The sequence below is a fragment of the Chlorocebus sabaeus genome, chromosome 21 (genome assembly GCF_047675955.1).
Source record: "Chlorocebus sabaeus isolate Y175 chromosome 21, mChlSab1.0.hap1, whole genome shotgun sequence".
NCBI classification, from domain to species: Eukaryota; Metazoa; Chordata; class Mammalia; order Primates; family Cercopithecidae; genus Chlorocebus; species Chlorocebus sabaeus.
In genome coordinates, this window is record NC_132924.1 from 4,620,626 (window position 1) to 4,877,376 (window position 256,751).

Here is a 256,751-nt window from a genome sequence, read left to right on the forward strand (position 1 = left end):
TCGGCGGCCTCTCCAGGCCCCGAACTTCCTCAGTCCGGCCTCTCCAGGCCCAGTTGCGGCCTCCCGGCCTCGTGTCCAGGCCCAGCTCGTTCTGCTCCTGCTGCGGCCGCGGGCCGATCTCCGGCCTCACGACAACCTCTTTGGACTCGGCTCCGGCCCAGCTCCCTCTCCGCGGCCTTTGTAGGCCCCCAACGTCCTGAAGCCGGGCCCCACGGTGGCCTCTCCGGGCCCGGCTCCTGCCCTCCAGTGGCGTCTCCATGCCCCAGACTTCCTTCAGACAGCCTCTCCAGGCCCAGCTCCTCCTCCCGGCGGACTCTGCAGACCCAGGCTGTCCTCGACTCGGCCTCTCCAGGGCTCGCTCCTGCTCCCGGCGGCCCCTGCAGGCCGTGCTCGTCGCCCAGTCGCCTTCCGCCGGCCCAGCTCCTGCCTCTCCTCGGCCTCTCCAGCTGCCAGACTTCCTCAGGTCAGCCTCTCCAGTGCCCGCTCCTCCTCCCGGCGGCCTCTGCAGGCCCACGCTGGCCTCGACTCGGCCTATCCAGGGCTCGCTCCCGCTCCCGGCGGCCCCTGCAGGCCCAACTCGTCGCCCAGTCGGCCTCCGCCGGCCCAGCTCCTGCCTCTCCACGCCCTCTCCAGCTGCCAGACTTCCTCAGGTCAGCCTCTCCAGGCCCAGCTCCTCCGGCCTGCCACTGGCCTCTTGAGGCCCAGCCCCGATCACGCCTCTGGGCGACCTCCTCAGGCCCAGGACTTGACCTCCAGTCGGCCTCGCCAGGCCCAGCCTCCTGCCTCGCGAAGGCCTGCACGGGCCCAGCCTCTGCCTCACAGTGGACTGTCCACGCCCAGCTCTCGCCTGACCGCGGCCTCCCCAGGCCAGAGCTCCTCTTGCCTTTCGGCCGCTCCGCCACGCTCTCCTCCCGACTCCCCGTGGCCTCATTAGGCCCAACTCATTCGTCACGGGGAACGGCCTCTCCAGGCCCAGCCTTTGCCTTTCGGCGGCCTCTCCAGGCCCCGAACTTCCTCAGTCCGGCCTCTCCAGGCCCAGTTGCGGCCTCCCGGCCTCGTGTCCAGGCCCAGCTCGTTCTGCTCCTGCTGCGGCCGCGGGCCGATCTCCGGCCTCACGACAACCTCTTTGGACTCGGCTCCGGCCCAGCTCCCTCTCCGCGGCCTTTGTAGGCCCCCAACGTCCTGAAGCCGGGCCCCACGGTGGCCTCTCCGGGCCCGGCTCCTGCCCTCCAGTGGCGTCTCCATGCCCCAGACTTCCTTCAGACAGCCTCTCCAGGCCCAGCTCCTCCTCCCGGCGGACTCTGCAGACCCAGGCTGTCCTCGACTCGGCCTCTCCAGGGCTCGCTCCTGCTCCCGGCGGCCCCTGCAGGCCGTGCTCGTCGCCCAGTCGCCTTCCGCCGGCCCAGCTCCTGCCTCTCCTCGGCCTCTCCAGCTGCCAGACTTCCTCAGGTCAGCCTCTCCAGTGCCCGCTCCTCCTCCCGGCGGCCTCTGCAGGCCCACGCTGGCCTCGACTCGGCCTATCCAGGGCTCGCTCCCGCTCCCGGCGGCCCCTGCAGGCCCAACTCGTCGCCCAGTCGGCCTCCGCCGGCCCAGCTCCTGCCTCTCCACGCCCTCTCCAGCTGCCAGACTTCCTCAGGTCAGCCTCTCCAGGCCCAGCTCCTCCGGCCTGCCACTGGCCTCTTGAGGCCCAGCCCCGATGACGCCTCTGGGCGACCTCCTCAGGCCCAGGACTTGACCTCCAGTCGGCCTCGCCAGGCCCAGCCTCCTGCCTCGCGAAGGCCTGCACGGGCCCAGCCTCTGCCTCACAGTGGACTGTCCACGCCCAGCTCTCGCCTGACCGCGGCCTCCCCAGGCCAGAGCTCCTCTTGCCTTTCGGCCGCTCCGCCACGCTCTCCTCCCGACTCCCCGTGGCCTCATTAGGCCCAACTCATTCGTCACGGGGAACGGCCTCTCCAGGCCCAGCCTTTGCCTTTCGGCGGCCTCTCCAGGCCCCGAACTTCCTCAGTCCGGCCTCTCCAGGCCCAGTTGCGGCCTCCCGGCCTCGTGTCCAGGCCCAGCTCGTTCTGCTCCTGCTGCGGCCGCGGGCCGATCTCCGGCCTCACGACAACCTCTTTGGACTCGGCTCCGGCCCAGCTCCCTCTCCGCGGCCTTTGTAGGCCCCCAACGTCCTGAAGCCGGGCCCCACGGTGGCCTCTCCGGGCCCGGCTCCTGCCCTCCAGTGGCGTCTCCATGCCCCAGACTTCCTTCAGACAGCCTCTCCAGGCCCAGCTCCTCCTCCCGGCGGACTCTGCAGACCCAGGCTGTCCTCGACTCGGCCTCTCCAGGGCTCGCTCCTGCTCCCGGCGGCCCCTGCAGGCCGTGCTCGTCGCCCAGTCGCCTTCCGCCGGCCCAGCTCCTGCCTCTCCTCGGCCTCTCCAGCTGCCAGACTTCCTCAGGTCAGCCTCTCCAGTGCCCGCTCCTCCTCCCGGCGGCCTCTGCAGGCCCACGCTGGCCTCGACTCGGCCTATCCAGGGCTCGCTCCCGCTCCCGGCGGCCCCTGCAGGCCCAACTCGTCGCCCAGTCGGCCTCCGCCGGCCCAGCTCCTGCCTCTCCACGCCCTCTCCAGCTGCCAGACTTCCTCAGGTCAGCCTCTCCAGGCCCAGCTCCTCCGGCCTGCCACTGGCCTCTTGAGGCCCAGCCCCGATCACGCCTCTGGGCGACCTCCTCAGGCCCAGGACTTGACCTCCAGTCGGCCTCGCCAGGCCCAGCCTCCTGCCTCGCGAAGGCCTGCACGGGCCCAGACTCTGCCTCACAACGGATCTCCACGCCCAGCTGTCGCCTCACTGCGGCCACCCCAGGCCAGAACTCCTCCTGCCTCTCGGCAGCTCCGACAGGCCCCGCTCCTGACTCCCAGCAGCCTCTTTAGGCCCAGCTCATTCATCATGGGGAACGGCCTCTCCAGGCCCCGTCTTTGCCTTGTGGCGGCCTCTCCAGGGCCAGACATTTTTTAAGCTGGCCTCTCCAGACCCAGTTGCTGCGTCTCATCATCCCCTTCTTGCCCAGGTCTTCCTCCCAGTTTTGGCTGCTGCTTAAATTTTTCCTCACGACAATCTGTTTGGACTCAACTCCTGTCCAGCTCCTCGTGGCCATTTAGACCGAGAAGTTTCTCAGGTCCAGCCCTCCAATTTCACTACCTTCCTCGTGGCAGCATGAGCTGTCACTGCTTTTGCCTGACTATTTTTTCTCCAGGCTGCCTTAGCAGCCTCACATTGGTGTTTCTAGGCCCGGATGCTGCATTTTGCTTTTTTCACGTTGCCCGTCTCTTTCCTGGTGCCTGCCTCCCAAGTCCCAGCTCCTGTCTTATTGTGTTGTGTGTTATACTAGCTCCTGTCTCACGATGGCCTGTTCTGCCCCACCTTCGGCGTTATAGTGGACAGTCAAGCCCATCCTCTGCCTCTTCGTGGCCTTTTCTCCCTTTCCTCTTGCCCCACAGTCACCTCTTCTGGATCCATCTTTTTAATCTTTGTGGTCAACAGTATCAAGGAGGCTAAAGCTTCCCTGGACTCTTATTTGTTGGTAACTCTACATCAGAGTGCTTTAGCAAAACACCTCCCTCTTCTGTTAACCTTGACAATGGATTTATGACAAATTTATAATAAATTCTGCCTGCGTGGTTTCATACTGATTTTTGTTTTATTTAGTGTCTCATCATTTTTCTTTTCTTTTTTGGGTGGGAATGGGAATGAGCCTCTGCTTGGGCCCTTTTTCTTCACTATGGACATGGTAGCTTCTCACTTCCTGTCTTCTGTATTTATGTTGGTACAGTTATGTTTTTTTTAGGGTCTTGCTCTGTCACCCAGGCTGGAGTGGAGTCGTATGATCATGGCTCACTGCAGCCTTGGCCTTTTGGCCTGAAGTAATTCTCCCAACTCAGCATCTTGAGTAGCTGATACTACAGGCACGTGCCACCATGCCTGGCTAATTTCTGATTTTTTCTGAGAGGTTGGTTCTCACTATGTTGCTCAGGCTGTTCCCAGACTTTTGGACACCAGCAATCCTTTTGCCTGAGCCTCCCAAAGTGCTGAGATTATAAGCATAAACCACCATGCCCAGCTTGCTATTTGTTTGTCATAAACTATTAAGAGTTTGCTTTTTGATTAATATACTATTTCTATATAGATTTATGTAGATATAGATAGTTTCAATTTTTCATGGATACCAATTTTTTCCCTTTCTTTGAGGCAAAGTACCACTTTTCCTTCAGGATGGAGTGCAGTGGTATAATCCTGGCTCACCACAACCTCTTCTTTCTTGGCATAAGTGATCCTCCCCCCTCAGCCTGCTGAGTAGCTGGGATCCCAGGTTCGAGCTGCCATAGCCAGGTAATTTTTATATTTCTTGTAGAGAGGGGGTCTCACCATATTTCCCAGGCTGGTTTCAAACTCCTGGACTCAAGCAATCCTCCCCTCTCAGCCTCTTGCAGTGCTGGGATTACAAGTGGGAGCCACCACATCTGGCCTACCATTTTCTTTTAATGCATCATTAAGAATTTACTTTATGCCAGCACAGTGACTCACGCCTGTAATCGCAGCACCTTAGGAGGATGAGGTATGTGGATTACGAAGTCAGGAGTTCAAGACCAGCCTGTCCAAGGTAGTGAAACCACATCTCTACCAAAAATTAGTAGGTTTGGTGGCAGGTACCTATAATCCCAGCTACTCCAGAGGGTGAGGCAGGAGAATTGCTTGAGTCTGGGAGGAGGAGGTGGCAGTGAGCTGAGATCACGCCACTGCACTCCAGCCTGGGTGACAGAGTGAGACTCCATCTCAAAAAAAAAAATTTTACTTTTTTTTAGTATAATGTAAATATATAAATATGTGTGTGTACGTATTCATATGTGAATATATGTGTGTATATATTTTCATAGCATACACACACGCACATGTACAGTGTGAAATAGATATTTGAATACCTAGAAATTGATAAGCTTCTTCCTGGTACTGAAACCACCTTTAGCACAAACACGAAAGAAGTACAAACTATCATTATTAATGACAATGGACCAAGATGACCGTGAGTCAATAGTACTTTGCACCTCAACCACCTTCCAGCAGAGCATCTCAAAGGGCTGGGTATATCTGAAAATCACACCCTTTCACATAGACTAGGATGATTTGTAATTCTAACTTATTTTAAGACCTCATTGTGATCCTTGTCAGAATGAAATCAAACCATTTCTCAAATCACAGAGATACTGAATAACAGGTTTGGTCAGGAAATAGGTATTGCATTTGGTTTGTCATGACAAGCTCCTGGCCTAGGCAGATGGAATATAGCAGAAATGTGTGTGTGTGAACATTCTTACTCACAGGTGTGGCTGAGGAAGTGGGGGGTAGAATTTGATAAAACCAGCAGGGAGCAGGCTTCTGGGAAGAGGGCACTTGTTTTGGCAGCAGCTGTGTAACTCTAGAATGAACAAAGGCTTGTAATCCACAGTTTTTCCTCCTAGAAAATAAAGATTATAATTCCTGCCTTGATATGTGGACTACGTGATTTGCTACATGCAAAATATCTAGTATATAATAGGTGCTGAATTAATACTACTTTCTGTAGCTCATTCTTAATCACTGCTTAATTTTAAAAAGTTTAGAATGACTATTGCTTTTGTAAAAATTGTTTGTAGTTATTATATAAAATCTAAGTCCTATAGAAAAGTACAAAGCAGGCCGGGTGCTATACCTTACACCTGTCATCCCAGCACTTTTGAAAGGCAGGGTAGAAGGATTGCTCAAGGCCAGGAGTATGAGACCAGCATGAGGAACATAGCAAGATCTCATCTCTAGAAAAAATTAAAACCCAGTTATGATAATATGCACCTGTAGTCTCAGGTACTTGGGAGGCTGAGGCAGGTTGATGACTAGAACCCAGGAGTTTGAGACTGCAGCCTGGGTAACAGAGTGAGACCATGTCAGATAGAGGGAGGGGGGGAGAGAGAGAGAGGGAGAGAGAAAAAAAAAGTACAAAGAAGCCAGTAATCATGAAATTTTCAGCCACCAAGAAATAACTCAACATTGAGTGACATCTCCAGGCCTGATAGTCCATGCCTGGCTGAGGCACAAGAATCACTTGAGCCTCGGAGGCAGAGGTTGCAGTGAGACAAGATTACACCATTCCACTCCAGCCTGGGCAACAGAGACAGACTCTGTCTCGGAAAAAAAAAAAAGAAGTTGATAATTTATACCCCATTTTTTGCAAATAGGTAGTTAGATAAGTTGATATATTAATGCATTAAAAATTACTTTGCCTGGTGTGGTGGCTCAGGCCTGTAATCTCAGCACTTTGGGAGGCCAAGGCGGGCAGATCATGAGGTCCGGAGTTAGAGATAATCCTGGCCAACAGAGTGAAACACTGTCTCTACTAAAAATACAAAAATTAGCTGGGCATGGTGATGGGTGCCTGTAATCCCATCTTGGGAGGGTGAGGCAGGAGAATCGCTTGAACCTGGGAGGTATAGGTTAGATTGAGCCGAGATCACGCCAGCCTGGCAACAGAGCGACACTCTAAAAAAAAGAACAAATATCTTTACATATTTTATATGTGTTTTAGTTCAAATATATATAACTTTCATTTTGCTTGATACAACAGAAGCTGAAGAAACTAAAGTAAGGTGGGAGAATTTCTGACCTTCAGATAAATGCCTATGTGAAAGTGATATCTTTTTATTCAACATTCATTAAAATTATGAAAAAAGATAATAAAAGTATCATGATTCTTTTTAATCTGCAGTTTCTATTTTCACCTACAGCTACTGTATTTTTTGAATTGGTGCATGTTTGAGAGATTCTGTTTAATGCGTTTATACTTGGATAGCTATTTCTTTTTGTTTTGATTATTTATTTTTTTGAGACAGAATCTTGCTCTGTCGCCCAGGCTGGAGTACAGTGGTGTGATCTCGTCTCAGTGCAACCTCCGCCTCCCGGGTTCAAGCGATTCTCCTGCCTCAGCCTCCTGAGTAGCTGGGATTACAGGTGCACGCTACCACGCTTGGAAATTTTTGTTTTTTAGTAGAGATGGGGCTTCACCATCTTGGCCAGGCTGGTCTCGAACTCCTGACCTCAGGTGATCTGCCCGCCTCGGCCTCTCAAAGTGCTGGGATTGCAGGCACTCAGCCATCGCACCTGGCCTGGGAGAATATTCTTGATTCATTTTCCTTTTCTTCAGTTTTTCCTTTAACTTCTGACTTTATTGTCATCTAGCTTTGGCTGGGGTTATGGGAAGCTCTGAGGCTGGCTGGAGGTTCTTCCCACATGTACTTATGTTTTCCTGCCCAAAGACCAGTGGAGTACTTTCATTATCACTGAAATTCAATAGTTTCGCCAAGGTTGGCTCCAGGCTAGTCATTCTGTACTAGTTTTTCCAGGTATATGGTTTGCCCTTTGATTACTATGTACTTCTCTATCTCTGCACACAATCTTTTCTTTCTTTCTTTCTCTTTCTTTCTTTCTTTCTTTCTTTTTCTTTCTTTCTTTCTCCTTCTTTCCTTTTCCTTCCTTCCTTCTTTCTTTTCTTTCTTTCTTTCATTTTTTCTCTCTCTCTCAACAGGAAAAAAAAAATCTAATAATCTGATTTTAAAATGGACAAAAGACCAGAATAGACATTTCTCAAAAGAAGACATACAGGCTGGGCGCGGTGGCTCACGCCTGTAATCCCAGCACTTTGGAAGGCCGAGGCGGGCGGATCACAAGGTCAGGAGATCGAGACCATGGTGAAACCCCGTCTCTACTAAAAAATAGAAAAAAATTAGCCGGGCTCAGTGGCGGGCGCCTGTAGTCCCAGCTACTGGGGAGGCTGAGGTAGGAGAATGGCGTGAACCCGGGAGGCGGAGCTTGCAGTGAGCTGAGATTGCGCCACTGCACTCCAGCCTGGGCGACAGAGCGAGACTCTATCTCAAAAAAAAAAAAAAAAAAAAAAAGAAATACAAATGACAAATGGGTATTTGAAAATGTGCTCAACATCATTGATCATCAGAGAAACGGAAATCAAAACTACAATGAGCTATCATCCCACCCCAGTTAAAATGGTTTATATCCAAAAGACAGGCAATAACAAATGCTACTGAGGATGTGGAGAAAAGGGAACCCTGGTACACTGTTGGTGGGAATGTACATTAGTACAACCACTACGGAGAACAGTTTGGAGGGTCCTCAAAAAGCTAAAAGTAGAGCTACTTTATCATCCAGTAATCCTACTGCTAAGTATATATCCCAAAGAAAGAAAATCAGTGTATTGAATAAATATCTGCATTTCTGTATTTATTGCAACACTATTCATAATAGCCAAGATTGGAAGCAATCTAAGTGTCCATCAACAGGTGAATGGATAGAGAAGATGTGGTACATACCCACAATGGAGTATTATTCAGCCATGAGAAAGAATAGAATCCTGTTATTTGCAACAACATCGGTAGAACCGAAGATCATTATGTTACCTAAAATAAGCCAGACACAGAAATGCAAATTTTGCATGTTCCCAGTCATTTGTGGGTGCTAAAAATTAAAACAATTGAACTCAAAAATAGAGAGTAGAATGATGATTACCAGAGTCTGGGAAGGGTAGTGGGCTGGAGGGGGTGCACAGGAATAATTAACGGGTACAAAAATACAGTTTGAATGAATAAGATGTAGTATTTGGTAGTACAACAGGGTGACTGTGGTAAACAATAATTTATTGCATATTTAAAAATAGCTAAAAGAGGTCAGATGTGGTGGCTTATGTTTGTAATCCCAACACTTTGGGAGGCCAAGGCAGGTGGATCACCTGAGGTCAGGAGTTCGAGACCAGCGTGACCAACATGGCAAAACCCAGTCTCCACTAAAAATACAAAAATTGGCCAAGTGTGATGGCACATACCTGTAGTCCCAGCTATGCAGGAGGCTGAGGCAGGAGAATCGCTTGAACCTGGGGGAGGGGGGTGGAGGTTGCAGTGAGCCAAGATCACACCACTGCACTCCAACCCAGGTGACAGAGATAGACTCCATCTCAAAACAAAACAAACAAAACAAAGCAAAAAAGCGATAAGAGCATAATTGGATTGTTTGTAAAGCAAAGAAAGGACAAACGCTTAAGGTGATGGGTATCCCAGTAACCCTCCTATGATTATTACACATTACATGCCTGTATCAAAACATCTCATGCACCCCATAAATATATATACCTACTAAGTACCCACAAAAATTAAAAGTAAAGCATTTATAACTCCCTATCTTGGCCAGATGTGGGGCATCCACCTGTAATGCCAGTGTTTTTTGAGGCCAGGATGGGAGGATCACTTGAGTCTGGGAGTTTGAGACCGAGACCCACCTAGGCAATATAACAGGACTCCTGTCTCTAATAATAAAAAACTTAGCCAGGCATAGTGGGGCTCATGCCAGTAGTCCCAGCTCCTTGGGAGTCTGAGACAACAGGATCCCTTGAACCCAGGAGGTTGAGGTTGCAGTGAGCTATGATTGCCCCACTGCACTCCAGCCTGGGTGACAGAGCGAGACCATATCTCTTAAAAAAGCAAACCAATCCTAGCATGATCTGACCCTGCCTGCCACCCTCTATTCTTTTCCTCTTGCTTATTGTGCAGCAGGCATCTGGGCTGCTTTTCTGCTCCTGTAAATGCCAAGTGGTTTCCCTCTTCAGGACCTTTGCACATGCTCCCCCCTGCCCGAAATGGACTTCCCATACCTCCTGCTGGAGCTGGATTTTTCTCATGTTTCAGACCTCAGCTCCCACATCACCTTGGCAGAGAAATCCTCCCTCATCCTGTGGAGGGGGAATCATCCTCCTTTTCATTGCCTCCTCCTGCCGGGTTCTCCCAAAGCAGATATCACACTCAAAATTCAGCTTGCTATTTATTGAATTGCTTGTCTGTATGTCCTCCTCCCAAACTCACATCAAATCAGAACAGAGGCTCCCTGCGGCAGGAGTCCCATCTTATTCATTCTCAGAACCTAATACAGTACTTGGTACATAGTAGGCACACAATAAATGTCATTAGAATGAATAAGTATCAAGGGGCTGGCTGTAGTGGCTCATGTCTGTAATCCCAGCACTTTGAGAGGCTGAGGCAGGTGGATCACCTCGGGTTAGGAGTTTGAGACCAGCCTGGCCAACATGGTGAAACCTCGTCTCTACTAAAAATACAAAAATTAGCTGGGCATGGTGGTGCACACCTGTAATCCCAGCTACTGGGGAGGCTGAGGCAGGAGAACCACTTGAATCTGGGAGGTGGATATTGCAGTGAGCTAAGATTGTGCAACTACACTCCAGCCTGGGTGACAGAGTGAGACTCCATCTCAAAAAATAAATAAATAAAAAGAACAAAAAATGAATGAATAAGTATCAAGGAAGGAAGATTTTGTGATTTGCCACCTTTACATGGAAATCCTGCTTAACATTGACATTTTCTATTTGATGGTATTTCTATAAGAAGAAATTGAAACTGAGCTAATTGAAAGAGAATGAGTTTGGGCACGGTGATTCATGCCTCGAATTCCAGCACTTTGGGAGGCTGAAGGGGGAGTATCATGTGAGGGTAGCATTTTGAGACCAGCCTGGGCAATGTACAGATAACCCTGTCTCTGCAAAAATAACATTTAAAAACTGAACCAGGTGTGCCAGGTGCAGTGGCTCATGCCTGTAATCCCAGCACTTTGGGAGGCTGAGGCTGGTGGATCACCTCAGGTCAGGAGTTCAAGACCAGTCAGGCCAACATAGTGAAACCCCATGCCTACTTAAAATACAAAAATTAGCCAGTGTGGTGGCAAATGCCTGTAGTCCCAGCTACTCGGGAGGCTGAGACAGGAGAATTGCTTGAACCTGGGAGGCAGAATTTTTAGTGAGCTGAGATCAGGCTATTTCACTCCAGCCTGGATAGCAAGGGTAAAACTTCATCAGATGTGGTGGCACATGCCTGTAGTCCCAGCTCTCAGGAGGCTGAGTGGGGAGAATCACTTGAGCCCAGGAGATAGAGGGTGCAGTGAGCCATGGTTGCACCACTGCACTCCAGCCTGAGGGACAGAACTAGACCTTATAGCTAAAAACAAAAAACAAAATAATCAAATGAAAAAAACCGGGCACGGTGGCTCATGCCTGTAATTCCAGGACTTTGGGATGCCAATGCGGGTGAATCACCTGAGGTCAGGAGTTCAAGTCCAGCCTGGCCAACATGGTGAAACACTGGATGTCTCCAGCCCACAGCCAGAGAGGACCTGAGGCCTGCCAGCAGCCATGGAAGGGGGTTTGAAAGAAGATTCTGAAGCCTTGAGAGAGCTGCAGCCCTGGTTGACAGCTCAATTGTATCCTGGTGAGAGCCTGAGCCAGAGGACACAGCTAACCTCACCCAGATTCCTAGCCCATGGAAACTGAGGAAAAAAAAAAGTTTATTGTTTTTTAAGCTGCTGAATTGGGGGCAATTTTTACCCAACAACAGATAACGATTACAAGGATATTGCTTATTACTCAAAATCACTATATAAAGCCCCTGAAAAATTGAAAGCTGCAACCAGGGAAACACTGAAAATCTCCAAGAACACTGTGTTTCTTCTTGAAGACAGTGAGAAAGAATATACATTTGTTTCCCTTTTAGTTTTGGCCACCAGAAAGCTCAGAGCCAAATTTACGACACAATTTTTATAATTTTGTAAGCTCCTATAGCCTGCTTATCTGTGTTCTTATTCCTAGCCTTTCATTATATTCTGACTTTTGGTTTTCTTCGTCCTGATTGTATTAGCTCATCTTTATATTTTTCTATATTATTTGAATTATGGCAAACCACCTCAAATTCAGCTTACAGAGAAGCAAGGCATTTGTAAGTTTTTGTTGTTGTTGTTGAGTCTTTCACTCTATCACCCAGACTGGAGTGCAGTGGCACGATCTTAGCTCACTGCAACCTCTGCCTCCTGGGTTGCAGCAATTCTCATGCCTCAGCCTCCGGAGTAGCTAGGATTACAGGGTCTCATCACTACACTCGGCTATTTTTTTTTTTTTTTTTTTTTGTATTTTTATTAGAGATGGGGTTTCACTATGTAGAGCAGGCTGGTCTCGAACTCCTGACCTCAAGTGAGCCACCTGTCTCGGCCTCCTAAAGCATTGGGATTACAGGCTGTGAGCCACTGTGCCCGGCCCATAAATCATTTTATAAAAACAGTTTTTTAATTTAGAACATAGTTTTGCACATTAAAAAAAAAAAGTTTTGCACAGGTTGAACACAAAGTGCCTAGAGGTGGTAGTGGGAAGATGAGGTCATAGGAGTGTGGCTCTAAAGTTCCGAGCATTGGCCAGGGTTGATTTGGATTGGGTCAGAAATATCAAGTGATAACGACGAAAAAGGGAAAAAGGATGGGAATTCGGAGGGAGGGGCCGAGGTCTCGCCCAGTCACCCACAGTAGCATCCTTGCAATGTGTTGCTTGCACCGGTCCCCTAAGTCCCTCCTGCGCTAGCCGCCCGGCCTCGCCCAGCCCCGCCCCTCCCCGCCCCGCCCCTCCAGACCCCGCCCTTCCCCGCCCCGCCCCTCTCCCCCCGGGCCCCACCCCTCCCCAGGCCCCAAGCCTGGAGCGCGCCTCGCCCGGCATCCTCTGTCTCCGCCGGCCATCCGGCGTCCCGGCGGTTGCGTGCTCTGCCCCCTCCCTCCGCGCCGGCGCTCGCCTTCCCCGCCCTGCAGGCCTCACTAGGTTCGGGGCGGTTGGGGCGCACGCCTGTCGGGGCGGGGCTGGAGCGGGCGACCGAGCCAATGGGGCGAGGCGGCGGCGGCGGTGGCTGTTGCGGTGGCTGTTGCGGTGGCGGCTGTGTGGGACCCAGACGGGCTGGGATGGAGGCGGAGGGAGGCGGAGGAAGGCGGAGTCGGCGGCAGCGGCGGAGGGAGGAAGGTGGCGGCGCCCGTCCTGCTGAGAGTGTCGGTACGGCGGTGGGAGAGGGTAACCGACATGCTGCGTGCAGTGCCGCCGGGATCCTGCTCTCCATCTGCGCTTACCATGTGGAGCTGGAGAAGAAGCGGGACCACCGGCCCTCTGCGACCTGGGACCCTGGATGAAGTGCTCCGCTGCGCTTGCCTCCAGGTAGCCGGCGTTGGGGAGTGGGGCCGGGAGCGGCCGAGCGGGGCGAGCGCGGAGGCCGAGGCTGGGGAGCGCGCGGCTGGAGCTCGGGACTGGAGGCCGCGGGGGTACTGACGTGGTCGAGCCGGGCGGGGGGCGACCCGAGCCCAGGTCGCGGGGAGGAGGTGGCGGTGCCGCGAGGCAGCCGGGGAGGAATGAGGTGGCAGAGTGCAGCCGGGAGGCCGGGGCAGACGGGGAGCGGTCGGGCGGGCTGGGGCCGGGCTGGGCAGGAGCGCGAGGGGGCTGCGGAGGGTGGGTCTCGGCCGGCTTGACAGGTTTCCTGGTTGTCGGGAGGCGGCCGGGGGTGTGGGACCCTGTCCGCCGCACCCGCGAGACCAGCGGCCACCTCTTGTCCCCGCCATCGCTGCAGCCGAGGCTCTGGGGCCGGCTCCGACCCGAGGAGGGTTGCGTTTCCCACTGTCTTCGTGATGCTGGGTCAGGTGTTTCCGTGGTCAGGCCTCTTTGTACTCCAGCGCTGGTGAGAATTTGCAGACTTACTGGGACGGTGACATTTGCGGATAAACTCGAATTTGACCCTATTCTGGAAGAAGTTACCAGCACTTAACATATCTGATTTCTTGGATTCCCCCTCGTATATTTCAGTGTGTCAGGAAGGGGGCAAATGGTCTGAGTTTGAGTCTAGTTTAAGCTTCATTGGCATAAAGGACAAGTATGCATATGGCGATGTTTTAGGCATTGGGATGACTTTTAAGCATTGTTGCTTATTAGTATAATAGGATACCCATAACAGATTAAAAGCATACGCTTTGCTGAACTGCAGCTATTGGTTTGTGTTACTGATCATTTTAGTTTTTTTTTTTTTTTTAATGTTGTAATTAGTTTGTCTGTTAGGTTTTATTTTAATGCGTTAAATTTCCCTAGGCAAGTTACTTTGAAAAAGGGGGGAATTTACATTTTAAAAGAGGCTGTTTTTGTTTTTTTAACGGGGTGATTAAAAACATAACAAAAGTCGAAGGAATGATTTCAAAATTGGTAGGTTACGATTTTAATAGAGACTATGTCTGATATTTAGATGTTTGTTAACAGTAGTCACATTTGAGCGTTTTCTTCCCCTCCTGTTGATTGGCAAATTGGTATGTATCAGAAATGTATAGCTCACTAGTTTATTTCGACTCACATATTGTTGATTACATGAACAAGGTAGCATTGGAGTTTGTCTTGTTATTGGTTACAAACTTTAGGGAGCTGATCTTTCCACTTAGCTTTTTTCATGGACCAGATACTCTTATCTCATTTGCTCTTAAACAAAATTCCTGTAGCTTTTTACAGGGGAAATAATTGTCATAGGGCCAAATGAAATATTTTAAAAATGCATTTAAAATGTAGGTATCAGGTTACAGGGGAAAATACACGGATGTGACAAAAAGCTCGCATTTGTTGTTGGTTATTCAGAACAAAGTTAATAGGCTGATTGGACTCTCAGATACTCTTTGAGAACCATTGAGTGTCTTTTATGCAAATATTTTTATTTCCACTGTCAGAAAGGACTTTTAAACTTGTAAGTACCTTTCACCCAAAGCTAGTTGAATGAATAAATACATAAGGAAAACATGTAACAGCACATTTCAGGTATTTAAGAAACAAGAAGAGCTAAAAATAACTTTTGATCCTAGTTTAATATGGAATTTTAGCAGAATTTTTACCAATTTTAGATTTTTTTTTTTAAATAAGTAGTCTATAATAAATGGACCTTTTAACATTGGGGCGTGGAAAGATTACTTTACTGTATGCTTAAGTTGTTCTATTTTTTGGGACGGAGTCTTCCTGTTGTCGCCCAGGCTGGAGTGCAATGGCGCGATCTTGGCTCGCTGCAGTCTCCGCCTCCAGGGTTCAAGTGATTCTCCTGCCTCAGCCTCCCCAGTAGCTGGGATTACAGACTCCCGCCATCATGCCAGGCTAATTTTTGTATTTGTAGTATAGGGGGGGTTTCTCCATGTTGGCCAGGCTGGTCTCAAACTCCTGACCTCGGTTGATTCGCCTGCCTTGGCCTGCCAAAGTGTGGGGTTACCACAGTGAGCCACTGCGCCCGCCCTTAAGAATTTTAAGTTCTTAAAATTGCCTTTTCTTGGCTGGGCGCGCTGGCTCACGCCGCAATTGCAGCACTCTGGGAGGCTAAGGCGGGCGGATCAACCGAGGTCAGGAGTTTGAGACAGGCCTGGCCAATATGGTGAAACCCCGTCTCTACTAAAAAATACAAAAATTAGCTGGGCTTGGTGGTGCATGTCTGTAGTCCCAGCTACTCGGTAGGCTAAGGCAGGAGAATCTCTTGAACCCAGGAGGCAGAGGTTGCAGTGAGCCGAGATCGCGCCATTGCACTCCAGCCTGGGCGACATGAGTGAGACTCCATCTCAAAAAATAAAAATAAAATAAAAATAAGAATGGACTTTTCTTTAAAAAAGAGAGTTTTGAACCATTTAATAAGCATATACTCTAAGTATTCTCATAGTTATATATCCTGCAAGAGCTGTGTGTGCACCATAAAACATCAAGTAGTATATTAAAAGTATGTATAAGAACTTGTAAGACTAAAAGTAACTGGATCTCTTTATAGTTTTCAATGTGAATTTAATATGTTGTGACTGAAAGTAGTGTTTCATTGTATAGCTTTGGACATAAAATAGTTTAACGTAGATGCTTGCTAAAGGAGGATGGGTAAAAATAAGATATGCCAATAAGAAGAGTAAATAACTTATTTGCTCTCTATACAGTGAAATTATTTTAAGAAATTTGTTCAATTTGATGAGCCTGTTTATAAACTACTTGCAAAAATCAAGTAGTTTATACACTAATTGTTTAATAAATGAATTTACAAATCAACTTGTTTTGCAAGTAGTTTATAAACAGGCTGATCAAAATCACATGTGTGTATATACATATATAATCACAGATAGATGTACATATGTAGACTCATTTTCTTTTGGAAATGGGTAGACAAAACATTGAAAGTTTTTATTTTGTCAACCTGAAAGAGACTTTAAATGAAAGCTGATTATTGGAGACCTCAAGTTAGTTTATTATGATAGTGATTGCCATGTAGCAGTACTACTCAAAGATGTGACTGTTTTAGGAAAAGACAGTTTGAGCCCAGAGGAAAGTTAACAGATGAAAAAGATTCCGAAGAAAGTAATCTTCGAGGATCCAGAGTCACCACGTGGTTTTGGATTGCTTAAACTCACTTTCTTCTCATTTCACAATCCCTAAATGTCTTAATCCAAACAGAATAAGGTAGAGATTAATGAGAGAATCTTGAGGGGCATCTGTGTGTAAAGTCCTCTATTATTCTGGGGAGGCATAATGATGGGAAGTTCCAGAGTTTTAGATTTCTGAAGAAATATTTTCCCCGAATTAGGAGGCTACAATAGAAATGCTGATTTTTAAATTCTACCGGGTACAGCCAATAAAAAGAGTAACACACCACTATCTCCTATCACCATCATTTCATTTAACGAAAGCGTATTTCTATTCAAAGAATTTGAAAGAACAGAATCTCTCAGAATAAAAGATCTTTAAATGGGGAATCATTTAGCTATATGGAAAAGTTTACTTTCAGACCAGCCTGGCCAACATGCTGAAAGCCCATCGCTAGTAAAAATACAAAATTATCTGAGCGTGGTGGCATACACCTGTAATCCCAGCTACTCCAGAGGCTGAGGCAGGAGAATCACTTAAACCCTGGAGGCCAAAGTTGCAGTAAGCTGAGATCGCACCCTTGCACGCCAGCCTGGGTGACAGAGCGAGACTCGGTCTCAAAAAAAAAAAAGTTTACTTTCATATTCTTACTATTCCCCATTTTCCCATAAATCATTGAAAACTCTACTGCAAACCTGCACCAGCCTGCCAGTTAACATTAAGTTAGCACTCCCTGCCCCCTTGGTTTGGTACACTGAGCTCAAATCTAAGGAATCTGTGTGGGCTTCCAGCCCTCTCAGTTCTTAGACTTGTAGCCTTATCTTCATGATGCCTCAGTTTCTCATCTTAACTAGGGATTTTAACACCTACTTAGGCCCTGGTGCAGTGGCTCACACCCATAATCCCAGCACTTTGGGAGGCTGACACCTGGCAGAGCTCTTGAGCTTAGGTTTCAGACCAGCCTGGGCAACAGGGCAAAACCCTGCCTCTACAAAAAACACAGAAATTAACTGGGCATGGTGGTGCATGCCTGTATTTCCAGCTTCTTGGAAGGCTGAGGTGTGAGGATCACTTGAGCTTGGGAGGCCGAGGTCCATAGTGAGCCTTGATGGTGCCACTGCACTCCTGCCTGGTTGGTAGAGAGAGACCCTGTCTCAAAAAAGAAACAAATAAACCAAAAAAACCTACTTTGCTAGATGAGTGTTAGGATGAAAAGTGGTACATGTATGTTCCTGAAATAAAGTTTGTCCTCAGTTGTAGCTGTCACCATTGATTGGAGATGTTCTTTTTTTGGTCAGTGTTTGATAATAAGTACCTTTAAGTATAATAAGTTTCTTGTATATACTTGTTTGTATATTTGGATATTAATTGTTTTAATGTAGCATATTGCTGACATAAAGACGAGTTCATTTAAAACAATTTTGAAGTTGTGCAAGAGAAACTAATATGCAGAATTTTTTTTTTTTTTTTTTTTTTTTTTTTTTAGATGGAATCTTGCTCTGTCACCCAGGCTGGAGTGCAGTGGCGCGATCTCAGCTCACTGCAACCTCCGCCTCGTGGGTTCGAGTGATTCTCCCATCTCAGCCTCCCGAGTAGCTAGGATTACAGGCGCCCGCCACCATGTCTGGCTAACTTTTGTATTTTCAGTAGAGACGGGGTCTCGCCATGTTGGCCAGGCTGGTCTTGAACTCCTGACCTCAGGTGATCCACCTGCCTCAGCCTCCCAAAGTGCTGAGATTACAGGCATCAGCCACTGTGCCTGGTCCTAATATGCAAAATATTCTATGTAAGTATTTCCTATATATTAGACCCCTTCTAAGAAGAGTTTCTGTGTAAGCATAGTACAAATGATCTGGAAAGGTTAATAGGCTTGGCAAATCTATGTTTCTTAAAACTATAAAAATAGTCCGGTTGTCCTATGGTATATGTATAGGACATATACTATAGGGGATGGGTTCTAGGACCCCTGTTTTTACCAAACTCCTGGCATAGTCAAGTCCCTACTGTGGGCCCTGCAGAACCTGGGTATATGAATAGTTGGGCCTCCATATATGCAGGTTTCATTCTGCATTTGGTTGAAAAAGATCCACATGTAAGTGGGCCCACGCAGCTTAAACCTGTGTTGTTCAAGGGTGCACTGCATTTGAAAATCAAGTCCACCAAAAAGTTGCCATGTTTTACAAAATGTTGAATTACTACCTCCCCCATATCAAAATGTTGGATTATTACCTCCCCTGTATCTTAAAGTACAATCTATTTACTATCCCATTGAGATAATGAAACTTTTTGAATTAGAATAGAACCTAGGGCTGGACATATTGGTTCACGCCAGCACTTTGGGAAGCTGATGTGGGTGGGTCACTTGAGTTTAGGAGTTTGAGACCAGCCTGGCCAATACAGTGAAACCCCCTCTCTACTAAAATTGCAAAAAATTAGCTGGGTGTGGTGGTGGGTGCCTGTAATCCCAACTACGTGGGAGGCTGAGGCAGGAGAATCGCTTGAACCCAGGAGGCAGAGGTTGGAGCAAGCTGAGATCACACCACTACACTCTAGCCTGGGCAACAAGAGCCTTAAAATAAAAAAGCCGGGTATGGTGGCGGGCACCTGTAATCCCAGGCAGGAAAATCGCTTGAACCCGGGAGACAGAGGCTGCAGTTGGCTGAGATTGCGCCACTGGACTCCAGCCTGGGCAACAAGAGAGAACTCCTTCTCCAGAAGAAAGAACGTAGAAGAGTTTACTTCTCCTTGCTTTGTCAGAGATTCACAGGTTAAGTGACTTGCCCAACACAGGTTATTGTTACCTTGGGCAAGATATCTTGGGCAGGATATCTTGGACAAATTGAGACTTGACACCTGGCTTCCAGAGTACTTTAGAGTCCCCTTTGCACCCTACTTCCTGAGCCTGGAAGTTCTAGATGAGCTTGAACAACATAGTGAGGCCCTGTCTCTACAAAAAATACAAAAAATAGCCAGGCATGGTAGCATGTACTTGTAGTTCTAGCTACTCAGGAGGCTGAGGTGGGAGGATCGCTTCAGCCTGGGAGGTTGAGGCTGCAGTGAGTTGTGATCATGCTACTGTACTGCAGAGAGGGTCTCAGAGCCAGACCCTCTCTCTCAAAAAAAAAAAAAAAAAAAAAAAGGGTTAAAAGTATATCTTCTTTTTAAAAAATAGAAGGCCAATATAGATATAACAGAAGTTGTCATATTGTCAGATTCTTTTCTGCACTCAGCCCTAACAAAACATGCTGTCTTCAACTTTACTTAGTTGGAGACAACTTTATTTAGTTGAAGAGAGAAAAAGTTCTAATTTGGGTTCTCTTTATCCAAGGAGTCTCCACTTTCACTGTGTATTGTTCAAACTGAAAAGAGACTTTGTATTTAATCTCAGATGTCATTAAGTACTTGAAATAAATTAGATTTCTAGTTAAATTAAGAGCTGCTTCAAGTTCTTAATTAGTAGTACATTCAATAGTCAGGAATACACGCTGTTGTTGTTGAGACGGAGTTTTGCTCTTGTTGCCCAGGCTGGAGTGCAGTGGCACGATCTTGGCTCACTGCAACCTCTGCCTCCTGGGTTCAAGCGATTCTACTGCCTCAGCCTCCTGAGTAGCTGGGATTACAGGCATGAGCCACCATGCCCAGCTAATTTTGTATTTTTAGGTGAGGTGGGGTTTCTCCAAGTTGGAAATGGCTGGTTTTGAACTCTCGACCTCAGGTGATCCGCCTGCCTCAACCTCCCAAAGTACTGGGATCACATGCGTGAGCCCCCATGCCTGGCCAGGATACACACTCTTAATTTCATGGTCACCTGTTTTCATGAAGCCATTTTCCAGATATATAAAATCTCTAATTTTCACAAAACCAATATATAGAGTATGTGGCTACTGTCTTTTTTCTTTTTTTGAGACAAGGCTTCCCTCTGTTGCCCAGGCTGGAGTGCAGTGGCATGACCAAGGCTCACTGCAGCCTCGACCTTCCAGACTCAAGGGATCTTCCCACCTCAGCCTCTAGTATCTGGGACCACAGGTGTGTGCCCACACGCCTGGCTCATTTTTAGTTTTTTGTAGAGACGGGGATCTTGCCATATTGTCTGGATGGGTCCAGAACTCCTGGGCTCAAGTAATCTGCTGGCCTCAGCCTTCTAAAGTGCTGGGGTTACAGGCATGAGCCACCGTGCCCTGCTTGTCTTCTTTTTCAAGTTGGTCAGTTCTCCTTGCAATGAATGCTTTTCCCCTTACATTTGAACACTTGAAGAATTATTGACAGAACATTTCCATTTCTTTCTCTTTTTTTTTTCCTGACATGGAGTCTCTGTCACCCAGGCTGAAGTGCAGTGGCTTGATCTCAGCTCACTGCCACCTCGGCCTCCTGGGTTCAAGCGATTCTCCTTCCTCAGTCTTCTGAGTAGCTGGGTTTACAGGTGCTCACTACCATGCCCAGCTAATTTTTGTATTTTTTAGTAGAAACAGGGTTTTCACCATATTGGCGAGGCTGGTCTCAAACTCCTAACCTCAGTTGATCCACCCACCTCGGCCTCCCAAAGTGCTGGGATTATAGACTATGAGCCACCGCGCCCGGCCTGTCCATGGATTTTTTTAAAAATGTGCTTTGAGCAATCTAAAACGAAAGCAGTCTGCCTAAAATTTATATTCATATATTTCTACTATATTGTAGATGTTGATTTTGTGGAGCTATGATTTAATAAGATATTTTACCAGTAATAAGACGTTTTATAATTTTGTATATTGTTATTTTCTAAAAAGTTTAGTTATTTAAGTGCAAATGCAAAGGACAGGAGTGATCATATTGAAGCACTAGGAAAAGACTTTGTGGGTAAAAATTCGACCTCAAATATGCAAATATTTAACTTCCCATATGGAAATAATGTCTTTTTACAAAAGAAAAATAAACATATTTGTTTGCATGGTGTTCTTATACACGCACACATGCGCGCGCACACACACACACACACGCCTTTAGAAATGGTAACCAGGCCGGGTGCCGTGGCTCACACCAGTAATCCCAGCACTTTGGGAGGCCAAGGTGGGTGGATCACCTGAGGTCAGGAGTTTGAGACCAGCCTGGCCAACATGGTGAAACCCTGTCACTACTAAAAATACAAAAATCAGCTGGGTGTAGTGGCATGCGCTTGTAATCCCAGCTACTCGGGAGGCTGAGACAGGGGATTGCTCGAACCTGGGAGGTGGAGGTTGCAGTGAGCCTAGATTACACCATTCTACTCCAGCCTGGGCGACAGAGCAAGACTGTCTCCAAAAAAAAAAAAAAAGGAAAAAGAAAAAGAAAAAAAAGAATATGGTAACCAGTCTATATTCTTTTTAGGTGATCTTTGAAAAGCAAAAGCAAATCTATCTGCAAACACATCTAGGTGTGGGGCAAGAGTGTGTGAAAATGGGACATTAAATAAGATTGATTGATGGAAAAAGTGATGTAGAATGTAGGCAAAATCCCTTCCACAATTTTGATGAAAGTTATTTTAATTTGTCTCATCACTCAGCTTAATAAGAAATAAAATTAAAAATAATTTACTTTGTCCTGGTATTTACATTTTACTAGCTCCATATGTGTAGAGGTGTAAGGGATTTTTAGAAGAGAAACAAGGTTAAGACTTTTAAACCTGAATTTGGATAAAAGATGAATCTTCAAAAGTATTGATAGTTTTGGAAAATAATTTTTAAGAAAGGCTTGACAGCCAGTGATTATCTAGTTACGCAATTTGTTGCCAGGGATTGTGAAGCTTTACTATAAAAACTACACGATGAGTGATGAATCCTTGATGCTGAGATTTTGTTCGTCTTCTTTTTCAATAGGTGAACATTGTACCACTGATTACCAAAGCAGACACAATTTCTAAAAATGATTTACAGATGTTTAAGAGTAAGATAATGAGTGAATTGATTAGCAATGGCATCCAGATATATCAGCTCCCAACAGATGAAGAAACTGCTGCTCAAGCAAACTCCTCAATTAATGTAAGTTTCAGTAACAATGTCTGACAAAGAGGCTATAAATGAGTGTTTATCCAGAATCTAGTGTGAGAATTTTTACATTTGCTTTATTTTGAAAAGCTTCTGCTGAGAATTGAATATTTGTAAGCAGATTTATTTAAATTTAATTGAAGCACTGTGTTCCTCAAGGATATTGGCCTATAATTTTCTTCTTGGAAGTATATTTTCTTGCTTTGATATCAAGGGGATGCTGCCTCATAAATTGACTCTGAAAGTGTTACCTCTTTTTTCTATTTTTTCAAAGAATTTGAGGATGTTTTATATTAAAATTTCTTTGAATGTTTGGTAGAATTTACCCATGAAGTAATCTGGTCCTGGGCTATATTTTGGAGTTTTGAAAAATTACTTCTTTAGTTTCTCTATTTGTTATTGGTCTCTTTAAACTCTCCATTTATTCTCCATTCAGTCTTGGTAGGTTATATGTTTCTAGTCATTTCACCATTTCTTCCAAGTTGTCAAATTGGTTGATGTACAGTTGTCCATAATAGTCCCATATAATTCTGTTTATTTCTGTAATAAGTTGTAATGTCTTCTCTTTCATTTCTTATTTTATTAACATATTCTCTATTTTTGTCCTAGGTCAAGGTAAGGGCTTTGATTTTGGCTTTTTTCCCCCAAATCAACTCTTAGCTTAATTGATTAATGTTTTTGTTTTATTTTTTGAGACAGAGTCTCACTCTGTTGCCCAGGCTGGAGTGCAGTGGCACAGTCTTGGCTCATTGTAACCTCCATCTCCCGGATTCAAGTGATTCTCCTGCCTCAGCCTCCTAAGTAGCTGGGATTACAGGAGCGTGCCACCACGCCTGGCTAATTTTTGTATTTTTAGTTTAGATAGGGTTTCACTATGTTGGGTGGGCTGGTCTTGAACTCCTGAACTCAAGAGATCTCCTGGGATTACAGGTATGAGCCACCATGCCTGGCCGATTAAAATTTTTTAAATATTTCATGTATTTATGCTCTAATCTTTGTTTTTTCTTTCCTTCTGCTTATTTGTGTGTGTGTGTGTGTGTGTGTGTGTGTGTGTGTGTGTGTGTAAGGTTAGGTTGTTTATTTCAGATCTTTTTGGTTTTTTTTGAGTTGGAGTCTCCCTCTGTCACCCAGGCTGGAGTGCAGTGACGCAATCTCGGCTCACTGCAGCCTCCGCCTGCCAGGTTCAAGCAATTCTCCTCCCTCAGCCTCTCGAGTAGCTGGGACTACAGGCATGCACCACCATACCCTAATTTTTTTTCTATTTTTGGTAGAGACGGTGTTTCACCATGTTAGCCAGGCTGGTCTTGAACTCCTGACCTCAGGCAATCCACCTGCCTCGGCCTCCCAAAGTACTGGGATTACAGGCATGAGCCACCATGCACAGGCGAGATCTTTTTTTAAGAGATGTAGGTGTCTACTACTATAAACTTCCTTTGTTTTTTATTTTAGATTCAGAGGGTGTAAGTGCGTATTTGTCAAATAGATATATTGCATAATGGTGAGGTCTGGCTTCTAGTGTAACTATTCTGAGATAGTAAACTTTGTACCCAACAGATCATTTTTTTTTTTTGAGACATGGTCTCACTCTGTTGTCCCAGCTGGTGTGCAGTGCTGTGATCACATCTCACTACCAGTAGATAATTTTTTGACCATCAGCCTCCTCCCAATCTCTGCCTTTTGGAGTCTTGTTATCTATTGTTTCCATCTTTATGTCCTTGTGTACTCATTGTTTAGCTCCTGCTTATGAGAACATGTGGTACTTGATTTTGTGTTTCTGAGTGATTTAACTTAGGATAATGGCCCGCAGCTCCATCCATGTTACTGCACAGAGCATGATTTCTTTTTTTTATGGCTGCATAGTATTCCATGGTGTATATATACTACATTAAAAAAATCCAGTCCACTGTTAATGGACATTTAGGTTAATTCCATGACTTTACAATTATGAGTAGGAATGTAATACACATATGAGTGAAAGTGACTTTTTTATATAATGTTTACTTTCAGGTACATGCCTAGTATAATCACTGGGTCAAATGGTAGCTCTATTTTTAGTGCTTTGAGAAATCTCTATATTGTATTTCATAGAGATTGTGCTAATTTATGGTCCCACCAACAGTGAATAAGCATTCATTATTCTCTGCATCCACACCAACATCTGTTGTGTTTGCAGTAGTAGCCATTCTGATTATGTAAGATGATATCTTATTTTGTGTGTGTGTGTGTGTGTGTGTGTGTGTGTGTGTGTGTGTGTGTTTTTGAGACAGAGTCTCGCTCTGTCACTCAGGCTGGAGTGCAGTGAAATGATTTCGGCTCACTGCAACCTCCGCCTCCTGGATTCAAGCGATTCTCCTGCCTCAGCTCCCCGAGTTGCTGGGATTACAGGCACCCACCACCACGCCCAGCTAATTTTTGTATTTGTAGTAGAGTTGGGGTTTAACCTCATTGGTCAGGCTGGTCTCAAACTCCTGACCTCAGGTGATCCACTTGCCTTGGCCTCCCAAAGTGCTGGTATTACAGGTGTGAGCCACTGCACCCGGCCTTTATTGTGGTTTTAATTTGTGTTTCTTTTTTTTTTTTTTTTTTTTTTTTTGAGACGGAGTCTCGCTCTGTCGCCCAGGCTGGAGTGCAGTGGCCGGATCTCAGCTCACTGCAAGCTCCACCTCCCGGGTTTACGCCATTCTCCTGCCTCAGCCTCCCGAGTAGCTGGGACTACAGGCGCCCGCCACCTCGCCCGGCTAGTTTTTTGTATTTTTTAGTAGAGACGGGGTTTCACCGGGTTAGCCAGGATGGTCTCGATCTCCTGACCTCGTGATCCACCCGTCTCGGCCTCCCAAAGTGCTGGGATTACAGGCTTGAGCCACCGCGCCCGGCCTAATTTGTGTTTCTTGATGATTGGTGATGTTGAGTGATTTTTCATATGTTTGGTGGCCACTTGTATGTCTCCTTTTGAGAAATGTCTGTTCATATCCTTTGCAGTCTTTTTAATGGGGTTGTTTATTGTTGGTTGTTGTTGAGTTGTTTGTGTTCTTTATAGATTCTGTATATTAGTCTTTGTCAGATGCAAAGTTTGCAAATATTTTGTTCCTGTTGTGTAGATTGTCTGTTTACTCTGTTGATTATTTCTTTTGCTGTGCTCTTTAGTTTAAGTCCCATTTGTGTATGTTTGGTTTTGTTGCATGTTTTTCAGGACTAATTTATGAATTATTTGCCTAGGCCAATATCTAGAAGAGTTTTTCCTACATTTTCTTCTAGGATTTTTATAGCATCTGGTGTTTCATTTAAGTCGTTAATGCATCTTGAGTTAAAGTTTGCATATGGTAAGAGATGGGGATTCAGTTTCATTCTTTTGCCTATGGGTAGCCAGTTTTCCCAGCACCATTTATTAAATAGAATGCCCTTTCCCTATTGTTTGTTTTTGCCAACTTTGTCAAAGATCACCTGGATGTAGGCATGTGGCTTCATTACTGGTTCTTTATTCTCTTTTCTTTCACAATTTTTTTCTCCCTTTTTTAGCTGTATCCTTCCTAGCAACGGACTCTTTATTCTGTTCTATTAATCAATCAGTCTGTTTTTGTGCCAATGCCATACTGGTTTATTTAGTATTGCATTATAGTATAATTTGTAGTCAGACACATGATGCCTCTGGCTTAGTTCTTTTTGCTTAGGATTACTTTGGCTATTTAGATGCATTTTTGGTTCCATATGATGTTTAGGAACGTTTTTTTCTAATCCTGTAAAAAATGTTATTGGTAATTTGATAGGAATTGTGGTGAATCTTTAGGTTGCTTTGGTTAATATGGTCTTGGTAATGTTATTGATTCTTCCAATAGAAAAATTCCATAAATTTCTGGAATAGTTTCAGTAAGATTGATACCAGCTCTTCATTGTACTTCTGGCAAAATTTGGCTGTAAACCCATTTGTTCTTTTTGTTTGTTTGTTTGAAATTATTTTATTACTGAGTCTATTTCATTACTTGTTATTGGTCTATTTAGGATATCTATTTTTTTTCTGGTTCAGTCTTAAGAGGTTGTATGTTTCCAGGAATTTATCCATTTTCTTTCTTTCTTTTTTTAAGGAATATAAAACTTATTGACAGCTGTTCACCAGTATTTACAATAAGGTAAATGACATACAGTTGGATAATATTCTCGTTACCACAGAGGTGTTTTTCCTGCCTTTTACTAAACCAGTAAAGCAAATGCTGAAAAGATTGAGTCTACATGTAAGGAATGAGTTGGGGTAAAGAAAAACATGTAAGTCTTTTAGTTTACTTTTGTAATTTAAGCTATAAAAGGCTTTTTTTTTTTTTTTTTTTTTGAGACAGAGTCTTGCTCTGTTGTCCAGACTGGAGAGCAGTGGCGCCATCTCGGCTCACTGCAATGTCTGCCTCCCGGGTTCAAACAATTCTCTAGAAGAGGCCATTTTTTATTGCAGACTTGAAGAGCTATTATTCACTGCCTCCAAGCTGCTCTGGGTTGAAGCTCTGCAGCATCTCTGGCCCTGTGCGCCTCTGGCTCAAGCCACATCTGAGCAGGGAGGGATAAATTTAACCATTTTGTCTAGGTTTTCTAGTTTGTATGCATAGAGATATTCATATTAGTTTCTGATCTTTTGTTTTCTGTGGTATCAGTTGTAACGTCACTTTTATCACTTCTGATTGTGCTTCTGCTTACTTAAATCTTCTTTTTTCTTGGTTAATCTAGCTAGCACCATATCAATTTTCTTTCCTTTCTTTTTTTTTTTTTTTGAGACAGAGTTTCACTTTGTTTTCCAGGCTGGGGTGCAGTGGCACGATCTTGACTCACTACAACCTCTGCCTCCCAGGTTCAAGCAATTGTTATGCCTCAGCCTCCTGGACCTGGGATTACAGGCATCCGCCCCCATGCCCAGCTGATTTTTTGTATTTTAGTAGAGACAGGGTTTCCCCATCTTGCCCAGGCTGGTCTCCAACTCCTGAGCTCAGGCGATTCACCTGTCTCAGCCTCCCAAAATGGTAGGATTACAGGCATGAGCCATGGTGCCTGGCCTAGCACCATATCAATTTTCTTATCTTTTCAAAAAAAAAAAAACAGGTTTTTTGAACTAACGCAGGTAAAAAATAAAGAAAATTTAAATAAATAAGAGGTCAAGAAATAGGAAATTATGTAAAGCAACCCAACTTATGAGTTGTAGGCATTCCTGAGAGAGAAGAGGAGAAGATAAAAAGATTAGAAACATATTTGAGGGAATAATCAGAAAAACTCTCTTGGCCTTGCTAGAAAGGTACACATCCAGATGCAAGAAGCTCAGAGAACACCTGGAAATACTTTGCAAGATGAACTTCACCAGACTATCTAAAGTCAACTAGAAGGAAAATACTCTGAAAGAAGCAAGAGAGAAATTTCAAATCATCTATAAATGAAATCACATTAGACTAACTACAGACTTCACAGAAGAAACTTTACAAGCCAGAAGTCAGTGGGATTCTATTTTCTGTCTGTCTTCTGCTTAGTCTAGCCTATTGTTAAAGCTTTCAACTGTAAATCCGTCCTTCAGTGTGTTTTTCATTTCTAGAAATTCCATTCTTTTAATTTAAAGATATCTGTACTTAATTCACATTCTGCATTGTTCTGATATCTTTGTGATGATTTTCAGTCTTCTCTTGGATCTCATTGAGCTTCCTTATCCATATTTTGAATTCATTATCTTTCATTTCAGAATTGTCATTTTGGTTGGTAGGATCCATTGCTAGAGAGCTAGTGCATCCTTTGGTAATGTCAAAACATTCTGCATTTTTTTGTTTTGTTTTGTTTTGTTTTTTAATTCATGATGCCAAAGTTCTTATGATGGTTTCTTCTCATCCGGGAAAGTTGTCACTTCTTATTTTTGAATTTACTTTAATTTAGATGGGGCTTTTCCCCCTTGTGGGTGTAACTATAGCGTCTATAGGGTAGGGGGCTTTGGCTTTGTTTCTTTAGCCCTGTACCCTTCTGTCAGTAGAATTGGTTTGTGCCATTTAACCTCCATGCCAGTAAGTGGCACTTATGAGTAAGAGCCAGCTATGGCAGAAGTGGATGGTGTGTGTTTGATCTTTTTTTTTTTTTTTGAGACGGAGTCTTGCTGTGTCACCCAGGCTGGAGTGCAGTGGCCGGATCTCAGCTCACTGCAAGCTCCTCCTCTCGGGTTCACGCCATTCTCCTGCCTCAGCCTCCCGAGTAGCTGGGACTACAGGTACCCGCCACTTTGCCCGGCTAGTTTTTTGTATGTTTAGTAGAGACGGGGTTTCACCGTGTTAGCCAGGATGGTCTCGATCTCCTGACCTCATGATCCGCCCATCTCGGCCTCCCAAAGTGCTGGGATTACAGGCTTGAGCCACCGCGCCCGGCCTGATCTTTGTTTACTGTGATTTCGTCTCTGTTGTTTCAGGTGATAGGCTGCTTTATGTAATGCCTAAACTCTGAGTTGCCTGTTCAGCCCAGAGGGGAAGACAAAGCTGGGCAGAGCTGGACCACAAAGCTTACCCACCAACATCTCAGTGATGAACATGAAGAGTAGCCTTTATAGGGGTGGCTGGAGCAGCTCCTGTTGAAATGCTCACAGGTCTCTGTAGGGAGGGAGGAGCTGTACCAGCTCTGCCTCCTATGTAGGTAGGAACATGATCTGTTTCCCTATCCTACCCCTGTCCCACAGAGCTCATGACTGTTAGTTCAGACAGACACTGTCATCTACCTCCAGGTCATAATGTAGCCAAGAGCTATTGAAAATGCCTGTCTGGTGACTCTTCGTAGGAGCAACCTCAGGGTAGGACCTCCTCTCTCAGCCCAATATAGGCAGCCCTGTGGCTTGCCTGTTCTCTCATGCAGGGACACTGCTACTTTGTGTACATAGGGGAAGCAGCTTCACCTTTCAGCACAGGAGGGTGGGTTTCAGCTGTTGTAGTGTCGGCCAGCTGGGTTAGCACAGCCTTAGTCTCTAGAAGAAGTGATCAGGTGCCAATGGTGGACTGGGCTAGCCATTTTCTTGATTCTCAGATCCCTATATGTTGTTCTAGATAGCATGCATAAGTACTGGAGGGACTGGATCAGAAACAGGCTGGCCTATGTGTCCTCAGGTACCCAGGGTTCAGATGCTGGCTGTGATAGAGAGGGGCAGGCTGGCCCCCACACAACTGGCAGAAAACTTAGGCAGGGGCAGGAAGAATGCTCAGGCAACTGCAGAATGCTAAAGCGACAGCAGTGCCAGGGCTGATTGCAAGTACCTGGGGCTGGGCTCTCAGAAGAGTGCCAGGCCACAGCTGAAATGATCACATGGGAACATTGTTCTTAATTCTTTTTCTTTGAGACAGAGTTTTGCTCTTGGTGCCCAGGCTGGAGTGCAATGGTAGGACCTCAGCTCATTGCAACCTCTGCCTCCCGGGTTCAAGCAATTCTCCTCCCTCAGCCTCCTGAGTAGCTGGCATTACAGGCACCTGCCATCACATCGGCCAAATTTTGTATTTTTAGTAGAGACGGGGTTTTGCCACGTTGGCCAGGCTGGTCTTGAACTCCTGACCTCAGGTGATTTGCCTGCCTCAGCCTCCCAAAGTGCTGGGATTACAGGCGTGAGCCACTGCACCCAGCCCATCCTTTGTTCTTAAAGGACAGTTTTTTGGGGATAAAGTATTCCTTTTGGTCTTTCTCTTTCTTCCAGTACATTGAATCATCCCACTGTTTATTGACCTGCAAGATTTCTGTTGAGATGTCCATTGATAGTCTTATGCAGGCTCCCTTATATGGGACAAGATGTTTTTCTCTTGCTGCTTTCAGAATTCTCTTTGTGATATGGGTCAGAGTATACAAAGATTCAGTTTGCAAAATGAGTAATTTCTTTTTTCTTTTTTTTTTTTTTTTTTGAGATCTAGTCTCACTTTGTTGTCCAGGCTGGAGTACAGTGGCAGTGATCTTGGCTCACTGCAAGCTCTGCCTCCTTCTGAGATTTCTATAATGCGTACATTGGTTTTCTTGACGATTTTCTGTAAGTTCCATATGCTCTCTTCACTTTTTCCATCCTTTTTGCTTTTGTTCATCTAATGATAATTTCAAATAATTTGTTTTAGAGTTCACTCATTCTTTCTTCTGTTTGATTGAGTCTTGCATTGAAGCTGTCCACTAAAATTCTCAGTGCAATTATTTTACATTGTAGAGCCAGAATTTTTGTGTTTTTTATTTGTTGATTGAACTTCTAATTTTGTTCATGTATTGTTTTCCTGATTTCATTTTGTCATTTATCTGTATTTGCTTGAAGCTTATTTAGCTTTTTTTTTTAGACAGTGATTTTGAATTTTTGCTGGCTGTGGTGGCTCACACCTGTCATTCCAGCACTTTGGGAAGCTGAGGTGGGCGGATCACCTGAGGTCAGGAGTTTGAGGCTAGCCTGGCTAACATGGTGACACCCCATCTCTACTAAAAATACAAAAACTAGCTGAGCATGGTGGTGCGTGCCTGTAGTCCCAGCTACTCGGGAGGCTGAGGCAGGAGAATCGCTTGAATTTGGGAAGTGGAGGTTGCAGTGAGTTGAGATCACACCACTGTACTCCAGCCTGGGTGACAGAACGAGACTCTTGTCAAAACAGACAAACATAATTATTTTGAATTTTTTTCAAGTAGCACATGGATCTTCATTATTTTGGGACCTGTTAATGGCTCTATATTAGCGATTTTTTTCTCTTTTTGTTTTTGTGGGGTCATGTTTGACTTCTTCCTCATGATCTTCATAGTCTTGCATTGGTCTTTGCTTATTTAAAGGAGCAATCTTTCTTCTCATCTTTACAGACTTGTTTTATTAGGTAAAGACACTCTCATCTTAGGCTCCCAACTGGTGTAACTACCTTAGGGACCATGGTCATGTGGGATGGATCGGGTCCTGGTCTTCTGTGAGTTCTGCAGTCAGTCTGTATGTGGGTGAAGCTCATGGAAGGACTTTGGACAAGGAGCTTCAGTGCTTCGGGCGTGTGCGGTTGAAGCCAAGTCCACAGAGAAATGTGGATGCTTATAGGTCTGCTGAGTCTGCCCTTAATGTATTTCCTACTAAGGTGTGAGTCTGTCTTCTTAAAGGGGCTTTCCTTGGTCTTCAGATATACTAGAATATCATAATCTGCTATCTGGATCCCAAAGCTCCCGCAATGGCACTTTTGTCTATAGATGCTTGCCAAATTAGTATTTTCTCGGGGGATAAGAAGTGGGATCTCCTAGTCTCTTATCTTGCAGGTGTCACTCTCCTTTAATTCTTTAATCTTGGTTTCTCTTAGATCTGTGGACCTAATTATAATGACTATTGGAAATAAAATATTTTTTTAATAAATCCAATATCTGAACAGTCTCACAGCCAGTTTCTGTTGACAACTTTGTTTCTTTTTTTAGGGGTATATTTTATTTTATACATTCCATGTAATATTTTGTTACAAATGGGGTATTTTAGATACTGCATTGTAACAACTTGGGATGCGAGTTCTATCTCCTCCCCTAGAGCTTGTTATTGTTATGTATTTGTTCAGTAACTGGCGGAATTGTTTGAGTAAAGTCTGTTTCTCCTCCTACAATGTTAAGCCTCTGATGTTGCTCCTTATTAAGGTGTAGTTTTAGGCAGGCCCATAGCCACACTGAGTGAAGTGATTTTGGTTGCCCTCTCTCTTTTCACATGATCATACCCAGCTGATAAGCTCCACTAATTGCCAGCTGATTGCTCAGTTGTTTGCAGCACTGCCCTGTTAAAGATAATGTTCTGTAAATGAATTCTATCAAATTATGTCTCCTTTTAAGGAATGATTTCTGAGGTCAGTGTTTGACATTTGTTGCAACCCCAGGATGCCTCCTCCCAGCTTTCTTATTGTTTGTTTCTCTCTTGCAAACTAATTGGACTACAATTTAGCCTTTATTGGAGTCTCCTTATAATTTTATTTTACCCCAACCTTCATCCTTCTTTTTTTTTTTTTTTTTTTTTTTTTGAGATGAAGTCTCACTCTGTTGCCCAGGCTGGAGTGCAATGGCATGATCTTGGCTCACTGCAACCTCCGCCTCCTGGGTTCAAGCAATTCTCCTGCCTCAGCTTCCTGAGTAGCTGGGATTACAGGCACCTGCCACCATGGCTGGCTAATTTTTGTATTTTTAGTAGAGACAGGGTCTCACCACTTTGGCCAAACTGGTCTCAAACTCCTGACCTCAAATGATCCACCTGCCTTGGCCTCCCAAAGGGCTGAGATTACAAGTGTGAGCCACATGCCCGGCCCCATCCTTCTTTTTAAATGTAAAAGACTAGTTTTTTTGGAGTAGTTTTATGTTTGTAGAAAAATGGAGCAGAAAGAACAGAGACATCTTAAGGCTCTCCCTTGATTTTCTTCTATTATTAACATCCTGCCTTAAGTGTGGTGTATTTGTTACACTTGATGAGGCAATATTGGTAAGTTGTAAACTAAAGTTCGTATCTGACAATTCTTCACTGTGTTGAACATTGTATGGGTTTGAACAGATGTCTAGTGACCTCTATCCCATAGTACAGTAACATTCACCATAGTTTCACTGCCCTAAATATCACCTGTACTTGACGTATTCATTTCTGTCTCCTTCTCTTCCCTTTACCCTTGGCAACTATTGATCTTTTTACTCTTCATAATTTTCCATTTTGGGAATATCATATAGTTGGAGTCATAGTTCATGTAGAACTTTCGGATTGGCTTCACTCTACTTAGAAATATGTATTTAAGGTTTCTCTGTGTCTTTTTTGGTGGCTTGGTAGCTGATTTCTTGTTATTATTGAATAATATTTCATGTTTAGGTATGCCACAGATTGTTTATTGACTCACCGATTGAAGAACATCTTGGATGCTTTCAAGCTTTAGCAATTATGAATAAAGTTGCTATAAACATTTGTGTGCAGGCTTTTGTACGGATGCAAGTTTTCAACTTATTTGGATAAATACTGATGAGTGTACTTATGGATCATACGGTAAAAGTACATTTAGTTTTGAAAGAAACTGCCAAACAGTCTTACAGTGTGGCTATGCCATTTTGCATTCCCACAGGCAATGAGCGATAGTTCCTGCTGTTCTCTATCTTTCCCAGGATTTGGTGTTGTCAGTGTTTTGGATTTTGGAAATTAAAAAAATTTTTTTTGTTTGTTTTTGAGATAGAGTCTCATTCTTGTCACCCAGGCTGAAGATTACAGGTGTGCACCACCACAGCTGGCTACTTTTTGTGTGTTTTTAGTAGAGATGGGGTTTCACCATGTTGGTCAGACTGGTCTCAAACTCCTGACCTTGGGTGATCCACCCACCTCAGCCTTCCAAAGTGCTGGGATTACAGGGGCGAGCCACTGTGCCTGACCTAAAAATTTTTTTAACTCTTATTTTAGATTCAGTGGGTGGAAATTTAATAAATGTGTAGTATCATGTATTTTAATTTGCAATTCCTTGAGGATATATGTTGTTGATCATCTTTTTTACATGCTGGTTTGTTATCTGAATATCTTTTCTGTTGACGTGGCTATTTGGATCTTGTGCCCATTCTTAATTGGGTTGTTCATTTTCTTGTTGTTGAGTTTTAAGAGTTCTTTGTATATTTTGGACATCAGTGCTTCTTGAAGTGTGTGTTGTGTAAAGATTTTCTCTCAGTCGGTGGCTTATCTTGTTATCTTTAACAGTGTCTTTTGCTAGCAGAAGTTTTAGTTTTAATGAAGTCCAACTCATCAATTCTTTCCATTCATCGATGATGTTTTTGGTATTATATCGATGAAGTCATTGCTAAACCCAAAGTCACCTACATTTCCTTTTATGTTATCTGTTGCAAGGGAATGATGACCCTGTGGACTGGTGGTGTAGGCATAAAAGAATTTATCGGTTGGGTTTGGTGGCTCATGCCTGTAATCCCAGCACTTTGGGAGGCCGAGGTGGGTGGATCACCTGAGGTCGAGAGTTTGAGACTAGCCTGACCAACATGGTTAAAACCTTGCCTCTACTAAAAATACAAAATCAGCTGGGTGTGGTGCCGCATGCCTGTAATCCCAGCTACTTGGGAGGCTGAGGCAGGAGAATCGCTTGAACCTGGGAGGCGGAGGTTGCCGTGAGCCAAGATCACTCCATTGCACTCCAGCCTGGGCAACAAGAGCAAAACTCTGTCTGCAAAAAAAAAAAAAAAAAAGAATTTTCCTTGTTGAGGCAGAGGTTGCAGTGAGCCAAGATTGCACCACTGCCCTCTAGCCTGAGTGACAGAGTGAGACTCTCTCAAAAAAAAAAAAAAGTTTACCTTGTTGTAGGTAGGGAAGGTAGACTTATTAAAGAAAGTAGGAAAATACATTGCTAGGGAAGCAATAGGCAGCTTGCAAGAAAGAAGCTGACTGCAAACAAAGGATTGCCTGAGATTTTATAGGCTAGTTCTTAGGCTGTATGCTGAAGAGGGCTTTCTGTAGTGCTGATAATGCCAAGGTTGTGATGCAAGATTATTCTCAGTCATTTTGCCAGCCAGGGACCTCTGGCCAGTGACAAACCCACCTGGGCCTTGCTTGGGCATGCTACCTGCCACACAGGAGGCTTTCCATTCACTTGGCCCAGTCTGGCTTGCACAGCGGCTCTGCCTGTGGCTGGACCAGCATGCCCCAGCCTGCCGTGTTACAGCTTCTACCTGAGATGGGGGGTTCATGAGCTCTTTTCCCATGTCCAAGAAGAATGAGGATACCCTGACAATTGAAGGATGAGGAAGGCAGAGAAGAATTTTATTGAGTGATGGAATAGCTGTCATTGGAGAGGGGACCTGGGGGCAGTTTCTCTCCTTGTGTGTCTAAGCCCCGGGATTTTATGGGCTCAGAACAGGGGAGTACATGCTGATTGGTTTATGAGTATGCAAAAAGGTTAAAACAAAGGCACCACCCAAAGGTGGGCACAACAATGTGAAAAAACAATTAGGAAGTGTAGGTGTATGTAAACCAGGTGAAGGGTGGGGATCAGTCAGAGGAAAGAGCACCAGGCAGGGAGGCAGCTTCTCAGTCCAGTCCATGGATTTGACTTGTAGCTTGGCTTTCAGGGTTTAAACTGTCCTTGGCTTGAAGGTGGGGTTTCCCTGGGGACTTGCCCCTATCTGCCTAGGCATTTGTCTGCCTCCTGCCGCTATCAGTGCAGTGAGCTAACTTTCCATTTTTTTAATCAACCGAGGGTCTGCTGGTAGCCAGGCACAGGAAGATTGTGCGTTGTTTGTGCAGGCGAGCTGTGTGTTCTGAATTATGAAGAAAGACTTGTAGCTTATCTGCTTCCCTGTTTTTGGTTTCCCCTGCTCCCACCAGCCTGACTGCCCTTCCCTAATTAGGACTCTACATTATCTTCCAGGAATTTTATCATTTTATGCTTTACATTTAGGCCTATGATCTGGTTTGAGTTAATTTTGTGAAATATCTAACGTCTGTTTATAGATTCTTATTTTTGCATGTGAATATCCAGTTCCAGCACCATTTGTTGAAAAGAATATCATTTCTCCATTGAATTCCCATTGCTTCTTTGCCAAATATCAATTGACTATATTTGTGTAGGCATATTTCTGGGCTCTCTATTCTGTTCCATTGATCTGTTTGTCTATCATTTTGCTCATGCCATGCTGTTTTGATTACTATGGATTTGTAGTAAATCATGAGGTTGAATAGTATGTCTTCCAACTTGGTTCTTCAATGTTATGTTGGCTATTCTAGTTCTTTTGCTTTTTCATATAAATTTTGGAGTTAGTTTATTATTTACAAAATAATTTGGTGAAATTTTGATTGGGATTGTGGTGAATTCATAGGTTAAGTTATGGAAAATTGACGTGTTGACAATAGTGAGTCTTTCTATCCAGGTACATGGAATGTCTCTCCATTTATTTAAATGGTCCCTGAGTTTTTCTTTTGTTTTCTTTCTTTTTCTTTCTTTTTTTTTTTTTTTTTTTTTTTTTTTTTTTGTATTTTTAATAGAGATGGGGTTTCACCATGATGGCCAGGCTGGTTTTGAACTCCTGACCTCAGGTGATCCACCTGCTTTGTCCTCCTAAAGTGCTGGAATTGCAGGCGTGAGCCACGGCGCCCAGCCTGTCCCTGGTTTTTTCAATGGAGTTTTATAGTTTTTCTCATGTGGAACCACTATGAAAAACAGTACGGTGGTGGTGTGGTATGGCTGTGTCTCCACCAAATCTCAACTTGAATTATGTCACCCAGAATCTCCACATGTTTTGGGAGGACCCAGGGGAGGGTAATTGAATTATGGGGGCTGGTCTTTCCCATGCTATTCTCGTGATAGTGAATAAGTCTCACAAGATCTGATGCGTTTATCAGGGGTTTCTGCTTTTGCTTCTTCCTAATTTTCTCTTGCTGCTGCTGTGTAAGAAGTGCCTTTCACCTCCCACCATGCTTCTAAGGCCTCCCCAACCATGTGGAAGTGTAAGTCCGGTTAAACCTCTTTCTCTTCTTAGTTGCGGGTATATGTTTATCAGCAGTGTGAAAACAGACTAATACAGGTGGTTTCTACAAAATTGAAAATAAAATTACCATATGATCTCACAATCCTGTTTCTGGGTATATATCTGAAAGAATTGAAAGCAGGGTCTTAGATACTTGTAAAGGCATATAAATTGTGTTATTATTCACAGTAGCTGAGAGCTGCAAGCAACCCAAATGTCTATCAATAGAAGAATAGGTAAGGAAGGATTAACTCTGAGATCTGTATTTGATTCCATTGGTCTACCTGTCTGTCTTTATGCCACTTCCAAACTATTTTAATTACTGTAGCTTTGTAATATGTTTTGAATTCTAGAAGTGTGAGACCTCTAACTTTGGTCTTTCTTTTCAATTTTTTTTTTTTGGCTGTTCAGGTCTCTTGGGATGACATTTAAATTTTTGGATGGGCTTTCTCTGTTTCATGGCCTGTTTCCCTCCAAGGCAAAATCTCTGAGGCAGTGTTCTGTAATTGTGGGTGGAAACAATGACAGGTTACCCCCCCCCCCCGCCCCCCCCAAGCTTCAGGCACCCGCTGGTAACCGAGAGCTCATTGTGGAGGAGCAGCAGTCTGAGGTTCTTTGGATTGCTTCCCCACATAATGAGCCACTGCCTCATGAACTAGGCAAGGATGGTCAGGGACCCCATCTTCTCCATTTGCTGCATCGAAGGCAGGGCCCCTGTTTCACAAGTAGGTCTTGAGTGTTAAAAGGGAGCCTCCAACTCTCAAATGCACTTGCCTCAAAACAAATAGATGGGGGTTGGATGCGGACTGCTGTGTTGTCTCTGGTTTTAGAGTCAGGGCAGTAGTAAAGATGACTAAACTCTTTATTTGTATAAATATTTTTTGGTAGTAAATACCTAACATATTAGCTTAAAATGTGAAAGATGACTACTTTTTATTTATTTATTTTTTTTGAGATGGAGTCTTGCTCTTGTTGTTCAGGCCAGAGTGCAATGGCGTGATCTCAGCTCACTGCAACCTCTGCCTCCTGGATTCAAGCAATTCTCCTGCCTCAGCCTTCTGAGTAGCTGGGATTATACATGCCCATCACCACACCCAACTCATTTCTGTGTTTTTAATAGAGATGGGGTTTCACCATGTTGGCAAGGGTGGTCTCGATCTCCTGGCCTCAGGTGATCTGCCCACCACGGCCCGTCAAAGCGCTGGGATTATAGGCATGAGCCACCATGCCTGGCTGAAAGATATAAATTTTGCAAGTATGCCATCCTATCTTCTCTACTTAAAAGCCAAGAGATCCTGCGCAATTCACTCATCTTCCCTGAGACTGTTAACTTATCTATGCTATGGGATCAATGACACCTCTATTAAGGCTTTTTTTTTTTTTTTTTTGAGATGGAGTTTCGCTGTGTCGCCCAGGCTGGAGTGCAGTGGCCGGATCTCAGCTCACTGCAAGCTCCACCTCCTGGGTTTACGCCATTCTCCTGCCTCAGCCTCCCGAGTAGCTGGGACTACAGGCGCCCGCCACCGCGCCCGGCTAGTTTTTTGTATTTTTTAGTAGAGACGGGGTTTCACCGTGTTAGCCAGGATGGTCTCGATCTCCTGACCTCATGATCCGCCCATCTCGGCCTCCCAAAGTGCTGGGTTTACAGCCTTCAGCCACCGCGCCCGGCTTTTTTTTTTTTTTTTTTTTTTTTTTTTTTTTTTGTGAGGTGTAAGTGCCAAAATCTTTGTAAAGGATCTGAAACACGGAGTCTAAACTGTAACTGTTAATTCCATTTCTTCCATTTCTCTTTTCTTATTTACACATCCTTTTTTTATTTCTTATTTTGTGTGTGTGTGTGTGTGAAACACCTCGTTTATTTTAAGATAACTGAAACACTAAATAGATTTCTGAATTGAAATGCTAAGTACTATAAAATTTAAAAAATTCTTTTTGCTGGGCATGGTGGCTCATGCCTGTAATCCCAGCACGTTGGGAGGCCAAGGTGGGCAGATCACCTGAGGTCAGGAGTTTAAGACCAGCCTAGCTAACATGGTGAAACTCAGGGTCTACTAAATAATCCAAAAATTAGCCAGGCGTGGTGGCAGGTGCCTGTAATCCCAGCTACTAGGGAGGCTGAGGCAGGAGAATTGCTCAAAACTGGAAGGTGGAGGTTACAGTGAGCCAAGCTCACACCACTGTACTCCAGCCTGGGTGACAGAGCCAAACTCTGTCTCAAAAAAACAAACATAATTTATCGAGGTATATACAGTATTGCTTATTAATACATTTTATATTGTATCCATTAATTATTCTAATAGTTGTTATTTTTAATATTTTTGTCTTTGAACTTTATACAAGAGTTACAAGTTATTTGTATGTTATTTCTTCAACATTCAGGGTAAAAATGGTTCAGGGTAAAGATAGTGTGAGAAAAATGATGTCTACTAAAAATCTTTTTACCTTGTGTTTCCCACAGCAGGATACCTTGCTTTAGGCTCTGCTCAGTAGACAGTTTCCAACTGTGTGCACAGCCTGAGACTGATGCTGACAGAAACTAATTGGCGCATATTGTTAAGTCTTAAAATGAGATACAGGGTAGATCCCTAATTAAGTTTATTACAATATCATCGTCACTGTCATTTTTATAACAGGAGTGAGAGTAATAGAGTGAGCTCTATTGGTGCTAGAGAATTCAATTGATATCATTCTTGTTCTCTAGACGCTGTTACCCTTTGCTGTGGTGGGGAGTATAGATGAAGTGAAAGTTGCAGAAAGGATGGTCAGAGGCCGTCACTACCCTTGGGGAGTTTTGCAAGGTAAAAATGAAAGAGGGCAGGCTTTGGAATGATTAAGTTAAATATATATGTGTCATTCATAGTCTCAAAGTAACATTTTAACTTGGGCTAATATTGGTAACTCTGGTAATCTGTAAGTTAACAGTTACTAATGAGGAACATAAACTCTGTTTTATTTAAACTAATGCTTACTTTGACCATGATTCATTCTCATAGAAGTTTGCTGAAAGCTCTTTAAGCCAAAATCTGCAGAGTCTGGGAAGAACATCTTTGTTTATCCCAGTGCTCCCAATGCGCCATGTGCATATTATCTGTCTCTGTGTCAATCATGACATTGAGAATGCTGGAAAGCACTTTAAACAAAATGGAAGCAAAAATACTAGTGTGTAGACATGTTACATAAACTCATTACTACCTAATGTAGAAACCATTTTAAACTGGTCACTAGAAAAAAGAGTGATAAACTTTTTAAAACAAGAAAGTACAATTTACCTTTGGCTAAAGATTATACCTTTGACATTTATATAATTATTTAGCGTCATACTAAGTTAGAACAGTGTAGTAAGCAGTAATTTATTGTCTGATTCATATACTTGTGGTACTAATTATTGGACAATGGAAAATTTCTACTTGTACTGGTTTCCAAATGATATGTTTTGTTTTTTTGTTTGTTTTTTGAGACAGAGTTTTGCTCTTGTCACCCAGGCTGGAGTGCAGTGGCACGATTTTGGCCCACTGCAACCTCCACTTCCTGGGTTCAAGTGATTCTCCTGCCTCAGCCTTCCGAGTAGCTGGGATTACATGCGCCTGCCACCACACCTGGCTAATTTTTGTATTTTTAGTAGAGACAGGGTTTCACCGTATTAGGCTGATCTCGAACTCCTGATCTCAGGTGATCCACCTGCCTCAGCCTCCCAAAGTGCTGGGATTAAGGCGTGAGCCACCGTGCCCAGCCCCGAATGATGTTTTTAGTAAATTGACATATTAGAAATTTTAAAATTTGTTAAAGATACTTAAAATTTAATGCTTTAATATTTGTTGTATTATGTTGTATTACATATTAGTTTATGTTATAAAATATGTAACTATACTATATGTGGATGTATTAAATTTGGTCACAGTATTAATCACAATAAACCATATATTGTAGTCAGTTTTCTAGACATGATAAATATAGGAGAGAGCCATACAAATTATTTTTCATTAATTAATCTTCATTGACAAACTGTATGTACTTTTCATGTACAACATATTGTTTTGAAATACATATACATTGTGGAATGGTTACATTGATTTAATTAACATATGTGTTATCTCAATTATTTTTGTGATGAAAACTTAACATCTATCTTAGCAATTTTCAAGAATATAAAATATTTTTATTAACATGGTCACTAGGTTGTACAATGGATCTCTTTAACTTTTTCTTACCTAACTAAAATTTTGTATCCTTTGACTAACATCTCTCCTACCATACCTTCTACCTAACTCACATAACCACCATTCTACTCTCTGTTTGTACAAGTTTAACTTTTAAAAATTTGATCTATTAGTGAGATCATTTACTATTTGTCTTTTTGTGCTTATCATAGTCACGTAGTGTAAAGTCCTCCAGTTCCATCCATGTTGCTGCAAATGGTAGGATTTCCTGACTTTTAAGGCTGAATAGTATTCCATTGCACATGTATGCCACAGTTTTTTCTTCATGCATCTATTCATGGACACTTAGATTGCTTCCATATCTTGGCTCTTGTGAATAACGGTAGTGTAGGTATCTCTCTGACATACTGACTTCATTTTTGGGAGATAATATATCCAGTAGTGAGATGGCTGGATCATATGATCGTTGTTTTATTTTTAATTTTTTGAAGAAACTCCATACTGTTTTTCATAATGGCTATCCTAATTTACATTGCCACGAACAGTGTACAAGGGTTCTCTTTTTTCCACGTCCTCACCAGCACTTGTTTGTCTTATTGATAATAGGCATTTTAGCATGGGTGAAGTAACAGCTTATTGTGTTTTTAATTTTTTTTTTTTTTTTTGAGATGGAGTTTAGCTCTTGTTGCCCAGGCTGGAGTGCAATGGTATGATCTTGGCTCACTGCAACCTCCATCTCCTGGGTTCAAGCAATTCTCCTTCCTCAGTCTCCCAAGTAGCTGGGATTTTTTTTTTTTTTTTTTGTATTTTTAGTAGTGACAGGGTTTTGGCATGTTGATCAGACTAATCTCGAACTCCTGACCTCAGGTAATCCACCTGCCTCAGACTCCCAAAATGCTAGGATTACAGGCATGAGCCACTGTACCAGGCCTGTGTTTTTTAATTTTTAATTTTTATGGATACATAGTAGGTGTATATATTTATAGGGTACATGAGATATTTGATACTGGCATTCAATGTGCAATAATCACATCAGGGTAAGTAGAGTACCCATCAACTCAAGCATTTATCCTTTCTTTGTGTTACAAACAATCCAATTATACTCTTAGTTATTCTAAAATGTACAGTAAATTATTGTTGACTGTAGTCATCCTTTTGTGCTATCAAATATTAGATCTTATTCATTCTATTTATATATTTGTACCATCCCCACTTCTCTCCCTCCCAATCCTTTCCTAGTTAATGGTGATTAACATTCCACTCTTTATCCCCATGGATTCAATTGTTTTAATTTTTAGCTCCACAAATGAGTGAGGACATGTCTTCCTGCGTCTTGCTTATTTCACTTAACATAATGTCCTCGGTTCCATCCATGTTGTTGCAAATGACAGAATCTCATTATTTTTTATGACTGAATAGTACTCCATCATGTATATGTACCACATTTACTTTATTCATTCATCTGGTGATGGATACTTAGGTTGCTTTCAAATCTTGGCTATTGTGAATAGTACTGTAACAAGCATGGGAGTGGAGCTATCTCTTTGATATACTACTTTCCTTTCTTCTGGGTATACACCTACTAGTGGGATTGCTGGATCATATGGTAGTTCTATTTTTGGTTTTTATTTTTTAGGAAACTCCGTACTGTTTTCCATAGAGACTGTACTGATTGACATTCCAACCAACAGTATACAGGGATTCCTTTTTCTCCACATCCTCACCAGCATTTGTTATTGCCTGTCTTTTCGATAAAAGCTTTTTTAACTGGGGTGAGATGATATCTTATTGTAGTTTTTATTTGCCTTTCTGTGGTAATGAGTGATGTTGAAAACCTTTTCATTTGCTTGTTTGGCATTTTAAAAAACCCACGATAAGCAGTTACTTCACACATGTTAAAATGGCTGTTGTCAATAAGACAAAAGAAGACATTTGTATGTCTTCTTTGGAGAAATGTCTATTCAGATCTTTTGCCCATTTTAAATCAGATTATTAGATTTTTTCCTATTGAGTTGTTTGAGCTTCTTAAATATATTCTGGTTATTAATCTCTTGTCAGATAAATTGTTTGCAAATATTTTCTCATTGTGTAGGTTATCTCTTCACTTTGTTGATTGTTTCCTTTGTTTTGCAGGAGGTTTTTAACTTGAGATGATCCCATTTGTCTATGTTTGCTTTGATTGCCTGTGCTCGTAGGGTATTACTCAATAAATGTCCTAAAAAGTTTCCCCATTGTTTTTTGTAGTAGTTTCATAGTTTGGGGTCTTAAATTTAAGTCTTTAATCCTTTTGATTTGATTTTTATATGTGGTGAGAGATAAAAGTCTAGTTTCTTTCTTCTGCATATGGATATCCAGTTTTCCCAACACCATTTATTGAAGAGCTTATTCTTTCCCCAATGTATGTGCTTGGCACCTTTGGTGAAAATGAGTTCTCTGTGGCTGTATGGATTTATTTCTGTGTTCTCTATTCTGTTCAATTGGTCTATGTGTCTGTTTTTATACTGATACCATGCTGTTTCACTTATCATAGCTTTGTAGTATAATTTGAAGTCAGGTAATGCGATTCCCTCCAGTATTGTTATTTTTGCTCAGAATTGCTTTAAGTGTTTTTTTTTTTTTTTTTTTTTTTTTTGGTTCCATATACATCTTAGGATTGTTTTTTCTTTTTCTATGAAGAATGTCATTGGTATTTTGATAGGGATTGCATTTAATCTATAGATTGCTTTGGGTAGTATGGACATTTTAACAATATTATTGATTCTTCCAATCCATGAACATGTTTTGTGTCCTCTTGCATCAATGTTTTATAGTTTTCATTATAGAGATTTTTCATTTTTTTGGTCATGTTTATTTCTAGGTATTTTATTTATAGCTACTGTAAATTGTATCAGTTTTTATTTCTTTTTCAGATTGTTCACTTTTGTGTATAAAAATGCTACTGATTTTTGTAGGTTGATTTTTGTGTGTTGTAACATTAATTTTGTTTATCAGTTCTAATAGTTTTTTTTTTTTGGTGGAGTCTTCAGGTTTTTCTGAATAGGAGATCAAATCATCTGCAAACAAGGATAATTTGACTTCTTCCTTTCCAGTTTGGATACCCTTCATATCTTTCTCTTGTCTTATTGCTCTAGCTAGGACTTCCAGTTTAATAACAGCAATGAAAGTGGACATCCTTGTCATTTTCCAGCCCTCAGAGGAAAAACTTTAAGTTTCTTCCCATTCAGTATGATACTAGCTGTGGGTCTGCGATACATGGCTTTTATTATGTTGAAGTATGTTCCTTCTATCCCCAGTTTTTTGAAATTTTTTTGATGAAGGGATATTGAATTTTATCAAATGCCCTTTCAGCATCGATTAAAATGATCATATGGTTTTTGTCCTTCATTCTGTTGATATGATGTACGATATTGATTGATTTTTGTGTGTTGAAGCATCATTGCATCCCTGGGATAAAGCCACTTGGTCATGATGAATGGTTTTTAATGTGTGTTGAGTTCAGTTTGCTAGTATTTTTTTGAGGGGTTTTTCATCAATGTTTCTCGGAGATATTGGCCTGGAGTTTTCTTGTTTTGATGTATCTTTATATGGTTTTGGTATCGGGGTAATACTGGCCTTGTTGAATGAGTTCGGATGCATTCCCTCCTCCTGTATGTTTTAGAATAGTTTGAGTAGAATTAATATTAGTTATTTAAATGTTTGGTGAAATTCAGCAGTGAAGCCATCATATCCTGGACTTGTCTTTGCTGGGAGACTACTTCTTATATCAGTTTTGATCTCATTACTTGTTATTGGTCCATTCAGGTTTAGAATTTCTTCATAGTTCAATCTTGATAGGTTGTATGTGTCTAGGAATTCATCCATTTCTTCTACGTTTTTTTAATTTATTGGCATATAGTAGCTCATAGTAGCCTCTAATGAGCCTTTGGATTTCTGCAGCATCAGTTGTAATGCCTCATTTTTCTTTTTTTTTTTTTTAATTTTTTTATTTTTAGAGACGGGGGTATCACAATGTTTCCCAGGTTGGTCTCAAACTCCTGGCTCAAGCAATCCTCCTGTCTCAGCCTCCCAAAGTTCTGAGATTACAGGCGTGAGCCACTGCACCTGGCCATAATGTCTCCTTCTTCATCTCTGAGTTTATTTATTTGGATCGTCTTTTTTTTTTTCCCCTAGTCTGGCTAAAGTTTTGTAGATTTTGTTTATGTTTTCAAAAAATAAACTTTTCATTTCATTGATCTTTGGTATTTTTTCATTTTAATTTCATTTATTTCTGCTCTGATTTTTATTCTTTCTTTTCTTATACTAATTTTGGGATTGGTTTGCTCTTGCTTTTCTAGTTCTTTAAGATGCATTGTTAGGTTGTTTATTTGATTTTTTCTACTTTTTTTGATGTAGGAACTTGTTACTATAAACTTTGTTCTTACTACGGCTTTTGCTGTATTCCATAGGTTTTGGTATGTTATATTTCCATTTTCATTTGTTTCAATAAATTTTAAAATTACCTTCTTTATTTCCTCATTGACCCACTGGTCATCCAGGAACACATTACTTAATTTCCATGTGTTTGTGTAGTTTCCAAAGTTCCTCTTGTTATTGATCTATACTTTTATTCCTTTGTAGTCAGGGATGATACTTGGTTTCATATTTTGAATTGTTTAAGACTTGTTTTGTGGCCTAACATATTCTGTATCCTTGAGTATATGCTACATGCTGAGGAGATGAATGTGCATTCTGTAGCCATTGTATGAAATGTCCTGTAACTGTCTTTTAGGTCCATTTGGTCCATACTGCAGATTAAGTCTGATTTTTTTGCTGATTTTTTGTCTGGATGATCTGTCCAATGCCAAAAGTGGAGTGTTGAAGTCTCCAGCTATTATTATATTATAATCTTTCTCTTTCTTTAGCTCTAATAATATTTCCTTCATATATCTAAGTGCTCCAATGTTGGGTACATACATATTTATAGTGGTTATGGTCTCTTGCTGAATTGATCCTTTTATCAATAAGTAATGAATCTTCCTTGTCTGTTTTTACAGTTTTTTTCTTGAAATGTATTTTATCTGATATAAGTATACATTTTCATGTTCTTTTTTGGTTTCCATTGGCATGGAATTATCTTCCTGTCCCTTTATTTTTAGTCTATGTGTGTCTTTTTAGGTGAAGTGTGTTCTAGTAGGTAACAAATCATTGGTTTTTTGGTTTTTTTTTTTTAAATCCAATCAGCCACTCTGTCTTTTCTTTTCTTTTTGTTTGTTTGTTTGTTTTTTTTTTTTTTTTTGAGACAGAGTCTTGCTCTGTCACCCAGGCTGGAGTGCAATGGCACAATCTCGGATCACTGCAACCTCCAACCTCCACTTCCTGGGTTCAAGCGATTCTCCTGCCTCAGCCTGCCGAGTAGCTGGGATTACAGGTGCCCACCACCACACCTGGCTAATCACTCTATATCTCTTGATTGGAGAGTTTAATCCATTTACATTCAATGTTATTATTGATAAGTAAGGACTTACTGTTGTCATTTTGTTATTTGTTTTCTGGTGGGTTTGTGGTCTTCTCTTCCTTTTTACCTACTTTCTTGTCTTCTTTTTAGTCAAGGTGATTTTCTCTGATGGTATGCTTTAATTTCTTGCTTTTTATTTTTTGTGTATCTGTTGTATGTTTTTTGATTTGAGGTTACAATGGAGCTTGTATATAACATCTTATAACTCATCATTTTAAACGGATTACAACTTATCCCTGATTGCACAAATGAACAAAGAAACTAACAAACAAGCAAAAACTAATAAAAAACTTTACACTTTAATTTCATCCTTCCACTTTATTAACATTTTAAAAATTTCTATTTATATCTTATACTATCTATGTCTTGAGAAGTTGTTGTACTTATTATTTTTGATACGTTTACTTTTTAGTATTTCTATTCCAGATATGAGTGCTTTACCCATCACAATAAGCTTGTTTTAACATTCCATGTGTATCTGTTTACTTACTATTAGGTTGGTACAAAAGTAGTTGCAGTTTTTGCTATTAAAAGTTATGGCATTAAAAGTAATGGCAAAAAACACAGTTCCTCTTTTTTTCTTTGAGACGGAGTCTAGCTCTGTCAGCCAGGCTGGAGTGCAATGGCGTGATCTCAGCTCACTGCAACCTCTGCCTCCCGGGTTCAAGCAATTCTCCTGCCTCAGCCTTCTAAGTAGCTGGGATTACTTAGGTACTTAGGTGGGTGCCCACCACCATGCCCAGCTAATTTTTGTATTTTTAGTAGAGATGGGGTTTCACTATGTTGACCAGGCTGGTCTCGAACTCCTGACCTCGTGAGCCTCAGCCTCTCAAAGTGCTGGGATTACAAGCATGAGCCACCATGCCTGGCCTGCAGTTCCTCTTGAGTTAACCTAATATTACCAGTGAGTCTTATACCTTCAAATGGTTTCATATATATATATAATATATATTATATATATATGAATTCTCTTTAGTGTTTATTTTAGGACAGGTTTGGTGTTAATGAAATCCTTCAACTTTTATTTGTCTAGGAAAGTCTTCATTTCTCCTTCATGTTTGTAGGATATTTTTGCTGGTTATATCATTCTTGGCTAAAAGGTTTTCTTCTTCAGCATTTTACATATGTCATGCCACTCTCACCTGGCCTGTAAGGTTTTCACTGAAAAGTGTGCTGGCAGACACGTTGAAGCTCCATCGTATGTTGTTTGTTTGTTTTCTCTTGCTGCTTTTAGGATCCTTTCTTTATCCTTGACCTTTGGGAGTTTGATTATCACATGGATTGAGGTAGTCTTCTATGGGTTAAATCTGCTTGGTGTTCTATAACCTTCTTGTACTTGAACATTGATATTTTTCTCTAGGTTTGAGACATTCCCTGATATTATCCCTTTGAGTAGTCTTTCTCTTCCTATCCCTCTCTCTCTCTGCCTCCTTTTTAAGGCCAATAACTCTTAGATTTGCCGTTTTGAGGCTATTTTTAGATCTCTTAGGTGCACTTTATTTTTAGTTTCATTTTCCTTTTCTTTTTTTTTCTTTTTCTTTTTGAGATGGAGTCTCGCTGTGTCTCCCAGGCTGGAGTGCAGTGGCGCAATCTCGGCTCACTGCAAACTCCGCCTCCCAGGGTCACGCCATTCTCCTGCCTCAGCCTCCCGAGTAGCTGGGACTACAGGCGCCCGCCACCGTGCCCGGCTAATTTTTTGTATTTTTTTACTAGAGATGGGGTTTCACCGTGCTAGCCAGGATGTTCTCGATCTGCTGACCTCATGATCCGCCCGTCTTGGCCTCCCAAAGTGCTGGGATTACAGGCGTGAGCCACCACACGCAGCCTCATTTTTCTTTTGTCTGCTCTAACTGTATTTTCAAATAGCTTTCTTCAAGTTCACTAATTTTTTCTTCTGCTTGACCAGTTCTGCTGTTAAGAGACTCTGATGCATTCTTCAGTATGTCAATTAAATTTTTCAGTTTCAGTATTTCTGCTTGATTTTTAAAAATTATTTTAATCTCTTTGGTAAATTTGTCTAATGTAATTCTGGATTTCTTGTCTCTGTTATCTTGAATTTCATTGAGCTCTTCTAAAACAGCTATTTTGAGTTCTCTGAAAGGTTACATATCTCTGTCCTGAGATGTGTGATTGGGATTGGTCATTAGTGCCTTATATGGTTCATTTGGTGAGGTCATGTTTTCTGGGATGGTCTTGATGCTTGTCATTGTTCATCTATGTCTGGGCATTGAAGAGTTAGATATTTATTATAGTCTTTGCCATCTGGGCTCAGTTGTGCCTGTTCTTCTTGATAGGTTTTCTAAGTATTCAAAGGGAATTTACTAGGGAGAACCCTAAGCCCAGTGATACTGTGACTCTAGCAGACTCATACTGCCTCAGTGGTCTTGGATAATATCTGCCACAACACTCCAGCCTGGGTGACACAGCAAGACTCCGTCCCAAAAAAAAAGAAAGAAAGAAAAAGAAAACCACAATTTGGGTGAGTAGATATTTGGTCCCCTGAACTGTCTGGGTATGGACAGCCCTCCCATTGGACTGGGACAAGAGGCTGATCTTGAACAGCATACGCCCACCCCAGCCAGCCACCTGCCTGGGTCTCCTTCCCGATCCAGCCCATGGCAGGCAAGGGGCACTCACTTGAAGTAGTAGCCGGCAGATTCCAGGTAGGATGCAGGCTCGTTGGCCATAGACCACTTCACCACAGCATGGTGGTTCTTGTCCCTGCACACCAGTTCCTACATCAGGCACGTGTGTTGATGCATAGACACGATTGAAGAGTTGCCTGCGGGCCAGGAGGAAAGGGACAGAGGGTCATGGTGCGGCCCGTGGGCTGGGCAGGTGGAGCGGGGGCGTGGTGGGGACTCATGGCAGCACCAGGCCCATGGTGGGACACTACTCATTGGTGACCACAATCCCACAGCGGTCACATATCTGCAGCACTTCCTCCACGTAGGGGTAGTGGCTGGTGTGGAAGACGTTGGCACCAAGCCAGAGAAGCAGGCTGAAGTCTTTCACCAGCAGTGGCCAGTCGAAGCCCTTCCCTTGGATCTAGGAGACAGCAGAGCCAAATGACCCTTTCCCTGTCGAAGCTGCACTTCCTCCAAGAGCCAGGACCCTGGAGAGCCACCCCATGAGCCCCCTCTCCAGCCCAAGCACCGGCACCACCATGGGGCAGTTTGGAGCCATTTGCCTCATTGCCCTGAGCTGCCCTCAACTGCAGGACACAGGGAAGGCGAAAGTGGAAGGTGACCAGAAGCCCCCACGAAGACCCAGGGGCACAAATGCACATCTGCATCCTCGTGCTTGTTGATGCTGTGGAAATAGAAAGGTTTCCCATTGATGAGGAACTGACTCTCAATAACAGCCACAGTGCAGATCCCCACAGGGAGTGTGTAGAAGTCAGACACAGGCCCCAGTGACGTCTGTGCAGTCAGCCGCACCTACGACAGCCAAAGCGCCAGGTGTGAGCACCCAACAGCCTGAGCCCCATCCGGCCCGCCCTCTGGCAGGAAGGCCCCTGGTGTACCCCAGCAGCTGCCTCAGGGCTGCAAGCAGACAGATGCAGCAAACAGAGGCTCTGCCTTTCCCTGGCTGACCCTGGGACCTGTCCTTCAAATCCAGGCCTTCCCCTTGACCAGATGAGGTGGCTCATGCCTAGAGTTCCCATGCTTTGGGAGGCTGAGGGAGGAGGATCACTTCAGTCCAGGAGTTCAAGACCAGCTTGGCAACAGAGTAAGACCCCCATCTCTATTTAAAAAAAAAAAAAAATTCTTTTTTTTTCTTTTTAAGACAGTCTCACTCTGTCGCCAAGGCTGGAGTGCAGTGGCATGATCTCAACTCACTGCAGCCTCTGTCTCCCACGTTCAAGCAATTCTCCTGCCTCAGCCTCCGTAGTAACTGGGATTACAGGTGTGCACCACTATGCCCAGCAAATTTTCATATTTTTAGTAGAGACGGGGTTTCACCATGTTGGCCAGCCTGCTTTCAAACTCCTGGCCTCAAGTGATCCACCCGCCTCGGCCTCCCAAAGTGCTGAGATTACAGGTATGAGCCACCATGCCTGGCCTACAAAAAATTTTTTTATATTAGCCAGGCATAGTGGCATGTGCCTGTAGTCCCAGCTACTCAGGAGACCAAGGTAGGGGAATTGCTGCAGTCTGGGAGCTCAAGGCTGCAGTGAGCTGTAATCAGGCCATTGCACTCCAGCCTGGGTGACAGAGTGAGACCATCTCAAAACAAACAAACAAACAAACAAAAACCTGGGCTTCCCACCAAGGGTGGGAAACATCAGAAAGCTCAGAGAAAAGCACCTGCCTGTTCACCTGTCCTGGGCTCCTGCTGAAGCCAGGGCCACCAAATGGGAGCAAAAGACCTCCCTTAAGCGAGTCCCAGCCATCATTACCTCCAACGAGTATAGTAGGTGGAGCATTCGTGCATCAAGTACGGCCACAAGAGGCTGGCAACTGGCACCTTCAGCTGGCCCTGGGTCCTCACTTCATTGACCACGACTTTGTTTTCTGCATCCAAAAGACGTACTTCCAACTCGAACTGTTTACTGCACTTGACGGAGATCTGGTCATTCACCGGCCCTACAGGAGGCAAGAGAGACCAGAGCTGAGGGAGGGATATGACCTGGGCCACACAAACAGGAGTACCCCACAGCCACCACTCCCAGGCAGCCATTTGTTTCTGTTGCTTTTTTTTTAATATAAATTTTTTTTTTTTTGAGACAAAGTCTCTCTCTGTCCCCCATGTTGGGAGTGCAGTAGTGTAATCTCGGCTCACTGCAACCTCCATCTCCGGGATTCAGGTGATTCTCCTGCCTCAGCCTTCCAAGTACCTGGGATTATAGGTGCGCACCACCATGCCTGGCTAATTTTGTATTTTTAGTAGAGATGGAGTTTTGCCATGTTGGCCAGGCTGGTCTCCAACACGTGACCTCAGGTGATCCTCCCGCCTCAGCCTCCCAAATTGCTAGGATTACAGGTGTGAACCACCATGTCTGGTGCCTTTTCTTTTAATTGAAAAAAAAATTTTTTTTTGGCCAGGCGCAGTGGTAACACCTGTAATCCCAACACCTGGGGAGGCTGGGGTGGAAGGATCGCTTGAGCCCAAGAGTTCAAGACCAGCCTGGGTAACATAAGAAAACCACTTCTTCCCTAAAAATACAAAAAATTAGCCAGGTGTGGTGGTGCATGCCTGCAGTCCTAGCAGCCCCAGAAGCCGCAGCTACTTGGGAGGCTGAAGTAGGAAGAATGCTTGAGACAGGAGTTCAGGGCTGCAGTGAGCTATGATCTTCAGGCAGGGTAGGTAGTGAAGGAAGGGACTATGTGCCAGCCACGGCGCTGAGACATGTGACGTGTAAACAAGCAAGTACAGCTACTGCACATGTGCACCAAGAGGATGACCCAGAACGTGCTTAGAGTAACACCTCTTCCCAGCTCCTTAAGAATTCATCAAGTAAGACCCTCAGAAAGGGAGTTTCGCCAGTAGTAATCAGCGCCGTCTCATCCTTACGAGCAGCCTGCCCTGAATTCTTTCTCTCAGGGTGAACCGTGTATTTTACACTTCACTATTTTTTTTTTGAGAAGGGGTCTCGCTCTGTCACCCAGGCTGGAGTGCAGTGTTGCAATCTCAGCTCACTGCCACCTCCACATCCCGAGTTCAAGCAATTCTCCCATCTCAACCTCCCGAGTAGCTGGTATTACAGGAACACACCACCATGCCCGGCTAATGTTGGCCAGGCTGGTTTGAAATCCTGAGCTCAAGTGATCCACCCGCCTCAGCCTCTGAACGTGCTGGGGTTACAGGCATGAGCCACTGCGCCCAGGCTATTCTATATTTAACTGTTGAAACACTTTTTCCATTGCAATAAATTGCTCTATGCTGCATCACCTTTGCTGTGACTTTTGTTTAAATTCTTATTTACTTATTTATTTTACTTATTTTTCTTGAGACAGGGTCTCACTATGTTACCCAGGTGTATCTTGAACTTTCAGCTCAAGCGATTCGCCCACCTTGGCCTCCCAAAGTGCTTGTGGTGACAGGCATTAGCCACCACACCCAGCCTAAATTATTATTTTTTTTTTCACTATACTTTAAGTTCTAGGGTACATGTGCACAACGTGCAGGTTACATATGTATACATGTGCCATGTTGGTGTGCTGCACCCATTAACTTGTCATTTACATTAGGCATATCTCCTAATGCTATCCCTCCCCCATCCCCACAATAGGCCCCGGTGTGTGATGTTCCCCTTCCTGTGTCCAAGTGATCTCGTCATTCAATTCCCACCTATGAGTGAGATGATGAGGTGTTTGGTTTTCTGTTCTTGTGATAGTTTGCTGAGAATGATGGTTTCCAGCTGCATCTATGTCCCTACAAAGGACATGAACTCATCCTTTTTTATGGCTGCATAGTATTCCGTGGTGTATATGTGCCACATTTTCTTAATCCAGTCTGTCACTGATGGACATTTGGGTTGATTCCAAGTCTTTGATATTGTGCATAGTGCTGCAATAAACATACATGTGCATGTGTCGTTATAGCAGCATGATTTATAATCCTTTGGGTATATACCCAGTAATGGGATGGCTGGGTCAAATGGTATTTCTAGTTCTAGATCCTTGAGGAAGCGCCACACTATTTTCCACAATGGTTGAACTAGTTTACAGTTCCACCAATAGTGTAAAAGTGTTCCTGTTTCTCCACATCTTCTCCAGCACCTGTTGTTTCCTGATTTTTTAATGATTGCCATTCTAACTGGTGTGAGATATTTTCTTATTGTGGTTTTGATTTGCATTTCTCTGATGGCCAGTGATGATGAGCATTTTTTCATGTGTCTGTTGGCTGTATTAATGTCTTCTTTTGAGAAGTGTCTGTTCATATCCTTTGCCCACTTTTTGATGGGGTTGTTCGCTTTTTTCTTGTAAATTTGTTTGAGTTCTTTGTAGGTTCTGGATATTGGCCCTTTATCAGATGAGTAGATTGCAAAAATTTTTTCCCATTCTGTTGCCTGTTTCCTCTGATGGTAGTTTCTTTTGCTGTGTAGAAGCTCTTTAGTTTAATTAGATCCCATTTGTCAATTTTGGCTTCTGTTGCCATTGCTTTTGGTGTTTTAGACATGAAGTCCTTGCCCATGCCTATGTCCTGAATGGTATCACCTAGGTTTTCTTCTAGGGTTTTTATGGTTTTAGGTCTAACATTTAAGTCTCTAATCCATCTTGAATTAATTTTCGTATAAGGAGTGAGGAAAGCATCCAGTTTCAGCTTTCTACTTATGGCTAGCCAATTTTCCCAGCATCATTTATTAAATAGTGAATCCTTTCCCCATTTCTTGTTTTTGTCAGGTTTGTCAAAGATCAGATGGCTGTAGATGTGTGGTATTATTTCTGAGGGCTCTGTTCTGTTCCATGGGCCTATCTCTGTTTTGGTACCAGTACCATGCTGTTTTGGTTACTGTAGCCTTGTAGTATAGTTTGAAGTCAGGTAGCGTGATGCCTCCAGCTTTGTTCTTTTGGTTTAGGATTGTCTTGGCAATGCAGGCTCTTTTTTGGTTCCATATGAACTTTAAAGCAGTTTTTTCCAATTCTGTGAAGAAAGTCATTGGTAGCTTAATGGGGATGGCATTGAATCTATAAATTACCTTGGGCAGTATGGCCATTTTCACGATATTGATTCTTCCTATCCATGAGCATGGTATGTTCTTCCATTTGCTTGTGTCCTCTTTTATTTCACTGAGCAGTGGTTTGTAGTTCTCCTTTACATCCCTTGTAAATTGGATTCCTAGGTATTTTATTCTCTTTGAAGCAATTGTGAATGGGAGTGCATTCATGATTTGGCTCTCTGTTTATCTGTTACTGGTGTATAAGAATGCTTGTGATTTTTGCACATTGATTTTGTATCCTGAGACTTTGTTGAAGTTGCTTATCAGCTTAAGGAGATTTTGGGCTGAGACGATGGGGTTTTCTAAATATACAATCATGTCATCTGCAAACAGGGACAATTTGACTTCTTTTCCTAATTGAATACCCTTTATTTCTTTCTCTTGCCTGATTGCCCCAGCCAGAACTTCCAACACTCTGTTGAATAGGAGTGGTGAGAGAGGGCATCCCTGTCTTGTGCCAGTTTTCAAAGGGAATGCTTCTAGTTTTTGCCCATTCAGTATAATATTGGCTGTGGGTTTGTCATAAATAGCTCTTATTATTTTGAGATACGTTCCATCAATACCGAATTTATTGAGAGTTTTTAGCATGAAGGGCTGTTGAATTTTGTCAGAGGCCTTTTCTGCATCTACTGAGATAATCATGTAGTTTTTGTCTTTGGTTCTGTTTATATGCTGGATTACATTTATTGATTTGCATATGTTGAACCAGCCTTGCATCCCAGGGATGAAGCCCACTTGATCGTGGTGGATAAGCTTTTTGATGTGCTGCTGGCTTAAATTCTTTTAAACTTAGAACTGCAGCCCCACAACAGCTGTCAATAATCTCACCACCACACCAAGCCTAAATTCTTTTTTTTTTTTTTTTTTTGAGACGGAGTCTCGCTCTGTCACCCAGGGTGGAGTGCAGTGGCTCAATCTCAGCTCACTGCAAGCTCCGCCTCCCAAGTTCACGCCATTCTCCTGCCTCAGCCTCCCGAGTAGCTGGGACTACAGGCGCCCACCACCACACCCGGCTAATTTTTTTTGTATTTTTTAGTAGAGACGGGGTTTCACTGTGTTAGCCAGGATGGTCTCGATCTCCTGACCTCGTGATCCACCCATCTCGGCCTCCCAAAGTGCTGGGATTACAGGCGTGAGCTACCACGCCCAGCCCTAAATTCTTTTAAACTTAGAACTGTGGCTCCACAACAGTTGTCAATAATCTCGCCACTGCACTCCAGCCTGGGCCATAGTGCAAGGCCTCATCTCAAAAAAAGAAAAAGATACATTTTTAAAAAGTAAAAAAAAAACTTAAAAAAATTTTTTTTCTAAAAGACAGGGTATCTCAGCTGGGAGTGGTGACTCACGCCTGTAATCTTACACTTTGGGAGGCCAAGGCAGGTGGATCACTTGAGGTCTTGAGTTCAAGACCAGCCAGGCTAGCATGGTGAAACCCCGTCTCTACTAAACAAATTCAAAAATTAACCAGGCATGGTGGCAAGTGCCTGTAATCCCAGCTACTCGGGAGGCTGAGGCAGGAGAATCGCTTGAATCCGGGAGGTAGAGTTGCAGTGAGCCAAGATTGCACCACTGCCCTCCAGCCTGGGCAACAGTGAGACCCTGTCTCAAAAAATAAAGGTCTCCCTCTGTTGCCCAGACTGGAGTGCAGTGGCACGGTCATAGCTCACTGCACCCTTGACCTCCCAGGCTCAAGTGATTCTCCTGCCTCAGCAGCTGAGACTACCAGCATGCATCACTATGCCTGAATAATTTTTTAATTTTTTGTGGTGATGGTCTCGCTATGTTACCCAGGCTGGTTTTGAACTCCTGGCCTCAAGTGATCCTCCTACCAGGACCTCCTTGCAAAGAGCTGAGAGGACAGGCATGAGCCACCATGCCCGAATCCCCGAAGCTACCTGTTCCTTGAGCACGATGTGTAGCAAGGGGAGCTGGAGTGAGAGCAGCACCATGGAGAAGGGACAGGATCGTCACCCTGAGCTGTGTGACGTTAGGCCAGGCCCTTCTTCTCCAAGCGAGGTCAAACACATGGGTGATTTCGGGAGCCTGTGCCTGCTCAGACAGCCTGGATTTAGCTTCCTAGGTGGATGGGAACCTGTGAGGGTTTAGAGATGCTGGGAGAACTTTTTCCTGGGAGAGCTTTCCAAACAGAAAACAAACAGAACCACCCTGGGCCCCACTGAGGGAGGATCCTACCAGAAGCCCTCACCACTGTTGTGCTCCACGCTGGTGGTGATGGTGATGTCATCGATGTAGGTGGTGGGTGTTGTGTACAGAAGCACCGACCGCTGCAGTCCCGCGTAGTGAAAGAAATCAAAGTCTGTTTTCTGGACAAAGTAACCCTTGGGATACCTAGCATGGGAGGACTGAGGTTTGCTGGGCCCTTACCCTGGGTCCCTTGACCTCAGCTCACTGGCCTCCCCGGCCTCCCCAGATCCAGGGCTTCTACTCTGCGAAGGCCACCCTGTGCCTAGCAGGAAGACCACGGGGTGGGACGGGAAGGTGGGTGTGTGCGGTGGAGACAGGATGGTACCCACTTGGAGGTGCTGGTCATGTAGTGGATGGTCCCTGGTGGCAGGGTGGAGGGCATGAGGATGTTGTTGATGGCAATAGTGATGCAGAGGCAGGAGGGCAGGGGCCCAACCTCGACCGGGCTGCTGATGTCAGCCCCTCATGCTCTAGCGAGTCGATCCTATTCACCCACTGCAGACACAGGAGATACGGGGAGGGCATGGCAGGTCAGAGCAAGAGGCGGGGCCCTGCTATCGGGCACTCCCTCACATAACCTGCAGCATGGGGCTCAGGGGTCTGCCAGCCAGGCAGGAAGGATGACATCCCAATGGGGTAGATCAGGCCACCTATCCCCCTATACAGGGCACAGCCGCCAGGGTAGCGCAGGGCCCCCCACCATCCCACCGCAGGAGACAGGCTGTGAGTGGCAGTTGGGGTCCCATGCTGTTCAGCAGCTGTGCCCACTCAACCCACCCTGCCTGCTCCTGGCTGCACTGACCACGATGGCATAGGAGTGGGCAGTGCCAATCCTCAGGACCACTCTTGTGTGCAGATCCTGGGTCCATTGCTCTGGCAGGGTCACCTCCCATTCGTACCACACCTACCTGAAAAAATGCCACAACCACTAGTCCTGGCCGATGTCATTGAAGCTAGAGGGAACCCACATGTCCAGGGTGGGGCCCAACTGCAGAGAGAAGAGCCAGGTTCAGCTCCTAGGCCCCCAAAGGGATCCAGGACAAGTATGCTGCACAGCTGTGCCCCCAGGCCTAGTGTAAGCCCTGACACATAGCGGGGAATCTTGGTGGAATGGACAGATAACTTGCTGATGACAGGTGAACTGCCAGGGCGGTTTGTGCACCTGGGTCAGTGGGGCCAGGAGTTCCTCCTCGGAGTGGATGGGGCCCAATATCTCCCGAGACAAGTGAGAGCCCAGAGACTCATCCCAACCCGAGGCAAGAGGATTCAGACCCATGACTAAGAGGCAGATGACCCACTGCCTGTCACAGGGAGGAAGGCTGGTTGGGGGGATGGGGGGTACTTTGCTTAAGACACTGTGAGTGGGGCGCACACTGGCACTCAGCCCTCTCCTCTCTTCCTCCTGTACTGAATGCCGTAAAGTCAGAAAAAGAGGATGCAGACCAGGCAAAAGCAGCCCAGACTTGGTGCCACTTCTCTGCTGACCACATCCAAGTCAGGAGGGGACCAGGGGTGGTGTCCTTGGTCTGATGTCACATCCTGTCCTCTATCAGAACCTTGAAAACCAAGGGACCTTCCTGCCTCGGCAGAGTTGACCTCAGGATGCCTAAACTGTCCCCTCCTCCCGATCCTTGGGCCCAGCTCTGTGCGGCACGTGCCGCTCTGGCCAGATGGGTGTCTGGGTGCTCATGCCTGTAATCAGCACTTTGGGAGGTCAACGTGGGAGGATGGTTTGAGGTCAGGAGTTTGAGACCAGCCTGGACAATGTAGTGAGACCCTATATCTTAAAAAAAAAAAGGCTTTTTGTTTTTCTTTTTTGAGACAAGAGTCTCACTCTGTCACCCAGGCTAGAAGTAGCATGATCTCGGCTCACTGCAACCTCTGCCTCCCAGGTTCAAGCAATTCTTCTCCCTCAGCCTCCCAAGTAGCTGGGATTACAGGCATGTGCCAACACACCTGGCTAATTTTGTAGTTTTTTTTTTTTTTTTTTTTTTTTTGAGACGGAGTCTTTGCTCTGTCGCCCAGGCTGGAGTGCAGTGGCACGAACTCGGCTCACTACAAGCTCCGCCTCCCGGGTTTACGCCATTCTCCTGCCTCAGCCTCCCGAGTAGCTGGGACTACAGGCGCCCGCCACCTCGCCCGGCTAGTTTTTTGTATTTTTTAGTAGTGACGGGGTTTCACCGGGTTAGCCAGGATGGTCTCGATCTCCCGACCTCGTGATCCGCCCGTCTCGGCCTCCCAAAGTGCTGGGATTACAGGCTTGAGCCACCGCACCCGGCCAATTTTGTAGTTTTAGTAGAGATGAGGTTTCACCATGTTGGGTGACCTGGTCTTGAACTCCCAACCTCATGTGATCTGCCCACCTCAGCCTCCCAAAGTACTGGGATTACAGGCTTGAGTCACAGTGCCCGGCCCAGGCAAATTTTTAAAAACATTTATTTTAGAAATGGGGTCTCACTATGTTGCTCAATGTGGTCTCAAACGATCTTTTTTTTTTATGAGATGGAGTCTTGCTGTCACCCAGGCTGGAATGCAATGGTGTGATCTCGGCTCACTGCAACCTCCACCTCCTGGGTCAAGCAATTCTCCTGCCTCAGCCTCCCAAGTAGCTGGGATTACAGGCAGCCATCACCACGCCTGGCTAATTTCTGTATTTTTAGTAGAGATGGGGTTTTGCCCTATTAGGCTGGTCTCGAACTTCTGACCTCGTGATCCGCCACCAAGCCCAGCCCTCAAAAGATCTTTCCACCTCAGTCTCCCAAGTAGCTGGGACTCCAGGCATGTGCCACCACACCTGGCCAAGTTTTGTAATGTGTTTCCAGTCTTTATAACATTAGGATCTTGGACTTAGGCGTCCCAGTTCCCATGATCATGGTAAGCAGAGTACTTTTTTTTTTTTTTTTTAATTATCTTTTTTTTTTTTTTTTTTGGCTGGGCATAGTGACTCATGCCTGTAATCTCAGCACTTTGGGAGGCTGAGGTGGGCAGATTGCTTGAGCTCAGGAGTTTGAAACTGGCCTAGGCAACATAGCAAAACCCCACCTCTAAAAAAATACAAAGATTAGCCAGGCGTGGTGGCACATACCTGCAGTCCCAGCTACTTGGGAGGCTGATGTGGGAGGATTGCTTGAGCATGAGAGGTTGAGGCTGCAGTGAGCTGTCATCATACCACTGTACTGCAGCCTGGGGGACAGAGCAAGACCCTGTCTCAAAAATAAAAATTAAAATTAAAATTAAAAATATATATATATATATGGGTAGTACAGGAAGAAGTAACATTAGAAGTCTGGGTGCAGTGGCTCATGCTTGCAATACCAGCATTTTGGGAGGCTAAGGCAGGCAGATCACCTGAGTTCAGGAGTTCAAGACCAGCCTGGCCAACATGGCAAAATCCCGTCTCTACTAAAATACAAAAAATTAGCCAGGTGTGGTGGCACACACCTGTAATCCCAGCTACTCGGGAGGCTGAGGCAGGGAAATCGCTTGAATCCCAGAGGCAGAGGTTTCAGTGAACCAAGACTGCGACACTACGCTCCAGCCTGGGTGACAGAGCAAGACTCTGTCTCAAAAACAAACAAACAAACAAAAAGAGAAAAAAGAAATAATATTGGATATATATGGACCCAGAAGCTCATGTATGTGAAGTATTTCAAGTCATCAGAGAAGTACAATTGTAAGCATATAATTTCATTCTTTTTGATACCTCGTCGTAATGTATCATCACTCCTAACAGAATGGCCTCAATCATTTGGTGTGTGAGATCTCACACACACAGAGTTTTTGTTTTGTTTTGTTCACATGTTTTAGAGACAGGGATGTGCTCTGGCACCCAGACTGGAGTGCAATGGTGCAATTATAGCTCACCACAGCCTCCAACTCCTGGATTCAAGCAACCCTGCTGCCACAGCCTCCTGAGTAGCTGGACACAGGTGCATGCCACCATATCTGGCTAACTTTTTAAAAATAGAATTTGCATTTTTATGAGAATTATGTGCACTAGAAGTTATTACAGTTCTTGTGTTTATAGGGTACAAACTTGTACCAGTGCTATAAACAATGATAATATCTTTTCATGAAGTCACAGCCCAGTGTATCAGTTCACACTTTTTTTGAGATGGAAACTCATTCTGCCTCCCAGGCTGGAGTACAATGGCACAATGTTGGCTTACTGCAACCTCCAACTCCTGGATTCAAGCGATTCTCCTGCCTCAGCTTCCCAAGTAGCTGGGATTACAGGCACGCAACACCACACCCGGCTAATTTTTGTATTTTTAGTAGAGACCGTGTTTCACTATGTTAGCCAGGCTGGTCTCAAACTCCTGACCTCAAGTGATCCACCCGCTTCAGCCTCCCAAAGTGCTGGGATTACAGGTGTGAGCCACCACACGCAGCCAATTTTTTTTTTTCCTTGGAGACAGATCTCACTCTGTTGCCCTGGCTGGAATACAGTGGCACCATCACATCTCACTGCAGCCTCGACCTTCCAGGCTCAAGTGATCCTCCCATCTCAGCCTCCCAAGTAGCTGGGACCACATGCATATACCACCATGTCCTGCTCATTTTAAAATTTTTGGGTGACATTTTGGGGTCTATGTTGCTCAGGCTGGTCTGCCTGAAACTTTTTGGCTCAAATGATCCTCCCACATCACCTCCCAAAGTGCTGGGATTAAAGGCGTGAGCCACCCTGCCTGGTCTCTTGGTGCACTTGAAATATAATTCATACTCCTTACTACTGCCAAGAAGACTTCGTGTGACCCAGTCCCTGCTCAGTTCTTACTCTCATTCACGGTTCTCCAAACATTCAAGCCACTTTTTCTTCCTTAAAAGCCCATTCCTGCCTCAGAGACTTCGTATGTGTAGCTCCTATAATTTCCGCTCGTCACTGAAGCCTCAACTCAAATGTGGCATCCTCAGTGAGCTCCCCTCTGCCCACTTTTTAAATTATGACAACTAACCATAGAAGTTCACAAAATATTTCTTTCTCCCTTTTTTCAGACACGAAGTGGAATTGCATGTCTTTGACCCTGTCACGTGAGGGGTGACCATGTGACTTTTTTGGTCAATGAAATGTAAACAGCAAATTTTTTTTTTTTTTTTTTTTTTTGAGAGAGGGTCTTTGTCACCCAGGCTGGAGTGCAGTGGCATGGTCTCAGCTCACTGCAACCTCTGCCTCCCAGGCTCAAGTAATCCTCCCAACTCAGCCTCCTGAATAGCTAGGACTACAGGTGCATGCCACCATGCTGGGCTAATTTTTTGTAGAGACGGGGTTTTGCCATGTTGGCCAGGCTGGTCTCAAACTCCTAAGCTCAAGCGATCTGCCCTGCTTGGCCTCTCAAAGTGTAGGGATTACAGGCATGAGCCACCATGCCCAGCCTTAAACAGCAAAAAAAAATTTTTTTTGACGTGTAATCTCACTCTGTTGCCTAGGCTGGAGTGCAGTGGCATGATCTTGGCTCACTGAAACCTCTGGCTCCCAGGTTCAAGTGATTCTCCTGCCTCAGCCTCTCAAGTAAGTAGGACTACAGGCATGTGCAACCACATCCAGCTAATTTTGTGTATTTTTAGCAGAGATGGGGTTTCACCACATTGGCCAGGTTGGTCTTGAACTCCTGACCTCAGGTGATCCACCCACCTCAGTCTCCCAAAGTGCTGAGATTACAGACATGAGCCACCGCGCCCGGCAAACAGCAGTATTTTTAAGAGCCAGTGTCTGATTTTCTGCATCTCGTTTTCCTGCCTTGGTGATCATGGAAGCATGTGTGAATTTAAGCATCCCTCAGCTGGGATCCCTGAGCAACTTATGGAAATCATAGCCCCCTTTCCAACCTGTGATGGATGTGTAGCATGAATGAGAAATAAATCTTTATTGACTCAAACAACTGAGGTTTTGGAGTTTGTGACTGCAGCCTAATTAGCCTATCTTGACTGATACACCATGTACCAGACGGACCCTCATCTACCTGTATTATCTCATCTACTTCTCACAACAACCCGATAAAGTGGCTAGTCCTCTTAGGTTGTTACAAAGGAAGAGCTGAGGCTGAGGGTGGGTCATTTGTCTCTCTTTTGTCAAAAAGAGATTTGTTTGGCTCACGGTTCTGCAGGCTGTACTAGAAGCATGGCCCCTGGCATCTGCCTCTGCTGCGGCCTTGGAAGCTTTCACTCATGGCAGAGGGTGAAGGGGAGCTATGTGCAGATCACATGGCAAAGGAGGAAGCGAGAGAGCGGAGGTGCCAAGCTCTTCCAACAACTAGTTCTTTAACTTTTTAACTTTTTTTTTTTTTCTTTTTTTGATAGGGTTTCGCTCTTGTTGCCCAGGCTGGAGTGCAATGGCATGATCTTGGCTCACAGCAAACTTCACCTCCCAGGTTCAAGCGATTCTCCTGCCTCAGCCTCCCAAGTAGCTGGGATTATAGGCATGTGCCACCACACCCAGCTAATTTTGTATTTTTAGTAGAGACGGGGTTTCTCCATGTTGGTTAGGCTGGTCTTGAACTCCCGACCTCAGGTGATCTATCCGCCTCAGCCTCCCAAAGTGCTGGGATTACAGGTGTGAGCCCCTGCACCCAGCCAGTTCTTGCAGGAACTAAGAGTGAGAATTGGCCAAGTGTTGTGGCTCACACCTGTAATCCCAGTGCTTCTGGAAGCCGAGGCAGGGGGATCACTTGAAGTTAGGAGTTCAAGATCAGCTTGGCCAACATGGTGAAACTCCATCTCTACTAAAAATACAAAAATTAGCTGGGCGTGGTGGCTGGCACTTGTAATCCCAGCTACTTGGGAGGCTGAGGCAGGAGAATCCCTTGAACCCAGGAGGTGGAGGTTGCAGTGAGCCGAGATAGCACCACTGCACTCCAGCCTGGGCAACAGAGTGAGACTCCATCTCAAAAATTTTTTCAAAAGCCAGGCACGGTGGCTAACACTTGTAATCCCAGCACTTTGCGAAGCCGAGGCAGGTGGATCACCTTAGGTCAGGAGTTCGAGATCAGGCTGGCCAACATGGTGACACCCTGTCTCTACTAAAAATACAGAAATTAGCCAGACGTGGTGGCGAGTGACTATAATCCCAGCAATTCGGGAGGCTGAGGAAGGAGAATTGCTTGAACCTGGGAGGCAGAGATTGTGGTGAGCCGAGACACTGCCATTGCACTCCAACCTGGGCAACAAGATTGAAACTCCATCTCAAAAAAAAAAGAAAAAGAAAACATTTTGTAGTCAGGGTCTCACTATATTGCCTAGGCTGGCCTTGAAATGCTGGCCTCAAGCAATCCTTCCAGCTCAGCCTCCCAAAGTGTTGAGGTTACAGGCATGAGCCACCATGCCTGGCCTCACACTTTCAAATTTATGCCTGAAGAAGAAATTGACAGAGTCATGGGTTTTATTATGCACTCATACAGAGAGAGAAAAGCAAATTGCCAATTTTCATCCTCTGTGTTTATATACATATATATGAAATGTAGTTTTTATTTTATTTATTTATTTATTTTGAGACAGAGTCTCACTCTGTCACCCAGGCTGGAGTGCAGTGGCATGATCTTGGCTCACAGCAATCTCTGCCTCCCTGATTGAAGTGATTATCCTGCCTCAGCCTCCCGAGCAGCTGGGACTGCAGGCGCGTGTGACCACGCCTGGCTAATTTTTTGCATTTTTAGTAGAGACAGGGTTTCACCATGTTGGCCAGGCTGGTTTTGAACTCCTGACCTCAGGTGATCCATCCCACAGTGCTGGGATTACAAGCATGAGCCACTGCACCTAGCGGCGGAGTTCCTTATATTTAGAAAACAAAATAGTAAAAACCAGCAATGTTCCAAAACAATAACCACAATTATGCTTTATTAGTTCATTCAATCCCATGTAATTAATTCTTGTTCTGCTTGATCTTGTGTTAGCAGTTTCATGAATGTCAGCTTCTCCGCTAGAGAACTGGGAATTCTTAGTTCATTGATAGGATCTCAAAGTTATTAAAACTATCTTGTCATTAAGCATTTTGTAGCTGAAACTACAGGATTGCGACACCACACCCAGCTAATTTTATTTATTTTTTTGACAGGCTGGAGTGCAGTGGTGCAGTTTTGGCTCACTGCAACCTCTGCCTCCCAGGCTCAAGCAGTCCTCCATCTCAGCCTCCCGAGGAGCTGGGATTACAGGCATGCACCAACATACCTGGCTAATTTTTAAATATTTTGTTAAGACAGGGTCTCACTGTGTTGCCCAAGTTGTCTTGAACTCCTGGACTCTTGAACAATCCGCCTACCTCGGCCTTCCAAAGTGCTGGGATTACAGGCATGAGCCACTGGACCGGCCTATACAACGTTTTATATTCTTACAAGTTTCTTTCCTTCTACATTTTCCACTTTCTCATTCTGGAACAATTCATTCTACTTTGTGACAAAATGATTCTTTTTTTTTTTTTTTTTTTGAGATAGAATCTCACTCTTGCCCGAGCTGAAGTGCAGTGGCATGATCTCAGCTCACTGTAACCTCTGCCTCCTGGGTTCAAGCAATTTTCTGTCTCAGCCTCCCGAGTAGCTGAAATTACAGGCACCCACCACCATGCCCTGCTAATTTTTGTATTTTTAGTAAAGATGGGGTTTTACCATCTTGGCCAGGCTGGTCTTGAACTTTGACTTTGTGAACCACCCACCTTGGCCTCCAAAAGTGCTGGAATTACAGGCATGAGCCACTGTGCTCGGCCATCTCTTTTTCATTAATGGAAACATATCCTTCATACCTCATACCTTTTCTTATAAAAAACACCCTATATTCCTTGCATACTTTTCATACAGAGTCATTTCCTTTCACCCTTATTACATTTAGTAGGTCAATTATATATATTGATTTGAATTCTTAACCCTTCCTAGCCTCAAACTCCAGGGCTCAACAGATCCTTCTGCCTTATCCTCCAGAGTAGCTGGGACTACAGGCATGCACCAGCATGCCCTAATATTTGTATTCGTAGTAGAGATGGGGTTTCATCATGTCGGCCAGGCTGGTCTCAAACTCCTGAGTTCAGGTGATTCACCCACCTCAGCCTCCCAAAGAGCTGGGATTACAGGTGTGAACTACCATGCCCAGCTGACACCTTCCGTTTTCATTGTCAATCTAATACTGGGAATCACATCTCTTCTTTCTTTCTTTTTTTGAGACAGAGTCTTGCTCTGTTGCCTAGGCTGCAGTATAGTGGCACCATCTTTTCTCACTGCAGCCTCCACCTCCTGGGATCAAGTAATTCTCCTGCCTCAGCCTCCCGAGTAGCTGGGACTACAGATGCACACCACCACACCTGGCTAATTTTTGTATTTTTTTTTTTTTTATTAGAGTTGGCATTTCACCATGTTGGCCAGGCTGGTCTTGAACTCCTGACCTCAAGTGATCCACCTGCTTTGGCCTCTCAAAGTAATGGGATTACAGGTGTGAGCCACCACACCTGGACCATATAGAAAGGTTTTAAAAGGCAGGGAGGCTGAGGTTACAGGCAAAGTCATCAATCATAAAATGGTTTGGCCCCAAAAGGCAGGATATCTTGAAGCATCTTGGCTAGGCTGGTCTCGAACCCCGATCTCAGGTGATCCTGCCTCAGCTTTCCAAAGGGCTAGTATCAGGGGGAGCCACCTGCAATATTTCAACGTAGGTTCTTTCTATTTTCCCTAAGTGTCGGCCAGTCTGGGAAATAAAGAGAAAGAGTACAAAGAGAGGAATTTTACAGGTGGGCTGCCAGGGGTGACATCACACATCAGTAGGTTCCGTGATGCCCACCTGAGCTGCAAAAGCAGAAAGTTTTTATTAGTGATTTTAAAAGGGAAGGGGGTATACGAACAGGGAGTAGGTCACAAAGATTACATGCTTCTGAGGCCAACAAAGATCACAAGGCAAAGGGCAAAATTAGAATTACTGATAAGGGTCTATGTTCAGCTGTGCACGTATTGTCTTGATAAACAACAGAAAACAGGGTTCAAGAGCAAAGAAACGGTCTGACCTCAAATTCACCAGGGTGGGGTTTTTTCCCCACCCTAATAAGCCTGAGGGTACTACAGGAGACCAAGGTGTATTTCAGTCCTTATCTCAACCGCGTAAGACAGACACTCCCAGAGTGACTGTTTATAGACCTCCCCCCAGGAATGCAATCCTTTTCTTAGGGTCTTAATATATTCCTTACTAGGAAAAGAATTTAGTGATATCTCTCCTACTTGCACGTCCGTTTATAGGCTCTCTGCAAAAAGAAAAATAGGGCTCTTTTTGCCCAACCCCACAGGCAGTCAGACCTTATGGTCATCTTCCCTTGTTCCCTAAAATTGCCATTATTCTGTTCTTTTTCAAGGTGCAGTGATTTCAGATTGTTCAAAGACACATGTTTTATAATCAGATTTCATATTGTTCAAACACACATGTTTTACAATCAATTTGTACAGTTAATGTAATCATCACAGGGTCCCAAGGTGACGTACATCCTTCAATCAATTTGTACAGTTAATGTAATCATCACAGGGTCCCGAGGTGACGTACATCCTCAGTTTACAAAGATAACAGGATTAGGAGATTGAAGTAAGACAGGCATAAGAAATTATAAGAGTATTATTAGAGAAGTGATAAATGTCCATGAAATCTTCACAATTTATGTTTCCTCTGCTGTGGCTCCAGCCAGTCCCTCTGTTTGGGGTCCCTGACTTCCCACAACATGCTAGGATTACAGGTGTGAGCCACCATGCCTGGTGAAACCCTGTCCCTACTAAAAATACAAAAATTAGCCAGGTATGGTGACAGGCACCTGTAATCCCAGCTACTCAGGAGCCTAAGGCAGGAGTACCGCTTCAATGCGGGAGGCAGAGGTTTGCAGTGAGCCGATGTTGCACCACTGCACTCCAGCCTGGGCAACAAGAGTGAAACTCTGTCTCAGAAAAAAAAAAAGAAAAAGAAAAAGAAAAAAGAAAAGGCATAAGTGACTATTTCTCTACCCTTCCCCCAGATGCACATTGTGTATTTGGTGAAAGGCTGATCAAAGGCTGGGCATGGTGGCTCATGCCTGTAATCCCAGTACTTCAGGAGGCTGAGGCAGGTGGACCACCTGCAGTCAGGGGTTTGAGAACAGCCTGACCAAGATGGTGAAACCCTATCTCTACCAAAAATACAAAAATTAGCAGGCATGGTGGCACATTCCTGTAATCCCAGCTCTTTGGGAAGCTGAGGCAGGAAGATTGCCTGAATCTGGGCACTGGATGTGGCAGTGAGCCAACTTTGAACCACTGCACTCCAGCCTGGGCAAGAGAGTGAGACTCCATCTAAAAAAAACAAAAAACAAAAAACAAAAAAACCCACAAAAAAATTATGGCTTCAATAGAAGCTGACCAACTGATCCCCATTCCCTATCCCCCCAGCCATAACTACAGTTTTAATGAGACAAGAGACTCTAGTTAAACTTTCTCCTGATAAACGCCCACTGACCATGCACTAGTTCTGGCTGAACGACAGAAATTACACATCTGCATGCCTTTGTGTACTGAAAAGAACGTTTGACAGATAAAATCTAACTGTACATTTAAAAGTTAAGTCTGCATCCCAAAATGAACATGGACCCTATATTACATGCATATTCATTAATTCAATACACCTGTGTCAGGACCGCCTTCATGAATATTCACAGCTCCTCCTGTAACCTGTTAAATACGTGTAACCATTCTGCTGTCAGATCACCATAGAAGCTGCAGATAGAACTGATAGTGCAGAACTTAATTATTAATCAATTTAATCATTAAGATTGAATGCTGGTCAGGCATGGGGGTTCACACCTATAATCTCAGCACTTTGGGAGGCTGAAGCAGGTGGATCACATGAGGCCAGGAGTTCGAGACCAGCCTGGCCAACTTGGTGAAACCCCATCTCTACTAAAAATTTTTTTAAAAACTTAGCCAGGCATGGTGGTGCACACCTCTAATCCCAGCTACTTGGGAGGTTGAGGCACAAGAATTGCTTGAACCCAGGAGGCAGAGGTTGCAGTGAGCCAAGATCACACTCCTACACTCCCACCTGGGCCACAGAATGAGACTCTGTCTCAAAAAAAAAAAGAAAAAAGATTGAATGCTGTGTGTACTTCGAGGATAACTCTGAAAACATCCTCAGCCCTACAAGACATGCACAAGCAAACCAGTCCAGTACTATGTCTGATCCCACAATATCTGTAAATCAATGGCTCTCCTCATGATTTGTATCAGGCCTCCTCGTGGGAAAAGTTGCTCGTGATTATAGCCATGATTACAGGGATAGGAGTATTCTGCTGCTGCAGACTGTATTGCTGTTACACACTCCCCATGATGCTCCAGTGGATCTCTTCTCTAAGTCCAGGGACTTTCAAGTGCTGTCAACTCTGGGTGGATAAGTTCATTCCGTGGCCCCCTGACTATGCCCCTTTTCAATACAAAGTAGCCAGAATGAATCAGTTGCCTGTTTTCCATAGAGACAGAATGAAACTTGACAGTGGGGAGTTTGTAACCAGGGACCTCAGTTATTTAAATCACCCTCTTTCTTTTTCTTCCTTCCCTCCCCTCTGACTGCTTTACTCCTAACCTCTCTAGATACTCCCCTTCGGCAATGCCTGCTTATCCAATTATGCACTTAAAAAATTCCAGACCAGGTGCAGTGGCTCACACCTGTAATCCCAGGCTCACACGTGTAATCCCAGCACTTTGGGAGACCAAAACAGGAAGACTGCATGAGCCCAGGAGGTTAAGATCAGCCTGGGCAACATAGGGAGGCCCTGTCTCTACAAAAAAAATTAAAAATTAGCCAGGCATAGTGGCACATACCTGTGGTCCCATCTACTCAGGAGGCTGAGATGGGAGGATTGCTTGAGCCCAGGAGGTCAAGGCTTCAGTGAGCCATGATTGCACCACTGCACTCCAGCCTGGGCGACAGAATAAGATCCTGTCAAAAAAACAAACACTACTCTTGAAACAAATCAGGCAGGGAGCCACCGTGGAATTTTCCCACTTGGGAGGCGTAGGGCACAATTAGTCCACCACCATCAGGCCAAAGTCAGGTAATCACCAACCAGACCTCCGGAAGGGCAAATCTCCTAGAGAGCCGCTGGAAGAGGATCCACAGACCTGCACGCTGCACCCCGCACCACGCCCACATGCCTCTCACACCAAGCTTCCCTTTAAAACTCCTACGGTGAATTTTAAAATGTAAGATGGTACACTAGCTCACCCTCCTCTTGGTTTTCTGACTTTCCAATTAAACCTGCTTTTCCTCCCACCAACCCTCACCCCTTGTGTTCTGGCTTTTAAGTGGTGAGCAGCTGAACCTGGGTCTGGTTACATGGCCACATCATTACCTATGCGTGCGCGTGTGCGAGTGGGCAGAATTATATGGTGACATCTGAATGGGGGAGGGATCTGTCCTCAGAACTCATTTCCTCTGTGTCTACAGTCCCCACTGACCCTGGGAGAGACATCAGATCATAGGACAATTTACGACGTGACAGGCTGTGTGCAGGAGAACAGAGCCTCAATTCTTCAAGACACCTGGAATCTCCCTCCAGCCCAGGGCCTGCCTGACCCATGCTGGGTGATTCACAGGTACCCACATGTCCTTGACTCCCCTGATATCATTCACTGGAAACACTCAACCCTCGGCTCACTACAACCTCCACCTCCCAGGTTCAAGTGATTCTCCTGCCTCAGCCTCCCGAGTCGCTGGGATTTCAGGTGTGTGCTACTATACCCAGCTAATTTTTGTATTTTTAGTAGGATTGGGGTTTGACCATGTTGGCCAGGCTGGTCTTGAACGCCTGACCTCAGGTGATCCACCCGCCTTGGCATCCTAAAGTGCTAGAATTACAGGTATAAAATGTATTTTTTAATATTCAGTCCTTTTCCAGGAAAAAATACTTTAATATGGAGACTTGAGCCTACTTTATATGAAGACTTGAGCCTGATGTCATAATAATATTATTAAATGCAGAATAGCACAAATGGAGGTATTCTTAAGAATTCTTTTGTAATGTAAACATTCATAGCCCCAATTGGTTCATATTGTAGATTTAGATATTCTTCCTTAAAACCAGAAATGCTTTTCTACCAAGACTTTTATTCATATGTAAAGAAATAACACCTAAGGAAACAGTGACTGAAAGATTTCATTCTAGGCAGCCTGGCAGAAAGAGACCTCGGTCACTCGGTTCTGTGGTTCCCTGGCATTGGTGGTGCATGAAGAAATTGCCTTACGTCTTTTATTTGTTTCAACTGCAGAATGAAAGAAGAGACATGTGAGATCTGTATGGCTTTGGATTCAGTTCCAAAGTTTGCCTCCTGGACTCAGAAACTGGCCATTGGTCTGAATTAGACTCTCAGAGCTGGCAGGTCACTGAGCCTTCCTTCACTTTGTAGATGATGAAAAGAAAAATTGGGAGTTCAATAAAACCGGGACTAAAATCGAGGTCTCCTGATTTTCCAAGTGAAGCCAAGATTCTGCAGTCACCTGCTGTGTCCCTCTTACACTCCTAGAGACTTTGCTATAAGCTATCTCCTCTCCAGCTGCAGCAAAACCGAACCCCCAGAACAGCCTTGACTTCAGACGGAAGAACTTGATTCAAATCACAGTTACCGCACATTAGCTGGGTGTCCTTGGGCAAATTGCACGCTCTCTATGCTTTCATTCGCTCCTCTGCAAAATGGGGCTCATGATGTCTGACGTGCAGTGGAGGCAGTGGTATACGTATTTTACAGTGCCTGACATGTAGGAGCAGAGTGACAAACAGCCGTGACGATGGTGACAATGAGGAAAAATGAGCATGGTGGACTTAGACACCTGTCCAGAAACAGACCTGCACAGTGAACTCAGACAAGGGATGTTGCATGAACTTGCCTGAGCCCCACATGGGACATTTGTGGTTTTTCTGCCTTGGGATAGCAGAAGCAGTAGTTTTCCTGTCCTAGGTGTTGTCATGAATTTAATGAGCTACTGTTGGATCAATGCACCTTTGAGGTGGGATAGAGGAAAGCAGTAATGGATCTTGAGATTCAGGGATTTCCCTGAGGATAGGAAGGTATTACGTTGGTGCAAAACTAATTGCGGTTTTTGCCATTACTTTTAATGGCTTTTTTTTTTTTTTTTTTGAGACAGAGTCTCGCTCTGTCACCCAGGCTGGAGTGCAGTGGCACCATCTCGGCTCACTGCAACCTCCGCCTCCTGGGTTCAAACGTTTCTACTGCCTCAGCCTCCCGAGTAACAGATTATAGGCACGCACCACCATGCCTGGCTAATTTTTGTACTTTTAGTAAAGACGGGGTATCGCTGTGTTGGCCAGGCTGATCTCAAACTCCTGACCTGAAGTGATCGCCCATGTCTGACTCCTAAAGTGCTAGGATTACAGGCATGAGCCACCATGCCCAGCCAAACAGCATTACTTTTAATGAAAAAAACCACAATTAGTTTTGCACCAACTTAATAGATTTCTCAAAAGGAAAATGGAGATGTACCCCATGGAGACTGGAAGAATGAGACAGTTGATGGACAGGAAAAAACGCTGAAGGTAGAAAACAGCAGGGAAAAAAGAACGTGCCACAAGGGACCCCTGTGGAGAGTTTATCTTCCTGGAGACCTTCCTGGTGAGCTATGAAGAAATTATCCTTGACAATTTTAAGGTTTTTCCCTCCAATGTTGCAAGTCCCCACATCCACAGCCTAATCCAAGCTTGAGTGATAATATGACGGAGGACAGAGTGTCAGGAGAATAATGAAAAGCGGGACCTGCCTGAACTGTTCTGGAGGTAAAAGTAAACTATACAAACTCAAACTTCACCACTCCCAAGGGCAAACATGCATTGTCAGTGATGGCACCACTGATGTCTAGAAGGAAGACAGATCTGTTTTCCTGTCTTGTCTCATAATTTGAGAGGTTCTTCTCTTGCACAGTGGAGACCATCCTCTACATTATGACAATGACACAGAGCCCTTGTAGGTCCTAGCCTTCGTCCTCTCTTTACAAATGGCCCTTGTGTGGCCCATTGGAACTAAGAGAGGGGACTATTGCTCAGCCACATACCTCCCAATGACCACACAAAGACCAGAGAGAAGCTCAGAATTACTGCCCATTGGGATACCACAACTCTCCTAAGGATAAGTTACCTAAGTCTCAGTTTCTCCATCTGCAAAATGGAAAGAATAGGTCCTACCCTATATGGGTATCACATCACCTCAATGAGCAGCTCCAGTTTTATTAAGGCATCCTCTGCAGTACTTGGCATGTGGTAAAGAGTCACATTGTTGATTTCTCTCCTCCACTTCTTAGTAATTCTCACTGAAGTCAACTCTCACAGTTTATCTGTGAAAAAATGGTCCCAACAGCACCGTGACAGGACCTTAAAATTTGGGACCCCAAAGAAAACTTTGCACAAGGGGACATGTTGAGCCTCTTCAGAAAGGCTACTCAGCCAGGAAAGTGTTTCTAGGCATATGATCTAGCATTATTTCCAGGAAGAAAAAGTGACTCACTGGAAAAAGTGATTAGACTTTGTTCAAAGTTCCCCCTCCCCTTCCAAACTGGGTTCATTTCTACCAAGGTGCAAGGGGCTGGTTAAAATAAAAAGAGGCTTTAAGGGAAAGGAAATTCCAATATGTCAATCTGAGGGTTGTGAGCAGACAGAGAAGATGCAGTTCACCACTGGGGCTTGGTAAGGAGGGGATGGGGAGGGCCTTGGGGGTCTCACGGGAAGACATCTTGTGCACCAACCTTGAACCTTGGGTGTTTTGTTTTTTTTTTACAGACAAGCTCTCTCTCTGTCACCCAGGCTGGAGTGCAGTGGTGCAATCACAGTTCACTGAAGCCTCCAACTCCTGGGCTCAAGTGATCTTCCTGTCTCCTCACCAAGCTCCAGTGGTGAACTGCACCTTCTGTCTGCTCACAACCCTCAGACTGACATATTGGAACTTCCTTTCCCTTAAAACCTCTTTTATTTTAACCAGCCCCTTGCACCTTGGTAGAAATGAACTTCCTGAGTAGCTTGAACTACAGGTGTTCACCACCGCACCTGGCTAATTTTTATTTTTTATTTTTTGAGATGGGGATCTCACTATATTGCCCAGGTTGATCTTGATCTCCTGGGTTCATATGATCCTCCCACTCAGCCTCCCAGTGTTGGGATTATAGGCATGAGCCACTGCGCCCGGCAACTCAAGTGTTCTTTCTAAAAACCACTGGTGGTGACCTTGATCTCTTCAACTTCAGTGATTCCTGACCAGACACCAGCAGGTCAGGAACTCAGGATGATGACCTCATTTCCAGGCCACCCAGTACTGCAAAGGTGGACAGGAGGCTCCAGATTCCTAGGGATTCAGCCTTCAGGTATCTCCTTTCTGGAATGACTACTGCTGGGTTCCCCTGTGGAACTCGGCTTGCTCTCCCCCAATCCTCCCTCCCTGTGGGTCTCCACAGATTGTCAGAACACCAGCTGGTTCTCCTCAGCCACTAAGTCTAGGACAGAAAAGAGCAGAGGAGTTATGGACATGGCTTTGAGGGTTTTTCCATCATCTAAGGGTTCAATATTTAGAGCAATATTGATCCAATTTATCTAGTGTTGTCGTGTTCCATTGGTTGCTAGACAACAGAGTTCTTTCTGCCGTGTACTCTGGATGGCTCATGGGAGTTGGACTACCAAAGAGATTACTTTGTGTATGTTGGACTAATGGACCATAGGTGCCATACATAAGTGTAGGTAGGGGGATACTGTTTTACTGGGCAGTGTTAAGACCAGTTTTCCTATCATATCTCAGTAATTGCAGTTCGGCCTCCAGAACGAACACGGCCATTCATTTTCACATTCCCTTACAAGATACCCTCTGAGAACAATTTAACACAAAGTTGTGCTGATGCCTAAAACCCTATGTCGTGTGCTTACCATTCCATCCTCATAAAGTTCAGGCCTGCACTGGAGCAAGGATGGATTTATTCCTCCTCCTTTCCACCTACCACAAGCCCATTCATAACCAAAAATAGCAACGTGGATTACAAAAGGGCACATTCTGGTTTGCACTTCAATCCTAGTATGGCAGGGTCTTTCTTCATTTCCCTTATCCCGTCTTCCCTGTTCATCCCAAAATTGTCTTCCCTGTTTTTGTTTTTGTTTTGTTTTTTTTGGAGGCTCTTTTGTAAGTCCTTAACACAGATGCTTGCTGTGACTTTAAAATCCCGTCAGAACAGCAGGTAATGAGGCACCGTCAGCTTGGGCTACATGGTTCAATGACTTCACATTGATGACGTTTCTTTTAGAACCTGCATGATGACCTAACCTATTTTAGGATCTCTGCTTTCACCATACTTTCCTCCTCCATTTTTACAATTAGAAGTGAAGATAAAGGGGAATTGGGGGAGGATGGAGAGGGAGAGAGAGAAGAACCTGGAAAGTGATTCTCCAGAAGTAACATGAGAAGCTGCACATGTTGCCCATAACATCGGAACCACTGTCATAGGGACGATTTCAAGTCCTACTGGAAATGCATGAACTGAGGCTGTGTCTGCAAAATGGGAAGAAACTCCAGAGGCAGTTCTCTGACAAGCTCCCAGGTGCAGCCACAAACCAAAGGCCACATTTGGTATTGTTCAGCATTTTCCTCTGTGAGAAGACCTGTTCAGGAGAGAAGTGATCCTGTTCTTCCTAAGAGAAAAGCTATCTAGAGGAGAGAAAGGAAGGGGAGAGTGCAGGGAGAGGCAAGTGCAGGCAAGTGCAGGCAAGCACATTTATAGGGAACAGAAATGGAAAACAGATACTATGCAGGAGTATAAAGCATTGCCCTAGGAGCGCCTTCATCAGACTCTGGAGAATAGAGTTTCTGAGATCCAGGCAAATCATTCAGTAAATCATTGGGAGCTGCAGACTCATTCATTGTAAGCAGCTCTAAGCAATGGCCCTCCTGGGCTGGCTGGTACCCTGTCTCAACATCTTTCTAGTGGCTGTGCAGTAGCCAGCATTCCTCTGATAACCATTGAGGTTTTCTTGAGTTGTCCACATTGCAGCTGCCCTGGGTGGTGGACCACCAACCTTCCTTCTTTCCTCCAAGAGTGCTACAACTCCTTTGCTAGACTCTCCAAATAGTGGCCTAGGTCCTTTTGCATCCTTGTAACTCCCACTCTCTTGGAACAAATTCCACTGGAGCCACTAGAAAATGGCTTACAGAGCCACCATCTCCCTCTTGGAGGTCCAGGTCTTGCTGCTCCTGCCAGGTAAGAAGCTCTGCTATAGATGAAAACACCCCATTGCTAGTTAAAGAGACAAGAACATCTCTTCAGAGGAATGCTGGCTACACAGTAGACTCAGAGAAGGCAAGAAAGAGTGACTAGAAAAAGGATGGTTTCTGATTTTGTCAGTCTATTTTGCAGCTCATAGAAGTTGTTGATTTAAATAATCTATTAAAAGACTTTGTGGCTGGGCACAGTGGCTCACACCTATAATCCCAGCACTTTGGGAGGCCAAGGAGGGTGGATCACTTGAGGTCAGGAGTTCAAGACTAGCCTGGCCAACATGGTGAAACCCCATCTCTACTAAAAATACAAAAATTAGCCAGGTGTGCTGGGGTGTGCCTGTAATCCCAGCTATTCAGGAGGCTGAGGCAGAAGAATCACTTGAACCTGAGAGGTGGAGGTTGCAGTGAGCCGAGATCCTGCCACTGCATTCTACCCTAGGCGACAGAGTGAGACTCCATTTAAAAAAAAAAAAAAAAAGACTTTGTGGGCTCTGTCTTCAGGAAGCAATTTGTTAGCCAGACTTATCACTACATTCAATTATAGGGTTTTGGTTTTGGTTTTGGTTTATTTTCTCTGGTAGAAACAGGGTCAAGTGATTCTATTAGCTTGGTCTTCCAAAGCACTGGGATAATAGGCATGAGCCACTGCACCCAGCCACCATGTTCAATTTTAGTGACTTGCCAGAATGGACGCTTATTTCTTACTTGTATTTCTCTGCTTGTGACTTGCCTGGAACGGTTATGTTCTTGGGACCTATCTGCTCTAATGGACTTGCTTCCTGGGCCACAGCCTGGTCAGAGAAGACAGTTATACCTCTGGCTGTCTACCTCCCAGAATGCTGGGACCCCACACCCTTCCATTCTTTATTCTGGCTCTTTTTTTTTGTTTTTTTTTTTTTGAGATGGAGTCTCGCTGTGTCGCCCAGGCTAGAGTGCAGCGGCGCGATCTCGGCTCACTGCCAGCTCCGCCTCCCGGGTTCACACCATTCTCCTGCCTCAGCCTTCTGAGAAGCTGGGACTACAGGCACCCGCCACCACACCCGGCTAATTTTTTGTATTTTAGTAGAGACGGGGTTTGACCGTGTTAGCCAGGATGGTCTCGATTTCCTGACCTCGTGATCTGCCTGCCTCTGCTTCCCAAAGTGTATTCTCTCTCTCTTTAACTGGTAGTGAGGTGCCCCACATACCCTAGAGCTTCTTACCTTGCAGGAGCAGCAAGACCTGGCCCTCCAAGAGGGAGATGGTGGCTCTGTGAGCCTTTTTCTAGCAGCCCTGATGGAATTTGTTCCAGGACAGTGGGAGTTACAAGGAAGCAAAAGGACCAGGGCCTCTATTCGGAGAGTCTGACAGAGGAGTTGTAGCACTCCTTCAGCAATGAGTGAAGTCAAGGTCAGTGGTCTATGACCCAGGCAGCTGCACTGTGGATAACTCAAGAAGACGTCAGTGACTATCACTAAGTGTCTATGCTTGAACCACCTGGGACCTGCCAAGGGGAAGAAAGGGGTGTAGAAGGTGTGGGTTCCCAGCATTCTGGGAGGTAGAAAGCCAGAAATACAACTGTCTTCTCTGATCAGGTTGTGGCCTAGGAAGCAAGCCCATAAGAGCAGGGGTCCCTAACCCTTGGGTCACAGGCCGGCACCAGTACTAGTACCGGTCTATGGCTTGTTAGGAACCGGGCTTCACAGCAGGAGGTGAGCCACGGGCAGCTGAGTGAAGCTTCACCTGTACCATACAGCTGATCCCCATCACTCACATTCCCACCTGAGCTCTGCCTCCTGCCACATCAGTGGTGGCATTAGATTCTCATAGGAGCGGGAACCCTGTTGTGAAGTGCGCATGCGAGGGATCCAGGTTGCACTCTCCTGATGAGAATCTAGTGCCTGATGATCTCTCACTGTCTCCCATCACCCCCAGATGGGACCATCTAGTTGCAGGAAAACGAGCTCAGGGCTCCCACTGATTCTACATTATGGCAAGTTGTAGAATTATTTCATTACATATTACAATGTAATAATAATAGAAATAAAGTGCACAATCAACATATTTCACTTGAGTCATCCCAAAACCATCCCCTTCACCCCTGCTGTCCATGGAAAAATTGTTTTCCATGAAACTGGTCCCTGATGCCAAAAGGGTTGGGGACTGTTGCATTAGAGCAAACGGAGGATAGCTCTGCTGAGGGGTCCAAGAACATAAAGGGTCCAGGCAAGTCATAAGCAGAGAAATAAAAGTAAAACATGAATGTTCACTGTGACAAGTCATTAAAATTGAACATAGTGGCTGGGTGCAGTGGTTCACGCCTATAATCTCAGCACTTTCAGAGGCTGAGACAGGAGGATTGCCTGAGGCCAGGAGTTTGAGACCAGCCTGGGCAACATAGAAAGACCCCGTCTCTTAAAAAAAAAAAGAAAAATTTCAATTGAATCTAGTGAAAAATCTAGCTAGCAAATTGTTCCCTGCAAACTGAGCCTATGGAGTCTTGTCATAGATTATTTAAGTCAACAACTTGTATAAGCTGTGCAATAGATTGACAAAATCAGAAGTCATCCTTTTACTAGAGAAAAGAGTGACTAGACACTCTTTTCTGCCTTCTCTGAGTCTTCTTTTAGAATTTCACATGGCAGGTAGGTGCTGCTATATTTTGGGCCCAAAAATATTTTCAGGAAAGCAAACTCGAAATAGCAACCTGTCAGACATTGTCTTAGGTTCTTAGCCTGTCCGGTGCTGCCTTGCAGAAGCTGGCTGGAAGTTGGACCAGGTGTGTGTTTCCCCCTCTTTCCCACATATTTCCTTTGTTTACCCAGCATATTTTCCTAGGATTATGATTCACGTATTTAAAATTAGAGCAGAAAAAGGAGGGAAAGAAATGATTCATGTTCTTTCCCCATTCCTAGCAATGTTTAGCCTCTGGAATCTAGATTAACAATGTGATGTGCTGAGAGCCTGAAGGAAAATGAAAGAGGGGAGGAAAAAAAGGAGGAGGACAAATTGAAGAAGACGAAGCTCACTGCAAATTATATTTCCAGTTCCCAGACTTAGAAGGACATTGCAACTGAAATTGCTTGTGCTTGTAAAATTCTATCATGCTCGAAGAACCTCTTTTATAGATGAAATGAGGTTTAACAGAAGAATATTGTGTCTTGAATAAATCAGTTCCCTAATGAAATATACCATCAAGCATGAAAAAAATACCTAAAGGGTAAGAAGTATTAATGTGTCAATTACGAGGAATGATGGGCCAGGCACAGTGGCTCACGCCTGTAATCCCAGCACTTTAGGAGGCCAAGGCAGGTGGATCACAAGGTCAGGAGTTCGAGACCAGCCTGGCCAACATAGTGAAACCCCATCTCTACTAAAAATACAAAAATTAGCCGGGTGCGATGGCAGGCGCCTGTAATCCCAGCTATTAGGGAGGCTGAGGCAGGAGCATCACTTGAACCAGGGAGGCAGAGGTTGCAGTGAGCCGAGATTATGCCACTACACTCCAGCCTGAGCAACAGAGCGAAACTCCGTCTCACAGAAAAAAAAAAAGAAGAAGAATGATGATAAGGATGTCAGCTTATGTCTATATACGCAGATGGCTTTGAAAGATAACAACTCTTCCAACAGTTGGATCACAACCAACCAGTTACAAACTGCTTGGTTGCTTGACTGAATTCAGCTGGTTTGTTTTGAAAATTACCCACACTCTGCCTAATATCATCACTTTCCAAACCACTTTGCTGGGTGCTAGCTTCACATACCTGCTTGAGTTCAAACTGTTGACGATGACACTTGGGAATTGGCTGAAGAAGAGAGTTAACAGAACATTCTGAAATCAGGAGAGAACCAAACAAGAGCTGCTGGCGGAAAGCCAACTTCAATTGAAGAGAGATACCAAACCAAGACGGTCAAAGTATCCAAGAGAAAACCAGGCGATTCTAGAAAATTCCATCCTAAAACCTGTGGAGCCTGGTTTTTCCTAAGCACCAGTGCTCAGGCGGTAATCCTTGAAAACAGGAAGAAGGAACCAACTCAGTGATCTGGTCTTTCCATACGGGAATTTAGTGAGGTGGGATTATTAGTCAATGACACCTTGGCACTCTCCCCGATATAAAATTCATTCCTATTTTCATAATCCACAGTTTTTTAGGAACAGAACTGTTGATGTACTGCTCAACTGACCTTTAGTTAGTTCCAAGAGAAAGATGGCGAAGTCCACAGAGAGCCAGCTCTTATTCTAAACAAATGGGGTAAAGTTGGAATGACACAAATGTATATATTCATTTCTAGCACCTCACAGTATTCACAAAGTTCCACAGAAAGGCAGGGGGACTGATTCCTTTCTAATTAGTCACAGAAGCTTTTGATAAGAGCCCCAAGAGATCTGTGCCCCCAAATACTACTTGACACATGAGCACATGAGTCTGCTAAATGCATCCTGGATGAGATGGATAGGTGGTGCCAAGTCCTAAATCTCCTATGGGGTTTCCCTTGACAGTCCACTCTTATGATTTAGGGCACCATCGGTGGCCCTGGTTTGATTCCTCACTTGCTAATTCATCTCCAACAAGCTATGGTTCTTGTTTTGTAACACCCTTCCATTCTTTTCCTTTGAAGAGAGAGAAAAACAGTGATAAAAGTCAGGCTTTGGAACAGAATTCTAGCTTTGTCCTTCCAGAATCAGCCCTCGGTAAGAAGAAACAAACAGACAATGAGGTCAACTTAAAGAAAGACTGTACCTATGGACAAAACCATGACCATTTACATCAAATATGCCACCTGTATTATTTAACATGTCTGCGTAAGTCCCCTGACCAGCCATAGCAACATATGAACAAGTGAGTGAACTTTTCCATCTGAACATTCTGACTATTTAAAAGTTAAAAACACATATGGGCTTTTGTCTTTTGTTTGTTTTGTTTCGTTTTGTTTTTGAGATGGAGTCTCGCTGTCTCCCAGGCTGGAGTGCAATAGCGCCATCTCGGCTCACTGTAACCTCTGCCTCCAGGGTTCAAACGATTCTTCTACCTCAGCCTCCCAAGCAGCTGGGACTACAGGTGTGCACCACCATGTCCAGCTACATTTTTTCTTTCTTTCTTTTTTATTTTTTATTTATTTATTTATTTTTTTTTTGAGACGGAGTCTCGCTCTGTCGCCCGGGCTGGAGTGCAGTGGCCGGATCTCAGCTCACTGCAAGCTCTGCCTCCCGGGTTTATGCCATTCTCCTGCCTCAGCCTCCCGAGTAGCTGGGATTACAGGCGCCCGCCAACTCACCCGGCTAGTTTTTTGTATTTTTTTAGTAGAGACGGGGTTTGACCGTGTTAGCCAGGATGGTCTTGATCTCCTGACCTCGTGATCCACCCGTCTCGGCCTCCCAAAGTGCTGGGATTACAGGCTTGAGCCACTGCGCCCGGCCTCTTTTTTTTTTTTTTTTTTTTTTTTTGGTATTTTAGTAGAGATGGAGTTTTGTCATGTTGCCCAGGGTGGTCTTGAATTCCTGAGCTCAGGCAGTCTGCTCCCTTTGAGTTCCCAACATATGGGTTTTTAAAAGAAAATTATATTTTGACTCTTATGTATATACATTTGTTAATATATTATGTCTCACAATTCTGTCCTACAAATTATTACTGCCATTTTTTTTTTTTTTAAATTTGAGACAGGGTCTGCCTCCATCGTGCTGGCTGGAGTGCAGTGGCATGATCTCAACTCACTCCAGCCTTGGCCTCCTGGGCTCAAGCAGTCCTCCCACTTCAGTCTCCCCAGTAGCTAGGACTATAGCTGCGCACCACCACACCTGGCTAATTCTTGTATTTTTTGTAGAGACGGAATTTCCCCATATTGCTCAGGCTGGTCTCAAACACCTCAGTTCAAGCGATCCTCCCACACTGGCGTCTCAAAGTACTGGGATTACAGGCATCAGCTGCCGCACCTGGCCATTACTGCCATTTTGAATTTTGTTATGTATTATCTGCTTTGGCAATTGTAAGTTCCTAAACTTCTTGCTTTTACAACATTTGTAAGCAATACTTACTGTGCTTTTATTATAGAAGCAATGCATATGCATTATAGTGAACTTACAAAATAATATTTCAGGCTAAAATAAAGAAAAAAAAGGTATACTACTAATACTATCTACTAGGAAAAATCATTATACATAACTTGTTAAATTTTGTATATTTACATATAACATACATGTTAGATAAAATATATAAATATTAGGGTCATTTAATCTAAAGGTAACATAGTAACATGTTGCTTTTCTCTATAAACTATCCTCATCCTAGTCAGCCCTAATCGGCTTGTAGTAAACTCTGTCTGAAGGGAGTTTATTATCGAAAGAAAGCATAGAGTAAACTGAAGTAAAACTCAGCTTTTGAAATTCAAAAATGGGATTCTGCATCATACAATACCTGTATCAGACAATCTGAGGTATGTTCTGAAGAAAAGTATGTCTAAATCTCATAATCTCCCCTACCCTAACACAACCCAAGCCAACTATTTTTGTCATTTAGATTGTAGATTTTTATTTAAAAGACATACAGATAGAAAGAGGAAAGGGAAAATCTCGCCCTCTAATATAGATGTGCCAATTTTCCTCTCTCCAGCCTGAGAAGGACAGCTATACAGATAAATGAAGGTACTACAGGAGGCAGATATATGGATAAATGAAGGCGTTACAGAGTGCAAAGCAGACCCCAGACTACATTTCTCATCTACGACTCTACTTCTGAGTCTTGCGTCTCATGTTTCCCCAGCACCATCTTGGGGTGCAGTCACATGAATCTGTTTGCAGAGTATCAGTCAGACAGGGAAACACCCTGAGATTTGGCTCTCCTGAGCTGTCCTGGGTTCCCAGGTAGCAAGGATATGCAGTAGGGAGCTGAACGGGTTGTCCAGGGGTATGACAGAGCAAAGTGGGTGTGTTACTCCGTTCTCATGGTGCTAAAAAGACATACTTGAGACTGGATAATTTATAAAGAAAAAAGGTTTAATTGACTCACAGTTCTGCATGGCTGGGGAGGCCTAAGATGTTTAGATTCATGGATTTTAAACTTGGCTAAGTTTTTATTTATGGTTGAGGGTAGAAGCAAAATATTATAGAATATGTAAGGACCTAGGAAACTTACCAACTACTTGCTCTTTGTGGGAAGAAAATGGTTTTGGAAGACATTGTCTAATTGACCTAGAGCCAAATCAATATAATGAACTCATAAAAGTCAGCGCTCTGACACACTTTGTATATAAAAATGAAACTTACAATCATGGCGGAAGGCACCTCTTCACAGGGTGGCAGGAGACAGAATGGATGCTGAGCAAAGGAGGAAGTCCCTTATAAAACCATCAGATCTCATGAGAACTCAGTATCACAAGAACAGCATCAGGAAAACCGCCTCCGTGATTCAATTACCTCCACCTGGTGTTGCCCTTGACACATGGCGATTATTACAATTCAAGGTGAGATTTGGGTGGAGACACAGAGCCAAACTGTATCAATGGGCCTTCTGCAGAGCTCAGATGGGCCCCTAGGCCAGCAGCCTGGATGGAGAATGAGGCAGAAGCTCCAGGATCATTTTTGAGACAGGGTCTCACCGTGTTGCCCAGGTTGGAGTGCAGCAGTGCAATCATAGTTCACTACAGCCTCAAAGTCCTAGGCTAAAGCAATCCTCCTACCTCAGCCTCCCAAGTAGCTGGGACTACAGGCACACACCATCATGCTGGGCTAATTTTTATTGTTATTTTGGAGGGACAGGGGGTCTTGCTATGTTTCCCCAGCTGGCCTCTAACTCCTGGCCTCAAGCAATCCTTTCACTTCAGCCTCCCAAAACTCTGAAATTACAGGAATGAGCTACTGTGCCTGACTAGGGATCATTTTCTATACAAAGAGTGTCAGAGCACTGATTTTTATGAGTTCATAATACTGATTTAGCTCTAGGTCAATTAGACAATGTCTTCCAAAACAATTTTTTCCCCCACAAAGAGCAAGTAGTTGGTAGATTTCCTAAATCCTTACATGTTCTATAATATTTTGCTTCTACCTTCAACCACAAATACAAATTCAGGCCAGTTTAAAATCCATGTATCTGGCTGGGCTTATGCCTCTAATCCCAGCACTTCGGGAGGCCAAGGTGGGCAGATTACGAGGTCAGGAGATCCAGACCATCCTGGCTAACACAGTGAAACCCCTGTCTACTAAAAATACAAAAAATATTAGTCAGGCATGGTGGCGGGCGCCTGTAGTCCCAGCTACTCCGGAGTCTGAGGCAGGAGAATGGCGTGAACCTGGGAGGCAGAGCTTGCAGTGAGCCGAGATCTCGCCACTGTACTCCAGCCTGGGCGGCAGAGCAAGACTCCATCTCAAAAAAAAAAAAAAAAAAAAAAAAAAAAAAAAATCCATGGATCTAAACATCTTTTCTGTAAAACCTGGGGGATATTATACCATTCCTTTCTGCATTTCATATTAAGGAGTAGAAGTCTGAAACCAACCTGATATTTTGTTGTCCTGTGGTGAAACTGAGTATTTTCCTGCCTAGATATTCCTAGATATTTTCAAAATCTTGTATGGCCTTTTTTTTTTTTTTTTTTGTTTTGTTTTGTTTTGTTTTTTTTGAGACAGGGCCTTGCTCTGTCACCCTGGCTGGAGTACAGTGGCACAGACAAAGCTCATTTCAGCCTCCAAATCCTGGGCTTAAGTGTTCCTCTGCCTCTGTCTCCTGAGTAGCTGGGACTACTAGGCATGCGCCACCATGCCTGGTTAATTTTTTCATTTTTTGTAGAGATGGGGGTCTCACCATGTTACCCAGGCTGGTCTCCACCTCCTGGGCTCAAGCTACCCTCCTGCCTCAACCTCCCAAAGTGCTGGGATTACAGACATAAGCCACCACACTGGGCCTGTGAGGCTTATTTTAATTCTTGGAATTTTTTTTTTATTGCTAAAATATGAGTGAGTTTGTGTGTGTGTGTTACCTGTAGTATAACAAACCATTTTGATCTTTAAATTCAGATATTTTTCAAATTCATATAGATTCCTTAAACACACATTTTTTATTTTGTTCCTTTGGCCTGTTTCTTTTCTCAGAAATCTCTTATCATTCTTAAGTTTTCTATATATATGATCCATATCTGTCTAATTTTTCTGACATTTATCTATTAGTTTTTTTCTCCTGAACTCTGAGAGTTTCTCAAGTTTGTCTTCCACATCATTGTGTTTATTTTTAACCTTAATACTGTATATCAGTTTCCTTGATTTCTTCTGTTAACTTCTTTTTCTTCCTGTTTGTCTTGGCTTATTAAATCTGAATCTCATCCTGTTAAACCCTTCACCTCTTCCATTTCCTTTTTATAATTTTGCTTCCTCTTTGATCAAGGCAGTCTTCCTGAAAATATTGTGGTCACCAAACACTTTTCTAAAAGGTTGCCTTGTTCTTCCAGTAAATATTTTTGGAACTATATTTTTCTACTTAGTATACCAAGAACTTCTGCCATTTTCTCATTTTTCAGCATTTTTTCCACCTAGCCTATGTGAATTATTCTTTAATGTTCTCATCCTGAAAGTAGGAAAGCATACCTGTATTTGGGGGTTCTCAAGAGGAGATTTCATGTGAACTTCTTTGGGCTCTACTCACAAGCCTCATAAGTGCCAGGATGTCCCCTTTTCTTTATATCAGAATGACCTGAATGAGATTCCCTTAATCAGTGGCTACTTTTACATTGTTTAGCCTACTGATTTAATATATTGATCCCTGCAAAATGGAAAACGTGTTGGAAGCTACTTTGAGGTTATAGTTCTTAGGAATAATTATAACTAGTAGTAAGAAAACTTTCCTGTACAAAGCCCCTTGACATTATTTTACGTAATCTTTACCTAGGTTTACATCAGAGAAGGGGATGTACTGGCCCTTATGGGGCTTGTGAGTGAATGATCCCAGCTCCTTCTTAAGGATTTTAGATGCATTGATCTAGTGATGATTTTCTGTTCTCTTCCATCCCCACAGCTTGGTTCTCTACCCTTAAGAAATAATGGAGGCCTGGGGCAGTGACTTATGCCTGTAATTCCAGCACTTTGGGAGGCCGAGACAGGCGGATTGCTTGAGGCCAGGAGTTTGAGACTAGCCTGGCCAACATGGCAAAACCCCATCTCTACTAAAAATACAAAAATTATCCAGGCATGGTGATGTACACTTGTAATCCCAGCTACTTGTGAGGCTGGGTTGGGAGAATCGCCTGAACCCGGGAGGTGGAGGTTGTAGTAAGCAGAGATCATGCCACTGCACTCCAGCCTGGGTGACAGAGCAAGACTCCATCTCAAAAAAAAGAAAAGAAAAGAAGAAAAGAAAAGAAAGAAAGGCAAAGAGAGAAAGAGAGAAAGAGAAGAAAGAGAAGAAAGAGAAGAGAGAAAGAAAGAAAGAAAGAAAGAAAGAAAGAAAGAAAGAAAGAAAGAAAGAAAGAGAAAGAAAGAAAGAAAGAAAGAAAGAAAGAGAAGAAGAAAGAAAGAAAGAAAGAAAGAAAGAAAGAAAGAAAGAAAGAAAGAAAGAAAGAAAGAAAGAAAGAAAGAAAGGAAGGAAGGAAGGAAGGAAGGAAGGAAGGAAGGAAGGAAGGAAGGAAGGAAGGAAGGAAGGAGGGAGGGAGGGAAAAGAAAGAAAGGAAGGAAGGAAGAAATATAGACTTACTGTTAGCATTTGTATGTAGTAAAAAATAGACCTAAAAGTTTATAATGACTCAAATACAACAGACATATATTTCTAGTTTGTGTAAAAGTTCAAGAGCTGCTGAAAGAGAAGCAGCTCTCTTCCATGTGGTGATTCAAGGACTTAGGCTCCTTGAGTCTCCATCCAGAAGATGGAGGAAAGGAAAGAGAACAAGGAGGAGATAAAATCTCCTCTTAAAAGTCTTGGCCTAGGATGAGCGCTAATCACTTCGACTCACATTTCATTGGAAATAACTAAATCATGACTATATTCAGCTTTGAGTGAAGTCTAGCTGTGTGTTCAGGAAAAAGAACAGAACACTCATGTGGGTGAACAAGTCTGCCACAACATTAGAAACTTTCATCACCAGTACATACTGCTATGCAGATTTTTCCTGCCTTCTCCCCTTGTCACCATTGCTTTTCTTGGTTGTAAAAAATACAACTCCCAGATTCATTACTGTGACTCTTACGGCTCCTTCTTTTCCTGGCTATTTTGAGTAAGATGGCCCATCCATCCCAGCCTCAGCCCCTGGGGTGCAAATTCTATAACAGCCCAGGGAACCTCAGATCATACTAGAAATTAATCAGAGAAAATGACAAGGAGAGAAGGAAGTGGCCAACATAAGCTAATTCCTCTTCTGTACTTGTTTCAGAAGACTCAGATTTTCTCTGGCAACAGAGGAAAAACAAAGCAAGCCAACACACCCCCAACTCAACAGTTCTCAAAGTGTGGTCCTCAGGTCAGAGCCTTAGCATCACCTGTGTACTTATTAGAAATGCACATTTCAGGCTCCACCCCGACCTGCTGAATTAGAAAGTTGGGAATAGGCTCAGCAATCTGTTTGAACAAGCCCTTCAGGTGATTCTGTTATGCACTGTAAGTTTGAGAACTACTGCTCTAAATAAAGCATGGCTGTGACCTGGGCCCTAGCAAGGAACCCTAAGTGGACTAGGAGCAGTTAATTTTCATTACAGGCAAAGCATACAAGAGGAATGAAATTCTAATCTTATGAAACTGAAAGTACAGAATGATGATAGTAAAACTCAAAGCTCTATTCTGACTTACAAGGGAAACTTTTAAAGTCTTCATTAAATAGGAAGATTTCATCACTCACAAATGGTTGCTTGTTTTTCTTTGAGGCTAATTATCTCATTCCCTGTGCTAAATCAACATGACCATTGGTTATAAACACAGAGACATAAAATATCTGACGTGAAAGGAATTTCGGTGACCATCAAGTCAATCCCCTTTATTTTCTTTATTTACATTTATTTATTTATTTATTTATTTATTTATGAGATTGAGTTTCACTGTCTCCCAGACTGAAGTGCAGTCGCGCAATTTCATCTCACTGCAACCTCCACCTCCCAGGTTCAAATGATTCTCCCGCCTCAGCCTCCCAAGAAACGGATTACAGGCATGCGCCACCATGCCAAGTTAATTTTTGTATTTTTAGTAGAGATGGTTTCACTATGTTGGGCAGGCTGGTCTCAAATTCCTGACCTCAAGTGATCCACCTGCCTCGGCCTCCCAAAGTGCTAAAATTACAGGCATGAGCCACCATGCCTGTCCAGATCCCCTTTATTTTAGAAACTGGAAAACTGAGGTCCAGGAAGAGTAAGTGGATCTTCCAATGTCCCACCCTCTGTGTGCAGGGAGAGCCAGAACTAGTGCCCAAAAGTCCTGATTCCGGACCCAAGTACTCATTCTGCCTATATCATCTCATGTAATCATGTTTGTGAAATGCTCTGAAATATAACAAAGTGCAAAGTGGTTGCATTCCATTAATATTAAATTGGGTTTGGAAAATTTGAATTCCAAATCTTAGCCAAAATTAAATGTGTGTGCAAATTTGCCCTCTAAGCCCTGTCCAAATGCAAATAAAAAATGAATGAACAGTATCATCATAGAAGAATAGAGCACTTTGGAGCATTAATGTTGATATTAAGAAATGTACTGGAGGCAATCCCAGCACTTTGGGAGGCCGAGGTGGGCGGATCATGAGGTCAAGAGATTGAGACCATCCTGGCCAACATGGTGAAACACTATCTCTACAAAAAAAATACAAAAATTAGCTGGGCGTGGTGGCACCTGCCTGCAGTTCCAGCTACTTGGGAGGCTGAGACAGGATAATCGTTTGATCCCGGGATACAGAGGCTGCAGTGAGCCGAGATGGCACCACTGCACTCCAGCCTGGTGACAGAGCGAGACTGTGTCTCAAAAGAAAAAAAGATATGTAATGGAAAAGCCTCAGGCAGCACGCTCTGATAGTTCCTTGTTAATGTTTTCCTCTAAAATGCCTGTGGTTATCATAGAGATCTCAGAGAAATTTCCATTAACTGTAAGACAAATGGGCCTGAAGAGGGAACAGTAATCTGTGGGCTCCATAGACCTCATTTCACAAAAAGAGAAACCCAGGCATTTGTAAAAGAAAGTGAGAAACTTGATTTTTCCCTCACTGACCCAAGAAACTAGAGCAAAAGCAACAAGAAATGTGGATCACACAGATGGTACACAAAACACTCTTTCCTGCTACTTTCTCCTGCCTTAGCTTTCCTGTATCATTTTAACAGCCCTTCAGAGACAACACCTCCTAGAAACCCACTGGTTAACCTGGTCAGAGATGTTCAGTTTCCGAACGCAGTAAGAGCCAGAGTCATGCACTGTGGCAGAGCGAGAACATGTCGGTCAGCAAGTGAGGCAGTAATGGGCTTGTGTCCCAGGTCACTGATAAATGGAGTTGGGTGACCCTGAGTCGACTTTGTGGGTGGTCCTGCTACCTAATACCCCATTGGTTCAGACAGGCCTGGAATAGCCCTGGGAGCCCTGTTTACTTTGCAGTTGCCTTTCCCCAGGAGTGGTGTTCCTTCCCATTTATTTTTTAGGGTGTGAGCTAAAATAGTTTTCTCTCTGCCTTAACTTTGTAACTGGCTGAATTGGGTCTTTGATTTGGGAATCATTTTTTAATAGCTTTATTTATATATAATTTACGTACCATACAATTCATCCATTGAAACTGTACATTTCAATGGTGTTCAGTATATTCACAGATCTGTACACCCATAGCCACAATTTTAGAACTATTTCATCACCTCTAAAACCCCATGCCCTTTCACTATCACCTTTCAATTCCCACATCCTTCCCAGCTCTAAGCAACCACTAATTTACTTTCTCAATAGATTTCCTTGTTATGAACATAATATGAATGGAGTCATACAGCACGTGGTCTTTTTTGATTGGCTTCTTTCACTCAGCATAGTGTTTTTGTGAGTCATTCATTTTGTAGCATGTACCAGGGCTTCATTTCTTTTCATTGCTGAATACTATTCCATTGCATGAATTGACCACATTTTGTGTACCCATTCTTCAGCTAATGAACATTCAGATTGTTTCCACCTTTTGGCCATTATGAATCATAGAATTGGAATTTTAGAATTGTCATCTAGTCTAAGAGGAAAAAATTTTGAATTAGGTAATTTCCTTAATAACTAGCTGCTTTTACATTGTTTAGTCTATTGGTTTAATATATTGAGCCCCTGCAAAATGTAAACATATTGGAAGCTACTTTGAGGTTATAGTTCTTAAGACTATTTATAACAGTAGTAGTAATGTCTCTCTTACAAAGACATCATTATTAATGTCTTGTACATTATTTTAGGTAATTTTATAACACTGTGAATCTGATATTACCAGTCCCCTTTCATAGAAGACATAAACTCTGATAATTCAGGATCACTAGAAGACAGCTTGGAAGACTTCTAGTTCAGTCTCTTGGTAAGATATATTTTCATAGGGAAGAAATCCTTTTATTACCCTTTTCCATAACAAGGCTTTTGCAGCCCTAGGTTCTGAATCAGAGACAAGTCTGTTTTCCCTATTCTAAATGCCATTATCTCTTTTTCTACCTTGTAAAACATCACCTTGAGTGTTTTATCATCACATCTGGGTTTAGGGTTATTCTCTTTGCAGGTAGTCCACAGGAAAAAGATTGCATCAGAAGTCCTCTGAGATGGCTGCTAGCCCTAAAGGTTCTGTAGCATTTTATTCAGAGATGTAGAATGAGTCCACCATTAAAACAATATTGGTGGCTTTCCTATCAATTGGTTCCTTTCTGTAAGGCTGGGTAAACACAATAGAAATGCTGGCCATGTGGACTCATGCTGACTGGACCTAGAACCACACGAAGCCAGGGTCTTGGATGGGTCAATGCCAGGGAGCATCATGTGTTTGCTACAGGAATAATATCATGAGGAAAGGAGATTCCCACCAGAGCAAGGAATGAGTAAGAATTCAGAAGGCAAAGAGAAGAGTCAGAGGCTGGAAATGGAAAGAAACATAAGATGAGTTAGGGCTGTGGATGAATCAAGGTAACTGAAGTCTTAGTTATGTTGTATCTTTGTGTCTTGCTAAAAGGCAGAGTTGTCTAACAACCTAAATGTCCATCAGTTGTGACAAATTAAACTATGGTAAATCCATATAATGGGTAAATCCATACTATCAGTTCTTTAAACAGTGGTAGAAAGCTACACATTTTTCTGGGCAGATATTCATGGTATAGTATTGAGTAAAAACAGGTTATAAAACACCATGTCATTCATGCAAAAATGTGTATGTATATATGTGTATGTAATTGTGTGTATATGTGTATGTAATTATGTGTGTGTGCACTTGTGTAGATAATTTTAGGTCTCTGTCCCTACTTTAAGACAATACTACTGACCAGACATTCACTATTTGCTAGTTACATGCATTATCTTGTCAGAACTTCACAGCAATTCTCAAGTGAAATATTATTATGTTTTGGATGAGGCAAGCAGGACTTTAGAATGTTGAGAAATTGACCCACAGTCACAGAGCAAACAAATGACAGACCTGGAACAGTAATGTCAGACTAACTCCACAGTAGATGCCCTCAATCACTGTATTGTACCCCCATGAACAATACAAGAAATACAGGTCTTCTCTAGTAAGGACCATGACAATCCATGAGCATCATTTCCCATGTTACTTCTCCAGGGACACAGTGAGCAGATCATTATGAACTGGAAGCAGCCTTGACAAAGAAAGTTCAGCACTCACAAACCTATTCAAAACTGAGTGACTTAATCCTCTTCATATACCAATGTGATGATTACTTTTATGTGTCAACTTGACTGAGTTAAGGGATGCCCAGATGGCTGGTAAAACATTATTTCCAGGTGCATCTGTGAAGATGTTTCTGGAAGAGATTAGCATTTGAATCAGTAGACTGGGTAAAGAAGATTGACCCTCACCAATGTGGAAGGACACCATCCAATCTATTGAGGGCCTGAATGGTACAAAAAGGTAGAGAAAGGGCAAATTGACTCTTTCTTCTTGAGCTGAGACATCCATCTTCTGCTCTCAGACATCAGAGCTCTGGGTTATTGGGCCTTTGAACTCTAGGACTTACATCAGCAGCACCCCCAGTTCTCAGGCCTTCAGATTTAAACCTGGAGTTAACATAATCACCTCCCGTGATTCTCAGATCTTCAGGCTGAGACTGAATTACACCACGGGCTTTCCTGGTCTCCAGGTTGCACGTGGCGAATGGTGGAACTTCTCAGGCTCCATGATCCCGTGAGCCAATTCCCATGATAAATCTCCTCTCATATATAAATATACACACATTACATATACATTATATAGGATATATGCATTACCTTTTATATATACATTACACATTATATATACATTATATACAATTTACATTAGATATACACGGTATATGTTATATACACATATGATATATGTAATTTGACTAACAGATATAGATATACTGTATTAGGTTGGTGCAAAAGAAATTGCAGTTTTTTTGTGTTTTTGTTTTTTGTTGTTTTTTAGAAAGCTGCAGTTTGTGAATTTCTCTTGCTTTTTAAAACAGAGTATTTCCCAAACTTGGGCATCGATGCTTGCTTTTTTTAGGTGGGGGAATAAAACACTGGGGCATCTTCACTGACCCTCAGACCCCGGCTCTTGGCAGCCCCATCCGCCAGCCAAACTTCCTACTTGGGGGATGGCTGCTTTCCAACCCCACCCCCTACCTGCACTGCTCCATGCAGTTTTGCAGCTACTGGTCTTGCTCAGCGAGGCAAGGTTCTATCTGACCAATTGTCTTTCCATTCTGGCTTCGCGGAAGGCACTGGATTTTGGGTATCACTTCATACACTCTGACAAGGGCATCTTTAAAATCTGCAACTTGTTAGTAATTGATGGATGCGCTTAGACGCAGTTTTAGGAGCACACTGTTGGGGTCCAGCTCCCTGTAGAGTTCCAGGCTTCTGCTCAAGTACTTTTGGGAGTTGAGTGCGTCCACCACCGCGGCACAGGTTCCATGCTTCTCCCTCTCATGCTTCCAGAAGTGGCTACGATTGGGAAACGAGTGAATTACATCAGACCAGTGTGCCTTCATTTCCGGCAAAATATCCTTAATCTCTTCTAAATTAAAGTGCCACGATCCATTACATCCTTCACTTTTATCGGGCCATAGTCCACGTATTGTTCAGTAATCCGGAGGGGCTCTACAGTCGTTCTGCACTTTCTCATATACTATCTCAGGCCAGGCCTGGCACAGGCAGCCCAGCAGGGCCCCGCGCAGGGCTGCAGGGAGCATGGTGCCCACCTGCGGAGACATGACGCCTCCCGCTGCCGCCCCGGCCCCCACTTCCCACCCACCGCCCCAGGAAGCCTTCCGGGAGAAACGCTGTCTCCCAGGACCCCGAGCCGCCGAGCTCCTCCCGCGGCAGCTGCCGCCACCGGGTTCGCCTGAGCCAGCTCCTAGCGTGCCCCGCGCCGGGCTCAGGGAAGGGCCCAGCAGCCCCTGGCGACCCGGACCCCTCCGCGCTCCCCTTCAGTCTCGTGCGCCAAGCGCACATGTCCTGGGCTCGGCTTGGCGACCCACCGCGACCCCAGGTCCTCCGCGTTGCATTCACCGCCTGTCCGCAGCCACAATCAGTCGCGTTTCCGCCCAGCCCAAGGAGTCCCTCTGGCCTTCATCGGAGCAGAGAGCCACGCCCCCTGGAGAGCACGCCCCCCGCCGGCCGACATGTCCCCACCGTACGCCAGGGCCCCGCCCAGCGTTCAAGCCCCGCCCCGCGTTTGGCCTACAGAGGTTGTGGCCCGAGTAGCTCCGTAGGCCTTGCAGGCGTGTCAGGCAGCTGAGTTCCTTCGCCACGCAGGCGCCCCGCGCCTTTCCACGCAGCTCTGCGCCACTCCCCTACTCCTGGCTCCGGCTACCCTGGACCGCCCTGGGGGTGACCGCCCATGTCTGCGCCACCCCCCGCCAGCAAGTGGGCGTGCGGGCCCCAAGGCCACCCGGCGCTCCAGGGACAGCCCTCAGCCCAACTCGCGCACTCCGCAAGCCTGCGGCCCGCACGCCGCAACCGCCTTGCAAGCTGCCCGGGACCTCCTGACTGCGGACGGTGCTTGGCCGCCCCGGCTCCCCGCAGCCGTCGCCTCGGCGCTCCACTGCGCAGCCCGAGGGATGGCTCCATAATTAGGCGGGGACGTACTCGGGCCACTCCCCTGGAAACCTCTGGACGCTGGGAGCACCAACATTCCTAGAAAGGCCTGGCCTCATCCAGCCCTGGGCCTCACCTTCCCCTCCCCGCGGGCCCCAGGAGCCCAGAAGGCATCTCTGTGGGATCCGCAAAGAGCCGCCTCGGAGCGCGACTTGGGAAGTCATCTTGTGAGGGATCCTCTCCCAGAGGGACGGGCCACCCCCACAAATGCAGGGGACTTCATGTCAGCCCCAACTTGGCGCAGCCAGGCCCAGTCCCAGAGGCCCTGGCGCCTCCCCCAACATGCTGGCCTTCCCAGCCCCTCCGAGGCGCGGGGTCCCCACCCTGATCCCCCTACCGCCCGCGCCAACCCCACCCACCCCCGTCCCCCTCCGCTACCCCAGCCTCCTCCCCCCTTCCCCATCCAGCCTGTCCTCATCGTTCCCCCTCCCTCCCCATCGCTTGCGCTAGGCTGCCTAGGCCTCCTGAAGTGTTGGGATTACAGGCCTGTGAGCCACTGCGCCTGGCCCTTCCTATAACTTTTGATGTAATGTGTTGTGCTGGGTGGGATCATTGTCAAGTTAAACATTAGGATGGAAAACTGACAGCAGGCTTCTTAAGTTCCTTCTAACTCCAAGCCTCTATGAGTCGAATCTAGTGTTTTCCTCATTCATAAAATAAGCATAGTTATTACCTCCCCTGCCTACTTCACACCACTCCTGTTAGCATTGGTTGTGACCACACTGGTTTGGAAAGTGCTAAAAATTTAAAGGGTATCCTTTTGGGCAACACTCATCATGTTTACCTCATTTCAGCATGCCAACTCCACGTGACTTACGGAAGTTTCTGAAACACCTCAAAATAGAATTCTAATATGACCCCTTCCGCCCACGCTCATCACCCAGTGGCAGAAATTACCAGTATTTTTTTTGCTAAGCCCACCATATGGTTTATTGACCTCGTTCCCATCTGCCTTCTCCTGAGCACTTTCTACATTGTCAGCGTCCCCAATGAAATGGAATGATCAGTGAATTTTAAGCTATCGGAGTAGAGAGCACGTCTGTCTTGTTTATCATGGTACCTCTAGTGCCTGGCACTGCCCTGGTCATGGTAGGCTCTTAATAAAAAATTATTCAATAACTGGACTTGGCTGGGCACAGTGGCTCATGCCACTCCATCTCAAAACAAAACAAAACAGTTGAACTCATGCAGATAGAGTAGAAGGATGGTTATAAGCTGGGAAGGGAAGGGTAGTAGGGGGGATGTAGGTTGGTTAATGGGTATAAAAATATAGTTAGATAGAATGAATAGGACCTAGTATTTGACAGCACAACAGGGTGACTGCAGTCCACAATAACTTATTGTACGTTAAATAATAACTTATGCTGGGCGCTGTGGCTCACACCTGTAATCCCAGCACTTTGGGAGGCTGAGGCAGGCAGATCACAAGGTCAAGAGATCGAGATCGTCCTGGCCAACATGGTGAAACCTCGTCTCTACTAAAAATACAAAAAAATTAGCTGGGCATGGTGGCGCACTCCTGTAGTCTCAGCTACAGAGGAGAATCTCTTGAACCTGGGAGGAGGAGGTTGCAGTTAACTGAGATCCTGCCACTGCACTACAGCCTGATGACAGAACAAGACTCCATCTCAATATATAAATAAATAAATAAATAAATAAATAAATAGTATATTTGGAATATTTATAACACAAAGAAAGGATACTTGAGGTGATGGATACCCCATCCACCCTGATGTATTACACATTGCATGCCTGTATCAAAATATTTCAGGTACCCCATATTAGGTTGGTGCAAAAATAATCACTTTTTTGCCATTATTTTTGCACCAACCTAATACATACATCTGCTGTGTACCCATACAAATTAAAAATTAAAAGACATGGTGGGGCACGGTGGCTCATGCTTATAGTACCAGCACTTTGGGAGGGTGAGGCCACTGGATCACAAGGTCAGGAGTTTAAGACCAGCCTGGCCAACATGGTGAAACCCCATCTCTACTAAAAACATGAAAAAAAATTAGCTGGGCGTGGTGATGCTTACCTGTCATCCCAACTAATGGGGAGGCTGGGGCAGGAGAATTGCTTCAACCAGGGAGGTGGAGATTGCAGTGAGCCGAGACTGCATCACTGCACTCCAACCTGGATGATAAGAGCAAGACTGTGTCCAGAAAAAAAAATTATCTGGGCATGGTAGTGTGAGCCTATAATCCCAGTTACTGGGGAGGCTGAGGCAAGAGAATTGTTTGAACCCAGGAGGAGGAGGTTGCAGATCGAGCCAAATTCAAGCCACTGCACTCCAGCCTAGGTAACAGAGAGAGACTTCATCTCAAAAAAAAAAAAAAAAAAAAAAAAAAAAATTAAAAGACACCAGAAAGTATTAAGGAAGGAGACCACTACTACTCCTGCTGCCCTCCTCCCCCAACCTTGCCTAGTTCTCAAGACAGGAGGAAAGAGAGAAAAAAACAAAAGTAAGATAAATAGCCAGACAACCTTGGCACCACCACCTGGCCCTAGGAGTTAAACAAAGTAATAATAATAACATCAACCCCTGGACTAAACTACTTGTGTTATCTGTAGATTCCAGACACTGTATGAAAAAAGCATTGTAAAACTTTTTGTTAGCTGATGCATGTAGCCCCTAGTCACGTTTCCTACGCTTCCTCGATTTATCACGACCCTTTCACGTGGACCCCTTAAAGCTGTAAGCCTTTAAAAATGCCAAGTATTTCTTTCTTGGGGAGCTCGGCTCCTAAGACGCGAGTCTGCCAACGCTCCCGGCCGAATAAAAACCCTCTTCCTTCTTTAATCCGGTGTCTGAGGAGTTTTGTCTGTGGCTCGTCCTGCTACAGTATGAGTGTTGCCTTATGGAAGAAGAGAAGCTATTGCCTGTTTGCTTTTACATGCTCTTTATTCTTGAACATATGCCTTCTGTCTTATCTCAAGATGCATGGACATCATTGTCAGGCAGATCTTGGCTCAAGGCTGGGCTCAGCCTCCTTTACAGTGGTATGAACGTGGTGAGTTACTTAACCTCCAAGGCCATACTTTGTTCATTTGATTTTTAAAATACTTCACTGGCTCTTCATGGGGATTAAATGGGATATTTAATATTTCACTTACTGTGCTCTACAAAATTCCTGGTAAGTTCCCAGTAAGGGATAGCCATTTACCTTCTTATCCTCTGTAATTTTCTTCCTCGTATTATGTTTAAGTATTTTTTTTTTTCTTTCATGGAGAAGGTACTAGGAAAGTAAGATGTGGGAAAATGGGACTATTTACATATCAGAAAAGGAAGATTAGTAAAAAATTAATACGTGTTTATTTCTTCTGCTTGTCTATGTTGATTTCTCCGGCAAGGATGAACTTGTCTCTTTTTGCTCATTGCACCCAGGAGGGACAAAATCATGTCCAGAGGTCCCCTTGTTGAGGCTCTGACATGAGCTATTTTTTAATTTTGTTTTGGGGCATATCACCCCCTGGGAACACTGGTCTTGCCGTCTACACAGGCAGAGAGGTCTGACCACTGGACATATAGGTCTGAAACTTTGGAGAAAGGATTAGGCTGGAGATATCTACTCAGGAATTCATCAGTGTATGACCTAAGCCATATTGGTAGGCGTGCACAGGGACATTTAGAGCAGAAACAGGGCCACGGTGAAATCGTGGTGGGGGGACAACATGTAAGAGCTCACCGGGGCCGGGTGCAGTGGCTCACACTTGTAATCCCAGCACTTTGAGAGGCCAAGGCAGGCAGATTGCTTGAGCCCAGGAGTTTGAGACCAGCCTGGGCAACATGGCGAGACCCTGTCTCTACCAAAAAAGTACAAAAATTAGCAAGACACGGTGGGATACACCTGTAGTCCCAGATCCCTGGGAGGCTGAGGTGGGAGAATTGCTTGAGCCCAGGAGGTGAAGGTTGCAGTGAGCCAAAATTGCACCATGGCTTTCCAGCCTAGGCAACAGGGCAAGATCCTGCCTTAAAGAAAAAAAAATCACAGAAGAATAAAAAGCCAATGAAGGGAAATGAGGCAGAGTGGTCAGAAAGCAAAGAAGAGAGAACTAGGAGAGAGAAGTGTCCCCATCTCTGTGGCAGGCAGAATAGTGGCCCCCAAAGATGTCCACCTCTTCAGGGGCCACAGACGGTAACTGGCACCAGTCCTTGGACTGTTAGGAACTGGCCGCACAGCAGGAGTGAATATTTGCCTATTTATGTTATCACTATGAAAGCCATGAACAGGTCAACATGGGGTCATTTATTCTTATCTAGAGCACTGGTTTCATCTTTTACTTGCTACCATAAAGGAGGTCCTTGACCAATTCTCGTATTCGTGGATAAATTCATAGTATGGTTAAACCTTGCTTTTTCAGCTATTGGATCTGGAGGAATACTTTCAGATATGTACAGCCAGGAATAGGAACTATTTGTTATGCAAGTTAAAGAAAATCATGCATGGGAAAAATATTGCCTCACCTAAGGAAAGAAGGAAGGAGAGAAGGAAGGAGGGAAGGATGGAAGGAATGAAGGATGGATGAAAGAAATGAAGGATGGAGGCTGGGTGCAGTGGCTCATGCCTGTAATCATAGCACTTTGGGAGGCCGAGGCGGGCAGACTGCCTTAGCTCAGAAGTTCGAGACCAGCCTGGGCAACATGGTGAAACCACATCTCTACTAAAATACAAAAAAAATAGCCAGGTGTGGCAGCGTGCACCTGTAGTCCCAGCTACTCAGGAGGCTGAGGCAGGAGAATTGCTTGAACTGGGAAGCGGAGGTTGCAGTGAGCCAAGATCGCGCCACTGCACTCCAGCATGGGTGACAGAGCGAGACTCCGTCTCCAAAAAAAAAAAAGAAAAAGAAAAAACAAATGAAGGATGGATGAAAGGAAGGAAAGGAAGGAAGGAAGGTACCAGTATGTAGCCTGTTAGGAACTGGGCCAGTGAGCGAGCAAAGCTTCATCTGTATTTACAGCCATTGCCCATGGCTCACATTATCACCCTTTCTTTATAAATAAAGATAACACATTGCATCCTTTAAACCACTAAGTTTGTGGTAACTTGTTACAGCAACACAAGCAAAGAATACAGTCACCAAGGGTATAATAAACTGTCCAAAGAGAGTGGTTGGCAGAGTTCAATGCCTCAGGCATATGGGTGGCCGCAGATGGGGTGGTACTCTAAGTCAACTTGGGGTGTGCATTTTTTAAAATTAGGGTAGAGGCAACAGGTTATAAGGGCAAGGCTCAGAGTAAGGGGTGGGACTTCGTTGACCAGAGATGGGAAGGGTGAGCCAGGCTGGAAGGGGTTGGGTCTTGGCACCAAGCCCGCCTCCTGGGGTGAGCCAGAGTCTGGGGCCAACAGCCTAGCTGCAGGTACGGTAGCAGCAGATAGAAGAAAAGTGAGGCCATCTCTAGTTGCCGCTTAGACAAGATTGGCAGGTGGGCAGTGCACAGAAATAGAGCACCTGGGAAGGGGGTGGGGTGTATCTAGCCGGACAATCCTGCAGACTCTTGGCATTAAGAAGGCCTCTCTGGGGCTGGGTATGGTGGCTCATGCCTGTAATCCTAGCACTTTGAGAGGCCAAGGCAGGAGGATCACTTGAGGCCAGGAATTTGAGACCAGTCTGGGCAACATGGCAAGATCCTGTCTCTTCAAAAAATAAAAAACATTAGTTGGGCATGCTCTGTTCTCAGTTACTCAGGAGGCTGAGGTGGGAGGCTCGCTTGAGCCCAGGAGGTGGACTCTGCAGTGAGCTATGATCATACCTAGCCTGAGTGCTGTACTGCACTCTAGCCTGAGTGACAGAGCAGGGCTGTGCCTCTAAAAAACAAAACAAAAAATAAATAAATAAATAAATAAATAAATAAATAAATAAGGCTTTTCCATAGGCAGCAGGCTGAGTCACTCACTGACTGGGTTGGGACTGAAGGTTAGGGCTTCAGTCCAAGATGAGAATTAGAATGTTAAATGGGTGACTATGAGCTGGACTAAAACAGAAAACAAATGAAAAGGTGAGACTCCAGGTGGATCCTGGTTTGGGTGCACAAGGTGCAAGTCTAGGTATCAGAATATGCTCCTGAGAAATGGGGGCAGAGGCACCTAGGTGATGGGAAACTGAGGCTGAATGTCAGAGTGAGGCCTGGAGGGAGTTAGTTCTCCTTCCCGCACCAGTTCAGATCTGAGACTGTCAGGAGGGGGATCAAATAGCCACAGTCAGAGCCAGCAAGGCTTGCCACAGAGAGCAGAAGTAATGTCACAAAACTGGGTCAAGGAATAGTTAAGAGCAAAGCAGCACCAACCAAGGGTGAAGCTCTGTCTCATCCACAAGTTCTTCCAGTGCTCCTGGTGAGGCTCCTAGTCTGAGGATGGAGCCGATTAGAAGGTGAAGATAGGGAGGGAAGATGAGTGCATGAGTATCAACTTAAGGCCAGGAGTCTGAGACCAGCCTGGGCAACATAGCAAGAACTTGTCTTTATATGGAAAGCTATATAATTTTATTACAACCCTGTGTCAAATTGAAGATGCTGAGGCTTTCAGAGGAGATCGCTTTGCCCAGTGCCCCAAAGCTATTAAGTGGTGAAAACAGAAATGGCTTTGGGTCTCTGAACTCTCGGGCTTGGGCTATTTTCCCTGCACCACAGCCAGCTCTCCAAACAGGGCCAGGTCATGATTTGCATCTGGCTTGGGTCCACATGCACATAAGGATTGTACAATCTTGGCTCCTTTTTGGTAGGGAAAATTCTATGCATTTGAATCCTGAGAAGAGGACACTAGATTTTGTAAAGCTATTGCCTTTTCTATACTGGCTGCGAGTGAACTGGAGTTTAGATGAGGTGAGAAAGGGCTGGGAATAAGAGCTAATGGATTCGGCATGGAGATATGACCCTTGCATTTTTCACTCCATTTTAATCTACAGTGAGATGGCCTTCCATGGAATATTTCTGTGATGAAGTCCTGTCCAAAAAAGAAATCACTCATCACAGATGGTAGAGTGAGATGTAAAAATAAATGAAACTGAATATCAATGTTTTTTGAGAAACCATTGTTCTGAAAAGGGGAGGGGACACAGCCAACTCACGCCTGCCATCATTCACAATTAGACACACCGGATCCCATCCTCAGAGATTCCAACTAGGTAGGTTTGCACCCAGACATTCAAAGAGCCATTCTGATGCACGTCAAAGGCTGAGCACCACGGTGCTAAGTTCTTCTTGTGACAATTTCACTTTTGTGGGTTTCATTATCCTCGAGTGGCCCCGTAACTCCTTGCGTTGCAGAAATCTGTGCAGAGGCGGGAATCAGAAACCTGCCCTATGTGAGACCTGCGGTGAGGACGACGACACCAGTAAGCCCAGCTGACTTCCTCGAATTTGAGTATTGGTTGGTTAGTTAGTCTCTCTATGACTCTGCCTCATTTAGGGTCTGGATTGTGCTCCAGTTTTTGGAGAAAAAATGTGCTGGCATAGTACTCACAAATTGGAGGATTTCAATGTTTCCCTTGACAGCGTTAAAAGCCTATCACCCAAGCCTTTCCAAGTGTTCTCTTTGCTTACTTGCCACATGTGGGTTTCACATCCAGAATAAGTCACCAGCCCTGAGAACATCGATTTCCATTATCCTGGTGGTTTCTCTGATGGGGCTTCTCTGGGTGAGCAAATGTATCCTCCTCTCTTTCTTGTTTTACCTGGTTGGCATAGGAGGGAAGAAACCCAACACAGATTTTGGTCTATAAAGATTGTGGAATATTTCCAGATGTGAACTGTATAATCCTGTTGGTTCTGCTATGTCTGCCAAGCGAGAATCTAACAACTGTGCATTACAGAATAGAACAGAGTGTGAAACAAATGTGTAACATGATTCTGTTAGCAGGCTGTGCTTGAGAAGAAATGAACACAGTGTAATCAGCATGCACGCTGGGCTGCCTTTTCCCCTTTGTGTGTATTTTAAAATAATTTTTAATGGAAAGATGGTTGAAGGGGAAAGGTAAGGTTGATCTGATGGGGCAGAAAATATTGAAGAACAATGTGTTTCTCTGGTTCTAATTCAAGGAGATTGAATTTTTCTGAAAATTGTGGCTCAGTGAACAGGCTCATGTTAAACAGAGGGAAAGAGGCAAGCAGTCATCCTGGAGAGGTGGCGGGGTAAAGAACTGCTCACTTGTCTGCTCCCTCTCTCCCTTCCTGGTGTTGACTTATTTGGACGAGCCTTTCTCAGCATGGGGAGGTGATGGGTTAAATGCAAAACTATATGGGAGAGACGACTGGGCACTGTGGCTCATGCCTGTGATCCCAGCACTTTGGGAGGCTCAGGCAGGAGTATCTCTTGAGCTCAGGAGTTCAAGACCAGCCTGGGCAATGTGGCGAAACCCTGTCTCTACAAAAAAATACAAAAATTAGCCAGGTGTGGTGGCGCATAGCTATAGTCCCAGCTACTTGGGAGGTTGAGGTGGGAGGATCATCTGAGCCTGGGAGGTCAAGGCTGTAGTGAGCTGAGCTGTGATTGTGCCACTGTGACACAACCCTGTCTTAAATATATATATGTGTGTGTGTGTGTGTCACCATGCTCAGTATATGTATATATTTATAGATATGTATATACGTGTATATATGTATTTATAAGTATATACGTATCTATATATACGTATACGTATATATATTTATACATATATGTATTTATATATATTTATAGATACGTATACGTATACGAGCACCATACTGAGCATGGTGACGTACACACACACACATATATATATATATTTAAGACAGGGTCTCTGTCATAGTATAATATATATATGTATAAATATAGAGACACGTGTATATATACACACATACACACACACGCATGCACATATATATACACACACATACATAAGGGAGAGGTTAGAAAAGTGAACACCTTGCCAGGCGTGGTGGCTCACACCTGTAATCCCAGCACTTTGGGAGGCCAAGGCAGGTGGATCACCTGAGGCCAGGAGTTGGAGACCAGCCTGAACAACATAGTGAAACCCCATCTCCATAAAAACAAAAAAATACAAAAATTAGCCTGTAATCCCAGCTACTCGGGAGGCTGAGGCAGGAGAATCGCTTGAACCTGGGGGTCGGAGGTTGCAGTGAGCTGAGATTGCGCCATTGCACTTCAGCCTGGGTGACAAGATCAAACCTCTGTCTCGGGGAAAAAAAAAAAAAAAAAAAAAAACCTGAACACCTTAATACATGCCTGTAATGGAATCTGCTTGATTTCTGACTGTGGATGGTCTTGAAACCCTGCAAGGTCTCCTGAGCCCAGTACTCAGCCTTGTCCAGAACACTTGTAGCTCTACTGGAAGTTAGACCCTATTGCCTGCATCACGATGGACTTTCTTGATCTAGGGCTCTGCCTTTCTGCAAGACCTCTGATAATAACAGCCTAGTGTCATGCTTTGCAAATACTGACTGTCCCCCAACGTAGACTGCCTATTGCTTGCTCCATTGCATCTCCTTCTGACGACTGCTACCATCACTGATGGGTTTGGTCCTGGGGCTTGGTCAGTTGCACCTCCAACATTCAGTGCATATCTATGACAGCATCCCCAGTACAAGCATATTTTGCCTCCTGTTACACTACCACTGTGATTCATGAATGCTTGACCTGTGTGATTTCTTTTCTTTTCTTTTTTTGTTTTTTGTTTTTTGAGACAGAATCTCACTCTGCATCCCAGGCTGGAGTGCAGTGGCATGATCTCGGCTCACTGCAACCTTTGCCTCCCAGGTTCAAGCAATTCTCATGCCTCAACTTCCCAAGTAGCTGGGATTACAGGCATGCGATACCACATCAAGCTGGTTTTTGTATTTTTAGTAGAGACGGGGTTTTGCCATGTTGACCAGGCTGGTCTCTAACTCCTGACCTTGTGATCTGCCCCCTTCGGCCTCCCAAAGTGCTGGGATTACAGGTGTGAGCCACCATGCCCCACTTCTTTTTTTTTTTTTTTTTTTTTTTTTTTTTTTTTTTTTGAGACAGAGTCTCCCTCTGTCTCCCAAGCTGGAGTGCAGTGGCATAATGTCGGCTCATTGCAACCTTCACCTCCCAAGTTCAAGTGATTCTTGTGCCTCAGCCTCCCACATAGCTGGGATAACAGGTGTGCGGCACCACATACAGCTAATTTTTGTATTTTTAGTAGAGATGGGGTTTCGCCATGTTGGCCAGGCTGGTCTTGAACTCCTGACTTCAGGTGATCCACCCGCTTCAGCCTCCCAAAGTGCTGGGATTACAGGCGTGAACCATGGCACCCCGCCGACCTTGTGATTTCTAACTATCTTCATGAACAGTCACAAAACAGTCCTGGGAACCTGGGTTTCAGTCTTGGGAGCTTGGATGTGTTGCTTAACTGCTCTCTGTGTTAGTGGCTTTGTCCAAAGAAGGGATCATGGGACCTAGACCTCACACCTTTGCAACTGGATAAACCAAAAGTCAAAAGATGCTTGATAACAATGAACTGCGCTAATGTCTTGGTGTCTTTATTGGGTCTGTGCTTGCTGTATTTCACCTCTCTAGGATGACAGGCATCCTCAGAGTGGGACCCAAGTTTGTGGTTCAATTTGGAGAGCACGCAGGATGTTCCAGAAGTATTATAGAATGCCATCAGACATGTTTAAAATTTGTTAAATTTTACACAAACACTTTACTTCTACTTGCAATATCATTGTCTTCTAAATTATAAATCCACTTTTTGAGTCACTTAAATATTTTCAAAGCTCATTGTCACTTTCGTCCAATGTAGGTATATTTTTTGAGACAGGGTCTTATTCCGTCAACTAGGCTGGAGTGCAGTGGCTCAATCATAGCTCACAGTAACCTTGATCTCCTGGGCTCAAGTGATCCTCCTACTTCAGTCTTCTGAGGAACTGGGACTTTAGGTGTGAGGTGGCTCAGCTAATTAAAACAAACCTTTTTTGGTAGAGATGGGCTCTCACTATGCTGCCCAGGCTGGTCTCAAACTCCTGACCTCAAGTGATCCTCCTGCATCAGCCTCCAAAAGCACTGGGATTACAGGCATGAGCCACTGTGCCCAGCTCATTTTTGTTGAAATCTTTAAAACTTCTATTTGGCAGTGGGTGTGGCTCAAAGGTAAGCAATATAACAAGTATTTTTGGAAAGTACAAATTGAGCAAATGCAATGTGAAATGCAGGGATAAGTACATATATCAGTAGTGAACATAGAGAGCTTGGGCTTAAAATAAAGTCCCAGTTGTACTATGTAAATAAGAGCATCCTCTGTATTCTTTACGGATGGAGTATGAGGAATTGATTTTGAGATCACCTGTGTTAAATTCTTTGGAAGAACTATCATGTATTTTTAAAATTCTGTTTGTATTTTTTTTTTTTTTTTTTTTTTTTTTGAGACGGAGTCTCGCTCTGTCGCCAAGGCTGGAGTGAAGTGGTGCGATCTTGGCTCACTGCAAGCTCCGCACCCCAGGTTTACGCCATTCTCCTGCCTCAGCCTCCCGAGTAGCTGGGACTACAGGCGCCCGCCACCTCACCCAGCTAGTTTTTTGTATTTTTTAGTAGAGACGGGGTTTCACCGTGTTAGCCAGGATGGTCTCGATCTCCTGACCTCGTGATCCGCCCGCCTCGGCCTCCCAAAGTGCTGGGATTATAGGCTTGAGCCACAGCGCCCGGCCTGTTTGTATTTTAAACTCAGTGAAATTCACTCTCTCATATTTTAGCCCGCACCTATAGTAAAAACAAAACTGGCAACTTCTAGTGTTTATCCCATTAGTATTCCATTATATCTCCCAGATAAACAGCTGGAGGCCATCTCTTCAGTGACAAATGTATTTGATTTGACTTCATCACCACCACAAGGCACATAATTTACTAACATTTGCTGTAGTACAATTTTAACGAGTAGGGTGATTCACCCTGGGAGGGGAGAGAAGAATGCAAAAACTGAGAGACGAAAACAGACGCAAAGGCGAGTATGAAATTAGTAAGGTATCTGTGCCTTTAAAAATCTCTACTTTTACAGAAGCACAACCTTGACACAGAAACATGCACAAATTATAAGGACACAGATCAATGAACTGTCACAATTTGAGCACATCCACGTGCCAACATTCAGCTGAAGAAATGCAACACATCAACAATCTAGAACCACACTTCCATACCCCTCCTATACCTGCCTTCCCCAAAGTACCTGAGATCGACTGTGTTTTTGTTGATTTGTTTTTGTGTTTTTGTTTGAGATAGAGTCTCACTCTTGTTGCCCAGGCTGGATTGCAGTGGCGTAATCTTGGCTCACTGCAACCTCCACCTCCCAGGTTCAAGTGATTCTCCTGCCTCAGCCTCCTGAGTAGCTTGGATTACAGGTGTGTGCCACTACACCCGGCTAATTTTTTTGTATTTTTAGTAGAGACGAGGTTTCACCATATTGGCCAGGCTGGTCTTGAACTCCTGAACTCACGTGATCTGCCCATCTCGCCCTCCCAAAGTGCTGGGATTACAGGCATGAGCCGCCGAGCCCGGCCTTGTTGATTTGTTTTTAAGGATCTTTGCAAACCGTCATTTGAGCAGTTTCTCAGCCAGTCCCTTGTGAGGAAGTCCTGGTTGTGTTTGTAGGCTAAGGTTTCCATGACTCAGGTGTTAGATTTGGGCACTGTGGCCTGAAGTTTCATAGTGGCTCAAAAGCGGGCAAAGGTTTATGATGAGAGGTACGAATCTACCATTCTTTCCCCTGCTGCCTTGGAAAGCCACAGTCATCTTTTTCTTTCTGCACTGACTTCTCCAGTCTGGACACAGGCAGACACCTGATCTATTTCCTTTCAGGACTGCTGTGAGGCTCTGATGACATGATGGATGTGAGAACACTTTGAACAGGATGAAGTATTGCTCAATTATTATATCCTTTAACCGATGTGATGGAGGGGTACTGACAGTGCAGGGAGTTGTCTTGAACAAGAGGAAGGCATGTAAGTACATGTCCAAACCAAAAGAGGTACTGACCCTAATGGTTTTAACCGGCTTTCTATGCTTCTCTAATTTTGGAGAAATGCCATTAACTTATTAGCTCTTCAGGGCATAACCCTAATAAGGGCCAGTGACAGAATTATCTCTATAGGATCTTATGCGGCGGTCCCCAACCTTTTTAGCACCAGGGGCTGGTTTCACGGAAGGCAATTTTTCCACAGAGGGGGCTGGGGGTGGGGGGATGTAGTGGGATGAAACTGTTCCACCTCAGATCATCAGGCATTAGTTAGATTCTCATAAGGAGTGCACCACCTAGATCCCTCACGTGCACAGTTTACAATAGGGTTAATGTTGAAATGGGAAAAGTTTTTCCTTATCTCCCTCACAGGGCATGCAATGGGGGTGTGGCTCACTTCTTCAGTGCCCTGCTGCTCAAACCCCTAGCGGGAGCATGCAGACAGGCAAGTCTAGGTGTTAGTTTTTACAGCTCCTGAAGCCCCAGTGCGCATCTGTGACCACGTGCTCTTTCAGCTTAGCCATGCTCAGGCAGCTTGTGTTAATTAGCTCAATTACACCCTCTGCCTTATGGCAAAGACAGAGGGCTTTCTGTATCTCGGGTTCTTGCCCTAGTGTACTGAAAAATTGGATCACAGCTGGGCTTGGAGGATGGGTGCAAGGCTTTATTGTGTGGTGGGAAGTAGCTCTCAGCAGATGGATGGGGAGCCAGAAGGGGGATGGAGTGGGAAGGTTCTCTTCTCCTGGAGTCAGGCTGCTCAGCAGCCGGGCTCTCCTCTGACTGCCCTTTGCTGAATTCCCCTTGGTGTCTGTGTTGTTCCATCATCAATGGCCTGCCAGCGTCTGTGGGTGTGTTTTTCTGCCAGTGTGTTCATCTTGGTGTCCAGCTGCTTGTGTGTGTGCCTGCGGGGGTCTCAAGGGTTTTTATAGGCACAGGATGGGGGGTGTGGTGGGCCAGAGCAGTTTTGGAAAATGCAACATTTAAGCACTAAAACAGGAATGCCTGTCCTCATGTAGGTCTGTGGGCACAGGCCCGAGGGTGGAGCCCTTGCCAGGGACCCCACTCCTCTCTACCCAGCACTTCCCTACGCCCCTCCCGTATCAACGCTCCTATGATAATCTAATGCTATTGTTAATCCAACAGGAGGTGGAGCTCAGGCGGTCACGCTCACTGGCCTGCTGCTCACCTCCTACTCTGCGGCCCAGTTCCTAACAGGCCACAGACTGGTACCAGCCTTTGGCCCGGGGTTTGAGGACCCCTGATCTAATGAACTTTATTCTGTTTTGTAGCTGTTCCTATTTTCCCCAGCTACATCCAATGTATCAGCAATGTGAATTGTTGGTTATGAATGAGGTAAATCATAACCTAATAGCTTGTAATTAGATGAGATTATCAGAAAAATCAAGGTATATTAACCTACTAATAGAGGACAATTTTTACACAGAGCCCAGCATATTCTAATATTTAGGATATGAAGTAATGACCTTTCTGTGCTTTGCCTATTTTGAAATATAGGTTTGTACCCTGCAGATGATGTGTTAGGCCTTGGCAATATAATAGTTAATGAAGAGGTCATTCTCTTTACCCAATGATGTTTTAAATTTCTCTGCAAGTTTTTCTTACCTTGTTTAGTTTCCTTCTTATTTTGTTGTGTTTTCAACTCAGCCTCTTCTCTTTTGGCTTTGCATTCCTGGATCATAGAGGTTAGACGTTGCCTATCAAGAATAAGTTTTCAGGCCAGGCGCGGTGGCTCACGCCTGTAATCCCAGCACTTTGGGAGGCTGAGGTGGGTGGATCACAAGGTCAGGAGATCGAGACCATCCTGGCTAACACGGTGAAACCCCGTCTCTACTAAAAATACAAAAAATTAGCCGGGCGAAGGCGGGCGCCTGTGGTCCCAGCTGTTCGGGAGGCTGAGGCAGGAGAATGGTGTCGGCCCGGGAGGCGGAGCTTGCAGTGAGCCAAGATCGCACCACTGCACTCCAGCCTGGGCTACAGAGCAAGACTCCGTCTCAAAAAAAAAAAAAAAAAGAATAAATTTTCAGGCCAGGTGTGGTGGCTCACGCCTATAATCCCAGCACTTTAGGAGGCTGAGACGGGCTGATCACGAGGTCAGCAGATCAAGACCATCCTGTCTAACATGGTGAAATCCTGCCTATACTAAAAAATACAAAAAATTAACCAGGCATGATGGCAGGCGCCTGTAGTCCCAGCTACTCGGGAGGCTGAGGCAGGAGAATGGCGTGAACTCAGGAGGTGGAGCTTGCAGTGAGCCGAGATTGCACCACTGCACTCCAGCTTGGGGGAGAGCCAGACTCCCTCTAAAAAAAAAAAAAAAAAAAAAAAAAATTAGAAACCTAAGTTTTCTAGGCCAGATGTGGTGGCTCATGCCTGTAATGCCGACACTGTGGGAGGCTGAGGAGGGTGGATCTCTTGAGCCCGGGAGATCAAGACCAGCCTGGGCAACATGGCGAGACCCTGTCTCTACAAAAAATACAAAAATTAGCTGGGCAAGGTGGTCCATGCCTGGAGTCTCCGCTTTTCGGGAGGCTAAGATTGGAAGATGGATGATCCTGGGATGTAGAGGTCGCAGTGAGCTACAATTGCCTCACTGCACTCCAGCTTGGGCAACAGAGTGAGACTCTGTCCCAAAACATAAAATAAAATAAAATTTTCTCTTTTATTGCTCCTCCTTTTAGTCTAGGTAGTAAAATCCTTTGCCCACTTATTATGCATTTTTTTTCATCAGGTTTCTATTATTATTTTACTCATCATTTATTTATTTTAGAGACATATTCATACTCCGTTGCCCAGGATGGGGTGCAGTGGTGCAATCATAGCTCACTGCAGTCTGAAACTCCTGGGTTCAACTTCCCACCTCAGCCTCCTGAGTAGCTAGAACTACAGACGTGCACCACCATGCCATGATTTTTAAACTTTTTTGTAGAGACAGGGTCTCTGTGTTTCCCAGGCTGATCTTGAACTCCTGGCCTCAAGCGATCCTCCTGCCTCAGCCTCCCAAAGGACGGGTATTACAGTCATAAGCCACCATACCTGACTTGTTATTTATGCATTTTGCACGTGGTGGTCACGGTGGTGGGGTCTCTTTCCTTGTCCTTGACAGCAGAGAGAGATGTTTAGTCATGATACTTACCAATGGTTGAATATGTGCGTTGCCTGTGGTGTTTACTTGTGCGCTGGGTCAAACACCCTTCTCAGAGCTTCAGTGAATGCAGCTTTTAAGACTGATTCTCGGGCCGGGCGCGGTGGCTCAAGCTTGTAATCCCAGCACTTTGGGAGGCCGAGATGGGCGGATCACGAGGTCAGGAGATCGAGACCATCCTGGCTAACACGGTGAAACCCCGTCTCTACTAAAAAATACAAAAAACTAGCCGGGCGTGGTGGCGGGCGCCTGTAGTCCCAGCTACTTGGGAGGCTGAGGCAGGAGAATGGCGTAAACCTGGGAGGCGGAGCTTGCAGTGAGCTGAGATCCGGCCACTGCACTCCAGTCTGGGTGACAGAGCGAGACTCCGTCTCCAAAAAAAAAAAGACTGATTCTCGAGGCCAGACGCAGTGGCTCACGCCTTGGGAGGCCAAGGTGGGCGGATCACGAGGTCAGGAGATCAAGACCATCATGGATAACATAGTGAAATCCCGTCTCCACTAAAAATACAAAAAATTAGCCAGGCCGGGCGTGGTGGTGAGTGCCTGCAGTCCCAGCTACTCGGGAGGCTGAGGCAGGAGAATTGGCGTGAATCCGGGAGGCCGAGCTTCCAGTGAGCCAAGATCGCACCACTGCACTCCAGCCTGGGCGACAGAGCGAGACTCCGTCTCAAAAAACAACAAAAAATGACTGATTATCGTCCGGGCATGGTGGCTCACTCCAGTAATCCCAGCACTTTGGGAGGCGGAGGTGGGTGGATCAACTAAGGTCAGGAGTTTGAGACAAGCCTGGCCCACTGGCCCACATGGTGAAACTCTTCCTCTACTAAAAATACAAAAAATTGCTGGGCATGGTGGCATGCACCTATAATCCCAGCTACTCAGGAGGCTGAGGCAGGAGAATCACTTGAACCTGGGAGGCGGAGGTTGCAGTGAGCTTAGATCGTGCCACTGCACTGCACTCCAGCCTGGGAGACAACAGTGAAACTTCATCTGAAGAAAAAAAAAAAAAAAACACCTGATTCTCAATATGTGGTGAGTTTATGCTAGGGAGGTTCTGCTACAAAAGATGATGCCTTTCACTCCCAAAGCCTGAGGTTCTAACAAGTGTAGGAAGTGAAACCTTACCCACAGGTCACAAAATAGAGCACTACGAAAGCTCATCTTTACTAATTACTCATAAGTAAATGAATAAAATAATAACTCTTCCTTAGGGTTTCACCTTTCAAGGTGTATCTTATGCCCAGACTCCTACCAGTCCAGCCCACCTACTTGGGTTCATTATTTTTGAGAATGACAGGCTCCGACTGAATGTTGAAAAAAGAGCCCCTGATTTGGGTGAGGAGAGGTAGAGTTTGGGGGAACGGAAATTGCACTCTTATAGCCTTTAAAAATGAACATTTTTTGTAGGAGATGGGCTACTGCTCGAGTTTCTGGTGATATGTACCTTGAACTGGAGATGAAACACTGGAGAGGAAGCAGAGTATCTACTTTCAGCCCAAGTGAGCTATTCCTTCCATTGGCTTCGTAGAGGAAAATCTCCCAATTCTATCTAGAAATAGATTGACTATCGGTCCCGGTTTTCCATGGAGTTGTGGGTTTTATTATTTTTCTGTGTTTTTAAAGGCATTTTAATTAAAAATTAGGAAAGGCTGTTTCAGGGCTGCTAAGTAGATGATATTGAAAACTGGGAGCTGAATACAGGCCATTACTGCTTAACTTTATAATCGTTACATTTATCCTTTGCTTCTTCAATGTGTCTTCTTTACTACTTAATGAAGTTCTTTGTTTTTTTCCAATCACAAATATTCTTTCTATTCAATACTTTGAGCTTTTCTATTTCTATTTAAATGCAACTGGAAGGAAACGTTTTCTATCAGACAAATATTGTTTTACAATTAAACCTATTTAACAAAATCAAATTGATATATTTTAACCTGTTTTGAATCCTAATTTTAGAGTGGATTGGAAATGTTCCACTGGACTCGTATTCTTCCTAATCTCTACTTTTCGATATATTGTTGTGCCTTGGAAACATAATTTTTTTTCTCATTTCCCTTTGAGTTTTCATGGTATTATAAAATGACACAGTAAAATATTTAAATTACTTATTTTGGGTAACTTTCATTCTTTCACTGCGGTAGCAGATACAGTAAGTTAAAGATTATACTTCTAAAGTGGTTATTGAGGCCAGACGCAGTGATTCACACTTGTAATGCCAGCACTTTGGGAGGTCGAGGCGGGTGGATCACTTGAGGTCAAATTTTCTCTCTTCTCCCTCTCTGCGCTCCTTTGATCCCTGTGCTTGTGGGAATGTTCTTCCACCAGATGTCTGCATGGTTCAGACCCTCTTTCCCTTATGTGTGTTCAAATACCATTTCATCAGCAAAGTTTTTTTCCCAACCACCCTACTAAATAACACCATCAATCATCCACTAATTTAACCTCACTTTATGTTTCTTCATGGCACTTGACATGTTATATATTTATCGTCTGCTGACTATCTGTCTTCCCTATAATTGTGCTCACTGCTATATCTATTTATTTTATTTTTTAAAGACAGGGTCTTGCTTTGTCACTAGGGCTGGAGTGCAGTGGTGCAGTCATAGCTCACTGTAGCCTCAAACTCCTGGGCTCAAGTGATCCTCATGCCTTGGCCTGCTAAAGTGATGGGATTGTAGGCATGAGCCACGGCACCTGGCTGCATGGCTATAATCTTTAGTGCTTAGAACAGCTCTAGGTACAATCCATATTTGATGAATGTATGAATGAATTGATCATAATACATTAGTTTTGCTCTTCCCAGGTCATTAAAGACCCTCACTCTGGTTAGTAGTTTTCAAACTATTTTTCTGCTATAGAACATTCTCTGCAAACAAAGTCTCACAAAGAAGACTAATAATGCAAACCAGATGTATTTGGAGTAACGTGATGGAGTGGCAGGTGGCAGCCAGGGAAGGGAGGTGCTCCTTTCTCCCTGCTGATCTCCTTTCAACTTGTCATCTCCCCTGGCAGCCTAGGTATGTTTGGAAACCACAAATGTAGGTTATCTCACCCAATCCCCATGACTGCCATATGAGGTAGATATAATCACCCCCATTCATAAATGAGGTAACTAACAAGATGCTGTCAGCTTGCCAAGACAACATGGTGAGTAAACTTCATGTTTGCCAATATAGTGAAACCATGTCTCTAGAAAAAAAAAAAAAAAAAGTAATAATAATTAGGTGGGCACAGTGGCGCATGCCTGTGGTCCTAGCTTCTTGGGAGACTGAAGCAGGAGGCTCGCTTGAGATCAGGAGTTGGAGGCTTCAGTGAGCTATGGTCACACCACTTCACTTCAGCCTGAGTGACAGAGCAAGACCCAGTCTCAAAAACAAACAAACAAAAAACCTTAGATTTTTGCTGTAGTTGGGATTAAAAAGCATCAAGAGGGGTGGGCACAGTGGCTCACACATGTAATCCAAGCACTTTGGGAGGCCGAGGCGGGCGGATCTCCTGAGGTCAGGAGTTCAAGACCAGCCTGGCCAACATGGCAAAACCCTGTCTCTACTAAAAATATAAAAGACAGCCAGGCATGGTGGCACACACCTGTAATCCCAGATACTCGGGAGGCTGAGACAGGAGAATTGCTTGAACCCAGGAGACAGAGGTTGCAGTGAGCTGAGATTGTGCCACTGCACTCCAGCCTGAGTGACAGAGCAAGACTCCATCTCAAAAAAAATAAAAATTAAAAAAGCATCAAAGGGGTCCTCCAACTCTTGATTTTCCCAGGTACTGAAGATTTCAGAAGGCTTCTTTGTATTTTTTTTATGGATTCCCTCCTGGGGTAGGTAGGGGTAGGGGGGACCATCCAGACAGGACTTTGGTCCCCTCTTGTAATGATGGAAGAAAGAGCATTGAAATAACAACAGCTCCCTTTCAATGAGCAGGGGCGCTCTGCCTTGCATTTGCTGAGGGTATCTGTGCCTTTACTCACCCAACCTTCCCATGAACCTAGTAGGTAGTTACCAACATAATCCCAAAACAGGCAAGGAGAAATCAAGTGACTTATCCAGCAGACAAAAGGATCTCCAGAGTAACTTCAGTTTCCTGCTCTCCATGGTTTTCCTCTTTTACTTGTTTTGAATTCTCTAGCACCCAGGGAGGCCGGCCTGAGACTGACAAGGGCACTTAGAGAGTGGAAATGAAAAACAAAGACACCTGCAGAGCCCATTAGTGAGTGGAAATTGAACTCCCAAACCTAAGGGCTGGTTCCCTAAGGTTTAAGATGAAGCAGAGAGCTTTGATCCTAACTCGGAAAGGGACTGACCTCGGTTCCCTGCAGGGAAAGGTAAACATTCTTGTGGAAATGTAAACACATCACTAATGGTCTAAATGGCCTGTAATGGAGGCATAATTTCTATTGGAAACAAGCCCAGCCATCAAGATAAAGATGCTGTTACCCCCTGTGGGGGTGATCTTTCCAACTCCAGCCAGAAGTTTTTCTGTGGTAGTGACTGCACCCACAGGGCAGATGAAGAATGAAATACTAATTTCCCAACCCCAAATCTGCCTTGATCTGCTTGAAAAGTCAGCACCTCCTCTGCTTGGGAGGTAAGTGTCACTCTGTATAGTTCTGCTCTGAAAAGGAGGTGGATAGGTGAGGTTGAGAAGGTGTAATTACAGGTGGATCCCAGAACGTCTCACACTGTGATACCAGGCCAAGCTTTCTCTGCAACTGCACCCATGAAAGAACCTTCCTCACCACCATTATCAAAACAGCTGTCAGCAAAGCGCCCCTGTTATTAAATGTCGCTCTGCAAGTCAGCACGGGAGGCATAATCACAGGTGCTCCACCTGGAGGGGAAGCTGTTCAAGAGGAGGAAAGAAAGAAAACACAAGAATGAGCAAACTAAAAACAAACAAATGAAGTGTAAAAATTCCATTAGAGCTCTAGAAACAGTGAGACGAAATGGAAAAGTGGGAAATGGGGGAGAGTCTCTGAAGGTTTCTTTAGCTCTTTGGTGAAGGGATCTGTCCTTGTGGTGAATGGATATGTCCTTTTTTTCTCTTTCTTCTTCTTCTTCTTTTTTTTTTAATTGACTTTTGCTCTTTTGTCAAGGCTGGAGTGAAGCGGTGTGATCTTGGCTCACTGCAACCTCCACCCCCTGGGTTCAAGCGATTCTCCTGCCTCAGCCTACCAAGTAGCTGGGATTACAAGCACCCACCACCACGACTGGCTAATTTTTGTATTTTTAGTAGAGACAGGGTTTCACCATATTGCTCAGGCTGGTCTCGAACTCCTGACCTCGGGTGGTCTGCCCACCTCGGCCTCCCAAAGTGCTGGGATTACAGGTGTAAGCCACCGTGCCTGGCCCCTTTTTGTTTTTCAATCCATGGAGCAGAGGAAGAAGTTCTAGAAAAGTGACAAACAGGAGAATGTGCAGTTCCGGCACGGCTGTGTCTCCCGCTCCATGTTGCCCAATGAAATAATGGCGTCTTAGATCAAAAAACTAGAAAGCTATTGGTGGCATGTCTGACCTGGCCTTTGCAGGACACCAAAAACACAAATGACTATCAAAGACCGCTTACCAGGCACAGCTGAGGGAGGGGGAAGGGGTAGGTCGGCCTCCCAAGATTCAGGCATGAGGAAATTAAGTAGGATTTGTTATCCCCAGAGTCATCCCCATGATGGGCCAGTGAACTAAAGATAATCGCTAGGTGTGCAAGTGTCAGTCACCAGTTAATAAAATTGTCTTGGAGCTGTGGCTGCAAACCCAGGTGTACATTAGAATCACTGGAGGGAAGGGGTGATTTAAAACAAATTCAATGGGCTGGGCATGTTGGCTCTTGCTAATAATCCCAGTGCTTTGGGAGGCCAAGGCAGGAGGATTGCTTGAGGCTAGGCGTTCAAGACTAGCCAGAGCAATATAACAAGACCCTGTCTTTACAAACAACCACCACAAAATAATAATAATAATAATAAATAAACACACACACACACAATTCAATGCTAGGTCTCATTCCAGGATAGTTAAAGTAGAATTTCTGGGGGCAGGGCTCAAGCAGCCCCTTGTCTTTTTTTCTTTCTTTTTTTTTTTTTTTTTTGAGACAGGGTCTTGCTCTGTCATCCAGTCTGGAGTGCAGTGGTACAAGCATAGCTCACTGCAGCCTTCAGCCCCTGGGCTCAAGTGATCCTCCTACCTTAACCTCCTGCATAGCTGGGACTACAGGTGTGTACCACCATACCTGGCTAATTTTTTAAAGTTTTTTTTGTAGAGACAGAGTCTTGCTATGTTACCCAGGCTGGTCTAAAACTCCTGGGTTTAAGTGATCCTCTTGCTTCAGCCTCCAAAAACACTGCAATTACAGGCATGAGCTGCCTCGCTTGGCCCCCATGTTTTTTAAAGCTCCCCAAGATGATTCTAATGTCCTGCCATGATGGAATTACCACCTGGAAGGAAGCAGGGCTTGTACTCTATCTCCTGGGAATACCCATCCACACCTAATCTGAATCCTCCCAACCTTGAAGGCACAGCTCACATGTCACCCATGAAAAACAACCATTACCGAGCCCTTAGAGGGTGCAAGATAATGAGTTACCCGCTCTCGAGGACACAAATAAGAACAAGAGAGTCTCTGCCCAGACAGTTTATAAATCCAGGGAGGGAGAAAGCAAGTGTCTCCTACAGAGGGAGAGCTCAATCAATATTTATAAAATAAAAGAATGAATAAATAAGTGAATGACTTTACAATAATAATACAGTAAAAATTAAATACATGAAAACAGAGAAGCAAGTATTATGCACAGAAGAAGAGATGATTGATGGGATGAGGGCTGGGGGAGACTGTAAAGGTGGTAGCATTTGAATTGGGTATTGAAGGATTGGTAGTAATAACATGTAACATTTGTTCAGAGCTTTAAAGTTGACAGGTGTTTTACATGCATGAACCCATTTAGTGCCTTTCTATACTGCTTGAGGTTGGCATTGGTTGGTATTTTAGTCCCTACTTTAGAAGTGAGGAAAAGCCAAATGAGCTAGCCAAGGTCATGTAGCTGGTGAGGAAGGGAGCCCAGGTCTCAAGCCTGGAATCCATTGTCTCTCCATAACACTGCTGTGGACTTGGGACATTCCTCTGGGGGAGGGACATTACAGGCCAGGAAAACAGCATAACAGAGACATGGATGTGTCATTCTGAGCATGTAGTTTATACATGGAAGGGTGATTTTTTTTTAAGGAGCCTTCCTTTTAGGAAGAGTATTGTGAATGCAAGAAGGTCTGGCTGGCATTAAAATGAATGAAACCATGTCCTTTGCAGCAACATGGATGGAGCTGGAGGCCATTATCCTAAGTGAACTAACTCAGAAACAGAAAGCTGTTCTCACTCATAAGTGGGAGGCGAACATTTAGTATACATGGACAGAAAGATGGAAAATAATAGACACTGGTGATTCCCAACGTGGTCAGGGAGGGAAAGGTTGAAAAACTACCTATTGGGTACAATGTTCAATATTTAGGTGGCACGTTTACTAGAAGCCTAATCCTTACCATTATGCAATATACCCATGTCATAAACATGTACATGTACCCCCTGAATCTAAAATTTTTTTAAAAGAAGGGGCCCAGTGCAGTGGCTCATGCCTGTAATCCCAGCACTTTGAGAGGCCGAGGCAGGAGGAGGGCTTGAAGCCAGGAGTTTGAGATCAGCCTGGGCAACATAGCAAGATCCTGTCTCTACAAAAAAATATAAAAATTAGCCAGGTGTGGTGGTGTGCACCTGTCATCCCATCTACTCAGGAGGCTGAGGTGAGAGGATTGCTTGAGCTCAGGTTACAGTGAGCGATGATCACACCACTTCACTCCAGCCTGGGTGACAAAGCAAGAACCTGTCTCTAGAAGAAAAAAAAAAAAAAAAAAAAAAAGGCTGGCTGGGAGAGCTGAGATGTTGGTGAAGGTGTCCCCAGAGACCCCTGAACCCCAAAAATCATTGTTAACATTTTTCTTGAGACTTTTGTCACATCCTGCCAGGTATTCTTCTTGGATGAATTTGTCTCATCTCTCCTCCTATATGATAAACTCCTTGGCCAGTCACTGGCCACATTTGTATTTAAATTTCTCTAAAACTCAGTCAGGGTGGATGTAGGTTTTGTGGATCCTGTAACTTACACAATTTGAAAAGCCTTCTTTAAGAAAAATAATTAAAATTATAAGCACCAGATTTGGTACAAAATGAATATTTATTTAGAATGAAGGAAGAGCACACTGCCAATTACAAATTTTAAAAACAGACAAATACAACAAAACCAGGAAAATAATAGATATGTTTATTTCTTAACTACCTGACACCCCTTTGTAATACATTTTTAACCTCCAATTTTTTGGCCACATAAACCTTGATTGCCTTTTGAAATGATTTTTAAATTTGTAATACCATTTTTGATAGCAAGCACGGTTGACTAAAACTAGTTTCGTATTATTGAGGGTTTGCAAATGTTTATTTGAGCATCATAACTTGTTAATAATGATGTTATGTTCATAAAGTTAATTTATTTGATTACTATAAGATTTGGAGACATTTCTTGCACAGGGACGAATTTCAAATACTCTTTGTCTTGATGACTCTGAGAGACAGGAAAAAAGGAAAATCACACATCACTCAACACAACGCTTCTGACATCAGATGTGTAGGATGTGGAGGGGGGCGTTTCCCCCACACACGAACCAAGCAATTCTCCAGCAGACACCAACTGGAGGTCCTATAATTCAATTCAATTCAGTTCTGATGCTATCTATCTGAAGACAATTTGCCAGAACAGCTCGCAGAACTCAGGGAAATGTTTATGTTCACCTATTTATTGCAAAGGATATTACAGAGGATAGAGATGAACAGCCAGATGGGAGACGGGCATGAGGCCAGGCATGTGGGAAGGGGCGGGGAGCTTCTGCGCTCTCTCTGGGCTTACCACCCTCCAGGAACCCCAACGTGTCCCACTATCCAGAAGGCCCCTGAACCCTGTCCCTTAAGGATTTCATGGAGGCTTCATGACATAGGCGTGATTGGTCACATCATTGGCCACTGATGATCAACTCAACCTTCAACCGCTCTCCCCTGTCTGGAGGTCGAGGGTTGGGCTGAAAATTCCAACCTTCTGAACACATGGTTGTTTCCCCGGCAACCAGCCCCATTCTGAGGCTGTGCAGGAACCAGCAACCACCAGTCATCATATTAACCTACAAAAAGACACAGTGCGGCTGGGCGCGGTGGCTCACGCCTGTAATCCCAGCATTTTGGGAGGTTGAGACAGGTGGATCATCTGAGGTTAGGAGTTCAAGACCAGCCTGGCCAACATGGTGAAACTCCATCTCTGCTAAAAATACAAAAAATTAGCCAGGTGTGGTGGCAGGCGCCTGTAATCCCAGCTACTTGGGAGGCTGAGGTGGGAGAATTGCTTGAACCCAGGAGGTAGAGGTTGCAATGAGCCAAGATGGCATGGCTGCACTCCAGCCTGGGCAACAAGAGTGAAACTTGGTCTCAAAAAAAAAAAAAAAAATCACTTTGGAGATTACAAAGGCTTTTAGGAGCCATGTGCAGGGAGATGGGGAAATGTAATATATATGTCTTACTATAAATCACAATTTTACAATGACCCTCATTTACCAATGTGTCATAGATGTTCTCGTTGCAGTAGTGTTGTATCCTTCATGTTTTTTTTTTTTTTTTTTTTTTTTTTGAGACAGAGTCTTACTCCATCACCCAAGATGGAGTGCAGTGGCACGATCTCGGCTCACTGTAACCTCCATCTCCTGGGTTCAGGTGATTCTCCTGCCTCAGCCTCCTGAGTAGCTGGGATTACAGGTAAGCACCAACACACTGGCTAATTTTTGTATTTTCAGTAGAGACAGGGTTTCGCCATGTTGGCCAGGCTGGTCTCTTAACTCCTGACCTCAAGTAATCCCCCTGCCTGAGCCTCCCAAAATGCTGGGATTATAGGCATGAGCCACCATGCCCAGCCCCCTGCCGAAGGAAAATCTTGAGTTCCTTCAAGGGGAATTCTAGCCAGCTCTGAGATGTAAATGAGCAATTTGATAAGCAAGAAGGTAATAGTGGCTTAAAATGATAGCCAAGGAAGTTACAGTGAAGAGATGTTTGGTCCCCTACGGAAACTAAAGATAACATCTTAACATATGACCCCAAGTTGCTTTTCAGAAACCCAGACCCTCACCAAATGGATCCGCTGACACAGAGGCCTCAGATGAGGGGAAGCTGAGGCCTGAACCCTGACCCCCGTTGTTTGTTCTAAATTTCTTCCTGCGGGACCTGGAGGAAGCCATGCTCACAGGCCAGAGCTAACATTGTTTTCTATTGAACCCTAATTTTTAGACAAAGCTTTGCCTCCTGAACCAATTTCAAATCAGAAAACCTTTGAAATCAGAAACCACCTATGACCTGTGCCCCCAAGCCCCCATTTTTAGGTCAAACCAACATAGAGCCTCCATGCATTGATTTATGGTTGTGCCTGTAACCTCTGCCTTCCCATCTTTAAAAACCCCTCCCTGCAAGCCGTCAGAGTTCAGATCTTACGCATGAGTTGCCTGATTCTCCTTGCTTGGCGCCCTGCAATAACCGCTTGGCTTTCTCTCCCTGAAAATCCCCATGTCAGTGTTTGGCTTTGCTGCGTTGGGCGGGGGAACCCAAGTTTGATTCAGTAACAATGACACTTATAATGTATTAGGTTTATGAATTTAGCAAAAACATATGAGGATGCAAACACATTGCTGAGGCTTATCCAACACACCTTGGAAGAAAAACTGAGGCAAGAAAGGAGTTTGAAGCTTCAGTTTCATCAGCTTCAAAGTAAATCCACCTTTGAACACATTCTGGTGCTTTTGAGAGAATAAGTGCTGAATGAATGAATGAATGAATGAATGAATGAATGAATGCCTTTTTCTCATAATGTGGAAGCCTAGGCTGGGAGCTGAGATTACAGAACACTCCAAACAAGGGGCCTGCAGGGGCTCTCTTCCTAATATGTGTCCCAGATTGGTGGGTCCAGCCCAGAATCAAGCACAGTATTCCAGGAGTTATCTGGCTCTGCAAGGTGGGCAGAGTGCACCTGTTGCCTTACTCATTCCAGGCCATTTGCCTCTATTAATCCAAGCTATAATTGCTGTATTGGGCTTTTTTTTCTTTCCTTCTCTTTTTGGCCAGCTACTCTTACCATGGATGCATACTGAGCTTGTAGTCAACTAAAACCTTTCAATGAGGCCGAGTGCGGTGGCTCACACCTGTAATCCCAGCAATTTGGGAGGCTGAGGCAGGTGGATCACCTGAGGTCAAGAGTTCGAGACTGGCCTGGCCAACATGGTGAAACCCTGTCTCTACTAAAAATACAAAAATTAGCTGGGCGTGTTGGCACACACTTATCGTCTTAGCTACTCAGGAGGCTGAAGCAGGAGAATCGCTTGAACTCAGGAGGTGGAGGTTGCAGTGAGCTGAGATTGCACCACTGCACTCCAGCCTGGGCAACAGAGTGACACTCTGTCTCAAAAAAATAAAATAAAATAAATAAAACTTTTCAATGTTTCACACTTGCTAAATCAGGTCTCTCTCAGGTTGTAACTGAGCAATTTAAGGTGCAAATGTATGATTCCATATTGATTTCAATTAAATTCCACAATTTTTTTTTTTTTTTTGAGATGGAGTCTCGCTCTGTCGCCCAGGCTGGAGTGCAGTGCCGCAAACTCAGCTCACTGCAAGCTCCGCCTTGCGGGTTCACGCCATTCTCCTGCCTCAGCCTCCCGAGTAGCTTGGACTACAGGCGCCCACCACCATGCTCAGCTAATTTTTTGTATTTTTAGTAGAGACGGGGTTTCACCGTGTTAGCCAGGATGGTCTCGATCTCCTGACCTTGTGATCCCCCCGCCTCGGCCTCCCAAAGTGCTGGGATTACAGGGGTGAGTCACCACGCCCAGCCTAAATTCCACATTTTTATGCTTAGCTCACCACTCTGACCTCATGAGATGGATTTCACTATCCAGTGTGTCATCCAGCATAATGACTATGGCCACCCTTTCTAGAACATCCAAGTCACTGATTCCAAGACATCAGATGTGGCTCTGAGTGGAGCCCTGAATTTCATCCCCCTGAACTTCCACTCTGGCCTGACATTAATTCACCATCAATATCTTTTTAGTCCAGATGTTTAATCTATTTTGAATCCCTGTGGTTGTAATGCCATATAACCCAAATTTCAAACTTAGAAAGATATCAAATGCCTTGGTAGAATCTATGTATAGTCCAATTCAACAGTACAGATATTCCATCAAAAAAATTAAATGTGCCAGGCGCAGTTGCTCACCATGTAATCTCAGCATTTTGGGAGGTTGAGGTCAGGAGTTTGAGACCAACCTGGCCAACATGGTGAAACCCCATCTCTGCTAAAAATATAAAAATTAGCCGGGCATGGTGGCGTGCGCCTGTAATCCCAGCTGTTCCGGAGGCTGACACAGAAGAATTACTTGAACCCAGGAGGCGGAGGCTGCTGTGAGTGGAGATTGTGCCACTACACTCCAGCCTGGGCAACCAAGAGAGACTGTCTCAAAAAAAATAATAAATAATAAAAATAAATAAATTAAATGCAGTTGGTAGAAGATGCCTTTTTTCTTAGCACATCTATTCTTTTTCCTGTTTAGCGTCACTGTTTTTACAAGCACATGACACTGGCTTATCAGCATCTGATGTGGTTTGGATCTGTGTCCCTGCCCAAATCTCATGTCGAATTGTAATCCTCAGTGTTGAAGGGGCCTGGTGGGAGGGGATTGGATCGTGTGGGTGGATTTCCCGCTTGCTGTTCTTGCGATAATGAGTTCTCACAAGATCTGGTTATTTAAAAGTGTGTAGCACCTCCTCCTTCACTTTCTTCCTCCTGCTCTGGTTATGTGAAAGATATGCCTGCTTCCTCTTCACCTTTCATTATGATTGCAAGTTTCCTGAGGCCGCCCCAGTTATTTTTCCTCGTGTACAGCCTGTGGAACCATGAGCCAATTTTTTTTTTTTTTTTTTTTTTTTTTTGAGACGGAGTCTTGCTCTGTCGCCCCAGGCTGGAGTGCAGTGACCGGATCTCAGCTCACTGCAAGCTCCGCCTCCCGGGTTTACGCCATTCTCCTGGCTCAGCCTCCCGAGTAGCTGGGACTACAGGCACCCGCCACCTCGCCCGGCTAGTTTTTCGTATTTTTTAGTAGAGACAGGGTTTCACCGTGTTAGCCAAGATGGTCTCGATCTCCTGACCTCGTGATCCGCCCGCCTCGGCCTCCCAAAGTGCTGGGATTACAGGCTTGAGCCACCGCGCCCGGCCCACCATGAGCCAATTAAACCTCTTTTCTTTGTATCAATTAACCAGTCTCAGGTAGTTCTTAATAGCAGTGCGAGAACGGACTAGTGCATCTCATTAGCTCATCTGACTCATGGGTCTTTCCAGGAACAACTCTTTGCAATGGGTAATAATACATCTTCCCATGTCTTTTAAGGTCAATGATTCCAGAATGTATTCATATGCAATTATTAATGTCATAATAATACTTTGAGGCTGTGCAGTTTACAAGGCTCTGTCTTGTACAATCTCATTTAACAAAAAGCTACCTAGGAAAAAATACAAGAATTCTACTTTTGAAAAAGAGTAATGAACTCTAATTACTAATGCCCTGTCCAGCCCCAGGACATTTGACTCCAAAAATCAGTGAAATTGTACTTCCCAATTGAGCATTCTGAAATCCAGGTAACATGATACCAGGATTCTAAAAGCCTTCATCTCCATGACACAGTCTTCATTAGAGCACGAAGAGAGTTCTACAAAAATACTGATTTCCAAACTGCATGGGCAGCCTCTATTAGGAATTAGAATGTGTCTACACTGACCTTTCCCAAAGACCTATAATTTGCATTCAAATAATGGGATCAGATTGGAGACAGGATGAGGTGTTAAATAGAGTCAAGGAAACCAAGTTCAGAAAGTGGACAAATTGCGTGTTTTACAATAGGGATAAAGCTCCTCAATCTTGAATTTGACTTCTTATTCACTACCTGGAGTTCAGTGTAGACTATGAGAAGAATGGATTAAATCAAGTAGAAACCTGGAAAATGTGGACTTCTTCGGAAGTTAAGAGCACAACCATTCGTGGCATGCTTCTCCTTCAAATGGGAAGGAAGTCAGATGGAGACAGAAAGCCTGGAGTTGCAGTCAGAAAAGAGGAATTTAAATTCCCAACTCTGTCACTTAGTGGTGGCCACTTTGGGCAAACCATTTCTTCCCTTTTGCTCGACATACATTCTTTCTGTAAAACAGGAATGATTCCCTGCTTGCTGGGCTTTTCCTGAGATGTCAGAGTCCCTGGCACCTAATCTAGTGGTTTTCAAACTTGGTCTCCGGACTGGCAGCACTGGCATCAACCTGGAACTGGTTAGAAATGTAGATTCTCAGGCCCTTTTCCAATTCTATTGAATCAGAAACTCTGGAGATGGGGCCCAAGAATCTGTTTCAACAAGCTCTCCAGGGGATTCTAGTGTATGCTAACATTTGAGAACCTGACTTAATATAATATCAGTAAACATTTATTTTATTTTATTTTATTTTATATTCAGGGGGTACATATGCAGGTTTCTTCCATGGGAATATTACATGATGCTGAAGTTTGGGTTTCTGTTGATCCAGTCACAAAGAGTGAATATAGTACCCAACATGTAGTTTTGCAACCCCTTCACTTCTCTCTCCCTCCGGTCCTTTGGAGTCTCCAGCGTCTGTCATTCCCGTGTTTGTGTCCATGTATACCTAGTGAATAGCTCCCACTTATAAATGAGAACAGGCAGCATTCAGTTTTCTGTTTCTGCATTAATTCCTTTAGGGTAATGGCCTTCAGCTGTATCTGTGTTGCTACAACAGACATGATTTCATGCTTTTTTATGGCTGCATAGTATTCTATGGTTTATACGTATCACGTTTTCTTTATGCAGTCCACTGTTTTTTTTTTTTTTTTTTTTTTTTTTTTTTTTTTTTTTTTTTTTGAGACGGAGTCTAGCTCTGTCACCCAGGCTGGAGTGCAGTGGCCGGATCTCAGCTCACTGCAAGCTCCGCCTCCCAGGTTTACGCCATTCTCCTGCCTCAGCCTCCCGAGTAGCTGGGACTACAGGCGCCTGCCACCTCACCCAGCTAGGTTTTTTTTGTATTTTTAGTAGAGACGGGGTTTCACCGTGTTAGCCAGGATGGTCTCGATCTCCTGACCTCGTGATCCGCCCGTCTCGGCCTCCCAAAGTGCTGGGATTACAGGCTTGAGCCACCGCGCCCGGCCTTATGCAGTCCACTGTTGATGAGCACCTACGTTGGTTCTAGGTCTTTGCTATTGTGAATATGGTTGTAAAGAACATACAGATGCAGGTGTCTTTTGGTAGAATAATTTATTTTCTTTCGGGCATATACCCAGTCACGGGATTGCTGGGTCAAAAGGTACTTCTACTTTTAGTCCTTTGAGTAATCTCGAAACTGCTTTCCACAGGGGCTGAACTAATTTACATTCCCACCAACAGTGTATAAGTAGGTTTTTTTTTTTTTTTTTTTTTTTTTTCATGCACAACCTTGCCATTATCTGGTGGAGTTTTTTGACTTTTTCTTAATAGCCATTCTTACTGGTGTGCTGTGGTAACTCATTGTAGTTTTGATTTGCATTTCTCTAATGATTGATGATGTTGAGCATTTTTTCATGTTTGTTAGCCACTTGTATGTCTTCTTTTGAAAAGTATCTATTTATGTCCTTTGCCCCCTTTTTAATGGGGTTAACTGGGGTATTTTTTCTTGTTGATGTGTTTAAGTTTCTTATAGAATCTGAGTATCAGTCCTTTGTCAGATGCCTAATTTGCAAATATTGTCTCCCATTCTGTCAGTTGTCTGTTTACTCTGTTGATAATTTCTTGTGCTGTGCAGAAGCTTTTTAATTAGGTCCCAGTTGTCAAGTTTTGTTTTGTTGCATTTGCTTTTGAGGTCAGTAAATGAGTCTGCATATGAAACACTGGATCACATCTGTGGTCACTTTCCCACTAGCATACAGCTTTTGCTCTCTGCCACTGGGGATATAAGACTCTTCAAAGTTAGACTCCTGTAGGAGGACCTGTCACAATGGCCCACATTCAGAGGCTGCTATTACCAAGGGTACTAGTGGTTTACCAGGAAAGGCATGAGCAGGGTCATATACAATCCCTGATCCAGGGAGGTGTGAAAGTAGCTGAATCAGCTCTGCATGACTTGATTGTGCTGAGCCCTTCTTCATCCTCACTAGCAATGTCACAAAGCAGAATACATGCCAATCAACTCCTTGTTCTATTATATATGGGCCCTACAAGGAGTATACACTCTGCTGGGTCCCCAGCAGCCTCCTTTCTGATATAGGTTGTGTCTATCTAATACTTTCTGCCCCACCTCTGACCCTTTAAATCAAGGCAAAAGTCAGGTATCAAGGGTGACCAACCATCCCAGTTTGCCCAGGACTGAGGGATTTCCCAGGAGATGAGTTTTTCAGTGCTAAAACCAGGGATGTCCCAGGCAAAACAAAACAGTTGGCCAGGCCGGGCGCAGTGGCTCATGCCCGTAATCCCAGGACTTTGGGAGGCCAAGGCCCGTGGATCACTTGAGGTCAGGAGTTCGAGACCAGCCTGGCCAACATGGTGAAACTCTATCTCTACTAAAAATACGAAAAATTAGCTGGGTGTAGTGGTGCATGCCTGTAACCCCAACTACTCTGGAGGCTGAGGCTGGAGAATTGCTTGAACCTGGGAGGCAAAAGTTGCAGTGAGCCAATATGGAACCACTGCAGTCCAGTCTGGGTGACAGAGTGGGACCCTGTCTCAAAAAAACAAAACAAAACAAAAAACAGTTGGCTATCCTACAGTGAGATAGCACACACTGCAGACAGGCTTCTTGAGAGATGTTTATCACACTCATCCCTGAGAAGGAGCAGGGAACCCTCTGATAAGCCTGCTGGGCCCCCCAAGTATGGAAATAAAGGAAAATCTTGAGTTCCTTTAAGGGAAATTCCAGGCGCCTAGCTAGCCCTGGAGAAGTGAGCAACCTAATAAGGAAGAAGAAACCCAGAAGAAACCCAGGCCCCACCAAATAGATCTGCTGGTGTGTAGACCTCAGATAAGGGGGAGCTGAGGACCGAACGTTTGCTGCTATTCTTTGTTCTAAATGTCTTCCTGCAGGGCCTAGAGGAAGTCACAACCACAGGCCAGGCTTTAACGTTCCTTTCTGCTGGCCCCAGGTTTTTAGACAAAGCTTCACTTCCTTAACCAATCACAAATCAGAGTCTTTGAATCTACCTCTGGCCTGCAAGCCTCTCCACTTCAAAATATCCTGCCTTTTTGGGCGAAATCAAAGTATAGCCTCCATGTATTGGTTTACAATTTTATCTGCAATTTCTACTTTCCTGAAATTTACCCGCCTTTAAAAATCCTTGCTTACAAGCCATCGAGAGGTCATGTCTTAAGTGTGAGCTGCCCAATTCTCCTTGCTTGGTGCCCTGCAAATAAATGCCCTCCTTTCTCCTGCTGCCAAACCTCGATGTGGATGTTTGGCTTTATTGCACTGGGTGAGGGGACCCCAGTTCGATTTGGTAACATCCTGAGTCTTCTCTGATCCAGACACATTGACTGACCAGAGCCCTGTCTTAGTCTTTGATTTCAAGCCTGTTTCTATTAATAGTTTTCTGGACCTGATGACTGTACTCTGTCTTACTGAGGTTTGACCATTGGTTTCCCCTACTACATTTTGAGTAGATCCACATCTCTGATTCTCACAGATGGTCTCTAAGAAAGCAATCCTGGCTGGGCACGGTGGCTCATGCTTGTAATCCCAGCACTTTGGGAGGCTGAGGTGGGCGGATCACTTGAGGTCAGGAGTTCAAGACCAGCCTGGCCAACATGGTGAAACCCCATCTCTACTAAAAATACAAAAATTAGCCGGCCATGGTGGCACAGGCCTGTAATCCCAGCTACTGTGGTGCTGAGGCAAGAGAATCGCTTGAACCATGTTGGCCCGGCTCATCTCGAACTCCTGACCTCAGGTAATCTACCCACCTCGGCTTCCCAAAGTGTTGGGGTTACAGGTTTGAGGCACTATGCCTGCCCACCTCTTGACTTTTTTAGTTATTGTATTATTTTAATCTTGAGTAAATAAATGCTAGCTGAAATGATGCAGTTCAGGAAAATCTGCTTCTGTTACTAAAAAAAAAAAAAAAAATTCTTACAAGTCCAATAAGGTTACGCTAATGTTTATGTTTGGAAAATATTACCTCTTCCGCCAGGTGCATCACTATTGTTCCTGCCCCTCCTCTCTGGCAGGACTTTGGAGGCCGAGGTGGATCACCTGAGGTCGGGAGTTCGAGACCAGCCTGACCAACATGGAGAAACCTGTCTCTACTAAAAATACAAAATTAGCTGTGCGTGGTGATGCATGCCTACAATCCCAGCTCCTCGGGAGGCTGAGGCAGAATTGCTTGAACCTGGGAGGCGGAGGTTGTGGTAAGCCGAGATCGCAGCATTGCATTCCAGCCTGGGCAATAAGAGTGAAACTCCGTCTCAGAAAATAAATAAATAAATATAAATAAATAAATAAATAAATAAATAAAGATTTCTTAAAATTATATTTTCTATATTTTATAGATGTGAGTGTGAGTAGCAATCTTAACAGGACGTTACCTGATACTTGTGGGACTAGAAGATGACAGTGGCAGTTGATTTGATCCAGATGTCTCTAACTCTTTTTTTGTTTTGTTTTGTTTTGCCTTTTTTTGTTTGTTTGTTTGTTTTTGGAGACAGAGCCTTGCTCTGTCGCCCAGGCTGGAGTTCAGTGGCACTATCTTGCTATCTTGGCTCACTGCAACCTCTACCTCCGGGGTTCAAGAAATTCGCCTGGCTCAGCCTCCCAAGTAGCTGGGATTACAGGTGAGCACCACCCACCTAGCTAATTTTTGTATTTTTAGTAGGGACGGAGTTTCACCATGTTGGCCAGGCTGGTTTCAAACCCCTGACCTCAGATGATCTGCCTGCCTCGGCCTTGCACCTGGCCCAGATATCTCTAATTCTAACATGAGGTGTATTGGAGGATCATAACAGAGTGAGTTGCTGGTGTATCCACAAGGAAATGAGCATGGAACTCTCATGACAGCTGCCCTGAGTAGTGTGTGTGTGTGCTGTTCTTGAATATCTCACTGCTCATTTATACACAGGCTTTCTGGTGACTGAGTCAACAGTATCTGTTTCATAAGTAATGTAGCCTTATTTATTTATTTGAGAGAGGGTCTTGCTCTGTAACCCAGGCTGAAGTGCAGTGGTGCGATCTCGGCTCACCACAACTTCCTCCTCCCAGGTTCAAGCGATTCTTCTGCCTCAGCCTCCCGAGTAGCTGGGATTACAGGTGCCACCACAACTGGCTAATTTTTGTTTCTTGTTTTTGTTTGTTTTTTGAGATGGAGTTTTGCTCTTCTTGCCCAGGCTGGAGTGCAGTGGCGCAATCTTGGCTCACCACAACTTCTGCCTCCCGGGTTCAAGCGATTATCCTGCCTTAGCCTCTCCAGTAGCTGGGATTATAGGCATGCGCCACCACTCCTGGCTAATTTTGTATTTTTAATAGAGATGGGGATTTCTCCATGTTGGTCAGGCTGGTCTCAAACTCCCGACCTCAGGTGTTCCACTTGCCTCGGCCTCCCAAAGTGCTGGGATTGCAGGCACGAGCCACCGCACCCAGCCTAATTTTTGTACTTTTGGTAGAGATGGGGTTTTACCATGTTGGCCAGGCTGGCTCAAATTTCTGACCTCAAGTGGTCCGCCTGCCTCGGCCTTCCCGAGTGTTGGAATTACAGGCGTGAGCCACCACGCCCAGGCAGCCCTATTTCTTTAAACCTATATATTTTGCACTTGTTAAAAGTATTTATATATACAATTATCCAGCTTCTTTTGTTTATGTATGCTTGAATTTTGTATAAGCTTAAACTTTTTTCCAATCTAAGCTTCATTTTATCCCCTTTCTTCTACATTTGTATAACTTTAGGTGACTGACTGTCTTTGTTTAAAGTTTTTTCTCAAAAGGCTTAAAATAGAATATAGTTCTTGGCATCAACTTGAAAGTTATTTGAGGAGAAAGGGAGATTTATAATGATGATTCAAATGAAGTAAACTTAAAAAGTAATGAAGCAAGACAGAGGAAAAAGCAGTATTCACTTGAGCACATCCCAAAAGAATAACATTTCAAATGTAACTAGAAAAAAGTTCACAATAGAGAAAAAAGGTCACAATAGAGAAATAATTATTAATACTCAAAATAGCTTTAAACCTCCACTCAACTTTTGAATGTTGGGAATTGACCCGGAGGCGGCTGTAACCTAAGATGGTTCCTTCAGTAATGACCATTTTTTCTTTTTCAAGATGATGATTATTCCCCACCTTCTAAGAGACCAAAGACCAACGAGCCACTACAGCCACCACTCTTGGAATCTGCCAATGCTGGGCAACGGAAAGTGAGGGAGTTCAACTCTGGTAAGTTCTCAGCGAAATCCACGACCTTTTCCTTTGTCTTCCGGACTGTCAATGTGACTGATGAAAGTTACAACATGCTCTGGAGGGGAAAATGCTTTAAAATGTATTACTACATTGTAATCTCATCTTTGTAAAGCCAGGAGCATCTTGAAAGTCCCATTACAGATATTGTTTAAATATAGTTTGTATTTACCAAAGCATAGGACATTGTATCATCTCATAGTAATTAGTTAGTTGGCTCAAAATTAGTGCTAATGACTTAGTAATTCAATGATTTCTCTTAGCTTTAAAACCTTCTTTATTTCAGAAACATTTCACCTCTTGGTTTTTGTTTTTGCTGTGTATCACTGCCTGCCAGCTGCTAATCTCTTAACTCCCAGTGGATCGTGTCCTGTGAAGGGACTGAACGAGATATTAGTGGCAAATTATGTTGATGATTTGTATTTTGAATAGATCATTAAGCTTGTATAGATTTTGAAAATGGTATTTTAATATTTTACTGTGTCACAGTCACAGTGATTGGATATCTGTTGAATTTATATGTACATTAAATTGTTATATGTTTATGTTCTTTAGTATTCTAACTTGCAACCGTATATCTGTTAAGTGGTTTTTTTTGTTTTTTGTTTTTTTGTTTCTTCTTCATGTTCAAGATCAGACTCTGATTCACTGAGCCATCTGTTTGATGCCAAGTTAAGTGGCCCAGGCTCTGTGTAGGGAGTGAGGTTGAAGCAGGAAGAAGGGTAATGAGGGGCAAAGGTGCCAAGAATAGGTTGGAATTCCCGGGGGTTCTCTGAGGCTCCCCAAGTTTCCCTGGCCCTGGCCAGCTGTGTTGCTGGCCTGGGCATCTGATGAGCCTGCAAGGGTGACTCCCAAGAGGTGGGTGGTCCAGGGGCTAGGGCAGGAACTTTAGAGTCATGCTGTTGGCTTTGAATCCAGATTCCTACACTTGGTAGCTGTGACCTCTCCATGCCTCAGTGACCTGGAGAACTGAACTCTGTCTGAGCCAGGTTCCATCCAGGCACTGCAGATCTATCCCGAGGAAAACTGCCCCAGGTTGCTCACTGTTCACTGCCAGCCTTATGCGATAGATCATTAAGTCTCAAGGGCTTTCCCAAGCAGATCCTTGTCTCCTTCAAGGCTCTCATAATCCAGTGGAGGAGGCAAAACTCATCTGCCTCTGTCCCTCTGGGCACACCTCATGCCAGGTGCATCTGTGGACACAGGCCGTGCTCCTGGGCTTCCAAAGTTGGAGAATGTTGCCAGGCTCAGGTGGGTACATCAGAGCAGCTGCTGCCCTCTGGACACAGTAACAAAAAACACTCTTGGCCTGCCGGGTGCGGTGGCTCATGCCTGTAATCCCAGCACTTTGGGAAGCCAAGGCGGGCAGATCACCTGAGGTCAGGAGTTCGAAACCAGCCTGACCAACATAGGAAACTCTGTCTCCAGTAAAAATACAAAAATTAGCTGGGTGTGGTGTCAGGCGCCTGTGATCTCAGCTATTCAGGAGGCTGAGGCAGAAGAATCGCTTGAATCAGGGAGGCAAAGCTTGCAGTGAGCCGAGATCACATCACTGCACTCCAGCCTGGGTGACAGAGTGAGACTCTGTCTCAAAAAAACAAAAAACAAACAAACAAACAAACAAACAAACAAAACACTCTGGGCCTGGAGCCCTGGTCTGGGGCATTGGGTGAGGCTCTTGCACTTCTCTGAACCTGTTTCCCCATATGGAAAGTGCACTGATTCTATCTCCCTGTGGGCACTGACAGCTCAGTGTTAGTTTGAGAGCCGGCATCTGGGGTTTGGTCTGTAATTCCCCTTTAGCCCCATAGCTGGGGGGATCCAGGGACTTTGTTGGAATACCCTAGGCATCAGGCTAGCTTCCTGCCCCTGGCTTGGGCTCAGCATTTGAAGTAGTCTGGGCAGCAGGTGGTCCTGGTGGGGGTTGGGGCTTTTCCCCAGACGGAGGTCACACCCAGAGCCAGAAATCTTGGTGCCTGCTCTGGGCTAAGAATGCTCCTGGCCCCCAGGGTGCAGGTAACTGCCCACCTTACCTGGTTTCTGCCTTCCAGGGCCAATCTTCAGACTTCGGGACTTCTCAGCCCACCCCACCTCCCTCTCTGGCCAGCCTTGAACCCTTGTGGGTCCAGCACATTTTCCAGGCTGTCTCCTGGTTGTCCTTCTGCCTCAAGGCCTGGCTCATGCTGCGCCCCCTCCCACTCACCAAGACCCGCAAGGACCACTCCACACCCAGCTCAGCCCCATCCCCTCAGATAGTCCTTTCTCTTTCCTCAGGTGGCCAGGTGCATATCTTGGTGTCAGGACCTTCACTGCACCTGGGAATGCCTACTGGTCACCTCGGTGACAGAGACCAAGGCATTTACTTGATATGACTGCCCTGGTTCACTGTCTACATGGCCAGGGAAGGGAGTCAATAATAGGCTTTTCACTTGCTGCAAGGGCCAGTTCTCCTGGCCCCACGGTCTAGGGATGGAGGACGCTACAGGAGACGTACCCCTCACTTCCCAGCTGAGGACTGTGGGTCGTCTCACAGGGTGATTTCACAGTCCCCACGTGCCCCACCCCCTCAGCTCTGCAAATACCAAGCAGCGCAGACTGCCTAGGGGACAGTGGGCTCAGGAGTGCCCAGATAGTCCCCAGAGTGCCCTTGGCAGGCCCCTCACCTAGCTGCCCCCACAGCTCTGTAGCAAGAGTTCTAAACTTTTTTGACTGTGGAGCCTGCTGAGAGTAAGAGCTGTGGACCATTTTCCCAGAAATGCATGTGCACGCTCTCAAAACAAAACCTTACATTGTTTCAGGAGTCTCACACCTTCCTAAGGGCCCAGTAATTGTATCCCTGGACCTGAGGGTGAGAAACCTTGCCTCAGTTCTTCCCCAGATGATCAACCCAGGAGTAAAGGGAGGAGAGGCCGGAAAGCAGAACCCATGGGAAGAGACTCCTCCTGGAGTTGGAGGCCCACTCCCTCCTGGCCTGCCTCTCCTCTGTCCAGAACTGCTCCCTGCTCTGCCTCACTCCTGGGGCCATGGCTATAGGGGTCTGTGTTCTGATACAAGCCCCAGCGGCAACCCTGGGCACAAAGTGGGCAGACTCACCTGGAGGGGATCAGAGTAACATGGGAGGAAGTGAAGGGGAAAGCCGCCCTGGAACCGCGCCTCTCTGTCCCCTGACATCACTGGGTGCACTCCTCCCTCCGCTCACTCAGGCAGTGGCATGAGTTCCATGGGAGCGCTGTCCTGCTCCCTCTGCTGCCTCTTTCTAGTCTTGGGGCTACCTTTCCCCAGCCCTGCCAACCCGGTGGGACATTGGGCTTCCCTCTCACAGGGTCCTGGGGACAGGCCTGTCCTGTATCATACCAACAGGGAGACCGTTTTTCTCTTCAGGGCCTGGGGAGCAACCAGGTTCCATGAGTGAAACGCAGATCTGAACCATACCAAGCTGGGGTTGGGGTCCACACTCTCCTCTACTGAGAAGGAGCTAGGGATTCCAGCTAGGTGAGAGGGAGAGTGGGCAGAGCCAGACCAGACCAGGACTGATCCCCTGGAAAAAGCCTGCCATCAAAGGCCTTGGTGAGTGCTGGGTGCGGTGGCTCACTCCTGTAATCCCAGCAGTTTGGGAGGCTGAGACAGGTGGATCACTTGAGGTGAGGAGTTCGAGTCTAGACTGGGCGACATCACAAAACCCCATCTCCTCTAGGCATGCTACACTCCTGTAATCCCAGCTACACGGGAGGCTGAGGCAAGAGAATCGCTTGAACTGGGGAGGCAGAGGTTGACGTGAGCTGAGATCTTGCCACTGCACTCCATTCTGAGAGAGAGAGTGAAACTGTGTAAAGAAAATGGCCTTGGCAGAGGGGCCGGCCCAGCAGTGCCTTCCCTTGGGTTTCTCCTGGGTAGGCCTCTGCCATGAGGAGATGCTTCTTTCTGCCTGTTCACAGCCCACAGCAAAGGAATGTCTGCTTCTAGGGGTTGGGTGGAAGACAGCTGACAGAACTGGAAACCTTCCTCCGATGGGTTGTTTTTTGCTTTTTTTTTTTTTTTTTTTTTTAAAAAGATTCTCGCTCTGTCACCCAGGCTAGAGTGCAGTGGTGCCATCTCGGCTCACTGCAACCTTCACCCCCCTGGGTTCAAGCAATTCCCATGTCTCAGCCTCCTGAGCAGCTGAGATTACAGGCATGTGCCACCATGCCCGGCTAATTTTTGTATTCTTTGTAGAGGCGGGGTTTCACCATGTTGGCCAGGCTGGTCTCAAACTCCTGACCTCAAGTCATCTGCCCACCTTGGCCTCAGAAAGTGCTGGGATTACAGGCATGAGCCACCACTCCCCGCCCCTTCAGGTGGGTTTTGAGGCTTCACTAGAATACTAGTTTCTAGTTGCTGCTGCAACAAATTACCACACACTTAGTTGCTTAAAACAACACAGATGTATTCCCTTAGAGTTCTGAAGGTCAGAATTCTAGTCAGTCCCACTGAGTCAAGGTGGGAACAGGTTTGGTGCCTTATAAGGCTCTCCGGGAGAATCCATTTCCTGGCCCTGGGGGCGCCTTCACTCCTCAGCTTTTGCTGCCCTTTTTGAATGACTCGTGTTTCCTGCTTCCATCACTACACCTCCCACCCTCTCCATCACCTGCTTTTCTCTTATAAGGATCCTGGTGAGTACATCAACCCTGCAGGGACAAGCTGGGATAATCCTCCCGGCCAAAGATTCTTAACTCCATTATATCTGTAAAGCTCCTTTTGCCATATAAGGTCATGTTCACCGATTCCTGGGATTGGGATATGGACATTTTGGGGGGTCACTATCAGCCTACTACAGCTAGGCTTCAAAACTATTACACCCTCCTGGTGTTTCAGGGATTGGGAGAAAAAGTGTTGGGGTTGGGATTTTTTTGCTTTTGCTTTGGGGACCCTCTTTTTTTCTTTAAGACAGAGTCTCGCTCTGTCGCCAGGCTGGAGTGTGGTGGGCGATCTTGGCTCACTGTAACCTCCGCCTCCAGGGTTCACGCCATTCTCCTGCCTCAGCCTCCTGAGTAGCTGGGACTACAACTGCGTGCCACCACGCCTGGCTAATTTTTTGTATAAATTTTTAGTAGAGACGGGGTTTCACCAGGTTGACCAGGATGGTCTAGATATTTTGACCTCGTGATCCACCCACCTCGGCCTCCCATAGTCCCAGGCATGAGCCACCACACTCAGCCAGGGTCCCTCTTAAACTTGTATTTTTAAGGTCTGGGTCACTCTTAACCTTTTTTTTTTTCCCTTTCTTTCTTTTTTGAGACGGAGTCTTACTCTGTCACCCAGGCTGGCAGTGAGATGCGGTCTCGACTCACTGCAATGTTCGCCTCCTGGGTTCAAGCGATTCTCCTGCCTCAGCCTCCTGAGTAGCTGGGACTACAGGCACCTGCCACCACGCCCGGCTCAGTTTTGTATTTTTGGTAGGGATGGGGGCAGGGGTGGGGTTGGAGGAGGGGGGTTTCTTCTCTGTTGCCCTGAGCCCAAAGCAATCTGCCCACCTGTGCTCCCAAAGTGCTAGGATTACGGACCTGCACCACCATACCCGACCACTGTAAAGTCTTATTTCCATACAGCTAAGACATGTTTTAGGAAGTTTGCTAACAGACCCCTGGAGACCTCCTCATTGTAGCCTTCCTGTTGTCGTGTTTAATTTGATTCATCTTCTCTGCCCTTCTGCTTTTCAGAAATTAAAAGACTTTTAGAGATACTAAACTTAAAACTTCTCTTACAGTCTCCTATTAAACTAATTCTAAGAACCACCAAAAAAGGGAAAAAATTTTTCAAAAGCAGTAAAATGATATGGATTGTTAGGATGTAAAATATAGGAAATAAGTCATTATATGTTAGTGTTGCTCTGACATAGGGAAGTATTATTGAGAATCAACTTTTGCTCAGTTTTCAGAGAAATGGAATAATCATATCGCTGATCTTCATAAACAAGTTGAAGAATTGTCTGAAAGAAAATGTGGTATGTCTAAACTGGGAAAAGTCCTGTAATCCTTTGTTCATGAGCTTTTACACAGTGGAGTTACTGTTCGTTATGGGGGTACCGTGGACAAGACCAGGGCTGCTGGTGAATCATGCCATCCATACACGTCTCTCCTTGTAAGGTGCTTTGTAGTGTCTGTCTAAATATTAGAAACATTCTTTGTTTCTAGATTACTGCAAAGCTAAGGAAAAGTTGTATTTCTTTAATTATCATTATCATTTCTTTTAAACTTTCAGCATGGATATTGGGGATTTACTTACATATTTGTTGCAAAGCCCTGGATCTTAGGGATTTAATAGAATTTTTTTATACTGTTTCTCTTAATCTGCTTTGTTAAATTTGGTATTCACCAAGATGCCCCTATTGTCTCTACTTTTATCTTTTTTTTTTTTTTTTTTTTGAGACAGAGTCTCGCACTGTTGCCCAGGCTGCAGTGCAATGGTGCGATCTCAGCTCACTGCAACTTCTGCCTCCTGGGATCAACCCATTCTCCTGCCTCAGCCTCCTGAGTAGCTGGGATTACAGGTGCCTGCCACCATGCCTAGCTAATTTTTTTTGTAGTTTTTAGTAGAGACAGGGTTTCACTATGTTGGCCAGGCTGGTCTCGAACTCCTGACCTCATGATACACCCGCCTTGGCCTCCCAAAGTGCTGGGATTACAGGTGTGAGCCACCATGCCCGGCCTCTACTTTTATCTTGATGCATCACCAAACTGATGTTAGATTTCAGATTCTTCTTTGCCTTATGCTATTCTATCCTGAACCCACCTTTATATGACGATGAAAGAAATTAGCAGTATGTTATTATCTATCTGTTGGTATATATCAAATGCTCACCTAAAAATAGCAACAGCCAGTGAAAAACATCATGTGCTTTGGTGTTTTTATTTGGATGACTATTTACTTTGCAATCTAGCAAGCTATAATATTGTATGATATGCAGAATTTTAACTGAATTGCTTTAAATGAACATTTAAACATGATAAACCATATTGATGGTATTTATGTTAATATACTTGAATATTTTTTCTTCATCATGAGTAATATAACATATCCCTCAATGAAAATCTAGAATTAGAGTAAATTTGCTAATGAATTCAAAAACATTTCCATAATATTTTTAGTTATGTGCTTAAGGTTCTGTTAGTGTTTCTCCCACGTTTTAATAGCTTATGCCTTTTTTGCCTTTGTTTTTTTATTGGTTCATTTTAAAGCAAAAACCTCACAACATGTGCTCCCTAGAAGCACTGTAACCTAATGGCAAGATCATAGGCTCTGGAGACCCAGGCTGGCCACATGTCTTCTCCTGTCAGAGCCTTAGTATCCTCTTGTAGTCACAGGAACTGAAGATCTATCCTGAAGATTTGATAAAATCTATCCTGAAGATTTGATAAGATAGTAAAGTAGTAAAGAGGATAGTAAAAGTGCTTCGCATAATATCGGGCATATAAATACACAATAAATGCTTCCTGACCTCAGGTGATCCTCCCACCTTGGCCTCCCAAAGTGCTGGGATTACAGGCGTGAGCCACCACGCCCAACCAAGAAATTCTTATGTAAAAAGAGTCTGGGCTCAGTGCCTCACAACTATAATCCTAGCACTTTGGGAGGTCAGGGCGGGTGGATCACTTGAGGTCAGAAGTTTGAGACCAGCATGGGCAACATGATGAAACCCCATCTCTACTAAAAAAAAAAAAAAAAAAAAAAATTATCCAGGTGTGGTGGTGGGCGCCTATAATCCCAGCTTCTCAGGAGGCTGAGGGAGGAGAATCACTTGAACCTAAGAGGCGGGCATTGCAGTGAGCCAAGATCATGCCACTGTACTCCAGCCTGGGCAACAACAGCAAGACTCCATCTCAAAAAAAAAAAAAAAAAAATAGACTCCATCTCAAACAAAAACAAAACACAAATGTGGTATTGCAATTAAAACAATTACTATGTTAAAGACAGTTTCATAGAAAATAAAAGACCACTCAGATACACTAAGCTGTGTTTTTAGATGGATATAATTATTATTCTTATTTAACAGCTAAAGAAACAGGCTCAGAGAATGTTATTTAATTGGACCGTGTTGCATCTCTGGACAGTGCAGCTGAGATCAGACTTCGTGTGTAACTCCACTAGCCTACCAGGGTGCTTCTCATAAAAGTAAGAAATGTAAATTTGACCTAATATACAAAGTTGCCATGGCAGCACTGGGTCAATTCTACATACACTACTTCTATGTTCATCAAGGGAAACATTAAGGGAAGGTAACAATGCTTCTAGAAGGTGACTGGACACCAGCACACTTGCTTACTGCGTTTGGGCTCTTCTTTAAGGCCAACAGTAACCTGAAATTATTGACTGACTATTCCAGTCAACTGGAGAAAATGGTACCAAGGTCGCCAACATCAGACAAATTCACTTGAGGATCTATCTGTGTACTTTGAAAGACAAAACTGCTTGTGAAGGATACTGTATTTCAGAAAAACAGAATCATATTAACAACTAATAACACTGTAAAATGCTGATGTGTTGAATGCTACTTTAGAAAAACATGTTCAAATCTAGGGAAAAAATTTCCAACAGAAAACTACGTATCAGTTATCTAGCTAGCTATCTAGAGACATGGTCTCATTCTATTGCTCAGGATGGAGAGCAGTGGGATGATCATAGCTCACTGCAGCCTTGAGTTCCTGGCCTCAAGTGATCCTCCTGCCTCAGCCTCCTAAGTAGCTGGGGCCACAGGTGGACAGAGGTACACCTGGCTTTTTTTGTCTGTCTGTTTTGTAGAGACAAGGTTTCACTACATTGCCCAGGCTGGTCTCAAACTCTGGAGTCTCGCTCTGTCGCCCAGGCTGGGATGCAGTGGTGCAACCTCGGCTCACTGCAACCTCCACCTCCCCGGTTTAAGCAATTCTCCCGTCTCAGCTTCCTGAATAGCTGGGATTACAGGCATGTGCCACCACACACAGCTAATTTTTGCATTTTTTGTAGAGACCAGGTTTCACCACATGGGCCAGGATGGTCTTGAACTCCTGACCTCAGGTAATCCACCGGCCTTGGCCTCCCAAAGTACCGGGATTACAGGCGTCAGCCACTACACTTTCTTATGTTATTAAATAGCCTAAGGCCGGGCGCGGTGGCTCAAGCCTGTAATCCCAGCACTTTGGGAGGCGGAGATGGGCGGATCACGAGGTCAGGAGATCGAGACCATCCTGGCGAACACGGTGAAACCCTGTCTCTACTAAAAAGTACAAAAAAACTAGCCGGGCGAGGTGGCGGGCGCCTGTAGTCCCGGCTACTCAGGAGGCTGAGGCAGGAGAATGGCGTGAACCCGGGAGGCGGAGCTTGCAGTGAGCTGAGATCCGGCCACTGCACTCCCGCCTGAGCGACAGAGTGAGACTCCGTCTCAAAAAAAAAACAAAAAGCCTAACCCAGGAAGGGTGTGGTGGCTCACAGCTATAATCCCAACAACTCTAAAGGCCAAGGTGAGAAGATCACTTGAACCCAGGAGTTTGAAACCGGCCTGGGCAACATAGCGAGACCCCTGTCTCTACAAAAAAATACAAAAATTAGGCCAGGCGTGCACCACTTCCGGCTAATTTTTGTATCATTTGTAGGGACAGGGTTTCATCATGTTGCCCAGGCCGGTCTCAAACTCCTAAGCCCAAGCCATCCATCCTCCCGCCTCGGCCTCCCACAATGCTGGGATTACAGGGCCCAGCCAGCCTCATGTTTTCTTTAAGCAGTCCCTCCGTGTTGCACACTTGGATAGTTTTCTTTTTTATTTTTTTAGACAGAATTTACCTCAGTCTCTCAGACTGCAGTGCTGTGGTGGGATCATAGCTCACTGAAGCCTTGAACCATGGGGTTCAAGCAGCTGGGGGGCTGAGGTGGGACTTCAGAGATGGGCTCGCCCCGTATTGTCCAGGCTGCTCTTGATCGCCTGGCCTGAAGGGATCCTCCAGCCTCTGCCGCGCATGAACATAGTTTCCTATTTTTGACCAACATAAACCCTGTGCTGAGTTGGAATTTCTCAACTACCCTTCTCCAGCAACCTACAGGACCTGGCGGGGATGTCCGGGTTACCGGGCTCCACTCCAAGGAAAAGACAGCCCTGCTCTAGGCACTGTACCGCCACTGTGACATCCTTGAAGGTCCGCCTCTATGACGCCGCCGAAGGCACCCCCGCTTCACAAGCGGAGCCCATCGGAACTCGAGGCGGGGCTGCTGGGTCTTCCAGGAGCGCCCAGACACGGGCGGGTGGCCACGGGTGGCCACAGGCGCTGGGCAGGATGGCAGCGGCCGCAGAGCGGGCCCTTCCACGTCTTCAGGCTCTGGCCCGGCAGCCACCACCCATAAGCAATGAGGAGGAGCTTTATGACTGCCTGGACTACTACTACCTGCGCGACTTCCCTGCCTCAGGGGCCGGGCGCAGCAAGGGCCGCACTCGGCGCGAACAGGCGCTGCGCACCAACCGGCCTGCACCTGGCGGGCACGAGCGCAAGGTCCTGCAGAAGCTCCTCAATGGCCAGCGCAAGCGCCGCCAGCGCCAGCTGCAGACCTGGCTACGCACTCGCCCCACCTGAGCCTGGGTAAGGGTGCCCAACACCTCCCCCAACCAGGGCCCGGGGACCCTGGTAGCGTCCCCCCATCGCGCGACGCTACTCGCCCTAGGCAGAATCGGCTGCCTCTGAGGGAGCTGCATTAGGGAACTGCACCCGCCAGCTTGGCCTCTGACGGCCGTTGCAATAGCATTAAAGCCTTTGGAACTTCGGAGGTGGGTAGAAGGGGCTAGGAAACGAAGACAACATCTTTTTAAAAATATAAGCGATTGATAGCTGGGTGCGGTGGCTCACGCCTGTAATCCCAACACTTTGGGAGGCCGAGGCGGGCGGATCACGAGGTTAGGGGATCGAGACCATCCTGGCCAACATGATGAAACCCCATCTCTACTAAAATATATATTTAAAAAGCCGGGCATTGTGGCGCGCGCCTGTAGTCCCAGCGACTTGGGAGGCTGAGGCACGGGAATCGCTTGAACCCGGGAGGTGGAGGTTGCAGTTAGCCGAGATTGCCCCACTGCACTCCAGCCGGGCGACAGAGAGAGAGACTGTCCAAAAAATAATAATAATAATAATACATATATATATGTGCGATCGAGCCCGGGAGGTTGAGGTTTCAGTGAGCCAAGATTGCGCCACTGCTCTCCAGCCTGGGTGACAGAGGGAGACCCTATCTCTAAAAAAAATATGCAAGTAAGACCTTTTCTTCCGGTGCTCATGCTCAGACTGAAGAAAGTAATTGGGCTGGGCCCAGTGGCTCAGGCCTGTAATACCAGCACTTTGGGAGGCCCAGGCGGGCGGATCGCTTTAGCTCAGAAGTTCCAGACTGGCCTGGTCAACATGGTGAAACCACGTTGCTACAGAAATACAAAAAATTATCTGGGCGTGGTGTGGTGCGTGCTTGCATGGCTGAGGCGGCAGGATTGCTTGAATCCAGGCGGTTGAGGCTGCAGTGAGCCATGATCGCCCCACTTCACTCCAGTCTGGGCGACAAAGTGAGACCCTGTGTCAAAAACAGAAAAACAAAAAACGTAACTGATCTGTGTTTTTGTCTGATTTCCTACAGGATACCGAAGGACCTGTTCAAAGTATTTTCTGTAACTCCAACTGTAACTTGTTTCTGAGGAGGAGAGAATCCATGTTTGGTCAACAGAACTTTTCCCTGTCACTTAAGTTTACTGCTTCCATATCTTTTCCTTACTTGATTGTTAATTAAGTAGTGTCCAAGTGGATTAGCCTTTCGAGGGTTTATTAATTAAAAGAGAGCAGCAAGAATGGCATTTTAACTCTCCTGGTTTTTTTTCAGTTACTATGGTAACTCTTTTCAAGTCCACAAATGATTTGTTCTTATCTGTAAAGAAAAGGTCACAAAGATAAGCAGAGAGAGACCAAAGATAGGAATATGTGTAAGATTTCTACCTAAATGTAGTTTAGGAGTACACTAAGTAATTCACTTCTGTAATCCCAGCACTTTGGGAGGCCGAGGCAGCCAGGTCACCTGAGGTCAGGAGTTCAAGACCAACCTGGCAAACATGGCAAAACCCCATCTCTACTAAAAACACAAATAGCCAGATGTGGTGGTGGGTGCCTGTATCCCAGCTACTCGGGAGCCTGAGTCAGGAGAATTGTTTGAACCTGGGAGGCCAAGGTTGCAGCGAGCCAAGATCATGCCACTGTGCTACAGCCTGGGCGGCAGAGCAAGACTACATCTCAAAAAAAAAAAAAAAAAAAAAAAAAAGATTTCTACCTAAAAATGTCATAGACTACTCTGAAGGTTAATATTTGCATATTATAATGTATATTGCATGGCGTGCCAATCTCAAATAATCAAAAGGGTCAGAATCTAAAGGGAGTTTATTCATGCACAGAGTTTTAGGAGGGCCACCTGGGAAGCACAGATACGGAAGAGTGGAAATCAGTGTTCCGAGGCTTAGAAGTTTGGGATCACTTACAAAGTTTAGAGAAGCTTAGCCGAATTAAAGCATCTCTCCGTTTAAGGGTTAATACATAGTTAATCTGATTAGTCCAGGTGGTCTTTCTTTCACTCTGTCACCCAGGCTAGAGTGCAGGGGCACCATAGCAGCTCACTACAGCCTCAACCTCTCAGGCTCAAGCCATCCTCCCACCTCAGCATCCCTAGTAGCTGGGACTACAGGCGCGCACCAACACACCCAATTAATTTTTGTATTTTTTGTAGAGATGGGGTTTTGCCACATTGCCTAGGCCGGTCTCAAACTCCTGGGCTTAAGAGATCCACTTACCTCAGCCTCTCAAAGTCCTGGGATTACAGGCATAAGTGACTCCACCCAGATGAGGTGGTCTTTTTTCCGGGAAAGGTGTGTTTAACCTTTCACACTGAATATGTAAGTCATGGGGTCTTTTGTGCCATTTGGTGTAAGTTAGGTACAGAACATTAAAGGAGGCAGTTAATCGCTAACAAAGATGAGTGATTGGAAGGCGAGGAGGTCTAGTCTCTGCTCTCTCATAGTCATTTACAGTATGAAAATAAGGGAAGAATAAATTATAATTTAAGAACCAGAAGTTACAAACATGCTATGCGACTCAATCAGGGTGTAACTTCCCCCTTGGTGTGATAAATTTATATGGGGTCCTGAAACTTTTTTTTATAGTTGCTAGGTTCTCCACACTATTGATCCCACAACAATTCTTCGAGGTAGATGCTGCTATCCACTTTTTTTTTTTTTTTTTTTTTTTTTTTTGAGGCAGAGTCTTGCTCTGTTGCCCAGGCTGGAGTGCAGTGGCCGGATCTCAGCTCACTGCAAGCTCCGCCTCCCAGGTTTACGCCATTCTCCTGCCTCAGCCTCCCGAGTAGCTGGGACTACAGGCGCCCGCCACCTCGCTCGGCTAGATTTTTGTATTTTTTAGTAGAGACGGGGTTTCACCGTGTTAGCCAGGATGGTCTTGATCTCCTGACCTCGTGATCCGCCCGTCTCGGCCTCCCAAAGTGCTGGGATTACAGGCTTGAGCCACCGCGCCCGGCCTTTTTTTTTTTTTTTTTTTTTTGAGACAGTGTCTTGCTCTGTCGTCCAAGCTGGAGTGCAGTGGCATGATCTTGGCTCACTGCAACCTCTGCTTCCTGGTTTGAAGCAATTCTCCAGACTCAGCCTCCCAAGTGGCTGGGATTACAGGTGCCCACAACCATGCCTGGCTAAATTTTGTATTTTTCATAAAGACCAGGTTTCACCTTGTTGGCCAGTCTGGTCTCAAACTCCTGACCTCAGATAATCTACCCACCTCAGCCTCCCAAAGTGCTGGGATTACAGGCATGAACTACTGTGCCCAGCCCACATTTTAGAAAAGAGATTCTAAGGCACAGAGAGTTCAAGTACCTTTCCAAAGATGACACAGCTAATTAGATAGCAGACCAGGTAGCCTGACCCCAGGACTTTTGCCCTTGGCCTCTATACTACTTTGTTGAACACAGCAGTAAATATTTCATATATAGTTTTATCCAGAATTGTCCTGTTGGTTGTGGTAAAACATGTTTTGTTCTTCTGAGACGGGGGCAAGCTCTGTTGCCCAGGCTTCTGGTGTGCAGTGGCACAAGCACCAGCCTCAACCTCTTGGGCCCAGACAATCCATTTCCGCCTCCCAAAGCACTGGGATTACAGGAATGAGCCATCATGCCTGGCCTCACACTAAACTTTTACAGGCAATTCACTTCCTTCAAACTATCGATAAGGAAATGATTCTGTTCTGTTTTGTTTTTACGTGTTTTTTGTTTGTTTGTAGAGACAGGGTCTTGCTTTGTTGCCCAGGCTGGAGTGTGGTGGTACAATCATGGCTCACTTCAGCCTCAACCTCCCAGGCTCAAGCAATCCTTCCGCCTCAGCGTGCCAAGCAGTTGGGACTATAAGTGCATGCTACCATGCTTGGCTAACTTTTGTATTTTTTGTAGAGACAGGTTTTCACCATGTTGCCCAGACTGGTCTTAAACTCCTGGGCTCAGCCATCCTCCACCCTCAGTCTCCCAAAGTGCTGGGATTACAGGTGTGATCAACTGCACCTGGTGATTTTGCTCATTTAGATACTAGAACTTTTTAATTTAAAAAAATGAGCTGGAGTGCAGTGGCATGATCTCGGCTCACTGCAACCTCTGCCTACCGGGTTCAAGTGATTCTCCTGCCTCAGTCTCTCAAGTAGCTGGGACTATAGGTGCGTGCCACCACACCCAGGTAATTTTTGTATTTTTAGTAGAGATGGGGTTTCACCATGTTGGCCAGTATAATCTTGATCTCTTGAACTTGTGATATGCCCGCCTCGGCCTCCCAAAGTGCTGAGATTACAGGCATGAGCCACCGCCCCTGGCCAAAAACACATTTTTTTTTAGATAGAGTCTCACTCTGTCCCGCAGGCTAGAGTACAGTTGCACAGTCACAGCTCACTGCAACCTCAACTTCCTGGACTCAAGTGATTCTCCCATCATAGTCTCCCAAGTATCTGAGACCACAGGTACACGCCACCACACCCAGCTAATTTTTTTGTATTTTGTCGAGGAGGGTTTTGCCATGTTGCCCAGGCTGGTCTCAAACTCCTGGGCTCAAGCGATCTTCCAGACTCAGCCTCCCAAAGTGCTGGGATTACAGGCACGAGACACTGCGCCTGGCCTTTTTAATTAAATTTAAATTATAAATGCGGTCACTGTAGGAAATATGTGTATTACTTATCTACTGCTATGTAACAAACTACTCCAAACCTAGTGACTTAAAATAAATACTTAGGGCCGGGCCCAGTGGCTCATGCCTGTAATCCCAACACTTTGGGAGGCTGAGGTGGGCAGATCACTTGAGTCCAGGAGTTCAAGACCAGGCTGGGCAACAGCGTGAGACTCCATCTCTACAGAAAATGCAAAAATTAGCCAGGTGTGGTGGTGCACAACTGTGGTCCCAGCTACTCAGGAGGCTGAGTCAGGAGAATCACTTAATCCCGGGAGGCAGAGGTTGCAGTGAGCCAAGATCACACCACCATACTCCAGCCTGGGTGACGGAGTGAGACTCTGTCTCAAAAATAAACAAATATAAAAAAAAACTTAGGATCTCCATTTCTGTGGGTCAGGAATTCTGGAGTGGCATAGCTGGGTCATTTGGTCTCAGGGTGTCTCATGACATTGCAGTCAAGCTGTCTACTGAGACTGCAGTCACCTAAAGCCTGTTTCCAAGGTGGCTCACTTATGTGACTGCTGACCTGAGGGCTCAGTTTCTGTCACATGAGCCTCTCTACAGGCTGCTTAGCTGTCATGGTGTGACAGCTGGCTTTCCCAACTGAGTAATCAAACAGTGAACAAGGAGGAAGCCACAGTACCTTTTATGATGTAGTTTGCAAAGTTGCAAACCATCACTTTTGCTTTTACTATCTGTCAGAAGGGAATTAGGCAACACAGCCCACACTCAAGGGGCCAGGGACTGGGCTCCACCTTTTGAAGAGAGTATCAAATAATTTGTGGACATATTTTAAACTACCATGCTATGTTTAATTACTGCAAGTATGGTCACTGTAGAAAAACTGGAAAATAGGGACAAGCCAAAAAAAAAAAAATCACTTATAATTCCATGACTCAATGGATAACATTATTAGTTGGGTATATATAATTTCAATATTCAAAATATATATTTACTTTCTCAAAATATAAATACACTGTGTACTATCATGTAATCTGCTCTTTCACGCAATGTATGTATTGTAAAAATACCTTTCATGTCAAATATTCTTTCCTAATTTTTTTTTTTTTCTTGAGACGGAGTTTCCTTCTTGTCGCCCAGGCTGGAGTGCAATGGTGCAATCTCAGCTTACTGCAACCTCTACCTCCTGGGTTCAAGCAATTCTCCTGCCTTAGCCTCCCAAGTAGCTGGGATTACAAGCATGAGCCACCACACCCAGCTAATTTTTTGTATTTATAGTAGAGATGGGGTTTCACCATGTTGGCCAGGCTAGTCTCAAACACCTGACCTCAAGTGATCTGCCCACCTCGGCTCCCCAAAGGGCTGGGATTACAGATTTGAGCCACTGTGCCCAGCCCCTCATAACATTTTTTCATGGCTGCATACATTTCATCATATGTATGTATCGTAACTTATTTAACGAATTCTATTTTAGGACACTTAGGTTGTTTACAAGTTTTCCCTGTTGTATACATTTTGTTAAATGAACATCCCTACAACACATTTATTGGTACAATCATGACAGTTTCTTAAATTCCTAAAAGTAAAATTTCTGGAACACAGTTTGCGTAATTTTAAAACTTCAAATGCTTGTTACCTAATTTGAGCAGAAGGTTTACTACAATATTCAAGAGTCCATTCAGCCAATGTCATATCTATGATAACACCTGCAAAAGTTCAAATATTGGTAACTATAAGTAAATTTGTTGAGAGTGACTGAAATCACTATGGAATGAGAAGTTGCTATAGAAATTTTACTAAAGAGTGAACTGGCCAGGCGCATTGGCTCACACTTGTAATTCTAGCACTTTGGGAGGCCGCGGCAGGTGGATCACTTGAGGTCAGGAGTTTGAGACCAGCCTAACCAACATGGTGAAACCCCATCTCTACTAAAAATACAAAATTAGTCGGGTATGCTGGTGCACATCTGTAATCCCAGCTACTTGGGAGGCTGAGGCAGAATTGCTTGAACCTGTGAGGCGGAGGTTGTAGCAAGCCAAGATCGCACCTGGGCAACAAGAGCGGAACTCCATCTCAAAAAAACAGAGTGAACTTCATACATCTGTCTCAGCAAATTATAAATGATATGTAGCAGAATTCTGGTATTTTCAATTCTGAGTTTTTTGTTCTTTGTTTTAATTAACTTTTTCTTAATTTGTTTTTTGGATAGAATACATTAACTGCTTCAAAATCCAAAAGCTACTGAATGCCCCTGCCCCCACCACAGACACCCAGTCCCACTGCCTAAAGGCAACCAGTGTTATCAACTTCAGATATTTCATGCATATACAATATGATCTTTTTGTTCTGTTTTACACAAATAATAGCACACTGTACTCAATTCTGTCCCTTTTTTATCACTTGTAGTTTATTTTGGAAATCATTTCATATTAATATACAGAGAAGATTCCTCATTCTTTTTTTATAGTTGCCAATTATGTGAATATGCCTTTTTTTTTTTTTTTTTTTTTTTGAGACGGAGTCTCGCTCTGTCACCCAGGCTGGAGTGCAGTGGTGCAATCTTGGCTCACTGCAACCTCTGCCTCCCAGGATCATGCCATTTTCCTGCCTCAGCCTCCCAAGTAGCTGGGACTACAGGCACGTGCCCCCGCGCCCGGTTAATTTTTGTATTTTTACTAGAGACAGGTTTCACCGTGTTAGCCAGGATGGTCTTGATCTGTTGACCTCGTGATCCGCCTGCCTCGGCCTCCCAAAGAGCTAGGATTACAGGTGTGAGCCACCGCACCCGGCCTGCCATTATTTTTTTAACCAATTTTCTATTGGCAGGAATTTGGGTTTTCTCCAATCCCTTACCAACACAAAATAACCTTGTATGAACATCTAATATTCTTTCAATTCAGGAATGAATGACTTAGCCACGTTTGAGTAAAATGTTGTCTCTTCTGGTCTGGATTCCTTTCTGTCTTGAATTGTCCAAAGTTCTCCTCACTCTAAACTCTTCTTGTGCCAGGATGTATCCTATATAAGACTCATTTTCTTCATCTCTGCTTATGAATTATCTAAAAGCAAGTAAAAAGTCATATTATTTGTAAAGCATTCATTCCTTTAAGAAGTTATGTAATAATAAAGCTTTGTTTTTTACAAAGGTTTTTGTATTATTTGCCCTTTTTTGATTCGATCTTTTAATTTTTTTATTTCAATAGTTTTGGGGGAACAGGTGGTGTTTGGTTACATAGAAAAGTTATTTAGTGGTGATTTCTGAGGTTTTGATACACCCATCACCTGAGCAGTGTACACCATACTGAATAGTGTAGTCTTTTATCCCTTATCCCCCTAGCACATCCCTCCAAATCCCCAGAGCCCATTATATCATTCTTTTGCCTTTGCATCTTCATAGCTTAGCTCCCACATTATTCACCCTTTAGTTTCAAGTACATTCTGCTGTTGCTGGGACGTGGGAAGGCTGTTTTAAAACTCCACTTCCTCTGGTGAAAGGGAGAAATTTCTGATTGACATCAAGCAGAAATGGGGGTTCCATCTCTGCTTCCTCTCCTCAATAAACCTCACTGCCAACTGCAAGGGACTTTCTCATGAGCCCATTATGAAATGCCACTAGTCAAATTTCCCCTTACTTTAGCGATGCTTAATGTAACTGTTGAAAGCATTTCAGGCTGGGCCTGGTGGCTCATGCCTGTAATCCTAGCACTTGGAGGCCGAGGTGGGTGGATCACCTGAGGTCAAGAGTTCGAGACCAGCCTGACCAACATGGTGAAACCCCGTTTCCACTAAAATAAAAAATTAGTCAGGGGTGTTGACGTGCGCCTGTAATTCCAACTACTCGGAAGGCTGAGGCAGAATCGCTTGAATCCGGGAGGCGGAGGCTGCAGTGAGTGGAGAACGCGCCACTGCACTCCAGCCTGGGAGACAGAGTGAGACTACATTTCAAAAAAAAAAAAAAGAAAAAAAGCATTTCACACCAAGTATCACTAAAGCACAGATCCTTGGGGCCTTTACAATTGCTGTTCTCTCTTCCTGTAATGTTCTTATCCTTCATAAACACATGGCTTGCTTCCCCCCACCTCTTCAAGGAGTCGATTCAAATGACCCCCACCTTGCATAACCTCGCTTTTCATGTCACCACCACCTGATTTACATAGGTGTTTGTGTCTCCCCTCCGTGAAACTTAACTTCGTGAAGGTAGAATCTTACCTGATTTGGTGAAGTATCTCCAGAACCTAGCTAGCCACTCAGTAAATTTTTGAATTTACCAGTGTATGGTTACTATCCCAATTCTGGACGCCAATTCTGTAATACATACGAAAAGGAACTGAAAATAAATAGAATACATAAATGTAAAACATTATTGCTGCCTGAATTTAACTTTTGCTGACTGGATCCACAGACAAGAAATACCAAATAGAACTAACTCAACTCTCGATTCTTGGCGAAAACGATTTCTTTCATTCAGTTCATACTACGCGTCCACATTGTGCCTCCAAAAATATTTGCCCTTATAACTGAATGCTCACAAAGGCTAAGCAATCTGCCCAAGGTCCCCTGGCAATCCAGCCAGAGATGTGAGGCACTCTTAACGTTGGATTTAATACAAATGTTTGAAGGAAGCAGCGATGGTTCAGCTGCGCTAGGAAGCAAAATGCTAAGCAGTCTGATGCGAGGACCGGAGGACAAGGTTTGCGGACCAACCACAGGAACTTCCAGGTTTTAAAGATCTTGGCGCCAAGTTCATGACGTCAGTCGCGAAGGACGAGGCGTCCCCGTGACGTCCTCCTCTTCCAGTGACCTTCAGGCCGCGGAGACGCCGGAGAACGGAAGTCCTCTGCCTGTGTGCTGGTTGGCTGCGCATTAAGGCCAGCTCCGCCTCCCGTCTTCCGGTCTTCTCAGAAGTCGCTTAGCTCTTCGCTGGTCGTTACAGGTCCAGAGGCCGAGCCGTCGAGTAGCTAGGATGCCGCGTGGAAGCCGAAGCCGCACCTCCCGCATGGCCCCTCCGGCCAGGTGAGACCATCGCGGGGTTTGAGACCAAAGCGTGGCCGTCAGGACCCTACTGGGGCAATGACGTAGAGGGAGGCCACGGGCGGGGGCGAACGAAGGCCGGCTGCGGCGTGGGCTCGCCTCGGCCAGGCGGGGGTAGATGGAGCGTAAAACGTGTGTTAGGGGAGTGTGGGGAGGGAATTCACTTACAGAAAAAGCTTCTTATCCAAACAACGGGAAAGGCATAACGTTATGGCCAGGTGCTAGGAAGGCATAACCTTTGACCTAGCCTGATTTGGGGGAGAAGAACACCCAAGGAAATGATCCGGAAATGGTCAGAGGGAGCGTGATACATATGAAAATTTTTAAATACATGCAGGACATAATTAGTCTTTTGTTATTTAAGAAGGGGGTCTCAAAATTGTTGAAAGCATCTGAACGTTGAACAGATGAGGAATAGTTGAAGTTGCTTTTGGTATAATAGTTCAGACGAGTCACTTTCGCCAGTCTTGTTTTCTAATGTGTAAAATGAAGGAATTGGACTAGATTATTTCCCCATTTGACCATCTTTAGGTCTTAATTAGAATATTTATTTATATTTTGAGTCAGAGGCTAACTCTGTAACTCAGGCTGTAGTGAGTGACGTAATCATGGCTAACTGCAGCCTTGACTTCCTGGGCTCAAGCTATTCTCTCACCTCAGCCTCCAGAGTAGCTGGAACTACAGGCGTGCGCCACCTGTGCACCACACCTGGCGACTTTATTCTATTTTATATTTTAGTAGAGACAGGGTCTCATTATGTGGCTCTGGCTGGTCTCAAAGTCCTGGCCTCAAATGATCCTTTCGCCTCCACTTCCCTAATCACTGGGATTACAGACAAGAGCCACCACTCCCTAGCCTGTTTTTAGTTATTTGATCCCTCAATAAAATGTAAACTCCATGAATGCAGAGATTTTTGTCTATTGTTCACAGTTTTGTTACCAGCACCTTGTAGTTAACCTAATACTTGAATGAATGAATTCTGTAAGAATCTTTCTAACTTTTAATAGTCTATATTTCTTATGAAATATTGGATATGTCTTTAAAGATACTGTGGGCTATGTGAATACATGGAAATGGTTGCAAAAAAGCAGGAAAAACTAGTTTGTCCTAGGCTATTACTGTTATAAGAAAAGATTAAAGTGGCCGGGGGTGGTGGCTCATGCCTGCAATCCCAACACTTTGGGAGGCCCAGGCAGGTGGATCACTTGAGGTCAGGAGTTTGAGACCAGCCTGGCTAACATGGTAAAACTCCATCTCCACTAAAAATACAAAAAATTAGCTGGACGTGGTGGCGGGTGCCCGTATCCCAGCTACTTGGAAGGCTGAGGCAAGAGAATCGCTTGAGTCTGGGAGGCAGAGGTTGCAGTGAGCTGAGATTGCGCCATTGCACTCCAGCCTGGGCAACAAGAGCGAAGCTCTGTCTCCAAAAAAAAAAAAAATTGAAGAGATAAAATGATGTAAATAATTTGAAATGAAAATCTTGAGGTCCATTTTAATATGTAAGTTAAGTTGACAATTTCCAAAACTGGTTGGAATTGGGAATTTGATATGTTTTGTTCTTTTCTTTCATAGCCGGGCACCTCAGATGAGAGCTGCACCCAGGCCGGCACCTGTCGCTCAGCCACCAGCAGCGGCACCCCCATCTGCAGTTGGCTCTTCTGCTGCTGCACCCCGGCAGCCAGGTCTGATGGCCCAGATGGCAACCACTGCAGCTGGCGTGGCTGTGGGCTCTGCTGTGGGACACACACTGGGTCATGCCATTACTGGGGGCTTCAGTGGAGGAAGTAATGCTGAGCCTGCGAGCCCTGACATCACTTACCAGGTGGGAATTTAGGCAGCATTTCCCTTCCATGGGTGGATTTTATGAGAAAACCCAGATGTTTGTAAGTTCCTTATGTGTAGGACTTGTCTTTGATTTTAGAACCCACTGTGCTGTTAATAGACAATGGGTTTTAAAGCCACATTTGGTCATTGAGTTATTGCCTTAGGCCAGCACCAACAAGTACTATACAAATTGTACTACTTCCCAAGGAGTAGACTTGTAACAGTCCACTTGACTCACTGTAAAAACAACCACTTTTCCCTTTGAATATTTCATCCCAGAGACACTTCTTACTAACCCTGTCTTGATCTTAGTTAACGAATCAAAAATCTTGCGTAGTTCTGTGCTCTTTTACCTGATATTTGCCATTACCCATCTTTCTGATGTGTATGGGTTTTCTAGTCTAATGAGCATAGGTGTATATACTCTTGTATTTCTGGTGTGCTTGAAACTGCTCCATCCATTTTTCTATAATACTGCCATTTTTCCTCCCTGAAGCTTCACAAGATAACAATTCTTGTTTATTTGCATCTTTATGAATCTTTCTGGTTATAATTGGAATTTTGTTAAAGCTGTTGGCTCTCTGCTTTTAAATATTTTCACTTTTGACTGGGCACAGAGACTTATGCCTATAATCCCAGCACATTGGGAGGCTGAAGTGAGGGGATTGCTTGAGCCCAGAAGTTTGAGACCAGGTTAGGCAACATAGCGTGACCCTGTCTTTACTAAAAATATTTATTTAATTTTTTCTTTTTTGGAGGTGGAGTTGTGCTCTGTCACCCAGGCTCCACCTCCCGGGTTCAAGCGATTCTCCTGCCTCAGGCTCCCGAGTAGCTGGATTACATTTTTGTATTTTTAGTTGAGACGGGGTTTCACCATATGGGCCAGGCTGGTCTCGAACTCGTGACCTCAAGTGATTCACCCTCCTCGGCCTCGCCTCCCAAAGTGTTGGAATTACAGGTGTGAGCCACCACATTCAGCCTAAAATATTTTTTAAGTAAATGAAGATTTAAATGTTTTCACTTTCCGGCCGGGCGCGGTGGCTCAAGCCTGTAATCCCAGCACTTTGGGAGGCCGAGACGGGCGGATCACGAGGTCACGAGATCAAGACCATCCTGGCTAACACGGTGAAACCCCGTCTCTACTAAAAAATACAAAAAACTAGCCGGGCGAGGTGGCAGGCGCCTGTAGTCCCAACTACTTGGGAGGCTGAGGCAGGAGAATGGCGTGAACCCGGGAGGCGGAGCTTGCAGTGAGCCAAGATGGCGCCACTGCACTCCAGCCTGGGCGACAGAGCCAGACTCCGTCTCAAAAAAAATTAAAAAAATAAATGTTTTCACTTTCCATGTTAAAAGATGGAAACTTTAATTTGCGTCTGGTGCTAGTTCCATTTTCCGTTAACCTCAAAGAGGATGGATACTCTTCATTGTCTAGGCATATGTATGATTTTCTTTCTCAGCAATGTTGAATGTGTTGCCTTCACAGGAGCCGCAGGGAACCCAGCCGGCACAGCAGCAGCAGCCTTGCTTCTATGAGATCAAACAGTTTCTGGAGTGTGCCCAGAACCAGGGTGACATCAAACTCTGTGAGGGTTTCAATGAGGTGCTGAAACAGTGCCGACTTGCAAACGGTAGGTGATTTGTCCAATTTACATCTGCTTAATTCACAGTGGAATTCCTGGATCCTGTAAAACTTAGGGGAATCTATGTTTAATAAATTAATAAATTAGACAAGACTTTGTTGAAATTTCTCTAGAATTAACTCCTAACAACTGGGCCAGAGGTTTCTAGTCATTTTTATTAGTCATTTTCTGAGTTTTCTTCTTCTTTTAGAAGGTATAGGCCAGGCACAGTGGCTCACACTTGTAATCCCAGCACTTTGGGAAGCCAAGACGGGTGGATCACTTGATGTCGGGAGTTTGAGACTAGCCTCGCCAACATGGCAAAACCCTGTCTGTACTAAATATACAAAAATTAGCTGGGTGTGGTGGCAGGCACCTGTAATCCCAGACACCTGGGAGGCTGAGGCAGGAGAATCCCTTAAACCCAGGAGGCAGAGGTTGCAGTGAGCCAAGATCCCGCCACTGCACTCCAGCCTGGGCAACAGTACGAGACTCCGTCTCAAATTTAAAAGAAAAAAAAGAAGAAGGTATAAATCAGTATGCCAGATCTTACTGTGATTACTGGATGTGAGTGACTTCCTATCTTTAAGGCCGTGGATATAAAATTAGATTCTGTTGTCACCAAAATCCGGGAATAGACGAAAAGACTGATGCCTGGTATCTGTACCTCATTGAGTGAAAGGAGTTAATTAAGTTCCTCAGGGGAACTCTTGAGATTTAGGGTGTGTTGTTAGTCGTAGGATGCCTTCAGTAGCTTACAAACAAAACCATAAACTTGGTGGAAACTCTGGAAGGTCAAGGTGGGAGGATTGCTTGAGTCTAGGAGTTCGAGACCAGCCTGGGCAACATAGCAAGACATCATCTCTATTTTTTATCAAAAAAAAAAAAAAAAAAGGCCATAGCCTTGGCCTTTTGTCGCTGCTTTCATAATTTGGAAGTGTTCTGTTTTGTTGAGTATATGAAGCCAGCACTCTTCTAACTTAATCTTTTCTGTTTGCAGGATTGGCCTAATCAAGAAGTTCAACCTGGAGAGATGGAAAATCAGCTCTCATACCTTAAGTTAATTTAGTGTAAAAATAGAATTGATAGTGAAGGTATAAAGCGTAACCATCAGTTAAACCTCTCCTGTCATTCCTAGCTTCCTTGCTTCAGAACTGAAATGGAAGGGGGTGTGTTCCTACTCTGTAGAATTTGGGACTGGGCAAAATGTGTTACCTCCTTAAACTAGCTGTTATCATTTTATTCTTTGTGAGTTAATTAGAATAAAGTCATTTTCTTCCAAGATGTGGTTCATTTAGTCTATAGTCTCTGGTTATGAAATTAGCATCCTCAGCCAGGCGCGGTGGCTCACACCTGTAATTCTAGCACTTTGGGAAGCCAAGATGGGGGATCATGAGGTCAGGAGATCGAGACCATCCTGGCTAACACGGTGAAACCCTGTCCCTACTAAAAATACCAGAAATTAACCAGGCATGGTGGCAGGCACCTGTAGTCCCAGCTACTCTGGAGGCTGAGGCAGGAGAATAGTGTGAACCCAAGAGGTGGAGCTTGCAGTGAGCCAAGATCGCGCCACTGCGCTCCAGCCTGGGCAATAGAGCGAGACTCCGTCTCAAAAAAAAAAAAAAAAAGAAATTAGCATCCTCCCAGATCTGACAGCTCCCTGAGGGGTTATATAAGGAGTAACTCACAAACGTGTCCTCAATTCAAAGGTTCCAGGTGCTGTGGGTCTGGAATTAAGTAAGCTGAGCAGTAGTAGGAAACTGCTTAAAATATTGTTTTAAGCCAGGCGTGCTGGCAGATGCCTGTAATCCCAGCTACTTGGGAGGCTGAGGCTGGAGAATCGCTTGAACTCGGGAGGCGGAGGTTGCAGTGAACCGAGACCATGCCACTGCACTCCAGCCCGTGTGACAGAGCAAGACTCTGTCTCAAGAAAAAAAAATTACATTGTTTTAATCAGGTGAATGATAAAGGAAACAGGGCTAGGTCTATTTGGGGTCGGTTCCCTGTGGCCAGGTCAGCACTGCATGTCACTATTCCTCTACTGTTTCCAAGCAAGCTTGTGCAAACCACCTTTTCTGTTTTCTTTTGCTTTAGGCTTTTAGCCTGGAGTCATGGTTCTTAGTTTCTGTCTCTAGTGATAAGTGGAAAAGAGGGATGAGGAAGGGACTTTACTGGCCCTAACCATAAACTGTAACTAAACTGGTGACTGTATTCTCTCTCCCTTCTCCCTTGGACGCCCAGATTGAAGATAAAAAAGCATTCTTAATATGTGCAGTTCCCCTGAAGGTGCATTTCCTCTGCCTAAGGTGTTGTAGCCTCCTCCTCTTAAAACACTCAGGCTGCCATCCCCCACTCCGTGCTAGGGAAGAACTTTAAGGGGATGGAATTCAGTTTGGGGTAGGCCACTTTTTCATGTCAGATGGGTAATGTGTCAATGTAACCAGTTTTGAGGGAGGCACACTTCATCCATGAGCGTGAAAACCCAGTCATCAACTACAAAAGGATTAGCAGGTCTTTTTTTTTTTTTTTCCCCCCCCCAAAGTGAGCAGCAGAGACAGTTTCACTATGTTGACCAGGCTGGTATAGAACTCAACCTCAGGTGATCCACCTGCCTCGGCCTCCCAAAGTGCTGGGATTATAGGCATGAGCCACCACACCCGGCCTCCGTAGGTTCTGTTTTCTGATTTTTTCCTGAGTTTCAGAGCCCTACCTCACTGCCAGGTGAGTGAGATGCTGGTAATTGAGGGAATTAACCAGTTGCATCTTGCCTCCTATCAACTGTGTTCCTGGAGTGCCTAAACATTCAGTTCCTGAAAGAGACTCAGAAAGAGGGACTCAGCAGAGTTCACTCCTGGCCAGTCCCCCAGCATATTCCCTCCTGGGTTTATAGAAGACACTTCTACTCGTTTTCCTGGATGCTCGGGACTTCTGTGAGTCTGTAGTGTTAATACTCAGCTGTCCCTCGTGTCCAGGTGTAGTGGTGATTCAAATACATTGAATCAAAGAGAAATGAACAAGTGACAAAATGCAAGCGTGACTGGCCTTGCCTTTCCCTGGTAGGAGTCATTGCTACAAGGAGAAAGGTGTGGAATAATCCTTTAGGGGCACTGCCCTTTTGCCCTAAGGTCAGAAAGGATTTTGTGATGCATTCATTGATTGTCCAGTCAGTGCACCAATTCCCTGAGTTCCGCGTCCATCGATTCAGCCGATCGAGGATTGAGAATATTTGAAGCCTGTGCAACAAAGTGAGATTCCAACAAAAATAAATCAGCCAGGTGCAGTAGCATGTACCTGTAGTCCCAGCCACTAGGGAGGCTGAGGTGGAGGGATCGCGAAAGCCCAGTTCAAGATTGCTGTGAGCTATGATCACGCCACGGAACACCAGCCCAGAGTGAGACCCTGTCTCAAAATAATTTTTTTTGAAAAAATTCAGGGTCATTTCTGTAGGAAACTTGTAGACTATTTTCCTTGTCATTCCCTAAACAATACAGTGTAACAACTATTTATATCGTGTTTGCATTATACTAGGTATTATAAGTAATCTAGAGGTTATTTAAAGTATACAGCAGGATATGCATAGGTTATATGCAAATAATGTGGCATTTTATATAAGGGACGTGAGCATCTGTGGATTTTTGTTATCCATAGAAGCCTTGGAACCAATTACCTGAAGATAACATAAGCCAGCAAGAGTCAAATCTGTAACTTAGAAATGTGAGGGAGAAAATAGGTCTATTAACGGTAAATTAGGCCGGGCGTGGTGGCTCATGCCTGTAATCCCAGCATGTTGGGAGGCTGAGGAGGGTGGATCACCTGAGGTCAGGAGTTCGAGACCAGCCTAGCTAACATAGTGAACTCTCATCTCTACTAAAAATACAAAAATTAGCAGGGCATGGTGGTGGGTGCCTGCAATTCCAGCTATTTGGGAGGCTGAGGCAAGGGAATTGCTTGAACCTGGGAAGCGGAGGTTGCAGTGAGACGAGATTGTGCCACTGCACTCCAGCCTGGGCAACAGAGCAAAACTCTGTCTCAAAATAAATAAATAAATAAATAAATTTGCCAGGCCTGGTGGCACATGCCTGTAGTCTCAGCTACTCAAAGAGGCCGGGGCAAGGAGAATTGCTTGAACCCTGGAGGCAGAGGTTGCAGTGAGCCAGGATCGTGCTACTGCATTCCAGCGTAGGTGACTAGAGCGAGACTCTTGTTTAAAAAAAAAAAAAAAGTAGTAAATTAGGCCTGGCACGGTGACTCACGCCTGTGATCCCAGTACTTTCGGAAGCCGAGGCGGGCAGATCACCTGAGGTCAGGAGTTCAAGCCCAGCCTGACCAACATGGTGAAATCCCATCTCTACTTAAAATAAAAAAATAAAAAAAATAAAAAAATTAGCCAGGAGTGGTGATGCACGCCTGTAATCCCAGCTACTCAGGAGGCTGAGGCAGGAGAATCACTTGAACCCGGGAGGCAGAGGTTACAGTGAGCCAAGATTGTGCCATTGCACTCCAGCCTGGGCTATAAGAGCGAAACTCCATCTCAAAAAAAAAAAAGAAAAGACAATTGCTGGCCATGGTGGTACCCGCTTGTGGTCCCAGCTATTCAGAAGCCTGAGGCAAGAGGCTCTCTTGAGTCCAAGAGGTCAAGACTGTAGTGAGCCATGTTTGCGCCACTGCACTCCAGCCTGGGCAACAGAGCAAGACCTGTCTAAAAAGCAAAACAAAAGAGAAAACAGTAAGTTAAAGAGTTCCAGGTATTTTAAACCTTGCAGAATTTGTGTTTCAATGTAAGTTGGAGGCTTTTATGCTTAGCACTCATACCCTAAAGTCTTTTTCAGCTCTTTTGTATGTAAACAATTCAACAAAAATTTTCCCCAAAGTGAAATAAATAGATGGTCAGCATTATTATTATTATTACTATTATTGAGACGGAGTCTAGCTCTGTCGCCAGGCTGGAGTTTAGTGGTGCGATCTCGGCTCACTGCAATGCCTCCCGGGTTCAAGCAATTCACCTGCCTCAGCTTCCCGAGTAGTTGGCATTACAGGCATGCGCTGCCGTGCCCAGTTAATTTTTGTATTTTTAGTAGAGACAGGGTTTCACCATGTTGGACAGGATGGTCTCGATCTCCTGACCTCATGATCTGCCTACCTCAGCCTCCCAAAGTGCTGGGATTACAGATGTGAGCCACCACAGCCAGCCAGATGGTCAGCATTATAAGGAAATGCTGGTGACCACAACATCCACGGTTAATCTAGGCTCTCCAACTCACCTACTTGGCGACCTTGACCAAGTCACACTCTCTCTAAAATTGGCTTAATACCAGGGTTTTGTGGACCAAGTGAAACTATGAAGTGCTTTGTAAAATGTGTATCAATTAGGTGTCTGTGGTCGAGTGTGGTTTCTCACGCCTGTAATCCCAGCACTTTGGGAGGACCAAAACGGGAGGATTGCTTGAACCCAGAACTTTGAGACCTGTCAGGGCAACATTTATTTTTTTGAGACAGAGTCTTGCTCTGTCACCCAGGCTGGAGTGCAGTGGCACGATCTTGGCTCACTGCAACCTCTGCCTCCTGGGTTCAAGCGATTCTCCTGCTTCAGTGTCCAGAGTACCTGGGACTACAGGCACCCACCACCACGCCAGACTAATTTTTGTTTTTTGTTTGTTTTTTGAGACGGAGTCTGGCTCTGTCGCCCAGGCTGGAGTACAGCTCTGCCTCCCGGATTCATACCATTCTCCTGCCTCAGCTTCCTGAGTAGCTGGGACTACAGGTGCGCACCGCCACGCCCAGCTAATTTTTGTATTGTTATTAGAGACGGGGTTTCGCCATGTTAGCCAGGATGGTCTCAATCTCCTGACCTCGTGATCTGCCCGCCTTGGCCTCCCAAAGTGCTGGGATTACAGGCGTGAGCCACCACGCCCAGTCTAATTTTTGTATTTTTATTAGAGATGGGGTTTCACCATGTTGGCCAGGCTGGCCTCGAACTCCTGACCTCAGGTGATCCGCCCACCTCAGCCTCCCAAAGTGCTGGGATTACAGGTGTGAGCCACCGTCCCCGGCTCCCATCTCTATTTTAAAAATTAAAAATACATACAAAATTAAAAACAGCCAGGTGTGGTGGCTGAAGCCTGTAATCCCAGCACTCTGGGAGGTCAAGGCAGGCAAATCACCTGAGGTCAGGAGTTCAAGACCAGCCTGACCAACATGGAGAAACCCCGTCTCTACTAAATATACAAAATTAGCCAGGTGTGGTGGCACATACCTGTAATCCCAGCTACTTGGGAGACTGAGGCAGGAGAATTGCTTGAACCCGAAAGGCAGAGGTTGCAGTGAGCCGAGATCATGCCATTGCACTCCAGCCTGGGCAACAAGAGTGAAACTGTTTCCAAAGAAAAAAAAATTCAAAAATTAGCCCGGCTTGGTGGCTTGCGCCTATAATCCCAGCTACTCGGGAGGGTGAAGCAGGAGAATCATTTGAACCCCGGAGGTGGAGGTTGCAGTGTGCCAAGATCGTACCACTGCACTCCAGCCTGGGCAACAGAGTGAGACTCCATCTCCAAAAAATAAAATAGGCTGGGTGTGGTGGCTCACACCTGTAGTCTCAGCACTTTGGGAGGCCGAGGCGGGCGGATCACCTGAGGTCAGGAGTTCAAGACCATCCTGGCCAACATGGCGAAACCCCATCTGTACTAAAAATACAAAAATTTCTGGGTGTGGTGGCAGGCGCCTGTAATCCCAGCTACGTGGGAGGCTGAGGCAGGAGAACCGCTTGAACCCGGGAGGCAGAGGTTGCAGTGAGCTGAGATCATACCACTGCCTTCCAGCACAGGCCACAAAGCAAGACTCCATCTCAATAAAATAAAATAAATAAAACACATAAATAATTTTTAAAACCCACACATCTGATGTAAGATTAAAGGAAGGTTTTTTGTTTTTTGTTTTTTGTTTTGAGACAGGGTCTCGCTTTGTCACCCTGGCTGGAGTGCAGTGGCATGACTTTGGCTCACTGAAACTTCTGCTTTCCAGGTTTAAGTGATTCTCCCGCCTCAGCCTCCTGAGTAGCTGGGATTACAGGTGCTCACTACCATGCCTGGCTAATTTTTGTATTCTTGGTAGAGATATGGTTTCGTCATGTTGTCCAGGATAGTCTCAAACTCCTGACTTCAGGTGATCCACCCACCTCGGCCTCTCAAAGTGCTGGGATTACAGGCGTGAGCCACCGTGCCTGGCCTTAAAGGAAGGTTTTTTACATGAAATTATGGAGGGTAGATCAGAGGTGGATTCCTGCAGGGGAAGGTCCCTTTTTGATTGATTGATTGATAGATTGAGACTGAGTCTCTGTTGCCAAGGCTGGAGTGCAGTGGCATGATTATAGCTCACTGAAGCCTTGACCTCCCAGGTTCAAGTGATCCTCCACACTAAGCCACCTGAGTAGCTGGGACCACAGGTGTGTGCCACCACACCTGGCTAATTTTTAAATTTTTTTGTAGAGCCAGGGTCTCACTTTGTTGCCCAGGCTGCTGTCAAACTCTTGGACTTAAACAATCCTCCTGCCTTGGTCTCCCAAAGTGCTGAGTGTGAGCCACTGTGTGGGGAAAAGAAAGAAAGATCAGACTGTTACTCTGTCTATATAGAAAAAGGTAGACATAAGAGACTCCATTTTGTTCTGTATTTGAGATGCTGTTCATCTGTGACCCTACCCCCAACCTTGTCCTTGCAAGAGACATGTGCTGTGGTGACTCAAGGTTTAATGGATTTTGGGCTGTGCAGGATGTGCCTTTGTTAAACAAGTGCCTGAAGGCAGCTTGCTGGTTAAAAGTCATCACCATTCTCTTAATCTCAAGTACCCAGGGACACATACACTGCCAAAGTTCTCAGGGACCTCTGCCTAGGAAAGCTAGGTATTGTCCAAGGTTTCTCCCCATGTGATAGTCTGAAATACGGCCTCGTGGGAAGGGAAAGACCTGATCGTCCCCCAGCCTGACACCCGTGAAGGGTCTGTGCTGAGGAGAACTAGTACAAGAGGAAAGAAGGTCTTTTGGCGGTTGTTGGCAGTTGAGATAGAGAAAAACATCTGGGCAATGGAAAACGACCTTACGGCAAAAGGTGGGACTTGCTGGAGCAATGCTGCTAAAAGGTTTATGGAGATGTTTGGGTATGCATATCAAGGCACGGCATTTTCCTTTAAATTTATTCACGTCACAGAGATCTTTATTCATATGTCTTACTGCTGATTTTCTCCCTACAATGATCCTATTATCCTGCCACTCCCTTATCTTTAAGATGGTAAAGATAATTACCAATAAATACTAGGGAACTCAGAGACCAGTGCCAATGTGGGTCCTCTGTATGCTGAGCGCCGGTCCCCTGGGCCCACTTTTTCTTTCTCTATACTTTGTCTCTGTGTCTCGTTTCTTTTCTCAAGTCTCTCATTCCACCTAACGAGAAACGCCCACAGGTGTGGAAGGGTAGGCCACCCCTTCACCACTGCACCCGGCCTCCCTAATCTGTACAGGTCTGCATTATACAGGGTAATCATGCACACTGTCCCTAAATGTCCCTGGGACAGCCAGGGCAGTCAGCTGCTGCAGTCGTTCACTGAGAAAGCCTCCAGGGCAGTGCTGTCAGCATACGCGGAAATCAAAATTGCTCCCAGTGAAGCAAGTGCCCTCCGCACAAGGCTGGATTTACGTTCTCTGGTCCTGGAGGCCAAGGGAGCTCCAGAGGGAGGATCAATACATCCTGTCTGGCCTGGTCTCAGGCCACCCGAGCTTCCCTCATCCTCCACCAGAGGTCCCCCCTGGTGATACTCGGCCTCATGCCCTGTCCCTGCGGAGCCTTGGCCTGCCTCCCGGGTTTGCAGTTGTGATTTATTTTTGGCACGTTAGCCTCCGGTCATCAAATAGCAAAACCCAAAACAACAGCAGACGATATCTTCCAAGTGTCTGCTCAGGACACGGCTTCAGCCCTCTGTGGTCCCCTCTCCCCGGGGGCTCTGAGGCCTTTGGGATTCTTGTCAAGCTCCTTCAAGAGCCTGCAAGGACTTAACCGTGAGTAGCTAGCCCATTGATGGAGAAAAGCCAGGTGACAGGCAGGGAGCGGGGAAGAGTGAGGGTGGAGAAGATAGAAACTCCCACATCCACTCCATCCATGTCTCTTTTCTGAAGGCGGATGGACCAGGGAGAGTGGCAGCATTGACCCTTGAAACCCCCATCTGGGGACTTTCCTACAGAAAAGAGGTCCTGAGGCTGATCTGGTTTTTGGACTTTCAGAGTCCAGGGGAGGGAAGTTACGTGCCAAAAAGGACCAGGCCATGTAGGCACGGTGGCTCACACCTGTAATCCCAGCACTTTGGGAGGCCAAGGTGGGAGGGTCACTTGAGGTCAGGAGTTCAAGACCAGCCTGGCTAACATGGTGGAACCCCGTATCTACTAAAAATACAAAAATTAGCTGGGTATGGTGGCTCATGCCTGTAGTCCTAGCTACTCAGGAGGCTGAGGCAGGAGAATCGCTTGAACCCGGAAAGCAGAAGTTGCCGTGAGCTGAGATCTCGCCACTGCACTCCAGTCTGGGTGACAGAGCAAGATTCTGTCTAAAAAAAGGATGGGGCTACCTACTCCCATGTGGGAACCCTGTCCACAGGGGTCTTGGGAAAGGTGTGAGGGATGGGTGGGGCAGTAGACAGGGGCACTAAGTTGGCCCCAGTCAGAGCTGGAGCTGGGGCAAGATAACCACCTCCTCAGCACCCCAGGAAAGGTGAGTGTAGCCACAACTTGGCCAAGTTGGCTGTGCCAAGGACTGGAGCCTTAGGCCTAGGCTGGCATCTCATAGGGGGTTCCAGGTGTACTTTTTGCTCATGGAGGGATGGGGGAGAGGGGAGAGCTGGCACTACCTAGCTTTGGGAGGTGATGAGGCACAGATGCCCATTGTGAGGACTTAGAAGGACTTACCAGCAAATGGGCTTGTTTTTATGGGAAACAGACAGCCCCAGGCTCCGCCAAGTTGCTGATGGGGCAGGCAGAGAAGGCCTGTGCGTGAGCAGCCCAGATGCCTGGCACCAGCAGTGGGGACTTGTTATTCTAAACCTTCCTCTGGTAACCAGGCACCCAGTAGTGGAGCCACCAGGATTCCTGGAACAGCCTGCCCAATCCCGGAGGCAGCCAGAGCTGCTGCTTGGCTGGTCAGCAAATTGGCTCCTTTGAGAGGCCAGGCCTTCTTAGGCCCAGAAGCAGTGGAGAAAAGGGGGTTGGAGGCAGCTTTGGCCCTGCTGAGTGGCAGGTTGGGCCCTTTTTCTATCTGCCGTTTTCCCTGTTGGTAAATGATATTTTCTGCATTCCTCAAATCCTGCATCTGATTTTGTTTTGTTTTGTCTTGGGTTTTTTTGTTTTGTTTTGTTTTGTTTTTGAGATGGAGTCTCGCTCTGTTGCCCAGACTGGAGTGCAGTGGCATGATCTTGGCTCACTGCAAGCAACGTGTCCCAGGTTCACGCCATTCTCCTGCCTCAGCCTCCCGAGTAGCTGGGACTGCAGGCGCCCACTACCACGCCCGGCTAATGTTTTGTATTTTTTAGTAGAGACGGGGTTTCACTGTGTTAGCCAGGATGGTCTCATACTCCTGATCTCGTGATCCTCCCACCTCGGCCTCCCAGAGTGTTGGGATTACAGGCATGAGCCACTGTGCCCGGACTGTTTTGTTTTGTTTTTTGAGACAGAGTCTCACTCACTCCGTCACCTAGGCTGGAGTGCAGTGGTGCGATCTCAGCTCACTGCAACCTCCACCTCCTGGGTTCAAGTGATTGTCCTGCCTCAGCATCCCAAGTAACTGGGACCACAGGTCCAAGAGCCATCATGCCTGGCTAATTTTTGTATTTTTTGTAGAGATGGGGTTTCGCCATGTAGCCCAGGCTGGTCTCGAACTCCTGACCTCAAGTGATCTGCCCACCTCAGCCTCCCAAAGCGCTGGGATAACAGGTGTGAGCCATCATGCCAGGCCTAAATCCTACATCTGAAGCAGGAGTTGAGTTCCCTGGTAGGAGCCTCCATGTTCCTGACACTATGCGGGGTAGCTCAGCGCCTCTGTGTCCAGGCCTGAGTGTCCTGGCTCTGTACTGCCTCTATGCTGCAGCAGGACCACTCAGGGATCACTGGCCATTGTTAGGTAGGACATGGGGCATTCTGCCAGCAGGACCCTGAGCACCAAAGGGGTACCTGCCCAACCATTGACTCACATTCAAGGAACAGCCCCTGCCAGACACCCGCACTGGGTATGGGGGGCAGAGACAGCTAGGACATCCTAGAGGTGACAGTCTAGCGGGGCAGGTGAGAGCATACACTGGCGAATGACACCAGAGGTAGGGACTGGGATGGACCCACCCAGCTCTCCATCCCTCAGAGCACCCAGCATAGTGGTTGGCAAAGAGTGGGTGTTCAATGTCTGCAGAATGGAGATGTAATGAATGAGTGAGTGAGTGATTATGAAAGTCCCAGTTATGGATAGAATACATGAGGAAGGGTCAGGTGCAGTGGCTCACGCCTATAATCTCAGCACTTTGGGAGGCCAAGGTGTGTGGATCATTTGTGGTCAGGAGTTTGAGACCATCCTGGCCAACATGGTGAAACCCCATCTCGACTAAAAATACAAAAATTAGCCAGGCATGGTGGTGCGTGTCTGTAATCCCAGCTACTCTGGAGGCTGAGGCAGGAGAATTGCTTGAACCCGGGAAGGGGAGGTTGCAGTGAACCAAGATCACACCACTGCACTCCAGCCTGGGTGACAGACCAAGACTCCATCTCTACACACACACACACACACACACACACACAACATGAGGAAGGAGCAGTGGGATGGAGTATAGGAAACCTGTCCTAGAAGGGGGTGTGTTTTCAGGAAGCACAGTCACAACAAGGGGAGATAAGAAGAGGCTACAGGAGTGGCCTATTAAAAAGGAGATTGTGGCCAGGTCCAGTGGTGGGTCATGCCTATAATCCCATCTCTTTGGGAGGCTGAGGCGGGAAGAATGCTTGAGGCCAGGAGTTTGAGACTAGCTTGGGCAACATAGGGAGACCCCGTCTCTACAAAAAACTTAAATATTAGAGCTGGGCGTGGTGGTTCACGCCTGTAATCCCAGCACTTTGGGAGACCAAGGCGGTCGGATCACCTGAGGTCAGGAGTTCGACACCAGCCTGGCCAACATGGTGAAATCCTGTCTACTAAAAATAGAAAAAATTAGCCAGGCGTGGTGGTAGGTGCCTGTAATTCCAGCTACTTGGGAGGCTGAGGCAGGAGAATCGCTTGAACATGGGAGGTGGAGGTTGCAGTGAGCCGAGAGCCAAGATTGCACCACTGCACTCCAGCCTAGGGGGTACTTTAGTCCCAGCTACTCAGGCGGCTAGGGTGTGAGGATCACTTGAGCCCAGGTGGTTGAGGCAGCAGTGAGCTATGATGGTACCATTGCACTCCCGCCTGGGTAACAGAGCAAGACCCCATCTCTATAAAGAATTTACTTTTTTTGAGCCGGAGTCTGGCTATGTTGCCCAGACGGGAGTGCAGTGACGTGATCTCTGCTCACTGCAACCTCTGCCTCCTAGGTTCAAGTGATTCTCCTGCCTCAGCCTCCCAAATAGCTGAGACTACAAGCATGTGCCACTGCACCCAGCTAATTTTTGTATTTCTAGTAGAGATGGGGTTTCACCATGTTGGCCAGGCTGGTCTTGAAATCCTGGCCTCAAGTGATCTATCTGCCTCAGCTTCCCAAAGTGCTGGGATTATAGGTGTGAGCCACCACGCCCGGCCTCAATTCACAAACATTTATTTGGAACATTCACTATAGGCCAGTGTGGTGCCATATACAAGGATGAGTGAGAAACAGTTCCAGGCCCCAAGGAGAACACCCCCTGGGTCAGGAAGGCTGACAGCTTCTTTCTGTTCCCCTCTCAGAGCCACTCAGAGTTCCCCTGCTGAAGATCTGAGCATGACCCGGGATGAGGCGCTGCCGGACTCTCATTCTGCACAGGACTTCTATGAGAATTACGAGCCCAAAGAGATCTTGGGCAGGTAAGGCCCAAGCTTTCCCCACGAAGTGCTGTCCTAGGCTCCAGCAGGCCCTGTAGGCTACAGCCAACTCCGCTCCACCCCGAGTACTGACCCCACTTCCATCCCCAAAGCGCTGTTCTCTTGGAGAAACCCTTGGTTTGGTGTCCTGCCCTCCTGAAGCCAGGAAAGATAAGAGAAACCTCTCCCAGCAAAAAGTTCCCAGGGGTGGATGCAATGGCTCACACCTGTAATCCCAGCACTTTGGGAGGCTGAGGTGGGAGGATTGCTTGAGGCCAAGAGTTCAAGATCAGCCTGGGCAACATAGCAAGACTCCGTATCTCTTTTTTTTTCTTAAGATAGGGTCTTGGCCGGGCGCGGTGGCTCAAGCCTGTAATCCCAGCACTTTGGGAGGCCGAGACGGGTGGATCACGAGGTCAGGAGATCGAGACCATCCTGGCTAACATGGTGAAACCCCGTCTCTACTAAAAATACAAAAAACTAGCCGGGCGTGGTGGCGGGCGCCTGTAGTCCCAGCTACTTGGAGGCTGAGGCAGGAGAATGGCGTGAACCCGGGAGGCGGAGCTTGCAGTGAGCCGAGATCGCGCCACTGCACTCCAGCCTGGGTGACACAGCGAGACTCCGTCTCAAAAAAAAAAAAAAAAAAGATAGGGTCTTGCCCTGTAGTCCAGGTTGGAGTACAGTGGCATGATCTTGACTCACTACAGTCTCTGCCTCCTAGGCTCAAGTGATCCTCCCACCTCAGCCTCCCTAGTAGCTGGGACAACAGGTGTGTGCCACCAGGTCTGGCTAACCATCTCTATTAAAAAAAAAAAAAAAAAGCGAGGGGCTGCCGGGCACAGTGGCTCATGCCTGCAATCCCAGCACTTTGGGAGGCCAAGGCGGGAGGATCACCTGAGATCAGGAGTTTGAGACCAGCCTGGCCAACATGGTGAAACCTGTCTCCAGTAAAAATACAAAAATTAGCTCTGCGTGGTGGCAGGCGCCTGTAGTCCCAGCTACTCAGGAGGCTGAGGCAGGAAAATTGCTTGAACCCGGGAGGTGGAGGTTGCAGTGAGCCAAGATTGTGCCACTGCACTCCAGTCTGGGCGACAGAGTGAGACTCTCTCTCTCTCAAAAAAAAAAAAAAAAAAAAAGAGCACTGAACTAGGAGTTACACGGCCTGAGAGCAGGCTTGTTACTCACCAGCTCTGGGCAAATCACCTGACTGTGCCTGTATTTATTCATCCACCATTTCCAAAAGCTCAGAGGAACTTGGGGAAAAGTGTAAATCTATTGAAAAGGGCAGGACATCTCTGCTGCAGCCTCGAATCTGGGATTCCCCATGGGGTGAGGGGTCCCCCGAGGCCATCTGTCCTCTGCACTTCCAGGGGCATTAGCAGTGTGGTCAGGCGATGCATCCACAAGCCCACGAGCCAGGAGTATGCAGTGAAGGTTATCGACGTCACCGGTGGAGGCAGCTTCAGCCCCGAAGAGGTGCGAGAGCTGCGAGAAGCCACGCTGAAGGAGGTGGATATCCTGCGCAAGGTCTCAGGGCACCCCAACATCAGTGAGTGATGACCCCAAGTCACATGGCAGGGTGCCCCCCTGTGATTCTGCCCTGACAGCCCAAGCCAGGAAGTGTGACCCCACCACATAGCCAGCTAGAACCACCCAGGCTCAAGGCTCCCAGCTCCACCCTCACTGCTCTGACAGAAGGGGTCCCAGGCTGGGATGGACGCAGGCAGGGGAATGGGGGTTTGATGTCCCTGGGCTGAATTAGCCAGGCGTGCTGATGCATGCCTGTAATCCCAGCCACTCAGGAGGCTGAGGCAGGAGCATCACTCGAGCCCGGTAGTTTGAGGCTGCAGTGAGTTATGATTGCACTATTACACTCCAGCCTAGGTGACACAGTGAGATCCTGTCTCTAATAATAATAATAATAATAATAATAATAATAATAATAATAAAGTCCCTGGGCCTGCCCACACCCTGGGTTGATGTCCTTTGAGCACCCTCCTGATTCCCCTGTCAGCTTTTGAAGTTAGCCCACAGCAGCCTCGCTCCCTGTCCCCTGTGCCCCAGCTGCCCCTACCTGGGCTCCCCTGCTACTTGAGACAAGCCAGCCATTTCCATTTCAGTACAGCTGAAGGACACTTATGAGACCAACACTTTCTTCTTCTTGGTGTTTGACCTGTAAGTACCCAGCCCTGGAGCAAGCCACACCTGAGAGAACCTCGACTGTCAACTGTCGTCCGCTCCCCAACCCCAGGGCTGCCTGGAGACCACAGCCAGCTCCTGAGCTGAGGATGCCAAATACAATCCCGGTGTTTAGACAGATCAGCCCCTGGGGTCTGGCTGCCGGGTTTGGAAACCTGGGTTCACCACTTGTGGGCTGGATCATTTGTTTAAATCTCGGTTTTCTCATCAGTATTATGGGAGTGATAATAGCACAGTGAGTGGCATAGTGTGAATGCTAATAATGACTAGCCTCAGGCCAGGTGCAGTGGCTCACAACTGTAATCCCAGCACTTTGGGAGTCTGAGGCTGGAGAATCACTTGAACCCAGGAGGTGGAGGTTGAAGTGAGTCAAGATCGTGCCATTCAACTCCAGCCTGGGTTACAAGAGCAAAACTCCGTCTCAAAAACAAAAACAGAACAAAACAAAAAAAAACCCCAAAACTCTTGGCCTCACGCAATTCTCTCACCTCAGTCTCCCAAAGTGCCGGGATTACAGGCATAAGCCACCATGCCTGGCACGGTATATTGATATAATTGTTCTATTTTATTATTGGCTGTTAATCTCTGTGCCTAATTTATAAACTTCATCTTAGGTATGTACATATAGGAAAAACATAGTAAGTATAGACAGACTTCAGTGCTATCCATGGTTTCAGGCATCCACTGGAGGTCTTGGAACATATCTCCTGCAGATAAAGAGGGAGAACTGTAGACATATATAAAGTAGAACAAGGGTTAGCAAGAGACAGGGGCTTCCTTAGACCGAGTGGTCAGGAAGGCATGTCCAGGAAGTGACCCAAGCAGAGGATGGCAGGATGTAAGGTCGGTCAGCACCAAAGACCAGGTCCTGCAGGCATTTTAGCCATGGTAAGGAGTTTGGAGGGTCAAGACTGGGCGACTGACGTGATCTGATTTACTTTTGTTTTTTTTTTGAGACAGAGTTTTGCTCTTGTTGCCCAGGCTGGAGTGCAGTGGTGTGATCTCAGTTCACTGCAACCTCTGTCTACCGGGTTCAAGCGATTCTCCTGCCTCAGCCTCCCAAGTAGCTGAGATTACAGGTACCCACCCACCACCATGCCCAGCAAATGTTTTATGTGTGTACTTTTTTAGTAGAGACAAGGTTTCGCCATGTTGGCCAGTCTGGTCTCGAACTCCTGACCTCAAGTGATTCATCTGCCTCAGCCTCCCAAAGTGCTGGGATTACAGGCGTGCGCCACCGCGCCCAGCCTGACTTCCTTGTGAAAAGATCTCACTGACTATCTAGGGACGACTGTAATGAGGCGGGATTGGAAAAAGGGAGGCCAGCAGTATCGAGGAGAGAGGCAGGTGGTAGAGGTTGCACCTGTGGTGTGGTCCAAAGGTTAATGTCATCATCACCATCACCACCATCATCATGCCCCTACTTCTACATCAATAGGATTAGTAAGATAAGCCCGTTATTGCTAAGCATCAAATGTGAACACTACAAAGTACTCTGTGAAATGTGGATTCCAGATTTATTATTGGCCAGGCACGGTGCCTCACACCTGTAATCTCAACACTTTGGGAGGCCGAGGTGGAAGGATTGCTTGAGGCCAGGAGTTTGAGAACAGCCTGGGCAACAAAGCGAGACCCCATCTCTACAAAAAAATATAAAATTAAGGTCGGGCATGCTGGTTCACCCCTGTAATCCCAGTACTTTGGGAGGCTGAGGCAGGCGGATCAGATGAAGCCGGGAGTTCGAGACCAGCCTGGGCAACATGGCGAAATCCCATCTCTACAAAAAATACAAAAATTAGCCCAGCATGGTGACAGATATCTGTGATCCCAGTCACTCAGGAGGCTGAGGCACAAGAATGGCTTGAACCCAGAAAGCAGAGGTTGCAGTTAGCTGAGATTGAGCCACCGCACTCCAGCTTGGGCAACAGAGGGAGACTTTCTCGGACCCCTCCAGACTCATCAGCAGCAGCTGTCTTGACTCTGCTCTGTGGCACTGTCCTGTATAGCTCTTGGGGGCAGCTCAAATGTCTTTAACCTTTGAAGAAGTTGCTGGGGGAAGCTATTTTTAATGCTGCCCTGAGGAGCCCTCCAGGGTATAACTAGATGATTCTAGCAGAGAGTTCTTTCTAGATCATCCCAGGAGGTAAGAAGATTGAACCTCAATTCTTAATCCCGCAATTGGCAAACTTTGCGCCTGCAACTCTTGCACAGCTGATTCTTCCCATTTGTTTCCTGGGAAAAAATCAGGATACTCAGCTGGGTGTCGTGGCTCACGCCTATAATCCCCGCACTTTGGGAGACCGAGGCAGGTGATCACCTGAGGTCAGGAGTTCAAGACCAGCCTGGGTAACATGGTGAAACCCTGTCTCTACTAAAAATACAAAAATTAGCTGGGTGTGGTGGTGGGCACCTGTAATCCCAGCTCCTCAGGAGGCTGAGGCAGGAGAATCGCTTGAACCTGGGAGGCGGAGGTTGCAGTGAGCCGAGATTGCATCATTGCACTCCAGCCTGGGTGACGAGCAAAAACTCCATCTCGGGGGAAAAAAAAAAATATCGGGATACTCATGTCCTTCTGATCTGGGTCTCGGCTCCTGGGCCAGTGGTTCATGGTCCTCTCTTTCAGCCTCCAGCCATCATTTAGGCCCCGATACATCCCAGTCCACACTGCCACTTCCACAGATGGGAGAACCCCCACACTGAAACAATGGAGATGGAACAGAAATGGCACTTGGGCTGGGGCTCCCCCAAATCCACCAACTTCAGGGCCCAGGGCTGGGAGAGGTACTGCTCACAGGGCCACTAGCTCAGGGCCCATTGCTTCCCTGGTCACTTCTAGCCATTCTGGCTTGGAACTAGGGTAATGGGAACCTGGGGAGAGGACTTAGCTGAAGAAATGCCTACCCCATGAAATGGTGGGAAAGACTTTTCCAGGGGAAAAATTAAGTCAGGGGAGAAACCTAGGCCATCTCTATTCCTCGGAGGGTTGATGAGAGCCTGAGCCCCTGACATGGGCCACTTCTCTCCAGTCTCCTTTGCTTTTCTCCCAGTTCTTCCAGAACACTTCTCTCCTCACTTCCCCAGTTCCTCTCCCCAGACTGTGGTTCTCCACGGGGAGTGGCCCACTTAGCTTCTAGAGGTATCAGGGCAGAAGGCAGCTCTCTGGGAGCAGGGTAAGGAGGGTGGTGGTCTTGGGACCGATCCAGCTATCAACCGTCTGTTTCCACAGGATGAAGAGAGGGGAGCTCTTTGACTACCTCACTGAGAAGGTCACTTTGAGTGAGAAGGAAACCAGGTGAGCATCCCTTTGCCCCTCTCCGCTCCCTCCCACTTGGCCTAGGGCCACAGGCACTGGGGCCTCAGGGGAGGCAGGGCGTGCATGTGTCTGGGCTGGGCGTGTGTGCTGCTCCCTTGCAGTGTGGCTGAAATGTGAGCTGTGTCTCCCTGCCTGTCGCCTGACTCTGCGCAGAGGAAGAGTGACAAGTGTGTGCCCCACCCTAGAAAGATCATGAGAGCTCTGCTGGAGGTGATCTGCGCCTTGCACAAACTCAACATTGTGCACCGGGACCTGAAGCCCGAGAACATCCTCTTGGATGACAACATGAACATCAAGCTCACAGACTTTGGCTTTTCCTGCCAGCTGGAGCCAGGAGAGAGGCTGCGAGGTCTGGTAACACGCCCTTGGCCCACGTCCGGGCCTCGGGCGCTCAATCAACCCTCCGCGGAATAGAGATGGCCTGGGTTTCTCCCCTAACTTAATTGTTCCCCAGAATAAAAATTGCACCATTTCAAGGGGTAGGAATTTTTTTTTCTTTTTTCTTTTTTCTTTTTTTCCGAGATGGAGTCTTACTCTGTCACCCAGGCTGGAGTGCAGTGGCGCAATCTCAATTCACTGCAACTTCTGCCTCCCGAGTTCAGGCGATTCTCCTGCCTCAACCTCCTGAGTAGCTGGGATTACAGGCACGCGCCACAACGCCCAGCTAATTTTTGTATTTTTAGTAGAGATAGACCATGTTGGTCAGGCTGGTCTCGAACTCCTGACCTTGTGATCCACCCGCCTTGGACTCCCAAAGTGCTGGGATTACAGGCGTGAGCCACCACGCCCGGCAGGGCTAGACATTTCTTCAGGTAAGTCCTCTTCTAGGTTCCCATTACCCTAGTTCCAGGCCAGGATGGCTAGAAGTGACCAGGGAAGCAATAGGCCCTAAGCTGGTGGCCCTGTGGGCAGTACCCTGCCCTGCCCTGGGCCCTGAAGTTGGTGGATATTGGGGGAGTCCCAGCCCAAGCTCCATTTCTGTTCCATCTCCATTGTCTCTTTGAACTTCCCCTTTTTATCTTTCTTTTTTTTTTTTTCGTTTGAGACAGAGTCTCATTCTGTTGCCCAGGCTGGAGTGAAATGGGATGATTTCAGCTCACTGCAACCTCCGCCTTCTAGGTTCAAGCGATTCTCCTGCCTCAGCCTCCTGAGTAGCTGGGACTATAGGCATGTGCCACCACACCTGGCTACTTTTTGTATTTTTTTTTTTTTTTTTTTGAGACGGAGTCTCGCTTTGTCACCCAGGCTAGAGTGCAGTGGCCGGATCTCAGCTCACTGCAAGCTCCGCCTCCCAGGTTCACGCCATTCTCCTGCCTCAGCCTCCCACATAGCTGGGACTACAGGCGCCCACCACCTCGCCCGGCTAGTTTTTTCTTTTGTATTTTTAGTAGAGACGGCGTTTCACCATGTTAGCCAGGATGGTCTCGATCTCCTGACCTCGTGATCCGCCCGTCTCGGCCTCCCAAAGTGCTGGGATTACAGGCTTGAGCCACCGCGCCCAGCCAATTTTTGTATTTTTAGTAGAGACGGAGTTTTGCCATGTTGGCCAGGGTGGTCTCGAACTCCTGGCCCCAGGTGAGCTGCCTGCCTTGGCCTCCCAAATTGCTAGGATTACAGAAATGAGTCACTGCGGCCGGCCTGGACTTCCTCTTCTGAGTGCCCTGCTGACCTGTCTTGATGATGACTGTTCCTGCAGAGGTCTGCGGGACCCCCAGTTACCTGGCCCCTGAGATTATTGAGTGCTCCATGAATGAGGACCACCCGGGCTATGGGAAGGAGGTGGACATGTGAGTGCACCGAGGAAGGAGGATCACCTGCCTGGGCTGGGCAAGGGAGGGAGCCGGCAGGGCTGGGTCGGTGCCCCTGGCGCTGGGTAAGTGGCCCTGGGCCCTCACACGTCCAGGTGGAGCACTGGCGTCATCATGTACACACTGCTGGCCGGCTCCCCGCCCTTCTGGCACCGGAAGCAGATGCTGATGCTGAGGATGATCATGAGCGGCAACTACCAGTTTGGCTCACCCGAGTGGGATGATTACTCGGACACTGTGAAGGACCTGGTAAGAGGCCAGGCCAACTGGCTCCTGGGCTCAGGACTGCGATGCCAGGCACCCCTGCCCGGGGAGGCCCCGCCTCTCCTGACATGCTGGAGGGGACCTGCCTTGATGTTCTCCGTTCCCCTCTCCTCCCCTCCCAGGTCTCCCGATTCTTGGTCGTGCAACCCCAGAACCGCTACACAGCGGAAGAGGCCTTGGCACACCCCTTCTTCCAGCAGTATGTGGTAGAGGAAGTGCGGCACTTCAGCCCTCGGGGGAAGTTCAAGGTATGAAGCGTTCTGACCCAGACCCGCCAGCTCCCCAAGTGCAAACCTCTAAGCCCTCTCCTCTCCCAGGGGTCCTTACACCCCGTGGGTTTCCAGAGTACCCACCCCACCCCTCCCAGCTGCCCTGTGATGGCTTCAGAGATGGCAGGTGTCGGCCCACTGGCTCTGTCCCTATGGATGCTGGCCAGGTGGGAAGTGGAAGACACTAGGAGGGCCCCGCGGAAGCCACCCAAGGCTTCGTGGCAGACGAGCCCAGAGCGTTCCTGTGCCGGAGGGGCAGGGCCTGGCAGGGGGGCAGCTGCAGCCCAGCTTCTCCACCTGGCCCTGCAGGTGATCGCTGTCACTGTGCTGGCTTCAGTGCGGATCTACTACCAGTACCGCCGAGTGAAGCCGGTGACCCGGGAGATCGTCATCCGAGACCCCTACGCCCTCCGGCCTCTGCGCCGGCTCATCGACGCCTACGCTTTCCGAATCTATGGCCACTGGGTGAAGAAGGGGCAGCAGCAGAACCGGGCTGCCCTTTTCGAGAACACACCCAAGGCCGTGCTCCTCTCCCTGGCCGAGGAGGACTACTGAGGGGCTGGCCAGTCAGGGAGGGCTGGGGGGCAGGGGGGGAGGGGAAGTCACGGAAATATAAGTCCAAGGGGTGAGACGCATGCAGACCTCTGCAGAAGGAGTGCTTGGCCCTGGCTAGGAACCCCTGGAGCTGAGGCCATGATCTCCTCTCAAAGGCTGTGCACAAGGGAAGCGGGTGTTCCCACCACACAGCAATACCTGCAGGCTGGGGCAGGCCCTGGGTGGGCAGAGATCACAGGTGGCCTGAGAACCAGGAGCCGCCTGCTCCTCCACTTCCTGGATGAGCCACCATCTCTGTTTCTCTTTAGGGGAGGCCCAGAGTTACTGACACTTGGGCCCTCTTAGGGTCCCAAGGTGAGAATCAAAGACACAGAAATGTCTGAGATACACAATCACAGGAGATTTTATTGACCCCATGACATCCAGTGACAGTGTGGGAGCAGGCTACTCTCCAGGGACATATTTTTGGAGGCATATGGAGAAGGAGGCCCAGGCGAGGTGGCTCACACCTGTAATCCACGCACTTTGGGAGGCCGAGGTGAGAGGATCGCTTGAGGCCAGGAGTTTGAGACCACCCTGGGCAACATAGTGAGATCCTATCACTACAAAAGTTCAAAAACTTAGCCTGGCCTGGTGGTGCACACTTAGTAGTCCCAGCTACTCGGGAGGCTGAGATGGGAGAATTGCTTGGGCCCAGGAGTTCAACACTACAATGAGCAGTGATCACCACTGCACTCTAGCCTGGGCAACAGAGCAAGACCCTGTCTCAAAAAAAAAAAGAATGGGAAGCTTCTGATATTTGTCTTTCTGGAGTACTATTTGCTTTGTGATTCCCACAATGCACCGCTTCACCTAATACATCATTTGGTTGTCCCAGACCCTTTTAGGACTGAACTGTGCTTTAAATAGTTACACGTCTGCCTGTTACACAGTGGAAACTAGTTTCCTTCTTCAGAGGGACACAAAACCACACGAGGCCACCAAGAAAGCATTCTCCTTCCACAACAATTGGCTGAGAAAACAGAACAAGGGGCCGGGCGCGGTGGCTCAAGCCTGTAATCCCAGCACTTTGGGAGGCCGAGACGGGCAGATCACGAGGTCAGGAGATCGAGACCATCCTGGCTAACACGGTGAAACCCCGTCTCTACTAAAAAAAATACAAAAAACTAGCCGGGCGAGGTGGCGGGCGCCTGTAGTCCCAGCTACTCGGGAGGCTGAGGCAGGAGAATGGCGTAAACCCGGGAGGCGGAGCTTGCAGTGAGCTGAGATCCGGCCACTGCACTCCAGCCTGGGCGACAGAGCTAGACTCCATCTCAAAAAAAAAAAAAAAAAAACAGAACAAGGGAAATTCTGCCTTGAGGAAACAATGTCAGCTTCCTGAATCATCCAGGGAGAAAGAGAGAGAATAGATTTTAAAATGCTTAACAAATGGCCTTTCAGAGCCCTCTGTTCTAATGGTTTGCATGTTTGCCCCTGTGTCAATAATACTTGGCCTCTAAGAGAAACACCTGGCTCCCAGCCACCTTCAACACGTTGGGCCCCTTCTCCAAAACACAGGAGGCTGAGTCCTCTCCTGCCCTGGTGAGAGGCGCCTGCCACAGACGGATGGGAGACAGGGAAGGGGAAGTTCTTTCCTGAGGCTGAAGCTCCCGAGCTTGGAATTGGGCTGTTTGCAACATGGCCAGGGAATGACAGTGACCCTGGAGGGCTTTTCTCCTTGTCACCACCCGGCTGCTTACAGCTCCCCTGGCAGCCGGCCTGCGTCTGCAGCACAGCGGAAACCGAGGTTGTCTGAGGCTGAATCTGGAGTGTTGCCCATCCTGCCAGTAGAGGAGGGGAGAGAGGAAGGACACATCCTGAGAAAGAGGCCTGGGGGCTGACCCATCTTCCCTGCCTCACCCGCAGGGCTCGCCATGATCAGGGAGCTTGAGGGCTGGGGAGGGCATAGTCTGGAAGGAAGCCTGTGCCAGTCCTGGGAGAAGGGGAACAAGAAGGGGCTCTGGGACAAAAGGAGCCTTGCAAGAGGGGGGGGAGGGACAGTGGCCCCGAGAGACAGCACTGGAGGGCAGAAAAGACAGTGACTAACTTCTGTGTTAGCAGTTGAGAACAGCTCAGTAGAGAAAACCTGTCCGCAAGCTATGAGAATATCACGGCCAGGTGCGGTGGCTCACGCCTGTAATCCTAGCATTCTGGGAGGCCAAGGCGGGCTGATTGCTTAGTCCAGGAAAATGAGACAAACCTAGGCAACATGGCAAAAACCCATCTCTACAAAAATTAGCTGGGCATAGTGGTGCATGCCTGTAGTCCCAGATACTTGAGGAGCTCAGGTGGGAGAATCGCTAGAGCCTGGCAGTTTGAGGCTGCAGTGAGTTGAGACTGTGCCACTGCACTCCAGCCTGGACAACAGAGCAAGACTCCATCTCAAAAAAAAAAAAAAAAAAAGATTTTTCGTGTGCCCACCAGTTTGAAGAGTCAGTAAGTCTATGACCACCACTAATGACCTACTGGTGTGGTCATTCTACTTCCCTCCCTTTGCCTACCTAGTGGTACCACAGGACAAGAGGAGAAACCCCATAATTAAGATGCCACACACAGTCTCCCTGGGTACCAAGCGCTGGCAGGAGAGTCACAAGGTGTCCTGGGGCCCTCTGCTTTTCATAGCAAGTGCTGCTGGCTTTCTTTTCTGTACCCACAACTGGGCACAGGCTCAGGGAGGTGCTGGGACCAGCTCACTGCACACAGACGGTTGGTGGTATGAAGGTTGGGGCACTCCGGGACCAGGATTCAGACCTCAGCCCCAGCTACTAAGCCGCACGTTGCCTGGGACAAAGCCCCTCACCTGGTGGTGACCCGGGCCCGGTGATTGGCAGAGCCGTCAGCTGTGTCGATCCACGATGCCCCCCGGAGGACACGTGTGTCCTGCTCAGCGGCCTGGTATGGTGATGCTGTCCACTCCCACACGTTGCCCAGGAGGTCATAGAGCCCTGCAGCCCCACCGGCGGGTCAGGCCAGGCTGGGACCCGCGGACCACCCCGCCGACCCTCTGAGGTCCTGGGGCCAACTCGGGGAAGGGAGGTGCTTCCCTCTGCCTCCTCTCTAGACACGATGGTCCCAGCAGCCAGTTCGTGGGCATGGCCATAAGCCCAAGAGAGCTCTTACCATAGTTGTTCTGGGCGGGGAAAGCATTCACTGGGGAGACTCCATGGAAGCCATCCTCAGCTTTGTCCCCCTTGGGGAACCTTCCCTGATGGGAGAAAGGGAGGGTAAAAGATTTACCACCTGTCCCAAGGCAGGTCCTCATGCCTATCCAGAGGAAAACCAAAGTCGTCTTGCTGTCGCATCTGGGGAAGGGGAAGGGCACGGGGCGGTGACCTAAGATTCCTATCCAGAGCTCCCAAACCCATCACCTCACATCCCCAGGGTAACCCCGCTGCTGGATTAGGAAGAGTGTTTCCCCTGTACCCAAAGGGCTCTAGGTCAATCCCAGCCCACACCTGACTTCTCCACTCTCAGCAACATCCTGCCCTCTGCCTGGAACCCCACATGCCATGGAGCCTCGAGAAGACAGCTTCTCCCACGCTCCTCTGCAGCCTGTCCCCACGCCCCGTGCCAGAGCACTGCAGCCTGCTCCTGCAGGCCTTCTCAGGACAGTGCTTTTTTATTTGCTTATTTTAGTTTTATTTATTATTTAGTCACTTTTTTTTTTTTTGAGGCAGGGTCTCATTCTGTCGCCCAGGCTGGAGTGCAGTGGCAGCATGACCTTAGCTCACCAACCTCCACCTCCTGGGTTCGAGTGATTCTCCTGCCGAAGTCCCAAGCAGGCGGGATTACAGGTGCCCGCCACCATGCCCAGTTAATTTTGTATTTTTAGTAGAGACAGGGTTTCACCATATTGGCCAGGCTGGTCTTGAACTCCTGACCTCAGGTGATCCAACCCCCTCGGCCTCCCAAAGTGCTGGGATTACAGGCATGAGCCACTGTACCCAGCCCTACAAATCTTTAATAGAAAGTACTTATGCTGGCTGGGCACGGTGGCTTATGCCTGTAATCCCAGCACTTTAGGAGGCTGAGGCGGGTGGATCACCTGAGGTCAGGAGTTTGAGACCAGCCTGGCCAACATGGCAAAACCTGATCTCTACTAAAAATACAAAAAAATTAGCTGGGCATGGTGGCAGGGACCTGTAATCCCAACTACTTGGGAGACTGGGGCAGGAGAATCGCTTGAAACTGGGAGGTGGAGGTTGCAGTGAGCCGAGTTTGCACCACTGCACTCCAGCGTGGGTGACAGAGAGAGACTCTGTCTCAAAAAAAAAAAAAAAAAAAAAAAAAAAGTACTTATGACCCATTGTCTTTTGCTTTACCAGCTTATGAGTCATCAGTTGCATTAGAACCCAAGCCCTCTGGATGCCGCGGCCTAACAACACAGTACCGAGCCTCTAGCAGGTCTCTGTGGATGCTTGGTGAAAGGAGGAATGTAGGTCTTACCTGCCACAGGTTGGTGCGGTTTGGCTGGAACCGGTTTCCCCATGGGTAAACTTGACCTGCCAGGAGAGCAAGGAGGCAGCAGAGGAGGGGGAGGTGAAGAATTAGGGAAGGAAAACAAAAACACAGAAAGAGTGAGGGAACCAAAAGGAAGTTAGAGGGAGATGAGAAAGAAAGAGAGTGAGATGACCTGCTTTTATTTCCCATGCCTGTCCTTGCCACTCTCTGAACTGCATTAGAGGCCCTGGCCTCCTCATGTGCTCCAGGGCTCTGGGATCTGAGCCAGTTTATAAAGCATCTCTTATCAGTTCATGTTGAGAAAAGTACAGAAATTGAGAAACTTGAAAATTGGACTTAGATTGCATAAACGAACGAGTCAGAGGCAACCTCACAAGTCATATTAAAAACTTTGATCATTGGCCACATGTGGTGGCTCACACTTGTAATCACAGCACTTTGGGAGACCGAGGCAGGTGGATCACGAGGTCAGGAGTTCAAGACCAGTCTGGCCAACACAGTGAAACCCCATCTCTACTAAAAATACAAAAATTAGCCAGGCATGGTGGCAGGTGCCTGTAATCCCAGCTACTCAGGAGGCTGAGGCAGGAGAATCGCTTGAACCTGGGAGGCAGAGGTTGCAGTAAGCCGAGATCGTGCCACTGTACTCCAGCCTTGAGCGACAGACTCCGTCTCAAAACAAACAAACAAACAAACAAACAAAAACTTCGATCGTTGATGTACCTGGTGTTCACTGAAAGACTGTGTAGAGAGGTTTAATGTGGGGAGTTGCTTTTTGCTGTCCTAACTTTCTGTGTAATTAGGATTGCAGAATGACAAATGACCGAGTTAGGAGCAAACAGTGATTCTTAACATTAACCCCTGTACCCCAAGGGCAGAGGTGTGTAGTCTAACATTAACCCCTGTACCCCAGAGACAGAAGTGTGTAGTCTTGGTAATTCTTCTTTTTCCTTATGCCATGTTGCTCTGGTTATATTTATTGAAATGTAATGTCTGTGGAATTTCCAACAAAATATTTTATGTCTGTTCTTTCAATTTCTCCAGTTACTAATTTTCATGGTATTTCATAAATATATCAGTCTGAAATGGACTAGAAAAAATAATAAAAAAAACCCTGGTCCTCTACCACAGATAGCTTAAAAAGCACTGCTCTAGGGAACACAGACCCTTCCTGCCCCAACCCCCGCTTTTTTTCTTGAGACAGGGTCTTGTTATGCCACTCAGGCCAGAGAGCGGTGGTGTGATCATAGCTCGCTGCAGCTTTGAACTCCTAGGCTCAAAGGATCCTCCCACCTCAGCCTCCCGAGTAGCTGGGACTAGAGGCACATGCCACCAGGCCCAGTTCATTTTTGTATTTTTTGGAGAGACAAAGTCTACTTATGTTGCCCTGGCTGGTCTTTCACTGCTGGCCTCAAGCTATCCTCCTGCCCCAGCCTCCCAAAGTGCTGGGATTACAGGCATGAGCCACTGCGCCCGGCCCCTTCCCACTCTTTAAAGCCCCTCATGCAGGGCAGGATGGGGAGAAGAATGAAAGAAAATCGCCTCATCATCTGGATACCCTTCAAGCCCCCTCGGGCGGCAAACTCCCACTCTTCCTCCGTGGGCAGCCGTTTTCCCCGCCAAGCACAGTAGGCACGGGCGTCATTCCAGCTCACGTGTAACACTGGGTGCTCCAGTCTCTCTCGGATGCCAGAGCCAGGACCTGCAGGCTGACAGCCAGGATGAAGTGAGACAGGCTTCCGGGAGCGCATTAAGTCGGAGGCAGGCTAGGTTTAGGGTACCCGCGTTTAGCTTTTACCACTAGATGGAGGAAGAGAGCTGGAAGAGAGCCAGGTGAGTGAGGAGTGTCGGAGTCAGAAAAAAGATTACAGGAGGCTGAAAAGGGAGAAATGGATGGGTAACGGGAAAAGGAGGCCTGCTGAGCGATTTCCCTGAAATTCCCCTGTCCTCCTTTGAAACTCAGTGTTCTGGATGTACGAGGGGTAGAGAGGAGGCTGGGCCTGGAGAATAAAAGAGTCAAGCAGGGGTAGAAAATGAGGTAGTGGAATCAGCCCTTACCTGCCTCCAAAATGCCTTTTCCACTGGAAGCCACCAGAGTACAGGCTGCAAAAAAGGAGACTGACTGCAAGATGCTCTGGCCCAGCAAAGGCACCTCCCCGACTGAGCCACAGGACGCAGAACAGAGACGTCAGGCTGAGACTCAGGTAGTCTAAGTGAGGTTGTGGCTGAAATTTTATTTATTTATTTTTTTTGAGACAAGATATTGCTCTGTCACTCAGGCTAGAGTGCAGTGGCACTATCACCGCTCACTGCAGTCTCAACCTCCTAGGCTCAGGTGATCCTCCCACCTCAACCTCCTGAGTAGCTGGGACTACAGGTGTACATCACCATGCCCAGCTAATTTTCTTTCTTTCTTTTCTTTTCTTTTTTTTTTTTTCCTGTAGATATGGGATCTATGTTGCCCAGGCTGGTCTTGAATTCTTGGGCTCAAGCAATTGTCCCACCTCAGCCTCCCAAAGTGCTGGGGTTACAGGCGTGAGCTGCTGTGCCCAGCTGAGACTGGAATCTTTATAGAGTCCAATTTTAGCACCCTTATTAGAGGTTGGCTTGCCAAGGTGATCTTTTTTTTTTTTTTTTTTTTTGAAACAGAGTCTCACTCTGTCACCCAGGCTGGAGTGCAGTGGCGCCATCTCGGCTCACTGCAACCTCTGCCTCCCGGGTGCAAGCGATTCTCATGCCTCAGCCTCCTGAGTAGCTGGGATTACAGGAGCGTGCCACCACGCCTGTCTAATTTTTGTATTTTTAGTAGAGATGGGTTTCGCTGTGTTGGCCAGGCTGGTCTTGAACTCCTGACCTCAGGTGATCCACCCACCTCAGCCTCCCAAAGTGCTGGGATTATAGGCATGAGCCACCACACCCAGCCCACCAAGGTGATCTCTTGATTCAAGTTCCTTGAACCCTATCCTGACTTGGACCTTTAGGCAAGGGCTAACTTCGGTTCAGGGTTAACTTCCTGGGAGTGTATACTGATCTCACGCTCCATGGTGGGTTTCTCTTGCTTCCCTTCTGCCTCCAGCTCTCAGGTCTGATTCTCCACTGTGTCCCAGGTAACCCATGTCCCACAGGATTCCCTGTCTAGGTCCCACTCCTATCCCCTCAGCCGCAAGACCAGGTTCTCTCACCTTCATTGGCTGGGTGGCTTTGTTTCTCAGCTCATCGGAGACAAAGTCCTCAAAGACAAAGCTCCATCCAAACATCTCAGCCTCTGTCCGATACTTTTTCTCCCTGACAAAATCCCTGCAAAGACATAGTTCAGCTGGTTCAGCTGGTGAGGTTCTGTGCCCGCCCCATCTTCTCCTGATCCAGGAAACCTCCGATATCCCTGTCCTGTAAGTTACACACCACAGAGTGTTCATGATCGCCAAAGAATTAACCTGAAGCCTGGGCGATTTTCTTTTAAATTAGAATGCAACAAATTTACATACAGTAAAATTCACTCTCTTCAGTGTTTAGTTCTGCGAGGTTAATTTATTATTTATTTATTTATTTGTTTGTTTAGTTGTTTGTTTATTTATTTAGAGATGGAGTCTCGCTCTGTCACCCAGCCTGGAGTGCAATGGCATGATCTCGGCTCACTGCAACCTCTACCTCCTGGGTTCAAACGATCCTCCTGCCTCAGCCTCCCTAGTAGCTGGGATTATAGGTGCCTGCCACCATGCCCTGGCAATTTTTGTATTTTTAGTCGTGACAGGGTTTCACCATGTTGGCCAGGCTGGTCTCGAACTCCTGACCTAGTGATCTACCTGCCTCGGCCTCCCAAAGGGCTGGGATTACAGGCGTGAGCCACCACACCCAGCCTATTTATTTTTTTTGAGACAAAGTCTCACTCTGTTGCCCAGGCTGGAGTGCAGTGGCACAATCTCAGCTCACTGCAACCTCCATCTCCCGGGTTCAAGTGATTCTCCAGCCTCAGTCTCTCAAGTAGCTGGGATTACAGATGCATACCACCACGCCCACCTAATTTTTGTATTTTTTGTAAAGATAGGGTTTTGCAATGTTAGCCAGGCTGGTCTCGAACTCCTAACCTCAGGTGATCCTGCCACCTCGGCCTCCCAAAGTGTTGGGGTTACAGGCGTGAGGCACAACACCTGGCCAATTTTTTTTTTTTTTTTTTGAGACAGACTCTTGCTCCGTTGCCCAGGCTGGAGTGCAGTAGCGCAATCTCGGCTCACTGCAACCTCCACCTCCTGGGTTTAAGTGATTTTCTTGCCTCAGCTTCCCCAGTAGCTGGGATTACAGGTGCACACCACCATGCCCAGCTAATTTTTGTATTTTTAGTAGAGGCGGGGTTTCACCATGTTAGCCAGGCTGGTCTCGAACTCCTGACCTCGTGATCTGCCCGCCTCGTTCTCCCAAAGTGCTGGGATTAGAGATGTAAGCCACCATGCCCAAATTAACTTTTATTTATTTTAATCATTTATTTATTTATTTATTTATTTATTTTTTTGTTTAGACAGAGTCTCACTCTGTGGCCCAGGCTTGAGTGCAGTGGGGTGATCTCAGCTCACTGCAACCTCTGCCTCCTGGGTTCAAGCGATACTCCTGCCTCAGCCTCCTGAGTAGCTGAGATTACAGGTGCGTGCCACTACACCCTGCTAATTTTTGTATTTTTAGTAGTGACAGGGTTTCACCATGTTGGTCAGGTTGGTCTTGAACTCCTGACATTGTGATCCGCCCGCCTCAGCCTCCCAAAGTGCTGGGATTACAGGGATGAGCCACCATGCCCGGCCGATCATTTTTTTTTTCTGAGACCAGGTCTCACTCTGTCCCCCAGGCTGGAGTGCAGTGGTGCAACCATGGCTCACTATAGCAGCATCAACCTCCTGAGTTCAAGCAATTCTTGTGCCTCAGCCTCCCGATTTATTTTAATTATTTATATTTTGGACTGGGTCTCACTCTGTCACCCAGACTGGAGTGCAGTGGCACAATCACAGCTCACTGCAGCCTTGACCTCCTGGGCTCAAGCAATTTTCCCTCCTCAGCCTCTCAAGTAGCTGTGACTACAGGTGTATGCCACCATGCCTGGCTAATTTTATAGAGATGGGGTCTCACTATGTTGCCCAGGCTGGTCTAAAAATTCTGAGCTCAAGTGATCTACCCACCTCGGGCTCCCAAAGTGTTGGGATTATAGGCATGAGCCACTGCGCCCAGCAGTTCTGTGAGTTTGACAAAGCATATAGTCACTACAATAATCAAGATACAGAATAGTTCCATTGGTCACCTCTAAAAAAATTTCTCTGAAACTCACCAACCACGGACCGGGTTTTTTTGTCCCTATAGTTTTGCCTTTCCCAGAATACCATATAACTTGAATCATATAGTATGTAGTCTTCTGGGTCTGGCTGTGGTTTCCTTCACTTAGCAAATGCTTCTGAGATTCATCCATGTTGTTGCCATTAGTAGTCTGTCCCTTTTTATCAATGAGTAGTATCTTACTGTATGGACATACCATATATTGTTTATACACTTACCAGCTGAAGATCATGTGAGTTATCTCCTGTTTTTAGAGATCATGAATAAAGCCACTGAGCAGGAGATTTAAGGGTGGGGAATTCATCTCTTTTCTGAAAGGTCTCCAGCACCTATCTTTTTTTTTTCCCCTTTTTGAGAAAGGATGTCACCCAGGTTGGAGTGCAGTGGTGCAATCATGGCTCACTACAGCCTCAACCTTCCACACTCAAGTGATCCTCCTGCCTCAACCTCCCTACTAGCTGGGACTACAAGTCCATGCTACCATAAGGGGCTAAATTTTTTTTTTTTAAGACGGAGTCTCGCTCTGTCCCCCAGGCTGGAGTGCAGTGGCCGGATCTCAGCTCACTGCAAGCTCCGCCTCCCGGGTTTACACCATTCTGCCTCAGCCTCCCGAGTAGCTGGGACTACAGGCGTCTGCCACCTTGCCCAGCTAGTTTTGTGTATTTTGTAGTAGAGACAGGGTTTCACCGTGTTAGCCAGGATGGTCTCGATCTCCTGACCTTGTGATCCGCCCGTCTCGGCCTCCCAAAGTGCTGGGATTATAGGCTTGAGCCACCGCGCCCAGCCTTTTTAAAATTTTTAGTAGATATGGGGACTGCATTGCCCAGGATGGTCTCGAACTCCTGGGCTCAAGTGATCCTCCCACGCCGGCCTCCCAAATTGTTGGGATTACAGGCGTGAGCCACTGCATCCAGCCCTTCATCACATATCTAATCTCACAACAGTCACCAGAGGTAGGTAATAGGTTTTATTGTTATTATCTCCATTTAACAGATGAAAAACACTGAACCAAATAGAAGTGAAAAATTGGGCTTTTAAAATGGATTTTCGACTGGACATGGTGGCTCACAGCTGTAATCCCAACACTTCACGAGGCCAAGGCAGATGGATCCCCTGAGGTCAGGAGTTTGAGACCAGCCTGACCAACATGGAGAAACCCTGTCTCTACTGAAAATACAAAAATTAGTTGGGTGTAGTGGTGCATGCCTGTAATCCCAGCTACTTAGGAGGCTGAGGCAGGAGAATCACTTGAAACCAGGAGGCGGAGGTTGCGGTGAGCTGAGATCGCACCATTGCACTCCAGCCAGGGCAACAAGAGCAAAACTCGTCTCTAAATAAATAAATAAAATAAAATAAAATGGATTTTCAAGGCCACGCATGGTGGGTCACACCTATAATCCCAGCACTTTGGGAGGCCAAGGCAGAAGGATCACTTGAGCCCAGGAGTTCGAGACCCGCCTGGGCAACAGGGCAAAACCCTGTCTCTACCAAAAACACAAAACAAAATAAGCTGGGTGTGGTGGGGCGCACCTGTAGTCCCAGCTACTCAGGAGGCTGAGATGGGAGGATGGTTTGAGCCCGGGATGCAGAGGCTGCAGTGAGCTGAGATCATACCACTGAACTTCAGCCTGGGTGACAGAGCCAGACCCTGTCTCAAAAAAATAATAATGATAACAATAATAATAAAATGGATTTTCATATACTTTGGTATGGTTTAGTAAGTTTCAGCAAGCAGATTGTCAGGGTAAGATGGATTGTTTTTTATATATATATACATTTATATATATAACAATATGTACAAATTTATATACTTATTTACTTATTTTTACTTATTCATTTATTTTAGCAGAGATAGAGGTCTCCCTATGTTGCCAGGCTGGTCTCAGACTCCGGAGCTCAAGCAATCCTCCCACCTTGGCCTCCCAAAGTGCTCACATTGCAGGTGTGAGCCACCACACCTGGCCTATAAGGGGAACTTAAAGGACTCTCTAGTATGATGTCCCTTCTCCCAATCCCTTTCCCCATGTAGAAGAGGGTTCTGTTGAGTGACTGGCATTTGCTGATATTTCTCAGTGCTATGTCCAGTGTAATGGAAAATGCACTGGCTCAAGAGCCCAGGGATTTGAGTTCCAGGCCAAGCTCATCTACTAACTGAGTCAGTCAAACCTCTTTGGATTTCAGGTTCTTCATCTGAATAATGTATACAACACTTATCCCATAGTACACTGCAAAGATGACATGTGACAGTGAACAAGTTAGTATTCCTTTAGATATTAAGAATGAGGCCAGGTGCAGTGGCTCATACCTGTAATCCCAGCACTCTGGGAGGCTGAGGTGGGGCGATTAGTTGAGGTCAGGAGCTTGAGACCAGCCTGGCCAACATAGTGAAACCCCGTCTCTACTAAAAAAAATACAAAAAAAAAAAATTAGCTGGGCGTGGTGGTGAACACCTGTAATTCTAGCTACTTGGGAATTGCGGAGGCAGAGGCAGGAGGCAGAATTGCTTGAACTCAGGAGGTGGAGGTTGCAGTGAGTGAGATCACGCCATTGCACTCCAGCGCCTGGGAGACAGAGTGAGTAAGTCTCCAAAAAAAAAAAAAAAAAGAAAGAAAGAAAAAATAATGAGATTAGAGAGGGCCTTCATTCCTCCTGGAAGAACATCTGATGTGCCTGAAATCTTTGTTGGTGACAGGAAATATGTCAATGGCAAAGGGTTTCACTGTCGCCTCCTGCACAGGGCCTTCACCATCTCTGCTGTCTGGAGAGGAGGCAGGAGAATTGCTTGAACCCAGGAGGCAGAGGTTGCAGTGAGCGAGATCACGCCATCGCACTCCAGCACCTGAGTGACAGAGTGAGTAAGTCTCAAAAAAAAAGAAAGAAAAAATAATGAGATTAGAGAGGGCCTTCATTCCTCCTGGAAGAACACCTGATGTACCTGAAATCTTTGTTGGTGACAGGAAATATGTCAATGGCAAAGGGTTTCACTGTTGCCTCCCGCACAGGGCCTTCACCATCTCTGCTGTCTGGAGAATTTGTTCCCATCAGGAATCTCCCACCTGGCAGTTGGACCATGCTAGTAGCCTGTCCATTTCCTGCAAAGAAAAAAGAGAGTTATCAGTAATACAGGCATATATATAAAACAAGTGGTAATATTTGGATCGTATGCAATACTCATGATGGTATAATAAAACACAACAAAAAATTTGGAGGCTTAAAAATATGGCTTTAAATTCCTTTTGGGCCGGGTGCGGTGGCTTACGCCCTGTAATCCCAGTACTTCTGGAGGCCGAGGCGGGCGGATCACGAGGTCAGGAGATCAAGACCATCCTCGCTAACACGGTGAAACCCCTTCTCTACTAAAAATTAAAAAAAAAAAAAAAATTAGCCGGATGTGGTGGCAAGCGCCGGTAGTCCCAGCTACTCGGGAGGCTGAGGTGGGAGGATTGCTTGAGCCGGCGGGGGCAGAGGTTGCAGTGAACCCAGATTGCACCACTGCACTCCAGTCTGGGTGACAGAGCGAGATCCTGTCACAAAAAGAAAAAAAAGAAACAAATTGAATCTCAGATTAAGTAATTTGCCTAAGGTTTCCCAGCAAATCAAGTGGCAGAACAAGAATGTGAAGCCAAACAAAACGCAAAAGGAATTTTTTTTTTTTTTTTTTGAGACGGAGTCTCGCTCTGTCACCCAGGCTAGAGTGCAGTGGTGTGATCTTGGCTCACTGCAAGCTCCGCCTCCCGGGACCATAAGTGTGCACTACCACACCTGGCTAATTTTTGTATTTTTTGTGGAGATCGGGTTTTGTTGTGTCGCCCAGGCTGGTCTCAAACTCCTGAGCTCAAATGATCCTTCTACCTCAGCCTCCCGAAGTGCTGGGATTATAGGTGTGAGCCAACACACCCAGCTGAGATTCAATTTCTTCATCTGAAAAATGGGAATATCTATGAACGACCATAGCTTGTTAATAAAAGAAAAAATAATAAGTATGAAAAATAGGGATAATATCTCACTATCTCTTAGGTAGTAGCTGTGTCAATTAAAATAACATGCAACCAGGAACAATGGCTCAGAGACAGGGTGCAGAGGCTAATGCAGGAGAATTGCTTGAGCCCAGACATTCAAGGTCATAGTGAGCTATCATTGTGTCACTGCACTCCAGCCTGGGTGACACAGTGAGACCCTGTCTCAAAAAATAAAAAATAAAAAGATAATAACAACAATAAAATAGCATGTGTGAAATGTTGACCACATGGTAGATTTGCACGTACCTCTTTCTTCCTCTACACAAGACCTTGTCCCAGCTAGGCGAATTTAGACACTCTACCCTAAAATACACCTAGCACTTTCTTTCCATCCTTCTGCTCATGCTGTTTCTCTGCCTCTTCCTCTCCACTTACTGAACTCTTATCAGTTATTAGTGATTCTAATCATTATATGCGCCAGAAGAGAAGCATATAATATATACATGTTTGACAGTATATCCCTGGCTCCTGCTGTAAGTGCACAATTATTGCCAAATAGTTGAATGAGCACCTTTAGACTTGTATGAATGCCTCAGAAAAACATGGAATTAAAAAGGACGGGCCAGGTGCAGTGGCTCACGCCTGGAATCCCATACTAGGAGGCCAAGGCGGGCAGACTACCTGAGGTCAGGAGTTCGAGACCAGCCTGGCCAACATGGCAAAAACCCGTCTCTATCAAAAATACAAAAATTAGCCGGGCGTGGTGTCAGGTGCCTGTAATCCCAGCTCTCAGGAGGCTGAAGCAGGAGAATCGCTTGAACCTGGGAGGTGGAGGTTGCAGTGAGCTGAGATCACACCACTGCACTCCAGCCTGGGCGACAACAGTGAGATTCCGTCTCAAACAAACAAACAAAACCAAAAATTAGCTAGGTGTGATGGTGTCCACCTGTAATCCCAACTACTCCGGAGGCTGAGGCAGGAGAATAACTAGAACCTGGGGGCAGAGGTTGCAGTGAGCCAACATCGCACCACTGCACTCAGGCCTGGGGGTAACAGCAAGACTCTGTCTCAAAATAAATAAATAATCAACAAAAAAGGGTCTTTGCTTCAACCTCCTTATTCCACAGGAGCAAACCAAGGCCCGAAAAAGAAATATGACTTAAAGAGCTAGTTAGTAGGAGACAGGACTAGATTCAGGTCTCTCTACGGTGCTGTTTCCAATAGGCCACATTTCTTCAGCTTGATGCACCACTTCACAGTGTCTTTCCAAGAAAGTGTCTAAGCACAACTTCTTTCAAGGCAGAGTCCTCGTCTTTTGATGTTCCTCAAGATCCTATCTTTGGCTCTCTTATTCTGACACATTCACACTGATTTCATCCATTTTCAGTTTTTCCTTTTTTTTTTTTTTTTTTTTTTTTGGAGGCGGAGCCTTGCTCTGTCGCCCCGGTCGGAGCGCAGTGGCCCGATCTCGGATCACTGCAACCTCCGCCTCTCGGGTTCAAGCGATTCTCCTGCTTCAGCCTCCTGAGTAGCTTCGACTACAGGCCCCCGCCACCACGCCCGGCTAATTTTTTGTATTTTTAGTAGAGACAGGGGTTTCATCATATTGCCCAGGCTTCTCTTGAACTGCCTGACCTCGTGATCTGCCCGCCTCGGGCCTTCCACAGTGCTGGGATTACAGGCTTGAGCCACCGCGCCTGGCCTCTTTCCCTTTTTTAGGTTTGAAAGATTCCAGCGCACGAAGTTGAAAGTACAAGGCAGTGAGACGCCACGGGCGCCAAGAGCTACCTCCCCAGCCGACCGCTGCAGCCGTATCCCGAAGGCGGGCAGAGGGGCCTCGGGCTCTCTCCCGCCAGGGCGGAGCGCCCCATCTCCTTCCCAGCGCCCCCGGGATGGATGGCCGGTTCACTGACCTAGCTTGAGCCATGCGCCGACCAGGAGCAACAGCAGGGACAGCAGAGGTACCAACCAACCCATGCCGAAATCAGAACTAGTGCGCTGCGCCGCGCACACGCACACGCACACGCACGGCTCCACTGCGCATGCGCCCTCCTTCACTGCAGCGGTTGCGGCAGTCGAGCCCTATGCACATGCGCAGGTTGCTCCACCACCCACCCCTCACCCTACAGTTCAGCAGGGGGAAACTTACAGAGCGAGGCGGAGGACTCGCCACACCACCTTCAGGGCCGCCCAGCGAATTAAGGAAAACCACGTTTAAGGGTCCCTTCCGTTCCAGAGACCCCCTCACTACTTTTTTGAACTTTTGGGCAGTTTACATTCCCCTTAAGATTGCTTTTGTGCGTCATACCATTGCAAGACCAGAAAGGAGGTTTCAACTTAACATTTATTGCACAACTCACTTCAGGCCACTGTTGACCCCCCAAAACACAGCCTAGTAACACACTTCACCTTCAAGGGCTGCTGAGATAGACCAACTATATAATCTCGTGGAACGCAGTAATTTGGGTGAGAAAAATATGACACTAGAGGCTTTGGGATATTTTGCATAAGGGAAGTTCAGAAGCTTGAAAACACAGTCGGCCTACAAATCTCAAATTTCACCCAATAACCGTAGCCCTTAGTCACCACGCCTTGCATCATCTTTTTACCTCTGCCTGTTTTTGCCTCTTGACACTTGCAGCTCTCTCAACTAACTCCCTCGCCTCTAGCTTACTCCTCTTCCCATTTCCTACAACTTAACTTTGTGGAGGGGGGGAGCATTTTAGCAAAGCCATTTTAAAAGCATTCAAAGTCCAACTGACCCAATGCATTTACTCAGAAATTTATACTAACAAGGATGCTTTCAAAATTTTAAATTACTTGTTTATATTAGCATAAAAATTTTAAAACCAAATGCTTAACAATAGGGTACTGTTGGATAATTTAACATACGTCTACATAAAATTAAGCCATTAAAATTTGCTTTTCAAGGAATATTTAATAACAAGTAACATATGCTTATCTAACATGGAATTTTATGTCACTGCTGCTAAAGCAAAACATCCTGTTTACTGGGTAAAAGAGCTGCTTTATGTGTATACGCTTCAGTGCAATTTTTAAAAATACTGTAATTTCAGAACTTCCAAATTTCAACAGATGCCAGCGTTCTCTCCTTTTTTCATATGGGAAAATTCCTTTGGAAATCATTTGAAGCTTGGACAAAAATTCCACAGCTGTAGTCTCTCAGGATCACTTTGCAGAGTCTTCAAGACTCAGATACAGAGGAAGCTTCAATTCAACCTTTCAGAGAAGACATTCCAGCTCGCATGATCTCATCAACCAAGAGAATGTTGGTGGCAATCACAGTGCTGAAAGGGGGACAAAAATAAGATGGCTCAGATGATTAGCAGTCCTAATTCGACTCAATTTCCCACTTCCAACCAAGCTGCACACATTACATCCAATTAAATTTCCCCCTTCCCCTCTAAACATCAGAGAGGGCTAGTTCAGTTTCCATACTTCCAGCTGATTACATTATTCATGGGGGGAAAAGGAGCAACTAAACAGAACACACCAAATGAAGAGTATGATTCTCTAACAGTTTAGTTTTCATTTTCCCAAACTTACCAGGAGTGAAGAAGCTGTTTCTTTACACAATAGTTATCCCATACACCTACTTCTGCTGCTACCATTGGCTCACCTAAAAGGCAACCAAATCTTCTTAAAGTAAGTTCAGTCAATAAGAACCAACAATATTGTGTGTGGCTTTGCTTATCACTGATGACTCATTTCCTCCAGTATTAACTATGAGAGTTCAAAGCTTCTCTGTTAGCCCAATTTTCTACTCTAAACACAATATTTGATGAGTGTCTGACTTCTACTGAGAAGTCCTGAACACCCCCTCTCTTCTTCTGGATAGATTTCTGTTTACTCATACTGAAGTATAGCACTTCAACTATAATCTGGCTAAAATGGACTGATCATTTCCCTCATTCCAGAAACCTTTTCTATTAAATAATAATGTTGACAACAAGAGGTCTTGCACATACTGCATGGATGTACCTGTTATCTCCTACTTTGTACTTAATTTTGTGTTGTTTTGTTTACAGGAACCTAAGATTAGGGCTGTCACCATTTCACTACATTTCGAGATCCCCTTTTCTGGCATTAATTGCTATCTTTAGCTGGTTTTCATCCAGGAATATAATCACCAAATCTATTTTATCATAGTACCTGATTAAAAACTAAGTAAGGCAAATGCAATATGAAAATCCTTCAACATTAATCTAAACCATCTACCACCACTCAACATCTCCAAAATTGTATCCCCAAATTACTCATGTCTACTCTAGTCCCTTAATTATACCTACTCATTCCATTTTTTATTAATATCCTATTTTATCGTATTTTAGAACCCAGAGTTCCCTAATAGTACTGGTGTCAAATTGCAAAGCAAAACATTTTTTTTGGTCCCCATTTTCAATCTTTCCTGGCTTCAACTCACATGTATTACATCTAGTTTTCCCTCTACAACAGTTGCATTCTCTTACCTGTGTTCAGGTCCACACCCACAAGCTGACCTGATTCTGAATGTTCTGCTTGAATTTTAACTAATGTTTCCTGAAGGTCAAAACCAGAGTTCTGAGCAAGAACCTAAAGTAAACAAATTTAATTCTTGAGAAAACAGGAATAACTGATAGCTAAAAAAAAAAAAAAAAAAAAAAAAAGATAAGAAAAAAAGAAAAAGAAAATCTCGGCTTGGTGCAGTAGCTCATGCCTATCATCCCAGCACTTTGGGAGGCCATGGCAGGTGGATCACCTGAAGTCGGGAGTTCGAGACCAGCCTGGCCAACATGGTGGAACCCCATCTCTACTAAAAATACAAAAAAAAAAAAAAAAACAAAAAAAAACCCCACAAAAACCTAGCTGGGTGTGGTGGCAAGTGCCTGTAATCCCAGCTACTTGAGAGGCTGAGGCTGCAGTGAGCCGAGATCGCACCACTGCACTCCAGCCTGGGCAACAAAAGCAAAACTCCATCTCAAAAAAACAAGCAAACAAAAAAATCTCATTGCATGAAGAAAGAACATTTATGCTCCCTTCAGAGAATAACCAGACACAAGTTACTGATCAATTCTCTCATCTACCTCAAACCCAGCAGCAATATACCAGTCATAAATTATACCTCAAAATTAGTATATAACAGAAAATAGTATCAGTTTAAAACAAAAGCAAAAAGCAAGTTTGTACTCAAGTATAACCCCTAATACTGTAAATATTAAACTACAGGTTATCTCTTGTTATCTGAAACGTCAGTTATTCAGGCCTCCCAGAGAAACCAAATACATTTGGATGATGAGGAATACCTGTTCTAGAGTCAGGAAGAAAACTGATCAAACTTGCTTGTCCAAAATCCACATTATGAATAAAGCCTACATTATCAAAAAGGTTTGATCAGCTAAATCTTTTGGAAGATTGACTGTTAAAATGTGCACACCTTGGGAATAATGAGCAACGCATCAGCAAATGCTTGGACTCCAAGCTGTGCCCTGCCCTTTACACTGGGCTTATATTTAATCAGGGCTTCTGCCATTGCCACTTCCACAGCACCAGCACCTGGAACCACACAGCCTGTTGAATGAGGGAAAAAGGAAAAATGCTAAGAAAACTGCAGAACTAATTATGAACAACAACTAAAATACACACATGAAAGCCATTAATTTCTTACAAATTTACTATGACAAAATACAAGTGACTAACATATCAAATAGGAGAATGTTTCAACAGAATGGCTTCACTAGCCGCTGGCAGCTCTTTCAACAGATCAGTATTATTTCATTTATCTGTATTCACCTTTAATAATGATATGCTATGAAAAACCTTAGCATACCATTGGTCATTCTAAAGGGAAGACTGCTTTTGCATGGTGTCTGGCTGTGTAAACTACTGATAAAAGAACACAGTATTCGACCATGCCTTTCAGACCAGCAAAACAATATAATAGAATTGAAATATGGTGAGGATCTTACCATCATCAATAGCATTTTTGACAGCCCTCAAGCCATCCCTCACTGCATCTTTGATCTGAGTGAGTGTGTGCTTATTTGGTCCTTTGATCAATAATGTGACAGAACGAGGGTTGTTACATTTCTCAATAAAGGTGAACTTCTCTTCTCCCTATGTGTAGAAAAAATATGATTTTCAAAAACAGGATTTGTGCAGACAGTGAAGACAGAAGAGGGACTTAGAGAATGACAAGCAGCATATTAATAAGGAACAAACTTGATCACATTAAAGCAAATTATCTCCTTTTGAAAAATCACATATAAAAGAAATGGGATTTTCCCCATCAATGGCTTCCCATTACTACACATAAACCTTCAAAATGTATATAAACAAAAATCTGATCCTGAATTTCAATTAATTTTTCTGCTCAAGACTTCATGAACACAGTGGCTCATGCCTGTAATCTCAGCACTTTGGGAGGCTGAGGGTGAAGGACAGCCTGAGCCCGGGAGTTTAAGACCAGCCTGGGCAACAAAGTATGAACTTGTTTCTACAAAAATTACCAAAAAAAAAAAAAAAAAAAAAAAAAATTTAGCCAGGCATGGTAGCACACATGTCTGTGGTCCATTTGCTCAGGAGCCTGAGGAGGGAGGATCACTTGAACCCAGGAAGATGAGGCTGCAGTGAACTGTTACCACATCACTGCACTCCAGCCCGGGCGGAGTGAGACCCCATTTCACACAAACAAAAATAATTCATGAGCTAAAAGGTTCTATTACCTTGAAGAAGAAAATACGCTTACCAATGTATACTCATACACAAGTCCTGCATGTCCCAAGCAGTCAGGACTTAGGTCGTCAAAAGAATTCAGGGCTACCCCACCACAAGCAAGAGTCAGCCTGAAATAGCATTTTAAGGGAGATGGATAAGCAATGTTACCAGTGAATTTCAAAGACAAGACCAGTAATTTTTAGGAAGGAATTTTCCAGAATTACACACAAAATTACATTTTAAAATGTACTTTAATCTAAGCCTTTCCATTTGCCATCAACCAGCTGAAAACTAGCATTTTCTCTTAACCCTCCATTTAAACCACTCTCCCCAAGTCAGCAAATGAAATCTAAAGGTGGACAAGAGCTCTTTATTAGCCAGGCATGGTAGCTCACACCTGTAATCCCAACACTTCGGGAGGTTGAGGTGGGTGGATCACTTGAGGCCAGGAGTTTGAGAACAGCCTAGCTAACACGGCAAAATCCCATCTCTACTAAAAAAACACAAAACAATTCAGTGAGCATGGTGGCAGACACCTGTAATCCCAGCTACTCGGGAGGCTGAGAATCCTATGAACCCAGGAAATGGAAGTTGCAATGAACCAAGATCATGCCTCTGCACAACAGGGCAAGACTGTCTCAAAAAATAACAATAAAATAAAAAAAAATTTTAAAAAGCTTCTTATTGTGGTGAGCTCTTTGGGAAAAAGTATACTGAATTCAGAGACAAAAAGTAAAATAATGTTTACAAGGGGCAAGGGGGAGGGAGAAATGGGGAGTAATTATTTAATGGTTATACAGTTTCAGTTTGTGATGATGAAAAAAGTCCTAGAGATGGACAGTGCTGACGGGGTGCACAATGTGAATACAGTTAATGACAATTCATTGTACAGTTGAAAAACCCGAAAATAAATTGTAAGGAAAAATCCCAATTCACTTGCAAAATGAGTAAAAGTCAAATTACTCGGATACCTCTCCATATTTCTCCTTTTAGCTCTGCGCAGAGCGACTATGCCTTCTTTTGAAAGAGCATCTAAGGAAAAGGGGTCAATTCCCTATAACAAAAATAAAAATTAATTTCAACATCTTTCACCTTAAAAGCAAAAAGGGTGACACATACTATTTAGTTTATACATTGGGTTTTCATTCTCACCTTTTGATTAATAACAACAAATCCTTTATCTGAATCACCACAGACTTTCCTTTTCAGTTCTATTATTTTTTTAACTTTATCTTCAATGAATTTTCTTTCAGCTTTTACGAGTTTTTCTCTCTCTTCTGCACTTTTGTAAAAAAAGCCAGAACTCACTTCTCTTTTAAGAAAAAAAAAAAGGTTACAGAAAACAGGGAAACATTAAGAAAGTAGCTTCTGAAACTGGTTTAGTCCTAAGATTTAACGGTTCACTGAGCTCCAATCCTGTCCCTTATACACCTTCACAGACTGTTTCCTGTAACTCCCCCAAACCAATCTCAGCATTATTGTCCTTACAGTGGGAAACAAAGTTTCACAAAAAATAACTCCCCTAAAATACGAAGCTCCTCGATTTCACTGTTAAGGGGCTATAAACTTACGTTTTTTCATACTCTAACGATACGTTACAAGTGAGGACATATGCATCCTCCACCCTTTTCTTCATATCAGGATGCCGTGCTCCGTGGTCCAAAACAAGCCCTCTGATTAAGCTGTTCAAACACACACAAAATTACGGTTATTGATTTTCACATGGGTGTATAATATGTTAAACACTGAACTAAGAAGGTATTGATATTTCATGCAGTCACATTTTCTCGCTCTGTCGCCCAGGCTGGAGGGTAGTGGTGTCGTCTCGGCTCACTGCAAGCTCCACCTCCTGGGTTCACACCATTCTGCTGCCTCAGCCTCCTAAGTAGCTGGGACTACAGGTGCCCACCACCATGCCCAGCTAATATTTTTTGTATTTTTAGTAGAGACAGGGTTTCACTGTTAGCCAGGATGGTTTCCATCTCCTGACCTCGTGATCCGCCTGCCTCGGCCTCCCAAAGTGCTGGGATTACAGGCATGAGCCACCGCATCCAGCTTATTTCTTGAATTACTTGAAGATCCTATGCTGTACAGAAAAGTCTGCAGAGATAGTCTCACTAGTAGGCTGTCAAACTCCGATGATGTCCTTTAAGAACATGTTTTCTGCCAAGCGCCTGTAATCCCAGCACTTAGGGAGGCAGAAGTGAGAGGACACCTTAATCCCAGGAATTTAAAACCAGCCCGGGCAACATAGGGCGACTCCATTCTCCACAAAAAAAAAAAAAAAAAAAAAAAGAAAAACACAAACATTTTCTAAGTCTTTGAAAAATTTCTTTTAAATTTCTCTACTACTCATTATGCTTCGTACCTAGCAAATCAATAAATGCCAAATGACTGATGTCATTCACTTTTCAGAATCACTCTAACCATAAATATAACATCACATTCACCTTATTTCAGGAGAAAATATTACTGAAAGTAAAAACAATATTCATCTAGCAATTTATCCAGCTTACATCTTCAGGTAAATATACAACATTTTATACCCAAAGATATTTTAAAAATTGCCAACGATTTCACGCCTGTAATCCCAGCACTCTGGGAGGCCGAGGCGGGCGAATCACGAGGTCAGGAGATTAAGACCATCCTGGCTAACATGGTGAAATCCCTTCTCTACTAAAAATACAAAAAAAATTAGCCAGGCGTGATGGCGGGCACCTGTAGTCCCAGCTACTCGGGAAGCTGGAGCAGAATGACGTGAACCCGGAAGGCAGAGCTTGCAGTTGAGCAGAGATTGTGCCACTGCACTCGAGCCTGGGCCACAAGAGTGAGACTCGGTTTTAGGAAAAAAAAAAAGCCAACCATATATTGTACAAAGCACCCCTAAATTTCTAAACATAGTTTATTTTTTGTTTTTTTGGGATGGGGTTTCACTGTCGTCACTCAGGCTGGAGTGCAATGGTGTGATCTCAGCTCACTGCAACCTCCACCTCCCAGATTCAAGCGATTCTGCTGCATCAGCCTCCCAAGTAGCTGGGATTACAGGCACGTGCCACCACGCCTGGTACGCCCAGCTAATTTTTGTAATTTTAATAGAAACAGGGTTTCTCCATGTTGGCCAGGTTGGTCTGAACTCCTGACCTCAGGTGATTTGCCTGCCACGGCCTCCCAAAGTGCTGGGATTACAGGAGTAAGCCCCCATGCCTGATCATTAGTATTTCACAGTATTCTACCACCTACCTTGTATCAGTTTCAGATTTATGTTTCATCTCCATGATCTCAATCATGAAGAGATCAATAGGTTCATCTTGTTTTTTAATGGCCAAAATGGAGTCCACTACAGCCTGCAATTGGAGGAGCATAACCATTAAGTAAATTCAATTTGCAGCAGCAGAAACATCTTGCTTTTCCAAAGGCTAGACAGTTTCATTTTACAATTATACACTGATTTAAGGCTTTTTCTATGAGCAAACAGAATATATGTAAACAGCAACAACTGAAGTCATTTACATTTCTGAAATTTCAATCTGTAATTCCCAAACATTAACATTAACAATTCTCCTGTTTTATTAAAAATACTGGTAACTTGGAAGCTTTCTAATAACAAAATCTCCACTTTACAAACCTTCTAATGAAAGCTTCAATTTTACTTTTATAACCCGGTTACACATACTATTATTTGAATTTCCTCATTTTAGAGACACAAATTAGGTATCATTGCCCCAAAAATGAACCTATACAGCACCTTGTAATTGAAATTGGGAATTATATTCATGTTTCTACTATCAGAGATTTTCTTTATAGGTGTACCATACCTGACACAGACATTTAATACATACCTCTGTTAAGACATCTGCAAGTTCAGCATGAACTTTAGTACGAAGAGATGTTCTGGCCACATCTATAAGTGTTTCCCTGTCCATCTCTCTGCTTACTTTGACTTCTTCCAAAAACTGAAGGGCCTTTTCCTTTGCAGCTTCAAATCCTTCAGTGATTATTCTGGGATGAAGGCCCTACAATAAACACACATTAACACTTGCATCAAGTAGGTTCAACCACAGTTCATGACAAAGTTCAGTTAATTCCTGAAGGGGTATTCTGGATCATCATACCTTTGAACACGAGGTAATATAATGTGCTGGCTTTCGGAATACATTTAAAAGGATAAATATTCCTTTCAATGCAGAGGAGAAGAACAGGTAATGCTCTAGCACAGGGTCAAAGCCAAGGAAACTACAAAGCACACTTGGGTACTCACTGTGCAAACCACTCTGAATCATTTCAAAATCGACACTGTGTCCCAACTAAGGACTCGCAGATGGCAACATTATTCTACCTTTTCTTTTTTTTTGAAGACGGAGTTTCGCACTTGTTGCCCAGGCTGGAGACAATGGCACGATCCCGACTCACCACATCCTCCGCCTCCTGGGTTCAAGCGATTGTCCTACTTCAGCCTCCCAAGTAGCTAGGATTACAGGCATGCGCCACCATGCCCAGCTAATTTTTGTATTTTTAGTAGAGATGGGGTTTCTCCATGTTGGTCAGACTGGTCTCGAACTCTCGACCTCAGGTGATCCGCTCACCTCGGCCTCTCAAAGTGCTGGGATTACGGGTGTGAGCGACCACGCTTGGACTATCTCTTTTCTATAGGTAATCTCAAACTAATTCACATCATTTACTAATTATTTAATAAAGACTGCTCTCTTTTTCCAGGAAATTCTGACAACAGATTCATACTCACTGAGGTTTGTTTTAACCTTGGAACTAGTCAGGGCTTAAAAAAGTGGAATTTATCCAAATATAAGCTTTTGGATGCTTTTTTCCTAACAAATATTCCTAGTCCTAAACATTCCACTTTTAGATCTAAATTATTAATCTACACTAAGGACAGATACAAATCACATAGGCAATGCAACTTCATTACAAAATTATTTTCAGACCAAGAAAGGTTCCATAACCTGTCCAAGGTCACAATTTGTTTTAGACCAGGACAAAGACCCAGATTTAAGCCCCCTAGTTCTACTGTATGGCCTCAGCTATTAACAGCACATCAATTTGTATAAATAAGTATCAGACACTTCCTATATACAATAAAATATTACAGAAACAAGAGTTGTGCATACTTCAGAAATGTAGAGATCCGCCTGTTTCAGTAGTTCTCCAATGATGAGGACATTGGAAGTCGTACCATCACCAGTTATATCATCCTGGGCTGTTGCTACCTTTGCTATTAAGGAAGCTGTTGGATGTTGAATTTGCTGAAAGTAGAAAAAGAATGAATCACTTAAGACAACATGAAGCAGTCTAAATATACCACAAACAAAATGTAGGAAGGGCCTCTTTAAGTGCTCTCTACTTGAAAAAGCTACCCAAGTGTTTGGCTACAAATTACTTCGATTAGCTATCACGCACATGCAATTATGATTGAAACGTTTTCATACGTAATTTATTTCCCAGGTTATCTCTACTTTACAGAGAGGAAGCTTGAGGCTAAGTAAAAGTTTACTCAAAATGACAGAGCTACCAGTTAACAGTAAAAATAATTTTACATCCTTGCCTCTTTATGGCAAGTGTACGGCTCTAGTGAGAATAAGTCAGATATCTCCTAAAGGGCACACACATCATAATTACTTCTGTAGGTTTGTAATTTTTTCAAAGAAAACTGAAAGACTTCTGGAGATTGGAGAGAGGTTCCAGTGGGAGGAGACTTCTGAGGTGGTAGCAACAATTTATTTCTTAGCTACAGTGGTGGTTGTGTGTGTCCATTTTATAATTTTTTCTTAAATTGTAAATGTTCAATGTGCTGCTCTCTACTTATGCTGTATTTCTCACACACTAAAACCCAAATAATTTTTTGTTTTGTTTTGGAGACAGTCTCTGTCACCTACGCTGGAGTGCAGTGGCACAAACTCGGCTCAATGACACCTCAGCCTCCCAGGTTCAAGCAATCGATTCTCCTGCCTCCACCTCTGGAGTAGCTGAGACAACAGGCATGCAGGACCACGTCCGGCTAATTTTTGTATTTTTCGTAGAGACAGAGTTTTACCATGTTGGCCAGGGCTGGTCGTGAACTCCTGGCCTCAAATGAGCCACCTACCTCAGCCTTCCAAAGTGCTGGGATTACAAGCATGAGCCACCGCACCCAGCCCCCAAACAATTCTGACATCAAGTTTAACTATGCTCCACTTTCCCAACACGGGCCACCATTGAGCCCACTAAAAACAAACACTGCACCTCCTAGGTTACCAAGTCCTTACTAAAGATATTTCATTTGGATGTTGATAGCTTGGTACACTACTAGCAAAACCCTAAGTATTATTCTGAACTCAAATCAGCAGGAAATCATTTCCTGTTCTTGAACTGCTAAGTTTTGGGAATTCAGGGGATGAGTAAAACGCATACTCCCCTCAATAATCTCATATTCTCCATCCCTAAGACTTGCAAAGAGACAGATTTCAATCCCCTCCACTTGGAGATGGAGATGAGACCTAACAGAAAAATCGCTGTTTTAAAAAGAGAAAAACCAGCTGCGTGCGGTAGCTCACGCCTAGTAATCCCAGCACTTTCGGCGGCTGACGCGGGCGGATCACCTGAAGTCAGGAGTTCAAGACCAGCCTGGCCAACACGGTGAACTCCTCTCTCTACTAAAAATACAAAAATTAACTGGGAGTGGTGGCCCGAGCCTGCAATCCTCGCTACTTGGGAGGCTAAGACAGAAGAATCGCTTGAACCCGGGAGTGAGTTGCAGTGAGCCAAGATTGTGCCACTGGGTGACACAGCAACACTTCGTCTAATAAAAACTAAAAAAAAAAAAAGGAGAAAAATCATCCTCATGCATTTTGCCTATGTGATTGTGTCAACCTCTCTTAATTTTTCAAATTTTATAATAATTAACTGTAATATACAATTACAGTCCTTTGGCCCAGACTGTGAATAGCAAAAAAGCAGGGATTCAAAGGCAGAGCTGTCAGACTCCAGGTACTGTAAGTACTATTACTGATTACATGCCACTTCTAAACGTTCTCCTGCCTTGAAAACGGACACTGCAAATCTTTCTACAAAGCAAACCACCTACGGAAAATCAAGACCTTTCTGACCTAGAGCAGAGCACCTCTCACCATTTCGTGAAGCAGCACATTGCCGTCTTTAGTAAGTTTGATGTCTCCAGCGCCAGAAACGAGCCTGTTTAAGGGACAGAAATGAATCAGACTGTGACTTTTTCAACGATAACTGAAAGTCCCATTAGAAAACGGGCTCTTCCCAGATCTTACGGAGCCAGGAATATGGGGCTAGTTATCTCCCGCAGGCTGGAGAACAGGTGTAGTGCCCACCCCGTCCCCGCAGAGATTGTGCCGAGTCCTCAGGGTGCCTGGAAGCCCCAAAGGGAGGGGAACGCCGCGCTTTAGAGCCGCTTTGTTCTCCCCGGAGACGGCATCGACGCTGGAAGAAATGGCCGGGACGGTGGGGCTTAGCAGAGAACACGACCGACCCCGAAGGACGCGGAGAAGGGCGGCTGCGGAGCCCCGAGGCGGCGGGCTCCAGCCCGCGGTCCCGGGCCAGCCAGGTGCGTGGCGGCGCGCGGTGCCCACCCGGCCCTCCCTTCAGCCCCGCCTCACATCTTCATGGTGCCCTTGGGCCCCAGGTTGGTCCTTAGCACGTCCTGCAGACCCCGCGCCGCGCTGATGTTGACCGCCAGGGCCGCCTGCGCTCGGGCCACCTCGGCCTTGGGGTTCAGGGTTTTCACCGCCGCCATCACTGCTCCAGCGGAGGAAAAGGAAACGAGGCTGAGAACCCAGAGCCGGCGCGGCGTGGCCAGGAGGAACTATCCGGGTCTTCTGGAAAAGTCGGCGCGTCCGGCCCGCCCCCAGCGTGCCCGCGCGCCTCCGTCATTGGGCCACAGGTCGTCCGGCGCCCGCCCATTGGTCCGTGGCTGCACGGCGCCTACGGTCCCACCCCTCGCGCGGCGGCTGCAGCGTCATCGCGCACGGGAGGAGTCTGTTCCCGGTCGACCGTGCTCCTTGGTTCCGGTGTCGCAGCTCAGTGGGGCGAGTTTTGTGGACCCGGGAGCCCAGGACGCAGGCGGGGCTTGTGCTTCGCGGGGGCAGGGCGTAGGGTGGGCCTCCTCCCGCCTCTTCTCTCGCGGTTTGCTCCTCAGTCTCCTTTGTTTGCTGATTTTATGCCTTTCTTTTTTTTTTTTGAGACGGAGTCTCGCTCTGTCGCCCAGGCTGGAGTGTGGTGGCGCGATCTCGGCTCACTGCAAGCTCCGCCCCCCGGGTTCACGCTTTTATCTCTTTCATTGGAGCTTTTTGGACCCTGTGCTTGACGGTGCCCTAGGTGCCGTGGGGAGTCTGATAAGCACCCTGCCCCGGGATCATTCTGTGCTGTGAGGCCTAGCGAAGATGAAGATAGAATGCAAGGTAGAAAGTGCTGGATACCTTTAGAAAGCTGCAGAACTGGTGCGATGGGAGTTGAGACGTAAGAACGTGCCCGTCCATAGGGCTCTGGATGCTGCTGAGGCCCGAGGCCCCCATGGCAGATTTGAAAACTCACCCTTGTAGAGTCATTCCTGCCTTTGAGAGGACTCCCTGTTAAGGTAAATTTCCAAAGAGCTCCACAATTGTTTCCAGTATCCAGTGTCCCGCCAAATACCAGAGATTCCGTAACACGTGATATTTTTTTTATTTATATTATTTTTGTAGACATAGGGTCTCACTATGTTGCCCAGGGTGGTCTCAAACTTCAGAGTTCAAGTGATCCTCCTGAGTTCAAGTGATCCTCCCGCCTCGGCCTTCCAAAGTGTTGGCATTACAGGCGTGAGCTGCCGCGCCCGGCTGATATTTTATTTTTAATAAATAATGGAAATTATTCTGAATTCAAAAGGCACCAAAGGGCATGTGGTGGAAATTAAATCTTCCTCCCACCTGTAGTTCAACACTAGAGACAAAGTTACCCCTGGATACTCTATGAATTTTCGGAATGCTTTCTGAATTTATAAACTTATATATGAATATAATCATTTCCTCACACAAATGGCAATTCATAATACACACTGTAGGGTGTGTTATATTTTAAGTGTCTTGGAGATTGTGCTATATCAAGACTAATGGGAAGTCCTCGGTAACAGCTGCGTGATGTTCTTTGTAAGAATGACACAACTAGGGGCCAGGGCTCAGTGGCTCACGCCTGTAATCCCGGCACTTTGGGAGGCTGAGGCGGGGGCATCACTTGTGCCTGAGAGTTCAAGATCAGTCGAGGCAACATAGCGAGACTCCATTTATACAAAATATACAAAAATTAGCCGGGCGTGGTGCTGCACGTCTGTGGTCCCAGCTACTTGGGAGGCTGAGGTGGGAGGATCGCTGGAATCTGGGAGGCGGAGGCTGCAGTCAGCTATGATCTTGCCACTGCACTTCAGCCTGGGCGACAGAGCTGCCCCTGTCTCAAAAAGAATGATACAACTAACCGGTCACCTACTGACTAATGTTTAAGTTGTTCCCAATCTGCTATTCAGGCTGCAGTGAATATCTGGATATATGATGCTTTTAGGTGGGTTTGTGTATTTGAGAATCACAAAAACATCTATATATGTGACTAGTAGCACTGCACAATAGAAGATTAGTTATTAGTTCCATAGGCATTACATGGTGTGCATTCAGATTTATTATAACTGCTGTTAAAAATGTTATGAGGAGGCCAGACATGGTGGTGCATGCTTGTAATCCCAACACTTTGGGAGGCCGAGGCGGGCGGATCACTTGAGGTCAGGAGTTCAAGACCATCCAGGCCAACATGGTGAAACCCCGTCTCTGTAACAATACAAACATTAGCCTAGCCTGGTGGTGTGCATCTGTGATCCAAGCTATTAGGGAGGCTGAGGCATGAGGATTGCTTGAACTCAGGAAGCAGAGGTTGCAGTGAGCCAAGATCATGCCACTGCACTCCAGCCTGAGTGACAGAGCCAGACTCTGTCTCAAAAAAAAAAAAAAAAAAGGCCAGGCACAGTGGCTCACACCTGTAATCCCAGTACTTCGTGAGGCCGAGGTAGGCAGATGACTTGAGGTCAGGAGTTCAAGACCAACCTTGCCAACATAGTGAAACCCCATCTCTACCAAAAATATAAAAAGTTAGTTGGGTGTGGTGGCGCACGCCTGTAATCCCAGCTATTTAGGAGGCTGAGGAAGGAGAATCATTTGAATTCTAGAGATGGAAGTTGCAGTGAGCCAAGATCATGTCACTGCACTCCAGCCTGGGCAACAGAGCGAGACTCCTCAAAAAAAAAAAAAGGCCAGGCACAGTGATTCACGCCTGTAATCCCAGCACTTTGGGAGGCCGAGGTGGGCGGATCACGAGGTCAGGAGTTCAAGACCAGCCTGACCAACGTGGTGAAACCCGTCTCTACTAAAAATACAAAAAACAAATTAACTGGGCATGGTGGCAGGCGCCTGTAGTCCCAGCTACTCCGGAGGCTGAGGTGAGAGAATGGCATGAATCCAGGAGGTGGAGCTTGCAGTGAGCCGAGATGGTGCCACTGTACTCTAGCCTGGGCAACAGAGTGAGACTCTGTCTCAAAAACAAACAAACAAAACCTAGAGGATGGGTTAATGGGTGCAGCAAGCCACCATGGCATATGTATATCTATGTAACAAAACTGCACATTCTGCACGTTTCCCTGAATTTAAAGCAAAAAAAAAAAAAAAAAAAAAAAAGCCAGGTGTCGTGGCGCATGCCTGTATTCCCACCTACTTGTGTGGCTGAGGCAGAATTGCTTGAACCTGGGAGGCGGAGGTTGCAGTGAGCCAGAATCGCAGCACTACACTCCAGCCTGAGTGATAGAGCGAGACCCTGTCTCAAACATAAAAAGAATTTGTAAAAAACAGTAAGAATTCCCATACTCTACCCACAGATCCCTCTATTGTAAATATCACATTTAACCCTGGAATAAGAAATTAACATTGATGCAGGATCCAATCTATAGATTTCATTCAAATTTTGCTAATTGTATCATGAATGTTCTCTCTCTGGCCCAGGATTCTATTTATCTAGAATTACTCTTCACATTTAGTTGTCACGTTCTTCAGTCTGGAACAGTTCTGCAATTTTTCAGTCTTTAATGATCTTGGCATCTTTTTTGAGTACTGTCCTGTTATTTTACAGACTGTTCCTTACCTAAGGGTTATTTGATGTTTCCTTAAGATTTTTTTTTTTTTTCAAATTTTTTAAAGACGGAGTCTCGCTCTCACTCTTTTGCCCAGGCTGGAGTGCAGTGGCGCTATCTCTGCTTTCTGCAGCCTCTGCCTTCCGGGTTCAAGTGATTCTCCTGCCTCAGCCTCCAGAGTAGCTGGGATTACAGGCACCCACCACCATGCTGGGCTAATTTTTGTACTTTTAGTAGAGAGAGGGTTTCGGCATGTTAGGCTGGTCTCAAACTCCTAACCTCAGGTCATCTACCTGCCTTGGCCTCCCAAAGTGCTGGGATTACAGGCGTGAGCCACTGCACCTGGCCTGATATTTTCTTGTGTTTAAATGCAGGTTATGGCCAGGCGCAGTGGCTCATGTCCATAATCCCAGCCCTTTGGGAGGCCAAGGCGCGTGGACCATGAGGTCAAGAGATTGAGACCATCCTGGCCAATATGGTGCAATCCCGTCTCTACTAAAAATACAAAAAATTAGCTGGGCATCGTGCTGCACGCCTGTAATCCCAGTTACTCAGGAGACTGAGGCAGGAGAATCACTTGAACCCAGGAGGCGGAGGTTGCAGTGAGTGGAGATCACGCCACTGCACTCCAGCCTGGGCTATAGAGCAAGACTCCGTTATCAAAAAAAAAAAAAAAAACCAAAAAAAAACCAGGTTGTTCATTTTTGGCAAGAACATCAGAGAGTATGTGTCCTTTTCAAGGCATCATAGGAAGAGTCACATGATGTCAGTTTTTCTCATTCCTGGTGATGTTAACTTTGTTCACTTGGTTAATATTTGCTAGATTGCTCTACTTTAAAGTTACTAGCTTTTCTTTGTATTTAATAAGCATTTAATATTTTGTGGGAAAATATGTGACTGTTCTGTTTTTCATCATAACAGTGCCTACTGATTTAAGCATCCATCGATTTTGTTGTTGTTTTTGAGACAGAGTCTCACTGTGACGTCCAGGCTGGAGTGCAGTAGCTCAATCACACAGCTTACTGCAGCCTGAACCTCCTGGGCTCAGCTTCTTATCTCAGCCTCCTGAGTAGCTGAGACTTCAGGTGTACACCACTATGCCTGGCTAATTTAAAACTTTTTTTTTTTTTTTTTTTTTTAAGAGATAAGGTCATGCTATGTTGCTTGGGTGAGTTTCAAACTCCTAGGCTCAAGCAGTCCTCCTGCCTCAGCCTCCCAAAGTGCTGGGGTTACAGGCATGAGCCACTGTGCCCAGCCCATCAATAATTTTTGCCTGAAATAATTATTATTACTGTGATCTTTGTATTGAAAGTCCTCCATGGATCTGTTGCGTGCTTACATGTCTTGCTGTGTGTGCCAAGAATGCAAGGTCCAAGAATGCTCTTTATTTGGGGCTTTTCTCAGAGTTGTTTATACAGCTACTAATCTTCAGTGACAAGTTAATGTTTCCTCCTGGACAAAGAGCAGGCTTGCCCACTGCTTGGTATAAAAACAATAGATTTCAGCCTGGCATAGTGGCTCATGTCTATAATTCCAGCATTTTTTTTTTTTTTTTTTTTTTGGAGGTGGAGTCTCACTCTGCTCACTCTGTTGCCCAGACTGGAGTGCAGTGGCGTGATATCGGCTCACTGCGGCCTCCATCTTCTGGGTTCAAGTGATTCTCCTGCCTCATCCTCTTGAGTAGCTGGGAATACAGGTGCCCGCCACCATGCCTGGCTAATTTTTGTATTTTTGTAGAGACAGGGCTTCACCATGTTGGCCAGGCTGGTCTCAAACTCTTGACTTCAGGTGATTTGCCCCCCTCGGCCTCCCAAAGTGCTGGGATTACAGGTGTGAGCCACTGCGCCCAGCCATCCCAGAACTTTGGAAGGCGAAAGTGGAGGATCCTTTGAGGCCAGGAGTTCGAGACCAGCCTAGGCAACACAGTGAGACCCCATCTCTACAAAAATAAAACAATAAACGAGGTGGGCAGATCACCTGAGGTCGGGAGTTCGACACCAGCCTGACCAACATGGAGAAAACCCATCTCTACTAAAAAAATACACAATGAGCCAGGTGTGATGGCACTGTAATCCCAGCTACTGGGGAGGCTGAGGCAGGAGAATAGCTTGAACCCAGGAAGCGGAGGTTGCGGTGAGCCAAAATAGCACCATTGCATTCCAGCCTGGGCAACAAGAGCGAAACTCTATTTCTAAAAAATAAAAAATAAATAAAAAACAATAAAAAAACAAAAACAAAAACAGTAGATTCCCTGAGCTGAGTGTTCCTTAGCTGTGATCCAAACCCACCGTCTTTGAGCATCCATCTGGGTCATGTCGTGTTACCCCATGGAAGTTGGAGGGAAAAGGGAAGTGATGCAATTATCCTACTGCCCGTGCTGCCTGCTGTGGTGTAAGCAATAAAGGTCTTTGTCTCTGAGGCAGGAGACCTTTTTTTTTTTTTTTTTTTTTTTTTGAGACAGAGTCTTGCTCTGTCACCCAGGCTACAGTGCAGGGGCACGATCTTGGCTCACTGCAGCTTCCGCCTCCTGGGTTTAAGCGATTCTCCTTGCCTCAGCCTCCTGAGTAGCTGGGACTACAGGCACGCACCACCACACCCAGCTAATTTTTGTATTTTCAGTAGAGACAGGGTTTCACCATGTTGACCAGGATGATCTCGATCTCCTGACGTCGTGATCCACCTGCCTCAGCATCCCAAAGTCCTGGGATTACAGGCGTGAGCCACCGTGCTTGGCCAGGAGTCTTGTTTCTTAGGCCACATCCATAAAACAAGAAAGAGGCTAATGTATTAGTTTGTAAGTAGAGTAAAATCAAATCTCAAGCCTAACAGTTTGCAAGTGGTAATTTTCTATTCATTTTTTATTTCATATGTATTTTTGAGATAGGGTCTCACTCTGGTGCCCAGGCTGGAGTGCAGTGGCACAGTCACTGCTTACTGCAACCTCAACCTCCTGGGCTCAAGTGATCCACCATTGTGCCTGGCTAATTTTTTTTCAGAGACAAGGTCTCCGAAAAGCTGTGTTGCTCAGGCTGGTCTTGAATTCCTGCCTCAAGCGATCCTCCCACTTTGGCCTACCAAATTGCTAGGTAGGATTCAGAAGTAAGCCACTGCACCTGGCCAATTTTCTGCTTTCATCATTCATTTTACACTTATTGGTTGGAATTCTGCTGTAAGGAAGAACTTTCCCTTCTCCTCCATGAATGAGTGAATGAGCGAATGAATTTGTATCAGTATGGATTCAAGAATTCTTTTTTTTTTTTGAAATGGAGTTTCACTCTTGTTGCCCAGGCTGGAGTGCAATGGCGCCATCTCAGCTCACTGCAACCTCCACCTCCCGGGTTCAAGCGCTTGCCCCGCCTTAGCCTCCCGAGTAGCTGGGATTACAGGCATGCACCACCATGCCCAGCTAATTTTGTATTTTTAGTAGAGATGGTGTTACTCCATGTTGGTTAGGCTGGTCTCGAACTCCCAACCTCAAGTGATCTGCCTGCCTGGATTATAAGCATGAGCCACCACACCTGGCCCTTTTTTTTTTTTTTTTTTTTTGAGATGGAGTCTCACTGTGTCACCCAGGCTAAATAAAGTGCAGCGGCGCAATCATTAGCTCACTGCAGCTTTGAACTCCTGGGCTCAAATGATCCTCTCACCTCAGCCTCCCAAGTAGCTAGCCTAAAGTGATCCTCCTGCCTCAGCCTCCCAAAGTGCTGGGATTACAAGTGTCAGCCATGATGACTGACCTATTATCTGATTTTAGCCAGCAATGTTGTTTTTGTTAATATTATTCTTACACTGTTAATTAAATGTGATTTAAATAATCTTTTAACTCTCACTTATTATAGATGAAACAGCCTGCAAAAACTCACCTTACTTCGTTTATTCCATAATCTTTGTCCTCCTAATTTTTCTATTGCATCATTTCTATATTGTCAGAGTAGGTAACATTTACATTCTGTTTTTTCTCCCCAAAACCTGGATTTGTTTAGTCTTAGTTTTGCAGTTCTGTACACTCAGTGCTCCTGCTTGTCCCTTTGCTGAAGTTCCCTTTGCTATCCATTGGTGAGTAATGTTTATTCATTAGCAGTTTCCTCAAGAAAAACATTTCCATGGGAGGCGGGGCACAGTGGCCCATGCCTGTAATCCCAGCACTTTGTGAGGCTGAGGCGGGCGGACCACCTGAGGTCGGGAGTTCGAGACCAGCCTGACCAACATGGAGAAACCCTGTCTCTACTAAAAATACAAAAAAAGCCAGTCGTGGTGGCACATGTCTGTATTCCCAGCTACGCGGGAGGCTGAGACAGGAGAATCGCTTGAACCTCTGAGGCAGAAGTTGCGGTGCGCCAAGATCACGCCATTGCACTCCAGCCTGGGCAACAAGACGAAACTCTGTCTCAAAAAAAGAAAAATATTCCCATGGGAAAAATATCCCCAGAATTCCTGTATGTTCAAAACTATCGTTTGTAGCCTTTGTGTGTGAATGATGGCTTGGCTTGTTTTAAAACAAAAAGTCACTGGCTCATACTTTATTCATTTATTTTTTTGAGACAGGGTGTTGCTCTGTTGTTCAGGCTGGAGTACAGTGTCACGATCACAGCTCACTGCAGCTTCCACCCTGGGGCCCAAGCCATCCTCCCACCTTACCCTCCCAAAGGTGTGTGCCACCCTGCCCAGTGAATTTTTTTTTTGTTGTTGTTGTTGTAGAGACAGGGGTTGGGTGGGTGGGGGGGTGTCTCATGTTGCGCAGGCTAGTCTCGAACTCCTGACCTCCAGTGATCCTCCTACTTTGGCCTCCCAAAGTACTGTACTAGGATTATAGGCATGAGCCACCACGCCTGACCTGTATATCTTTAAATATTTATTTATTTATTTATTTTTAGAGATGGGGAGTCTTACTCTGTTGCTGAGGCTAGCCTTGAACTCCTGGCCTCATGTGATCCTCCTACCTCAACCTACCTAATAGCTGGGACTACAGGTTCAAGTCACCACACCCAGTTAAATACTTATTTGTTCTAATGTTTTGGTTATCTTCATTGGAAATTTCAATTGTGCATGTTGGCTGTCTTTGGTCTGTCTTCTATAGCGCTCGCGCTCTCTCTCTCTCTCTCTCTCTATATATATATATATATATTTTTTTTTTTTTTTTTTTTGAGATAGAGTCTCACTTTATCGCCCACGCTGGAGTGCAGTGGTGCTGTCTCAGCTCACTGCACCCTCCCCCTCCCAAGTTCAAGCAATTCTCTTGCCTCAGCGTCCCAAGTAGCTGGGATTACAGGTGTGCACCACCTCGCCTGGCTAATTTTTGTATTTTTTGTAGAGACAGGATTGGTCTTGTTGGCCAGGCTGGTCTTGAACTCCCAACCTCAGGTGATCCACCCACCTTGGCCTCCCAAAGTGCTGGGATTACAAGCGTGAGCCACTGCACCTGGCCAACTATCATTTTTTCTCTAATTACATTTAATTCCTTTGGTTTATATTGTTTGCTTTTCTCATTTTTATCATCCATATTGGTTAGTGTATTTTTCATAGTGTCCACTTTTATTTTTGCTCCTTTTAGCTTCATCTTCACTTTTGTGATGGTTATTTTACCTGTTTTTTGGAGATGGTGTCTCAATATGTCTCCTAGGCCGGATTTGAACTCCTGGGCTCAAGTGATCCTCCTGCCTCAGCCTCCTGAGTAGTTGGCATTATAGGCACGTGCCACCATGCCCAGTGTGATAGTTATGTTTTTTCCTTCTACATCCTTTTTTTTTTCCCCTTTCAAGACAGGGTCCCATTCTGTCGCCCAAGCTGGAGTGCAGTGGCATGAACATGTCTCATGAACTGCATGAACTGCATGAACTGCAGCCTCAACCTCCTGGGCTCAAGCTTTACTCCTACCTCAGCCTCCTGTGTAGCTGGGACCACAAGCACTTGTCACCATGCCTGGATGATTTTTTGATGTTTTGTAGAGACAGTGCTTCACTCTGTTGCCTATGCTGGTCTTCAGCTTCTGGCCTCAAGCAATCCCTCTGCTTTGGCCTCCCAGACTGCTGAGATTACAGGTGCCTGGCTCCCTTCTGCTTCTTTCCTGGATTTTGTCAGTTTTGTCTTGTCTTACTTTGTCATCTTTTCCATGAATCTCTATATTTGTATTTTTGTTTTTCCTTCTTGGAAATAATTCATTAAGTTTTTTTCAGACAGTTTTTTTTGTTTGTTTGTTTTTGTTTTTTTTGAGACAGAATCTCGCTCTGTTGCCCAGGCTGGAGTACAGGGATCTTGGCTTACTGTAACGTCCGCCTCCCGGGTTCAAGCAATTCTCCTGCTTTAGCCTCCCAAGTAGCTGGGATTATAGGTGCACGACACCACACCCTGCTAATTTTTGTAGTTTTAGTAGAGACGAGGTTTCACCCTGTTGGCCAGGCTTGTCTCGAACTCCTGACCTCAGGTGATCCACCAGCCTCAGCCTCCCAAAGTGCTGGGATTACAGGCATGAGCCACTGTGCCCGGCCCAGATCTTTTTTTTTTTTTTGAGACAGAGTCTCGCTCTGTCGCCCAGGCTGGAGTGCAGTGGCACAATCTCAGCTGACTGTAACCTCTGTCTCCCAGTTCAAGCAGTTCTCCTGCCTCAGCCTCACGAGTAGCTGGGATTACAGGCGTGCACTACCACGCTGGACTAATTTTTGTATTTTTATTAGAGACAGTGTTTTGCCATATTGCCCCAGCTAATCTTGAACTCCTGGCCTCAAGTGATCTGTCTACCTTGGCCTCCCAAAGTGTTGGGGTTGCAGGCATGAGCCACTGTGCCCAGCGCACTCACATGCTTCTGATGTCTCTCCTTGTCCAAATTTTCTCTTCTTACAAGGACACCAGTCAGATTCGATTAGGGCTTACTCTGAAGACCTCATTTTAACATAATCACCTCTTTAAAGACATTGTCTCCAAGCCAGACTAGGTGGTTACACCTGTAATCCCAACACTTTGGGAGGCCGAGGCGGGCAGATCACAAGGTCAAGAGATCAAGATCATCCTGGCCAACATGGTGAAACCCCGTTTCTACTAAAAATACAAAAATTAGCTGGGCATGGTGGCAGGCACCTGTGGACCCAGCTATTCGGGAGGCTGAGGCAGGAGAATCGCTTGAATGTGGGAGTCAGAGGTTGCAGTGAGCTGAGATCGTGCCACTGCACTCCAGCCTGGGCCACAGAAAGATTCTGTCTCAAAAAAAAAAAAAAGAGAGAGAGAGAGAGATAGAGTCTTGCTGTGATAACCAGGCTGGTCTTGCATTTCTGGGCTCAAGCAATCCTCTCGCCTTGGCCTCCCAAAGTGTTTGGATTACAGGCGTAAGTTTCCGTGCTGGCCAAAACAGAATGTTAGAGATACACATAGAATTTACTTGGAAGGCTGATTCTTTTCCCACGCCCTCCCTAGGAAGGTGAGCTGGGTGTTCAGACCTTAACTCTACCCATAAGATGCTCAGGCCAGGAGAGATGCCCTTGGGTTACACCCTTTGGGCATCTTCACCCCTTGGGTTACAAGGGTTTCAACTCCCTTTCTGCTTGATTGAGCCTTGCCCTCAGTTCTTTTTATCCCTGCTCTGCTCTGCTTGTTTCAAACAACACATGTTTGCACTGTGGCATGAATGGCTCATCTTCAGAGAGTCTGTTTTTGCTGGTGTTTTCTGGGATCTGCATCTGCCTCTTCCCATGTAACTTTGGTAGCCCTTGTGCAGGTCTTGGAGTCTCCAGTGACTTTGTGTCTCCTAGTTTTGTTGAATATGGGATTTCTGCCTCATTCCCCCCACCACCATATCTCCCTATCACTTTGCATAATTTCTAGGAGGAGGGAGGGAAAGATTCAGTCAAATATTGCCACAGTTCTTATACTATAATCATATCTCTTTGTAATATAAATTTCTCCCACTTTTTCCATTATAAAGATAGCTCACACCAAAATCCCAGCGCTTGAACCCAGAAGGCAGAGATTGTAGTGAGTTGAGATTGCACCACTGAATTCCAGCCTGGACAGTGACAGAGCCAGACCCCGTCCCAAAAAAATAAACAAATGAATAATGTTTCGTTTTTTATATAGATACATAGACATAGATATATAACCATATACCATACCTGGATGTAGACACACATAGAGATTTCTTTGTTCAAAAATGGGATCTCAAATGATATATATGTTCTGCAACTTCCTTTATTCATGTGACATATCATGGGCATATTTCCATGGCATGACTTATTTTGAATGACAATGTTTATATTAAATCACATTTCAAACTGTGTTCACTGTGCTCTTTCAAGACATTTATATTATTTTAATGTATTGGTTTTTTTTTTTTTTTGAGACGGCGTCTTTCCCTGTTGCCAGGCTGGAGTGCAGTGGTGCAATCTTGGCTTACTGCAACCTCTGCTTCCTGGGTTCACGCGATTCCCCTGCTTCAGCCTCCCGAGTAGGTGGGATTACAGGCACATTGCCACCATGCCTGGCTAATTTTTTGTATTTTGGTAGAGATGGGGTTTCACCATGTTGGCCAGGATGGTGTCCATCTCCTGACATTGTGATCTGCCCTGCCTTGGCCTCCCAAAGTGCTGGGATGACAGGCGTGAGCCACTGCGCCTGGCTGGCAATGTATTGGTATTTAATGTATTGATAAGAAATATTACATTTGTTAGCAAATATTTTATACACACAGATATAAAAAGCATCTGTATACCTACCATCCTACTTAAAGGAACATTATTATTATAGTATCATTACTAACTCTACATACCTTTTCTCAGTCTCATTTCCTTTCTTACTTTCAGAAGTAACTACTGTTCTGAATTTTATGTTGTAAGTTATCATTTATGACATTAAATGATAGTCTCTTTTTAAAGTTTCCAGTGGCTACTGGAGTATCACAGTAACTGAGAATGTTCACAGTACTGCTGTGAAAATTCTTATATATGTGGCTCCTCCAATCATACAAGTGTCAGTTTGTTTTTTGTTTGTTTTTTTTGAGACGGAGTTTTGTTCTTGCTGCCCAGGCAGGTGTGCAATGGCATAATCCTGGGTCACCACAACCTCTGCCTCCCGGGTTCAAGCGATTCTCTTGCCTCAGCCTCCTGAGCAGCTAGGATTACAGGTATGTGCCACTACACCCAGCTAATTTTGTATTTTTAGAGGAGACAGGGTTTCTCCATGTTGGTCAGGCTGGTCTCAAATTCCTGACCTCAGGTGATCTGCCTGCCTCAGCCTCTCAAAGTGCTGTGATTACAGGCATGAGCCACTGCACCCAGCCTCTTTTTTTTTTTTTTTTTTTTGGGGGGGGGGGCTGGAGTCTCACTCTGTCACCCAGGCTGGAGTACAGTGGCGTGATCTTAGCACAGCCTCAACCTCCTAGGCTCAAGTCATCCTCCCACCTCAGCTTCCCAAGTACTTGGGATTCGAGATGTGTGCCACCACGTCCAGCTAATTTTGTTTATTTTTTGTACAGATTAGTTCTCAATATGTTGCCCAGGGTGGTCTTGAACTCCTGGGCTCAAGGGATCCTCCCATCTAGGCCTCCCAAAGTGCTAGGATTAGAAGCATGAGGCACCACACCCAGCCAGCTTAATCATGCAAGTTTCTCCTGAGTGTCTTCCTCAGGGGGAATTGGTGGGTCTTAGAAATTGCTTGTGTTCAATGTTTTTTGTTTGTTTGTTTTTTAGATGGAGTCTCGCTGTGTCGCCCAGGCTGGAGTGCAGGGGTGCGATCTTGGCTCACTGCAGCTCCGCCTCTTGGGTTCATGCCATTCTCCTGCCTCAGCCTCCCAAGTAGCTGGGACTACAGGCACCTGCCACCACGCCCGGCTAATTTTTTTTTTTTTTTTTTGTATTTTTAGTAGAGACGGGATTTCACCGTGTTAGCCAGGATGGTCTCGATCTCCAGACTTTGTGATCCGCCCACCTCAGCTTCCCAAAGTGCTGGGATTACAGGATTAAGCCACTGCGCTCCGCCACTTGTGTTCAATGTTACTGAATAACACCATATTGTTTCCGGAGGGCTTGTTTCAATTTACTATACTTTAGAAGGCTATTAGCACTGAATGACTTTTAAAAAGAGGACATGATTCTAACATAATTAGCCATTAGAAAATTTGTGGCTGGGCATGGTGGCTCACTCCTATAATCCCAGCACTTTGGGAGGCCAAGGCGAGTGAATCACCTGAGGCCAGGGGTTCAAGACCAGCCTGTCCAGCATGGTGAAACCCCATCTGTACTAAAAATACAAAAATTAGCCGGGCATGGTGGTGCATGCTTGTAATCCCACCTACTTGGGAGGCTGAGGCAGGAGAATCGCTTGAACCCGGGAGGCAGAGGTTGCAGTGAGCTGAGATCACGCTGCTGTACTCCAGCCTGGGTGACAGAGCGAGACTCCATCTCAAAAAAAAAAAAAAAAAAAAGTTAGCTTACAAAAATGTGATCTATAGAAAATCTTTCAGAGCCGGGTAAAGTGGATCACGCTTGGACTTGAGCCCAGGAGCTGGAGACTAATGAGACCCAGGCTCTACTAAACATAAAAAAAAACAGCCTGGTGTGGTGGCACACACCTGTGGTCCCACCTGCTCAGAAGGCTGAGACAGGAGGATTGTTTGAGCCCAGGAATTCGAAGCTTCAGTGAGCTATGATCATGCCACTGCACTCCAGCCTGGGTGACAGTGAGACCCTGTCTCAAAAGAAAAAAAAAAAAGAAGGCCGGGCGCGGTGGCTCAATCCTGTAATCCCAGCACTTTGGGAGGCCGAGACGGGCGGATCACGAGGTCAGGAGATCGAGACCATCCTGGCTAACACAGTGAAACCCCGTCTCTACTAAAAAATACAAAAAACTAGCCGGGCGAGGTGGCGGGCGCCTGTAGTCCCAGCTACTCGGGAGGCTGAGGCAGGAGAATGGCGTAAACCCGGGAGGCGGAGCTTGCAGTGAGCTGAGATCCGGCCACTGGACTCCAGCCTGGGGGACAGAGTGAGACTCCGTCTCAAAAAAAAAAAAAAAAAAAGAAGAAAAAAGAAAGAAAACCTTTAGGAACAGTAGTATGACCTGTATTACTTTTGACTAACCAATTGTGATTAAAACTTTGCAAAATAATTTGCTAATATTTTTATTATACCTTCATTATGCTGTATTGTGTTTGGTTCTCACGTGCTATTATTCCAGTAATTATGCCTTCATTATGCTGTATTGTATTTGGTTCACTTGTGCTATTATTCCAGTAAGAACAGCATTGAACCTTTTTTTTTTTTTTTGCTTTTTGTGTTTTTAGACAGAGTCTGGCTTTGTCACCCAGGCTAGAGTGCAGTGGTGTAATCTCGGTTCACTGCAACCTCTGCCTCCTGGGTTCAAGTGATTCTTCTGCCTCAGCCTCCCCAGTAGCTGAGATTACAGGTGCCCGCCACCAGGCCTAGCTACTTTTTGTATTTTTAGTAGAGATGGGGTTTCATCATGTTGGCTAGGCTGGTCTCGAACTCGTGACCTCAGGTGATCCACCCGCCTCGGCCTCCCAGAGTGCTGAGATTACAGGCGTGAGCCACTGTGCCCAGCCTGATGAAGCATATTTTAATCTGTTTCACAGTTTTGCTTTGTCTGGCAAGATTACCTCCTGGTTGTTATACGTGACCACTCATTAGTGTCTTCTAGGCAACTATATATATTTTTAATGTGATGTGCTCTAGCCAAACAATGTCTACAATACAGCCATCTCATGCCCACAAGTATTAATACATGTGTGAGTGTGAGGTTGATTCCAGGACCATGAAGAGGTGACAGATTTTAATTAATTAATTTTTCAGAGACAAGGGCTTGCTCTATTACCCAGGGTGGAGAACAGTGGCATGATCACAGCACACTGTAACCCTGAAATCCTGAGCTCAAATGATCCTCCCGCCTCAGCCTCCCAAGTAGCTGGGACTGTAAGCATGCACCACCACACCCAGCCAGATTTTAGTAAATATAAATATTTTATCTAAAATTTTTAAGAATATTTAATATTTTAAGGAATATTTAATGTTAAACATTTATGAAATACAAATAGCATAAGTTAACTCTTCTAGCCTTCCACATTTACTTGAGTTTCTTTTCCCCTCAAAATAAATTCTCAGTTACCACTTATACTTAGATACAAACATCTGGTATTTAACATTTTGTTTCTTTTATTATGCTTTTGTTTTTTGTGTGTTTTTTTGAGATGGATTCTCACTCTGTTGCCCAGGCTGGAGTGCAGTGGCGTGATCTCACCTCACTGCAACCTCTGCCTCCCAGGTTCAAGCAATTCACCTGCCTCAGCTTCCCAAGTAGGTGGGATTACAGGCAGGCGCCACCATGGCAGGCTAATTTTTATATTTTTAGTAGAGACAGGGTTTCAAATTGTTGGCCAGGCTGGTCTTGAACTCCTGACCTCAGGTGATCCACCCGCCTCGGCCTCCCAAAGTGCTGGGATTACAGGCGTGAGCCAATGTGCCCAGCCTATTACACTTTTTAAAAAACTACAGCAGGCTGGGCGTGGTGGCTCATGCCTGTAATCCCAGCACTTTGGGAGGCTGAGGTGGGCAGATCATTTGAGGTCAGGAGTTTGAGACCAGCCTGGCCAACATGGTGAAACCCAGTCTCTACTAAAAACACAAAAACTAGCTGGGCATGGTGGCGTGCACTTGTAATCCCAGCTACTGGGGAGGTTGAGGCAGGAGACTCGCTTGAACCCAGGAGGCAGAGGTTACAGTGAGCTAAGATCACACCACTGCACTCCAGCCTGGGAAACAGTGAGACTCAGCCTCGGGAAAAGAAAAAAATTGTGTTTTGGTGAGGAGGGTCCTGTAGCTAATGGCAGAGATGTTGTGACCAAGTGTCCCACCCCAGGGATTGCATCCTCTGTGTGGGTAAGCAACGTAGAGTGAGCCTGGAGTGCAGACTGTCAGCCTTTGAGGTTTCAGGTTGTGTTTTAGAGTGGACCTCTAGCTAGCTCTAGCCAGCTAACTCTAGTGGTAAATGTTTGGGGGAAACACCCGTTATTTGTTGTAGTTAACATGCAAGGAGCTGGGCAAGTGACACATGGAATTCATATATATATTTTTAAACCAGTCTTACTCTGTTGCTCAGGCTATAGTGCAGTGGCATGATCGTGGCTCACTGCAACCTCCTTCCCCGGGGTTCAAGCAATTCTCCTGCCTCAGCCTCTCAAGTAGCTGGGACTACAGGCATGCACCACCATGCCCCTGCTAATTTTGTATTTTTGCTCGAGATGGAGTTTTGCCATGCTGGCCAGGCTGGTCTCGAACGCCTGACCTCAGGTGATCCGCTTGCCTCAGCCTCCAAAAGTGTTGGGATTACAGGCTTGAGCCGCCGAGCCTGGCCAGAAAAATTTTAAAAAGAAATAGGCCGGGCGCGGTAGCTCACACCTGCAATCCCAAGACTTTGGGAGGCCGAGGAGGGAGGATCGCTTGAGCCCAGGAATGGGAGCCCCCCCATCTCTATTTAAAAACATAAATAAAAATTAAAAATAAAAACAAGGTGCAAAGAGTCATTTTGTTACTCATGGTTGCATTTTAATTGAGAATATAAGTAGTCTTGGCCGGGCGTGGTGGCTCACGCCTGTAATCCCAACACTTTGGGAGGCCGAGGTGGGCGGATCACGAGGTCATCTTGGCTAACACGGTGAAACCCCGTCTCTACTAAAAATACAAAAAATTAGCTGGGTGTGGTGGGGCGCCTGTAGTCCCAGCTACTTGGGAGGCTGAGGCAGGAGAATGCCGTGAACCCAGGAGGCGGAGCTTGCAGTAAGCCGAGATCGTGCCACTGCACTCCAGCCCAGGCGACCGAGAGAGACTCCATCTCAAAAAAAAAAAAAAAAAAGAATATAAGTAGTCTTTGAAGTTCTTTTGGGACCTACAGTGCTGCAAGCGCATAATGCCAAACGTGGATTTCAAAAGAGGCCCCCCGAGGGGTTTTTATTAATTGCAAAATCAGTGCAGCGGTCCCTGGCTTCCCTCACCTACCCTTATCCTAAGTAGTGGTGGCGGCAGCGCGGAGCAGCTTCTGAAGGTCCAGGAGCTTTTTTGTTCCTCTGTAAAGCGGAGGTGCCACAGGGCGCGGCTTTGCGAAAAAGCAAAAGCGCACTGCGCACCGTGCACCTCTCGGACTACAGGCGCCGAGCCACCGGTGGAGGAGGGGTCTGGTTCGGGGAGCCCCTCCCCTGGGGCGGGGCCAAAGCGTCCTCCTAGCCCGGCTTTGCAGAACAGAGATCTGGTGTCTCCAGTTTACAGAAGCACTTGCAGAACTCTTCAGAAGCCACCCCGCTTATCAGCAGATTTCAAGAGAGCGTTCAGTGGAGACCCTGAGTCTGCACAGTTCACCTCCCTGGGAACTGCTCGCCTGAGCGTTGGAGCCGGCGCTGGCCCCCTGCAGCGGAAAGGAGCCCCGGAGGCCCAGACACAGCGTGAGTCCTGGCTTGTGCTTTCCCTGCACCCAACTTTCTGATTTTGCCGACTTTCCTTTTCCTCTTCCAGGCTTCCCCTCTGAGTCTACATTTCTTCTTAATCGCATAGGCAGATCATTTCCTAGAATCTTCAGGCTTGCTTTTCATTGATTTATGTTTTGGGTAACTTCACTTGTCTAATCTTACAGCAGCCGCATGTTGCCAAACAGCATGAATGAATGATGCAATCCCTTGCACACAGGAGCACCCTCAGTGCAAGATTGGGGCAATCCCCAAACTCAGAGTTGAAGTGTCCGAGTTTGTCTTCTTTCCCATTAGAATTAGAATTTTAAAATAAGTACTTACCAGATACATTGTTATAACGATACAACGTCAAGTTGGGAATTAAATAAAGCATGCTTTCATTCATTAAATATATTTACTATATTTTTTTTCTTTTTTAATTTTTTTTTTTTTTTGACAGAGTCTCATTCTGTTGTCCAGGCTGGAGTGCAGTGGCGCGATCTCGGCTCACTCCAACCTCCGCCTACAGGGTTCAAAGGATTCTCCTGCCTCAGCCTCCTGAGTAGATGGGTGTGGGCCACTATGCCCAACTAATTTTTTAATTTTTGTATTTTTAGTAGAGACAGGGTTTCACCATGTTAGCCAGGCTGGTCTCAAACTCCTGGCCTCAAGCTATCTACCCGCCTCTGCCTCCCAAAGAGCTGGAATTACAAGCATGACCACTGTACCTGGCCACTATATTTTCTTTATGTATGATTTGCATATTATTACTTTTTAAATATTTGATGACTGATATTGGAATGAGGATCAGGGAGGAAAATAATAAAATCCAAGATTTCTGTATTACAGTGCCAAGTAGGTTTTCAATATCATGACCATAGCACTGTCACTTTCATGTTGGTGAAACAAAGTAGTCAGGACTTTTAAAATTTTCAAATGATTCAATATATGCCTTCCTTTCCTTCCTTCTTTTCTTTTTCTTTTTTTTTTTTTTTAAGAGACAGGGTCTCAGTTGGTCACCCAGGCTAGAGTGTAGCGGTGCAATCATAGCTCATTGGAATCTCAAACTCCTGAGCTCAAGTGATCCTCCTGCCTCAGCCTCCCAAGTAGCTGGGACTACAAGTATGCACCACCATGCCTGGCTCATTTATTTTATTTTTTGTAGAGATGGCATTTCACTATGTTGCCCAGGCTGATCTGGAACTCCTGGGCTCAAGCGATCCTCCCTCCTCAGCCTCCCAAAATGCTGGGATTATAGGTGTGAGTCCCCATGCCCAACCTTTTTTTTTTTTCTTTTTTCTTTTTTGAGACGGAGTCTTGCTCTGTTGCCCAGGCTAGAGTGCAGTGGTGAGATCTTGACTCACTGCAAACTCTGCCTCCTGGGTTCACACCATTCTCCTGCCTCAGCCTCCCGAGTAGCTGGGACTCCAGGTGCCTGGTACCACGCCTGGCTAATTTTTTTTTGTATTTTTAGTAGAGACAGGGTTTCACCATGTTAGTCAGGATGGTCCCCATCTCCTGACCTTGTGATCCACCCGTCTCGGCCTCCCAAATGGTGCTGAGATTACAGGCGTGAGCCACCACGCCCGGCCTTTTTTATTTTTTAGAAAATCCTTGGACTAGAATTAGGGTTAAAGGGATCCTCAAGGTTGCCTAGACCAGCCTCCCATGAGAGACTTTTTTAAAACCAGTGTTTTATTGATATATAATTAAATGCAATAAAATGCACTCTTTAAGTGCACATTTTGATGAATTTTGACAAATTTATTCATGCTTGTAATTATCACCACAATAACATTTCCATCACCCATAAGTTTCCTAGGGCCTCTTTCCAGTCAGCCCTTTGTCCCAACTCCTAGCCCTACTGATCTGATCTTTGTCATTATAGCATTTGTATTTTCTAGTGTTTCTTCTTTTTTTTTTTCCTTTTTTTTTTTTTGAGACCAAGTCTCGCTCTGTCACCCAGGCTGGAGTGCAATGGTGCAATCTCAGCTCACTGCAACCTCTGCCTCCTGGGTTCAAGCAATCCTCCTGCCTCAACCTCCCGAGTAGCTGGGACTATAGGCGCCCGCCACCACGCCTGGATAATTTTTTTGTATTTTTAGTAGAGACAGGGTTTTACCATATTGGCCAGGCTGGTCTCAAACTCCTGACCTCGTGATCCACCCACCTTGGCCTTCCAAAGTGCTGGGATTACAGGCATGAGACACCGTGCCCGGCCTCTAGTGTTTCATATAACTGAAACCATACAGTATGTGCTCTTGTGTCTGGCTCCTTTCCATCAGTATAATTATTTATTTATTTATTTATTTTGAGACAGAATTTTGCTCTTGTTGCCCAGGCTGGAGTGCAGTGGCGTGATCTCAGCTCACTGCAACCTCCACCTTCAGGGTTCAAGCAATTCTCCTGCCTCAGTCTCCCTAGTAGCTGGGATTACCAGCATGGTGGCCCAGCTAATTTTGTATTTTTAGTAGAGATAGGGTTTCACCATGTTGGTCAGGCTGGTTTCAAACTTTTGACATCAGGTGATCCGCCCACCTTGGCCTCCCAAAGTGCTGGGTCACCGTGCCCGGCCTTGCTGGGTCTTATGGTAAGTATATGTTTATAAGAAACTGCAGGCCCAGTGTGGTGGCTCATAGCTGTCATCTCAACACTTTGGGAGGCCGATATGGGAGGATCCCTTGAGGCCATGGGTTCAAGGTCAGCCTGGGCAACATAGCGAGACCCTGTTTCTACAAAAAATGAAAAATTAGCAGTGTATAATGGTGTGCATCTGTAGTCCCTGCTACTCGGGAGGCTGAGGCAGGATAATTGCTTAAGCCCAGGAGTTCTAGGATGCAGTAAGCTATGATTACATGGCTGCATTCCAGCCTGGGCGACAGAGCAAGACCCTATCTCAGAGACACACACACACACACCTGTTGTCTTTGCTCCCTTGTAATTGGGCAGCAGATCCTTTCTCTGATTCATCTTGGAAGGCTGTTGTCTCTGTCCCCTCATTATATTTATTTATTGTTTGTTTGTTTGTTTGTTTATTTATTTATTTATTTTGAGATGGAGTCTCGCTCTATCACCCAGGCTGGAGTGCAGAGGCACGATCTTGGCTTACTGCAGACTCTGCTTCCGGGGTTTATCAAGCAGTTCTCCTGCCTCAGCCTCCCGAGTAGCTGGGACCACAGGCATGTGCCACCATACCTGGCTAATTTTTTTTTTTTTTTGATACAGAGTCTCTCTCTTGCCCAGGCTGGAGTGAAATGGTATGATCTTGGTTCACTGCAGCCTCTGCCCGCTGGGTTCAAGAGATTCTCCTGCCTCAGCCTTTCAAATAGCTGGGATTACAGGCACACACTCTTACCAGCAGGCTAATTTTTGTATTTTTAGTAGAGATGGGGTTTTACCATGTTGGCCAGGCTGGTCTTGAACTCCTGACCTCAAGTGGCCCGTCTGCCTTGGCCTCCCAAAGTATTGGGATTACAGGTGTCAACCACCGCACCCGCCCAAGTCTGCTTCTTTGTCTATGCATTTAGTTCTCCCAAGAGATTCTCTTTCCCTCTCCCTTGCCTTTGTACCCTGCTAATCAGGTATATGTGATTTCCTGTCAGACCTGAACCTTGCAGAATTGAAGCCATAGAAAAGAGTATGTTGACTCTACAGTGATTAAAGGAGGTAGGAGTAAAGCATTTCGCAGAGGAAGCAGTCTTAGGAAATTTTGCCTCTGACCCGTTTTTGTGCCAGTCGTACCAGGAGAGAGAGTGAAGCCAGACAGTCTCCCTCTTTCCTGTTTTGTGTGTGGACTACGATGTTCATTTCCTCATTCTCTCTTTCTAGGCTCTTGCTCTTGCAGAATCCACAGGTCTTTCTTTAAGAAATCTGTAGTCAGAACTTTGTTCTGCATTTTTATCTAGGGAAGGAACAGGAAGAGAAGAGTGTGGTCTACTAGAAATCTAGCGCTGGAGACACGTGAGTCTGATTTGCCTTTTCTTGGTTTTGTTTTTTTGCTGTCATTGTAATGTTTTTTATGCATTGAACTGTTAAACATTTGTCTATCTGCTAGCATTTCACTCTTTTTTGAGACAGAGTCTTGCTCTGTCACCCGGGCTGGAGTGCAGTGGTGCGATCTTGGCTTACTGCAACCTCCACCTCCTGGGTTCAAGTGATTCTCCTGTCTCAGCCTCCTGAGTAGCTGGGATTACAGGTGCGGGCCACCACACCTGGCTAATTTTTGTATGTTTAGTAGAGACAGGGTTTCGCCATGTTGGCCAGGCTGGTCTTGAACTCCCGACCTCAGGTCATCCATCCGCCTCGGCCTCCCAAAGTGCTGGGATTACAGGCGTGAGCCACCACACCCGACCTGCAGTTTACTCCTCACTTGAATTTTAAAAATTGGTGTCAACTATGTGGCATGCAGAAGATCTCAGCTTCCTAGAATAGCTGGTTATATTACATATCATTTCAACTTTTATTTTAGCTTCAAGGAGTACATGTGCAGGTTTGTTACATGGGTATATCACATGATGCTGAGGTTTGGGGTATGATTGATCCCCTCACCCAGGGTTTGAGCACAGTACCCAGTAGGTAGTTTCTCAATCCATGCCCTCCTTCCCCTGCCTTCTTGTAGTCCTCAGTATCCTTTTTTTGTTTGTTTTTTGTTTTTACACAGTCTCGCTCTGTCGCCCAGACTGGAGCACAATGGTGTGATCTTAGCTCACTGCAACCTCCACCTCCTGGGGTCAAGTGATTCTCCTGCCTCAGCCTCCTGAGTAGCTGGGATTACAGGTGCCCACCACCATGCCCCGCTAATTTTTGTGTATTTAGTAGGGATAGGGTTTCACCATGTTGGCCAGGCTGGTCTCGAACTCCTGATCTCGAGTGAGTTGCCTGCCTCGGCCTCCCAAAGTGCTGGGATTACAGGTGTGAGCCACTGCACCTGGCCATTACTGTGTTTTTCCCGTCTTTGTATCCACATGTACCCAGTTTAGCTCCCACTTATAAGTGAGAACATGTGGTATTTGGTTTTCTGTTCCTGCGCTAATTCACTTAGGATAACAGCCTCCAGCTGTATCTATGTTGCAGCAAATGACATGATGTCATTCTTTTTTATGGCTGTGCTGGCTTTTTTTTTTTTTTTTTTTAAATCATAAAATATAGCATAAGGCCGGGCATGGTGGCTCACACCTGTAATCCCTGCACTTTAAGAGGCCGAGGTGAGCAGATCACCTGAGGTCAGGAGTTCGAGACTAGCCTGCCCAACATGGTGAAACCCGGTCTGTACCAAAAATACGAAAAATTACCTGGGTATGGTGGCACACGCTTTTGATCCCAGCTATTCGGGAGGCCGAGGCATGAGAATCACTTGAACCCGGGGCAGAGAGTGCAGTGAGCCGAAATCATACCACTGCACTCCAGCCTGGGTGACAGAGCAAGACTCCATCTCTAAACAAAAGATAAAATAAAATATAGTGTAAGTGCATGTGCTGAGGATCCCAGCCCTTGTTACAGGGAGTTCCCTGTTTGACTCTCCTCTGATTCAGAAGCTTTTCAAAATCTACTGTGTACTCTTTTTTTTTTTTTTGAGACGGAGCCTCGCTCTGTCGCCCAGGCTTGAGTGCAGTGTGGCACAATCTCGGCTCACTGCAACCTCTGCCTCCCAGGTTCAAGCAATTCTTCTGCCTTAGCCTCCCCAGTAGCTGGAATTACACGCACATGCCACCATGCCCGGCTATACTGTGTACTCTTTCAATGCCCGGGAACCTGAACAAATTTATCCCTACTACCAAAGCAAATAAGCTTGGTTCTCGCAATTGTGTGTGACCTTCACAACCTCTGTACGGGCTTTTATTTTTTTTCTTACACAGGTGAAGGTAAGAGGTCAGTCCTAACAAGGTGAAGGAAGCAAGGTGATCTTAGAAGCCTGTTGAAAGATACAGAGATTGAGAAGTTGGGAAAGCGTTTGTTTGGGCGAGGAGCTTTTTTCCTCTTATCCAAAATCAGGCCTCCGAAGCCTGGTCCTGCAGGAAAACTTGCTTTTGTACTTTGGAACTAGGGGCAAGAAGGCCTTGTCAGCTGTGACTTTTTTGTTTTGTTTTGTTTTTAAATCCGTTGGTCCTTTGCTTGCCCCAGATGAAGTAGCTGGGGCCAGCCAGGCAGAAGTTCTGTTCTGAGCTGCAGAAGGCAGTGGTCTGGATGGGGCCTGGGAGCCGCTGTGTCTGAGAATCTGAGAATAGACCTTCCCACCAGCATGTCTTCTACCCCTGGCCCTGCCCTCTCCCTCCCTGTTAGAGCCAAATATGAAGAATCCAGAGTCCATTCTCCGGCAATGATTTTTCTGTGTGTGGAATTCTGATATACACAATTTACTTTGAAGCAACTGAACTTACTCAGCAGATTTTTTTTCCTCTATAGCCACGAGAATTTTAAATACACATGGATTGTGAGTCACTCCTGGTGGAGACAATGAAAAGAGGAGGAAGTTGGCCAGGCGTGGTGGCTCACACCTGTCATTCCTGCACTTTGGGAGGCTGAGGCAGGTGGATCACTTGAGGTCAGGAATTTGAGACCAGCCTGGCCAACATGGTGAAACCCTGTCTCTACTAAAAATACAAAAGAATTAGCTAGGCGTGGTGACAGGCGCCTGTAATCCCAGCTACTCGGGAGGCAGGAGAATCGTTTGAACCCGAGAGGCGGAGGTTGCAGTGAGCCGAGATCACATCACTGCACTCCAGCCTGGGCAACAGAGTGAGACCCCATCTGAAAAAAAGTAAAAATAAAAATAAAAAAGGAGGAAATCAGAAGTGTACAGGGAGGTACAGCATTTTCCAGAGCAGGATGGGAAGAGCTAAAAGGAGCTGTGGCCAAGTTTGCTCTGCTGCTCAATCAAGCAGGGAGGGAGTTGATACTCTTGTAATCCAAAAGGTAAAGGCCATCTCCCTTGGCCTGACCATTTCAGGGGCAGAGTTAAGGTCCTAAAATCCAGCTCGCTCTCCTAGGGAGGGTGTGGAAAAAGAATCAGCCTTCCAAGTAAATTCAATGTAAAGTGTGTCTCTAATGTTCTATTTTGTCCAGCACTGTGGCTCATGCTTATAATCCCAGCACTTTGGGAGCCAGGATGGGAGGATCGTTTGAGGCCAGGAATTCAAGACCAGCCTGGGTAACATAGTGAGACCTCATCTCTGCAAAAATATTAATAATAATAACATAGCTGGGTGTGGTGGTGTGTGCCTGTAGTCTCTGCTACTCAGGAGGCTGAGGCGGGAGGATCACTTCAGCCCAGGAGGTTGAGGCTGCAGTGAGCTATGATTACACCATTGGCACTCCAGTGTGGGCGACAGAGTGAGACTTTGTCTTGAAAAAAAGCCAAAAATATTCTGTTTTCTCCTTGGGACCACATTACAACCCAGAAGGCAGGTGTCAACAATTCTGAGCTGTAAATCAGGCCTAGTGGTCAGCTGGGGATGTGTAAATCAGTTCTAACTTTTAGTGGAGGAAATGTACATTTCTTTTCAAACTCAAGGCTGATGGTCTTGCTTTTTTTTTGAGATGGTGTCTCACTCTGTCACCCAAGCTGGAGTGCTATGGCCTGATCTCGGCTCACTGCACCCTTGAACTCCTGGGCTCAAGCCATCCTCCTGCCTCAGGCTCTTGAGTATCTGGGACCACAAGTGTGCACCACCATGCCCCACCAATTTTTCTTTCTTTTTTTTTTTTTTTTAAAAGAGAAGGAATCTTGCTATGTTCTCAAGAACTGATCTCAAACTCCTGAGTTCAAATGATCCTGCTGGGATTATTACAAGTGTGAGCCACTGCGCCCAGCCAATCTCATTAAAGTGTCATTGGTTGGAAAGAGGTTCAAGTACCTGGTTTGCCTTTTTTTTTTTTTTTTTTTTTTTTTTCAGATGGAGTCTTGCTCTTGTCGCCCAGGCTAGAGTGCAGTGGTGAGATCTCAGCTCACTGCAACCTCTGCCTCCCGGGTTCAAGCGATTCTCCTGGCTCGGCCTCCTGAGTGGCTGGAATTAGAGGCGCCCAACTAATTTTTGTATTTTTAGTAGAGATGGAGTTTCACCATGTTGGCCAGGCTGGTCTCAAACTTCTGACCTCGTGATTCACCCGCCTTGGCCTCCCAAAGTGCTGGGATTACAGGTGTGAGCCACTGCTCCTGGCCAAAGTCACTGGTTTTTCAAACATGACCAGTAATTATTTGTCTGATCATTTCGACAAGACTGGAAGCCTCTTGAGGATGGCGCCCATGCATTATGCATTCCTCTTTGGGTCTTGTGTCAGGGTTCCTGGGGACTGGCTTTGAGGTTCTGGTGCCTGTCAGTCGTTCTCAGGAGCATTGCCCATTCTTAGTTATGGTGTGTTGCCTCATTTGCCTCATGCATCTTCGTTTTTTTTTTTTTTTTTTGGAGACGGAATTTCACTCTTGTTGCCCAGGCTGGAGTGCGATAGTGCAAGCTCGGCTCACCGCAACCTCTGCCTCCCAGGTTCAAGCGATTCTCTTGCCTCAGCCTCCTGAGTAGCTGGGATGACAGGCATGTGGCACCACATCCGGCTAATTTTGTATTTTTAGTAGAGACGGGGTTTCTCCCTGTTGGTCAGGCTGGTCTCGAACTCTCGACCTGAGGTGATCTACCCAGCTCAGCCTCCCAAAGTGCTGGGATTATAGGCATGAGCCACAGCACCCAGCCTTCTCATGTACCTTCTTAAAAAGTCCTTTAGCTTGTCCCATTTATTTTAGCTTCTCTTAAACCATTTGTCTATTTCTGGCTTCCTCTTCACTCACCTATGGTTCATTCTCCATTCTTAGTGGAATTGTGCTACAGTAAGTGCTGCTTCTCTCCCGATAGACCTGCTGACTTCAAGGTCTTTACAGCGACCCTGCCTGGTCATGTAGTATGAATTAGCTTGATTCCTGCTGGACCAAAGCCAAATGACTGGTTTCTTTTTATTTTTTATTTTTTATTTTTTATTTTTTTATAGAGACAGGGTTTCACCATGTTGGCCAGGCTGGTCTCAAACTCCTAGCCTTAAGCAATCCACCTGTCTTGGCCTCCCAAAGTCCTGGGATTACAGGTGTCAGACACCATGCTGGCCCTTGTTGAGTGTTTTTTTTTGAAATGGAGTCTCGGTCTGTCAGCCAGGCTGCAGTGCAGTGCAGTGGTGCAGTGGTGCGATCTTGGCTCAATGCAGTCTCCACCTCTGTACCTCCCAGGTTCAAGAGATTCTCCTGTATTCAAGTGATTCTCCCGCCTCTGCTTCCCAAGTAGCTTGGATTACAGGTACCTGCCACCATGCCTGGCTAATTTTTGTATTTTTAGTAGAGATGGGGTTTCACCATGTTGGCCAGTCTGGTCTCGAACTCCTGACCTCAAGTGAGCCTCCTGCCTCGGCCTCCCAAAGTGCTGGGATTACAAGTGTGAGCCACTGCAGCCAACCCCTTGTTCAGTTCTTAATAACTGCTTAGTTCCACTCTATTTAATTAATAAAATATTTAATTCATGAAATATTTAACTAACACCTATTGAGTGCTGGGTGCAGTGATAGAAGATAATTCAACTGGAGTGATTGACTGATTTTCTGGGTTGATGGGGAGGAAATAATGTGGTACAGGGGAGGCCACTTGATCTACACCATGAAGAAGTAGGACTTTCTTCATGACATGGGGGATATGGTGATTCCAGGCAGAGAAGCAACATTTGAAAGGGTGTAGAGGAATAAAAACACATGACATAGGCTGGGTGCAGTAGTTCATGCCTATAATCCCAGCACTTTGGGAGGCCAAGACAGGCGGATCACCTGAGGTCAGGAGTTCAAGACTAGCCTGGGCAACATGGTGAAACCCTGTCTCTACTCAAAATACAAAAATTAGCTGGATATGGTGGCATGCACCTGTAGTCTCAACTACTCAGGATGCTGAGGGAGGATAATTGCTTGAACCTGGGAGGGGGAGGTTGCAGTGAGCCGAGATTGTGCCACTGCACTATACTCCAGCCTGCGTGACAGAGCAAGACTCCGTCTCAAAAAAAAAAAAAAAAAGTCCTTAGTATTCCTTGAGCCATAAATTGTGTGTTTGACCAGGCGCGGTTGCCCACGCCTGTAGTCCCAGCACTTTGGGAGGCCGAGTCGCATGGATCATTTTAGCCCAAAAGTTTGAGACCACCCTGGGCAACATGGCAAAACACCATCTCTACTAAAAATATAAAAAATTAGCCAGACATCGTGCCTGCCTCTAGTCCCAAATGCTCAGGAGGCTGAAGTGGGAGAATTGCTTGAGCCAGGGAGGCAGAGGTTGCAATGAGCTGAGATTGCACCACTGCACTCCAGCCTTGGTGACAGAGTGAGGTCCTAACTCAAAATTTAAAAAAGTGTGTGTTTGTGTATGTGTGTGTGTGTGCGTGTGAATAATGTGTGTGTGTAAAAATGTGTGTGTGTATGTATATTTGTGGGGAATGAGGTTGGTAAAATACATAGGCATGGGAGCCAGATCATGAGGACATAAAGTGTGTAATAAAGACATTATGTTAATGGCTGGGTGCAGTGGCTCTGGTAGGGTACAGTGGCTCACGCCTATAATCCCAGCTCTTTGGGAGGCTGAGGCAGGAGGATCATTTGAGGTCAGGAGTTCGAGACCAGACTGGCCAACATGGTGAAACCCCATCTCTACTAAAAATACAAAAATTAGCTGGGCGTGGTGGCAGGCGCCTATAATCCCAGCTACTTGGGAGGCTGAGGCAGGAGAATCACTTAAACCTGGGAGGCAGAGGTTGCAGTGAGTCAAGATTGTGCCACTGCACTGCAGCCTTGGTGACAGAGCGAAACTCCTTGTCAGAAGAAAGAAAAAAAGGATTTATTAATAGACACTGAAATTTGAATTTCATTTTCACTTATTATTATCACTTTTGAGACAGGGTCTCATCTCACTCTGTCACCCAGGCTGGAGTGCAATTTCATGGTCGTAGCTCACTGCAGCCTCAAACTCCTGTGCTCAAGCAATCCTTCTGCCTCACCCTCCTGAATAGCTAGGTCTATAGGCGCATGCCACTACACCTGGCTAATTATAAAAATACTTTTGTAGAGATGGAGTCTTGGTATGTTGCCCAGATAGGTGTTGAACTCCTGGCTTCAAGTAATCCTCAGCCTCCCACAGTGCTAGGATTACAGGCGTGAGCCACTGCAGCCAGCCTGAAATTTGAATTTCATTAGTTTTTACGTGTCAAACAATATTCTTTTTTTGATTTTTTTTTTCAACTGTTTAAAATGTAAAAATCAGCTGGGCATGGTGGCTCACATCTGTAGTCCCAGCTACTCTAGAGGCCAAGATGGAAGGATCACTTGAGCCCAGGAGTTTGAGGCCGCAGTGAGCTATGATGGCACCACTGCACTCCAGTCTGGGTGACAGAATGAGATCCTGTATCAAAAAAAATAAAGTAAAATAAAATGTAAAAATCGTTCTTACTTGTGAGCCATACAAAACCAGGTGGCAGGGTGAATTTGGCCTACAAGCCATAGTTTGTTGACCCCTGACTTAAAAGATTTTTTTTCCCAGGTCAACTTTAAATGGCATTATTCTGCCAACTGCATTGGTTGGAAATCAGTTGAGCAGTGGGTTGGTCAGCTGCTTTGAGTCTGTTTTTAACCACAGTCTTTTCTAAATATAGATTATTTACATCATCTGTGTAGCCTTGTATTTGACATATTAGTCTCTGATGGGAGGCTGGTCTAGGCAATCTTGAGGATCCCTTTCGCCCTAACTCTAGTCCAAAGATTTTATAAAAAATAAAGGCCAGGCATGGGGGCTTATGCCTGTAATCCCAGCACTTTGGGAGACCTAGGTGGGAGGATTGCTTGAGTCCAGGAGTTGAAGACCAGTCTGGGCAACATAGCAAGACCCCCATCTCTTCAAAAAAAAAATTTAAAAATTAGCCAAGCATAGTGGCATGCACCTGTAGTCCCAGCTACTTGGGAGGCTGAGGCAGGAAGATCGCTTGAGCCCTGGAGTTGGAGGCTGCAGTGGGCCATGACTGTGCCACTGCACTACAGCCTGGGTGACAGAGTGAGAACTTGTCTCACAAAATAAATAAATAAATAAAAATTCGTTTTGACTCTCTGTCCTCTGCAGCTTGTACAGCAGTGTGCCTCGCAGAGTTTCTTCCTGTACCTTCACCATTTTCCCCTTCTCCTTCCCAGACTCAAGTCAGGACGTAAAGGTGGTGGTCCTGCAGGCTCTGTCCTTAGCACTCTTCTCTTCTCCCTCTTTCTATTCTCCCTGGACTTGATTTCTATGATTTTTTATTTTCTTGAGACAGGGTCTCACTCTGTGGCCCCATCCTGGTGCAGTGGTGTGATCTTGGCTCACTGCAATCTCCACCTCCCAGGTTTAAGAGATTCTCCTGCCTCAGCCTCCTGAGTAGCTGGGACTACAGGTGCCCGCCATCCTGCCTGGCTAATTTTTATTTTTTTTAGTACAGCTGGGGTTTTGCCATGTTGGCCAGGCTGGTTTTGAACTCCTGGCCTCACGTGATCCTCCTGCCTCAGCCTCCCAGAGTGCTGAGATTACAGGCATGAGCCACTACACCCAGCCTCTCACTGGACTTTAATCAGACCACATCTTCAACTACCACCTCTACGTTGGCAGTGTTGTGTATGTTAAACGGTTATATTTAGCTCTGACCTTTCTTCTGAGGCTTAAAGCCTTTCCCAGTGTCTGGAAGTTAAAGTCTAAACTCCTTAGCCTGGCCCTAGGACCCGCTTAGTCTGAACTCCTGATGCACTGCCAGGCCCCTGGGCCAAGCCATGGGGTAGCTTCCAGCCGGTCATCTGCTTCCTCCTCCTTGTCTTTGCTCATGCTCCTCCCTCTGCCATCACAAGCCTCTCTCCTTGTGTCTACCTCCCTTCCTCTCCTCCCAGCACTTGCCAAATCGATGCCCTGCCCTTTGACAACCCACTCAGAGGGCCACTTACCTGTCAGATTCAGCTCAAATACCTGTGCCTCCTTGAAGCCGTCTTTTTTTTCCTTTTAGTTAGAGTCAGGGTCTTGCTCTGTTGCCCAGGCTGGAGTGCAGTGGCACAATCTCAGCTCACTGCAGCTCCACCTCCTGGGTTCAAGTGATTCTCCTGCCTCAGTGTCCCAAGTAGCTGGGATTACAGGCGTGTACCACCATGCCCAGCTAATTTTTTGTATTATTATTTTTAGTAGAGACTTGATCTCTCTATGTTGCCCACACTGGTCTCGAACTCCTGGCCTCAAGCAATCCTCCTCCTGCCTTAGCCTCCCAAAGTGCCAGGATTACAGGGATGAGCCACTGTGCCCAGTCTGAAGCCCTATTTCATAGATAAGGCAAAACATTTTTCCTATATGCCCATAAAGCCTTATGCACACCTCTGCTTTAATGCTTGCTTCCTTGCTACAATTAGGTAAAAAAAAAAAAAAAATATATATATATATATATAACTAAAAGAAAAGAAGGCTTCAAGGAGGCACAGGTATTTGAGCTACTCAGGAGGCTGAGGCACAAGAATCACTTGAACCTGAGAGGTGGAGGTTATAGTAAGCCAAGATCGTACCACTGCCCTCCAGCCTGGAAAACAGAGTAAGACTCCACCAAAAAAAAAAAAAAAAAAAAAAGAAGAAAGAAGAAATTGGTGTAGTGTGGGAAGTAAACAAAAAGGAAAAACAAATGAATCTGTGAATATACTCTTATGTGGCCTGCACTGACTTCGACACAAATTAGATTGGCTTAGTAGGCAAGGTGGGATCTTTTCATAATTGTATTTGATGTCTTTAAATACATTTATCTTTTAAATACATTTATCTTTTTTTCTTGTAGGAGGAAAATTCTTCCAACAATGGTCTCCCACTCAGAGCTAAGGAAGCTGTTCTACTCAGCAGATGCTGTATGTTTTGATGTTGACAGCACGGTCATTAGAGAAGAAGGAATCGATGAGCTAGCCAAAATCTGTGGCGTTGAGGACGCGGTGTCAGAAATGTAGGGATAGCATTTATCCACTTTATGAAATGATAAAGACTTTCTAAAGAGTGACTGTTTTGGATGAAGTGCTAGACCCTGGCTACGGAACATGAGCACTAGGCTTTTTCTTTCATCCCTTAGAGTTTAATTTGACATATTCATTCATTTATATAAATATTTATAGCAAACAAACATGGATAAGACATGTTCTTAGCTTGATCAGGGGAATGATGACCATCACTAACCAAAGAAGGTGGCCTGGGGAGCGGGACCCAGGTGTCCAGTGGCTTTGTGTCATGGTTTAAAGTGTGGCCTTAGTGGTTCCCTGTAAAGGTTCATCAGAGTCTCTTAGTGGATCCTGGAGCAGAGTCCCTCCCTCCCTCCTGCCCTCCCGCCCTGCAGCTGGGCACCTCCCTCTGCAGTCCCCGTCCCCCAGTCATGCACTATGTCATTTTTTTTTTTTCCGAGACGGAGTCTCATTTTGTCGCCCAGGCTGGAGTGCAGTGACACAATCTCGGCTCACTGCAACCTCTGCCTCCCGGGTTCCAGCAATTTTCCTGCCTCAGCCTCCCAAGTAGCTGGGATTACAGACGCGCACCCCCAGGCCCGTCGAATTTTTGCATTTTTTTTAGTAGAGATGGGGTTTTGCCATGTTGGTCAGGCTGGTCTCAAGCTCCTGGCTTCAGATGATCTGCCCACCTCAGCTTCCCAAAGTGTTTGGAATTATAGGCATGAGTCACTGCACACTGGCCTTTTAATGTTATTTTCTTTTTCTTTTCTTTTTTTTCTGAGACAGTTTCACTCTTGTTGCCCTGGCTGGAGTGCAGTGGCGTGATCTTGGCTCACCGCAACCTCCACCTCTGGGTTCAAGCAATTCTCCTGCCTCTGCCTCCTGAGTAGCTGGGAATACAGGCATGCGCCACCATGCCCGGCTACTTTTGTATTTTTAGTAGACACCGTGTCTCTCCATGTTGGTCTGGCTAGTCTTGAACTTCCAACCTCAGGTGATCCGCCCACCTCAGCCTCCCCAAGTGCTGGGATTATAGGCGTGAGCCACTGCGCCCGGCCCGTTAATGTTATATTCAAGCAGTCCTTCGAAAATTTATTCCAGGGCCTTGCTCTCATAGCAGCAAAGCCTGTCTGTTGCACAGTGGGGCTCTTGGTAGCATCTTCCTGTTGGTGGATGTTGTGCAGACCTGGGGCAGTAAGGCATGTTAACCTCGAGGACATCGAACCTGGCTGGCCTGACTGTTGGGTCTCCCTCCTAGGACACGGCGAGCCATGGGCGGGGCAGTGCCTTTCAAATCTGCTCTCACGGAGCGCTTAGCCCTCATCCAGCCCTCCAGGGAGCAGGTGCAGAGACTCATAGCAGAACACCCCCCACACCTGACCCCCGGCATAAGGTAAGAGGAGCCCCTGCCCCAGGTGTATTTCAGCACCAGTGTGGGAGGGGAGGGCAGGTCCTCCTGAGAGCATCTAACTATTGCTTTAGAGCGCCCTCTGGGTGGTTTATTTATTTTCATTTTTATTTTTTAATTTTTTTAATGATTTTTTAAATTTTTTTTTTTTTTTTCAAGATGAAGTCTCACTCTGTCACTCAGGCTAGAGTGCAGTGGTGCAATCTCAGCTCACTGCAACTTCTGCCTCCCGGGTTCATGCAATTCTCCTGCCTCAGCCTCCTGAGTAGCTGGGATTATAGGTCCCCGCCACCACACCTGGGTAATTTTTGTATTTTTAGTAGAGATGGGTTTCGCCATGTTGGCCATGCTGGTCTTGAACTCTTGACCTCAAGTGATCCGCCTGCCTGGGCCTCCCAAAGTGCTGGGATTATAGCTGTGAGCCACTGCACCTGGCCTATTATTTTTTTTTTTAGAGTCAGAGTCTCATTCTGTTGCCCATGTTGGAGTACAGTCATGGCTCACTGCAGTGTTGAACTCCTGGGGTCAAGTGGCCCTTCCACCTTAGCCTCCTTAGTAGTGGGGACTATAGGTGCATGCCACCATGCCCAGCTAATTTAAAAAAAAATTTTTTTTTTGAGAGACAGGGTCTCGCTTTGTCACCCAGGCTGGAGTGCAGTGGCATGAATACAGCTTACTGCAGCATCAACCTTCTGGGCTCAAGGGATCCTCCTGCTTCAGCTTCCTAAGTAGCTGGGACTACAGATGTAGACGACCATGCCTAATTATTTTTTAAAAATTTTCTGTAGACACAGGGTCTCACTATGTTGACCAGGCTGGTCTTGAACTTGTGGGCTCAAATGATCAATTTTCCCACCTCAGCCTCCCAAAATGTTGGAATTATAGGTTTGAACCACTATACCCAGCCTTTTAAAATATTTTTTGTAGAGATGGGGGTCTTGCTATGTTGCCCAGGCTGTTCTCAAGCTCCTGGCCTCAAGTGATTTTCTACCTTGGACTCCCAAATTGCTGGATTTAAAGGCGTAGCCTGTGTGGTTCTTTTGGTACTTACACATGGTCTTGTCTGGCTGGTTGTGTGGTCCTGTCTGTTTCTGCCTTTCCTCTTTCTCCACGGAAAACCTAAGTTTTCCTTGTTTGTCCTCATCTTGTGTTTTTCTGGGTCCATGGACAGAGTAGAGTTCTGTAATGGTTTCCTGAAGTAGCCAAACTCTGCTCATTGATTTCTAAGTGCATTTAGAAAAACATATATAAGGCCAGGCGTGGCGGCGCATGCATGTAATCCCAGCATTTTGGGAGGCTGAGGCGGGCAGATCACCTGAGGTCAGGAGTTCAAGACCAGCCTGGCCAACATGGTGAAACCCCGTCTCTACTAAAAATGCAAAAAAAGTTGGTCAGGCGTGGTGGCTCGCGCCTGTAATTTCAGCACTTGGGGAGGCCGAGGCGGGTGGACCACAAGGTCAAGAGATGGAGACCATCCTGGCCAACATAGTGAAACCCTGTGTCTATTTAAAATACAAAAATTAGCTGGACATGGTGGCCGCATCTGTTGTCCCAGCTACTTGGGAGGCTGACACAAGAGAATCGCTTGAATCTGGTAGGCAGAGGTTGCAGTGAGCCAAGATTGCGCCACTGTACTCCAGCCTGGTGACAGAGCGAGACTCCTTCTCAAAAAGTAAAGTAAAATAAAATAAAGTAGCTGGGTGTGGTGGCGGGTGCCTGTAATCCCAGTTACCCTTGAGGCTGAGGGAGGATAACTGCTGGAACCCTGGAGGCAGAGGTTGCTGTAAGCCGAGATCACACCACTGCACTGCAGCCTGGGCAACAGAGCGAGACTCCATCTCAAAAAGAAAAAAAAAAGAAAAAGAAAAACATATATAAAACATTAACTCCCCAGGCAATATACCTTGTCAAATATACCTCAGGCAAATGCATTCAGGAGAAGAAAATATATCTTAGTTCCCTCTTCATGTTTCCTTTTTTTTTTTTTCTTTTTGTGTTACTCAGTGTTTGGTATTTTGTATATTATTTTTGCAGGGAGCTGGTAAGTCGCCTACAGGAGCGAAATGTTCAGGTTTTCCTAATATCTGGTGGCTTTAGGAGTATTGTAGAGCATGTTGCTTCAAAGCTCAATATCCCAGGAACCAATGTATTTGCCAATAGGCTGAAATTCTACTTTAACGGTAAGATGTTAATGGTAACATACTCCCTTTCTTAGCAGTTCTGTTATTCAGTATTCTGGGTAATGTCTGTTGGAATGCAACTTAAAGTCACATCAGAGTTAAATATTGAGATGAATGGTTCTCTTAATTGATGTCTTTTGCCCTTTGGTACCCTTTGCTCAGCAAAATAGACTTAGGTCATCACCTGTCCTAGCTTTATTATCTATAACATCACCTGTCTGTACATAAATGTCTGCATTTAGTGAAACATTAATTCCTATGAAGTCCCCTATGACTTACTTTGCTGTATGTTATATTTCAACTTTATGGGAGCTTCTATGCATTTGAAGCAATTTAGACTCAAGAAGGAGACTTGGCTGGGCACGGTGGCTCTGGGAGCCTGAGGCGGGAGGATCACTTGAGGTCAGGAGTTCAAGACCAGCCTGGCCAACACAGTGAAACCCCAACTCTGCTAAAAAAAAAAAATACAAAAATTAGCTGGGCGTGGTGGCGCATGTCTGTAGTCCCAGCTACTTGGGAGGCTGAGGCAGGAGAATCACATGAAGCTGCGTGAGCTGAGATCATGTCACTTCACTCCAGCCTGGGTGACAGAGTGAGACTTTGTCTTAAAAGCAAAAAAAAAAAAAAAAGACAAGACAGAGACTTTAAAAGGGAGACTTTTGTTAACGGATTACTGAACTACAGCCCTTGGGGAAGCCTCCTGTACCCTCTCTGGTCCATAGCGTTGCCACAGCTGTTATGTTATCTCAGATCTCCAGTTATATCAAGGGGTGACTGATAGTGATTTTTTTTTTTTTTTTTTTTTTTGAGACAGAGTACAGTGGCTCGATCTCGGCTCACTGCAACCTCTGCCACCTGGGTTCAAGCGATTCTCCTGCCTCAGCCTCCTGAGTAGCTGGGATTACAGGTGCCCACCACCACACCTGGCTAATTTTTGTATTTTTTTTAGTAGAGTCGGGGTTTCACCATGTTGGTCAGGCTGGTCTCAAACTCCTGGCCTCAGATGATCCACCTGCCTCGGCCTCCCAAAGTATTGGGATTACAGGCATGAGCCACCGCATGTTAATAGAACATTCTTGAGTGGTCTAGAGATAGAGATCATTGAAAAAAGAAGTCAAGAATGAGTGTGGTAATTACTGTAACAACAGAAATAATTGATCAAAAATAAGCTGGAATTTCCTCTTGGGTGACATAATATATTAACATTTTAAATTTAATATATTAAGACTGGGTGTGGAGGCTCACGCCTGTAATCCCAGAACTTTGGGAGGCCGAGGCAGGCTGATCATCTGTGGTCAGGAGTTCGAGACCAGCCTGGCCAACATGGCAAAACCCCATTTCTACTAAAAATACAAAACTTAGCCAGCATGGTGGCATGCGCCTGTAATCCCAGCTACTTGGGAGGCTGAGACACGAGAATGGTTTGAACCTGGGAGGCGGATATTGCAGTAAGCGGAGATCATGCCATTGCACTCCAGCCTGGGCAACAGAGTGAGATGCTGTCTCAAAAATAAATAAATTATTAATTAATTTGATATATCACTATTGTATGGTGTTCTGCTACCTCAACAAAGTTTGAGAATTACTGGAAGCTTAAAGGATACAACAAATTCACCCCTAGGTATTTATGACCTAATAGAGGTCATCTCTACAATTGATATTTGTAATTTAAAAGCAAAGGTTGGCTGGGTGTGGTGGCTCACACCTGTAATCCCAGCACTTTGGGAGGCCGAGGCAGGAGAATCACATGAGCCTAGGAGTTCCAGACCAACCTGGGCAACATGCCAAGATCCCATTTCTATAATCATAAAAGGAAAAAAAGCCGGGCGCGGTGGCTCAAGCCTGTAATCCCAGCACTTTGGGAGGCGGAGACGGGCGGATCACGAGGTCAGGAGTTCGAGACCATCCTGGCTAACACGGTGAAACCCTGTCTCTACTAAAAAAATACAAAAAGCTAGCCGGGCGAGGTGGCGGGCGCCTGTAGTCCCAGCTACTCGGGAGGCTGAGGCAGGAGAATGGCGTAAACCCGGGAGGCGGAGCTTGCAGTGAGCCGAGATCCGGCCACCGCACTCCAGCCCAGGCAACAGGCGAGACTCTGTCTCAAAAAAAAAAAAAAAAAAAAAAAAAGGAAAAAAGTAAAGCTTGTTAATTCCCAGGAACAGGTGTGGAGCTCCAGGCTGTGCGACTTTACCCAGGGCCATTTTTAGCCTTCTCAGTGACATTTAAGTGAAGATATCATCTATGCAGAAAGCTGTCACTGGTAAGATACTTCTGTGGGTCTTTAACCTTGTTTTTACTGCTCTTTTAAGGTGAATATGCAGGTTTTGATGAGACACAGCCAACAGCTGAATCTGGTGGAAAAGGAAAAGTGATTAAACTTTTAAAGGAAAAATTTCATTTTAAGAAAATAATCATGATTGGAGATGGTGCCACAGATATGGAAGCCTGTCCTCCTGCTGTATGTATTAAGGATGCTAATATTTTTGCAGGTTGTACTTTTGTTTTTTTAATATATTTATTTATTCTTTCTTTTTTTTTTTTTTTTGAGACGGAGTTTCGCCCTTGTTGCCCAGGTTGGAGTGCAGTGGCATGATCTCAGCTCACTGCAATATCTGCCTCCCAGTTCAAACCATTCTGGTATCTCAGCCTCCCAAGTAGCTGGGATTACAGGCACACACCACCATGCCGGCTAAGTTTTGTATTTTTAGGAGAGACGGGGTTTCGTCACATTGGCCAGGCTGGTCTTGAGCTCCTGACCTCAGGTGATCTGCCTGCCTTGGCCTCCCAAAGTGCTGGGATTACAGGCATGAGCCACCACGCTCGGCCATACTTTTGTTTTCACAGCTGATTTATCCTATAATCCCAACACTTTGGGAGGTCAAGGCAGGCAGATCACTTGAGCACAGGAGTTTGAGACCAGCCTGGGCAACATAGTGAGACCTCATCTCTACAAAATAAATAAATAAAATAAAATAAAATACAAACAGCTGATTTAGAACTATGTAAGATTTAAAACAGGAGTTAAACAAAAACAACTCTGATTACAAGATAAAAATGAAATAATAAAAAATTCAATCTTGTTTTGTCAACTTTATGCAAACCCAAGAAAAGTTATGAATAAGGAACTAAAAACCTTTTAAAACTTTTAACAATGCCTTATCCCTGTAGTATGGGCACCATCTTTTAGCCTAGGTGTGTGCTCAATAGGTTGGTTTCATTTCCCCAAATAATACCATCAACAACTCATAACCGAGATTTTAACATCATTTGATACTTTATATACTAGTTCCTCATACGTTACCTCATTTAATCCTCATAGCAGCCCTGTGAAGTCAAATATTATGGTTTGTTTTGTTTTGTTTTTCTTAGAGTCTCACTCTGTCACCCAGGCTGGAGTGCAGTGGTGTGCTCTCAGCTCACTGCAACCTCCGCCCTCTGGGTTCAAAGGATTCTCCCAACTTAGCCCCCCAAGTAGCTGGTACCACAGACGCATTCCGCCACACCCAGCTAAGATTTTGTGTTTTTGGCAGAGGCAGAGTTTCACCATATTGCCCAGGCTGATCTCGAACTCCTGAGCTCAAGCAATCTCCTCTGCCTTGGCCTCCCAAAGTGCTGATATCACAGGTGTGAACCACCATGCCTGGCCAAATATTGTGTTCTTCTTACTGATAGGGGAACTGAGGCTTGCAGAGATTATATGATTTACCTGTAACATATCAGAGCATTTTCTTTTTATTTACTTATTTATTATTTTTTGGACACAGGGTCTTGCTATGTTGCCCAGGCTGAAGTGCAGTGGTGCAATCATAGCTTATCACAGCCCTGAACTTCTGGGCTCAAAGGATCCTCCCACCTCAGCCTCCTGGGTAGCTGGGATTACAGGTGTGCGCCACTGCATCCCACACCACCACGGCATTTTATTCCTCTGAACTAACTTCATTTTCCGAGACTAGCAGAGGTTTTGTTTATTTTTTGGGGTCTTGCTCTGTCACCCAGGCCAGAGTACAGTGGCGCAATCTTAGCTCATTGCAGCCTCGACCTCCCAGACTGAAGCAATCTTCCCATCTCAGCCTCCTGAGTAGCCAGGACTACAGGCGCATGCCACCACACCTATCTAATTTTGTTTATGTTTTGTAGAGAAGAGGTCAACTATGTTGCCCAGGCTAATCTTGAATCCTGGCTTAAGCGATCTTCCTGCCTTGGCCTGCCAGAGTGCTGGGATTATAGGTGTGAGCCAACATGCCCGGCCAGGGATTTTATCTCTAAGCATTTTAAAATCAATGCACGCATGTGCGCTCTCGCGCGCGCTCTCTCTCTCTCTCTCTCCATATATATATATATACACACACACATATATATATATATATAAATAAAATAAAATGCTATATATAGCAAGTGTCGTGAATCTCAAATGGGTCCATTTCATGTAGGGCTTTGCCTTTGTCATGTCATTCTAATGTAAGAAAAACTACACTAAAATATAGTGTGGCCAGGCGCGGTGGCTCACGCCTGTAATCCCAGCACTCTGGAAGGCTGAGGCAGGCAGATCACCTGAGGCCAGGAGTTTGAGACCGGCCTGGGCAACATGGTGAAACCCCATCTCTACAAAAAATACAAAAAAATTAGCTGGGCGTGGTGATGGGTGCCTATCATTGCAGCTACTCAGGAGGCTGAGGCATGAGAATCACTCAAACCCAGAAGGTGGAGGTTGCAGTGAGCCGAGATTGCGTGACTGTGCTCCAGCCTGGATGACAGAGTGAGACACCATCTTAAAAATATATATATATAGTGCTGAAGTTTTTACTCCTAGTTTCCTGAGATCTAAATATAGGGATTGTCTAAAAAAAAAAAAATTCATACTCTTTGTGAATGATGAATGAAAAAGGGTTAAAAGGAACCTTTTTGGCCAGGCACGAAGGTGACTCATGCCTGTAATCCCAGCACTTTGGGAGGCAGAGATGGACGGATCACCTAAGGTCAAGAGTTGGAGACCAGCCTGGCCAGCATGGCAAAACCCTATCTCTACTAAAAATACAAAAATTAGCCAGGAATGTTGGTGGGCACCTGTAATCCCAGCACTCATGAGGCTGAGGCAGGAGAATCTCTTGAATCCGGGAGGCGGGAGATTGCAGTCAGCCGAGATCGCGCCACTGTATTCCAGCCTAGGCATGACAGAGCAAGACTCCATCTCAAAAAAAATAAAAATAAAAAGTTCCAGCCAGGCTGGTCTCAAACTCCCAACCTCAGGTGATCTGCCCGCCTTGGCCTCCCAAAGTGCTGGGATTACAGGCATGAGCCACACCGCACATAGCCTTTGAATCCTTTTTTTTTTTTGACAGAGTCTCGCTCTCTCACCCAGGCTGGAGTGAAATGGCGTGATCTTGGCTCACTGCAACCTCCGCCTCCTGGGTTCAAGCAATTCTCCTGCCTCAGCCTCCCAAGTAGCTGTGATTACAGACGCCCACTACCACGCCCAGCCAATTTTTTGTATTTTTAGTAGAGACAGGGTTTCACCATGTTGGCCAGGCTGGTGTCGAACTCCTTACCTCAGGTGATCCACCCATCTCAGCGTCCCAAAGTGCTGGGATTACAGGCATGGGCCACCACACCCAACCACCTTTGAGTATTTTTATTGTTAGCTTAGATAATTTATAACCAATGTTGGGGTTGTCTAAGTAATGAACATTGGGCTACTAGTTTAATGAGGAATACATAAAAGTAAAATGAAGAGATTTCTCAGGGAGCTCCCAATCTCATTTTCAAGAAATGACAAAATCAGCCAGAAGTGGTGGCTCACGCCTGTGATCCCAGCACTTTGGGAGGATTGCTTAAGCACAGAGGTTCAAAACCGGCTGAGCGACATGGCAAAACTCCATCTCTAAAAAATTACTCAGGGATTGTGATGTGCACCTGTCATCCCAGCTACTCAGGAAGCTGAAGCAGGAGGATCAATTGAGCTCAGAAGTTCAAGGGTGCAGTGAGCCATGACTGTGCCACTGCACTCCAGCCTGGGTGACAGGGTAAGACCCTGTCGCAAAAAACAAAAAAAGAACGACAAAATCGGATGGGTGCAGTGGAACATGACTGTAATCCCAGCACTTCAGAAGCTGAAGCAGGAGGACTTTGAGAGCAGTCTGGCAACATAGAACGACCCTACAAAAAAATTTAAAAAGTAGCCCAGCAAGTTGGTGCACACCTGGAGTCTCAGCTACTCAGGAGGCTGAGGCATGAGAATCACCTGAACCCAGGAGGCAGCGGTTGCGGTGAGCTGAGATTGTGCCACTGCACTCCAGCCTGGGCGACAGAGCAAGACTCCAATAAATAAATAAATAAATAAATAAATAAAAATAAGAATCATTTCTCTCTCTTTTCTTCCTTCTTAGGATGCTTTCATTGGATTTGGAGGAAATGTGATCAGGCAACAAGTCAAGGATAATGCCAAATGGTATATCACTGATTTTGTAGAGCTGGTGGGAGAGCTGGAGGAATAACATCCACTGTCACACAGCTCCGAACACCTTCAGATGGATTTTTACAAGTGATACAGGTTGATACTGTTTGCTTACAATTGCCTATTACCACTTGCTATAGAAAGTTGGCACAGATGATCTATACTTTAAACTACAGTTAGGACTCCTAGAAGATTGCTTTTTTTTTTTTTTTAAATTGTAGTTCCAGTATTATATGATGACTATTGATTTCCTGTAGAGTTTTGTAATCTGAATTCTTTCTGTATATTCCTAGCTATATTTCATACAAAATGTTTTAAGGGTGGAGAGTCAAACAAACACCTTTACTCTTAGAAAGATGGATTCGGCAGCCTTTGGTGAATATTGGTTTCGCTTTGGTATATCAATAAAAGTTTATCCATGTGTCAGAATGGATTTGTGGAATTTGCAGTTCTGCCTCTTGGATATTGGAATACCCAATATTTCAGGTACTGTGTTGAAGCATAAACAGCCCCAGGCAAGAAACAGGCTTAGACTCTGCTTAGTGCTGGGCACAGTGTCCTCACCCCATGAGCCCACTCCCACTTCCTGAAGGCCTGGGGCCTCGAAAGTCCTTTTTTTACTTCTTGGGATTTGTCATATATGAAATGTTACAAAGGGTTTTTTTTTTTTTCCCTCCAATATAACAATAGAGTCTTTAACAAAAGTACTGATTAAAAATGGATATTTGGGCCGGGCGCGGTGGCTCACGCCTGTAATCCCAGCACTTTGGGAGGCCGAGGTGGGCAGATCATGAGGTCAGGAGATGGAGACCATCCTGAATAACACAGTGAAACCCCGTCTCTACTAAAAATAAATACAAAAAATAAGCCGGGCACGGTGGCGGGCGCCTGTAGTCCCAGCTACTCGGGAGGCTGAGGCAGGAGAATGGCATGAACCTGGGAGGCGGAGCTTGCAGTGAGCCGAGACTGCGCCACTGCACTCCGGCCTGGGTGACAGAGCGAGACTCTGTCCAAAAAAAAAAATGATATTTGGGCTCACGCCTGTAATCTCAGCACTCTGGGAGGACAAGGTAAGAGGATCACTTGAGGACAGGAGTTCAAGACCAGCCTGGGCAACACAGCAAGACCCTGTCTCTACAAAAAATAAAAACATTAGCTGGGTGTGGTGACACGCACCTGTAGTCCCAGCTACTTGGTGGGCTGAGATGGGAGGATTCCTTGAACTCAGGATTTCGAGGCTGTGGTGAGCTGTGACTGCGCCATTGCACTCCAGCCTGGGTGACAGTGAGACCCCGTCTCTTAGGAAAAAAAAAAAAGGATATTCAAAAATCACATAAAGTAAAAGAAATAAAAACAAGTTTTACCAATCACAAAGGCCAGCATTTTCCCCTAAATGAATTAAATATTAATAACTTCTGTCAGCCTATATAAACTATTTCTTTTTTATAGATGACTTGGAAATACTTGAAAGCCAGGTTTATGTTTGTTTTGAGCAGAGCCAAGCAAGGGAAATTTCAGAACATGCTTTGAATGTGTGAGAGTCTATACCCTCCCTGGAAGAAAAATGGGGGGAGGGGAAAGCCACGGGGTTAGGAAGTGGATACTGTTGGATACTTCAGTAGAAAAAGCCATAAAGTTTTAATATTGAGAATTAGTGGAAAAATTTATCATTCAACCAAATTTGGCCAAATAAATAATTATTCAGCCACATAAGCAAATCAGATGAATCAAATTTCCTTCCAAATCAGTTTCTGAAGGGAGAGACATGAAATAGGTTTGGCAACATTTAAATTAGATTCCAAACAATGAGGCCATTCTTCCCAACTGTGAATGCCTCCTGGCCGCTCTCCTAGAAACTGTTTTGCGATGTTTGCACTTTTCAGCAGTGCCAAGCTCTGGGCAGGACCAGGCATGCCAAGACCTTGAAAAGTGCTGCAAACGGCGTCAGCCTCTGCACCGCTCGGTGCGCATGGCAGGGACAGGCCACTGGTGGGCGGGTGGGAGGACCGAGCCCCCACTGGTTTTCACTGTCTGACCATCACAGCTGCTACTGCCCCATGGGTTCTTCTTGCCCGCAGCCCAGATACAGCCCATTTCTCAAGACTGGGGAATTGCAATAGAGACAGAGATTAATTCATGCAGAACCAGCCAAACAGGAGGGTGGAGCTTTATTCTTACATCAATCTCCCCAAAAATTCAGAGGTTAGACTTTTTCAAGGATACTTCGGCAGGCCAGGGGATTCGCTTCTGGCTGGGGCCATGGGGTAGGGTGGGGTGAGGTGGTGGGGTGGCGGGGGTGGGGGCAGGAGGTCATCGGGTTCAGTTCGAGCCATTGATGGTCAGAAATGCAAAAACCTGGGCCAGGCACGGTGGCTCACGCCTGTCATTCCAGCACTTTGGGAGGCCGAGGCAGGCAGATCACTTGAGATCAGGAGTTGAAGACCAGCCTGACCAACACGGTGAAACCCCGTGTCTACTAAAAATACAAAAATTAGCAGGGCGTGGTGGAAGACACCTGTAATCCCAGGTACTTGGGTGGCTGAGGCAGGGGAATCACTTGAATCCAGGAGGCAGAGGCTGTTGTGAGTGGAGAGGTCACACCACGGCACTCCAGCCTGGGCGACAAGAGTGAAACTCCGTCTCAAAAAAAAGAAATGCGAAAACCTGAAAAGACATCTCAAAAGGCCAATCTTAGGTTCTACAGTCGTGATGTAACCTGCAGGAGTAACGGGCAGTTGCAAATCTTGTGCCTGCCTTCTGGAATAATAACTGGAAACGATGTTTATGTGTACACCTTGGCAGAATTTAGGCTTCTCGCATCCACCTAGCCTGGTGGTCTCTCACTAGCTTTATGAAGGCAGTTGAGTTTTGGGGAAGGGCTACTATCTTTTTTTTTTTTTTTTTTTTTTGAGACGAGTCTCACTCTGTCACCCAGGCTGGAGTGCAGTGGCGCAATTTTGCCTCACCGCAACCTCCGCCTTCTGGGTTCAAGTGATTCTCCTGCCTCAGCCTCCTGAGTAGCTGGGATTACAGGTATGTGCCACCATGCCTGGCTAATTTTTTTCTGTGTTTTCAGTAGAGACGGGGTTTTACCATGTTGGTCAAGCTGGTCTCAAACTCCTGACCTCGTGATCCTCCCTCCTCGACCTCCCAAAGTGCTGGGATTACAAATGTGAGACGCCGCACCCCACCAAGCTATTATCATTTAAGCTATAAACTAAACGTCTCCCAGGTTAGCTTGGTCCAAGCCCAGCTATATGATTAAGGGCAGTTTGAAGGCTAAAGGCAAGATGGGGGATGGTTAAATTTACATCTCACTTTGTTAGAGTTTTTGCAGACGTGGTTTCATTTGTGTGTGTGTGTCTGTTTTTTGTTTGTTTGTTTTTGAGACAGAGTCTTGCTGTGTCATCCAGGCTGAAGTGCAGTGGCACGATCTTGGCTCACTGAAACCTCCGCCTCCTGGGTTCTCATTTTTCTTTTCTGGTCCATCTTTCACAAACATGCAAAGGTGGTTTCAGAGCACATCCACAGGGCTGTGGGCTGAACATAAGGTGGACATGAATTTGGGTCAGAGGGATCTGATCCCCTGATAAATACTGATGGCCGCATGGAACCCATTATAGGAGGGGCTGGTCCCACAGGCTGCCCAGCTCTCAGCAAACCACCCAAAAGCCGCTGTCTCAGACAATCCCTGCTTTGTTGTGTTGGAGGAGTGAGTTTGAAATTATGCAAGAACTGCACCAACCCCTTTCATACTTTTTAAATTCTGGACTCACTGGAAACAGCTACGGAACAGCTCTCCCATGAGTCACGCCCATGCCTACACTAGGATGGACTCAGGCATGGCTGACTGTCCGTGTGACGCCATTGTTCACTCCGATTATGAACACCGCTGTGTAAACAGAAAGAGCTAAGAATTGGGATCATGAAGCCAAGAGCAGAAATTTGTCAGGGTATTAAGGTGAAACAATAAAAGGCCTTTAAAGCTTTTATATACTTAAAAAAAAAAAATGACTTTATGCCCCCACCCACTCCATTCTCTCCTGGTTTAACTGCTGCTTATTTTTTATTTTTATTTTTTGTTGAGATAGGGTCTTGCTCTGTTGCCCAGGCAGGAGTGCAGTGGTAAGATCATAGCTCACTGCAGCCTGGAACTCCTGGGCTCAAGCGGACCTCCTTCTTTGACCTCCTGAGTAACTGGGACCACAGGTGCACACCACCACACCTGGCTAATATTTAAATTTTTTGTGGAGGTGGGGGTCTTGCTATGTTGTCCAGGCTGGTCTTGAACCCCTGGCCTCAAATGATCCTCCATTCTCAGCCTCCAAAAGTGTTGGGATTGTAAGTGTGAGCCACTGCGCCCAGACCTAACTGCTGGTTTAATGATTCTTCCATTTCTCTCTCTTCTACTGGAGACAAGTGTGTCTCCACGGCACCTAGGGAGGCCCCCTGGGGCTGCTGCTCCCAAGGGCAAGGCCAAGAGAGAGCCGCAGATTCCAGAGATTGGCCCCAGGAAGCAGTAACACAAACCTGATGGCCTTTGACCCTACGACCCTCAGAACCTTTATGAGCAGCTTCAGAAAACCTAACTATGAGTCACAGTGCTTATTTTCACATTTTGCAAGGTGTTTTCATGTCTCCTCATGTGATTCTCACAGTCCTAAGGTCAGCAGTATAGAAACTGCTGTCCTCGGGGCCGGGCGCGGTGGCTCAAGCCTGTAATCCCAGCACTTTGGGAGGCCGAGACGGGCGGATCACGAGGTCAGAAGATCGAGACCATCCTGGCTAACACGGTGAAACCCTGTCTCTACTAAAACTACAAAAAAACTAGCCGGGCGAGGTGGCGGGCACCTGTAGTCCCAGCTACTCCGGAGGCTGAGGCAGGAGAATGACGTGAACCCGGGAGGCGGAGCTTGCAGTGAGCTGAGATCCGGCCACTGCACTCCAGCCCCGGTGACAGAGCGAGACTCTGTCTCAAAAAAAAAAAAAAAAAGAAACTGCTGTCCTCTTTATTTATTTTTTTTGAGACGGAGTCTCGCTCTGTCACTCAGGCTGGAGTGCAGTGGTATGATCTGGGCTCACTGCAACCTCCGCCTCCCAGGTTCAAGTGATTCTCTTGCCTCAGCCTCTTGAATAGCTGGGATTACAGGCACCAACCACCATGCCTGGCTAAGTTTTGTATTTTTTACAGAGACTGGGTTTCACTATGTTGCCCAGGCTGGTCTCAAACTCCTGGCCTCAAGTGATCCACCCGCCTCGGCCTCCCAAAGTGCTGGGATTACAGATGTGAGCCACCGCACCTGGCCCTGCTGTCCTCTTTAACAGCTGGGAAATACCCTCACCAGAGTTAATGACAGCTGTGAGATCACATTCAGAGCTGGAACCTGAGGCAATGATTTCCATACCATTCTTTATCTTGTAAGTATTATTAGAGAGTTAACAATTTAGCAGGCCAGGATTATCCACCCCAAGTGAATAATTAACACTGTAGTCACAAGTGCTGACATATGAACACAATGTAGAAATTTTACTCCCTGAGATGGACAGCCTGTTTTGCAAAAACTTCAAGTGGTTTTCATCTATTTTTTAATTTTTTTGTAGAGATGGGGGGTCTCATTAGGTTGGGCTCAGGAACTCAAGATCAGCCTTACAATGTAGCAAGACTCATCTCTACAAAAAATACAAAAATTAGATGTTGTGGCTTATGCCTGCTGTCCGAGCTACTCAGGAGGCTGAGGCAGGAGGATGGCTTGAGCCCAGGAGGATGAGGCTGCTGTAATTACACCACTGCACTCCAGCCTGGGTGACAGAGTGAGACCCTGTCTCCAAACAAAAACAAAAACAAAACCCCAAAACTGAGAGTCTCTATACTTTTTCTTCTCCTTCCTTCTCTCTCTCTCTCTCATTTCTTCCCTTTTTGTTGATTCATCTTATTATTGAACATCTATGATGTCCCAGAAAGAAACTGAAAGTATAAATTTAATAAGAAATACATTTATAGAGCAGGGCACGTTGGCTCATGCCTATAACCCCTGCACTTTGGGAGGCTGAGGTGGGCGGATCACGAAGTCAGGAGTTCGAGACCAGCCTGGCCAACATAGTGAAACCCCGTTTCTACTAAAAATACAAAAATTAACCAGACATGGTGGCGCATTCTTGTAGTCCCAGTTACTCGGGAGGCTGAGGCAGAATGATTGCTTGAACCTGGGAGGAGGAGGTTGCAGTGAGCCGAGATCATGCCACTGCACTCCAGCCTGGGCAATAGAGTGAGACTTCACCTCAAAAAGAAAAAGAAAAAGACATTTGTAGGCCAGGCATGGTGGGCTCATGTCTATAATCCCAGCTCTTTGGGAGGCCAAGGCAGGCAGATCACATGAGGCCTGGAGTTCAAGACCAGCCTGGCCAACATGATGAAACCCAGACTCTACTAAAAAATGCAAAAATTAGCTGTGCTTGGTGGCGCACGCATGTAATCCCAGCTACTCGGGAGGTTGAGGCAGGAGAATTGCTTGAGCCCGGGAGGTGGACTTGCAGTGAGCCGAAATCCTGCCACTGTACTCTTGGGTGACAGAGTGAGACCCTGTCTCAAAAAATAAAAAAAATAAATAGGCCGGGCGCGGTGGCTCAAGCCTGTAATCCCAGCACTTTGGGAGGCCGAGACGGGCGGATCACGAGGTCAGGAGATAGAGACTATCTTGGCTAACACGGTGAAACCCCGTCTCTACTAAAAAAAAAGTACAAAAAACTAGCCGGGCGAGGTGGCGGGCGCCTGTAGTCCCAGCTACTCGGGAGGCTGAGGCAGGAGAATGGCGTAAACCCGGGAGGCGGAGCTTGCAGTGAGCTGAGATCCGGCCACTGCACTCCAGCCTGGGCGACACAGCCAGACTGCATCTCAAAAAAATAAATAAATAAATAAATAAATAAATAAATAAATAAATAAAAATTTTTTAGTGAATTATTATTTTTTGAGATGGAGTCTTGCTCTGTCGCCCAGGCTGGAGTGCAGTGGTGTGATCTCGGCTCACTGCAAGCTCTGCCTCCCGGGTTCAAGCAATTCTTCTGCCTCAGCCTCCTGAGTAGCTGGGGTCACAGGCGTGCACCACCATGCCCGGCTAATTTTTGTATTTTTAGTAGAGACGGGGTTTCACTATATTGGTCAGGCTGGCCTCAAACTCCTGACCTCAGGTGATCTACCTGCCTCAGCCTCCCAAAGTACTGAGATTACAGACGTGAGCCACAGCGCCCAGCCAACTTGGTCACTCTTGACACTGTTTCCAGTTCTACTCCCTGACCCCCCAGTTCCTCAGTGTGGTGGATCCAGAAGTCTGCCTTACACAACTGCCCCCTGGTGGCCACCTTCCCATGGGACAATTCCATGCAGTCTGTTCAGGTGGCCCCGCTGACCCTCACACCCCACACAGACTAGGCAGATATGCTGCAGTGACCACCATTCAGTCACTGCAAGACCTCCTGGAACTCATGACCGCTTGCTTTATTTTTTGAGACAGGGTCTGTCTGTGTTGCCCAGGCTGGGGTGCAGTGGTGCAATCTCAGCGTACTGCAGCCTTGATCTCCCAGGCTCAAGCGATCCTCCTACCTTAGCCTCCCAAGTAGCTGGGACTACAGGTGCCCACCACCACGCCCAGCTAATTTTTGTATTTTTAGTGGAGACAGGGGTTTCACCATGCTGGCCAGGCTGGTTTCAAACTCCTGACCTCAGGTGATCCATCTGCCTCAGCCTCCCAAAGTGCTGGGATTGCCGGCATGAGCCATCTCACCCGGCCACCTGCCTGCTTTAAACCCACCAATTAAAATCTCCAAGGGGAAACCTGTTTGGGTGACGCCCAGGACCCCACTAAAGCCACTGGCCCCCAAGTCTCTTTTTGACCTCCTGTGTATGACCTCCAGGAGTATTGTGTATCCCTAGGAACTTTAAGTGATAAACTGGTTGTTTTATTGTTTTGTTTTTTGACAGGCTCTGGCTTCATCACCCAGGCTGGAGTAGAGTGACACGATCACAGCCCACTGCAGCCTTGACGTCCCAGGCTCAAGTGATCCTCTTGCCTCAGCCTCTCAGGTAGCTGGGACCACAGACACAGACCATCACACCTGGCTAATTTTTAAATTTGTTGTAGACACAGGGTCTACAGAAATTGCCCAGGCTGGTCTTCAACTCCTGTACTCAAGTGATTCTCCTGCCTCGGCCTCCCAAAATGCTGGGACAGGCATCGGCCACCATGCCTGGCCAAGTGATAAACTCTTTATTTCCATCTTGGGCCTCTCCTAATCATTGGAGGGGTGCTGTCCATCTTAAAGGCCCTAAATTAAAGCAATGGGTGGCCAAGCGCAGTGGCTAATGCCTGTAATCTCAACACTTTGGGAGGCCCAGGCAGGAGGGCTGCTTGAGCCCAGGAGTTTGAGACCAGCTTGGGCAACGTAAGGAAACCCTGTGTCTACAGAAAATTAAAACTTAGCCAGGCACGGTGCATGCACTGTAGTCTCAGCTACTCAAAAGGCTGAGGCGGGAGGGTCACCTGAGCCTAGGAGGTCGAGGCTGCAGTGAGCTGTCACGCCATTGCACTCCAGCCTGAGTGACAAAGCAAGACTATCTCTAAAACAAAACAAAACCACTACTTGATATCAGCGGAAGCTTGTCAGGTAAATATCCAAAGAAAGAGAAGAATTTATCTATCTATCTATCTATCTATCTATCTATCTATCTATCTATCTATCTTAGTTTTAGTCACCTAGAAATACAAGCCATTCTAAGAATGTTACTTATAGAACACTAAAAGGGCAGGAAAGTAACTGATTATCTTGCGGTATGGGCTGTCCCAGAGGGAAGCTACTGCCTCTGAGACACTGAGTTAAAAATCTTCCTCCTCTTTTTTTTTTTTTGAGATGGAATCGCACTCTGTCCCCCAGGCTGGAGTGCAGTGGCACAATATCTGCAACCTCTGCCTCCCAGGTTCAAGTGATTATCCTGCCTCAGCCTCCAAAGTGGCTGGGATTACAGGTGTGTACCACCACACCCAGCTCATTTTTGAATTTTTAGTAGAGACAGGATTTTGCTTTGTTGGCCTGGCTGGTCTCGACTTCCTGACACTTATGACACTCCGCTTGCTTGAGTGTCTGCTGAGTTCCCTGGTGGTTTCTTAGTCTCTTTTGCAGGTTCCTCCTCACCTTGATCCTCTCATCTGACTATAGTCACTCGCTTGGTGAGCTCGTCTTTTTTTTTTTTTTTTTTTTTTTTTGAGACAGGGTCTTGCTCTGTCACTCAGGCTGGAGTGCAGTGGTGCGATCTCAGCTCACTGCAACCTCCACCTCCTGGGTTCAAGCGATTCTTCTGCCTCAGCCTCCCAAGTAGCTGGGATTACAGGTGCCCACCCCCATACCCAGCTAATTTCTGTATTTTTAGTAGAGACGGGGTTTCACCATGTTGGCCAGGCTCATCTCGAACTCCTGACCTCAGGTGATCCTCCCGCCTCGGCTTCCCAAAGTGCTGGGATTACAGGCGTGAGCCACCACATCTGGCTGCCTCACTTCAACTTATGTGGACAATTTGCAAATGTGCATCTCCAGGCCAGAAGGCTCTCTTAAATTCCAGACTCATAACCAAGACCTACTTGACATCTCCCCCTGGATCTGTGCAGAGATATCTCCAACTCAGCATAAGTAGAATAGAATATCTGATCTTCATTCCCCCAAATCTGTTCCACCTTCTCCAGCCTTCCCAGTGCTCGGGCCAAAAACTAAAATCACTTTTTTCTTTCACTCACACTCCACAATCACTTGTTCAGGAATTCACGTTGGCTCTACAATCAAAATATATTTAGAATCTGGCCATTCTGCCTACTTATTATTTTTTGAGACGGAGTTTCACTCTTGTTGCCCAGGCTGGAGTGCAATGGTGCGATCTTGGCTCACTGCAAACTCTGCCTCCCGGGTTCAGGTGATTCTCTTCCCTCAGCCTCCCAAGTAGCTGGGATTACAGGCATGCACCATCACGCCCGGCTAATTTTGTATTTTTAGTGGAGATGGGGTTTCTGCATGTTGGTCAGGCTGGTCTTGAACTGACCTCAGGTGATCTGCCTTGCCTTGCTTGGCCTCCCAAAGTGCTAGGATTACAGGCATGAGCCATCGTGCCTGGCCCATTCTGCTTACTTTTACTGCTACTCCTTATCGAAGTTACTATTGAAAATATAGGGCTGGGCATGGTGGCTCACGCCTGTAATTTCAGCACTTTGGGAGGCCAAGGCGGGAGGATCATGAGGTCAGGAGATCGAGACCATCCTGGCTAACACGGTAAAACCTTGTCTCTACTAAAAACACTAAAAAAGTAGCCAGGTGTGGTGGCACATGCCTGTAGTCCCAGCTACTTGGAGGCTGAGGCAGGAGAATTGCTTGAACCCAGGAGGCACAGGTTGCAGCGAGCCGAGATTGTGCCACTGCACTCCAGCCTGGGCGACAGAGCAAGATTCTATCTCAAAAAAAAAAAAAGAAAATAGAAGTCAGATCATGCCTTTCCTCTGCTTGAAAGCCTCCAGCAGATCTCATCTCCCATCTCCCTTATAATAAAAGTCAAGGTCTTTTTATTATTTTTTGTTTGCAGATGGAGTCTCGCTCTGTCGCCCAGGCTGGAGTGCAGTGGCACATTCTTGGCTCACTGCAATCTCTGCCTCCCAGGTTCAGCAATTCTCCTACCTCAGCCTCCCAAGTAGTTGTGATTATAGGCATGTGCCACCACATCCGGCTAATTTTTGTGTTTTTAGTAGAGACAGGGTTTTCCACGTTGGCTAGGCTGGTCTCAAACTCCTGGCCTCAAGTCATCTGCCTGCCTTGGCCTCCCAAAGTGCTGGGATTACAGGTGTGAGTCACTGCGCCCAGCCTTATTATTTTTTTGATTCGGGGTCTAGCTCTCTTGCCCAGGCTGCAGTGCAGTTGCATGATCACAGCTCATTACAGCCTCGACCTCCTGGGCTCAAGCAATCCTCCTGCCTCAGCCTCCTGAGTAGCTGGGACTACAGGCACATGCTACTATGCCCAGCTAATTTTTCGATTTTTTGTAGAGATGAGGTTTCATTCATGTTGCCCAGGCTGGTCTCAAACTCCTGCACTCAAGGGATCCTTGGGCCTCGGCCTCCCAAAGTGTTGGAATTACCAGTGTGAGCCATTGGGCCTGGCCACTAGGGTCTTTCTAATGGCCTCCAA

The 256,751-nt window shown here is 45.8% G+C and overlaps 6 protein-coding genes, 1 long non-coding RNA gene, 2 other non-coding genes and 2 pseudogenes across 48 annotated transcripts; 4 read left to right on the forward strand and 7 right to left on the reverse strand.

The window, feature by feature from the left end:
* Positions 1-12,578: 12,578 nt before the first annotated feature.
* On the forward strand, positions 12,579-142,181 carry NUPR2 (nuclear protein 2, transcriptional regulator). 27 transcript variants are annotated; one of them, XM_073008794.1, is made up of 8 exons: positions 12,579-13,083; positions 22,098-22,259; positions 36,882-36,928; positions 39,394-39,490; positions 106,447-106,589; positions 130,214-130,324; positions 136,253-136,325; positions 140,385-142,181. In XM_073008794.1, the coding sequence occupies exons 7-8, from the start codon at positions 136,321-136,323 to the stop codon at positions 140,917-140,919; spliced, it is 540 nt and encodes a 179-aa protein (XP_072864895.1). In that variant the 5' UTR covers positions 12,579-13,083; positions 22,098-22,259; positions 36,882-36,928; positions 39,394-39,490; positions 106,447-106,589; positions 130,214-130,324; positions 136,253-136,320; the 3' UTR covers positions 140,920-142,181. The 27 variants fall into 27 exon arrangements, 15 of the variants coding, with proteins under 15 accessions (XP_072864895.1, XP_072864894.1, XP_072864893.1 ...); XM_073008793.1 differs by lacking the exon at positions 36,882-36,928 and adding an exon at positions 131,465-135,777; XM_073008792.1 differs by lacking the exon at positions 36,882-36,928 and having other exon boundaries at positions 140,385-140,925; positions 141,962-142,181.
* Positions 91,917-95,932, reverse strand: LOC140709623 (ribonuclease T2 pseudogene; annotated as a pseudogene).
* Positions 142,182-147,988: 5,807 nt separating the features above from the next.
* LOC140709627 (uncharacterized) lies at positions 147,989-150,202 on the reverse strand. Its single transcript, XR_012090248.1, has 2 exons — positions 149,745-150,202; positions 147,989-148,594 (listed from the first exon to the last, which is right to left on the reverse strand). It is a non-coding gene; the product is annotated as an uncharacterized lncRNA (long non-coding RNA).
* A 91-nt stretch (positions 150,203-150,293) lies between these two features.
* Positions 150,294-155,291, forward strand: CHCHD2 (coiled-coil-helix-coiled-coil-helix domain containing 2). The gene is made up of 4 exons (XM_007981250.3): positions 150,294-150,548; positions 152,139-152,388; positions 153,874-154,018; positions 155,010-155,291. Exons 1-4 carry the CDS (start codon positions 150,499-150,501, stop codon positions 155,018-155,020), a joined length of 456 nt encoding a protein of 151 aa, XP_007979441.1. The 5' UTR covers positions 150,294-150,498; the 3' UTR covers positions 155,021-155,291.
* A 1,131-nt stretch (positions 155,292-156,422) lies between these two features.
* Positions 156,423-156,514, reverse strand: LOC119626098 (small nucleolar RNA U13; annotated as a pseudogene).
* A 6,028-nt stretch (positions 156,515-162,542) lies between these two features.
* PHKG1 (phosphorylase kinase catalytic subunit gamma 1) lies at positions 162,543-176,800 on the forward strand. 3 transcript variants are annotated; one of them, XM_007981254.3, is made up of 11 exons: positions 162,543-163,050; positions 166,937-167,053; positions 168,421-168,599; positions 169,171-169,225; positions 171,929-172,030; positions 172,476-172,541; positions 172,748-172,911; positions 174,259-174,349; positions 174,466-174,619; positions 174,757-174,882; positions 175,213-175,739. In XM_007981254.3, exons 2-11 carry the CDS (start codon positions 166,971-166,973, stop codon positions 175,456-175,458), a joined length of 1,266 nt encoding a protein of 421 aa, XP_007979445.1. In that variant the 5' UTR covers positions 162,543-163,050; positions 166,937-166,970; the 3' UTR covers positions 175,459-175,739. The 3 variants fall into 3 exon arrangements, with proteins under 3 accessions (XP_007979445.1, XP_007979442.1, XP_072864913.1); XM_007981251.3 differs by lacking the exon at positions 171,929-172,030 and having other exon boundaries at positions 162,544-163,050; positions 175,213-176,800; XM_073008812.1 differs by lacking the exons at positions 162,543-163,050; positions 171,929-172,030 and having other exon boundaries at positions 166,945-167,053; positions 168,421-168,559.
* Positions 175,839-191,270, reverse strand: SUMF2 (sulfatase modifying factor 2). Of its 7 annotated transcripts, XM_073008816.1 has the most exons (10): positions 191,144-191,270; positions 188,207-188,363; positions 183,141-183,255; positions 182,017-182,061; positions 181,517-181,667; positions 179,944-179,999; positions 178,618-178,702; positions 178,299-178,442; positions 177,757-177,875; positions 175,839-177,278 (listed from the first exon to the last, which is right to left on the reverse strand). In XM_073008816.1, the coding sequence occupies exons 1-10, from the start codon at positions 191,205-191,207 to the stop codon at positions 176,937-176,939; spliced, it is 1,278 nt and encodes a 425-aa protein (XP_072864917.1). In that variant the 5' UTR covers positions 191,208-191,270; the 3' UTR covers positions 175,839-176,936. The 7 variants fall into 7 exon arrangements, with proteins under 7 accessions (XP_072864917.1, XP_072864918.1, XP_037860219.2 ...); XM_073008817.1 differs by lacking the exon at positions 182,017-182,061; XM_038004291.2 differs by lacking the exon at positions 177,757-177,875 and having other exon boundaries at positions 177,083-177,278; positions 178,298-178,442.
* A 286-nt stretch (positions 191,271-191,556) lies between these two features.
* Positions 191,557-203,799, reverse strand: CCT6A (chaperonin containing TCP1 subunit 6A). Its single transcript, XM_007981258.3, has 14 exons — positions 203,561-203,799; positions 203,063-203,126; positions 201,068-201,202; positions 199,784-199,957; positions 199,185-199,288; positions 197,516-197,626; positions 197,097-197,256; positions 196,916-196,998; positions 195,976-196,072; positions 195,197-195,344; positions 194,665-194,798; positions 193,721-193,823; positions 192,798-192,870; positions 191,557-192,538 (listed from the first exon to the last, which is right to left on the reverse strand). The coding sequence occupies exons 1-14, from the start codon at positions 203,695-203,697 to the stop codon at positions 192,466-192,468; spliced, it is 1,596 nt and encodes a 531-aa protein (XP_007979449.3). The 5' UTR covers positions 203,698-203,799; the 3' UTR covers positions 191,557-192,465.
* LOC119626060 (small nucleolar RNA SNORA15) lies at positions 195,009-195,143 on the reverse strand. The gene has a single exon (XR_005242253.1). It is a non-coding gene; the product is annotated as a small nucleolar RNA SNORA15 (small nucleolar RNA).
* LOC119626065 (small nucleolar RNA SNORA22) lies at positions 200,076-200,209 on the reverse strand. The gene has a single exon (XR_005242258.1). It is a non-coding gene; the product is annotated as a small nucleolar RNA SNORA22 (small nucleolar RNA).
* Positions 203,800-203,935: 136 nt separating the features above from the next.
* Positions 203,936-245,969, forward strand: PSPH (phosphoserine phosphatase). 6 transcript variants are annotated; one of them, XM_073008819.1, is made up of 9 exons: positions 203,958-204,537; positions 216,083-216,205; positions 221,345-221,524; positions 225,433-225,487; positions 235,351-235,509; positions 236,760-236,894; positions 238,944-239,089; positions 241,399-241,547; positions 245,473-245,969. In XM_073008819.1, exons 5-9 carry the CDS (start codon positions 235,370-235,372, stop codon positions 245,578-245,580), a joined length of 678 nt encoding a protein of 225 aa, XP_072864920.1. In that variant the 5' UTR covers positions 203,958-204,537; positions 216,083-216,205; positions 221,345-221,524; positions 225,433-225,487; positions 235,351-235,369; the 3' UTR covers positions 245,581-245,969. The 6 variants fall into 6 exon arrangements, with proteins under 6 accessions (XP_037860223.1, XP_072864921.1, XP_072864920.1 ...); XM_038004296.2 differs by having other exon boundaries at positions 216,108-216,205; XM_038004295.2 differs by lacking the exon at positions 216,083-216,205 and having other exon boundaries at positions 203,936-204,537.
* The last annotated feature ends 10,782 nt before the right edge of the window (positions 245,970-256,751 follow it).

Excerpts from the sequence above, each read along its gene's own strand:
- NUPR2 (XM_073008790.1), top strand. The coding sequence starts at position 12,952 with ATGCTGCGTGCAGTGCCGCCGGGATCCTGCTCTCCATCTGCGCTTACC. Across the intron at positions 13,084-22,097 it reads TCCGCTGCGCTTGCCTCCAG|GTGAACATTGTACCACTGAT; the intron begins GTAGCCGGCGTT and ends CTTTTTCAATAG. Across the intron at positions 130,325-130,631 it reads AGTGAGGGAGTTCAACTCTG|AAACATTTCACCTCTTGGTT; the intron begins GTAAGTTCTCAG and ends TCTTTATTTCAG.
- CHCHD2 (XM_007981250.3), top strand. The coding sequence starts at position 150,499 with ATGCCGCGTGGAAGCCGAAGCCGCACCTCCCGCATGGCCCCTCCGGCC. Across the intron at positions 150,549-152,138 it reads CGCATGGCCCCTCCGGCCAG|CCGGGCACCTCAGATGAGAG; the intron begins GTGAGACCATCG and ends TTTCTTTCATAG. Across the intron at positions 152,389-153,873 it reads GCCCTGACATCACTTACCAG|GAGCCGCAGGGAACCCAGCC; the intron begins GTGGGAATTTAG and ends TTGCCTTCACAG.
- PHKG1 (XM_007981254.3), top strand. The coding sequence starts at position 166,971 with ATGACCCGGGATGAGGCGCTGCCGGACTCTCATTCTGCACAGGACTTC. Across the intron at positions 174,350-174,465 it reads TATGGGAAGGAGGTGGACAT|GTGGAGCACTGGCGTCATCA; the intron begins GTGAGTGCACCG and ends TCACACGTCCAG. Across the intron at positions 174,883-175,212 it reads GCCCTCGGGGGAAGTTCAAG|GTGATCGCTGTCACTGTGCT; the intron begins GTATGAAGCGTT and ends CTGGCCCTGCAG.
- SUMF2 (XM_073008816.1), bottom strand. The coding sequence starts at position 191,207 with ATGGGTTGGTTGGTACCTCTGCTGTCCCTGCTGTTGCTCCTGGTCGGC. Across the intron at positions 188,364-191,143 it reads CGGCGCATGGCTCAAGCTAG|GAAATGGACAGGCTACTAGC; the intron begins GTCAGTGAACCG and ends TTTTCTTTGCAG. Across the intron at positions 177,279-177,756 it reads TCAAGTATCTGGGACTACAG|GATGGGCAACACTCCAGATT; the intron begins GCATGCACCACT and ends CTCTACTGGCAG.
- CCT6A (XM_007981258.3), bottom strand. The coding sequence starts at position 203,697 with ATGGCGGCGGTGAAAACCCTGAACCCCAAGGCCGAGGTGGCCCGAGCG. Across the intron at positions 196,999-197,096 it reads TTGTTGTTATTAATCAAAAG|GGAATTGACCCCTTTTCCTT; the intron begins GTGAGAATGAAA and ends TTTTTGTTATAG. Across the intron at positions 192,539-192,797 it reads AAACAGCTTCTTCACTCCTG|CACTGTGATTGCCACCAACA; the intron begins GTAAGTTTGGGA and ends TCCCCCTTTCAG.
- PSPH (XM_038004295.2), top strand. The coding sequence starts at position 235,370 with ATGGTCTCCCACTCAGAGCTAAGGAAGCTGTTCTACTCAGCAGATGCT. Across the intron at positions 239,090-241,398 it reads GCTGAAATTCTACTTTAACG|GTGAATATGCAGGTTTTGAT; the intron begins GTAAGATGTTAA and ends TGCTCTTTTAAG. Across the intron at positions 241,548-245,472 it reads TGGAAGCCTGTCCTCCTGCT|GATGCTTTCATTGGATTTGG; the intron begins GTATGTATTAAG and ends CTTCCTTCTTAG.